This window comes from Arvicola amphibius, chromosome X, assembly GCF_903992535.2.
Source record: "Arvicola amphibius chromosome X, mArvAmp1.2, whole genome shotgun sequence".
Taxonomy (NCBI): domain Eukaryota; kingdom Metazoa; phylum Chordata; class Mammalia; order Rodentia; family Cricetidae; genus Arvicola; species Arvicola amphibius.
Genome location: NC_052065.1, coordinates 65,023,839 through 65,311,883, shown reverse-complemented (window position 1 = coordinate 65,311,883; position 288,045 = coordinate 65,023,839). Strand labels below are relative to the sequence as shown.

Below are 288,045 nucleotides of genomic sequence, written 5' to 3'. Positions count from 1 at the left end.
ACGTGCCAGCTGGAACTTCAAGCCCCCAAGCAGTCAGGAAGCAGAAGAAAAGCAAGAAGTAGAGCCAGGCTATATAACCTCAAAGCCTGTCCCCAATGATCTACCTTTTAAAGGTTCCACAACCCCATGTAGCACGAATAATAAAAGCCCAGAGACAGAAATTGGGTTTCAAGCAGAAGATCAGAAAAGCAAAGCAGCCAAGCCGCTAGAGAAATCTTACCTCTACCTCAGATCAAAATAGGCGATCCTGCCTCTACAGATCCTCAGATAGACAGAGCTGAGACCTGGCTTCTCCCTTCTTATTGTCCTCTCTAGTAATGGTATTAAAAGCATGCACCACCACCACCAGGCCTCTGTGGCTGACTAGTGGCTGCTGGGATTAAAGGCATGTGCCACCACTGCCTGGCCTTCATGACTGACTAGTGTGGCTGCTTTGCCCTCTGACCTTCAGGCAAACTATTTATTAAAACACCACTATAACCACACAAACACTACCATTAGCTAGATATCAAAAAAATGAGCCAATAAAGGCATTTCCCATTCAAACCACAGCACTTCTCTATAGAGGGGTCAATTTGAAATATCAAAAGAGGATTCTCTCTTAAAAACTGTTTTCTTGACAGGTGAGATTAGGGGATTGAATATTTGGAAGCATGAAGCAAACACACTGACAAAAGTAAAGATATCCAGGGGTTAGTGACCACATGATCTTAGACAAGCCAGTCAAATCTCTCTGAACCTCCTTTATTCTGGGAGGGGGCGTTCTGTTGAACTAAGTTTCCTCAAAGATGTATGTTTATATTTAAAATAAGTAGAATTTTTAGGATTTAGGGTTGACTTTTCGTTGTCGTAGTTTAGACAAGGTCTCTTGTAGTGCGGGCTGGTCTCAAATTCACTGTGTAGCCCAGACTGACCTTGAGCTCCTGATCCTCCTGCCACCATACTGGCTTACTCTTTTTAAAAATATCTGTATTCATTTTTTGAGAATTTTATACATGCACACAATGTCTTTTGTATGTCTGTTCACCCTCTAGTCCATCCCATAACTCCTCCCAAGGTCCTCCGACCACCTTTGTTTTCTCTTTTTCTTTTTTATAGCACACTGATTCCAATTTGTGCTCCTGATACATTCAGTGAGTGTGGGGCTGTCCACTAGAGTGTGGTGGTTTTCTTGATTGGATATAATAGTAATCTCCAAGTTTGGTGTTGAATTAAATCAGTTGAAATATGGGGTGTTTTGTAATAAGATTTCTGAAGATATTAAGATGCTGGTGAAGAGGATAAATCCAGATTGCTTAATATGTAATAAGCCAGATTTGATGGCATACCTGTAATGCCAGCATTTAGGAGGTAGAATCATTAGGATCAGATCAAAGTTAAAGATGAGCCTGGGCTAAGGAGACCCTGTCTCAAAAACTTTACAAAAAAAAAAAGCCGGGCAGTGGTGGCACACCCCTTTAATCCCAGAACTCGGGAGGCAGAGGCAGGTGGAGCTCGGTGAGTTTGAAACCAGCCTGGTCTACAAAATGAGTTCCAGGACAGCCAGGGCTGTTACAGAAACCCTATCTCAGGAAAAAAAAACTAAAACCTGAATTATATTTATTTAAATTTAAATACATATGTCTTTAATAGTTTACATAATAGAACAGAGGAGCAGGAAAGAGCTCTGAAGGAACTTAGTGCAAAGTTGTCTTCAGTAATATAGTGAGTTAGAAGTTACCCAGACTACAGAAGACCTTCCTTGCCTCAAAAAATTCATTCAAATATTTTTTGGAAAGACTACTTGGAACCTATAGATCTACTATTAGATCTGATGATATGGGCCCTGCTCATTCTGAGTAAGGGGGACACAGTATGCTGATAGTATTGAAAGCCAAAGTCAAAAAGACACTATGCTTAAATTAGTACCTTCATTTACTCTGCTGAAGAAAACCTGCCCTAGAAAAATGGAGCAATTTACTGAAGGTTATGCCAAGGAAATGCTCACAGGTTTCCCATTTTGCTGAATATACCCTATGGATTATATTTCACTTGCAGATGCAAATTGCTCTCTGGAGACCATAGTCCACCTTGATTGCTTCCTGGCATCCAGATTTCTGGAAGAAGTCCTAATGAAAAAGGCATTTCCCTAGAGAGCCTGAATCGTGCAGGTGCCCTAAAGGAGGGAGTTTTGATTGACACTCTTTAGTCTCTGAAAGTAGAATATAGGTGAGGAGATAGACTTTAGCCAGGAAGGGAAGCCAGAGCAGTAACAACCTAGAGATGCTTCTGTGCACAAGGGTCCCTTAAACATGGTGTTCTCTTTTTCCTTCATGAAATAGTTACAGTACCAGTGTAAATTAGCATGGTGCCATAACACCCACAATCTGAAGGGGCATGGTTGATCGGCAGTTATGATTCACCAGACTACCTTTAATATATATAATACAGCTTTAATAAAGGAAAGAAAAGGGAACTTACAAATCCAAGGTTCCAGCGAGGAGCACAGGAAAACAAAGAGCAGGCGGGCACACACATGGTACACACACACACACACACACATATGCAGTCAAAACATTCATACACATAAAATATGATTAAAATTAACATTAGACAGATATGGCAGTACATACCTATAATCCTAACACTTGGGAGGTTGAGGCACAAAAATAAGGATCCTATCTCAGAATACTTGAAAACAGCCAATAATCCTAGCACTCAGATGTAACAGGATCTGGAGCTGAAAGCCATATTTAACTACATACTATTTAACTACATATACATATACATACATACATGTATAGGTATGTAGTATCTGTACTTGCCTAAAACATCTACAGTTGGGAATTAGAGCCCAAAGAATCAGGATTTCAAGGCCAGTCTTGAGTATATGGGGCATATAGCTAGTTGGAGGCCAGACTGGGCTGCATTAGATACTCTGAATTATAAAAGTAATCCAAGTTTTAAATAGAATTACCATATAATCCAACAATTTAATTTCTAGTTCTATACCCCAAAAAACTGAAAATAAGAATTTGAGCTATCTGTACCCCCAATGTTTGTAGCACTATTCATAAATCAATTTCCAACAACAAACGAACAAATAAACACAATGTGCCGTGTTACTCAACTTTAGAAAGGACATTACTGGGCTGGAGAGATGACTCAGTGGTTAATAGAACTGACTGCTCTTCCAGAGGACCCAGGTTTAATTTCCAGCATCCACACGAATGGTCACAACTGTAACTCCAGTCCCAGGGGACCAGACACCCATGGCAAAACACCAATGCACATTTTAGAAAAGGACATTTCACAGGGAGGTGGTGGCACATGCCTTTAATCCTAGCACTTGGGAGGCAGAGGCAGGCAGATCTCTGGGAGTTCGGGCCAGCCTGGTCTACAAGAGCTAGTTCCAGGTCAGGCACCAAAGCTACAGAGAAACCTTGTCTCAAAAAAGAAAGAGAAAGAAAGAAAGAAAGAAAGAAAGAAAGAAAGAAAGAAAGAAAGAAAGAAAAGAAGAAAGAAAGAAAGAAAGAAAGAAAGAAAGAAGAAAAAGAAAGAAAGAAAGAAGAAGAAGAAAGAGAAGAAGAAAGAAAGAAAGAAAGAAAGAAAGAAAGAAAGAAAGAAAGAAAGAAAAAGGACATTCCAAGGTGGCTATAATGGCATCCCTTTGGTACCAACTACCCAGGATACTGAGGCAGAAGAGTTTGAGAGCAGTCTGTGCGATACAAGATTACATTTTTAAAGAAAGGGACAGGAGGGGAGACTGTGATATTTGCAACATGACTGAACCTTATGCTATGATACTAAATGCACAAAAATAAATCCTGGGGCTAGAGAAATAGTTCAGTGGTTAGGAGAACTGGCTGCTCTTGCAGAGGACCTGAGTTTGATTCCCAGCACCCACGTGGCAGCTCAGAACTGTCTATAACTCCAGTCTCAGGGGATCTAGCACCTTCTGGCCTCTGTAGTCACTACATGCAAAGGACATGCATACAGGCAGAACACTTATACACATAAAATAAAAATAAAGGTTATTTAAAAAAAAAACAGATCCCGATCACACATACATAAGGTGTATAGAATACTGGGGGCGGGGTGACACATACCTTTAATCCCAGCACTCGGGAGGCAGAGGCAGGCAGATCTCTGTGAGTTCGAGGCCAACATGGCCTACAGAGCGAGTTCCAGGACTGCCAGGGCTGTTACACAGAGAAACCCTGTCTCAAAAAAAACCAAACAAAAACAAAACAAACAAAAAAGAATGACTTATGGTACAGATGTTGAGAGATGGTCTTCAGGCTCTTTTGGGGTGACAATTTAAGGTCACTCAGTTAAAAGTTAAGCCATCTGCAGCATGAGTGATGATTAGAATATTCCAATAAATGTTTTATAAATAATGACTTCTACCTGATGAAAAGTACTCACATAAGTGACAGTACCTATTGTTTCCACTCAATAACCACGTTCAGAAAAATTCCATTTCATCTAAATCCATTACCCCATAAAGCCCGATGGAGGCTCTATCACCAGAAGAAGAAGTTATATTCCCGAGGGTCTAAAGTTTTGGTTTATTTTGCTTTGTTGTTGAGACAGGGTCTCCAAATACAGGTATCTCTGAATAGCTTGGCCTCAAACTCATAGAGATCCTCTTGCATCTGCCTCCAGAGTACAGGAATTAAAGGTGTGCGCCGCTATTCCCAAACAAAAGTAAAATGCTGTCTCCCCTAAACTCAAACATAAAAAGCTTTCCTGATTTCTCTCTTTGAGTTCTGTATGCTTCCTCTATTCAGTACATGCTGAAGTAAGTTTGTGGTGTGTCTGGTGTGCATGTGTGTCTGTGTGTGCACACACGCATGTGTTTACATACGTGCTCATGCAATGCAACCCACAGTACAGAGTACAGAAGCCAGAGGTCAACCTTGGGTAGTGTTTCACCTCTTTTTTTTTTGAGCCTGGGTCTCTTGCTGACCTGAAGCTCCTCAAGCAGGTTGGGCTGGCTGCTTAGCAAGCGCTAGGGACTCACCTGTTTCTGCTTCCCCAGTGCCAGAACCACATTAAGGTTCCTTTGGTTTGTTTGTTTACATGGATTCTATGGATCAAACTCAGATCCATACACTTCACTGACTGACTGAATCCTCTCCCTAGCCCTCGAGTTTTATGTATGAGTGCTCTATCTGCATATACACCTGCGCACCAGAAGAGGGCATCAGATACCATTATAGATGGTTGTAACTCTCAATGTGGTTCCTGGGAATTGAACCTAGGACCTCTGGAAGTGCAGCTGGTGCTCTTTGAAAGGTATTTCTGTACCCTGGTATTAACCCTCTCTGCCGATGCAGCTAATCAAACCAAGCGAAACTAAGAAACCACATGGTGGCTCACAACCATCTGTAATGAGATCTGGTGCCCTTTTCTGGCCTGCAGGCATACATGCAGCCATAACATGATAGATAGATAGATAGATAGATAGATAGATAGATAGATAGATAGATAGATAGATAGATAGATAGATAGATAGATAGATAGATAGATAGATAGATCGATCTTTAAAAATAAGAATTAATAAGTCCAGGTTTAATCCTAGCAAAGCATTCCTGGGTGACCCCAGGGTAAGAAGAGAAACCCATGAGAGAAAACCATGTGGCAGGTTGCAGGGTTGGGGGGCACTCATCTTAAATAACGTGGAGGCATGGTCCCAGGCATCTCCGGGTGTTGGGAGCAGTGAGACCCCAGATCCTGAATTTCTTGTAATCCCCTGATCTGAGTGCCTACAGCTGCTCTGAGCACGAGACCTTCAGGAGTTCCTGATGGCAGAAGAGTGGTTTCTGGTGGGTTTGGCTGGGGCGTGGCTATCTCTATATATCTGCCCCTGAACACAATAAAGGGGGCATTCGTGGGGAATTCAAGATGACCCATGTCGCTGTCTCTCTGTCTGTGTGTGTCTGTGTATTTTAACCTCCAGCCCCTTGCCTGAATCTCGCGAACTGGGTGCTAGCAGACACGGGGCGCGGGGCGCGGCATCCGGGAGCAGAGCTGTCCGTGGCAGGCTTTCTCAGGGACAGGGTCTGGAAGGAGCTGCTACCTGTCATGCTGAGAGTGGGGTCTGAAATGGGCTCCCCCAGTGAGAGATTCCACTCTTAACCACTGAATCATCTCTCCAGTCCCTCATTTCTAATTTTCTGTTTATTATTGCTAGTCACAGAAAAGATTGACATTTCATAAGAAATGTACTTTAGCATGTGCCCTATAGATACAATTTTATATGAAGAGGAACTATGGGAGATCAGGATGCCTTTACAAGGAAATAAGGAGCTATGAAAGAATTCTTCCATACAAACATTTTAATTGAATTTTTTTCTTTTTCCAAATACAAAATCTTAATTGTTAGAAGGAAAGAGAAAAAACAGCAAAGAGGACAGTAAGAAGACCAAGAATAAGGAATTCTTCTCTATAGGTGCACTACTTATGTAGTTACAAGTATGGGTTGAGTTATAACAAAAATATTCAATATTATAGTCAATTATTATACAGCTGGAAACAGGATTTTCCAAATAAGTCCAATCGGCCTGACACTTGCTCCTTCTTCAATTCCGTGACAAGTTAACTTTGTAGCAGTCACGGCTGACCAGCAGGATCAAGACAAATGCTTGATGAGATACAGTTTTACTTCTTGTTCACTTGGAAAGACTCTGCCTTTTTGTAATATTCTACAAGTTCCTCCATGGTGCTGAATTTCTGCTGCCCAGTGCAGTAAAGTCTTCCTTGTACTTGTCCTAGCCCCGTAAAACTGTAAACGCAGGGCGGCAGAGACGGCTCAGGGTTAAGAGCACTTGCTGTTCTTCCAGAGGACTGGTGTTCACTTCACAGCGCTCATGTCACATAGCTTACAGCCATCGGCAACTTCATTTCCAGTGCATCCAGGGTCCTTTTGTGGCCAAAATAAAAACTAATCTTAGAAACTAAGATATTTGAGAGAAATTAAATAATAAGGAAATGAGCAAATAATAAGGAATGAGCAAATAACTGAATAGACAGTTTTCAAAAAAGAACACAAATGGGAAATAACTATTTTTAAACATATTCTATTCAATATTTCTAGTCACCAGGGAAATGCAAATTAAAACTACTTTGACATAGCACCTCAGCCCAGTCAAAATGGCTGCCACCAATAAATCTAACAAGCCAGGAAGTGGTGGTGCACACCTTCAATTATAGCACTTTGGAGGCAGAGGCAGGCCGATCTCTGTGAGTTCAAGGCCAGCCTGGCCTACAATGCAAGGTCCAAAACATCCAGGACTGTTACAAAGAGAAACGCTGTCTCAAAAAAACAAACCATCAATCAATCAAACAACAAACAGCAAAAGTTGGAAAGAATATAGAGAGACAGGAACCCTTATTCACTGCTGGCAGGTGCATCACTACAGTGGTATGGGAATCAGTTTTGAGATTTCTCTAAAAATTAAAATAAAACTGGCATGGAGGCACACACTTTTAATCCCAGCATTGGGTGTAGTGAGGAGCAGCAGGCTGCATTCCTGCCTGGCTCCCAGCCGCCTGGTTAGCTTATGCCCTGAAATAATAAGACACAAAACTGTATTCATTTAAACACTGCCTGGCCCATTAGTTCAGCCTCTTACTCACATTGACTAACCCATTTCTAATAATCTGTGTAGCACCACGAAGTGGTGTCTTACCGGGAAAGATTCAGCATGTCTGACCTGGTGGCTGACTTCATGGCGACTGTCTCAGAGAGGAGAAGCATGGCGACTGTCTGAGCCATCTACTTCACTTCCTTCTTCCTGTTCTGTCTACTCCACTCACCTAAGGGCTGGCCTATTAAATGGGCCAAGGCAGTTTCTTTATTAACGAATGAAATCAACACAAACAGAAGACTCTCCCACATCACTTGGGAGGCAGAGGCAAGCAGATCTCTGTGAGTGTGAGGCCAGGCTAACCTACAGAGTGAGTTACAGGATAATCAAAGTTACACAGTGAAATGCTGTCCCAAAAATTTAAAATTTAAATAAATAAGAATAGAGCTACTATATATCCTAGATATTTTGCTCCTGAGCATATACCTAAAGAACTCTGTAATCTACCATAGAGACATTTGTACCCCTATGTTTATTACTGCTTTCTTCATTACAACAAATAATTGAAAACTATCTAGTTGTCCATCAATGGATGGATTCATATATATGAATGCTACTTAACTCTAAAGAAAAATTAAGTTAAAAATTTACAGGCAAATGGATTTTGAATCTCTAATAATAAGCAAGGTTACACAATCTCAAAAAAAACATGTTCTTTCTCTAGAATCTAGACAATAATATAATCCATATGCAGTCAAATGTGCATGTGAGTACAGCATGTATAGTATATAGCATGTATAAAGGAGAAAAACAAAAGGATAAATATTAGACTATGAGGAAAGATTGAATGTAATGATCAGCTATGAGTTATGAAAGACAATGTAAAATTGTGTTTTCTACTTCTAATTCTGTCATGAACTTTTCTGGTTTTGGTGCTTGGCAAGTGCATAAAATACATTCAATAATAAACCCAATAAAAGTGTAAAATTTAATTTGGAGCTCCAGAGCTTCCATTTCGAATGTCTATTGAGTTGTATAGCCTTTGGGTCTGTTTAATTTTAGTGTGTGATGTCCTTATATTTGCAAGTTGTTACAATAAAGTTTTTAACTAATTTATGTTTATTTCATATGCATTTATGTTTTTGTGTGCATGTGTATCTGTGTGAAGGTGTTGAATCCCCTGGAACTGGAGTTAAAGACAGTTGTGAGCTGCCATGTGGGTGCTGGGAATTGAACCCAGGTCCTGTAGAAAAATAGCTAGTGCTCTTAACAGCTGAGTCATCTCTCCAGCCCAATAAAGTTTACTTTTTAAAAAAAGAGAAAGAAAACGTCCCATAGACTTGCCTCCAAGTTAACATGATAGAGGCTTTTTTCAATTAAGGTTCTCCTCCTAGATGATTCTAGCTTGTATCATGCTGACAAAAAAAAAAAAAAGAAAGAAAAGAAAAAGGGAAAGGAAAGAAAAGAGCTGAAGAGCTGAGAAGCGGTGGAAATCAGTTTTGAGATTTTTTTTTAATTAGAAAATAGCCTAGCATGGTGGCACACGCCTTTAATCCCCGCACCTGGGAACCAGAGGCAGGCGAATCTCGGTGAGTTTGAGGTTACCAGCCTGATCTACAGAGTTCCGGGGCAGCCAGGACTACACAGAGAAACCCTGTCTTGAAAAACTAATAAATAAATTAAATAAACAAACAAATAAAACCACCCCCCAGAAAAGTAAGTACAAATGCTGTTACCACTTACCACTTTTTCTTGTTTCAAAAGTTGTCCAGATCAAGTTTGCATCCCCCCACCCCCGGCGAGCGCAGGCCTTTCGTAGCTCTTTCTTTGCCACCTCACACCTGCCACCAGTTCGCCATGGATGACGATATAGCTGTGCTCGCGGTTGACAACGGCTCCGGCATGTGCAAAGCCGGCTTCGTGGGCGACGATGCTCACCGGGCCATCTTCTCCTCCATCGTGGGCCGCCCTAGGCACCAGGGCATGATGGTGGGCATGGGCCAGAAGGAGCCCTCCGTGGGCGACAAGGCCCAGAGCAAGAGAGGCATTCTGAGCCTGAAGTACCCTATTGAACACGGCATTGTCACCAACTGGGATGATATGGAGAAGATCTGGCACCACACCTTCTACAACGAGCTGCATGTGGCCCCCGAGGAGCACCCTGTGCTGCTCACCGAGGCCTCCCTGAACCCCAAGGCCAACCGTGAAAAGATGACCCAGATCATGTTTGAGACTTTCAACACCTCAGGCTGTGCTATCCCTGTATGCCTCTGGGGTGCCACAGGCATTGTGATGCACTCTGGAGACGGGGTCACCCACACTGTGCCCATCTATGAGGGCTATGCTCTCCCTCTTGCCATCCTGCATCTAGACATGGCTGTCTGGGACCTGACAGACTACCTCATGAAGATCCTGACCGAATGTGGCTACAGCTTCACCACCACAGCCGAGAGGGAAATCATGCATGACATCAAAGAGAAGCTGTGCTATGTTGTCCTTGACTTCGAGCAAGAGATGGCTACTGCTGTATCCTCTTCCTCCCTAGAGAAGAGCTATGAGCTGCCTGATGGCCAGGTCATCACTATTGGCAACGAGCGGTTCTGTGCCCTGAGGCTCTTTTCCAGCCTTCCTTTCTGGGTATGGAATCTTCTGGCATCTACGAAACTACATACAATTCCATCATGAAGTGTGACGTTGACATCCGCAAAGACCTCTATGCCAACACAGTGCTGTCTGGTGGTACCACCATGTACCCAGGAATTGCTGACCAGATGCAGAAGGAGATCACTGCTCTGGCTCCCAGCACCATGAAGATCAAGATCATTGCTCCTCCCGAGCCCAAGTACTCTGTGCGGATCGGTGGCTCCATCCCAGCCTCCCTGTCCACCTTCCAGCAGATGTGGATCAGCAAGCAGGAGTACGATGAGTATGCCATCGTGCACCTGCAAATGCTTCTAGGCAGACTGTGACTGGGCTGCGTTTTACTCCCTTTCTTTGATAAAACCTAACGTGCAGAAAAAATAAATGAGAAAACATTGGCATGACTTTGTTTTGGGGGTTTTTATAAAGTTTTTTTTTCAAAGAGTTTGTTTTGTTTTGGCGCTTTTGACTCAGGATTTAAAAGGAGGAATGGTGAAGGCAACAGCAGTCGGTTAGAGCAAGCATCCCCCAAAGTTCTACAATGTGGCTGAGGACTTTGATTGTACTTTTGTTTTCTTTTTTCTTTCTTTTTTTGTATATACCACTCAAATCGGTTCTTGTTTGGGACTTCCTAGTCCCCAATAAAGAGGAATGATCAAGAAATTAAGTTTACAGGAAGCTTAGATGCTTGGTGCTCCAGTCTCTTTCTTGCAAAACTTCTTTTCTTGTCTAAACCATAAACACTCTACCATCAGTACTTGTCCTTCCATTGCCATTTCAACTACTCTTTTCTTCATGGGAGAAACTAATCCCATAGGAAACAAGCTCCACAGGTCATGTCAGATGGCTCTTTCTCATATTCAACTCTTTGGACCCCTGGCCTTAAGAAGCTGTGGTGTTAGTGGTGGGTTTGTAGTTTCACATGAGATGAAAATGATGTTCAGGTGCTGGAATGAAGATTAAAACATTGTCATGAATCATCATAGCTTCACTAATGAGAGCCACCTTGAAGCATCATTGAAATAGAAGCACAACACCATCCATAAAGTGGAAAGTATGCCTAAGAAGCAACAAGTAACAATAGCTAGTTGTGGTCAGAAAAGAAAGAAAAAGAAAAAATAACTTTACACAAGAGGCTGAGTGCTTCATTCAGGGGCAGGAGGATTAACTACTGTCCCTACAACAATGTTCTTTGGGATGTTAGCTATCTTTCATTTTCACACTGTACAAGAGATTTGTCAATCATCGGTCTTTTTTCTATTGTCTTTCTTTTTTTTTTACCTTTTTAAATAGTCATTCCAAGTATCCATGAGATATGAGGAAGTCCCTCATCCTCCCAAAAAACACTACCATTCTGTAGGGGAGGATGGCTGAGTCCACGCCCTGAGTACACACTGGCGAGGTGACAGCATTGGCTTCTGTGTAAATTATGTACTGCAAAAAAATTTTTAAATCTTCTGCCTTAATACATTTTTTTTATTTTGGAATGGTCAGCCATCATGGCCCTTCTTTTTTTGTTCCCCCAACTTGATGTATGAAGGTTTTGGTCTCCCTGAGAGTGGGTTGAGGTGTTGAGGCAGCCAGCTTGCCTGGACATTGACTTGAGACCAGTTTCATAAAAGTGCACACCTTACAAAAAAAAGTTGTCAAATATATTTTTGTTTGTGATGGTGCTAGGGGATTGAACCCAGGGCCTCACACATGCTGAATATAGGCTCAACTTTTGAGCTGCATATCCCCATCTATATTGTTTTATTAATCAGTTCCCAAGTTATCAGTTTTTTAATATTTATTTATTTATTTATTTATTATGTATACAATATTCTGTCTGTGTGTATGCCTGCAGGCCAGCAGACCTTATTACAGATGGCTGTGAGCCACCATGTGGTTGCCGGGAAATGAGCTCAGGACCTTTGGAAGAGCAGGCAATGCTCTTAACCACTGAGCCATCTCTCCAGCCCCAAGTTATCAGTTTTTTATCAGCTGTATATAAAACTATATTGTTTTAGTTCCTAATTTATCAGTTTAGAACTAATCTCTCAGTTCCCAAGTTCCAAGTGACTCGGAACATTTTATATTTGTCACGGCATTTCCTTTAGAACTAATTTGGGTCCTCATGGAATCTATGAGTCTATAAATCTCTAAAGATCTATGAGTCTAGATGGAATTGCGATAGGGAATACCTTATGGAAAGAGAAAGTAGGATTTGCATAGAAGTATGATTGTGTCAGATTCCTTGAACCAACTCTAGGGCTCCAGAAAGATCTTTTCCTTTTCCTCAGGGTTAGAGTTCATCGTCTTCCCTTCCTATTTTTCCTTTCCTGGGAGTTAGTTCTCACAGACCTGACCATTTCTCCCCTCTTGTTTTTTGTCATTGTTGCTGTTTGAGACAAGATTTCTTTCAGCCCAGACGGGCTTCCAGCTAGCTCTGTAATTGAGAATGACCTGGAACTCCTAATTCTCCTGCCTAAACCTCCCAAGTTCTGAGAGTACATCCTTCCCAATTAATACCATTTTCTTTTACAATAGAAGAAATCGAGAACACAGTCTCCCATTACCACAAATTCTGCAGCTGAGTTCCCTGAATTTGGGGAAATCACAGAGGTCAGCACATGCAGAGTGCAATGGAAAAACCTCAACTTGGGAAAAGCACCTTTCTGATCAGGGTGTCTTCTGCCAAGTAAATATGCTGTGGTGGTTTGAAAGAAAACGGACCCCAAAGGGAGTGGCACTCTTAGAAGGTGTAGCTGTTGTCAGATTTCCTTTTACATTAGCCCCACGTTGGACCACCAAAATGTTGATGGTTTTTTACTCTGGTCCTAAAGTACATAGGCCGGTTTATGTCCACAGTCCCTCTTTCCATCCCAGCTGTCTCAGCAGCTGTCCTTCGCTTTTCAGCAATCAAAAAATTCAAAATCAACACAAAACTACACAGGATCCAGACTCCCTGTGTATTTCACATTTTTATGTGCCCTTTTCTTTTTACTTTTACTCCCTCTTTAAAGACTTTATTATTTTAATCTATTTATTTCCTTCTATGACTATCTATACCCATATTATTTTCTTTCATAAGCCTATGAATATTGTAAAACACACTGGAACCTGTCTGGATTTTTTTTGACTTCCATACTTTATTTTATTTATTTTAAATGTTACATCTCATAGAGAGGAACCTTAAGGCCTTGCATGAGCTGTCTGGATTTTTTTAAGGATTTATTTACTATGTATACAGAGCTCTGCCTGTATTTCTGCCTGCAGGCCAGAGGAGGGCACCAGATCTCATTACAGATGGTTGTGAACCACAATATGGTTGTTGGGAATTGAACTCAGGACATCTGGAAGAGCAGCCAGTGCTCTTAAACACTGAGTGATCTCTCTAAAAAAGTAAAAGGCCCTGAACCTCTTTTACTGCACATTTTTAACCTTCTTTTGACCACATGAGCAGACTTTAGACTATTAAACTACATGAGTCCTCCCCTCTGGGCAGACTCTGCCTGCTCTCGGGTCCAGTAGTGAAAACCAAACCCAGAGCTTGCAGCCCTGTCAGAGGTGCGTGACCAGGAACTGCATTCAATCTCCCAGAGCTCTAGAATGTGAAAGCTTGCCTGCAGCAGATGTCTTTTACTTAATTTTTTGTTTCTATTTAGCATAAAAACTGCTGTTTAAGTGTTCTGCTCTGCAGCAGGGTTTCTTAAAGGAGATGTATTTTTTTTTTAGCTTTCTCAGGCTCTACATGGACATTTGGACCTCATGTTGATATGCCAAAAATGTTTTGGGTGTTTTGTTTGTTTGTTTTTCTTTTTTTTTCTCTAGCCCCACATTAAGAGCCAAAATGTAGTTGTTTTTACCCTTATTACTCTTTTACTCTTTACTGTTTTGGAAGGTATAGGTGAATGTGTTCCATCTGTGGAGCTGCAAAGATATCCTGACTTATTGGGGAACCAGGCTGTAATAGAACTGCAATAGTTCAGTTCTGGAGGGGCAGTGCCACAATATGACAGCCCTGGAGGCTGGAGACGCAATAGGACAGCTCAGCCCTGGAGAAAAGGTGTCCTGACTTTATTGGGAAGCCAGGCTACCTGAAGCTGGGGTCCTGTGGGAAATAGTTCCCCCCAGGATATAGTGATCCTGCTCCTTTCCTGGAAAGCTGCTACAGTTGCCTGCTCTGTTCCCCTAATCTAATGGAACATCCTATCCGACCTATCAGCTTCTTCTTCCCTGGCCCAAGATGTTACTTCTTTTGTTAAAACTGCTAAAGCGGAAGCCCCTGAAGAAATGTAGCGATCTCCTCTAGCTCTGGAAAAAAGTTGTTACATTTTTCTGCTCAGCTTTGCTCAGGGAGGAGTTGAGGGAGCGAGGTTTTTCTGCTTAGTCCTCTAAGGGACACCCCAGCCAGGTTCTTCTTTTCTGAGTCAGCAAATGAAGATTGTGAAGATCATCACCCAAGACTCTTTTGAGAGATTTATTTGGGAAGGATTTATCTGCCTCTACCACTGCCTCTGCCTCAACTGTACAGGCAGAGCGGCTTATATAAGGTTTCTTAGGGGCAGAGTTTTCCTAGGGAGAAGAGGGATTGGTTAGTTTAGTTGGTCAGGGGCAGAGACGGCTCGGATTTTATGGCCAAACTGTTTCTTGTACTGGTCCTTTTTCACCTTTTGACTCTAATCTTAGAACCAGGGCGTATTTCTTTCACTGGCTCTGATTCTAGGGACAAAGTGTGTTTCTTTGGCACTGGTTTCAGAGTCAGGCCATGGTTCTTTGGTCCTGGGTTCAGGGATAAAGATGTTTCTTTCCCTGGCTCAGGTCTCAGATCCAGGGAGTGTTTCTTTCACTGGCTCTGGGTTCAGAGTCAGGTGCTCAGTGACTGGTTTCCTGCTCCAGTTGCCCCTTTTACCATACGGGAGGCCTGCCAACCAGCTCACAAATAAATCACACACGAAATCTTATTCTTTCTTATAAATGCCTGGCCTTAGCTTGGCTTGTTTCTAGCCATGTTTCCTTAACTTAAATTATCCCATCTACCTTTTGCCTCTGGGCATTTCCTTTGTTTACTTCTTTTTTTTTAATAATTTACTTTAATTTTATTTTATGTGCATTGATGTGAAGGTGTCAGATCCCAGAGAACTGGAGTTACAGACAGTGGTGAGTTGTCATGTGGGTGCTGGGAATTGAACCAAGGTCCTCTAGAAGAGTAGCCAGTGCTCTTAACCATTGAACTATCTCTCCATCCCCTCCTTTTATTACTCCTAAATATCTTACTTTAACTCTTACTCCATGACTGGCTGGGTGGCCGACCCCTAGTATCCTCTCTCCTTGCTCTCTTGCTCCTTCCTCTCAGATTTCTCCTGTTTGTTCTCTCTGCCTGCCAGCCTCATCTATCCTTTCTCCTGCCTCGCTATTGACCATTCAGCTCTTTATTAAACCATGGGGTGTTTTAGACAGGCTAAGAACCACAGCTTCACACAGTTTAGCAAATGCAGCATAAATAAAAGCAACACATCTTTACATTGTTAAACAAATGTTCCAGAGTATAAACAAAAGTAACACACCTTAAAATAATATTCTACAACATGTGGCCTTGTTAGAGAAAGTGTGTCACTGTGGGGGGGGGGCATGCTTTGAGGTCTCTTTTGCTCAAGATTCCCAGTGTGATAATCAGTTGACTTCCTGTTGCCTGTAAGATATAGGACTCTCAGCTCCAGCACCACATTTCCTCTACACACCCATGCTCCCACACCATGATCCATAATGAAATGATCACTTTGAACTGTAAGCAAACCACACATGATTAAATGTTTCTTTAAAAAAGAGTAGCCTGGTTATGGATGTGCCTTTCATTCAGCCAATAAAATCCCCTAAGACAGAAATTGGTTCCAGGGGGCTAGGCCATGTGCTTATGATAGACATGACTATCATATGGTTGGAGTAATATAACTTTGGTATTTTGGGTTAAAAAAGCAGTGGAATGTTTTAATTACTGCTTAATGGACCATACTAGTAGGGACATGGAAGACAGTGGTGCTAAGTGTGATTTGATGAACTGTCCGGGCTGAATCAAGAGGTTTCAGAAGAGAAGGATTTTAGGTATGTTGTCTAGAATCGTTCTTGTGATATTTTGGTGAGTGAAGGAAGTGGCTGTCTTTTGACCTTGTCTGAAGAATCTGCCTAAGGCTAAAGTGAAGAGTTTTGAGTTAATTCCATTGGCAAATGAAATCTCAAAATAGCTGAATATAGACTCTGTCATATGGATATTAGTGGTAACTCTAATGAAGATACACAATGAAAAGGAGCAAGCTGAGCAAGGAAAAATATTTGAGAAGAAAAGGGGCACCAAAAATTGGAATTAGGCTAAGTTATCTGTTTGAGAAGATAATAGACTAAAGAAATGGAATAAAAGGCTTGGCAGTGGTGGTGCATGCCTTTAATCCCAGCACTTGGGAGGCAGAGGCTGGGGGATCTCTGTGAGTTCGAGGCCAGTCTGCCTGTGAATTCCAGGACAGACTACAAAGCTACACAGAGAAACCCTGTATTGAAAAACTAAAGGAAGGAAGGAAGGAAGGAAGGAAGGAAGGAAGGAAGGAAGGAAGGAAGGAAGGAAGTAAGTTAAAAGAAATGAAGTAGAGAAAGTGGGTAACCTCAGGGCAAGCTACCACCCAGCTAAGTGTCCAATTTGTTTAAAGAATTGAAGAAAACCTAGAGTTGGGTGTAGTGGGGGCATACCTTTAATTCTAGAACTGGGAAGGCAGAGGCTGGCAGATCTCTGAGTTTGAGGCCAGCCAGGTCTACACAGCAAGTTTCAGAACAGCCAAGCTTAGGCAGTGAAAAAACAGAAACTGGTAAAGATGTAATTGAATGATCAACTTTTATAGTTTCATCACACACATACACACACACACACACATACAATTTTGAATGCAATTTTTGAATATGCAAGAAAAGATGAAGTCTGTCTTTATTGTTTGAGACAAGGTTTCATGTCACCCAGATTGGTCTCAAACTCAATATGTATACCAGTCATAGATGATTATGAAATTCTGCTCTTACTGCTTTCAACTCCAAAGTGCTAAGATTACAGATATGTAGGTGAAAGTTCTGGGGAAGAAGTTGCAACCTGTTTCTGAGCCTTATGTACAGCTGATAAACTGAGTAGAACTTCAGTGATTGTGGAGAGTTTGGAATGCTCCAAGTCCAGAGCAAAATTATCATGGTTCGTCCTTTAGCCCTCTTAATAGCCATTATTGCCTTGGTCCCTATCTTCAAAAAAGCAAAAGGCTAAGAGTATCATGCAATAGCATTTGAACTCTACAGCAGAGAACTTACCTGATTTTCTTTAACCTGCCTACCTAATGTTTCCACCAATGTGTCTTAAAGTGCCTTGATTTATAAGTTTTTGTTCTGTTACTACACAACTTCATGAAACTGTTTCTGTATTGGAACATGGATTTTGTTGAGCTTGAGTTCTAGTTAGTATTAATAATAAAAACCCAAATCAGATATAAGGTTAATGCTGAAGATCAGAGAAGCAGAGCAGTCAGCCACTAGAGAGTTCTTTTACCTCTACCAATGCTCAGACTGAAGGGGCAAACATGTCCTAAGACTGCATCTCCAGACTCCATATGTTTCCACAAAAACTCAGACTGCAGTGAGTTCTTGTCTCGTCCATCCTTGTATTCCTCTCTCCACTCAGCCATATCCCTTCCTGTCTCCACCTCTCTAGTACTGGGATTAAAGACCTGGGATTCCCAAGTACTGGCATTAAAAATCTGATCCACTACTTGCCTGGCCTCTTGTGACTTAGCTCGGCACTCTGATCTTAAGGCAAGCTTTATTTGCTAAAATACAAAATATCAATACATTTCCCCATTTTTGTCAAAAATAAAAAAGGCTACAACTAATGTAAGAAAAACTAAATGTAATAAGTACAATAATTATATACAATATATACAGGCAATAAGTACAACAACAATGTCTAGGCCATTTGCATTTGACAAATTTAGAGAAAATACTCCATTGTCTATTTTATCTTGGTAAGTGAAAAGTCTTGTACCTAATTTACTTTCTATCACAATTTGCATCATCATCTAAAACTATCTTTTTATATCTATCAACCTTATTCACTTTACACCTCTTTAGTGAGTTTCTTTTCTGCATCTGATAAATGAAGAAAACTATAACTATCTAGTCTTCAACTCCCTCAGAGACCAAAGAAGGAAATAATATTAACTGGGAAAGCAGGAAGTACAAGAAAGCAATTTCCAAAAATGTGAGAAATGACAAAAAGAGCTGAATTCCTGGAGAGTCACTCAAATTTCCACTGCAACATTGGCACATACATCTTCAGCCTACAGGTCTAGAACATTCAACATACTTTTCTATGAAACAGAATTTTAAAGGACTGTCCCACCTTGTCTTGACAAGGTTTTGTAGTCACTGTCTTTTGTGTATTGCTTGTCCACTTTGGACAGCATACCCACAGCAATCGAGATAAGAGCATGTTCTTGCTCAGTGGGATTACTTTTGCAACAAAGAAAGTAAACTCCACGTGGAGTTTTTTCAATGCCCACTGTCTTCACTGAAGTAGGTTGGTGCTCCCAGGAGCAGATCTGTTTCATTGTCATAAAAAGAATTTATGTTATTAAAACATCTTAAATGCCATATTCTATAGCTCACTGAAGTATTTGCAGGTGATCTATTAAAATATATCTCTGTTTGACCTTGAAACATACCTAATATGACAAGAAGTTTAATTGTAATAAGTGATTAAATACTAACCTACATTTCCTTATTGTCCTAAACAGTTGATAATAATAACTTTCAAGAATTAGAAATTGGGGGCTGGAGAGATGGCCCAGAGGGTAAGAGCACTGGCTGCTCTTCCAGAGGTCCCAAGTTCAATTTCCAGCAACCACATGGTGGCTCACAACCATCTGTAATGAGACCTGGTTTCTTCCTTGCCAGCAGTACATTGTATGCTTAATAAATAAATGTTTTTTTAAAAAACTAGAAATTTGCATTGCATTGTTAAATGAGCTCTATAGTGCCTTGAACTAGAGTAGAAATCTATGTACAATATGTTCTAACAAAATTAATCTCAAATTTGTATCAATATACAAAATTTGTATACAATATACAGAAGTCCAACCCAATGTAAAACTTTTAAAACTAGTCACTGCTTTTTAGTAGATTCAATAATCTTCTTTTTTTTCTTATCATATCTATATCCTCCCTTTTTTCTTTTCAGAGTAGATTCAAAAATCTACCCTTTTATCTTATCTTCAAAAAGGAATTCTGAATCTAATCTCTTCTGTTTAACTTTTTTCCTGACCATTACCAATAAAAAATTGTAACCAATCCCCTTTAACAATGACAAGTATCCATAACCCACTGAATGACCAAATCCCACCCACCTGACCTCTTAGGAATGTGGACATCGTGTTCTTAAATATACTTCCTGATGTCTGGGGATAATGGCATCCTTAGGAGATACTGAAAAGAAAACATTTGGGTTCATTGTCAAGTCCTGGGAGAGGTAGCTGTATCATTTCTTGTCCAGTCTCTGTGTAATGGGAAAATGCAGGGCTTGTCTCAAGTAGAGTTGCTAGAATATTTTGTGGGGCTGGATCATCTCAGCTATCCACCTTGAAATGGTTCTGAGATCTTTGTAGTCCAAAGCTAATCTTTCAGTGATGTTTTTCAGCTTAGTCATATCATCATAGTCCTGAAAGAACTGTCATTGTGGAGCCTGATCCTCCTTTTTGAGACTTCAAAGGTCTCTGTTAAGCATGGTTATGGTTCACTGCAGAAACCTGATAGAGATTCATACCCAAAATCATGTACATAAAGGTAGATGAAGCCTTTTCTAGAATTAAGTACTATTCTATATGACCATTAATATCATGACAAAACATTTATAATATATAAGTGTATATATATATATATGTTAATCTTATAATTTTGTAATAATATTTATATGTACTGTGGGACAATGGTCTTGTACCCTGTAAAGATTTATCACTTGTATTGGTTTAACAAAATGCTGATTGACCAGTAGCCAGGCAGGAAGTATAGGCGGAGTGACAAAAGTAGGAGAATTCTGGGGAAGAGGAAAGGCTCAGTCTGCAGCTGTCACTCAGATGCAGAGAAAACATGATAAGAATGCCACACTGATAAAAGGTACCAAGTCATATGGCTAACACAGAAAAGAGTTATGGGTTAATTTAAGATGTAAGAGTTAGTTAATAAGAAACCTGAGCTAATAAGCCAACCAGCTTATAAATAATGTAGACCTCTGTGTTTTTCTTTGGAACTGAATGACTGTGGGACCGGGCAGGACAGAAACCTTTGTCAACATTTATACCAAAATTTATACCTGTTAAAGAGTCAAAATAAAACCTTAAGATTATGAGATTAGTGGCAATATAATAGTCTTTAAATTTTTGTTTTTCTTCTGTCCCATATCAGGTGGGTCTTCTGACATAAGACACGGATTTTGGATTATACTTTAAGAAGCATGCTTGGGTTTAGAGAAGGAGCACTACACTCCAACGTCAAAACCAGCTTTAATCTTTAATTGGACTGGGACTACAAAAAGACCATTTACATTATATGTCTGTATAGAACAGCAGAAACAAACATTTGGAAAGATTTGTGAAATTTTATCCTGTTGGAAATGTGGCATACCAATAGGCCAATTTGCTCTTTTTCTTGAGACATTTTTTTTTCTATATGATTTGTCTTTTTTTCTCAGATGTCTCATTTACCTAATGGTCTTCGAATTCCTTAGCTGGATACCTATATTTTCCTGAAAAGACAGAAACAAAATCCTTCCCTGACCCTAATTTTGGAGAGAGTCTTTTATGCCAACTTATTTCTGATCAAATGAAAATCATTTATTAGTTTTATAGGTTAGTTTAGATTAAATGGCCATGGTACTTAATGAACTGTCATTTGTGGTTTGTCATCTCTGAAGATCAGAGAAACAGAGCAGTCAGTCACTAGAGAGATATTTTACCTCTATCAATGCTCAATACTGAAGGGGCAATCCTCAGACTGCCTAGACTTCACTGTGTCTCCACCAAACTTAAGACTTCACATACTAGTGAGTTTCTGTTTTTTTTTTTTCCCTTTTGTATTCCTCTCTCCACCTAGGCATATCACTCCTGTCTCTACCTCCCCAGTCCTGGGATTAAAGGTGTCTGACTCCCAAACACTGGGATTAAAGATCTGAGCCACTACCACCTGGATCTGTTTCTGGATGGATCTTGTGTAGCCCAGGGTAGCCTTGAACTCACAGGGATCTATCTGCCTCTGTCTCCTGAGTCCTGGGATTAAAGGTGTATGCCACCAGTCTCTGGTCTCTAGTGACTTACCTTTGTACTCTGATCTTTGGGCAAGCTTTATTTATTAAAATGCAAATAAACTATCTCTACAGTGCAGTGGTTTGTCATCAGTAAACTGACTCATTCTAATGCCACAGGATTCCTACTGTGCTCCACATGGTTACATATTGCTTCAGTAGTTCAAAGAGGATAGGGTCAGGTCTGAAGGTTCATCTAGGCTAGTGGGCAATTGATCTGGAGATTATTGCAAATACACCAAAATAAAACCAAGGTATTATGAATGACAGCCACAGGGACAAGCTCTTCTGATTCATTCTCTAAGATGTAGTGGGCTTGTCAAAACTTATCTTGCCTTTAATTTTTCACCAAATCCACTCCAAACTGTGGTTTGGATTAATTGGTCCTGGTATCTATCCATACCCTATTTTAAAATATATAAAATTCTGATATCTGTTGATGTGTGATTTTCCTCTGTTTGCTGTGAATGTGTTTTGTTATCATTGATTAATGAATAAAGCTGTTTTGTCATACGGCAGGGCAGAATAGAGCAAGGCAGAAATTCCAAGCAGAGATAGAGGAGAAAAGTAGACAGAGTGGAGGAGATGCCATGTAGCTACTGAAGGAGACAGGCACGCCGGAACCTTACCTGTAAATCATGAGCCTCGTGGTAAAATACAAAATAATAGGAATGGGTTAATTTAAGATGTAAGAGTCACTTCATAAGAAGTCTAATCTATTGGCCACGCAGTGTTGTAGTTAATATAGGTTTTGGGGTAATTATTTGTGGTCTGGGTGGCTGGAAATGAATGAGCAGCCTCTGTCTACAGTCTCTCAAATATTTTTTCAATTAACTAGTAAGACCATCCCCTTCTTGTGCATAGCATGTACGTGCCAGATCACCACAGGACAGTAATATAAATCAGAATTGGCACTCCTTTTCCAAAAATGCTTAATTTTTAGGTAACACTATTATCCTCATTGCCTATACAGTGTATAATGTACTGACAGGAAGTAAGCAGCATCAAAGGCCATAGTTATACTGAAATTATTTCTCCCTCCCATAATTGCAGAAGCAAAGCTGAAGTTTAGAAAGCATAACTTCAGCAGGATCTGTTCCACAGCTCTTTAAGTTTCCAACCCTGCAAGCAGGTGGTATGCATTTGCTTAAGACCAGTTTTACAGTAGACTATCACAAGGCACTGTTGGACAGCATCCATTTTTGCTCCTTATTTCACTCAAACAGCACAGAAAGACTAAAAAAAGAGACAAATATTTTAGAAAGTTGCTACCTGGTAAGACTGAGAGATAATAAATTTGCCTTGTTTTCTGAAAGAACAGAATTTTCTGTAAACCAGTCTAGTTGTCTTCAATAGGTTTGAACCTGAGGTTACTGGCGAAGATAATGGAAATTGCATATGGCTGGGGTTGATCTATTTACCCTCATCCAGAGTTTCATTCTGTGGAGAAAGTTACTTCTCCCATCAACAACCTAAAAAAATAAACAAACAAATAAATAAATAAACTTTTCAAGGGTCATATTTACTCAGATGTTCATCAAGTCAGATGCTATCAATTCTTCCTGTAGATAAGGTGGATGTAATACAATGATTAAGACATAACTGAGATTTTAATTTTAAAATAATGATATAGATATTCATAATTTGAGTTCATGGTTATTAAATCATTGCATTTTCATTTCAAGTATTTTACATCTCTGTATACCACTGCAATACTGGCCACTGAACTGGGGAGAGATGCTAGGACTCTGAATGCTTAAACTAAGCTCACACTTAACCTGATATACAGACTGTTAAGAGAAAGAGTCACAAAATTCTACTAAAGCATAAATGCGGTCATTTTGAAATGCAGTCACCATTTAATATGCATTTTCATGGACTATTTCATGCACCAATTCCTGTCAATCGTTGGTGATTTCCACCTTTGATAAAAACTCTATCTAGATTAGCGTTTGTAATTTTAATTTGAGAGGTACTTCACTTCCTTGGCTCAATTTATCTCTAGGTTCTAAATTTTGGTTTTTGTAGTTACAATCGATGAGATTCTCTTTAAGATTCCTTTGCTAATAATATTACTGTGTTGAGTAGTGTTTGTCAGCTGGATGCAAACTATAGTCACCTTGAAAGAGGTAACCTCAACTAAGGAACTGTCTCCAACAAAATGCCTGTAGACTCATATCTGTGGGGTATTTTCTTGACTAATAATTGTTGTAGGAAGGCCCAGCGCACCCTGGGCAGTGTCACCCCTAGGACAGTGGTCCTGGGTGATACAGGCAGGCTGAGTTAGCCATGTAAAGTAAGTCAGGAAACAATATTCCTCTATAACCTTTGCTTCAGGTCCTGACTCCAGGTTTCTGCGTTGAGTTCCTGTTTTAGTATCTCTTGATGATGGACAATTACCTGTAAATGGAATAACTCTTTTCCTCCCCAGTTGCTTTATAGTTGCTTTATAGTTGTCTGATATAGATATGAATAATTTGCATTGGTATGGATTTTAAGGCCAATTTTGTTATATGTATATGTATTTCTGATATTGACTAAGGTATTGTGATTGTGTAGTTTATTTTAAAAATGTAATGTATAATTACAAAATATAGGTTGTTAATGGATAATCATTAATACTAGTTAAGCTTGTAGTCATGTTAGTTAGATTTTCTAGATATTTAGAGATATATTTCAGTTAAATAAACATTCTTCCTATCTTTCAAAGACTACAGAATATGACATTTTAAATGTATTAATAACTTAGGGCTGTTCATGACAGTGAGGCACGTCTGCTCCTGGTAGCACCACTGAGCAGGCCTGCTTTTCATCCTGCCCGACTCCCACATGGCTAGCTTAGCCCCAGAAATAATAACACAGAAACTGTATTCATTTAAACACTGCCTGGCTCATTATATCTAGCCTCTTATTGGCTAATTCTCACATCTTGGTTAACCCATTTCTAATAATCTGTGTAGCACCACGAGGTGGTGGCTTATCGGGAAGGTTCTAACCTACATCCATCTCGGGCTGGAGCTTCATGGTGTCTGCCTGATTCTGCTTTCTTTCTCCCAGCATTCTGTTCAGTCTACTCCGCCTATCTAAGCTGCTGTCCTATCAAAAGGCCAAGGCAGTCTCTTTATTTAACCAATGAAAGCAACAGATAGATAAGAGACCCTCCTACATCAAGTGTCTTATTACAGCAACAAGAAACCTAACTAGAACAGAATCATAAAGGGCTTAGGTCCACTTTACTTAAATTTTATGATTTGTATCTTGCCTTTCCTCATTTATTTGCATCAGTATAGAATGTAGTCTCCAGATATCGGTGTTTCCCATACAATGTAAGGAAGGATTCAGCTCATTCTCTTTATAAGTTGAATTCTCTTGCTTTTGGGATATTTGTTGTTAATCTCTCCCAAAAAATTACTGCAAGCTCTTTGCTAGTCAATAAAAAGCTAGAGGTAATAGACCAAGCAGTGATTTAATTAATAGAGTTTCTGTGTGGTTATTTCATGGTCTGGACAGCTGGGAACAAACAAGCAGCCTCCTCTCCCAACAAATTGGCGTGCCAAAATTGTCAACTATATCCATGTGAAAGCTGAGAAATCTTAAAAAGGAATTCTACACACACACACACACACACACACACACACACACACAGAGAGAGAGAGAGAGAGAGAGAGAGAGAGAGAGAGAGTTTAATACAGCTTCTTGCTCTGTTTGCTAGTCATATGCTTCAGCTCCTTTAAATTAAGTCTTCCTGATTCAGTGGTATCAGAAAAATAAAAACATGGTTTTGAAATGGCAGCTTCCTGGGCCATGCTGTTAACATGAACTCTGACTCTTCTGGGAGGTCCAGCTATGGAGTATTTAAATGGGGTTTGTGAGCAGTGCGCTACAACTTGGCTTAATGACAACATAGACCTGCCACGACCCGACCCTGGTTCTAGGGCAGAGAGAATAGCTCTCAGAGACAGTGAACATGCCTCCACCATGTTGGACTAGGCAGCACCAAAAGGCAAAGCGGCCTTAGTCCTAGTCAAGCTGTTTTGCATTTTAAAAAGCACTCCTGTGCTCCTGGACAGAAAAGGATTTTAGATACACAATTGGACAGATTCCGATGTAAAAGACCTGTAAACAAGGTACAGTGTGTTTAAAAAAATGTATGTAGGCTTGGGAGAGAGAAGAAAAAGAGTAAAAAGACAGTAAATGTAATATAAAAGAGTACAGTCATACATTAAATGAGTAAAGATAATAAAATAAATATTAAACTTGTAGAAAAACTAATAAAATAAAAATAAGCCATATAAAGATGGAATATTCACAGAGAACCTGGATTATGTATATTATTATGTTTTCTTTGAATTTTTGACTGTGAAGGAGCTAAGTACAGAGAGACATTTCATTGTATGGGCTGCTAAGCTAAACCAACATATATATTTTAAAGGTATCTTGATTTCAGAATTTGGGTCTAAGGATATGTTACTTTGGAAAAGAGATTCTTCTTTTGTTTCCACAGAAGATGAGAACCTATAGATTTCTTCCCAACTAATGTGGTTTGATAAACCAACACCCCCTGAAAGGTCTCTGTGAATACCCCCCCCCCCCAATTGCATTGCCCAACAAAAACAGGAAGCAGTTTGGAGAGAACTATGCCCAAATTTCCAAATATTGTTTATAACTATTTGTTTACATTTAAAGGGGGTATATGCTATAGAGATTTGCATTTGTATGAATCTTGGTTTGTTGATACAAATTTAAGGTCAATTTTGTAATATATATATATTTATTTTGTAATATATATATATATACACATATATATATTTCTGCTCTTGACTAAGGTATTGTATTTGTGCAGCTCATTTAAGAATGTAATGTACAATTAAGAAATATAGGTGAATAGATAATTATCTGTAACAGTCAAGCTTGTAGTCATGTTAGTTAGGTTTTCTAGATATATAGAAATATTTCAGTTAGATAGGTATTCTTCAAATCTTTTAGAGACCTTCAGAATATGGCATTTAAAATGTTTTAATAACTTAGGACTTTTCATGACAATGAGACACATCTGCTCCTGGCAACACCAATCTATTTCAAGAGGATGATGGACACTGAAGAGGCTCCTCATGGAGTTTGTTAGCTGTTTGGGCAAGAAACTGCTCTTTCCTGGAATACTTAATGTTATGCTGTATAAACTGGACATGCAGTACCCACAGAAAAATGACTGCTGAAGTTGCCTAAAGAAGGTGAGACAGTCTTTGGGGTTCCTGCTTCATGAAAGAGTCTGCCAGAGATTTTGCAGGACACTGAAGAAAGCAACTGATAGATTTTGCCATTACAAGGCAGAACAGATCTTCAAATTTCCCTGGTGCTGGGATTAAAGGCGTGTGATCCCAAGTTCTGGGATCACCTTTATGTGAGCTTTGTTTCTCTTTTAGTCAGATTCAATCTTTTGTAGTCCAGGGTGGCCTTGAACTAACAGTGATCCATCTGCCTCTGTCTCCTAAATCCTGGGATTAAAAATGTGTGCCACAACTGTCTGGCATTTAGTGTTCTGCACTCTGGTCTTCAAGTAAGCTTTATTTCTTAAGACAAAAACAAAATGGTGCCATATGAATTATTTCTTTATTTATTATACTTTTATTTGTATGAATGTTTTGACTTCATCCATGGAATTACAGATGACTGTGAGCTGGAAATTGAACTCAGGTTCTCTGCAAGAGCAACAAGTGCTTTGAGCTACTTAGCCATCTCTCCAGCCACAGTTTCGGTGGTATTTTAGTCTAGGCCTTCCCCATCCTCCAGATTAGTTATAGAGCTTCTAAACAGGACAGAGTGTTCACAGTGTAGGCACCTACCTGGTCCTGCTGAGAGCAGCACATACCTTGTTCTTAACAAATCATGTTTATTTTTTTATCTGTTTAAACTCATTTGAGGATTTTCTGAGGAATGACACAAGGAGATTGTTTTGGGTTTCATTCAGAACTCATGGATAAAAGGAAAGCAGTGATACAGGAAGTAAACCTAGAGGGAGGGGTTAATGAGGCTCTGCCCCTCCCTTCTGATCTATAGGCAAGTAATGGTTGCTAAAGAGAGGAGAAACATTATAAGTGGTGTAACTACTGGTAATTTATGTGTGTTCCAGCTGGGCATGGTGGTGCATGCGCTAAATCCCAATACCTAAGGAGCACAGAGAGATGGATCTCTGAGTTTGAGCCTAGCTTGGTTTACATAGTGACCACCAGGTCAGCTAGGGCTGCAAAGTGATAATCTGGTTTGGTTTTTTACATGTTTTTAAACTTTGCTTTACAATGAAATTGTACTGAAATTCTATTCTGTGGCAAAGTTAAGAAACCTGGCTTCACCTGAGTGGAGATCTCTAAAAGAACTCAGATACAATTTGCAGCATGGGACTAAGTCTCCTGCTTCAGCTGACAATGTAAGGCTATTCTGTGAAAATACCAGAAGGCCTATCCACAAGCCACTGTTGCATAGAACAAAACATTACATCGGGACAGCTACAACAGGCATAAAGAACCTGGGAGAAGCAGAGAAGAGATTTTCAATGGGGAGCAAGCGCTTTTTGTACCCAGAACTAGGAGGATGCATGTTCTAAAAAGACTAGAGAGATCACTGAGTTTTCACACCTGGCCAGTCTTTATGCTTACTGGAAGAAGGAAACAGATGCCAGAACAGATGCTAAAAACAGACTGGCTAAATGATGAAGGAGTTTCCCATGAGAGAGCCAATTTGAAAAGATCTTTTTTCCTTCCTTCCTTTCTTCCTTCTTTCTTTCCCCTCCTCTCTCTCCCTTCCTGTCTTCCTCTCTCTTTTTTCATCACTCCCTCTCTCTTCTTGAGGTGTTCAACCACTAGCTGAACATTAATGTGTAGATTAGAATTTAGAATCACCATAAAAACATACCTCTGGGTATGTCCATGAGAGTATATTCATAAAGTTTTAAATAGGCAAGGAAAACTCACCCAGAATGTAGATGACACCATCCTGTAGGCTGGTCCCAAATTGATAAGAAAGGAGAAAGTAAAGTCAGCACTAATATGTTTCTCTTGGCTTCCTGACAGCAAAAGTAACGTGACGAGCCACCCTCATGCTCATGCTATTATGAGTTCTTTGCTATGATGGACTCTGTCTCCTGGAACTATAAGCCCTAATAAGCCCTTCCTTCAATAAGTTGCTTTTGTTTGGTATTTGAACACAGCAAAGAATAACTCATGTATCAAGTTTGAGGGTAGCTTGGGCTACATAGCAAGCTCCAAACCAAATTATGCTACATAAGGTTGACCTTTTCTCAAAAAATAAAAATGGGTATAGGGTTTGAAGAGATGGCTCATCAGTTAAGAGTATTTGCTGTTTTTTTAGAGGGCCAAGGTTCAATCCCCAGCATCCATCCAGCGACTTATAGCCATCTATAACTCCAGTCCCAGAGGATCCAACACCCTCTTCTAGGTGCTGAGGGCATCAGAAATGGATGAGGCACACAAAAATACATGTAGGCAAAAACACTTATACACATTTTTTAAAAAGTCATTGTACAGAACCAGTAACCTACAAGAAGCAGCAACAAAAAACCTCAGGGAATGAGAAAAGTCTCAAAATAACTACATTATAGTTTGAGGGGGTAGCTCAGTAGTACAGTGCTTGTGTAACATAAATAATGAGACTCTGAGTTCAATCGCTAGGACAAAAATACAAATACAGTATCTTAGACTGAAATAATCACAAAAAGATGTTAAACTTATCCAGTTTTCTTTCTTTTTATTAAAAAGATTTATTTATTATGTATACAGCGTTCTGCTTGCATGAACACGTGGGTACCAGGAAAGGGCACCAAATCTCACTATAGATGGTTGTGAGCCACCATGTGGTTGCTGGGAATTGAATTCAGGACCTCTGGAAGAGCAGCCAGTGCTCTTAACCTCTGAGCCATCTCTCCAGCTCTCTAGTTTTCTTTTTTGTTCGCATCCCCCCCCCCCCGGGACACGGTTTCTCTGTGTAACAGTCCTGGCTGTCCTGGAACTCAATCTATAGATCAGGCTGGCCTCAAACTCATAGAGATCCACCTGCCTCTGCCTCTGCCTCCTGAGTGCTTGGATTAAATATGTGCATTACCAATGCCCAGAAAATTACCCAGTTTTCAACTAAATTGGTGAGGCATTTAAAGAAACAAGAAGGATGGTTCAGTGATTAAGAACATGTATTGCTCTTGCAGAGGACCCCAGCTGAGTTATCAGCAGCCAAGTCAGCCACTCACAGTCACCTGTGACTGTACCTCTAAGGGATCTTTCATCCTATTCTGGCCTTCATGGTTTGTGTATGCATGTGCACAAACACAGACACTCATACACGTAATTAAAAATAAATCTTAAAAGAAGAAAGAAACAAGAAAGGGTGGTCCACTTTTAGGAAATAAATGACATAAAGTGGGACAAGATGACAGCTGAGTAGTCATTTGCCCACTAGCACCCTAAGGTAAGCAGTTAGCCACACAATTTACCTTCACAGGCGCAAAGTGAAATCGGTGGGAGGGCACAGAGCCTCTATATCTGTTCTGCTAAAATACAAAGACAATCTGAAGGTAGCAAAAAGTCACTTGTCTTGTCCTTCCCCCCAACTCCAAAGAGTCCATTTTGGAGATACATGTCTGGTGTGGAACCATGGTCTGTATTCTGTCAATTATATTTTAAATAAACGCTTATTGTCCAGTAGCCAGGCAGGAAGTATAGGTGGGACAACCAGACAGGAAGTAGAGGTGGGTCAAGGAGAACAGGAGAATTCTGAGAAGAGGATGCAGTTGTGGGCCCAGACACAGAAGAAGCAAGATGTAACTGCCTTGCTGAAAAAGGTACAGAGCCATGTGGCTAACATATACTAGAATAATTGGCTAATATAAGTTATAAGAGTTAATAAGAAGCCTAAGCTAATGGGCCAAACAGTTTATAGTTAATGTAGACCTCTGTGTGATTTCTTTGAGACTTAACGACTGAGGGAACCTGGCAGGACAGAAACTCTAACAACACATGTCTCCTGCCCAGGCAGATAGAGAGAATTAAGCCTAGGTCTTAGTCTTGAAACCCAGTCCCCAGACCTCTGTGACACCTAGTGCTGGGTAAATCCCCATCACTCCTGTCATCTGAGCCACTGGAACTGAGGAAGGCAAGCTTAAAGGATATTTTAGTAACATGGGACTCTTCTTGGTTTGGGGTCTACAAACCCTACTTCTAATAATGCTCTTGGCAGCCTAGCTCCCTCACTCACATGAACTAAATACATACACACCCCACTCTGAGCAATGCATTTAGTAACCTGTTGCATGTAGCTGCATACCCACCACATTTCAAACAATTTCTCCTTTCTTAATAACCATCAAGTTTGGACAATTTATATTTCAACATATTCCCATTTATGTCAAGGTAAAATTTATGTATATGTATCCATGATACAGCCTGAACTGGGTTGGGGTACATGCACAATAAGACAAAACGGTGTCCTCAAGTGAACTTTAGGAGAGAATCCCCTGTTTACCTTCACAGGCCTATGTATAATTGAACAGCATATATTTGAAATCAGATTATTAAGGGATGGGACATAGGAAGTGAGCAAAGATGGATATAATCTAAGCCTATCAATCAAAATAGAATACTCTGTAAATTATATCCATAGCAACCTCCCCTATCCCTTGCTTTTGATTTTTTTCAAGTCAGAGTCTGGATGTCAAGGAACTCCTTATATAGACCAAGCTTCCCTTAAACTCAAAAAGATCTGCCCAACTATGTCCCCTGAATCTGGAATTAAAGACATGTGTCACTACATGTGGCTGCAAACTGCTTCTCTTGAACTTTATGAAAGGAAACCCCAAAATAGTAATAGGGGTCTTTCAGTATCTTCAACTGTGACCTCTGACCCACCTCTCCCTTGCAGCCATCCGGATATTTTCTACTGATTTGCTAAAGCTAAAAATAAAGTTCCATTGCTACTTTTGCAAATACATGTGGGCTTTTATTTTATTCTTGATTAAGAGACCAAGAACTTGATAACATCTGATTCCAAACACTGGTAACTGGATTGTGTTAGGCTAGGCAACAGAGAGCGGCCACCATCCCTCCTCAACCTCCACCTGCACAGGTGATCACAAGACTCTGGCACCAGAGGAGCAGGTAGAAAAGTGAGCACAGGAATTTGACTTGGAGCCAGATATGGGATTAAGGCTGTGTGCCCTTTGGGACAAAGTGGGGAAAAGTGAAAGAGAGATATGTCTCCATTTCCCCTTCTCTGCCTTAAGTGTCTCCTCTCCTGTTACTTCTCTCTTTCTCAGTTACTACAACACTATAAAGTGGGTTCTGGCATACACCAGTGATGACAGCCAAGCAGCAGCTACCATTGTGTTCATGTATAGAAATACAGAACATGAGGGCTGGAGAGATGGCTCAGGGGCTAAGAGCATTGACTGTTCTTCTAGAAGACCCGAGTCAATCCCCAGCACCCACATGGCAGCTCACAACTGACTGTAACTCCAGTTCCAGGGGATCTGAACTCATGGCAAAACACCAATGCACATAAAATTGATGGGGAATCTTGTTAGCCAAACATCTTTAGGAGGTGGGTCTTAGTTAAGGCAAGGCTTTGCTGGGACCCAAGGTAAAACACGTGCACCTCCAGGTGCTCACTCTCTCTGTGCTTTTTTTCCACAGGACATTACTGTGCCTGGATTTCTCGTTTCCTGTTTTGTGAGTTTTCCCCCTTATAATAAATAAAATATAATTGTTTTATACTTAGATAGCCTGGTTATTTCAAGACGTCATGCTCAACATATTTATACTTGATGGGGAAGCTGACCAATCCCTTGTCTGAGGGGCATGACCCCTCCAGGGCACAAAATACCTTTAAAAGATCCATGTTTGTTTGTTTTGCCCTCTTGGTTCCCTGCTCTTCACTGGAACTCTGGCTCTGTAAGTTTCTCCCATTTTCTCCTTTTATTAAAGCTGAATATTTCATATAAGGCTAGTTTGGTTATTTCCCATTGCTGACCGACCACACTCGCTACATTTTGGCACCCAACATGGGGCTTTTTAGCTACCCCGGGTTTCTCTACCCCTCCCCCCAGCCTGCAGCAGGCCCAACCGCTTGCTGGACAGCAGCAGAGCTGCTCGCAGCTCATGGCTTATGGGCACAGCATCCTTTTTTCTGCTGCACTGCAGTTTTCCTGGCCCGCAGAGAAGGTGTGCACATCTGCTTGTGCACCCACTGCTCACAAAGGAGCTTGGCCCCGCTGCCACATAGCACACCAGGCCAGCTTCCCCTGTCGCGACTCGCTACACGGGTCCTGCCAGCACCTACTCCTGCGCCCAAAGCACACCAAACCGCTACATGTGCAGCCGCCAGCTGCTGAGGACTCGGCTTTGCTGAGGACTCGGCTTTGCTCTGCCCGTCATAGCGGTTACCTGCCAGAGACAAACAGTTACTGCCTGCATCCCGGCATTTGAGCTTGTGACTCCCCTCCCCCAACCCCACACCCTGCGGTCTGGCCCCCCCATGCCCACCCGGGCCGCTAGCCTGCACTAGCCCACCACAGCTTTCACAGTGCGCACAAGCGAATGGAGCTCAGGCCTCTGTGCCCTGCACGCTCTTACACAGGCGGCTGGCTTTGAGGCTGCCGGTGACTCTGACTCCAGCGGCATAAGAGTAGCTCCCCTGCCCATTTTATAATCCACCCAGTGCACAGTCTGTGAGCTTCTATTTTTTGGAATTTCCTTTCTGGGTCTGACTTTCTCGGCCACGTGGATCCAGGTGCACCCTGCCACCTACTAGCAGGCAACAGTCATTACAGGTAAAATTTCTTTCAATTAAAAAATAAAAATAAATGGGGAGAATGGGGGGAGCTCGGAGGAATGGGGTGCTTGGGATATAGGAAGGGTGGATATGGGAGCAGGGAAGAGTATATATCTTAATTTAAGGAGCTACCTGAGGGTTGTCAAGAGACTTGACCCTAGAGGGGTTCCCAGGTTTCCAGGGAGACGCCCCCAGTTAGTTCCTTGGGCAGCTGAGGAGAGGGAGCCTGAAAAGGCCAGTTCCTATAGCCATACTGATGAATTTCTTGCATATCACCATAGAACCTCCACCTGACGATAGATGAAGAAAATGACAGAGCCCCACATTGGAGCACCGGACTGAGCTCCCAAGGTCCTGATGAGGAGCAGAAGGAGAGAGAACATGAGAAAGAAAGTCAGGACCGTGAGGGAACCTCCAGCTGGCGACAGATGGGGAAGGTGACTGAGCCCCACATTGGAGCACTGGACTGAGCTCCCAAGGTCCTGATGAGGAGCAGAAGGAGCGAGAACATGAGGGAGAAAGTCAGGAACGTGAGGGGTGCGTTCACTCATGGAGACGGTGGGACAGAACTAATGGGAGATCACCAACTCCAGTTGGAATGGGACTGATGGATCATGCGACCAAACCCGTCTCTCTGAATGTGGCCAACAGCGGGGGCTGACTGAGAAGCAAAGGACAATGGCGCTGGGCTCTGATTCTTCTGCATGGACGGGCTCTGTGGGAGCCTTCTCAGCTTGGTCGATCACCTTCCTGGACCTGGGGGGAGTTGGGAGGACCTTGGACTTAGCATAGAGTGGGGAACCCTGATGGCTCCTTGGCCTTGAGAGGGAGGGAGGGGAGGTATGGGTGGAGGGAAGGGGAGGGAAGGGGGAGAAGGAGGGGAGGAAAGGGGGAGGAGGAGGGGAGGGAGGGGGGAGGAGGAGGGAAGGAGATGGAAATTTTTAAATATAAAAAAAAAAAATAAACCAGGCTCTCTCTTTCCTTCTCTCTCCCAAAGAGGTAAATTCTCTCTTTCTCTCTCCCTCTATCTCTCTCTTTCTCCCTCTTCGTCTCCCCCTTCCCCTTCCCTTCCATAATCCACTGAATAAACTCTATACTCACTGAAAAAAAAATAAACCATGAGAAAAAAAATAAAAAAAAATAAAAATAAATAAATAAATACATACATACATAAGAATAAATACAGATTCGATTGAAAATGTCTGATAATATCACCGCTGATGGATTTTACAGATTGTTTGATTACACCATGGCTGAATTATGGCATGAGGCAAATGAGGTTTTCTTTGGTTGGATATTTACAGGGCTTGGTATTTTTCTTATTTTTATTTTTTTCATTATAACGTGGTTGGACAATAGGAAAATGATAGAGTCCTTACAGGACGAATCCAGGATTCTTAAGGCAGAAGTTTAAAAATTAAGAAAGGGCACAACTGTTTTAAGAGACAACTTTCAAATGGTTGAGGTAATTTAAAAAACAATTCAGATTGACAATAACCACATCAAGAAACAGTTTGAAGTTCTCGAGGAAAGGAATAGATCTTTGTCTGATATGACTCTGTCAACTGAGCAAAATTTAGGAAAGGTTCCATCTGCTATTGAGAAGAGATTCATTGCTGTGGAGGAGAGAACAGCTGATTTGAACCATAAATTTCAGTCCCTGTCTGTAGGAACTGAAACATTATCTGAGAAGATTTGAACCACTGAATGTATTATTAAGACTTTATCAAAGGGCTATGAAAAATTAATGGACAGAATTTCAATACAAGACGGCACAATTCATGCCATGAAAATTCTATCCAAGGATGAGATATTATCTGTATTGGACAAACTTCATATCTTAGAATCCTCTATGAAGGCCTTGGAACATAATTCTGGACAAGAGATTCAGGCCTTGCAGAAGGCAATGGTAAACAGATTTGAAAAGATTGAGGAAATTATAGACTCTGATGAACAGGAGCAAATGGTAGAAAGGAAAATCTTAACCCCATCAGTGAATAAAACTCTCCGGGATAATTTCCACAAAGCTCTACCTGCCTTTCCATTAATAACAACAGAGAAGGTGACTGGTTCTAGAAACCCTAGGGTCATCAAGGAACATACATGGGAGCCCATCTGTATGAATGATCTGAAAGAAATTAAACAAGCTGTTATGAATTTTGGGATACATAGCTCCTTTGTTAAGGAGATGCTAAAAAACATGGTCTATCAGCAACAATCCAAATCCGAACGATTGGATTAATTTGATCTCGGCGGTTCTAAAGAGCAGATCTCAATTAAATTGGAAGTGTATGTTCAGACAAGAGGCTAGACTTTTAGAATAGCAGGAAAGAGTGAAGGGAATTGACATTACCCTAGATGAAATTCTAGGTGAAGGACTTTTTTCTGATCCTCTAGAACAAGCTAATTATGATGAACACAACTTATCCATATGTACTACAGCAGCCTTAAAGGCTTGGGACAGGGTTCAAGACCCAGGACAGAGAATGGAATCGTATATCAGAGTTAAACAGGGTCAGAGAGAACCCTTTAGTGACTTTTTACAAAGACTAACTAAAGCAGTACAAATAGGGATATCTGACCCAGAAGCAAGGCATATAATAATTGAGTCTTTGGCTTATGAGAATGCCAATGTGGAGTGCAAAAGGATTTTGGGGACTTTAAAGATCAGATCAGTGCCCTTGGATGAATGGGTCTTGCATACAATGAATGTTGATACGTTTGACTATGGCACTGAAGCATGGGTACAAGAAGCAATTTCCAATGGTAAAAGAAGTCATCAAAATACCAAATGTTTTAATTGTGGCAAAATGGGACATATGAAAAAATTGTAGACAAAGGATTTCCAGAAATAATAATAATAATAATAATAATAATAATAATGCCTCTTCCAGGAATAACAGAAATAGGAGGCCTCAGCCTTCAGGTTTATGTAGGAGATGTGGAAAAAGCAGACACTGGACAAACGAATGTAGATTGACAAGAGATAGACAAGGCAACCTGTTGCCATCGGGAAACGCAATGGGGGGCCTCTCGCAGGCCCCCATGGCAAATATGGTCCAATCATTTCCCATTACTGGAGAGAACATGCCTCGTCAGGAAAATTAGAAAGTCCCATGCCTGCTGTTAAAAGCAAAAACGGCCTGAAAGATGAGTTACGTGTATTTTGGCAAACTTCTATAAGTTGTCAAAGACCAAAGCTAAGAGTGTGTGTAAATGGCGTTTTCATTACTGGCCTGCTGGACACAGGTGTGGATGTAAGTATCATTACTCCAGAATCTTGGCATCCATATTGGCCTCTACAGGACGTAAATGTTCAGTTCCTAGGAATTGGAACCCTATCTCAAGTAAGACAGAGCACGAGATGGGTTGAATGCATAGGGACAGAAGGACAAATAGGAAAATGAAGGCCATATATAGTTAATAGTGCAATGAATTTATGGGGCTGTGATCTATTGCAGCAATGGAATACCCAAATTGATATTCCTGCTACATCTAGAGCCTATATTTCTGAGGAAAATATTAAAAGATATTACAGACAGCGAAAACCAGCCATTTGGGCTGTACAAGAACACAAAACAATTGATGTCCCTTCAGAGATACCAACAGCCCTGCCTCTAAAATGGTTGACTGAGAAACCAATATGGACAAAGCAATGGCCTTTAGCTGAAGAAAAGTTGCAGGCTTTAGAACAGCTGGTACAAGAGCAATTGGATGCTCAATATATAGAAGAACCTACCTGTCCTTGGAATTCTCCTGTATTTGTGGTTAAGAAAAAATCTGGTAAATGGAGAGTGGTGACAGATTTCAGGGCTATCAACAAGGTTATTCAACCTGTGGGCTCTCTGCAATCTGGAATTCCTCTGTCCTCTTTATTACCAAAAGGATGGCCTCTCATAGTTATTGATTTAAAGGACTGTGTTTTCACTATACCTTTATAAGAAAAAGATAGAGAAAAGTTTGCCTTCACAGTGCCTACTTATAATAACTCTCAACCTACCAGGAGATACCAGTGGACCGTCCTACCACAGGGCATGTTGAACTCTCCCACCCTGTGCCAATACTTTGTAAATCAACCATTACAAATAATAGGCAAGCAATTTCCAAAGTGTATAATTTTTCATTACATGGATGACATTCTGTTATCTGATTCAAACATGGATACCTTAGAAAGACTGTTTGAAGAACTAAAAATAGTTTTACCTAAATGGGGATTGCAGATTGCTCCTGGAAAAATTCAGAGAGGAGATTCTGTTGATTATCTAAGTTATAAAATAGGTTTGCAAAAAATTAAGACACAAAAGGCACAAATTAGGAGAGATCGACTACAGACTCTTAATTACTTTCAAAGGTTGCTAGGAGACTTTTCCAGCCTTCAACTGACTGTTGGGATAACACCTGATATGATAATTCATTTAAATAAAATCTTGGATGGTGAAAAAGACTTAAACAGTCCCAGAGAATTAACAGCTGAAGCAGAAAAAGAACTGACAAGGGTTGAATAAAAATTATAGGAGGCACATGTGGATAGGGTGAATCCAGAACTCAGTTGTATTCTTGTCATATTGCCTTCAAAAATTTCTCCTACAGGAATTTTAATCCAAAGAGATGATATTATCTTAGAATGGATCTTTCTACCACATACACCAAGTAAGAAAATAAAAACTTATGTGGAAAACGTTTCTGAATTAATTATAAAAGGCAAATTGAGACTTCGTCAACTAGCAGGCATGGACCCAGCAGAAATTATAGTGCCTTTCATTGTTGATGAGATAAAAAAAAATATGGGAAGACAATGAACCATGGCGAAGAGCTTGTGCCAACTTTTTGGGAGAAATTAATAACAACTATCCAAAAATCAAGAGGCTTAACTTTATAAAGAGAACTTCTTGTATTCTTCCTTGAATCATCTGTGACACTCCAATAACTGGAGCCCATACATTTTATACTGATGCTAATAAATCAGGGAAGGCAGGTTACAAATCAGAAGACTTGAGTAAGGTGGAACAAAGTCCTTATTATTCTGTCCAGAAGGCAGAATTATATGCCATTCTTATGGTGGTAAGGGATTTTAAAGAACCTCTTAATATAGTTACTGACTCACAATATGCATAAAAAGTTATCTTACATATTTAAACTGCTGAATTTATACCTGATGATACAGAACTAACCTCATTGTTTATCCAGGTACAAGACATGATCAGGAACAGGCTTTGCCCTATGTATATAACACACATCCGATCCCATACAGGTCTGCCAGGTCCTCTAGCACAAGGTAATGCAGATATTGATCAATAATTGATTGGTAGCGTCCTGCAGGCTTCTGAATTTCATAAAAAACATCATGTCAATAGCCAAGGCTTGAAGAAAGAGTTTTCTATTACATGGCAACAAGCTAAGGAGATTGTAAAGAAATGCCCTACTTGCTCTTTCTATAACCAAACACCACTGCCTGCAGGGGCTAATCCAAAGGACACTATAAAAGGAATGAAATCTGGCAGATGGATGTGTTCCACTTTGTAGAATTTGGCAAATTAAAATATGTACACCATACCATTGACACTTATTCAGGTTTCCAATGGGCAACTGCTTTAAGTTCAGAAAAAGCTGATTCAGTAATCACTCATTTATTAGAAGTTATGACCATCATGGATATACCTGCACAAATAAAGATGGATAATGGTCCAGCTTATGTCTCTAGGAAAATGAAATAGTTTTTTGCTTATTACAATTTTAAGCATGTTACAGGTATACCATACAATCCTACAGGTCAAGCAGTCATAGAAAGATCAAATAGAACTATAAAGGATATGTTAAACAAACAGAAAGGGGTGGAAAATACCCCCAGAAATAGATAACATAATGCTTTATTAACCTTGAATTTTCTCAACGCTAATGAGGAGACAAAGGCTGCAGAAAGACATTGGATAGTGGAAAAGTCTGCTGAATTAAATCAACCAGTTTATTTAAAGGGTGTGCTGACCTCACAATGGAAACCAGGAGATGTGCTGCATTGGGGAAGGGGTTTTGCTCTTGTCTCCACAGGAGAAGAAAAATTATGGGTACCGTCAAAATTAATAAAGGTTCGGTTTGAAGAGGAGAAACCCCTTGGAAAAGAAAAATAGCAATTCATACCCAAGGATGATGATCATACTGATGGTAAGAAAAACATAGGTTGGGGGCAGGGTTCTTTTCTTATCTCCACAGGAAAACACTCATCTTCAAAGAATTTAAGGGACCCTGGATATTTAAGTACTGATGGCTGGAAACTAGTTACGACCCACTAATGATCAGCAATAACACTAAATAAGTTCAGTTAGTATGAAAAGCAATTTTTAAAATGTGTCTCAATGTACATTTCTTTATAAATATTTAGAGCTGGTTTTGGAGTTGGACTCTGGCCCAGTCCCTCTTCAATTCCAAGCCTGTTGATAAGAGATATCTCAGAGTTTCTGTCTCAGGTCAGGAGTCATGTTATGAGACATAATAATAATAATAATAATAATAATAATAATAATAACCTTGATAAACTTTCTTTGCCTTCCCTGATATCTGTGTCTGTCTTTAATATACCTTTCATTGACTATATATATATATATATATATATATATATGTGTGTGTGTGTGTGTGTGTGTGTGTGTGTATGTCTGTGTATGTCTTTGTAGATAATGTTTACCTTTTCCATAACAAACAACAAATTTTCCTTCAGTAATCTTTGAAGCTTCCAGGATGAAGATGGGGCCCCACAACATCAACTCCACCTGGTTACTATGACGTCATGTTTTTTAATAGCGCTAAAATTAGATCTGTTTTTTGGTACCAACTGCACAGGACACTTTTGAATGGTGCACATTTTTGACAACATTCTGGCCATATCTCCTCAAAACATTCAGAGGCTAGTTACAATTTTCTTAGATCAAATGTTAACCTGGGTATTTTACCATCATTTGCTTTCACAGGACCCCCTGAGAAGAACGTCGCTCCCATGTCAGCTGGAAGCAATCTTAAAGGACGACGCCCCCTCTCCCAACAGAGTTCGCCCTCAGGTTTAGGGACACTAATTGGTGGTTGGTATAGGGTCAAGGGGATGGGAGAGATATTATATGGACTCAGGGGTGTATATTGAAAAAAAAAAGGGGGTATTAACTGGTTTGAAGGGATGATTGATATTTGTGAGTTATTGTTTTTAGAAAACTGTATTGGTGCTGATTCTTGTATATTGATATATTGAACATTGTATGAGAGTATGCTTCTACCTCTGTTTAAAACAATTGTTATATTGAGATATTTACCATATTGCAATGTACATTTCTACCTCTGATATTATTTATGTAATGACATTGTTTACATTTGGAAATCATTGTCCTCATTTATTGCACAGTTGTTTATTCTCTTAGTCTTCAAGTTAGATAGGTATTGAGAATTATATGTTTGTCATATTTATATTTAGGATAATCAGGTTTTTTAGATACATAGAGATTATATTTAGTATAGATAGTATAATCTTAAACCTCTTCGAAGAGCTGTAGAAAATGGCCTTTAATCTAACCTAGAGTTTTGTACTTATGAGACACAATCACTCCTGGCAACACTGCTCTACTCCCGAGAGAACGTTGAGCACCAAAGACACTCCACTGGGAGCTTGTCTTCTTCTTGGCAGAACTGGCCTTTGGGCAAAGAAAAGCCCATACCTCGACTACTGACAAAGATACAGAATATCCATAAGTGGATAAAAAAGGATTGTCTTATCTTGCCAAGACAGGGTAGGATAGTTCTACTAAAGGTCACTTGCCTTTGAAAAATGGTATGTTGGTTGTGTTAGGCCTTAGCGAAAGTTGGTTGCCTCAACATTGCAAACGAGACTTTGGGTGATTGTCAAGGTAGTCAGTTGTCTCTGTCACCTGCTGCACATTTTGGAAGTTTCTCGTTTGTACTTCCTGGTTGCTTAAGTAATATTACTTCCCTTCTCAGATCTTTGATGGGGTTGAAGATTAGATAATTGTAGCTACCTTCTACATTATTTAGACTCCTTGAAGTAGAATGCTTAGTAAAACTTTTGTTATGTTTCTTGCTTAATATTGTTTGCTGCTTGTAATTTTATATTTATTATCTGTTCCCATTGTATATAGTTGTATTTGGTTTTGAATCTGTCTTACTTAGACAAAAGGGGGACATGATGGGGAAGCTGACCAATCCCTTGTCTGAGGGGCATGACCCCTCCGGGGCACAAAATACCTTTAAAAGATCCATGTTTGTTTGTTTTGCCCTCTTGGTTCCCTGCTCTTCACTGGAACTCTGGCTCTGTAAGTTTCTCCCATTTTCTCCTTTTATTAAAGCTGAATATTTCATATAAGGCTAGTTTGGTTATTTCCCATTGCCAACTGACCACGCTCGCTATATATACTGATACAAATAAATCAGGGAAGGTAGGTTACAAATCAGAAGAATTAAGTAAGATGGAACAAAGCTCTTATAATTCTGTCCAGAAGGCAGAATTATATGCTATTCTTATGGTACTAAGGGATTTTAAAGAACCTCTCAATATAGTTATTGATTCACAATATGCAGAAAGAGTTGTCTTGCATATTGAAACCACTGAATTCATACCAGATGATATGGAATTGACTTCATTATTCATTCAGGTGCAAAACATAATCAGGAAGAGGCTTTGTCCTATATGCATAACACACATCCAATGCCATATGGGTCTGCCAGGTCCTCTAGCACAAGTTAATGTTGAAATTGATCAATTATTGATTGGAAGTGTGTTGCAGGCCTCAGAATTTCATAAAAAACATAATGTCAATAGCTAAGGTTTAAAGAAAGAATTTCCTATTCCATGGCAACAAGCTAAGGAGATTATAAAGAGATGTCCTACTTGCTCTTTCTATAACCAAACACTGTTGCCTGCAGGGAGTAACCCAAAGGGTATTCAAAGGAATGAGATCTGGCAGATGGATGTGTTTCACTTTGCAGAATTTGGTAAATTAAAATATATGCCTTTACTTTAATCCCAGCACTCGGGAGGCAGAGGCAGGCGGATCTCTGTGAGTTCGAGACCAGCCTGGTCTACAAGAGCTAGTTCCAGGACAGGCTCCAAAGCCACAGAGAAACCCTGTCTCGAAAAACCAAAAAAAAAAAAAAAAAAAAAAATATGTACCACACCATAGACATGTATTCAGGTTTTCAATGTGCAACCTCCTTAAGCTCAGAAAAGGCTGATTCTGTAATCATGCATTTATTAGAAGTTATGGCCATCATGAGTATTCCTGCACAAATAAAGACAGAAAATGGTCCAGCATATGTATCTAAGAAAATAAAAAGGTATTTTTGCCTATTATAATATAAAGCACATTACAGGTATACCAAATAATCTTACGGGTCAGGCAGTTACAAAATGATCAAATATATATATATATATATATATATATATATATATATATATATATCCTATAAAGGATATGCTAAACAAACAAAAAGGGATGGAAAGTCCCCTCAGAAATAGATGACATAATGCTTTACTAACCTTGAATTTTCTGAACACTAATGAGAAAGGAACAACAGCAGCACAGAGATATTGGATAATGAAAAAAAACTTCTAAATTGAATCAACCAGTGTATTTCAAGGATGTGTTGACCTCACAATGGAAACCAGGAGATGTGCTACATTGGGGAAGGTGTTTTGCTCTTGTTTCCACAAGAGAAGAAAATCTATGGATACCATCAAAATTAATAAAGATTCACTTTAAAAAGAAAAAACTCTTTAAAAAGAGAAATGACAGCTCATGCACAACAGTGACAACCATACAGGTCCAAGGAAAGCATATAGGGTTGGGGCAGGGAGCTGCTCTTTTTTTTTCAAAGGAAAATGGGGTTTATTTCACACAGTATCGAAAGAATGGAACAGACCAAATGCACCCACTGGTGGCAGGCAAGTCCACAACCCATTGCGTAAGTCCTCCCGGCCTCAGTCAGAGCTCTTCTCATGTTTGCTCAAGGATATTTCTTCATATGCATAGATGTGCTGAGTTTCCCAAGAGTCTAAGAGGTGTGTGGGCAGGCAGGCAGGCGGGCAGGCTTCAGTCATTGGTTTCAGGATCTGTCTGTGCCATGTAGGCATCCAACTCAACATCCAGGTGTTCTATAGGGTTGGACATGTATGCATTCAGTTTGTCGTCCAGCTGCTCCCTGATCAATACAGGGTGAGTAAGGGCACCTCTCCCTCGACCTTGGCCTCCAAAGTCCCCTCTTCCCCGACCTATCACAGCCCGACCTCTACCACGGATTCCGCCACGACCCATAGTTCCACGCTCTAGGCCCCCTCTCCCAGGACCTCCACGACCTGGAACAGCGCCTTTTCTTGAGTCCATTTGGGGGGCAGCTAAGGCTTGTCCACCTGGGAGGAGCAGGCTTTGACCTCAGAGTGACAGCTCGCCCCTAAGCAGGCTTCTGGTGGCAAGTGCCCCAAGTAGTCCTCCTCCTTGGGGCACGCCTCTCTGGATTATGGGTAGGCCTTGTCTTCCAATTGCTCCCCTGGCCAGGGCACCTTTGGGTAGACCTAACCGCGCCTGGGTGTTACTCTTCTTATGCAGGTGCTGCTTTAAACTCTGCTTAAGTTTTAATGCTGCCTGGACAGAGGGTCTATTCTCCATCTGCTGGGCCCAGCTTCTGTTTCTGCCACTGGCTAGCTGCTGCTGCTGCATCGAAGCCCGAATAGTCACTGGCATCGGCTGTTTGTTCTTCAGCATACCAGTAACGCGCTCATTTAGAGACATCTTGGTGGTTCTTTTTAGCACCATTTTCATTGCTAACTGTACAGCCATCTTCAGATCCTGAGACTCGAAGGAGGTGGACGCCAGCACTCCCGTCGCAGTGCGGCAGCTGCGAGGCAGTTTGGCTCACCAGGACTGCTCCGGTTAACTTGCTGGGCGGTTGGCTTAGGTGCTTGCCTAAACCGTATGATGCGAAGCTCACTCCTGGTGGCTTAGGTACCTAGTCCACCTATCCTGCTTTTCAGGCCTGCCCTTTCTTTCCTTTCCTTTGTGCCAGCGGGCGCTGCCAACTCCTGCTTGCTACCTCCAGGAATCTGAGAATGAGACTGTGTCCAGGATTCTGCTCTTATCTTTACAGGAAAATATACATCTTCAAAAAAATTCAAGAGACCCTGGATGTTTGAATGTAAACAAAAGAAAAAAATAACTATCCGCTAAGGATCATCAAGAAAAAAAGGAATATGACTTATGAGGTCAGGTAATGGGCACGCATACATTTAAACATAGACATATTTATAAATATATTGAGCTGGTTTTGGAGTTGGACAATAGCTCTGTACTTCTCTAAATCCAAGCTTGTTGTTAAAGGAACATGTCAGAGTTTCGGTCTCTTATCGGGAGCCATCTGGTATGGGACAGAAGGAAGACTTTAGGAAAAGTTTTACTTTCTCCATGTCTATTTTGTCTATATCGTATTCTTAATTGAATGTATGTCTCTATGAATAATGTTTAAGTTTTCCACGATAAATAATAGATTTTCCTACAGATCCTTTTCCTACAGTAATCTTTAAAGTCTCCAGGAAAAAGATGGGGCCCCACAGCAACAACTCCACCTGGTTGAAATGATGCTGATAGCGCATCTATAAGACCGGTTTTGGGCTACCAGCTGCTAAAATGGGGCACCTTCTCATGATGTTCTGGCCAGAACTCCACATAAGAACTTTAAAAAACAAAACAAAACAAAACATATTGACTGCTCAGAAATCGTTTGCGACTATACTGGACAGTAATCTTGAAACTTAACCATCACTTTACTTTTGTAGGATCCCATAAAGAAAACATTGCCCCCATGACAGCTGGAAGCAATTCTAGAGGACAACGGCCCCTCTCCAAAAGAGTTTGTTCTCAGGGTTGGAAACACTGTTTAGGGGTTATTGATTGTCACTTTGTTGGGTAGAGGGTTGGGATGGAAACTATGTTTATTAAAAAAAGTTTTAAAAGGGATAATAATACTGGGTAATAGAGTAAATAATTGTGAGCTATTGTTTATAGATAATTTACATTGGTATAGTTTCTGTATATTGATACAAGTTCAAATTATATTTTTATTTGTTTATAATATGCGTACACCTATGCAAAGTTATTCTTTCAGATCAGTTTCTACTTCTGTTTAGGACATTTTGTATATTGATATAATCTTTAGGATATATTTTTGTATTGTATTATACATTATTCTTACCTCTGAACATGATACTTATACATTGTTACATTTTGAGGTCATTGTCCTCATTTGCTGCACAATTGTTTACAGATTATTTAATATACTGACATGAAGCCTTAGTCTTTAAGTTATACAGGTATTAAATATTATAGGTCAATAGTCGTTCATGTTTGTTATACATACAGTCAGATTAATTAGGTTATTTAAATACATAGAGATTGTATTCTGCATAGATAGGTAATCTTCAATCACTTCAAGGATCTGTAGAATATGGCATTTAAATAATTTAGAGCTGTAGAATATGGCATTTAAATAATTTAGGGTTCTGTTGACATGAGACATGATTTGCTCCTGATAGCACCAATCTATTCTGGAGAGAATGTTGAGCACCGAAGACACTCCACTTAGAGCTTGTTTTCTTCTTGGCACAATTGGCCTTTGGGCAAGGCAAGGAACTGTCCATACTTGAACCACTGACAAAGTACATGGTATCCGAAAATGTATAAACAGATCACAAGGAAAAAGACTATCAAATCTTACCAAGACAGGGTAAGACGTATTTTAAAAATTTTTAAAAATTTTCCTGCCTCTGAAAATGGTCTGTCAGTTATGCCAGGCCTTAGCCAAAGTTGGTTGCTTCAACATTGCAAATGAAACTTTGGGTGATTGCTCAGGTAGCTAATTGTCTCTGTCATATATTGCTCACTTTGGAAGCTGCTTGATTGCACTTCTTGCCTACTCAGGTATTATTATCTCCCTTCTCAGGCCTTCAGTGGGGTTGAAGATTAGATAGTCGTAGTAACCTTCCTCTTATGATTTAGCCAAGCTTATTTCTGATGCAAGATTTAAACTCCTTAAAATAGAATGCTTATTAAAACATTTGTCATGTGTTCCTTGCTTAATATTGCTTACATTGTTTGTCATTTTATACTCGATATATGTTCCTATTGCATATAGTTTTGTATTGGGTTTGGATCACTCTTGTTTAGACAAAAGGGGGAGAGGATGGGGAACCTTGTTAGCCAATTATCTTTAAGAGGTAGATCTTAGTTAAGGCGTAGCTTTGCTGGGACTCAAGGTAAAATGTGTGAACCTCCAAGTGCTGACTCTCTCTGTGCCTTTTCCCGAGGGACATTGCTGTGCTTGGATTTCTCATTTCCTGTTTTGTGAGTTTTTCCCCTTATAATAAATAAATATAATTGTTTTGTCCTTAGCTAGCCTGATTATTTCAACATAAATAAAAACAAATAAATTTAAAAAATATATGGAACCTAATTCCTGTACCAAAAAAGTTGTACACGAACACCTTAGGATCAATGGAGAAGAGGAGGGAAGTTCCTGGAAGAGGACTATTCAAACCAATAAAAACCCAGACCACCTTAAAGTCAACAGTGTCGGCAGCTGTGCAGGGGTTGAGGCAGGAGGGTGCTTCTCTACCTGAGAAGTCTGCAGGCCTTACAGGTAAACCTGTTCACTTTGTGCGGAGCTGTCCTTTAATTCAGCAACTGGTGGAGTGTTATATAGCAGCAGTCTCCCCTCATGGCAGAAACATTCTATCCTTCAGAGAAGCTCCTTAAAACAGGATGCAAACAACTCAAAATGGCTTCAGGAAGTCCCTGAAACTGACCAGATTCGTTAGCCCCCTTCTGTACCAAAGAGTAAATAATAAAGACTGCTGAGAGTCACTCTCAGATAAGTCAAGCTGCCTAGAAAAGGCAGAGACTGGTCAAACAGCTTGAAAAGAAGCTGAGACCAAACAATCCAAGCTGCAAGAAGATTCTGAGACCAGCCAACCAGCCTGAAAGAAGCAGAGGAGCCAAGTGGCTTGAAAAAAAAAAGGCAGAGAGCAGCCAAGCTGCCTGGCCAACTGAGCCATCTGGAAAGGACATTTCCAACCTGTTGAGTTGCCTTCAGAGTGCTCCAGGTTCCCAGCTTTTGTGAGTTATCACCCAAGCTTGGGTGGACTTTTCTGCTCATGCAAGTAATCCCTTGCCCATACTTCTGTAAGTGCCCCCAACAAAACTCATTGGTTCACCAAGTTTGATGGTATCTGTCCTTTGGTGTTTCACAGGTCCCTGTCTTGGGGGGAGTGGACATGTGTGTTAAATCTCTCCAGGAAAAGTTTGTCACACAACAAAGAGAGAGGATGGTAAGAGCCAATGCCTAGAAGAAACACATGGTCTGGTACATAGGCCAGACAGATGGAGCCTACAGACTGACTGGTCCCCACAGGAGGTAGAGATCGGTCAGTGTGCCTCCTGGAATAACAGCCTAGAAGTCTGGCCCACGGCTAGACAGAACCCTGCACTACCTGATCGCAATTGGTAAATTTGGATAAGGCATTTGGACCAGGGACAGGCTTGTGGAGCCCGACTTCTTCTTCCCTCTCTCTCTGGTGTGTGTGTGTGTGTGTGTGTGTGTGTGTGTGTGTGTGTGTATGTCTGTTCACAGGTGTGTGTAGGTGTGCTTGCTTTTGCATGAGCATGGAGAGAACTCGGGTTGACATCATCAGTACATCTTCCTCTCTCACTCTCCACCGTATTTTTTGAGGCGTGGGTCTCACTGTCACAGCTAGTCTGGCTGGTTAGCAGGATTTTTATCACTCTCCTCCCAGTACTGGGATTACAGACACATGGCAACTCCACATGGTTTTTGTTTTGTTTTGTTTTGTTTTTTGAGACAGGGTTTCTCTGTGTAACAGCCCTGGTTGTCCTGGAACTTGCTCCATAGACCAGGCTGGCCTAGAACTCAGAGATCTTCCTGCATCTGCTTCCGGAGTACTGGGGTTTAAGGCATAACCACCACTGCCCAGCTATACATAGTTTTTTCACATTGTGTGGAATTACATTGTGTGAATTCAGCCTTCAACTTTCTTTTTTCTTTCTTTTTTATTTTTATTTTTATTTTTGAGACAGGATTTCTCTGTAGCTTTAGAGCCTGTCCTGGAACATGTTCTGTAGACTAGGCTGGCCTCAAACTCACAGAGATCTGCCTATCTCTGTCTCCCAAGTGCTGGGATTAAAGGCTTGTGCTGCCACTGCCTGGCTGCGTTCAACTTTCTGTATAGCCTAGATGAACTTGAACTAGTGACTCTCCTGTTGAAGTGATACTAGCCCACAGGAGAATGTGTCTCTGGCAGGCCTTTCCTTTCTCCCCCATCCCCTCTGCCTTGCTAAAAACCATTAGATTACATTACTAAAGAAAGCCACCGAGGTCTATTCCCTTATTTGACCAATCCCTCTTCCTGAGGCTGAGTACCACAGTCCAGCAATCAGAAGCTCCCTTTGGCTCACCTAATTAACATGCCCAATTAAAATTAAACACTTCATCCTATCATGGGGTTTCCCCCTTTACCATTATAAATGGTCATTTGCCTATGGTCCACATCTCTCTCCTCTCTATCCAGAGGAAGTCCTTTGTCCCTCTGGGACAAATACTTTCCCTTCCCTTTCTCCTTCGTCCTCTCTCTCCTTTACCATCACATCCTAGCCTGTTCTAACACAGACCTCCCCCTTTTCTCCTCTTTTCCACCTCCAGTCAGGCAGTGGTGGCACACACCTTTAATCCCAGCACTGAAGAAGCAGAGGCAAGTGGATCTCTGTGAGTTCGAGGCCAGCCTGGTCTACAAGAGCTAGTTCCAGGACAGGCTCCAAAACAAGAGAAACCCTGTCTGGAAAAACCAAACAACACAAAACAAATGACACCTGCAAGGTCATTCGCTGCTGTTCCTCTGCCAGCAAAGTCAGAAAGCAGCCACTTGAACTTTTCTTCCCCACTTAATAAAGGAGCTATCTGTGAAAACAGGTGTTTGGGTGTGGTTTGTGCCTAATCTGGGTTCTAGGAGTAAGTTTCACTGTTTGGGGGTCTCCACCACTTGCCTTCTCCTCCTATGTATTGGGATTTCAGGTGTGTTCCATCCCCTTTCTTGGGTGTCTTTCTAAACAAGTATATTAGTATAATCAGACTAATTTGGGTTTTATTGCCACTAGTGATGAAATAGCAACAACGAATTGACAGCCTCCACCCGAGCAGTTTGCATGCCGTGCCATTCAGTGCTAAAATAGTGGAGGTGACTACAGACTTAAAGAAAATAAAGCCTGGTTAGAATTCCTGGAGACAGTCACAAAGCCAGACTGGGAGGAATTCATTCATTCAGTTCCCAAAGAATGTCATACACCAACCGGCAAGGAAAGTTAGATGCTGGGCTTGGTGGTGCACACCTTCGAAGGATTTCTGTGAGTTCAAGGCCAGCCTGGTCTAAGTTCCAGTCAGGGTTACACAGGGAGACCTGAAAAAAAATAAAGGGAAGGGGTTAGAAGCTTTGCATGGTAGTGCAATTCTGTAATTTCAGTACTATGTAGAAAGAAATTGAGGGTCAGAGAAGTTCAAGTCTGGCCTGGGCTACATATTGGCTGCCATGAGCTATGCAGCAAGACCCCATCGTTTATAAAAAAAAAATGTCTGGGGGTCTGGAGAGATGGCTCAGTGGTTAAGAGCACTGACTGCTCTTCCAGAGGACCAAGTTCAATTCCTAGCACTCACAACTGTCTGTAACTCCAGTTTCAGAGATCTGACACCTTCACACCAACATACAAGTATATTACAAGTATAAAATAAAATTTAAGAAAAAGAGCCAATAAAGGCATTTTAAAAAGTCTAGGGAGACGGGTACTTGGGAAGATGGCTCAGTAGGTAACATACTTGTCAGGCAAGCATGAGGGCCTGAGTTTGGGTTCCCAGCACCCTTACATCTAGGTAGGGTGCTGTGTGTCTGCCACCCCAGCACTTTCAGGAGTGGCAGTGGAGATCCCTGGAGCTTATATGTCACCCAGCCTAGCCAAACTGATGTGCTCCAGAGTAAGTGAGACTCCAAAAAATCTGAAAAAGAGTGATTGCAGAATACACTCAGCATCAGCCTCTACTCTGCATAGGCTTGTGCACACATACGCACAGGCAACTGTACATGCACATATGTACCTACCTACATAAACATGTATGTACACCACACACAACTACATTGAAATTCCATTTTATCACTCTAGTTAATGGCTGTCATGAAGAAAACAAGCTACAACAAATGCTGGAGGGAGTTTCTTTTGGTGCTTAGAGTGCAAGCCTCCTACAGGGTTCAAAAGGAATCCAAAAATACTAAGACTTTTTATATCGGGGGGGGGGGGAATAGACTCACATACTCTCTTGATGGTTTCCATCAGACCTTTTCTTTATTCTTCTTTTGCATTCTCTAGTCTTTATTTTCCTGGTGATTTCCTTCTCTCATTCTTCATGTTTTCCGTTTAACTCTCTTTATTCTTGAAGCTTTCCTTCTAATTCTTTCTAACTCATTCTTCTAGCTCATTTTAAGTCTCTCTTTATTCTTTCCCTACAGCTTATATACTGAAGGAAAATCTTTCAGGCCATATAAAAATTACAATGTGGTTACCTTCTGTTTTTCAAGTGAATGATTACAATGAATACAAGTAAAATAACAGCATGTTTTCTACAGGCCTTACGTGATTATTTTACGTATTACAGGTTAAAAACAAATTATCAAAAGAACACACATACATTCATACTCAAGCAACTTGTTATACATTAACAGTGTGTGAGCAAGCAAGATATTCTTTTATTGGCAGGCTGCATTTTACAGTTACAAAGAAAGGACTAATGACTTTATTATGTATCTTGAAAGGTAATCTTATAAGGAATCTTATAGGAATCACAAACCAAAACTTTTTAGACAGGAAAAGCAATCAGTCAGCTCTACATTAAATCATTAGGGTGCACACCCACTGTCAATAGTTTTCATATCAGGAGATTAAGGGCAAAATGAGCATAAAGAATTAATAGTCACCTTTGGTCATTAACCATCCTAGCAAGAAAGACATGTCAGCTAATGATAATTGGATGGCTTTGTTCTTATTCCCTGACCTTAAGGAGTTCCTCACTCGCTAGGCAGTGCAAGCTTTTAATCCCAGCACTCAGGAGGCAGAGGCAGGCAGATATGTGAATTCGAGGCCAGCTTGGTCTACGGAGTGAGTTTCAGGACAGGCTCTAAAGCTACACAGAGAAACCATTTCTCAAAACAAACAAACAAACAAACAAAAAAGAGTTCCTACTGCAAATAAGTGCCTTTCTAAAACTTCAGATCGCTTTGTTCTCAAAACTATTTGACAAAAACGTCTTATTCTAAGTTTAAGTTATTTTCAAAGCATTGTTTCAGCTACGATGTACTCTGAAACCTGTGCACACATCTCCTAATATTAAGATTATAGGAATTTAAACTAGCTGGCTTACTAGGACTCAACCTTTTTCTTAATCATTAACCTAAGTCACAGTCTCTGTGGCTCCTCAATAGAAACTCATGTGTTATAGCTGTGTGACACTTTCTTATTTATATTTTTAATCATCAAAATGCTATTTAAACTAACATTATTATTATGAATTAGACAGTACAGCTTAGGAATAAATCATCTTCATAATAATCCACAGGTAAAAATACCCAATAGAACAGGATATTTCCATGAGATAAACACACCATATTACAGCTGGTATAGGAGCAACTAGAGCCTCGCAATTTTGAAGAATCAACCAGCCCTTAGAATTCTCCTGTATTTGTTGTTAAAAAGAAATCTGTTTCTCCATTTTCATGGAGAATGGTGACAGATCTGAGACCAGTCAACAAGGTTATTTAACCTATGGGCCTTCTAAAATCTGGAATTTCTCTGCCTTCTCTATGACCAAAAGGATGGCCTTTCTTTTCTTTTCTCTTTTCTTTTCTCTTTTCTTTTCTTTTTGAGACAGGGTTTCTTTGTAGCTTTAGAGGCTGTCCTGGGACTAGCTCTTGAAGACCAGGCTGGCCTCGAACTCACAGAGATCTACCTACCTTTGCCTCCTGAGTGCTGGGATTAAAGGCTTGCACCACCACCGCCCGGCAGGATGGCCTCTTATAGTTATTGATTTAAAAGATTGTTTCTTGACTATACCTTTAAAAGAAAAGGACAGAAAAAATTTGCTTTCACAGTGCCTACTTATAATAATTCTCAGCCTACTCGGAGTTACCAGTGGGCTATCCTCCCACAGGGAATGCTCAATAGCTCCAACCTGTGCCAATACTCTGTAAATGAGCCATTGGAGATAATACGTAAGCAATTTCCTAAGTCTATAATTTACCATTACATGGATGACATTTTGTTATCTGACTCAAATGCAGATACTTTAGAAAGAATATTTGAAGAACTAAAGAAAGTTTTGGCTAAATGGTGATTACAAATTGCTCTTGAAAAAATACAAAGAGGAGATTCTGTCAATTACCTAGGTTACCAAATAGGTTTACAGACAATTAGAACACAAAAGGCACAAATTAAGAGAGACTGATTGTGGACTCTTAATGACTTTCAAAGACTGTTAGGGGGCCGGAGAGATGGCTCAGTGGTTAAGAGCATTGCCTGCTCTTCCAAAGGTCCTGAGTTCAATTCCCGGCAACCACATGGTGGCTCACAACCATCTGTAAAGAGATCTGGTGCCCTCTTCTGGCCTGCAGACATGCACACAGACAGAATATTGTATACATAATAAATAAATAAATAAATAAATAAATAAATAAATAAATAAATAAGTAAATATAAAAAAAAAAGACTGTTAGGAGAGAGTTCCAGTCTTCAACCAAGTGTTGGAATAACAACTGATCTAATAGCTCATTTAAATAAAACCTTAGATAGTGAAAAATACTTTAAAAGAATTGACCAGGGGCTGGAGAGATGGCTCAGAGGTTAAGAGCATTGCCTGCTCTTCCAAAGGTCCTGAGTTCAATTCCCAGCAACCACATGGTGGCTTACAACCATCTGTAATGAGGTCTGGTGCCCTCTTCTGGCCTGCAGGCATACACGCAGACAGAATATTGTATACATAATAAATAAATATTTTAAAAAAAGTAAAAAAAAAAAGAATTGACCATTGTTGAGGAGAAGTTACAGAAGGTGCATGTGGATAGGATGAATCCAAATCTTAATTGTATTCTAGTCATATTGCCGTCCAGAATGTCCCCTACAGGAATTTTAATGCAGAGGGAAGATATTATCTTAGAATGGATTTTTTAATCATATAAACCAAGTAAAAAATTAAAAACTTATGTGAAAAAAGTCTCTGAATTAATTATAAAAGGAAAATCGAGACTTTGTCAACTACCCGGTATAGATCCAGCAGAGATTATAGTGTCTTTTATTGCTGATGAAATTAAAAATTATGGGAAGACAATGAACCATGGCAAAGAACTTGTGATAAGTTTTTGGGAGAAATTAATAGCAATTATCCCAAAAGTAATAGACTTAACCTTATAAAGAAAACTTCTTGGATTCGTCCCTGAACTGAATGTGATGCACCAATAATTGGAGCCCATACATTTTATACTGATGGAAATAAATCAGGGAAAGCAGGTTACAAATCAAAAGACTTAAGTAAGGTAGAACAATGTTTTCAATGGCAACTGCTCTGAGCTCAAAAAAGGCTGATTCAGTAATCATGCATTTATTAGAAATTATGGCCATTATGGGTATACCTGCACAAATAAAGACAGACAACGGTCCAGCATATGTATCTAAGAAAATGAAACAGTTTTTTGCTTATTATAATATAAAGCATGTTACAGGTATACCACACAATCTTACAGGTCAGACAGTTATAGAAAGATCAAATCAAACTATAAAGGATATGCTAAACAAACAGAAAGGGATGGAAAATACCCCAGAAATAGATTGCATAATACTTTATTAACCTTGAATTTTCTTAATGCTAATGAGAAAGGAACAATGGCAGCAGTGATACATTGGATAATGGAAAAAACGTCAGAATTGAATCAACCTGTGTATTTCAAGGATGTGTTGACTTCACAATGGAAACCAGGAGATGTGCTACATTGGGGAAGGTGTTTTGCTCTTCTTTTCCACAGGAGAAGAAAAACTGTGGATACCATTAAAATTAATAAAGATTCACATTGAAAAAGAAAAACCTCTTGAGAAAGAGAAATTGACAGCTCATGCACAGAGGTGACAACTATACAGGTGACAAGAAAACCTCATAAGGGTTGGGGCAGGGTTATTTTCTTGTCTTTGCAGGAAAATATTTGTCTTCAAAGAGTCGAGAGACATTGGAAATCTCGATGCCTAAAGCTATCCAGAAATAATCAACAAGCAAAAAGAAATTTGACTTATAATGCTTTATTTTCTGCATGGTAAAATTTGATTATCTGGACATTTATACATCTCTACTTAGAAATAAGAGCTGGCTTTGGAGTTGGACAATGGTTATCCTTCTCTAAATCCAAGCATGTTGTTAAAAGATAAATTCAGAATTTCTGGAGCATGTCAGGAGCCATCTGGTATGGAACAGAAAGAAGATAGATTTTAAGTAACTATTTTACTTTTCTCCATGTCCATTTTGTCTACATCATATCTTTAATTAAATATATGTGTATATGAATAATGTTTAAGTTTTCAACCATGAACAGTAGATTTTCTTGCAGTAATTTTTAAAGTTATTTAAATGCCATATTCTACAGATCTTTGAAGTGGTTGAACATTACATATCTATGCAGAATACAATCTCTATGTATCTAAAGAACCTAGTTAGTATAACATACATAAATGACTATTGACCTATAATACTTAATACCTATGTAACTTAAAGATTAATACTTCATATGTCAGAATATTAATCTTTAAACAACTGTGCAGTAAAGGAAGACAATGACCTGAAAATGTAAACAATGTATAAATATCTCTATCAGAGGTAGAAGTATATAATGCATCATGATAAATATATCCTAAAATTATATCAATATACAAAATGTCTTAAACAGAGGTAGAAACATGCATGTATACAATATGACAAAATAACTTTGCATCGATGTACAGATATTGTAAATGGAGATAACAAATATAATTTGAACTTGTATCAAAATACAAGAAACTATACCAGTGTAAATTGTCCATAAATAATAGCTTACAAGTATTCACTCCATTACTCACTATTACTATTATTATTATTATTATTATTATGAATAAGCTCACACTAATCTACCTATTATCCCATTCAGTTTTCACTCTTTTTTTGTTGATATCTCTGTTTGTGCAGAGGACCATAATCTAGGACAGTGGTCTGTGAGTCTCCCCTGAATAAATAACCCTTTATTATACGTAGTTCTAAACTAGTGTGGGATTATTTTGTAACTTCCATCATCAGTGTGGGTGCTAAGGATTCAAACTCTGGTCCTCATACTTACACAAGCACTCTACCCATTGAGCCATCTCCCCAACCCCCACAGCTGTATAATTAATTAGCCACAAAAAGAATGAAATTGCTTGTTATGCAAGACTGTGCATGGAAATGGGAATCCTTATGTTAAATAAAATAGGCCAGGTACAGAAAGACAAGTTCTACATGATCTCACACACACATGGGTACAACAAAAGTTGATCTCACAGAATGGGTTTCCATAGGCTGTAGTAAGTAATGATGATGTGTGCTTGAGACATGTCAGTCAATCAAAGAACTCTGTTCTGGAGTAAGTTGTCTTCTGACTTCCACATTTGTACTGTGGCACATATGCACCCTTCCCCAATCATAAACACACACAAAAAACTAATAGATACCCTTTTATATAAAAAGAAGTTGATTCTGGGGCTGGAGAGATGGCACAGTGGTTAAGAGCACTGCCTGCTCTTCTAAAGGTCCTGAGTTCGATTCCCAGCGACCACATGGTAGCTCACAACCATCTGTAATGAGATCTGTGCCCTCTTCTGGCCTGAAAGGCATGCTTGCAGGCAGAATATCGTATACACAATAAATAAATCATTTTTTTTTTAAAAAAAAAGAAGTTGATTCGGCATGGTAGTATATGCCCTTAATCCCAGAACTCTGGAAACATAGGCAGGTATCTCTCTGTAGGTTTGAGACCAACATGGTCTACATAGTTCCAGCCAGCCAGGACTGTGCTTCACTGGATGTGGACTGTCCAATCCTTTTGTATATCAAAACATTACAAGGTACTTGTCAACATATATCATTTTAATGTATTGTATATCAGTAAATCAGATCTAGGACTGTTAGTGCAGCTTCTTAGAAGGCTAAGATAAGAGTACCTAAAGTTCAAGTCTACCTTGATTAGCTTAGAAAGATGCTGTCTCAAAATAAAAAGCAAAAAGTGGGCCAGGGATATAGTTCAATTGATTTATATCTGACAAAACATGTGTAAGGCCCTGAGTTCAAGAGCTAGTATTGAAAACTATTTTTTAAAAATCAAGGGATGGTAGGTGGTATATGCAAATAATTCCAGTATTAAGGAAACTAAGACAGGAACTTTTTTTTTTGTTTTTCGAGACAGGGTTTCTCTGTATTGCTTTGGAGCCTGTCCTGGAACTAGCTTTTGTAGACCAGGCTGGCCTCTAATGCACAGAGATCCACCCTAGTGGTGGGATTAAAGGCATGCGCCACCACCGCCCTGTAAGACAGGAACTTTTAAAAATATTACCTTTATTTGTTTATATACATGCATGTGTATGTGTATGTGCAGGGACACACATATGCACAACTATGGAAGCCAGAGGACAACTTGAAGGAGTTGGCTCTCTCATTCTACCATGTGGGTGCAGGGATTGGCTAATGCTGTCAGGCTTGGTGGCAAGTGCCTTAATATGCTGAGCCAACTCATTGTCCCCCCCCCCAATTTTTTTAAATCAATTGTTTAAATTTTTTAGGAAAGCTAGGAGTGATGGTGTAGACCTGTGATACTAGTACTCAAGAAGCTGAGGCAGGAGGATCCACAGTTTGAGGTCAGCCTGAATAGTGAGTAAAGACCATCCTTAATTACATAGTAAATCTGAGGCCAGCCTGAACTACAGGAGGTCCTGTTTCAAACAAATGGAAACAAACAGAAATATGTTCCATAATTTGGCATTGTGCAGGTCTGTATTCTCAGCACTTTAGAGCAAGGGCAAAAGGGCTAAGATTTTAAGGCCAGCATCGGTTACATAGTGAAATCATATAGAGGAGCTGAGAGGTAATGGTGCATGCCTGGCAGAGTCAGGCAGATTTCTGTGAGTTCAAGACCATCCTGATCTACAGAGCTGGTTCCAGGACATCTAGGATTATTACACAGAGAAACCTTGTCCAGAACAAAAAAAATGTAATATAGAGGGACTGGAGAGATGGCTCAGAGGTTAAGAGCACTGGTTGTTCTTTCAGAGGTCTTGTGTTCAATTTCCAGCAACCATATGGTGGCTCACAACCATCTGTAATGAGATCTGATACATTCTTCTGGACTGCAGGCATACATGTAGGCACAGCATTGTATACATAATAAATAGATAAATCTTTCATTTTTTAAAAAGGTAATACAGAAAATATGTCAAGCTAGACATAATAGCATATGCCTTTAATCCCAGAACTTGGGATGCAAGAGTCAGGTAGATCAGTCTCTGTGAGTTCAAGGCTAGCCTGGGCTACATAATGAGTTCTAGGCCAATCTTAGCTACACTATGACTTTCTCAAAAAATAAAAACAAGGGGAATAGAAAGATGGTTCAGTGTTAAAAGCATTTGCTGATTTTTTCAGAGGACCTCACAGCTGCCTGTAACTCTAGCTCCAGGGGTATATGACATCATCTTCTGGCCTCTGATAGTTCTCCACTCCTGTGCTCATGTATACACACACAAACAAATATATGCACATACAGAGAAATAAAATAATTAAATAAGGGTTGAAAGAGATGGCTCTGTGGTTAAGATCACTTACTGCTCTTGCAGAATACCCAGGTTTAGTCCCCAGCACCCATATCATGGGACTTAGAATTGCTTGTAACTGGAGTTCCAGGGCACCTAACACCCTCTTCTGTCTTCCATAAGCATACATGCAGTACACATATTTATACTCAGGTATACATGCATACATATTAAATAAATAAAGTTTTTGAGATTAGACTTACATATTTTATTTTGTGTGTCTGAATATTTTCCCTTCATGCATTAGAAATGCATAGCCAATCCTGGCTACATACTGAGTTCAAAGCCAACATCAGTGGCATGAGACCCTGTGTAAAAATAGCAACAACAAAATTTCTGGAGCTGAAAAATATAAGAATATAAAACAGGCTAGAGGGTTTCCAAATCATTTTGGGAGATACAGTGGAACATACTAGTGATTCCTGCAGGTGGAGTCTAATCAGTATTGTCTCAACCACATAATGAGTCCTTTTCTCAAAAGTAAATAAAAGTACTATAATTGGCAGGCAGAAGAATGAAATAGCAAAGATGAATATAAAGCACGTGAAATGATCTCGTTTAGGCTGGAAATGTGGCCTAACTTAGCGGTAGTGTGCTTGTACAACATGTGTGAGAGGCCCCTGGTTTGAGCCTCAGCACCACACCAGGCACACACAAATTCAATCTGAAAAGCAGCAAGAATGAAGAAAATGGAGCAGAACATACGAGACCCACAGGATGTAATTAAACATACAGTACATCCAAAAGGAAAGCCTCAGAAGGCAAGGAGATAAAAGCAGAAAGAATATAGGACAGGGCTGGACGTGATAATGAAGGCTGTAATCACTGCACATCAGAGGTGGAGGCACGAAGATCAGTAATTTAAGGTGGTCCTTGACTACAGGAGACTGTCTCACAATAAGTGATGTGGTGAAAGATGGCTGGGCTTGTAGCTCAGATGAATTGCTTAGCACACACAGTCAACTAGCTTTATTCCCAGCACACACACGCGCGCGCACACACACACACACACACACACACACACACTGTACTAAAAGAAAAAGATGTCTCATCCAAGAATTCTGTACGTAGTTTAACAGTTCATCCCAAATGGGGGAAAAGAGGCTGGTGACATAGCTTAGTAGTAGAACACATGCCTAGCATACATGAAATCCTAGGTTCAGTCCTTAGTACCATAAACAGCAGCAATAGCAGCAGCAGCAACAACAACAACAACAAATCAACTTTAGGCCACCACAAAAGAAGGAACAATTATGACATTCTTAGATAATTGAAAGTTGAGCAGCGCCTCACTAAGAGATTACAAGACATGAAAGTGAGAATCTCAGGTGCTGAAGAAAAGGCAGAAGAAATAGATATCTCAGTCAAAAATATTAAGTCCTAACATATTCTGTTACAAAAATATCCAGGAAATCTGAGACACTATGAAAAGACTAAATCTACAAATACCTAGAATAGATGAAGGAGAAGAGACACAGGTCAAAGGCAGGGAAAATATTTTCAACAAAATCATAGAAGAAAATTTCCTTAACCTAAAGAAGGAGAAGCCTATAATGGTACACAGAAGCATACAGAACATACACAGACTGGACTAGAAAAAAATCCCCATGGCACTTAATAATCAAATCACAAAACATACAGAACAAAGAGAGAATATTAAGGAGCTGGAGAGATGGCTCAGCAGTTAAAAGGGCTGGCTGCACATCTAGAAGTCCTGAGTTCAATTCCCAGGAACTATATGGTGGCTCACAACCATCCGATATGAGATCTGGTGCCTTCTTCTGTCCTGAAGGCATACATGCAGACATAACACTGTATATAAAATAAATAAGATGCAAGAAAAAAAAGTAACACATAAAGTCAGACCCATTAGAATAACACCTGATTTCACATTGGAGCTCTAAAAGACAGAAGGACTAGGATAGATGTTCTACAGACTCTAAGAGAATACAGATGCCAGCCCAGACTACTATACCCGGCAAAATTTTCAATCATCATAGATGGAAAAACTAAGACATACAATAATAAAACTATTTTTTGTTTTGTTTTCAAGACAAGGTTTCTCTGTGTAGCCCTGGCTGTTCTGGAACTAAAGCTGTAGACCAGGCTGGGCTTGAACTCAGATATCCACCTGCCTCTGCCCACCCCCCCAAGTGTTGGGATTAAAGGCATACAGCACCAACAGTGATAAAAACAAATTTAAGCAACGTCTATCCACAAATCCAGGCCTATAGAAGGTGCTAGAAGAGCAACTTCAGTCTGAAGAGGATAACCATACCCAAGGAAACATGAGAAATAAATAATCGCAGAACAGATCAAAAGAAGGAAATTTTTTTAAAAAATTCACAAAACACCAGAATAACAGGAATCAATAATCACTATTGAACATAAATTATCCCAATTATCAAATAAAAAGACACAGACTAACAGATTAGATTAGAGAACAGGATCCAGTCTTCTGCTGCAGCCAAGAAACATACTTCTACATCGAGGATAGATTCCACCTCAGGGTAAAATAATAGAAAAGGGTATTTCAAGCAAATTATTCCAAGAAGAAAGCTGGTATAGTAATGTTAATATCTGAGAACATAGACTTTAAACCAAAACTAATTAGAAGAAATAGGGAAGGACAGAATATTAATTGTAACATGAGGGGGCCAGGCCTGCTTGTTTGAGTTTCTGTCCCGCCCGATACTCCACAGCCGGCAAGCCCCAAATAAATAACACAGAGATCTCTATAAGTTATAAAGCTGATTGGCCCATTAGCTCTAACCTCTCACTGGCTAACTCTCACATCTTGATTAACACATTTTTTTAATCTATGTTAGCCATGTGGCTCAGTACCTTTTTTACAGTGGGGCAGATCACATCCTGCTGCTTCAGTGCTCTGGGCAGGAGAGGGAGGAATCAACTTCCTCCTTCCCAGAGTTCTCCTGTTCTCATTACATCATTTCTACTTTGTGTCTGGCTTTCCTGCCTATACTTCCTTCCCGGCCAATCAGCGTTTTATTTAAAACATGATTGATAGATTACAGACAATTCTCCCGCACCACTTCCCCCTCAAAAAAAAAAAAAAAGGAAAATATCCATAGTCCATTTTGGGGGGAATGTGGGCGTAGTATTTCAGGCTACTTCCAGCTGGTTGGGGGCACTGATAATCTTATGGGGACCTAAAGAAAATTTAGAGTTATGATCAAGTCCTGATTAAGTATCCTGTGAGTCATGATCATCTCAGGCAGCAGTCTTGAACCTGTTCTGGATGAAGAACTCAGATTTCTGGGCCATCTATTCCTGCCAGAGATTTCTCAGGTGGTCGTCCTTGATCAAATTGGATTTTTCTTAGCTCTGAATAAATCCACAGCCTCTCATTTTCTGTGGAATCAAAAGCAAAATCTCTTCTCCAAAGTAACATGCCTTTTGACGTCAACTGTGAAGTCAAGGTATTTTCAAAATACCTATCTTGGGTTAATTCTGGAGCATTTATAAACAAATATCTTTTAGCAGCTGTTGCTCCTTCAGTATTTAAACAATTTAAAGAGAGCATAATAGCATACAGTATCAAGATTCTCTGTGTATTTTCCATCTTTATGTGGCTTTATTTTAACCTCTATTTCTTTTATTTTCACTTTAACTTTTGGCTTTTTGAGACAGGTTCTCTCTATATCTTTGTCCTGGAATTCCCTCTGTAAACAAGGCTATCTTTGAACTCACAGAGATTCGTCTGTCTCTGCCTCCCAGGCTAGTCTCCAATTTTCTTTCTCTCTTTCCTTTCTTTCTTTTTTTTGAGAACTTTAATCTTTAGCCTGTATATATTTTTAACACATTGTAAACCATTTAGAGGTTTTATTACTCTTTGAATCTGTCTTTACTGTATATCTCTCTTTTGTGACCACATGGGTCTTTAATTTGCTAAGGAATATGGAGAAGTTTTTTGACACAACTCTATGGGGTTTTAAGGTTCTTGCCAGGAAGTAAGCTGCAACAGTGTGTTCATAAACAACAGTCAAAAGCTCCTATGGCAATTTTCTTGCCAGGAAGTAAGCTGCAACAATGTATCCATAGCTCCATAGTCCTGCCTCCCTGCTTGAAAGAGTCAGAGTGTTTCCTGGCAGGAAGGCCCAGAAAGCCAGCATTTTAAAACAGCCCAGATTTTTTCCTGGTACCGCTGAAAACCCAAATGTTTTACTCTAGTCTTTTTTTTTTAAGCTTTCTCGGGCTTTATGTGGATGTACTTATCCACGTGGGCCCCATTCTGTAACATGAAGGAGACAGGTCTGCTTGTTTGTTGGGGTTTCTGTTCTGCCCGGTTCCCACAACTGTTTAGCCCCAAAGAAAATCATACATAGGTCTCTAAAGTTATAAAGCTGATTGGCCCATTAGCTCTAATCTCTCACTGGCTAACTCTCATGATGTAGGTGTGTCTTCTATCTATCTGATGATTTCATTGGATAATTAATAAAGAAACTGCCTGGCCCATCTGATAGACCGGCCCTTAGGTGGGTGGAGTAGACAGAACAGGAAGAAGGAAGTGAGGTAGATGGCTCAGTCAGATGCCACGCCTCTCCTAAGTTAGTCAGACCACCATGCCTCTCCTCAGGGAGACAGACGCGATGAAGCTCCAGCCCAAGATGGACATACGCTAGAATCTACCTGGTAAGGCACCACTTTGTGGTGCTACACAGATTATTAGATATGGGTTAGTCAAGATGTGAGTAAGAGGCTGAAAATAATGGGCCAGGCAGTATTTAAAAGAATACAATTTGTGTGTTGTTATTTCGGTTAAAGCTAGTCGGGTGCCACGGGAGCAGGGCAGGAATGCAGCCCGCCACTCCCATCACTACAGAATGGTGCCCAACGTGGATAACTGAATCCACAGAAAGCTTGAGAAAGCTTGGGAAAGAAAGAATATTTTTCGGGTCTGGCAAGCAAACGCTCTCATCTAAGAGAGGCTTCCTGACTCAGCTTCAGCTGCAAAACATTGCAGCTCTTTTAAGAGGTTCTGCTACAAAACACTTAAATGACGTTGATCAAAGCTGACTGCATGCTTGCTTGTTTTCAGCCATAGCAGGAAAAAAGTTGTGCTGTTTTAAAATGCTGGCGTTCTGGTCTGTACTGCCAGGGCAAACTCTGACTCTTTCAGGCAGGTGGTCCGACTACGTACAGAGCATTTGAATGTGGTCTTTGAGAAGAATGTTGCAGCTTGCTTGCTGGCAGGGACCTTGAAACTCCACAGAGTTGTGGTAATAAGAATGGCTCTAGCAAGTACCTCTGCCATTAGGCTGGAAAGCTAAGGAATGGGCTGGATCCAGCCGCCAAAGTCACGGCTTTAGTCCTACTGATATTGTTTGGTAAATTAAAGACTCATATAGTCAGAAAAAGAGAGATATACAGTAAAAGAAAGATTCAAAGTCGAAGAAAACGTCAAAATGGTTTACAATGTGTTGGAAATATATGCAGGCTAAAAGTTAAAGTTCTTAAAAAAAAAGGAAGCAGTTGGGTGTGGTAGTACACACCTTTAATCCCAAAACTTGAGAGGCAAAGGTAGATTGACCTCTGTGATTTCAAGGGGCAGAAGTGGATTGACCTCTGTGACTTCAAGGTGTGGTAACACACGCCTTTAATCCGAATGCCTGGGAGGCAGAGACAGACAGATCTCCGTGATTTCACAGTGTGGTAGCACACACCTTTAATCCCAGCACTTGGGAAGCAAAGGCAGTGAATCTCTGTGAGTTCAAGGACAGCCTGGTCTAAAGAGTTATTCCAGGACAAAGATATAAAGAGAACCTGTCTCAAAAATTAAAAGTAAAAATAAGTGAAATAGAGGTTAAAATAAAGCCGTACAAAGATGGAAAATACACAAAGAATCTTATTGCTGTATACTATTATGCTCTCTTTGAATTGTTTGAATGCTGAGGAAGGAGCAACAGCTGCTAAAAGATATTTGTTTACAAATGCTGCTAAACTATTCCAGAATAGATATTTTGAAAATACCTTGACTTTACAATTTGGATCTAAGGACATGATGCTTTGGAAAGGAGTTTCTTTTGTTTTTACAGAAAATGAGACCGTGTGGATTGCTTATATCCCAATATGGTATGATAGACCACGCCCTCCTGAAAGGTTGCAGTGAACACCTTCAGAAAATTACTTTACCCAACTAATGACTGAGATGAACCTGACACACGTTACACCATGAAAGATCTGATTAACAGTGCCCCCATTCAGCAGGAAGCAGTTTGGAGAGAAATAACTGCGCCCATGTTCCCAAATATTGTTTATAAATGTTCTTTTACATTTAAAGGGGGGATGATATAGATATGAATAATTTGCATTGGTATAGATTTTAAGGTCAATTTTGTTATATGTATATGTATTTCTGATACTGATTAATGTATTGTGATTGTGTAGTTCATTTAAAAATGTAATGTATATAGGTTGTTAATGGATAGTTATAAATAATAGTAAAACTTGTAGTTATGTTAGTTAGATTTTCTAGCTATATAGAGATATATTTAAGTTACATAGACATTCTTCATATCTTTCAAAGACTACAGAATATCGCATTTTAGATGTTTTAATAACTTAGGACTTTTCATGACAATGAGACATGTCTGCTCCTGGCAGCACCAATCTACTTCAAGAGGAAGATGGGCATCGAAGAGGCTCCTTATTGAGTTTGATAGCCATTTGGGCAAGAAACTGCTCTTGCCTGGACTGTTGCAGAAACTGGACACAAAGAACCCACAGAGAGAGGACTGCTGAACTTGCCTAAATGTGAGATGATTCTTTGGGGTTCCTGACTCATGAAAGAGTCTGTGAGACATTCTGCAGGACACAACAGATACTGACTGAACTGCCTTCGAAATTTCCTGCTTCATGGAAATGTCTGCTGGATACTTATGGGCCTGTAGGCCGAAGATGGATGCCCCAACGGTACAAAAGAACTTTGGGTGACTGTCCAGGTAGCAAGATGTCTCTGTGATTTCTAGAGTTTGGAAGTTGATTATTTCTTGTTTACTTAGGTAGCATTATATCTTTCTGGAGTCTTTGATGGAGTTGAAGAGTGGATAGATAGTTATAGTTTTCCATTGTTATGATAAAAGATAAAATAGATATAAATATTGTAACTGTAATTCTTGCTTTATAACTTTTTTATATGTAGTTTTATATATATATATATGTAGTTTTACTATGTTAAAGTGAAAGCCTTTCTTTTTTGTTTAAACAGAAAAAGGGGAAATGATGTAGGTGTGTCTTCTATCTATCTGATGATTTCATTGGATAATTAATAAAGAAACTGCCTGGCCCATCTGATAGACCGGCCCTTAGGTGGGTGGAGTAGACAGAACAGGAAGAAGGAAGTGAGGTAGATGGCTCGGTCAGATGCCACGCCTCTCCTAAGTTAGTCAGACCACCATGCCTCTCCTCAGGGAGACAGACGCGATGAAGCTCCAGCCCAAGATGGACATACGCTAGAATCTACCTGGTAAGGCACCACTTTGTGGTGCTACACAGATTATTAGATATGGGTTAGTCAAGATGTGAGTAAGAGGCTGAAAATAATGGGCCAGGCAGTATTTAAAAGAATACAATTTGTGTGTTGTTATTTCACGTGTAAAGCTAGCCACGTGGGATCCAGGCAGGACGAAAAACCGGCCCGCAGCTCCTCACTACACTCTCACATCTTGATTAACCCATTTTTTAAATCTATGTTAGCCATGTGGCTCAGTACCTTTTTTTCAGTGGGGCAGATCACATCCTGCTGCTTCAGTGCTCTGGGCAAGAGAGGGAGGAATCAACTTCCTCCTTCCCAGAGTTCTCCTGTTCTCATTACATCATTTCTACTTCCTGTTTGGTTTTCCTGCTTATACTTCCTTCTTGGCCAATCAGGGTTTTATATAAAACAACATTGACAGATTACAGACAATTCTCCCGCAATAAATATTAAAGGAAAATCCACTAAATGGACATTGCAGTTTGAAACAGTTATGCACCAAACACAAAAGCACCCAAGTTTATAAGAAACACTTAAAAAATGACTACTGGCTGTCTTGGTACTCACGAAGTCAACAGGGGCTGGCCTCGAACTCCTGCCTCCTGAATGCTGAGATTAAAGATGTGCATCACTATGCCTGACTAATAGAAACACCATGACCAGAAGAGTAACTATCCATGGAAAGCAAGAACATAATTTGATTCATTTTAAGTTAGTAGTTAGTGCTGGTTCAAACTTTGAGAGTCTGATGACAGGTAGTTTATTTTAGGTATATTTAAGCACAGCACAATTTGATGAAAATTTTCTTGGTGATAATTAACTCAGTCCAGTATGCACAATAAATCTTAAGGCATGACTACATCAAAATTCTTTGTAAAATACATGTGATATCTTTCATAAAGATGGGTTTCATAGATTGACTACATGTGAAGCTCACAGTAAGGGCCTAGGGGAGGATCTGGTATGTTCTCGCCACACAGACACTGCAAAAGTCACCAGGCTATTAACCACATCTGCTCACAGACTTCTAGGCAATTGATATTCCTCATTTTGAATGGACAACCCTGTGTGTTTAACATTTCTGTTTCCACTAGAGTTTATCAGTGAGCACGTAGACCTTCTTACCTCCCACACACTTCCACAGCAAAAATCTAACATGGCGATAGTGGGTGACGTCTAAACAATAAATACGATCACCAAATAAACAGGTCATTCAGACAAAAACAGAGTTAATATTCTATTGTGCAAATGTACCACATTTTCTTTATCCATTAATCTGTTGGCAGACACCTAGTCTATATGCAATTTCTGGCTATTATAAATAGGGCAGCAATGAACATGGCTGAGCCAGTTTCTCTGTGATATGATAAAGTATCATACCTTTATGTGTATGCCCAAGAGTAGTATAGCTGGGTCTTGAAGAAGAATGATTCCCAATTTTCTGAGGAACTACAATGCTGATGTCCATAGTTGTTGCAGGGAGGCCACTTGTTTGTTTCCTGGCCTCCTGGCAGCTAAGACCCGAAATAATCACACAGAAATTATATTATTTGCAATACTGTTTGGCCAATAGCTTAAGCACCATTTCCAGCTAACTCTTATATGCTAAACTAACCCATCTCCATTAATCTGTATATCATCATGTGGCTGTGGCTTACCAGCAAAGTTTTAGCATGTCTGTCTCTGGCAGTGGCTCCTTGGGTTCTCCTTGATTCTGCCTTCTTTCTCCCAGCATTCAGTTTAGTTTTTCCCACCTACCTAAGTTCTGCCTTGCATAGACCTATGACAGTTTCTTTATTAACCGATGGTATTAACAGCATACAAAGGGGAATCCCATATCACTTAGTGTCAGTACAAATTTGCACTCCCACCAGGAATGAATAAATGTTCTCCTTTCCTCTTGTCCCTGCTGTTATTTGCTTTATTGACCTTGACCATTCTGACTGGCCTAAGATGAAATCTCAAAGTAGTTTTGATTTATATTTCGCTGATACCTATAGATGTTGAACACTTCTTTTTTTTTTTTTTTTTTTTGGTTTTTCGAGACAGGGTTTCTCTGTAGCTTTGGAGCCTGTCCTGGAACTAGCTCTTGTAGACCAGGCTGGTCTCGAACTCACAGAGATCCGCCTGCCTCTGCCTCCTGAGTGCTGGGATTAAAGGCGTGCGCCACCACCGCCCGGCTGAACACTTCTTTAGAAGTGATACTCAACCATTTGAGTTTCCTCTTGAGAATTCTGTTTAGATCTGTACCTCATTTTTTAAATTGGGTTATTTTTTCTCAATAACCAGGTTTTTTGAGTTCTTTATATGTTTTTGGATTTTAGCTTTCTACTGGATGTGTAGTTGGTAAAAATATTTTCCCATTCTGTAGGCTGTTGCTTTGTCTGAATGATGGTGTCCTTTGATATACAGAAGCTTTTCAGTTGGTGAGGTTTCACTTATTAATTTTGGTTTTGGTGCCTGTGTTATCACTGTCTTGTTCAAAGAGTCCTTGCTAATGACAGTTAGTTCAAAAGTATTCCCCACTTTCTCTTTTATCAGATTCAGGGTTATCTGCTCTTAGGTTGATATCTTTGATCCATTTGGAGTTTTGTTCAGGGTGATAAATATAAATCTATCTTTATTATTCAACATGTAGCCATCCAGTTTGACCAACATTATTTGTTGAAGATGCTGTCTTTTCTCCAGTATGTATTTTTTGCTTGTCAAAAATCAGATGTCCTACCAAGTATCTTGTACAACTCATAAACGCTTTCAGTAATGTAGCTGGATACAAGATTAACTAAAAAAAATCAATAGCCCTCCTGTACACAGATGATAAAATGGCTGGGGAAGAAATTAGAGAAACAACATCCTTTATAATAGCCACAAATAGCATAAAATATCTCAGAGTAACTCTAACCAAACAAGTGGAAGACTTGTATGACAAGAACTTTAAATCTTTGAAGAAAGAAATTGAAGAAGACACCAGAAAGTAGAAAGATATCCCATGCTCTTGGGTAGGCAGAATTAGCATAGTAAAAATGGCAATCTTACCAAAAGCAATCTACAGACTCAATGCAATGCCCATCAAAACCCCAGCAAAATTCTTCACAGGCATTGAAAGAATGGTACTCAACTTCATATGGAAAAGCAAAAAAACCCAGGATAGCCCAAACAATCCTGTACAATAAAAGAACTTCTGGAGCCATCACAATCCCTGACTTCAAACTCTACTACAGAGCTACAGTACTGAAAACAGCCTGGTATTGGCATAAGAACAGACAGGAGGACCAATGGAACTGAATAGAAGACCCAGATATCAATCCACACAGCTTCAAACACCTGATTTTTGACAAAGAAGCAAAAAATATCAAATGGGAAAAAACATATTTAATAAATGGTGTTGCCATAACTGGATATTAACATGTAGAAGAATGAAAATACATCTGTATCTATCACCATGCACAAAACTCAAGTCTAAATGGATCAAAGACCTCAACATAAAGCCAGCCACACTGAGCCTTATAGAAGAGAAAATGGGAAGTGCATTTGAATGCATTGGCACAGGAGACTACTTCTTAAATATAACCAGCAGCACAGACACTGAGAGAAACAATTAATAAACGGAACCTCCTGAAACTAAAAAGCTTCTGTAAAGCAAAGGATATGGTCAACAAGACAAAACAACAACCTACAGAATAGGAAAAAATCTTCACTAACCCCACATCAAACAGAGGTCTGATCTCCAAATTATACAAAGAACTCAAGAAAGTGGTCATCAAAAGAACACATAATCCAATAAAAAAAAATGGAGTATAGACTTAAAACAGAGAACTCTCAACAGAGGAATCTAAAATGGCTGAAAGATACTTAAGGAAATGTTCAACTTCCTTAGTCATCAGAGAAATGCAAATCAAAACAACTCTGAGATTGCATCTTACACCTGTAAGAATGGCCAAGATCAAAAACACTGATGACAACTTATGCTGGAGAGGTTGTGGGGAAAAGGGAACACTTCTGCATTGCTGGTGGGAATGTAAGCTGGTACAGCCCCTTTGGATGTCAGTGTGGTGATTTCTCAGAAAATTAGGAAACAACATTTTTCAAGACCCAGTAATACCACTCGGGTATATATCCAAAGGATGCTCAATCTTGCCACAAGGACATGTGCTCAACTATATTCATAGCAGCATTGTTTGTCTTAGCCAGAACCTGGAAACAACTTAAATGCCCCTTGACCGAAGAATGGATAAGAAAAATATGGTACATTTACACAATGGAATACTACACAGCAGGAAAAAATAATGACATCTTGAATTTTGCAGGAAAATGGATGGAGCTAGAAAACATTATTCTGAGTGAGGTAACCCAGACACAGAAAGACAATTATCACATGTATTCACTCATAGGTGTTTTTAAAAAATAAAGCAAAGAAAGCCAGCCTACAAGCCACAATCCCAGAGAATTTAGACAACAATGAGGACACTAAGAGAAACTTACATAGGTCTAATCTACATGGGAAGTAGAGAAAGACAAAATTTCCTGAGTAAATTGGGAGCATGGAGCCCTTGGGGGAGGGTTGAAGCAGGGAGGGGAGAGGCAGGGAGGGGAGCAGAGAAAAATTGAGTAGAGCTCAATAAAGATCAATAAAAAAATCAGGTGTCCATAAGTGTGTGCATTTATGTCTGAGTCTTCAATTTAATTCCATTGATCAATGAATATGTCTGTTTTTATGCCAATACCATACTGTTTTTGTTACTAGAACTCTGTAGTATGACTTGAAATCTTGGACGGTGATTCCTCCAACAGTTCTTTTATTGTTCAGGATTGTTTTAGCTATCCTACGTGTGTGTGTGTGTGTTTCCAAATGAAATTGAAAATTGTCTTTTCAACTTTGGGGGGAGGGGGGTTCAAGACAGGATTTCTCTGTGTAACAACACTGGCTCTCATGGAACTCAATTTGTAGATCAGACTGGCCTTGAACTCACAGAGATCTACCCACTTCTACTTCCTAAGTGCTGGTATTAAGGTATGTTCCACCACTGCCTGGCTACTGTCTTTTCTATTTTTATGAGGAATTATATTGTATTGAGTCTGTAGATTATTTGGTAGGATGGCCATTTTCACAATACTACTCTGACCTATCCATGAGCAAGGGAGATCCTTCCAAATTTTGGTGTCTTCATTTTCATTCCTCAATGTCTTTTTTGGAGGGTTGGGGTTCAAGACAGGGTTTCTCTGTGTAGCTCTGATTTGTAGCTTTGGAGCCTGTCCTGGAACTAGCTCTTGTAGACCAGGCTGGTCTCGAACTCACATAGATCTGCCTGCCTCTGCCTCCCGAGTGCTGGGATTAAAGGCGTGTGCCACCACCACCTGGCTGGCTCAATGCCTTTTTAAAAGTTTTTACTATATGAGTCTTTCACTTGCTTGGTTAGAGTTATCCCAAGGTATTTTATTTTATTTTGAGGCTACTCTGAAAGGTATTTTTCCATTTTCTTTTTCACACTGTCATTTGTATATAGGAAGGCCATTGGTTTTTATGTGCTAATTTTGTATCCCACTGAAAAGTTTCTGCATCCCAATAAGCCTCTCCACTGACGCAATAATCTGAATCAGACCAAATCAAACTGAATTAGAAAAAGCCCAGGTTTCATGGATACAAACACTCCCAGATGGCTTCTCCCCTCAGAGATGAGATGGGAAAGGAAGACCGGAAAACTACACATATGTTCTCTGGTCACGCGCGGGGGAGAGTAGTTTAAGTACCCTGTGAGAATGGTCTTCATCCTGATGAGGAGCAGAAGGAGAGAGAACATGAGAAAGAAAGTCAGGACCGTGAGGGAACCTCCAGCTGGCGACAGATGGGGAAGGTGACTGAGCCCCACATTGGAGCACTGGACTGAGCTCCCAAGGTCCTGATGAGGAGCAGAAGGAGCGAGAACATGAGGGAGAAAGTCAGGAACGAGAGGGGTGCGTTCTCTCATGGAGACGGTGGGACAGAACTAATGGGAGATCACCAACTCCAGTTGGAATGGGACTGATGGATCATGCGACCAAACCCGTCTCTCTGAATGTGGCCAACAGCGGGGGCTGACTGAGAAGCAAAGGACAATGGCGCTGGGCTCTGATTCTTCTGCATGGACGGGCTCTGTGGGAGCCTTCTCAGCTTGGTCGATCACCTTCCTGGACCTGGGGGGAGCTGGGAGGACCTTGGTCTTAGCATAGAGTGGGGAACCCTGATGGCTCCTTGGCCTGGAGAGGGAGGGAGGGGAGGTATGGGTGGAGGGGAGGGGAGGGAAGGGGGAGAAGGAGGGGAGGGAAGGGGGAGGAGGAGGGGAGGGAGGGGGGAGGAGGAGGGAAGGAGATGGAAATTTTTAAATATAAAAAAAATAAACCATGAGAAAAAAATTTAAAAAAAAAAGAGAATGGTCTTCAGCAATCTCTGGGGAGGGGTCATTGGGTGGCCTGCTTTCTCGGAGGTGGAGTCTGGATTCAGGAATCTCCCAGGAGAGGGGGCTTGGGGTATAACTTCCACTCAAACATTTCAGACTCTTTGGCTATATGGATGCCAGGGACTGGGGTGTGGCTTCTATCCAAACATTCCAGACTTGGACTCTTTGGATAAACGGATGCCAAGGACTGGGGTAAAGCCTTCATCCAAACATTTCAGACTCTTTGGGTATAGGGGTGCTGGTTCAAGTCTGGCTGCTTCTGATGGGCATGGGGCAATGTAGGGGAGGGGAGAGGAGAGTTATGACGTTTAGTGGGAGGTGTGACTTAAGAGGCATTCAGTTAACTGTCATTCTGGAGACCTCAGGCTTTGTTCCTTGAGGGAGATGAGAAGGCAGGTTGCTAGGAGAAAAAATAGATTGTTATTATCGGCTCTATGAATGGGACTAGTCATGGGAAGGGTGATTAACTGCCAGAAAGAATGGGACAGAGAAGTGCCCTTGTTTTACAGGAGAGGCAGGGGTGAATGCGTGAGACATGAGAGCAGATATGCCCTTTAAAACCAGATTTCAGTTGCTGTATAGGTGCCCATTTGAGCTTGGAGAGGTGGTACCAATGGTGAAGTCCCATGAGCTGGTGCAGGTGCAGGTGCAGGAATTATCTGGAGGGTCCTCTGTAAGTTGGGTCTTGGCCCAGACAGGAGTGACCTGTAAAATATGCTTGAAAATGGGTGGGTTCAAAATAGGCTCTGGAGATTGTTAATTTTCACCAGACCAGATTTCTTGATACAGCAACAGAACTTTCCCCCAGGAACCAGCAGATATCTGTAAGACAGCTGGAACAGATTTACATCTTGGTGTCATAACAAAAGGCTCTATGGCTTCAGATTAAAAGGCATGAACATTTTAGAAGACAATTAAAGGAAACTGGAAACTCTGAACCTCTGGAGATACATCTGAAACCTGTTAATTCTGGACTATAAAGCCTGTGAAAGAGGCACACCTGTCTGCATTTTTAGCAGGAAACTTAACAAAGTAATGAGCTACCAGTACCTCAAGTCATCAAATGCCATCAGACAGATCTGAGAGGGATAAGTAAATGAGCAGAAGTGAGAAAGCAATTTTCAGTTATGCAGGCAATCCCAAGTCTCTCCATAGTCTTTGACAAATACCAGTCTTAGAAACAGTACTTGCTTTTAGCTGCTGAGCCCAGGAGGCTTGACAGATTTTCCTGTAGGGGTAGGGTTTGGTCTACCTGTCTTGGCAGGATGAGATGATCAATCCCCTCGCCTCCCCTCCCCGTGTAGTGTCCAGGAAGCTGATAAGTTGGAAGGCAGATTTGTTTCTATGTGGATGGCTTTGCCATATCCAAAGGCAAGCCTCCAGGTAGAAAGTCTGCTACAATCATGCATCTTCTTGGAGGAGCTATAAGATGTTACAGGAGCTGGCATGTCTCTCTGTCATAAGAAGCTCTTTTGTTAAACGTCATACTCTCAGATCTGTAAAGGCACTTGAGAATCAGGGTACTGTTACCTGACAGATATATCTAACTTAGACATATAAGTTAAATTTAAACATGTAGTTTTACTCAGTCAGTTACAGCTTACCAATGTCAGTAGAGGCAAGAAGATTAGAAGGAATATTTTAGTAAACCAAAGAATATTGCAGGCAGAATGTCTCCTTGGTAGGACCAGTGCACATGGGTACTCTTACCAAGGATGGCGCTGAGGTTTCTGTCTTGACTTCAACCAAAAATGGTGGCTACCCACATGTTTGTATTTTTCCAGAGCTGTTGTAATCTGGAGTTATAGGTTTTACAGATTTTAAAACAGGCACACATACACACACATACATAAAACAAGCACACTGCGGCCACATTATTTACACATATATATTAACAAACGAACAAAACTTTTTCTAGGAACTGTGTCAGCTTACCAACTTAAAAATCCTGAAGTAGGCTGCAGAAGCCAGGTGAGCACATAGGTGGTCCTATTGAGGGCCAGATCGGCAGGCGCTGTGAGGGAGAACAGAAACATAAGGACAGAACACCTATGCAGCTCAGAGTGGGAGGACAGGGGAATGGATCTGTTGCAGGGAAAATCCCAGTGTGACCAGATCACAACCCAGAAATACAGACAAACAGTCAGACAAGTGGGGAGGGGGTTGAGGAGGGGGAGCATAGTATCCAGAAACCATGTGAATATGGGGGGTTTGTTTACTTGTTCCCATGCTGGCAAAAATCTTTAGGCATTAAGGAATGTAGGGTGTCAGATAGTCCCAATTTAAAAGATTTTGTAAAAGGCAGCCAGCCCAAGGGCATTTGGGAATCTGGCCTTGAATTGCAGGTTCCTGTAGTGTGGAGCAGCGGGCTGCTTCCTGCTGTCCCACTCCCGGCTGCCTGGCTAGCTTATGCCCCGAAATAACAACACACAAACTGTATTCATTTAAACACTGCCTGGCCCATTAGTTCCAGCCTCTTATCTAATTCTCACATCTTGATTAACCCATTTCTAATAATCTGTGTAGCACCACGAAGTGGTATCTTACCGGGAAAGATTCAGCATGTCTGCCCTCATGGCTGGCTTCATGGCGACTGTCTCACTGAGGAGAGGCAGGGCAACTGCCCGAGGCATCTGCCTCACTCCCAGCATCCTGTTCTGTCTACTCCACCCACCTATGTATCTCTCTTTTTCTGACCACATGAGTCTTTAATTTACCAAGCAATATTGGTAGGACTAAAACTGTGGCTTTGGCAGCTGGATACAGCCCATTTCTTAGCTTTCTGCAATTCCCATCTCATAGAGGGGGTACCGGCTGTAGCCATGTTTATTACCACAACTCTACAGTGTTTCAAGGTCCTTGCCGGCAAGCAAGCTGCAGCATTCTGCTCACAGACCACACTCAGTTGGACTGCCTGCCTGAAAGAGTCAGAGTTTGCCCTGGCAGGATGGCCCAGAAAGCCGGCCTTTTAAAACAGCGCAACTTTTTTCCTGCTACAGCTGAAAATCGAAAAGCATGCGGTCAGTTTTTCATCAACACTATGTAAGTATTTCATGACAGGACCTCTTAAAAGAGCTGCAGGATTTTGCAGCTAAAACTGAGTCAGGAAGCCTCTCTTAGATGAGAGCACTTTTTTGCCTCTAGCTGTTGGGGCAGCTGGCCCAATCCCTGCGTTCAGGGGCGTGGCTGCCCCAGGGGGAAAGGTACCTTTAAAAAGAACCGGGTTGGGGATAGACGGCCCTGTCCCCCCCCCCCCCCCTTGACTCTCTGCTTCGCTGGAGCTTTGGCTTTGTAAGTGTGTCCCTCTTTCTCCTTTTATTAAAACTGATTTATTCTAAAAGGACTATTTTTGGTTATTTCCAAATTCCTCCGACCGCCGCTACATCTAGCAAGCAGAGCAGACCTGAGAAATTGTTTCTACCAAGAAAACATGCTTTACTCTATTCTTTCCCAAGCTTTCTCAGGCTTTCCGTGGATGCAATTATCCACGTGGGCGCCATTCTGTAATTATGAGATGAGCAGGCCTGCTTCTTCTCCTGCCCGGATCCCACACAGCTAGCTTTGCCCCGGAAATAATTACATGGAAACTGTATTCATTTAAACACTGCCTAGCCCATTAGCTCTAGCCTCTTACTGGCTAACTCTCACATCTTGCTTAACCCATTTCTAATAATCTGTGTAGCACCACAAGGTGGTGACTTACCAGGAAAGATTCAGCATGTCTGACCTGGTGGCTGGCTTCATGTCGACTGTCTCACTGCCTTCTTCCTCCCAGAATTCTGTTCTGTCTTCCCCACCTACCTATGTTCTGACCTATCAGGCCAAGCAGTTTTCTTTATTAATTAACCAATGAAAGCAACAGATAGATAGAAAACCCTCCCATATCAGTTCTATGAGATGCTGAGAAGAAAATATATTCTTTTGTGTTTGGATGGAACATTCTGTAGATGTCTGTTAGAGAATTTGATTTATTCAACTCCAGTGTTTCTCTGTTTCTTTTTTGTCTGGATGACCTGTTTATTTTCTAAACTGGGGTATTGAAGTATCCCACTTTCATTATGTGGGGGTCAATAAGTGATTTTTGCTGTAGAAGTGTTTCTTTTACAAGTTTTCTTGAAGTGTTTGAAGGATTAAAATATTTGCATATAGGTGAAGATTAAAAAAGAATTGCAAAAACACATTCCTTTCTTAAACATCAATTTTCTTAACGTGTTTGATAGAAAAGATTAATATCTAACATTTCTTATATTTAATAAAACAAATTCATGCTTTTCCATGTGTACACGGAACAATCTAGACTCCACTATAATTTAGGTCACTGTTTTAAGGAAGTTTTCTGGGAATTGAAACATGCTCTGCAGGAGCGGGGAGACTCCTGAGTCTAAAGAGGTAAACAATAGGTCACGTGTCTGAAAAAGCAGAAAGAAAAGATTCTTTAATGCCTCCCCCTAGCTTTATAAAAGAAGCAAACAACTGCTTAGGGTAGGAGCCTGGGCTACTGAGAGAGATTCTTGGCGCCTTTGCCTCCTGGAAGAGAGCCATAGGGATGCAGTTTTCCTGACTCCTCTGCATCAGGGGAAGTGGATTATTTTTTGTCACGCAATGGCCTTTGAGTCATCCCTGCTTATGAAAATAACCCCTCACCCATACTCTATTAGCAACCCCAACAAAAACTCTGCTTCACCAAGTTGGCCATTGATGTAATCAGTACTTTGAATTGTCCTGGGTTTCTCTTTCAGGGGATCCTGTGTGTGTGTGTGTGTGTGTGTGTGTGTGTGTGTGTGTGTGTGTGGTGTTTCCCTAAGAAAAGCCTCTCACACAACAATCATGTACAAGGATCAATAAATAAAAATACTGAAATCATGAAGTATATCCTCTGAGCACAACTAACTGAAACTAGCAATATCTAAAGGGAATTTGGGGAATTTCCAAGCACGTGGGGATAGAACAGAATACATTTCCACTCTTTTTTTTAATTTGAAACAGAAATCTCCTGTAGTCCAGATGCCTACAACTAGCTATGTGACTGAGGATGACTTTGACTTCCTGGTGAGGAGTTCAAAGCTAGCTTTGGTTACATAAGAGCCAGTTTCTTTTTTGTTGTTCTTATTCTTATTTGTGTGTGTGTGTGTACATACACATGTAAAAAATATCATAATGAAAACCATTTTTTTGTTACAGAGTCACATACACTGTTACATAAACACTGGCTGCCCTGTGTTAAGTTGAATACTTGTTGGTTAATGGGGATCCACCACTGCTGATGTAATAAGCCAATCAAACTGAATTAGTAAATCCAGGTTTAATCTGAGCAAACACTCCTGGGTAGCCCCAGGGGAAGTTGAGAAGACCACGAGGGGAACCCACAGGTAGGAAGTTTTTAATGCCCTTTGGGGGTGGAGCTACTGATGGTGGGCTTTCTCAGAGTGGAGTCTGAACTGAGGCAACTCCAAGGGAAAGGCCATTGCTTGACACCCTGAGGGCGGGGTTTGGAACAGGTAGGAACTGGATTCCAGACACTTGCAGGACTTACAACTAAACACCTTGGAACCTGGTAGATAGCCTCACCCGGTTGGTGGTGGTGCATGCCTTTAATCCAAGCATTTGGAAGGTAGATGCAGACGGATCTCTGTGAGTTCGAGGCTGGCTTGGTCTACTGAGCAAATATCAGGACAGCTAGGACTGCTGTCAATCCCAGTGATGGAGAATAAGACTACTACCACAATTTGAAGCCAAATTTGAAGCAAGCTTCAATTAATTACTAGCCAGGTCCATACCCAGGTTCCTGGGAAAATGGCCCAGAATCAAGTATGACCAGGACCCATGAAGGAAAACCCATAATTCATTGCATTTCGTTTCAGGTCCAATCAGGAGCAAGCATACATCCTGAAGTACCTCCAGCCTGTGAACCTCCCATCCATATTAGATCAAGCCCACCTGGTGAAGATGGGTCAAACAAACTTGTTTAGGGAAATGAAAAATACGTGACTTGCTATCTCCCGTAAATAATAGCCTCCAGCATTTCAGGAACTATCTTTCCCTGGGCAAGGGGGCTTGCAGATTAGAGGCATTTTTTTTCATGGATCTCTCAGACATAGTAATTAAAACTTAAAATGTAACTTTGGCTCTCACACTATTTCACAGAAAAACCCTGTCTTGAAAAAAAAAAAAAGCTTGTGACAATTCTGCCTCAGCTCATGCTGGTATTAAAGCATGTGTTGGCACACCTAGTAAATACATTATTTTATATGTTAATTTTTAAAAGTAAAATAAATGAACAAAATCAATAACAAAAGTATTACAATATTATATCAAAGTATGTGGAACTGGGCATATAGCTCAATTGGTAGAGGGCCTGTCTAGCATGTACTGGGCTCTTAATAACTGCAGAAACCAGTAGCTATGGTCCATAGCAGTAATTCCAACATGTGGGAAGGATCAAAAGTTCAAAGTAATCCTCAGCTATGCTACTGGGCCATATAAGACTCTGTTCCAATCCTCCTTAGCACCAAACAAAACCAAACAAAAATCAAACCCCAAACACAACAAAACCAGATTAGCACACTGCAGTTTTATTTTAAAACCTTACCTATTTTCTATCTACAAATGACACATATGCTATTTCTCAAGGAAGACAAATTAAAAGTAAATAATAGATGATATGCCAACTGAATGAATAGTAAAGAGAGATGGAGTGGTAATGTTATATTAGAAAGCAGAGACTTCATAAGAACATAAAGACAAAGGAGCACATTTTATAATGAAATGTGTAAATATAGCTGGTAAGATACAACAATTTTTTTGTTCTTGTTTTGAGACAGGGTTTTTCTGTGTAACAGCTCTGGTTATCTGGAACTCACTCTGTAGACCAGGCTGGATTTGAACTCACAGAGATTCATCTGTAGCTACCTCCCAAGTCCTGGTATCAAACGTGTGGGCCATCACTGCCCGGCAAAATGCAACAATTTTAAATGAGTACACAACCTACAACAGCAAGTTAACATATGTTAACCAAAATAAAACAGAAGAGAAGGTAGAAGTAAATACAAATAATAGGAAACACTCCCCTCTCGACAGCAGATACAATAACTATACAGATTAACTAAGGTATAAAAGCCTTGGACAGCGTTATTAACTGAGTGGATATGACATTTAGAGAATGTTCCAGCCTCTGAGTGCAGAAGGAACATCCTCTTCCTAGTATACACAGGACATTGTGATGGTTAACCTTGATTCTTGACTCGAGTAGATTGAGAGAGATTAGTAGGGCATTTACAGAGGCAGCTGACTAGGGGGAAAGCTCTGCCTTAATGTGAACAATGGCACCACCACATGAGCTCCAAGTCCAGACAGAACAAGAAGGGAGCAAAAAGCAAGCCAATGAGCAAGGCATTTGCTTTCGCTGCTTCCTGGTTGCCTTGGAGTGAAGAATCTCTGCCACATGATCTATGATATGCACCCTCACTAGTGTGTGGGCCTCACTAGTATTAGGATTTTATGAGAACATCTGTTAAGATAATGAGCTGAGGTTTATGTTGGTATAATCACTACTTGCTTCACATTTGTCACTAGAAAATGGATAATCCTTTTGTTACTTGCAACAATTAAAATTAATTTCCCCCATCATCTTTATAATATATTCTCATTATAAGGAAATTTGGAGGTAATGAAAAAGCACAGTGCTGAAAAAAATCATTGAGACATTTCATCTGGAGATATCTAAGCTATCATTTTTTTTAAAAAATTACACGTACTCACGCGCGTGTGCGCGCAAACACACACACAATTTTGAAATAGGTCTTTCTTCATAGCCCTGGTTATCTGGAACTGACTAGGTAGACCAGGGTGGCCTTGAACTCACAGAGATTCACCTGTCTCTACCTCCTGATTGTGCGGCTTAAAGGTGTGTACCTCCATGCCTGGCTATATTTTATTTCTAAGTGCGTGTGTGTGTGTACAGTGTGCACATTAGTGCAGTTGGACATGGAAATCAGAGCAGTTTGATTCCTTTGGAGTTGGGATTACAGGCAGCTGTGAATTGTCTGAGTGACTGTTGGGAAATGAACGCAGGCTCTCTGTGAGAGCAATACACACCCGTGTCAGGGACCAGCCCTGACAACAATTTGGCCCCTACACACCCGTAACCACGGAACCACCTCTCCAGCCGCCTAACCTTTCCTTTTACATTTATTTTCATTTTGTGGTGTTGGGGATGGGATCTCATAGGTTAAGCAAACATCCTCCCACCGAGATACTCAACACTGATCTTTTAACTTTTATAATTTTTGGTTGTGCCTTCTAAGCTTTTTTTTCTCTTACATCTTTTAGATATAATTCTTTCTTTCCCTTTTGTACTAATTCTTAGGTTAGCATACAAACATGGATTTCACCATAGCATATTCATACATATATGTCATTATACTTTGCTCTCATTCATCTCTCACTCAACTACCCTCCTAAGTGTTTCCTCTCACATTATTTTGAGATAGGATCTCTCTATTATGTAGCCCTGGCTGTCCTGGAACACACTATGAAGATCAGGCCGGCCTTGAACCCCCAGAGATCCACCTGCCTCTGTTTATTCTCTAGTCCTGGAATTAAAGCACTCTACTCAGGTACTCACTGAGTTTAATTAGTGTTCTTAGGGAATTTTGGAAAAGAATGTGGGTACTTTTTGCCTTTGTCCTAAAAATGTGCCTGATGATAAATTGAAGAGTTTTGGGTTGATAGCATTGACAAAAGAGATTTCAAGACAGCCTAGTATTGATCAAGTTGTTATTGTAATTCTTGTGTTGTTATTAGTAATTTGTAATTAGTATGTATATCTACAACAAAAAGAAGCATGTTCCAACCCCAGTAAGCAGGAGAACGTGGCAACTTGGACTATGTGGTTCTGGCTTTAGAGTCAAGGATATAAGAAAGGAGTTGAGGAGTATCCCTCTATGGTTAAAGAAAACCACTGAGGCCAGGTGTGTGGCAGGGGTGTCCCTGCCTGGAGGTCTAGAGAGGCCATTGTATGAAACTGTGAAGGCGAAGCCTGGATTGCCTTGGAGACCCCAAGATGTTGGAGATGCCAGAGCCATGGGATAACTACCAAGCAGAGCTGCTAACAGGGAGCGGAATCAGTCCAAGGGTGTTGCAGTCACCAAAGCTGAAAGGAGTTGGAGATCTGAAGCATGTTTGGACATCAGACATGGAAACACAGAGTTTGGAGTTTGTTCTGCTGGTTTTCAGTCTTGTTTTGGTCCAGTATTTCCTTACTATGTTTTCTTTCCCTCATTTTAGAGTGATAATATATGTTCTGTGCCATAGTATGTTGAAAGTATGTGGTCTGCTTTTTGGTTTTGATTTTATAGGTGGCTACAGTTAAGAGATTGCCATGATCTGGGCAGTGTGCACACCTTTAACCCCAGCATTTGAGAAGCAGAGGCAGGAGGATCTCTGAGTTAAAGGCTAGCCTGGTCTATAGAATGAGTTCCAAGATAGCCAAGGGTACACAAAGAAACCCTGTCTCAAAAAATAAAAAAATAAAAAAAATAAAAAAGAGATTGCCATGAGTCTCAGAAAAGACTTTTAAACAATGTTGAGACTGTGATAGACTATGAGGTCTTTTGAAGTTGGACAAAATGAATTTTGCATTATGGTTTGGCTAGAAGCCTATGGGGGCCAGGAGTGGAATGCGGTATTTTGAATAAAAATGACCCCATAGACGCATATATTTGAATGTTTAGTCACCAGGGAGTGGTATCACTTGAAATTATTACAAAAATTAGGAGGCGTGGTCTTGCTGGAGTAGGTGTGACTTTGCTAGAGGAAGTATGTTACTGGACTTTGGGGTTTCAAAAGCCCAAGCCAGGAGCAGTGTTTCTCTCTCTCTTTCTCTCTCCTCTCTCCTCTCTCTCTCTCTCTCTCTCTCTCTCTCTCTCTCTCTCTCTCCCTCCCTCCCCCCTCCCCCTCCCCCTCTCCTCCTCCTCCCCCCCCCCCGTCCCCCCTCCAGATCAGGATGTAGTTCTCAGCGACTCTTCCAGGGTCTGCCTGCATGCTGCCATGCTCCTGCCATGATAATGGACTGAACATCTGAAACTGCAAGCCAGCCCCCAATTAAATGCTTTCTGTTATAATAGTTGCCTTGGTTATGGTGTCTCTTCACAGGAATTAGAATAGTGAGTAAGACAAACTGTCTTTTGGATACTTTCTAGAAGTTAAATAAAAAAATATTTTCATATGGATTGGGTTTTGTGAAGGTGCTTATTAAAAACTACGAATAACTGTTTATTTGATTTTCTGTCTTACAGGCAATTTATTTTCTTTTTCCCTCAAAACAAACAAAAATTGACAAGTTCCACATTTATGGATAAACAACCAAGGAGATTCATGTGCTGCTTTCTGTGACCAATTGAAGAATGTTATCAAGGGGTTATATACTGATAATTTTTTCCTTAAAATACTGTGGTTGGAAAACTGTAGATTATCATGACTGAATGTGATTATATTACAAGTATTTCAATACAATTTTCTAGGTACCCTTTAATAGCAAAGAAATTATCTTTCTTATGATTCATAAACATAGTTATTTTACATTTAAAAAATTCTGAGCCAGACAGTGGTGGTGCATGTCTTTAATCTCAACACTCAGGAGGCAGAGGCAGGTTGATCTCTGTGAGTTTGTGGCTGGCCTGGTCTACAGAGCTAGTTCCAGGACAGTCAAAAATACACAGAAACCCTGTCTCAAAAAAAAAAAAAACCAAAACCCCAAAACCAAACCCAAAGCAACCAACCAAACAAAACAAAAAGCAAAAACAAAAAGAAACAAATGAAAATTAATTCAGATTAAAATAATAGACTATTTACTATTTTTCCATAGTTGTGTCTGTTAAATGGCAAGCATGTTTGTTGTGATGAAATGGATCTTTCAGGTTAACTTTATTTCTCAAGGAGGAAGAACATGACTCCCGTAAATTGTGTTTAAGTGATGTTTAATGTATGAAAGTTGTTGAACAACAGGTTGATTTTTACAGTTGGTAGTGGATCTTGAACATTTAAAAGTGGTTTGAAATGTCATCAATTTCTGTTCATTAAAAAAATTATGCTAGAGGTGGGAGAGACGGCTTAGTGGTTATGATCACTTGCTGTTCCCAGAATCCGCATCAAGAAGTTTACTGTTACTTGCAACTCCAATTCCAGGGGATCCAACACCCTCTGTTGGAATGTGAGGACTTGTGCACGGCACTCAAACATACATCCAAAATAAAATAAAGCAAATCTTTTTTTTTTTTTTTTTGTTTTTCGAGACAGGGTTTCCCTGTAGTTTCTAGAGCCTGTCCTGAAACTAGCTCTTGTAGACCATGCTGGCCTCGAACTCAGAGATCCCCCTGCTTCTGGGATTAAAGGCGTGTGCCACCACCGCCCGGCTCAAATAAATCAATCTTTAAAACCAAAAGAATATAATACCCACATTCCCAAGTGGTTTTTTTTTTTTTAAGAATTGCATGCCAATGTCTGGCTGATCATATACATTTAAGTATCTTTAAGTATCCATAAGTGTGATGGGGGCACATCTGTCTTCTAAGCACTTGGGAGGCAAGGTCATTGCAAGTTTGAAGACAGCCTCATCCACATAGTGAGTTGCAGCCTAACCAGAACAGCATAGTGAGAACCTTTCTCACTCCCTTCCCCCCAAATGTAAAAATGCACATAGGTGCAAGCATGCCGGCAAGGTAATAGTATGCATAAAACATGTAGGAGAGAAACCAAGGGCATTACAAGATCAAGGAAAGAAAGCATTTATATTTTGGGTGGTTTATAGAGGTTAATGATTAAGAGCATGGGGTTGCGTATGTAGCTTATTGATACAATGTTTCCTTAGCATGCACAAAGCCTTGAGTTCAACACAGCACAAGAGCATGTCTTCTCCCCCCCCCCCCCCAGATGAGTGTTTGGTTGAATGAAGAATTTGTGCTTTGGTTTCCTTACACAGAAAATGTTAGGTCTGTCTACTTTGGAGGGTGCAAGCATTGCATGAGATAATTCAGATAAAGCATCTGCAGAAGGGGTCGACCTATAGTAAATTCTCAATAAACATAAATGGGGTGTCACTGTTTCGTCAATTAGATGGAGGTAAAGAGGATGGATCAACAGAGTGTTTTTAGGATAAAGTCAAGATATATCCCTGGTACTTTGAGGTCAGCTAGGAAAGAACTGGACCCTCTATGAAAAGGTGGACTGAATCAAATGACGTCGACCGCCTTAGCAACAGGCCCCCAAAGAAGGTGAATTCCCGTAGCCAATAAGACACTGAGCTCTGGCAGAGGTAGCCAATAGATGACGGAAAGCGGAATAGGGAGGACGCGCCAATTCTCCTGCCTGAGCCTCGGCCCAACAAAATGGCGTCGGCGGCGGCGTCGCTTTGTTTCCGCGGCTCCTGCGGCGGCGGCAGCGGCAACGGCCTTTGAGCTGTGGGGAAGATCCAGCAGCAGCTGCGGTGACTACTAAGCTTCCAGTACTTTGCGTTCGGGATCAGGTGCTGGGGAACGAGGATCGGTACCCAAGGGTAGCCGAAGTCAAGCAGGCGTCCGAGCCAAAAACATGACCGCTGAGCCCATGAGGTAAAACGCAAGCCCTTGTCACGGGCCCCGGCGTTCTGCTCCCGGGAGCCTTCCACTCGAGTGGGGTGTTTGCAAAGACGTGCGCTAGGCGCCCTAGGCCCGCGCGCGGCTTCGCGGTCAGCGGCATCGTTTTCCCTCTAGGTGAGCGGGGCTGGGGGAGTGTGGTGGGGAGCCCCAAGCGGGGCTAGGGGTGTGTGTCGGGGGCGGCCTGCGTGGCGCCGTGACTTCTCCGCCTCCCGCCGGCGCCGAGTCGGGAGCCTCTGCTTGGCTCCTGCCTCCGCGGCTGCAGTGTGGAGGCCGGGGAGTCGCGGGCGCTGGGCGCTTGCGGTCATTCTTCCTAATCTTTGGGCCTACCGACTGTGCCGGGTGGGGGGAGGGAGGGGAGGGGCGGGGGAGGGGCGGGGGAGGGGCGGCGGGAGGAAGTGAGATCCTGGGACGAGCTCGCTCTAAAGGCAGTCGCCACGGGAAATCCTCGGCTCCCCGCAGTTGCGGTGGCAGAGCTTTGGAGGTTGGAGGGCAAGGACGCTGGCCCCAAAGGTATTATCTTCTTTCTCACCCCAAATCCTGGAGGGTATCCTGGGAATTTTTTTTCCGCCGTCCGGCGGCGGGGGAGGGGGGCAGGCTAATGCTTTTGCTTTCTGAGAAGCCTGGCGTACTACTTTTTGGCAAAGTCCGGTTTTTAGCGGGACATCAGTTGTTTTCCCCGCTTTTGGGGCATATTTTGGGGGAGTAGTTAGGTCATGTTTTTATTTATTTGTTCCACGAGAGATGAGCCGGTTAACGGGGATTCACCAGAAGTAAGATTTATTGCAAAGGTAGCTGTGCCCGGCAGGCCCTATCTTACTAATCAAACGTTTTAATTAGACGGAGGCTGTTTTTCACGCGTTTCCAGTTTGCTTCTTGACTGTTTTGAGTAGTTGATCTGAAATGTATACCGCTTTTATGCAGTTACCTTTCTCTGGGCAGTTCAATATTTGACTTTTCATTTTGATTTTTTTTTTTTTTTTTTTTTGCTCAGATGAGATGCGTGCTTGGTACCCAGAGGCAAAATGAAATTACAGGTAGCATGGATCATAATTGCATTTATAGTTGGCAAAATGTGCCTTTGAATTACTACTAGGACAGCATGTTTTTAGAGCAGTTTAGATTGTAGAATTTGAGAACGAGCCTATCAGCCTATTTTCAGCAAGCAGCGCATAGATGCTCTTTTTACTTAGGGAAAATATACGTTGGTTCTAAAATACAGGCTCTTAGTTGTGTAAAGATCTTTGCCTTGCTTTATGAATTTGTGTTAATTGACTCAAGTAATACAAATCTTTATGGGGTATTGGGAAGTATTGGCAGGTTATTATCAGGCATTCAGTTCTGTATGATTTCCACATTTTATTTAGTTTTAGTTTCTTAGTTATATTTAAAACCATAGTTGTGCCTTTGTGGAGGGTGAAGCTGCATTTGAAGCCAGCCTGACTTAAAATTGAAAATTCCTGAACAGAAAACACAGGTGTTGCCTGTATCCTCTGCTAACAAGAGACCGAGGCAGAACAATCTTGGATCTCACAAGTTCAAATCCAGCCTGGTCAACATCCTAAAACTGTATCAAAGGAAACAAATAGGTCTTCCTTGGATTTTCTTCATTTTTCTTTCCTTTCTTTCTTTCTTTCTTTCTTTTTATTTGGATTTTCTCCTTTTTCTTATTTATTTATTTATTTATTTATTTATTTATTTATTTATTTGAATTTTCTCCTTTTTCTTTATTTATTTGGATTTTCTCCTTTTTCTTATTTATTTATTTATTTATTTAGGATCTCATGTAAACTAAACTGACTTTGAACAGTGTAGTGAAGGAAGATCATAAACTTCCCAGAGCTGGCATTTCATGTCACCGTGCTGGGTTTTGCTGGGCTGGGGGATTGAACCCAGGACTTTTGTGCATGCTAAGTAAGCATGCTACCACCTGTTCTATTAGCCTAGCCTTCCTCTTAGCAGCGGTCCTGGGGAGTGAATCCAGTCTTGTGAATTGCTAACCTATTGCTTCCCTGCTGAGCTGCACCCCAGTTTTAGTGTACTTTAGTTTGAAACAATGTTACCGTGTTGACCAGGTTGGCTCTTTAATTCCTAGGCCCAGTAGATCTTCCTGTTTCAGTTTTTCCAGTTTCTGAGACTTTTACATAGTATTTGATACAACCACATCCTCTTTCTTTAGGATGAAGAAATTATGCCTACTGCTTTAATGCTGGGGTTTTCTTTATTTTTTTTTTTTTACTAGTTTTGAGGGTTTTTTTTTTTTTTTTGATCCTGGTGATGACGATAATCATAACTAAAATTGAGTACTTGTTGTCCTTGCATAAATAACACATTTTAAAGTTACATTTATTTAGTGTGTGTTTATATGTGAGACCTACAGGGGTCAGAGTGTGTTCTCCTCTTTCATGTGGGTGCAGGGGATAGAACTCAGGTCCTCAGTCTTGCAGTAGACACCTTTACTCACTGAGCCATCTTGGCAGGCAACAGTATATTTTTATTTTAAAGGTGTATCTTATTTATGTGTTTGTATGTGTATATACATATACATTTGTGCGGGTGCTGGAAGAGGCCTGTCATAGTCACTGTTCTATTACTGTGAAGAGACACCATGACCATGGCAACTCTGATTTAAACGTTTGATTAGGAACTTGCTTACAGTTTTAGAGGTTTAGTTTATTATCTTGGTGAGGAGCATTCTTCCGGTCTCCAACTCCTTGCAGCTTTGTTGCCTGCAACACACTTCTTTTGGGCTGGTTCCTCTCTGTTAGCAGCTGTCCTCAGCAGGTGTCCCAAGGCTCTGGCTCTCCAAGTATCTCTGGGATCTCCAAGGTAATCCAGGCTTCACCTTTACAGTTCACACAATGGCTTCTTTAGGCTTCCATGCAGGAAGATGCCATAGCCTCTTTCTTGTATCCTTGACTCTAAAGCCTGAACCATGTGGCCAAAGCTATAAGTTCTTCCGCTTGCTGGGGCTGGAACATGGCCCCCTCATTCAGTTACATCTTCATCAGCTTTCTGTTGCTGATGGTTTCCTTCACTGCCTAAATTTCTCTTTAATTCCTTTTCACAAGTTAGCTTAACTGGGTGGGGTCTTGCTTTGAGGTCCCCACTCCCTTTATTCCATTTAGCATCAGGCTTTTCTTTCCTGGTGCCCCTTTTCTCCTCAAACTGTACATTTTGTGTCTCCCCTTGTCTAGCTTGTTCCTTTTCATCATAGATCTGCATAAGAGTGAAAACTAATAGCCACTCTAGGTCATATGGTCAAGATTAGCTGTCTTGAAACCTGCTAGTGGCATTAATCTAAAACTCTTCAGTTTAGCTGCAGGCAGATTTTTAGGACAAGGGCAAAAAGTACTCACATTGTCAGTTTCACAAGAATGATCTCTAGGTCATTTACTAATATTTTTCCCATCTGAAGCTTCTTTTTTTTTTTTTGAAAAAAAATAACATTTATTAAGTATACAGTGTTCTGCCTACATGCATGTCTGCAGGCCAGAAGAGGGAACCAGTTCTCATTACAGATGGTTGTGGACTACCATGTGGTTGCTGGGAATGGAACTCAGAACCTTGTGCTCTTAACCACTAAGCCATCTCTCTAGCCCGTCATCTGAAACTTCTTGAGTTGGGCCCTCACAGTTCAGATCTCCCTCTGCATTGTCTAGGAATTGAATCTGGGGCATCTGGAAGAGTGGCCAGTGCCAACTGTTCTATTGCTGTGAAGAGACACCAGGACCACAGCAACTCTTTTTTGGGGACTTGTTTACAGTTTCAGAAGGTTAGTCCATTATCATGGTGGGAGCATTGTCAGCATTAATGATGCTGGAGCAGTAGCAGAGAGGGAGAGGGAGGAAGGGGCGGGGAGGCAGACAGACACTGGGCCTGACATGTGCTTTTCAAATCTCTATCAAAGCTACACCTCCTGCTCCTCAAATAGTGTCACTTCCTGATGACTAAACATTAAAATATATGAGCTTATGTAGGCCATTCTTCCTCAAGCACAAGGCCAGAAAAGAGGGTGTTGGGTCCCTTGAAGCGGGCGTTCCAGGCAGTTGTGAAGCACCTGACAGTTGGTGCCCAGAACCAAACTCCAGCTTTCTCCAGGAGCTCTAAAGTGCTGAAGTATGCAAGGCCCAGCATGTATAGTTGGGATTAATTTTCAGAATACTACTTCATCTTCCCCATTTTGCTGGTGAGGAAATAGAAACAGAACTTGATTGAAGTTTTACAACTTGTAATTAGTGGAGCCTGAATTCTACTCAGTCTTTTTTGGGGGCAGGGTGTTCGAGACAGGGTTTCTCAGTGAAATAGTCCTGGCTGTCCTGGAACTAGTTTTTGTAGACCAGGCTGACCTCAAACTCACAGATCCACCTGCCTCTACCTCCTGAGTGCTGGGTTTAAAGCGCATGCCACCACCATCGTGCTCTACCCAGCCTTAACTCAGCTTGTATTCTGTTCTTTTCTTTTTTGTTGAGACAGGTTTCAGTATGTGGTCCATGATAGCCTTGAATTTGGTTGGTAGTCTATGCTGGCCTCTTATTAATGACCAGTCTCCTGCTTCAGCCTCCCAAGTGCTGGAATTACAGGTATGAGCCACCACTCCTGACTTCAGGGATTGAATTACTTTAATTTAAAATTGTGCTTGTGCCTAGCTGGTGGTGGTATATGCCTTTAATCCCAGCACTCCGGAGGCAGAGGCAGGTGGATCTCTGAGTTCAAGGCCACCCTGGTCTACAGAGTGAGTTCCAGGAGAACCGGAGTTACACAGAGAAATCCTGTCTTTAAAAAAAGGAAGAAGGGAACCCCCCCCCCCCCAACCAAGGCAAACCATATGTCTGAGTATCAATAAAGCTGTACTTCCCTAGTTATTGCTGTGGAAGAATTCCATGGGGTACTGAGAACTGCCTTGGGCTGAAGTGTCACTAATCTCCCTAGTCATAACAATCACAGTTACAAAAGAAACAGACAGTGCTTGAGAACGAAGCCCACAGTTCCAAATCAATCTCAGTTCCAGTTTCTCCATTGCTCCACCCTTCCTGGCTTTATTATCTTTTAATGTGAAACAGATATAATATGGACAGCTATACTTTTATCATTAATTTGATTTTTGTGTAGTAATTCCAGATGTTTTTCTTCATCAGAACTTTTTTTAGGTAGGAGAAGAGCTTAATAAATGTTATTTTTTTTTTAAAACAAATGTTTTAGGGACCTGTGGTAGAAAAATGCCCAGTAGGCAAGAGCTAGAGGAAGGAAAATTAAACTGATGACTGAGTCATATACTGAATAATCAATGGCTCAGCTTTTAAGAACTTTACATTTTTTTAAGACAGGCTCTATTTCTGTCTGGCCCGGAACTTTAGACCAGGCTGGCCTCAAACTCATAGAGGTCCCTCCCAAGTGCTGGCCAGTTTTTTTTAAATGTTTTTTGTTTTTAAAAACTATGTAGCCTAGACTGTCCCAAGCTCTCTAGTTGGAATTACAGTTTCCTCACTTTTGGCTTTCAGTCTCTTAACCTTTTTTTTTTAACCTTTTGAGACAGTTTCTCTGTAATAGTCCTGACTGTCCTGGAACTCCCAGAACTCCACCTGCCTCTGCCTCTTGAGTGCTGGGATTAGGGGTGTGCACCATCACACCGGACAGCTGTTTTATTTTAAATCATGGAGTTGTTTCATGTTTTTGAAATCATGGAAAATTTTGGTCAACTAATAAACTTATTGGTGTTGAGATCTTGGTATTGAGAGGATTGATACCATTCTAATCCTTATGGCAACTGATTACTAGAATAGGCAGCAGCTGATAATGTGTTATACCCTCCACCCAGTCTTGGGGACCCAGCCCAGGGCCTTTCGTATGCAAAGTAACCACTCTACCACTGAATTACATCGCTGGCTGTTATTGCTTGGCCTGAAGGGAAAACTGTCTAGGATTTTTTTTTAAAGAGTAATTTACCACTACTCAAACACAGATTGCCATCCATGTAACAGTACATACAAAAGAGTTAGAAATCTGTTTTACAACAAGAAAGAAAAGCATTAAACGTCTCTGATCAAGCAAGGTATGCAAGGAATTTCATGTTGTTTGTTTCATTTGTTAAGACGAGAGCAAAGTCACTTCCTGGAATATAAAGAGCTGAATGAGCTTGCCACTAATGGAGAAAGGGGTCATTTTCCCAGAACCAATACCTTCCCCCAGACCATCTCCATTCGACGTCAGCCAAAACAATATTGGCAGTTTAGTTTGAAAAGAAAAGCACAACATGCTTGTGCATATACACCGTTACTTTATGTACAATAAAGGACTGGGGAAGGTGAATGAAAGCATAGAGAAAACCATGCTCTCACAATGTGGTGGGACCAAAGTTTGGCTTTTGATTGGAGAATATATTCTTGGTCTCACCAAATTATGGAGTAAAGCAGACGGTCCCTTTATAGTAGACAGCTCCTGTCTGTTGTTGGAATGCATCGTTTCTATGTTTGGCCTCCATTTCCAACTGTGCAGGTGTGTCTGTTTCATTGGTGGATTGTCCATCAGATCAGAAACTGATCTGCCTCATTAACAAACCCCGTTGTTCATAATCGGCTTTCATTAGTTTGCCAAGGGATGGAGGCCTCTTAATCTCTCGCTGTGCCACAGAACCAGCCTACGCCAGAGCAGCTTTAGATTAATATGATTGTGTACTCAGTCTTGACTGCTTTGATTTTTCTCGCCTGCCGTGGTGAAAGCTGCCTCACAAAAGAGGCCAAGGCCCACACTGAAATTACACTAAAGCAGCAGCAGCAGTGGCAGAAGGAGGTGGCAGCGGTGCATCACAAGACCTAACTTTTGGTTTTGTTTATTTATTTATAATTGTACTTATTTATGTTATTACTTAATAATTTGTGAATTTGTGTGTGAGAGAGTGGGTATATGCTCATGATTGTGGTGCCTGTATAGGCCAGAGGTGTTGGATCTCCCTGGAACTGGAGTTACAAGTAACTGTGAGCCACCTGGTATGGGTGCTGAGATTTGAACTCAGATCTTCTGGAAGAGCAATATATGATGCTTTTAACCAATGACCCATCTCTCTATCTCCAACCTCCCATTTTAAGACAAGGTCTCACCATGTAACCCTGGCTAGCTTGGAACATGTTATGTAGAACAGGCTGGTTTCAAACTTAGATGTGCTTGTTCTGCCTTCCAAGTGCTGGGATTAAAGGTGTGTGCCACCACATTGGCTAGTCTTAAAGTGGAAGTTTTCTGATTTGAGAGATGTTAGTTAATGTCTTAGGAAGACATTAGAGTCTGGTAAGGTGATCGTTATCAAGCAATTGGATAGTAACCCAGTATTTTAAATATGTTTAGTTGCAGGCCTGTGTGTGTGTGTGTGTGTGTGTGTGTGTGTGTGAGAGAGAGAGAGAGAGAGAGAGAGAGAGAGAGAGAGAGAGAGAGAGAGAGAGAGAGAGAGAGTGCAAGCATGTGCACCGACTTGAAAGCATTAAGATACCAGTTACTTGGTTATGTTTTGGTTTTGGTTTGGGTCAAAAGAAAGACAGGGGTTAGGCCTGAGCACACAGGCCTGTAATCCCATCTATTGGGGGAAACTAAGGTAGGAAGATCACAAGTTCAAGGATAGAGGCAGGGCTTTGGAGTGAATTTAGAGCCAATCTCTGCAGCTGAGTGAGACCCTGTCTCAAAATGAAAAAGTGTAAAGAGGGCAGTTAAAGATAGACCAGTGGTAAAGCCCTTGTATGGTGTGAGTGGAGGAGCTCTGGGGGTTCAATCCCTATCACTGCAAAAAAAAAATTGTGACTTTCGTTTTTCAGACACTGGTCTTATGTATTCAAATGGGTGCTTTGATTATAGGCATTCTTTTTTTTTTGTTGAGACAGGGTTTCTCTGTGTAACAGTCCTGGCAGTCCTGCAACTCACTCTGTAGACCAGGCTGGCCTTGAAATGACAGAGATCCCCCTTCCTCTGCCTCCTAAGTGCTGGGATTAAAGGTATGCGCTACCTCCTTCTGGCTTTTTTTTTTTTAATCTATTAGATTTTTTTTTTTTTTTTGGTTTTTCGAGACAGGGTTTTTCTGTGGCTTTGGAGCCTGTCCTGGAACTAGCTCTGTAGACCAGGCTGGTCTCAAACTCACAGAGATCCACCTGCCTCTGCCTCCTGAGTGCTGGGACTAAAGGCGTGCACCACCATCGCCCGGCCAGGTTTTTTTTTTAAATACCAATCCAGATTCCCACTCCTTCCCCTCCTCCTATTTCCTCCACACACTCTCCCAACCCACCCCCATGTAATCCTAAGAGAGGGTAAGGCACTTTTTCTTTGTGGAAGGTCCCAAGGCTGAGCAAGGTATCCATCCAAAAAGAATAGGATCCAAAATAGCCAGTACATGCAGTAGAGATAAATCCCAGTGTCACTGCCAGTGGCCCCTCAGTCTGCTCCAGCCATACAATTGTCAACCACATTCAGAGGGACTAGTTTGGGCCTATGCTTGTTCCTTCCCTTCCCAGTCCAGCTGGTAGCATATATACTAAAGTTTGTTTTTGAGACAGTGTTAAAGGCGGGCGCCTCCACTGGCCAATTATAGGTATTCTTTACCACACTAATTTAAACCTTGATTTTGATCAGACTAGATTTGGCAGCCTTTGGTGTAGTTGGTCATGGAATTGTCAGTTATATATTGTCAATCTCCTTAGATAAGTATGTGTAGTACATACATAAAAGTATTTCTGCCTTGGTGTGGTGGAGCAGACTTGTCTGTAATCCCAGTTACTTCAAGGCTGAAACAGGGGGATTATGAGTTCTAGGCAGACCTATGCAGCATGGGAAGAATCTGTCATAATAAGCAAGACAAAAGAAAAGAATTATTTCTGAATGGATGTAGACATGTGAGGTAATCCCCATGCTAGCTTCAAAACTACTGTGCAGTCCAGGTTGGTCTCCAACATGATACTCCTATCTCATCCTCACAAGGCATAGGATAGTTAGGCATTTGCCACTCTGTTCAACATTACAACAGTCATTATTAGTAAAATCTTTGGGATCCTTCTTAATTTAGTTTAATAATAGTTTGAGGACTGTTGTGAACTAACCCAAGCCTGACTTTGTTGTATGGAAGCAGGCCCCTTTTTGTCCCGGCCGCCGGGCCAGCTCAGCCCCAAAACCACCACACAGAAACTGTATTCATTAAAACACTGTTTGGCCCTCCAGCCCTAGCCTCCCACTGGCTAACTCCCACATTCCAATTTAACCCATCTCTACCAATCTGTGAATCACCACGTGACTGTGGCCCACTGGCAAGACTCTAACCAGCGTTTGTCTCAGGCAGAAGGTCCATGATGACCCTCACTGTGCTCTTCTTCCCAGCATTCAGTTCTGTCTTCTCTGCCTACCTAAATTCTGCCCTATCAGGCCCAAAGCAGTTTCTTTATTCATTAACCAATGAAAGCAACACATGAACAGAAGACCCGCCTACACCATTTGACTTTTCTAGTCAAATAGCTACATCTTAATTCTTACTGGATGAGCTTGGATAGATAAATTTTCATTTCCAAGTTTATGTTTTGTTATTAGCAGAATGAATTTGTAGAAGATATTCTAATTTTAGAAATGTCTCTGCTTCATAAGATTTGCTTTGATTTCCTTTTGGGGTGTAGGGAGAAGGCTAGTGATGAGGGGAAGTTTAGTCAATGTACATGCATCTTTTTTTGCTTTGAAACGCAGATGTTTGTATAGAGATGTTTTGTTGCTACATATGTATACATACAAGTGCAGGTATTTACTGAGAAGAGTAACTTTTGCTGAAAGGTTGTTAATTTTGGCTTTAGATTTTGTTCTACTTTTTATCTAGTGTAGTTTTGTTCTTTTGTGATTGAAATAATACTTTATTACCCTAGCCAGTTCTTTTTGCCTAGGGGAAGATTCTTGCTCTGGAAAAAGTTGTTTGAGATTTGCCCTGTAGCTACTATTTTCATATCCTGCCTCTGAGTAGTCTCTCAGTTTTGGCTTAAAATAGTTATTCCTGTTCCTGGTATCTGTAGTCCAGCTATCTCTTTATGTAATTCCTCATAATTTTTATTTAAGGTAGTGTTGGCATATTAGTAACCTACACTGTTTTGGGAGAATACTTTGCCAGTTAATCTAATATTTGAGTGTCAGTGAGGAACAAGGCTGGGCACTATCTGTGCAAAGGGTAATAATTTCTGCATTTCTTTCCATCTCTCCATTTCTTCACGCCAACTCCTTACCTTCTGCCACCGTTCAGCAAGGTGGCTCAGCATGTAAAGGTGCTTATGGCCAAGCCACGTGGTGGAAGGAGAGAACTGATTCACAAGACTCTGTCTGCGCAATAGCACATGCTGCCTCCCCAAATAAAGACTTGATGCCCTGTAGGCATTCGTAGTAAAGAGAGGGAGATGGGTGAGTAAGGAAGCATTTCTATAGTGTCATATTTATTGGCTCTGCTAGGATCAGAAAAGGAGGGAATGCTACCTTTGGAGAGGTCTAGTAAAGTTTTACAGACTAGATGGGGTTGCCATTGAATCTCATGAGACAGAATCTCATATCTAGACTGGCCTTGAATTTATATAGCAGAGACTGGCTTTTAACTTCTCATGGATTCCAGGCATGTACCACGACCCTAGCTTTCTTTTGAGTTTTGAATGTGTTGACATCAAAGATTTGACTGTGAGGTGGAAAGATTAGTATGGTTAGAAATTAGTCTTATTTTACACATAGTAGAAGAAATAAGACATATACACAAATATTTGGAGCAAGTTAAAAAGTGATAAAAATGCTGTACAAGGTACAGTAAAGTTACTGTGGGAGTAGGAACTCCCCCCTCCTTTTTGGTAGTGCTGTGGACATCTTCAGCATGCTAAGTATGCCCCCTAGCTTAGATGAACTCTTCAAGCTCAGGAAGACATTTTACTCCCTGCATCTTTTCTTCTGCTACTGCCACCACTGCCTATTTCTCTCCCTCTGTCTCTTCTGGAGCAATCTTTCTTGTAGCTCAGGCTGGCTTAATTTGCAATAATCTTGCCTTAGCCTCCTGATGATGGTGTGTGTCACTGCACCAACTTGATGTGAAGGCATTTCTGATGGGGTTGAAGAAATGGAGACACAGTAGATACTTCAATCTAGTCCTTAGAGGGTGGGCACACTTTTTAAAAATTTTTTTTTCGAGATAGGGTTTCTCTGTATTAAAGTCCTAGCTGTCCCGGAGCTCACTTTATAGACCAGGGTGGCCTTGAACTCACGGAGATCCATCTGCCTCTGCCTTCTGAGTGCTGGGATTAAAGGTGTGGGCCACCACTACCCAGCAAGGTTTTTTTTTCAAGGATGGGCTTCTCAAGACTGTGAGAAGATTACACATATGAGGAATGGCAGTTTGAGAAAACCAATAAATAAATAAATAAATAAATAGACAAAAAGGGCCAACTGTATGTTAGCATTTTCATTTTGGAAGAAGGTCAGCTAAGACTTCCTTTAACTTGTGGAAAGTATTATTTAACATTTGGACAGTCATGTTAGTTAGCTTTTGGGCCTGGTGATTTTTATAGATGCTCTGTGTTCTTGTGAATGGGTTTGATCTTAGTTCACAGGTACTAAAAGGATTAGGGTCACCAGTGAAGAGAGAAAGTTAGCCAGTTGCTACTCTAACTCTCTGAGCCTTTAGGTTTTCACCCTAGCTTTTGAATCTCCAGTTTTAGTAGAACTATAGAAATTTAGTTAAAGCTGCTTGTAGTGGCAGCAACAGAGCCATTGTCTTGGGAGAACAGAATTCCCCTAGGCTAAGGCCTGACAGCCAGGCCAGTAGGGTTTAAAGGGCAGCCTCTGTGAGGAAGGTAAAACACCTCTGTTTTGTTTATTTCATTTATATTAAACATGTTTTGTGGCTGGGTGTGGTGCACACCTTTAATCCCAGCATTCCAGAGGCTGAGGCTGAGGCTGGTCGATCCCTGTGAGTACAAGGCCAGCCTGGTCTATAAATCGAGTTCCAGGACAGCTAGGACTTACACAGAGAAACCTTGTCTCAAAAAATAAATAAAAATCAAACCAAAACATGTTTTGATTTATTTGATAGGTTCCAAATTTAGTTTTGATGGTTGTTTTGAAAACACGCCTCTAACTTGTTTTAAAAGATTGATACATCAAAGAACAATTTGATCATAAGGCAGAATTTAATACTTGGTTTATGCAGGATTTCTTCTGTGAGTCAAGAGGTCAGCAAACTGATCTAGCCACCAATTTGTGGACCTGCTTTTGTAAAGTTCTATTGGAATACACCCAAGCCTGTTTGTTTATGCCACCTGATACAATTGTAGCAACTGCGTTTTGTAGTTACAGAGTTGGATGGTTGCCCCTTATGGTCTACAAAGCCTAAAGGAAGTATTCTCTGGCCTTTATAGAAAGCATTTGTTGATTTCTGCACTAGGTAAATGCAGGAAAACCACACCCAGCTGAGTAGAGTTGCACAAAAATACATGCATAAACATGTATTCATGCCGAACATTTTATCAGCTACCTTAGTTCACCATGTTAGGAGCCACACCTAATTGCATCTGTTAATAGTTTTCCATTCAATTTCCATAGCCTGCCTTCTACCATTTCACAATAATTCACAAGCTGCAACTACTTGTTTTGAGACAGTCTTACTCTGTAGAGCAAGGATACCTGAACCTCACCTTGTAAAGTCTATTCTGACCTTAAACTTGCCCTGATCCTTTTACGTTAGCTTCTTGTGAGTGCTAAGATTATTCATGTTCTAACATCCTTGACTTATGAACTGCAACTCTTCTGAAGTTCATTTCCTTAAGCAAATTTCAGGTCTGTTTTCAAGGCAAAGTGTCATACTTAATGTTAGTGCATTTCTGGATCATGTGTAAATTGTGTAAAATTGCTATCATTTTTGGGGCTGGAAAGATGACTCAGAGGTTAAGAGTATTGGCTACTCTTCCAGCGGACCCAGGTTCAATTCCTAGTACGTACATGGCAGCTCACAACTGTCTGTAACTCCAGTTAGGCCTTCTTTGAACTTCTGCAGCATTGCTTAAGTGTGGTGTGTAGAGATACATATAAGCAAAACACCACATACATAAGATAAAGGAAAAAACTCTTGCTATTGTTCCTCCCTCCCTGTCCTTTCTTTCTTCCTTCATGTATTGAGACAGGGTCTCACTCTAGTCCATCCAGTCTGTCTTCATCACTTTTCCCTCCCAGTGCTAGGATTATAAGTCACCACATACAGTATTTCCTTTTTTCTTTTTTCTTTGTTTTGATACAGGGTCTCACATGGCCAAGGCTAGCCTTGAATTTGTATGTAGTTGAGAATGGCTTTGAACACATTATTCTCTTCTGCAGCTTCCTGAGTGTCAGGATTACAGGTGTACACTAGTATGCTTGACTCTGTGGTGGATGTTTTTGAGTGTTGTGCTTTTTTTTTTTGAGACAGGGTTTCTCTGTGTATTCCTGGCTGTCTGGAAACTCACTCTGTAGACCAGGCTAGCCTCAAACTCAGAAATCTATCTGCCTCTACTTCCTGGGCTATGGGTTAAAGGTGTGCTCCAACTAATTTTTCCCTATGAGTTCTGATCTTGATTGCACAAATTTGCATGGTCTTCTTGTTTTCTCTTTTACTTTTGAGACAGGATCTCACTGTGTAATCAGGCTGGCCTCTAACAGCTCTGCCTGCCTCTGCCTCCCAAGGGCTGGGACTGAAGGTTTGTGACACACCTGGCAGTTGGATGGGAACTCTTTACTGGTACATAGGCAGCTTATTACTGGCTACACCACTGAAGAAAACATCCTCTGGTTGTTGTTCCAATTATTAAGTACGACAGGATATCTTGTGGACTAGGCTTGCCTCTAATTTGCTGTATATTAATAGTTCAAGCCTTTGAAGTTCTGGAATTATGGGAATGCACCACCACACCCTGCTTGCCCAGTGATTTTTATTTTGCATATGTATATTTATCTGTCCGTCCCTGTGTGTGTACATATTTGTGGAGGGCTGAGGTTGATGTTAGGTATCTTACTCAATATCTCCCCACTGTAATTATTGAGTTAGGCTCTCTTGTTGAACCCCGGGTTCTCAGATTCTGACTCCTCTAGGTAGCCAGTTTCCCTCAGAGATGTCCTGTGTCTACCATGTGAATACTGGGATTACAAGCAGCTGCCACACCTGCTAAGTTTTTATGTGGGTTCTGGAATCTGATCTCTGGTTCTATCTTGTGCAGCAAATGCTTTATCCACTGAGGCTATTTCCTGGCCTTTATTAAAAACTTTTTTATGTGTTTTATTTATTTTTCTGGTGAGTATAGGGGTACACATGTGGAGTTCAGAGAACAGTTTGTATGTATTGGGTCTGTCTTTCTATCCTGTGGGTCCTGGGCATTGAATGCTTGCCAGGCTTGGCAATGAGTTCCTTCCATCTTTATATGGATTCCAGGGACCAGGGATTAAACCATATGAAGCCATCTTAGCACCAGTACTTTTAGGAACTCACTTTCTCATATTATCGCTGATAATTATCACCAGAATTATACAATACGCTGAACAAGATGGATGAGTATTGTCCCATAGAGTTTACATTGTGCTTTTACAAATCTCTTAGAATGTGCTCATCAAATTGCCACCTGAATAATTATGTTTAGTACACACAGATTAGTGCTCCTGCCAGAACTCCCCCCCCCCCCGTGGATGATGGTAACTAAAAAGACTCAAAAACCATTTATATGGTTATAATGGTTAGTGCTGAATTAAGTGAATGTCTAATGCCCAACCTGCGTGGGACTTGTATATCACTTCGTTTAAGTCTCAGAGATTATCACAGAGCCAGGCCAGACAGAATGTAGGAACTAAGGGCTAGAGAGTTCTTCCAGAGAGTGCACTTGCATAGACACTCATACACGTAAAATTAACAAAAAGCTGGAAAAAGTGGAGTGAGATAGAATCATGCCTTCAGAACATATTACTGTTATACTTTCAGGAAAATATTTTTCTTTATATGTTTGTGCATGTCTCTGTGTATATGTGCACTTTTGTGTGTGGGTGCCTGTGGAGACCAGAAGAGGGCACTGGATCCCCTGCAGTTAGAGTTACAGGAGTGGATGTGAGATGCCCATTGTTAGTTCTGGTAATGGCTCCAGTCTTTTGCAAGGGTAGCAAAAGCTCAGAGGTGCTCTTAACCTCTGAGCCATTTCTCTAGCTCTGCTGTTGCATGCTTGATTCCACAGCCATTGTGATTATTGGCAAAATACCTTTGTAAGATGTAGTCTGTCAGCATCTTTTGGGTGGGTGCTTAGGCCTTCATAAAGATGATTGTCAGGGGAGATGAGTGCAGAGGTACCACCTCTCCATGTCTGTAGCTAACTGTTACTGGGAGAGGAAGAGAGACTTCAGTGGTGTGTAGCATTTGGCAAGGTGCCCATGCTCCTATTAATAATCCTTCACCTAGTACTCTGTAAGTAAACCTAATGAAACTTATTGGGGAGTGAGGAAAGGGAGAGAAAGGAGGGGGAAAACTGGAAAGTAGAAGAGGGACTAGTATAGTGATATTTTATTTATGTTTTAATAACTAAAGCTTGCCTAAAGATCAGAGGGTAAAACTAAGCCACTAGAGGCCAGGCAGTGGTGTCTCACATACCTTAATCCCAGGATTTAGGAGACAGAGGCAGGCGGATCTTTGAGTTCAAGGCTACCCTGGGCTACACAGGATCAATGCAGAAACAGATCCAGGTGGTGGTGGCTCACACCTTTAATCATGGTGCTAGGGAATCACACACTTTTAATCCCAGCACTAAAGAGGAATATAAGACAGGAGGCTACAGAGGCTCAGCTCTTTATCTGCAGTTGCCCAGCCTTGGTAGAGGTAAGAGTTTTCTAGTGGCTTGGCTGTTTTACTGTTCTGATCTTGTGCTTGAACCCCAATATCTGTCTCTGGGTTTTTAAATTATTCATGCTACATTTGGCACCCAACATTTGGTATGAATTCACACAAAAGGCACCATCGTAGGCCAGAACTGCACATGGAGCTCCTGCCCCACCTGGCAAGGTTTTTTTTTCTTTTTGTTTTATTTTCTCGAGTAGACTCTAAATGAGTTTGGGATTTTTCTGTTGTAGCCTTCAGGCAGCCTCCTAACACACTGCTTTTTCCAAACAGTCCCCTGTGCGTTTTTCAGACAGCCCACCCTCCCTCCCTCTCCCTCTCCCTCTCCCTCTCTCTCTCCCTCTCCCTCTCCCCCTCCCCACCATGGGTTGTGGGCTCTCCCTGAACCCCCTTCCTGGGCTGCTACCAAACTATGTAGCTGCCTTGAAATCCAGTCAGTCTTTTACTGTTCTACACAGCAGCAATAAACATCTTTTTTTAAAAATATTTATTTATTTATTTGTTATGTATACAGTATTCTGCCTCCATGTATGCCTGCAGGCCAGAAGAGGGTACCAGATCTCATTACAGATGGTTGTGAGCCACAATGTGGTTGCTGGGAATTGAACTCAGGACCTCTGGAAAAGCAGCCAGTGCTCTTAACCACTGAGCCATCTCTCCAGCCCCTAAGCCTCACATCTTCATCAGCATAGATTTGGTAGACAATTGGGAATTATTAAAGGGAGAAATTAGATAAGAGAGGTTTCCCACATTAAAAATGGGAAAAACTAATATAATGTATGATAATATGCGAGATAGTTTGAAAATGGAATGATTAAATGAGAGAATATCTAATTTAGATGGGACTTATGTAATGTCATTGTCAATTGTAAACATCAGCTTCTTTATAATTTTTGACTTATCACTAAAAATGTTGGTTAATCTGGTTGTTTCCAGGTTGATAAACAATGCTGCTATGAACATAGTTGAGCACATGTCCTTGTGGCACGAATGAGCATACTTTGGATATATACCCAAAAGTGATATTACTGGGTTTTGAGGAAGGTTGTTTCCTAATTTTCTTTCTTTTTTTTTAAAAATATTTATTTATTTATTATGTATACAATATTCTGTCTGTGTGCATGTCTGCAGGCCAGAAGAGGGCACAAGACCTCTTTACAGATGGTTGTGAGCCACCATGTGGTTGCCGGGAATTGAACTCAGGACCTTTGGAAGAGCAGGCAATGCTCTTAACCACTGAGCCATCTCTCCGGCCCAAAAAGTGTTATTATTTGTTTCCATTAGAACAATTTTTTTTTTATTATGTATACAATATTCTGTCTGTGTGTATGCCTGCAGGCCAGAAGAGGGCACCAGACCCCATTACAGATGGTTGTGAGCCACCATGTGGTTGCTGGGAATTGAACTCAGGACCTTTGGAAGAGCAGTCACTGCTCTTAACCTCTAAGCCATCTCTCCAGCCCCCCCCTAATTTTCTGAGAAGTCAACACACTAACATCCAAAGGGGCTTCTGTAGCAGCTTACATTCCCACCAGCAATGCAGAAGTGTTCCCTTTCCCCCACAACCTCTCCAGCATAAGTTGTCATCAGTGTTTTTGATCTTGGCCATTTTTACAGGTGTAAGATGGAATCTCAGAGTTGTTTTGATTTGCATTTCTCTGATGACTAAGGCTATTGAACATTTCCTTAAGTGTCTTTCAGCCATTTTAGATTCCTCTGTTGAGTGTTCTCTCTGTTTAGGTCTGTATTCCATTTTTTTTATTGGATTATGTGTTCTTTAGATGACCAATTTCTTGAGTTGTTTGTATATTTTGTCTGATGTGGAGTTAGTCAAGATCTTTTCCCATTCTGTAGGCTGTCGTTTTATCTTGTTGACCGTGTCCTTTGCTTTACAGAAGCTTTTCAGTTTCAGGAGGTCCCACTTATTAATTGTTTCTCTCAGCTTTATGCTTCTGGGGTTCTATTTAGGAAGTGGTCTCCTGTGTCAATGCGTTCAAGTATTTGTTCCACTTTCTCTTCTATAAGGTTCAGTGTGGCTGGCTTTATGTTGATCCCTTTGGACTTGAGTTTTGTGCATGGTGATAGATATGGGTCTATTTTCATTCTTCTACATGTTGCTATTCAGTTATGCCAGCACCATTTGTTAAATATGCTTTCTTCTTTCCATTTGATTTTTTTTTTTTTGCTTCTTTATCAAAAATCAGGTGTTCAAAGGTGTGTGGACTTTTGAAAATGCCAATTCTCTATGCCAAAGGATAATTGAGCTGTTAAAGGCAAGGCCAGCACCTGGGTGTTGCATGGAGAGTGGGCCCTTTTGTTCTGTCCCAGCTGTCCGGGTAGCTTACACCCGAACTAATCACACAAACTATTCATTTAAACACTGCCTGGCCCATTAGCTCTAACTTTTTATTGGCTAATTCTTACATCTTAATTTAACCCATTTTTGTTAATCTGTGTATTGTTATGTGACTGTGGCTTACCAGCAAGATTCTAACCAGCGTTTATCTCAGGCAGGAAATCCATGGCATCTACCACTCTGCCCTTCTTCCCAGCATTCAGTTCTGTCTACTCCGTCTAACTAAGTTCTGTCCTATCAACTAGGCCAAGGCAGTTTCTTTATTCAACCAATGAAAGCAACACATGAACAGAAGGACCTCCTACATCACCTGGAGGAATGGATCTGAGATACAATTAATATTGAATCTCATGACCATGATGATGCATGGATAGAAGTGATTTTCAGAGGTTTGAGAAAAAATTGAAATGTCAAATGTAATAATTATGCCAAAGAAGGTCACCGTAAAAGGGATCATGGACAAGGTATTCCTAGAAACAATGCTTTTTCTGAGAATAATTTTTTCAGAACATCCCTCCCTTCTGGATTATGCCGAAAGTGTGGCAAAGTCAGGCATTGGACTAATGAATGTAGGTCAACAAGGAATATTCATGGTAATCCTTTGTTGTCAGGAAACTGTGAAGGTGCTCTCTCAGACTCCTATGCCAAATCAAGTTCACTTCATTTCCTGCTATAGTAGAGAGAACTCCTTCCCAGCGCAATTAAAGAACCTCATTTCTACTATTGTAAGACGACATACTGCAGTGGATAATAGAACAGCTATAGAAGAGAGAATAAAAACATTCAGGAGAAACCACAAGTGAGTATTTTGGCAAACTTCCATAAATGAATAAAGACCAAAATTAAAAATATGAATAAATGACATTGAAGGTCTGGTAGACACAGGTGCAGATGTAACAATAATTTCATTAGAATCTTGGCATACAAATTGGACTCTTCATAATGTAAATGTTCAGTTTTTAGGGATCAGAACTTTATCTCAGGTAAATCAGAATGTGAGATGGGTCGAATTATAGGGACAGAAAGTCAAAGAGGAATATTAAAACCATATGTGGCTAACATAACAATGAATTTTTAGAGACGTCATTTGTTATAGCAATGGAATATGCGGATTAACATTTCTCCAGTTTTAGAAACAAACCATAAATTAACATGTTTCTGGGAATAATGTTAGAAGGTTTTATAAAAACAGTCAGTGACCCTTCAGATTATACAAGAACAGAGTACAACAGCTGCTGATCTTCCAAAGGCACCAACACCCTTACCACGAAAATGGTTGACAGACAAAACTGTATGGAGTAAGCAAGCAATGGGCTTTAACAACAGAGAAACTACAGGCTTTAGAACAGCTGGTACAGGAACAACTAAATCCTCAGCATATTGAAGAATCAACCAGCTCTTGGAATTATCTTGCACTTGTTGTTAAAAAGAAATTTGGAAAATGGAGAATGATAACAGATCTAAGAGCTGTTAATAAGGTGATTCAGCCAATGGACTCTTTACAGTCTGGCATTCCTTTGCCTTCTCTATTGCCTAAAGGATGGCCTCACTCACTATACCTGTTACAGTAAAAGTAAAATGCCACAGGTCCCCGAGTGACAGCAGTGGTCCATGAGCATGAGACCACAGCGGCCACGGAGGCAGCTGGGCCCCAGGCAGGAAGCCTCCTAATGGCCATGAGGGTCAATGAGTCCTAGACAGGGAGCCTAGGCAGGGAGCCTAGGCAGGGAGCTGCATGGTCGGTGAGAAACTGAGAACAGCAAGTACCAGGCCAGGAGCTGTGTGGTGGGTGAGAGACTGATAGGGATAGACCACGAAGAACCATAGCCACAGTAGGTGAGAGACAGACGGATAGGTGTGCCTGTTTCTTTATAGGATGGGTTATGGAGGGGAAGGGAAAAGGGGAGAAGGGGAAAGAGCAGAAAGAGGCAGAGAGAAAGAGAAAGAACCAGAGAGAGAAGGGGGAGGGGGAGGAGAAGGAGGAGGAAGAGGAGGAGGAGGAGGAGGAGGAGTTGGTGGGAGGGTGGGAGGGGAGAAGTGGGGAAAAGGGAGCAAGGCTGAAGCTGCCTCTTTGGGAGAGAGACTAGCTCTCCCTGGTGGTGAAGTGGGGTGGGGGGAGTGGGTGGGACTTGTCTCTTAAAGGGACAGGACAGACTATTACAATACCTTTATGATAAAAAGGAAAATTTGCCTTCACAGTACCTACTTATAATAATTGTTAACTTGCTAATGTCAATGGAAGGTTCTCTCAGAGGGTATGATAATAGCCACACCCTATGCCAATATTTTGTACAGGAAATGATATGTAAGTAATTTCCTGAATGTATAGTTTTCTGTTACATGGATGACATTTTGCTATCTGATTCCGATGTAGATACTTTAGAAGGAATGTTTGAACAAGTAAAACAAGTTTTGCCTTATTGGGGATTACAAATTGCTCCTGAAAAAATACAAAGAGGAGATTCTATTAATTATTTAGGCTATAAAATAGGTTTACAAAAAATTAGACCCCAAAAGGTACAAATTAGTAGAGATTGCAGTTTCTTTATGACTTTCAAAGATTACTGGGAGACATTTTCCATCGATGGCCCACTATTGGGATAAAACCTGATGAAGTGATTAATTTAAACAAAACCTTAGATGGTAACAAGGACTTAAATAGTCCTAGGGAATTATGAGCTGAAGCTGAGAGAGAATTGACTTTGATTCAAGAGAAATCCAGAAGGCATATGTGGATCGTGTGGATCTGAATCTTAACTACATTCTGGTCATATACATTCCCCCTATAGGAATTTTAATGCAGAGGGAAGATATTATCTTAGAATGGATCTTTTTACTACATAAGTTGAGTAAAAAATTAAAAACTTATGTGGAAAAGGTCTGAGATACTTCTAAAAGGAAAATTGAACTTCTAGTTTGATACATTTTACATTAGATTGGACTTTTGTATATTGTATACAAATTTTGTATATTGATACAAATTTGAGATTAATTTTGTTAGAACATGCTGTACATACATTTCTACTCTTGTTCAAGGTATTGTACCTATACAACTCATTTATCAATGTAATGCAAATTTCTAGTCCTTGAGAATTATTACCAACTGTTTAAGATTATAATAAGGAAATGCAGGTTAGTAATTAGTCCCCTATTACAATTGAACTTGTAGTCACATTAGGTATGCTTTCAGGGTCATACAGAGATAATAGTAAATAGACAGGTCATTTTCAAACACTTCAGAGATTTGCATAATACGGCATTTAAGATGTTTTGATAACATGGGTGTTTCTTTTTCTTTTTGTTATGACAATGAAGTATGTCTGCTCCTGGTAGCACCAATGTACTTCAGAGAGAATGGGCCTCAAAGAAACTCTATATGGAACTTATTACTTTATTTTTGGCAAAAGTATGCCACTGGGCTAGAAAGTACTCTTGCCTCAACTTCTGACAGTATGCTGTCCCAATAGGACAAACAGGGCACAAAAGATAGTGACTGCCAAACCTTGCCCAGACATGGCAGGCCAGTCTTTCAAATACCCTGCTTCATAGAAAAGTCTGTCAGGTATTCTAGTCCTGTAGGCTGAAGATGGATGCCCCAATGTTGCAGAGGAACTTTGGGTGACTGTTGGGGCAGCCCTCTGTTTTGTCATTTCTCAGAATTTTTTGAAGTTGCTTGCTCACACTTCCTGCTTACTCAGTTAATATTATTTCCTTCTTGGTTCTGTGGTGGAGTTGAACACTAGATAGTTTTCTTTGTTTTCCAGATGCAGAAAGCAGGTTATGGTAGAAAGTAAATTAGGTACAAGACTTTGGACTTACCAAGATAGGATAGATATGGAGTATTTTCTCTGAATTTGTCAAATGCAAATGGAATAGAAATTTTTGATACATTTATTGCCTGTATAAATTATATATGTAGTTATTGTATTTCTTGTATATAGTTTTTATATTAGTTTTAGCCTTTTTATTTTAGACAAAAAGAGGAAATATAGTGATATTTATGTTTTAATAAAACTTGCCTGAAGATTATAAGGTAAAAACTAAGCCACTGGAGGCCAGGCAGTGGTGTCACACACCTTTAATCCCAGGACTTGGGAGACAGAGGCTGATGGGATCTCTGTGAGTTTAAATGCCACCCTGGGCTACACAAGAACAGTGCAGAAACAGATCCAGGTGGTAGTGGCTCACACCCTTAATTTCAGTACTATGGAGTCATACCTTTAATCCCAACACTTAAAGGGAATATAAAATGGGAGGAGACAGAGGCTCAGCTCTCTGTCTGTAATTGCCCAGTCTTGGTAGAGATAAGTGATTTCTTGACTGTTGGTATTCTGATCTTCAGCTTGAACCTCAATATTTCTCTCTGGGTTTTTATTATTCATGCTCCAGACTAGATTGGAAGATGAAGGGTATCAGAAAGGGAACAGTAATGGTAATGGAGATGAATATGATAAAATATGTATATATGAAAGTGTCATGAAATTAATGTATATGATCAACATACTATATTAATATAAAACCTGTACTATATATTTTGGTTAGTAATTCAGCCCTCTAGTTGGAAAATGTTTTTGGTCTCATTATTCATCTGTAGATAAAACATACTTACTGAAGTAACTGGGGTTGGTGGCACATGCCTGTAACTCAAGCTCTTGGGTCATGGAAGATCAAGAGTTTATGGTCAGTGTTTTGTTGACTCGTGCATTTTTTTCATACATGTTTTCTCTGTATAACAGCTCTCTGGTTGCCCTGGAATGCTTTTGTAGACCAGGCTAGCCTCAAACTCAAGAGATCTGCCTGCCTCCACCCATTGAGTGCTGGGTTTATAGTCATGTGCCATTACCACGCAGCTGCAACATTTTATTAAATTATTTTTTGTGTATTTTTGCTTTTGTGTGCATGAATATTAGCTTACATGTATGTATGAGAACCATGTGCATGCAGTGCCCATGGTGGCCAGAAGAGGGTATCAAATTTCCTGGAACTGGAATTGCAGTGTTAGCCACCACCATGTACTGTACCTTCTGGAAGAGCAACTAGTTCTCTTTAGCTGAGACATTTTTCTACCCCTTAAAAAATTCCTTCCACCTAAGACAGGATTTCTCTGTGGTCCTGGACAGCCTGGAATCCACTGTGTATTTATTAGTCTGTATTGTGTGTGTGGTGTGTATATATATGTGTACCTCTTTGTGTGTGTGGGGGGGATGAAACACTTGCCACTGTATTCCTAGGGAGGTCAGAGGACAACTTGGTGGAGTCAGTTCTCTCCTGCCTTTACATAGTTTTCAGGAATTCATTCCATTTAGCAGTTTTGCCTCTCTTCTGATATTTTTTTCTGAATCATTTCAGACTAAATGTATGATACTGGCTGGTATGTGTATCTGCTTGACACAGGCCAGAGCCATTAGAGAAGAAGGAGCCTCAGTTGAGGAAATGCGTCCATGAGATCCAGTTTTTTTTAATTGATTTTTATTGAGCTCTACATTTTTCTCTGCTCCCCTCCCTGCCTCTCCCTTCCCCCATTCAATCCTCCCCCAAGGTCTCCATGCTCCTAATTTACTCAAGAAATCTTGTCTTTTTCTACTTCCCATGTAGAGTAGATCTATGTATCTTATTGTCCTCATTGTTGTCTAAGTTCTCTTGGATTGTGCTTTGTAGGCTGGCTTTCTTTGCTTTATGTTTAACAATCACCTATGAGTGAGTACATGTGATAATTGTCTTTCTGTGTCTGGGTTACCTCACTCAAAATAATGTTTTCTAGATGCATCAATTTTTCTGCAAAATTCAAGCTGTCGTTATTTTTTTCTGCTGTGTAGTACTCCATTGTGTAAATGTGTAACCGGCCAGCGGGGTCAGCTATTCAGGGTCCTCTGAAGGGGCGCTATCTGAAAGAAACATGAGGGGGAGAAAAGAACGAGACCAAGCTAGGTGCACTTGTCAAGGTCTCAGTTTATTGAAGCAGGCTTCTGTCTTAAGTAGTTTTTCAGCTGCACTTGGGCAGAGAAGGAGGGGAAAAGGAAAGGAGGGACTCAGCTGCACTTGGGCAGAGGGGGGAAACTTGGGCAGAGGGACTCAGCAGCTTCGGCAGCTTTGCAAGGTCAGTGGTTAGAATGTTAGCGATAAGCTACAGACAAGGGCGGCACTCTATGGTGCTTTTCGGACCTTGAGTCTCTAAGATTAGCACTCAGTGTTTTAATTAACTTTGAGTTATGTCTGACGGTTAAAACTTCAAGGCCCTGTGAGAATGAAGAGGCCTGAAATGTCACGATTCCATTCCAAGGCCCCGTGAGATAGAAGAGGCCTGATATGTCACGATTTTACTTCAAGGCCCTGAGAAGAAAGAGGCCTGAATGAAATGGCCCCTAACATAAATGTACCACATTTTCCTTATCCATTCTTCAGTTGAGGGACATTTAGGTTGTTTCCAGGTTCTGGCTATGACAAATAAAGCTTCTATGAACATAGATGAGCACATGTCCTTGTGGCACAAATAAGCATCCTTTGGATATATACCCAAAAGTGGTATTACTGGGTCTTGAGGAAGGTTGTTTCCTAATTTTCTGAGAAGTCAACACACTGATATCCAAAGGGGCTTTACCAGCTTGCATTCCCACCAGCAATGCAGAAGTGTTCCCTTTCCCCCACAACCTCTCCAGCATAAGTTGTCATCAGTGTTTTTGATCTTGGCCATTTTTACAGGTGTAAGATGGAATCTCAGAGTTGTTTTGATTTGCATTTCTCTGATGACTAAGGCTATTGAACATTTCCTTAAGTGTCTTTCAGCCATTTTAGATTCCTCTGTTGAGAGTTCTCTGTTTAGGTCTGTATTCCATTTTTTTTTATTGGATTATGTGTTCTGTTGGTGACCAATTTCTTGAGTTGTTTGTATATTTTGGAGATCAGACCTCTTTCTGATGTGAGGTTAGTCAAGATCTTTTCCCATTCTGTAGGCTGTCGTTTTTGTCTTGTTGACCGTGTCCTTTGCTTTACAGAAGCTTTTCAGTTTCAGGAGGTCCCACTTATTAATTGTTTCTCTCAGTTTTATGCTTCTGGGGTTCTATTTAGGAAGTGGTCTCCTGTGTCAATGCGTTCAAGTATACGTTCCACTTTCTCTTCTATAAGGTTCAGTGTGGCTGGCTTTATGTTGAGGTCTATGGTTTATGATCCATTTAGACTTGAGTTTTGTGCATGGTGATAGATATGGGTCTATTTTCATTCTTCTACATGTTGCTATTCAGTTATGCCAGCACCATTTGTTAAATATGCTTTCTTCTTTCCATTTGATATTTTTTTGCTTCTTTGTCAAAAATCAGGTGTTTGAAGCTGTGTGGATTGATATCTGGGTCTTCTATTCGATTCCATTGGTTCTCCTGTCTGTTCTTATGGCAATACCAGGCTGTTTTCAGTACTGTACCTCTGTTTGAAGTCAGGGATTGTGATGGCTCCACAAGTTGTTTTATTGTACAGAATTGTTTTGGCTCTCCTGGGTGTTTTGCTTTTCCATATGATGTTGAGTACCGTTCTTTCGAGGTCTGTGAAGAATTTTGCTGGGCATTGCATTGAATCTGTGAGATCCAGTTATAAGGCATTTTATCAGTTAGTGATCAATGGGAGGGCCCAACCTGTGGTGGATGGTGCCATCCCAGAGCTGGTGATCCCGGGTTCTTTAAGAAAGCAGGCTGAGCAAGCTGGGGAAAGCAAGTCAATAAGCTGCACCCCTACATGGCCTCTGCTTCAGTTCCTGCCTCCAGGATCCTGCCCTGTTTGAATTTCTGTCCTGACTTCCTTCAGTGACAATAGCAGTGGCAAAGTGTAAGCTGAATAAACCCTTTCTCCCCAACTTGTCTTTTGGTTAGCAGCAATAGAAATCCGAAGACATTTTTCAGCCTGGGCTTAATTTTTTTGTTCTTGTTTTATTGAGACAGGGGTTCTCTGTACAATACCTCTAGCTGTCCTAGCACTCTGTAGGCCAGGCTGGCCTCAAGCTCAGAGAGCCTGCCTCTGCTTCCTGAGTGCTGCGATTAAAGGTATGAGCCATCAGTCACTATCTGGCTTGGGTTTGAATTTTTGATCTAACCTCCTTATACCTTATATCTTAGGCCTCTTAAGTGCTAGAGACCATGCCTCCAGCCTGTGCACTACCATGTACTGTCATATTTGGACTTAAATGTACTCTTTTCCTCTGAGGGTAAGTCTTACTATGTAGCCCTGACTAGCCTAAAATTAGCTATGTAGACCAGGCTAGCCTTGAACTTGAAGCAAGCCACTTGCTTCTGTCTTCCAAGTGCTGGGATTGCAGATAATATGTCAGCCTATCTGGCTTCCTAGCTTTATCATTACTTTTCACAACTGTTTTCACTCTTTAGGAACCTTGAATTTCCACATGAGTTTTTGGGGTATTTCCATTTCTACAGTAAAGGCTATTAGTTTTGATAGCGATCACATTGAGTCTTCAGTTGGCTTTTGGGAGTATTGCTCTGTTTGTGGAGTTTTTCGGGGAGGTGGTGGTGACAAGTTCTCACTATAGCCCTGACTGGCCTGGAGTTTGCTTTCTAGACTAGGCTGGCCTGGAACTCACAGAAACAACACCTGCCTCTGCCTCCCAAATGCTGAGATTAAAGGTGCATGGCACCATCTCTCCTGAATATTGTTGTTAATGAAATAATTCAGTTTGAATGTGTGATATCATTCCATTTACTTAGGTTTCTTTAATTTCTGTCAGCAATGATATTAGTTTTCATCGTACAGAGTTTGAACCTGATTAGATTTATTTCTGTGTATTTAATTCTTAAAACTCTATAATGTTATAGTTTGTCTTAAGGATTCTGTTGCTGTGAAGAGACATGACCATGGAAACTCTTATAAACAAAAACATTTAATTGTGGTGACTCACTTAGAGTTCAGAGGTTTAGTCTGTTATCTTCATGGCAGGAAGCAGGGCAGCATGAGGCAGACATGTTTATAGAGAAGTTGCTGAGAGTTCTTACATCTTGACTTACAGGCAACAGGAAGTGGTCTGAGACCTCAAAGCCTGCCTCCATAGTGACATTTCCTCCAGCAAAGCCACACCTACTCCAAGGAAGCCACACCTCCTAATAGTGCCACTCCCTTTGAGGGCCATTTTTTATACTATACATTTACTTTTTCATTTTGTGTTTATGTGTGTATGGAGTCACATGTCAGCATATGTACAGTGAACAGTGAACCGAGGACAATCTGCAGTAGTCTAGCTTGTGGGACATTGACGATTGAAATTAGGCCCTATCTGCTTAGATTGCTCACTGGCCCTTTCTTTGAAGTAGGATAATAATAGCTGTGGGAACTAGGATTGGGACAGTTTGAAGGGTGACTGGGAAGTGAGGAAAACAGACACAGTATGTGTGGATTTAAGAAGTTTTGCCAGATTCACATCTCCACATGTGAATTCCATCTGCTCTGGAGGCTGAGGCAAGAGGATCTGAGTTTAAGGGCAGCTGGGGTTAGCATATTCAGACCTTGTTTTAAAACCCATGCATACCACTCATACCCGAGTCTGGCTACTCAGAAGAGTAGCTGTGAAGGGAAACACAGTGAAATAGGGCATATAGGAACTTGGGTAATGTGGGGTGAAAGCACCCCTTGACTTTCTCAGATTTACTAGTGTCAGTGCGAGGAGTTTGCCTTTAATTCTAAGTGCAGAAAATCTGTTTGGTTGGTTTTTTTCCTTGCAGTGTTAGGGAAGGAAGCCTGAGCCTTCTACTACCAGCACAGAAAGCAAATTCCTTCATTTTTTGGAGACAGGGACTTATGTAGCCCAGGCTAGCCTCAACCTTGCTGTGTAGCCATGATTGACTTTGAACTCACCATTCTTTGCTTTCGCCTCCCAAGTACTCAAACTATAGGTGTGATTAGCGTGCCTTGCTCCAGAAAGCCCTTTTGGCTGGGCACGGTGGCTCACACCTGCGATCCCAGCATCTGAGAGGCAAAGGCAGATAGATCTCTGTGAGTTTAAGGCCAGCCTGGTTTATTTACAGAGTGAGTTCCAGGACAGCCAGGGCTGTTACACAGAGAAACCCTGTCTCAGAAAACAAACACAGAAAAGTAACCTACAATGTATGAAAAAGGGATCCCATTTTTATCATAGCCACTCAGTGAAGGAAAACAAACACACTGAGGCACTTCCTAATACTAGTACTATTGTTGAGGTTTTGTTTGGTTTCTGTTTTTTTAAAGGCAAACCAGAAATTTGAGATGGAAAAAAATTACTGAGGTACTTTGGAAGTGGAAAATTTGTTTAGCATCTGAGGGAAATGGTGTATTTAATCCCAGCACTAAAAATAGAATAAAAAAATGTATACAGAACCAGTTTGCCCAGATTATCTGGTCTGTCTGCAGTTCACTTTCTCCTTTTACATTTTTTCTAATTTAGCATTCAAATTTGTGTTCACATGTCACAATGCACATGTGGAGAGGACAACCTTGACTTGACTGCAGACACCTTCATTGCTGAGGCATCTTGGCCCTTGGGGTTTTCACTAGTTGTTAACTGGGCACAATGTAAAGCTGAGGTAATGCACTGAAACAGCATACTGCATGCTGGTGCTCAGTGCTAGGTAAATGCTCATCATAGCAGTAGGAAGGCTGCTGATAGAAGCAGGGTATCCTTGTGCCCTTCTGGAGCCCCCTGCAAGCGCTCTGGGCTGCCTGTGCCTTGAACTGCTGTGTCCTTGGCAGTGGAAGGCCATGGGACCCTGAATCATAAATCATAATGAAATAGTGAAATGTTGAAAACTCTCGGGGAATCTATGTATGGCATTATACCTGTAACCTCAGTGACTTGGATCACTGTGTTATGAGGATCTCAAATTTGAGGCCAGCTTGGGAAATTTAGCTAGACCCTATCTCAAAGTAAGATGAAAAAGGATTAAGGCTGTGGCTTAATGATAGAATGCTTGCCAAAACAGGTCAGTCCCCAGTGTTGGAAAAAAAAGTGTATGGTTGGCGAGCATTAGACTTGAGATAACTTAAAGTCTTAGAAGTCTAAACCTAAAGTAGGAAATTAACAAGGAGTACAGATTTCAACTCATTGGGTGTGGGCTCGGCTGGTAAAGTCTTGCTGAGCAAGTCTGACCACCCAAATGTTGCTAAAATTCCTTCCCTAGAGGAGATAACAAACAAGTCCTCCTCCTCAGGTCCCAAGATAACCAAGCACATTCCTCCAGAGTTCACTTGGGAAACAGTATGTTTATTGGGCTTACTTCGAGAGCATAGGTTGAGGGGTTACTTACAGGAGTGTGGGTGCACTCCCAGGAAAGGTTGCACTGGGAAGTGTTTGCCCTACAGAGATGATAGCATCCCCTTGCCACAGAAATGGTGGAATCACATGCCGAGCCTTCCCAGGCGTATATATTTAAGCCGCTCCAAGAGGCTATGTGCAATTAGGACAGAATTGCATATCTATAACTCAGGTGAAAGTCTCAGGGCCCTCCCTCCACGTTCCTTTGTTGCCTTTACAGTTAGGTATCATCAGTCCTGATTTTATGCCGTGCTGGGGTGGAGCCTAGGGCCTGGTGCAAGGTTCTAGGTAAGCATTTGCCCTCAGCCCTGTTTTTGTTTTTTTCAAGATAGGATCTCACAATTTAACCTCAGCTGGTCTGGAGCTCACCAGGTAATCCTGCTTGTCTTGAACTTTTAGCTATCCTCCTGTTTCTGTTTCTCAAGTGCTGGGATTTTCTATTTCTTTTAAAAACAATTTTTTCAGCAGGTATTTTTTGTTTGTGTGTGTGTGTGTGTGTACGTGTATGAGCATGTATGTGTGTACGTGTATGAGCATGTGTGTGTGTACATGTATGAGCATGTGTGTGTGTGTGTGTGTGTGTGTGTGTACACGTGTATGAGCATGTGTGTGCTGCAGTGAGTGTGTGGAGGTCAGAGGACAATTCGTACAAGTCTATTCTCCTTCCACCATTTGGGGTCCCAGGAACAAACTCAGGTTGTTAGGCTTGGCATCAGGCACCTTTACCTATCTCACCTGTTCCTCTTTTTTTCCTTTTTAAAAAATGGAGAATGACTACTTCATGGACTTGTGGGTCATCTTTGCTTAGGCCATGCTAATCTTCCCTGCATTGTTCCAGTTTCAGCATATATAATGGCTGCCAGAGTGAGCATTGAAGAAACATTTTTACATTTACTTGTGTGTTTGTGTGTGTGATTCATGATGTGCTTATGGAGGTCAGAGGACAACTTGCAGGAGTCTGTTTTCTCCTTTTAGTATGCTATTCCTGGGGATAGTCAGGCTTAGTGGCATGTACCTTTAGCTATTGAGCTAGCTTGCTGACCTTGAGGAAGTTGTATGTGTGTGTATATATAATTTATTTATTTATTTGAAAAAATCTGTATAGCTATTTTGCTTGCATGTATGTCTTGCATTACATGTGTGCCTGGTGCCCACGGAGGCAAGAAGATGATATTGGATCCCTGGAAACGGGAGTCAGATAGTTATAAGCCACCACAGGGTGCTGGGAACCAAACCTGGGTTCTCTGGAAGTGCAAGCCATCTCTCCAGCCCCAGGAAATAAAACTTTCAAAGTTACATTCTCTTAAAGCAGTGGTATGAAACTGTAACAGTTTGTAGATGAAAAAGTAAGTTGAAAGAAATAGGAGGGAATAGAAAAATAAAACATGATAGAAAACAATAAAAATCAATATATGGCCAGGTCTTTTTTTGTTGTTTTTTTTTTTGTTTGTTTTTGTTTTTTGTTTTTAGAGACAGGGTTTTCTGTATAGCTTTGGAGCATGTCGTGGAACTCGTTTTGTAGTGGCCTGTAACTCACAGAGATCTGCTTACCTCTGCCTTCCGAGTGCTGGGATTAAAGGCATACACCACCACAGCCCAGCAATGGCCATGTCTTTGTAAATCACATTAGTGTACCATTTCTTTTTTTTTTAAAGTTTTCCTTTATTTATTTGTTTATTATGTATACAATATTCTGTCTGTGTATATGCCTGCAAGCCAGAAGAGGCCACCAGACCCCATTCCAGATGGCTGTGAGCCACCATGTGGTTGCTGGGAATTGAACTCAGGACCTTCGGAAGAACAGGCAATGTTCTTAACCTCTGAGCCATCTCTCCAGCCCGGTGTACCATTTCTTGTTACCCATTTCAAGACACTTTAGAAAAATTAATCCTTGCATTACAATTTGCTCTTCTTATTTTTGCCATTTGACCCTTCACCTTTCTCTTTTGTTGTAAAAGTGATGAATTTTGATGGATGTTTAAAGGAGAAAGAAAAGGTTTGTATGTCCCTAACTCATACATGCACTGGAAACAACATAGGTGCTGGGCATGGTGACCCATGTCTGCAGTGTAACCTCAGCATTCTTGAAATTGTGGCAAGAGGATTTTGAGTTCTTGTCTAGCCTGGGGAACTAAGTATGACCTTGTCTTGAAATCACCAATGCGCACCGATTAAAAGGAAAGAAACTGGCTGGCATGGGTGTGGAGTTGGGGATGAGGGGGTGAGCCCTGAGAGATGTCTCAGTTGGTTAAGAGACCTGTTGCCAAGCTCAAGGACCTGAGTTCCATACCCAGGACCGACATGGTGGAAGGAGAGAACCCCTACAAGTTGCCTTCTGATCTCCACATTCATGGAGACACACATACATACAATAAATGTAAAAAAAAAAGGCCCAAAATATGTGTATTAAACCAAGAAATGTGCTGACATGAGATGCCTTACTGAGTAAAGGTACTTGCTCTGCCAGCCTTGTGACCTGAATTCAGTCCCTAGAGCCCATGTAAAGGTAGGAGAGAACTAATTCCGTAAGTTGTCCTTTGACCTCCACACATGCATTATATACACAAGCATACACAGGAATAATAATATATAAATTATAAGAAACGTCACTCTTCAAGCTTGTTACTGTAAGGATCTCCAGACTTTTTCACAGGTATTCTGGAGCAAACATTGTTCCCATTGGAACTGGTATGTTAGAGCAGTATTTTTATTTTTCATGTGTCCATGGTTCTTTTAATTATAGGTAGGGCAAGTGCATATTCATACCTTGTCATTAAATTTCAGTCAGTTCTTACTCATTTGTTGTTGCTTTCAAATTTTTCTGCTTATTTACTTATTTGGTTGGTTTTTCAAGACAGGGTTTTGCGTGTAGCTTTGGAGAGTGTCCTGGAACTCTCTCTAAAGACCAGGCTGGCCTTGAACTCAAAGAGATTCGCCTGTCTCTGGGATTAAAGGCCTGCACCACTGCCTCCCAGCCTAACATTTTTTTGAGACTCTCTCATCGACTGGACTTGGCCCTCTTGGAACTTTCTCTGTGGATCAAGTTGGGCTTGAATTTGCAGCAGTCCTCCTTTGTCTTCCCAAGTGCTGAGATTACATGAGTGAGCCACACAGTTGACCATCTTGGCCTTTATTTTATTTTTGTTTTTTTGAGACAGGGTTTCTCTGTGTGGCAGTCCTGGCTGTCCTGGAACTAGCTCTTATATACCAGGCTGGCCTCAAGCTCACAAAGATCTGCCTGCCTCTGCTTCCTGAGTGCTGGGATGAAAGGTGTGCACCACCATGCCTGGCCACAAAGAACTTTTTAAAAATAACTTAAATTATATTTATTTGTGCATGAGTATATATATGTACACATGCTTCACTGCATGTGTGGAGATATAAAGCAGCTTGTGGGGTTCTTTCTCTGTCTATACCACGTGAGTCCTGGAGATTGACTTTAAGTAATTAGGCTTGGTGGTAAGCACCTCTCTCAGAACTATCTCACTGGCCCTTTTAATTGTTTTTGTTATTGCTTGCTTTAGAGTTACAGGATATATTTATAACTAGCATTGTTCTTTGATTAGTGGGGAATAGGGTTTTGTTAATATGTTCATTCTAAATGTTATTATTTTCTGTCTTTTACAGGATGGTAGGTCCCATACAGAGGTGGGCAAGGAACAGAATCTTTAGGGGGTGTATAGACATAACCCAAGATGGATATTCTTTTTTTTTTAAAAGATTTTTTATTTTTGTGTGCATTAGCATTTCACCAGCTTATATAAGTCTGTTGTCCTCTTTTTAAGATTGTTGCTGCCTTTTAAGCCATGGCTGTCAGAATCAGCAACTGCAACTCTGCCGCTATCAGCAGTGATTAGGCCGGTGGGCTGCAGCCTGAGGGAATTCTGTTTTCTCAGACACAGATTCTTTCAAAGCTAAAAAGGGAACTTGACTAAGATACCAGATTTGAGGTGGAATTCTACTCCTCAGGGAGGCTGAATAGCAAATTGCTTGCCTCCTCTTCTCCTGTAGAAGCCCTCAAGCTTCTCCTTGCCCCTCCTTGAAAACCCTTCTCCACCTGGCTCCTTCCTACTACTACTTGTCATCAGCAAGTTGCTGATGCAGCCTCCTGACCACAGGAGAATTTTATTTAATGAAGCATGTTTGTATCATTAAATGTTCTGGAATATAAACAAATGTAACACACTTTAAAATAATATTCTGCAACATAGGTCTGTGTAAGGGCACTAGATCTGCAGACAGTTGTGAGCTACTGTGCAAGTGCTAGGAATTGAACCTGGGTCCTCTGGAGGATCAACCAGTGCACTTAACCGCTGAGCCATCTCTTCTCTTCAGTCCCCACAGCCAGTTAAATTGTAACGAGGCTGTGGACCTGTAGCATTCCAGCCTCTGAGTCACTGAAGTTCTAATCAGTCAGTCTTTGCAACACACAGCTTCTGCCCAGAAATTTTGTTTGTTTTTTTCAAGTCTTTCAGTACAGGATTTTTTTGTCGAGCCTTAGCTGTTCTGGAACTCTCTCTGTAGACTGTTCTGGCCCTGAATTCAGAGATCCCTTGCCTCTGCCTCCCCAAGTGCTGGGATTAAAGGTGTTCACTCCCACTGCCTGGCTAGAAATTCTTGTATGTACTGCTTATATGACCTTTCTCATCTTGCATTTTGCTAACTCTTCAGTACAGTATTTGTTTTAGTCCTAGTTACTTTATATTTTCAGTCTGATAATTTCAAATTCTTCATCAGATCTGAGTTGGTCTTGATACTTACTTTTTGTCTTTTTTGACTGTGGTTTTGTTTGTTTTTGCCCTGTGACAGACCTTGTTTTTGTTGTTGGAATCTAGGCATGCTGTATCTAATAACAGAAACTGAGGTAACCCTTAGGATTTTAGTATGAGATTTTGTCTTTTTTGGGTACCAGTGGTGATCAAACTCAGCCTCCTTTGCTGTAGGCTTAAATCTCAGTTTTCCTTCTCCTTTGCCTCCTACTTGGCAGCAAACCCGAACCTTGTATACGCTAAGCAAGCATTGTACCACATTCCCAGACTTAAAGCTTCTATTGTCTTTTTTTTTTTTTAAAAAAAAAAACTTACTATTTTTTATTTTCCTATGAATTCTTCCGGAAACAATGCCTTATCTTGGAGCTATCTTAGTTTTAATTCACTGTTATTATGCTAGAGTCTCCTTGATGTAATGGTAGGGAGTTAGGGAGTCCTTTACAATTAAATCTGTTGTTTCTTTTGAAATAGGATCTCTCTCTGTGTAGCCCAGACTGGACTGAAACACTTGTCAATCCTCCTTTCTTGTCTTGGAAGTGCTGGGACTATAGTGTGAGCTGAAATCTCTGATTTTTAGTGCTGTCCCCAGTTTCTGATTTATTTTACTTATTATTTTAAAAATGATCTGTATAGGTGTTTTTGCCTGTGTGTATGTCTATGTACCATGTGTACCTGTCACTCAAAGAGGCCAGGCATGGGCAGTGGATCCCTGGAACTGACTGAAGTTACAGACTGTTGTGAGCTGCCATGTAGATGCTGGGAACCAAATGAGAGTCCTCTCAGAGTAGCCAGTGCTCTTAATTCTGAGCGGTTTCTCCAGCCCAAGTTTCTGGTTTTGACCTTCAAAAATAATTTCCTGAGCTTTATATCTACTAAGGTAACACAGGAAGGCAAGAAATGTCTAGGGTTATTTGGAGAAACGTCTCCAAAAGGGTAGGTAATTCTCTGGGCATATTTTGATGTGGTTATTTTCTCCTGTTCTTGCTCAAAGATCAGTTTTCAGATCTTTCCAATGAGATCTTTCTAAAATCCTGAGGGTGGCTCCTGGAAGTAAAATACAGGTGTTCTATAAATAAGACTTAGGCCACAGTGGTTCTTTTATTTTACATTGCTTGCATATATATCTTTGTGAGTATGTCAGATTCTCTAGAGCTGGAGTTACATTCAAGCTGCCATGTGATTGCTGGGAATTGAACCCAGGTCCTCTGGAAGAACAGCCAAGACGCTTGACCACTGAGCTATCTCTCCAGCCCTGCCACAGGCCTGAAGTTTTGTAACTCTTCACTCAATCGGTCCTTGGCTTCCAGCAGCTTGTCCGAGAGAGACTGTTTAAATACCCAGTTTCAGGTAAACAATGACTCTTTGTATTTGCTTGTCTCTAAGGTTTTTGTGGTGTGTGTGAGTGTGCCTTGCTTTGCTCTGGACCTGAGACCTGATAGATCTAAGATAAGCTAATAATTCCCAGTTTGTCCAGTTTTTCCCCTTCACTCTCCCTCGAATGAATTCGAACCTACTCTTCACAAAAGACTAAGTACTGAAAAGTGATACACAAGCATTTCAAAACAAGAGTGCCAAAAATAAAGCAACATTTTACATAGAGCAGTAGATAATAGAGCAAAAAGATAATCTTTATTTTTATTATTATTAACTCATTGTTGGAGTGTTCTCAGTGACAAAGGCCTTGCTTAATGTGTTACGTAAGGACAAGCTCCAGCTCAAAATAAAGTCAGCTAGAGCATACAAAGTTCCTAAATGGCAGCGCATAGCCCAGTTCCAAGGAATCCAAACGTCCTCTTATGTTCTCTTCCATTTAGTAATGGAAGAGTAACTAGGCACATACCTGATGCAGACATACATATAGGCAAACACCTATAGATTCCAGTTCTTTTTTTTTTCAAGACAGGGCTTCTCTGTGTAGCTTATGCTGGCCTTGAAGTCAACAGAGATCTGCCTGGCTCTGCCTCCTGAGTGCTGGGATTAAAGGTGTGCATCACCACCAGCTTCTAATTCATTCTTTTTGTGGTGCTGAGGATTGAGTTTGGGGCGTCACACATAAGCTCTTCAGAAGCTGGGTTTCATCCCCATTGCAGAAATTAGATGATTTTTTTTAATTATTAGAACCTCATCTTGTTATCACTGTATTTATTGCATAATGTGGTAGGCACAGTAGCCTCGGGATGAAAAATAAAGCTAGAGACTTATTATGTGTTCATAAATATTAAAATCAAAAAGTCTGGAGAGCTGGCTCTCAAGTTAAGAGCACTTCCTGTTCTTGTAAAGGACCCAAGTTTGGTTCTCAACATACACATAGCAGCTTACTACCATCTAAAACTCTAGTTCTAGGGCATCCAGCACCTTCTGGCTTCTCTGGGCATTAGGCATGTACATTTTAGACAAAACACTTGTGTGTGTTTGTGTGTGTATATATATATATATATATATATATATATATATAGTAGAAAAACACAAAACAAAAATTTAAAAATCTGAGAATTTAAAGAAGTCATTAGTAAAGACAATAGAAAACAATTAAAAGTTTGGAAACAAAGTAGGCATGGCAGTGCCAGTGATAATCCTATAACTCAGTTGGTGGGGACAGGGTTCTAGGTTGCATTCACCTACACAGTTGAGTTTGAGACCACCCCGGGCTACACAACTCTGTCTCAAACGGTGATGACAGTTACCAACACCACCATCACAAAATAAAACAAACCCACACACACTTTGGAAACAGCGTGCTGTATTAAACAGCTGTGTGCTTGCCTTACTGTATCTTTAGTCTTTTAAAGTATTTAGTTTTGAGTATTATCTATTAGAATAAATTGTTTTTTACTCTTTAAGAAAATATTTTTGTGAGCTTAGTGGATTGAGCCCAGGACCTTGCTTGTGTTAGGCATGCACTCTAACACTGACCTACATCCCCAGCCCTGGTACTCATTAGCTTTTATTAGTAAGTCTTTTGAGTTTCCCTAAAGGATGCATGATAGGATTGGATTTGATTAGAGTTGCACATCTTGATTCTATATTAGTAGTTCAAAGTGGAAACTATGATTCTCTTATTACATTTTGCAAATAAGTGTCTCTCTGAGTCTTATTTTCCTGTAATAAGATTCTTTTTTAAGGGAGCTGGAGAGATGGATCAGTGGTTAAGAGCACTGGCTGTTCTTCCAGAGGACTGAGATTCATCCCAGCATCCACACGGCAGCTCACAACTGTCTTGTAGTTACAGTTCCAAGAAATCTGACACCCTCACACAGACATGCAGGCAGGCAAAAACACCAAAATAAAAATAAATAAATCATTTAGAAAAGATTTTTGTTAAAAATTTTTTATTTATGTGTTTTTTATGTATGAGTGCTAGGCACCAGCTTTCTTGAAGGATGCATCAGATCCTATTATAGATGTTTGTGAACCGCCATGTTGTTGCTGGGAATTGAACTCAGGACCTCTGAAGAGCAGTCAGTGCTCTTAATTGCTGAGCCACCTCACCAGCCCTGATTCTTTTGTTTTTTTTTTTTTTTTAATCTGGTATGTACAAAATACACATTAACATTTACTGAAATTTGGCATGTTTGTTAAGTTCTCCAACCTTTACTATCTCTCCCCCCTCCCCTGGATTTCTTTGTAGTCTTGATTGTCCTGGAAGTAGCTCTGTAGACTATGCTGGTCTCAAACTTGGGAGTGTTGGAATTAAATGTGTACATTGTCACTACCAACTCTACCAGACAAGCATTTACTCTTTTTTTCTTTTGTGGTTTTTTAGATAGGGTTTCTCTGTTTCATAGTTTTGGCATCTGCTTTGTAGACCAGACCGGTCTCAAACTCAAAGAGATCCTACTGCCTCTGCCACCTAAGTGCTGGGATTAAAGGCGTGTTGCCACCACCGCCTGGCTACCATTTATTTCTCTTAACAGCTGTTTTTCCAGTGGTTGGTATTCAGTGGTTTAGCAAAAATCTGCATGGACTTTTGCCTCATTTAGTAGTAAAATTAAAGCATAAAATCTTCAGATGGGCATATGTGTGGCCGGAGAAATGGCTCAGTGGTTCCTAGCACCCACATGTAGCTCACAGCTTGTAACTTCAGTTCCAGGGCTTTTGGTGCCTCTCCTGATCTTCACGATCTCCTGAATGCATACACATAAAGTAAATATATTTTTGAAAATTACAGCGGCCTGGAGTGATGGCTTGGTGATTAAGAGCACTTGCAGAGGGCCCAGGTACCCATGTGGTGACTCAACTGTCCAGAACTTCAGTTCCAGGGGATCAGTGACCCTTATTTGACCTCCTTGGGCATGGCATGTAATAAATCTAAATAATTAAAAATTGACAGATGCTTGGACCTTATTTTCTGTACTTGCACAGTTAGTACTTGACAGCCTTGAAAAGAACATTTTTATGATACTTGGATGGGGGCGTTCCTTAGGAGTTTTTTTTAAAACACTTATATGTTAGTGACCTTTTCATTGAGAAGTTTCTTTGGGCTCATGGTTTCAGAGTTTTCAGTTTGTTGGGATGGTGAGGGTGTAAGGCAGCAAAGCAGCTCCAGAAGCAGAAAGTACTTTTGCTTTTATTCCCTCCTGCCCTTCCTCCCTCCCTCCTTCCTCCCCCCCCACCCCCTCTCACTCCCCTTTCCTCCCTCCCCTTCCCCTCCCTCCTCCCCTTCCCATCCCCTCTCACTCCCTCCCATCCCCTTCCTCCCCTCCCTCCCCCTCCCTCCCTTCCCTTACTCTCCCTTCCTCCCTCCCCTTCCTCCCTCTCTTCCTCCCTCCCCCTCCCTTCCCCCTCCCTTCCCCTCCCTCCTTCCCCTCTTCCTCCCTTCCTTCCCCCTCCCTCCCCTCCCCTCCCCTCCTTCCCCTTTCCCTCCCCTTCCCTCCCTCCCCTTTCCCTCCCTCCTTCTATCCATGCCCCCCCTCTGTCTCCCTTCCCCCCTCCCCCTTCCCCTTTCACAGGGTTTCTCTGTAGCTTTGGAACCTGTTCTGGAACTAGCTATTGTAGCTTTGGAACCTGTTCTGGAACTAGCTATTGTAGCTTTGGAACCTGTTCTGGAACTAGCTATTGTAGCTTTGGAACCTGTTCTGGAACTAGCTATTGTAGCTTTGGAACCTGTTCTGGAACTAGCTATTGTAGCTTTGGAACCTGTTCTGGAACTAGCTATTGTAGCTTTGGAACCTGTTCTGGAACTAGCTATTGTAGCTTTGGAACCTGTTTTGGAACTAGCTATTGTAGTTTTGGAACCTGCTCTGGAACTAGCTATTGTAGCTTTGGAACCTGTTCTGGAACTAGCTATTGTAGCTGTGGAACCTGTTCTGGAACTAGCTATTGTAGCTTTGGAACCTGTTCTGGAACTAGCTATTGTAGCTGTGGAACCTGTTCTGGAACTAGCTATTGTAGCTGTGGAACCTGTTCTGGAACTAGCTCTGGTGGGCTGGCCTTGCACTCACAGGGATCTGCCTTCCTCTGCTTCCTGAGTGTTTTGTTTAACAACGTGCCACCACTGCTCTGACTTCATTTTATTTTCTTAAACATCACCTTATTTATTTACTAACTTGTTTGTTTGGGTGTAGGAATTCTCTTTATAGCCCTGGCTGTCCTGGAGCTTACTTGGTAGACCAGGCCAGTCTTGAAATCTGAAGCGATCGAATCAAAGGCCTGTACCACCACCACCCAGGGCCACTCATTTTAAAATGTCCATTTATTATATTTAGGTCTTCAACATCTGGAATGTCCTGAGCACATTCTTAGTCATGGTTCACTTTGTTAATCCTCTCTCTGCCCTTACTTCATACATACTCAGAAATGTGCTTTGCTAATCTTCAAGGCACTTCTCAACCCAGTAATAAAGCTGAACAAGTAAGATCAACTGTGCCAAATCCAGTGAGTATTGAATTTTAAATAAAGTAAGGCATGAATCTACTTGATTAGTGAAAAGCTGGTTGTCAGTTAATGTTTAAAGTGAGATTATGGGGATGGACAAATGAAATCACTGTTTTTATCTAGACATGATGAGCTTGAAATTAGAAACACATATAGATGTGATTAATTTCCTTTTTTGTGAGGGTGGTGGTTTGAGACAGGTATTGTAATATAGCTCAGGTTGGCTTCAGACTCAGACTGCAGAGCTAGGCTCACAGTCTTAGTGCTACTGTACTGCATTGTCACATCTGCTTTCCTTTTCTGGTGTATATTCCTGAGTGGTATTAGATCATCATAAAAAATTTTGGGGAGATGTGTTCAATGATGCTTTCTGCTTTTATCTTAGTTTCAGAATTATATATGATCTTTTAAAAGAAAATTAGGTGAGTTAAAGAAGGCAATAAAATTTTTCCAGCAATGAAAGCTGCATATTCATTTTAACATAAGCAGGTAGAAGGAGAAACACTACTCGTTATCTTCTCCATTTACTTTTAATTTTTTTTTTACTTCTTACTATGGATGTGGGTGTGCCTGACATAGTGCACATATACAGAGGTTAAAAAAAAAGCTACCATGTAGAGTTGGTTTTCTTTTTTTCTTTTTTTTTTTCTCGAGACAACTTTGGCTGTCTTGGAACTTGCTTTGTAGACCAGGCTGGCCCTGAACTCATAAGATCTGCCTGCCTTCCAAGTGCTAGTATTAAAGGCATGTGCCCCCATGCTGGAACATCCTAATAGTTCTTGATTCCTAATAATAAGGAACACAGTAAGAGCTTGGAAAAGTTGCTTTCTGAAAGTAGACCCCCCCCTCAAAGAAAATTAAGGGAGCAAATACAGAAGTCAAGTCATATATAGAGCTGGGTTTGGTGGCACATGCCTTTAATCCCAGCACTTGGGAGGCATAGGGAAAACAAATCTCTAAGTTGGAGATCAGCCTGGGGTACAGAGCTAGTTCCATGATAATTAGGGCTACAAACCAACCAAAAAAGTCACAAAGCATGCTTTAAATGGTACTTTAAGTACATTGTCACGTCTTAATGGTACTACACAACCATCCTTTATGGGACTGTTTCACATTGCTTAAATGCCAGATTCAGTTTTAGTCCTCTGTATAAAGTGTCTGATAATTATTCATGTTTATTTGAAATGAAAGCTGTTAATAGCTTTCTGTGAGACTAACTGCACACCAGGAAGACCATGACACCATAAAACAAGGAATGGAGTTTTTCCAAAGCTACAGTGGGAAAGAATGTGTGCAGCTGATTCCGTACTATAGGAAATCCAGACAAAAAAAGAATGGAGATGTGTAAATAGGATTCTTGAAGGGAAAAAGGTTGACAACACTAAATGCATCTCACGTTCAGCCTTTCCTTTGATGTACTGTGTAGCATCTATAGTGTTGTCTCTAAGTGACTGCATGGTGAGGTTGTTGTATTTGTAGGAATTTTCTTTTTTTTTTTAATATTTATTTATTTATTTATTATGTATGCAATATTCTGTCTGTGTGTATGTCTGCAGGCCAGAAGAGGGCACCAGACCTCTTTACAGATGGTTGTGAGCCACCATGTGGTTGCCGGGAATTGAACTCAGGACCTTTGGAAGAGCAGGCAGTGCTCTTAAACCACTGAGCCATCTCTCCAGCCCTTGTAGGAATTTTCATTTGGCGAATTCAGTTTAGGAATGATCTCATCAAAAGTCATTTTAGTGGGGTGGTGGTGGCTCATGCCTTTAATCTTAGCACAATAATCCCAATGACAAGAGTAAAATACAAAAAGTGAAGTTAGCTTGAGATAGACTAGGTTGGGGTATGTTTCTTTGTATCCTTCACTGGCTTGAAACTGTTTAGATCTGATTGGTCTCCTACTCAGAGATCCACCTGCTTCTGTCTCCCAAGTGCTGGGATTGAAAGTGTTTGATCCCTTGAAACTGGAATGGTTATAAGTTGCCTCACATGTATGCTGGAAACTGAATTTCGGTCCTTGGCAAGATGAGTAAGTGCCCTTAACGACTGAGTCATTTCTCTAGCCTCTGTCCTGTTTTTAATCAGTTCCAATTTTTAATCAAGAGGTTTGTGCTTCTCTTCCATTATTGATGGCTTTCTAGGTGGACCTATGACTCTTGAGTACATTTTCCCCATGATGTATTTTTATTTGTGTGTGTGTGTGTGTGTGTGTGCGCGCGCGCGCACACACACACACAGGCACATGCACATATGTGTCTGTGTTCACAAGAATGCAGATGTCCTCAGAGGACAGAAGGGGTTGCCAGATCCCTTGGACCTAGAAACATAAGCATGTGTGAGCCACCTGCAGGATTTTAGGAACTAAATTCTTGAGTCCTCTGCAAAAAATAAGTAGAGATACACACTTTTAAATTACTGACCCAGATCTCCAGCCCCAACTATATTCCAATGAGAGCAGACTGTGCTTCTCCTGGTTGGATATTTTGGTGCTGTGATTGATTACAAGCCTCGTGAATGTAGTCATGTGGTTATAGTATGAAATAGGACAGGCACTGATCCAAATCTCTGAAAAATCTCCTTGAGCATCTAGTCTTAAACCCACAATTCTATCACTTTAATTTTGTTATAATCATGGTGTGTTTGCTTAATTTATAGTAAACAGTAGAAAGGCAGGTTTTGTTTTATGTAAACATTGATATTTTAAACATTATATAGAACATGTGATGAAGAGGTCAAATAAGAATACTCTTTTAGGGGTTGGAGAGATGGCTCAGAGGTTAAGAGCATTGACTACTCTTCTAAAGGTCCTGAGTTCAATTCCCAGTACCCACATGACAGCTAACAATCTGATGCTGTCTTCTAGTTTGCCAGTGTACTTGCAAAAAAAGCACCTGTTTACATTATAAAAAAGGAATACTCTTTTAGTCAGGTGGTGGTGGCTCACTCCTTTAACCCTCGCATTCAGAAGACAGAGGCAAGCAGATCTCTTGTTCAACGCCAGCCTGGTCTTCAGAGTGAGTAGCAGTACAGCCAGGGCTATGCAGAGAGACCCAAAAGTTCATTTGTGTTTTTTGGGCCTGCTACTTAAATGTTTATTTTTTAAGATGATTTCTTTATAGCCAGGTGGTGGTGATGCACACCTTTAATCCCAGCACTCAGGCAGAGGGCGCGTGGATTGCTGTGAATTCAAGGCCAGCCTGGTTTACAGAGTGAGTTCTAGGCAGCTAGAGAGAGATACACAGAGAAATCCTGTCTCAAAAAAAATTCAACCAAAAAAAAAGAGTATTTATTTATGTATGAGTGCTTGTATGTCTTTATTCCAGAAGAGGGCATCAGTCCCACTATAGATGGTTGGTTATGTACCATCACATGGTTGCTGAGAATTGAACTCAGGACCTCTGGAAGAGCAGCCAATGCTGAGCCATCTCTCCAGCCCAAATCTTTATTTTTTATGTAAATTTTCATGCTAGTTTGCACTTTAAGTTTTGGTTGTGCATGTTTTTATTTCTTAATTACTTGAAAAATAAAAACATTAAGTGTTTAAACTCAATGCTTTGCAATCTAGCTCTAGGAATTTATTTATTATTTTTAAGCACATGGTCTCATGTATCCCAGCCTGGTCTTAAACTCACCATGTAATCAAGAATGACATTGGTCTTGCTTCTTGCTTCTGAGTGTACTACCATATTCAGTTTTATGGTCTTATGTGGTATTAGGTGCTGTGGGGTAATGCTCTAGTACACCATAAAGATTTGTCACTCATATTGGTTTAATAAAATGCTGATTGGCCAGTAGCCGAGCAGGAAGTATACACACGGGGCAACCAAACTAAATGAATTCTGGGAAGAGGAAAGGCAGAGTCAGTCACCATTCCAGACACAGGGGAAGCAAGATGAGAATGCCTTACTGAGAAAACGTAGCAAGCCACATGGCTGACACAGACAAGAATGATGGGTTAAGTTGTAAGAGCTAGTTAATAATAAGCCTGAGCTAATACTACAGTTTATAATTAATATAAGCCTCAGTATGTTTATTTGGAACTGAATGGATGAGGGACTGGGTGGGACAGAAAAACTTCCATCTACACCTAGGGATGGCTTTGTGTACACTAGGCAAACAGTCTATCAACTGAGGTATATCTTTAGCCTCTAACGTATTTTTTTATCATCATAAAAAGATATAGGGATTCCCTCTATCTTCTAATTCTCCTTTTTCCCATCCCCTAGCTATTGATACTTTACTTCTGTCTCTATGGACTTGCCCATTTTGGATATATAAATAGAGAAATTTCATCTTAAAATGTGTTGTGTTGTATCTGTCTTCTTTAACATTGCCACTTTTAACAGTCATCCTTTAACATACATTAGTATTTCATTCTGTTTGTTGGAGTGTAATATTCTATTATGAAACTGCATGTTTATCCATTTATCTGTTGATATATATTTGAGTACTTTCTGTTTTTTTAAATTATGAATCTTGTTGCTATGAACATATTGCTTACAATTGTTTTTGATGAATTAGGATGTGGTTTTATTCTTTTGGGTGTATTTCTTGAAGTAGGATTTCTGGCTCATTTTGTTACTCTTTATTTTTTTTTCAGTGCTAGGGAACAAACCCAGGGCCTTGTATGTATATGTGTGTGTGTGTGTGTGTGTGTGTGTGTGTGTGTGTATTTATATATATATATAAAACAGGCCAGTTTTTTCCACAGTGCCTGTACCATTTTGTATTATGTTTTGTTTTTGGAGATGAGGTCTCATAGCTCAGGCTGGCCTTGAACTCCTTTTTTAATGGGGTGAAATAAGTTGAGTTTTCTTGCATTCCTGATCCTTCTGCTTATACCTCTCCAGTGCTGGCACTTTTCCCAATTTGTCTGTCACTCAGGATCCAAACTAGGGCCTCATACATGCTAGGTGAGCACATTACCAATTGAGCTGCATCCCCAGTACTATTTACAGGCAATGCATATGGATTCTAATTTTCTGTAGTGTTGCCGGAATTTTTTAAAATTATTTTATCCATTTTATTGAGTATCATTTTTTTTTGTTTGGTTTCTTTTCCAAGACAGGTTTCTCTATGTAGCCCTGGCTCTCCTGGAATTCACAGAGTTCCGCCTCCTAAGTGCTGGGATTAAAAGTGTGCACCACTGCCTGACCTCAAATGGTTTCTTATGTGGTTTTGATTTGCATTGTCATTTGTGCATTTTCTTTGGATACCTTTATATAAAAGTTATTTGCCAGTTTTTCAAATAAAATAGATTTCCTTACGTGTATGTGTGAATGTATGCCACATGTGTGTCAGTACCCAAAGAAACCAGATGAGGGTTTCAGATACCCTGGAGCTGGAGTTCTCAGGCTGCCTAATGTGGGTGCTTGGTCTGAATTGGGATCATTTTGAAGAACAGCAGGCGCTCTTAACCATGAGCTGTTTTCTTAGCCTCTCAACCTATTTTTATACTTACTGTTTGTTCATTTACTTATTTCTGTGTGTGCACCATAGAGCATAGATGGAGGCCAGGATATCTTTTAGGGGCCATTTCTCTTCGGGGGATGATCTCAGGTCCCCAGGCTTGGTGACAAACACCTTTACCTTCTGAGCTATCTTTCTGTCCAAGAATGGGGCTTTAAAAATACATTTGGGTAGTAAACAGCACTGATGGCTTGTAGAGGGCCTGGGTTCCATTTCCCCACATGCTAGCTCACAGCCATATGCAACTACAGTTCCAGGGGATCCAATGTCCTTTTTCTGGCCTCTGTGGCCACTGGGCACATATATGCACAGACATATGTACAGGAAAAAAATGCCCATCCACATAAAATACTAAAGTAATAATAAAAAATAAAAATATCCATCTAGTGAGTGTCCCCCTCCCCCCCGTTTGTGCCCTCATGGGTGTACCTTAGTATGTATGGAATTTAAAGGACACTTTTTGAAAATTGCTTCCCTTTACCTATTTATTGAATCACCTTGCTTGCCTATTTCCTTTTTACTTTTATGGAATAGTTTGAGAAGCATTAATGTTAGCTTTACTTTAGAAGTCTGGTAGAATTTGCCAGTAAATCTTTCTGGTTATGCCTAGGCTTTTCTTTTTTGAGACTGTTACTGCTTCAATCTTGCTTGCCATTTAAATTGTGTTTCCTTGATTTAATTTTGGTAGCTGTGTGTGTCTAGGAATCTATCCATTACTTCTAGGTTTCCCATCTACTTGGAATGTAAATTTCTAAAATATTTCTTAAGCATCCTCTCAACTTTCTTCCTAATTTCAGTATTTTGTTTAGTTTGTCCATGTGTTTATTGATTTTTATCTTTTCAAGGAATCATTTCTGATGTCCTTTTTTGTGTATTTATGTATATTTGCAGTTTGTCTGCATATGTTTGTGTACCACATATGTGCTTGGTGTCTGGGGAGGCTGAAAGAAGATGAAGGATCCTTTGGAGCTGGAGTATTGAACCTGGGTCCGCTGGAAAAAAGCCAGTGCTCTTTTACCACCAAGCCATTTTTCCAGCCTCAACTTTTTTTCCTTTTTTAATTAACTACATTTATTCATTTATTTTATATCCAGACTGCAGTTTCCCCTCCTTTCTCCTATTTTCTCCCCTCTCTCCTCCCCCAATCCTTTCCTCAGTTTCTTTTCAGATATAGGCCTCCCATGGATATCAACAAACCATGGCATATCAAGTTGCAGTAGGAATAAGCTCCTCCTTTTTGTTAAGGCTGGGCAAGGCAACCCAGAATGAGGCATAGGCTCCCAAAAGCCAACCAAACTGTTAGGGACAGCCCCTGATCCCACTGCTAGGATTCCCATAAGTAGACCAAGCCACACAACTGTCACACATATGTAGAGGGCCTAGGTTGGTTCCTTGTAAGCTCCCTAGCTGTCGGTTCAGACTCTGAGGGTTCCTTTGAGCCCAGGTTAGTTGTTTCCGTGGGTTCTCCTGTGATTTCCTTGACACCCCCTGCCCCCATTTGTATAATCCTTCTCTTCAGCAGGATTCTCTGAACTTGGTCCAGTGCTTGGCTGTTGTTGGTCTCTGTATCTGTTCCATCAGTTACTCGATGAAGCATCTATGATGGCAATTGGACAGGGCACCAATCTATGAGTTATAGCATAATATTGTTAGGTGTCATTATGTTGACATATTTTCTTCCCCCAATTGTGTTTGATTCTTTCCTAGGTCTCTGGGTCGTTTAGCTTTTGGGTCTTGGAACTTCAGCACTGTCAGGCGTGGGTTCACTTTTATGGTATGTACACTCTCACGATCTATGCACCACCCTTACCCCAGTTCATTCTATAGTTAGGTCAAAGGTTGAGTTCCAGTCTCAACTTTTTATTATTTTTTTATTAATTCTTTTTGAGGCAGGATCTCAGTATCCCAGGCTTGCTTTATACTGCTATGCAGCTAAGGATGATCATAAATTTCTGGTACTCTTGCCTCTAGCCTCAGAGGAATGGGATTATAGTTCTGGTACTCTTGCCTCTAGCATCAGAGGAATGGGATTATACGCACATGTCACCCTTCCTAGTTTATCTGGTGCTGGGGATCAATTTGTGTGTGCTAATCAAGTATTCTGTAAGCTTGAGTAAACCCCCTTCCCCAAAACTCTTTATTTCATGATTCTTTGTCTTTTATTCTCCCATTTGATTAATTTCTTTTTTAAGATGGGTACTTATTTACAGTTTTTATTTTATGTGTGAGTATTTGCATGTATGTGTGTATGTGCATCACATGCTTCCATGGTGCCTACAGAAGCCAGGAGAGGGCATCAGATTTCCTGAAACTGGAGTTACCGATGGTCATGATGTGAATGCTGGGAATTGAGTTCAGGCATTCTGCAAGAACAGCCAGTGCCCTTAAAGACTGAATTGTTCCTCCAGCCCCCTTTTAATGTGTCTGTGTATGTTTGTCTTTGCACATGAGTGTGGGATTTAGAGGGCATTTTGTTGTCTAATGTGGGTGTTGATAGCTGAACTTTGTCCTCCGAAAAAGCAGTGTGAACCATTTCTTTAGCCCCTTCACATTTCATTAATTTTTATTCTTTCTATTTTCTTGATAGTATCCTTTGACACAATTGTTTTGAAGTTTGATGTAGTCAATATTTGTTTATTTTCTGTCTTGCTTTTAAGCTTATAAAATCTTTCTTTAAAATGATTTATTTGTGTGTTGTGATTATATATTTATTTGTCTGGTGTTCATGTCTGTGTGCACACCGGCTAGAAAAGGTTATTGCTATCCTTTTCTATTCTGTTGAGGCAGGATTTCTCTGAACCTGGAACTTGTGTTTTCTAGACTGGGTGCTAGCAAACCCCATGGATCTTTCTGTTTCTGGCTTCCTTTGGACAACAGTTGCTTGTTAATGTGGATGCTGGAATATGGATTCTGGTCCTCATGATTGCACAAGTGATTTTCATTGCTGAGTCATCTTTCCAGTCTTGAAAGATCTTCATCTTTTAATAGAAAGGATTAAATGTTTAAGCTTTGAATTCCTTATCAGTTTATTTTATTTCTCTCATTTGTTTGAGTCAGGTTTTCTCTTGTGTAGCTCTGGCCGTTCTGGAACTCACTCTGTAGACCAGAATGGCCTTGTCATAGAGATCTGCTTGCCTCTGCCTCTGAGTGTGGGATTAAAGGTGTTTGCCACCATGTAAGGCAACCCTATTCAGTCATTAAACATCTTAACAGTTTATGCTGTAAATGATGTTATTGGTCTCTTAAAAGTCTTCATTCTTTCAAGTCCTGTTCTATAATCTTTTTCATTTTACCATCAGTCTTAATACAACTATTCTATACCAGGCAGAAGATAGAATAATTAAAAACAAATCAGTCAAGGCAACAAGTAAATATATTTGATAAATTACTAATTTTCTTGTGTAAAGGAAGAAAAATGTTACATATTTTGCATGTTGGTGTGTTTAAGCTTTCTTGAGAAAGTGATCTACCAGTGTTTTGGTTTCAGAGGCCTTTTCATATATAGCTTATGTATAAGAAAAGAGTTACTTAAGTTATTAATGATAATGATAATATATATACAAGGTCCAGCTAGACATTGTGAAATAAAGGTAGATAAAATTTTTGTTTGTTTTTTGAGACAGGATTTTTCAATGTAGTTCTGGATATCCTGGGACATTCTTTGTAGACCAGGCTAGACTCTAACGCAGAGATCTGCTTGCTTCTGCCTTCTGAGTGCTGTGATCAAAGGTGTGCACCATGCCCAGCTAAAGATGCATAAAATTTAAATAAGAGTATCTCTTGCTTTTTATTGTTGCAGTTTTTCTTATGAAACTCATTCATGGTTGTAAGATTGCATTTTCTTAAAAAAATTAGGTGATATGCTATGCTTTTGTTCTTTGCTATTTTTGGAAGTGCTGGGAATTAAGCTTGGAGTCTTGTGCAAAGTAAATAGTTTTAATGCTGATATGTATTCCCAGTACGTGTGATAAGCTTTACTTGGGGTTATCTTAAAATGTAACTTATAGATACCATATTCAGCATATTGAAAGATGTTAATATTCTAGAAATGTTTAGTGAATAGTATCAGCATTTTTCTTAAGTGATATTTTTTAGTCTGCCCATAATTGTATGGGTAGATTGTGTTATTTGGGTTTTTTTGTTGTTGTTTATTTGTTTGATTTCTAGACAGGGTTTTTCTGTGTTTCCCTGGTTGTCCTGGAACTCACTTTGTAGACCAGGCTGGCCTGAAACTCAGAGAAATCTGGCTACCTCTGCCTCCTGAGTGCTGGGATTAAAGGCACGTGCCACCAACGCCTGGCTATTAATTATATTTTTACATCTTCAGCAAAATAAAATTCATTGCCTTAATTTTGACTTTTGAGTATGTATATTCTCATAAGACTATAGGATAAACTTCACTGTTAAAGATTTATGTTTATTATAAGGGCATTGTTAAAATTTTTGTTTTGATAGTGAAAGCAAGTTGAATACATTGGTGCAGAAGCTTCATGACTTCCTAGCACATTCATCAGAAGAATCTGAGGAAACGTGTTCTTCGCCACGAGTTGTTATGAACCAAAGCACAGGTAAGCCTTTGCTTTATGCAGTCCCTTTTTATTTATTTCTATTCATTTATTTTAAGTACTTTCTTATATTTTTAGTTATGCTTATGATGTGTGTGAGGTTGCATGAGTTTATGTCTGCGATATGTGTGCAGGTGTCTGCAGAGGCCTGGATTCCTCTTTATTATAATTCCAGATTCCCTGGAACTGGCATTGTAGGTGGTTGTGAGCCGCTTGGTGAGGGTGCTGGGAACCGAATCTGGGTCCTCTGCAAGAGTAGTAAGCATTCTTAATTGCTAAGTTACCTCTCTAGTTGTCATTTATTTATTTTTGTATGGAGTAGCTACTTAATTTGTAGAAGTCCTTATTGGGTATGTTTGCTAGTATCTGGTGTATAATTTTAATTTTGGAAGAAAAAGTGTAAATGTGTTAACTGATGATGCATAGAGTGAATCACTTAACTCTGTTTTCTGTCCAACGGAAGTTTCTGGTAAAGGAGGTAATGAGTAGATAAGTATTAGCAGAGATATGAGCAGTATAGGTTTCAGGTGGTAGAACTCAATGATTAAGCCTGCTAGGCAAGTGCTCTACAACTGTATCCCTGATGAAGTACAGAAATATTTTATTCCAGTGGTTACGTGTGTTTTAGAATTTAAATTGTTATGTTGTTTATTTAATAATACCACTCAGTGAAGCTTGGAATGGTGTCTCATACCTAAAATGTCAGTACTCAGTAGGCAAGTAGGCTGTTACAGGAGGATGGTTCTGAGTTCAAGGCCAGCATGGATTACACTTTAGTTGCTTGTTTTTACTCTTGTCTCTGCTCGTTTGCGGGGGCCCACCACTCAGCTCCCAAATAAATACATCGAGCCTTATTCTTGTACATGCACAGCCTTAGCTTGGCTTGTTTCTAGCCAGCTTCTTCTAACTTAAATTATCCCATCTATCTTTTGCTTCTGGGCTTTTATCTTTATCCTATATACCTTTCTTTACTTCTTTCTCTGTGATTTGCTCTGTAACTGGGGGGCTGGTCCCTGGAGTCCTTCTTTATCTTGCTCCTTGATCCTCTTTTCCCAGATTTCTCCTTTTATTTATTTATTTATTCTCTCTGCCTGTCAGGCCCACCTACCCTTTCTCCTGCCTTGCTATTGGCTGTTCAGCTCTTTATTAGACCAATCAGGTGTTTTAGACTGACAAAGTAACACAGCTTCACAGAGTTAAACAAATGCAATATAAAAGAATGCAATACATCTTTGCATCATTAAATAAATGTCCCAAAGAATTAATGTAACACATCTTAAATTAATATTCCACAATGTTACATAGTAACTTTTAGTCAAACCTGGCTACTTTCAGATTCATCTTTTTTTTTTATTTTTTATAAAACAACAACAACAAAACACTGAAGTGGATTTGGTAAATATATTTTTATAAAACAAGTTGGAATTTGTTCTTGTTACTCCTTTACTCTTTTTAAGAAATATTTTAGAGGTAGGATATTGCTATATATCCCAGGCTGTCTTTGAACTTGTGATCACCCTGCCTAAGCCTCTTGAATTTTGAAGTTACCACACTAAACATCTTTAAAAATAGCCTATATACAGGGTTGGCGAGATGGCTCAGCAGTTGGGAGCACTGGCTGCTGTTGTGAAGGAACTTGGTTCAATTCCCAGCACCCACATGGCATCTCACCACTGCCTATAATTCTGACTCCAGAGGTTCTGAAACTCTCAAACAGAAATGGATGCCGGCAAAATACCAATGCACATCAAATTAAAAAAAAAAAACAACCTATATCCTATCATGATTACTGACTTAGGTAACTACATATGCAGCAGGCACAACACAAAAACTCATTCATGGCTGGGTGGTGGTGGCTCACACTTTTAATCCCAGCCTTCAGGAGGCAGAGACATGTGGATCTCTGTGAGTTCAGGACAGCCTGGTGTACAGAGTGAGTTCCAGGACAGGCTCCAAAAGTCACAGAGAAATCCTGTCTCAAAAAATCAAAACAAACAAAAAAAAAACCTCATTCATGTATATACCTATATATAACATAGATAATAACAAAAATCTTGAAAAGTTCAACTATATGTGCAGTTAGAATGTCATAAGTGACTGGCTAAGCATTTTCTAAAATCTTAGAATATCAAGCACAGATTAAAGAACTTCTGATAGGATTCACAAAACCACAAGAAGGCCTACACTAGGGCCAGCCAGATGCTAAATGAATAAAAGTGATTGTTGTGAAAGCCTCAATCCTGGAACTCATGCAGAGTTGGATGGAGAGAACCAGTTCCCCAGAGTTTCCCTCTGACCTTCATGTGGATGATGTGGATGTGTTCTGTGGCATACGTACCCACCCATGGACTCCATCCCCACCCCACAAACACAGTTTTTTAAAAAGGAAAACTATAGCTAGTTTTTATCAGACGTTTTAAACATGGTCTTTTCCCCTGGTTTTTTGAGGCAGGGTTTCTTTGTATAGCCTTGACTGTCATGGAAGTAGCTCTGTAGACTGAGGTAGGCTTGCCTCAAATTCCCAGAGACCTGCCTGCTTCTCCTCCAGAAAAGGTATGTGATGCTTCTCCCCTCCCCCCTCCTCCCCATCCCCGCTCCTCACCCTCATGTGTGTTTATGAGACAGGATCTCATTTTGTAACTGTGGCTGGTCTGTTGCTTCCTATGTAGACTAGACTGGCTTTGACCATCTGTCTCTTGAGTGTTGAGACTAAAGGCATGGGTCATCAACCCACAATCATAATTTTTAATGAGCAAAAATCTAACAAGTCTTGTAATCTTTCCAGAAGAAAAATGTTATTACTTCTAAAGGAATAGCAGTAATAGTATAGTCAGCTTCCCAGGTGACTATGGCTGTGTCAAGTTGGCAAAAAAAAAAATCTAACCAGGAGAATATGCTTCTGTAATTTTATCACAAAACATGTGGTTTTGATGTGGGAGGGTCTTCTGTTTTAATAAAGAAACTGCCTTGGCCAGGCCTTAGGTGGGTGGAGTAGACAGAACAGGAAGAAGGAAGTGAGGTAGATGGCTCAGTCAGATGTCACGCCTCTCCTAAGTGAGATAAATTGCCATGCCTCGCCTCTCTGGGGCAGACCACCATGCCTCTCCTCGGGGAGAGAGATGTGATGAAGCCAGCCGCCAGGTCAGACATGCTGAATCTTTCCCGGTAAGACACTGCTTGTGGTGTTACAAAGATTATTAGAAATGGGTTAAAGCAAGATGTGAGAATTAGACAATAAGAGGCTAGAAATAATGGGCCAGGCAGTGTTTAAATTTGTGTGTTATTTTGGGGCATAGGGCGGCGGGAAGCCGTCCCACAGCTCCACACTACATGGTTTCATTTATCCCTTTATTGATGATTAAGTTATTTTGTTATATTGGTTATATTTGTGCTTGGTTGATTACTAGAAAGTTAGGATTTATTTTTTATAGCTAATAATGAGATCTGGAAGATTTTGAGACTATTCTGCCATCAAAATTTAGCTTAATGTGTTTTCTATTTCAAGTGATTATGTTAGGTGGCTCAACCAACCCCAGTTTGTCATCTCACAGTCCTGTAGGTCAGGAATCTGGTGGACTTTGCTTAGCTTTTCTTGGGATACCAGAAAGCAAAGTCAAAGTGTCAGTAGTACATTTATGGCAGCTCTGTGGAAGGTTCTATTCCCAAATCCTTTAAAGCTTTGGCTGAATTCAATTCCCCATGGTCATAAGTGAGTCACCCAATTTTAACTTCCTGTTGGCCAGGGTCTTTTCTCTAAGCTCATTTTACCTGTCTGCAGTGCCTTTCATGTTGCCCCTTCTTTTGGCAAGACTAGCACAGTACATCTGATGGAGGAGGGTCTTCTATCAACCTGTTGATTTCATTGGTTAATTAATAAAGAAAACTGCTTGGCCTGATAGGTCAGAACATAGGTGGGTGGAGTAGACAGAACAGAATGCTGGGAAGAAGGGAAGTGAGTCGGATGCAATGAAGCTCCGACCCAAGATGGACGTAGGCTAGAATCTTCCCAGTTAGCCACCCCTTGTGGTGCTACACACATTACTAAATATGGTTTAATCAAAATGTGAGAGTTAGCCAGTAAAATGCTGAAGCTAATGGGCTAAGCAGAGTTTAAAAGAATACAATTTGTGTGTTGTTATTTCGGGTGTAAAGCTAGCCTGTGGGATCCGGGCGGGATGAAAAGCAGGCCTGCTTGCCTTCTCAGTACACATATCTTTCTTACTTGCTTGTTGATTCTGTTGCTTTTTAGATTTGTAACAGGATAGACTCTCATCATATAACCCTAGCTGGCCTAGAACCTGCTATGTAGACTAGATTGGCCCAGAACTCAGGGTGTGTGCTACCATTCCCTCCTTGTCTGAAATTTTCTGTTTCTAAGGTATCACAAGATTAGATTAAGTTACACTTCTCACTTATTCCTGATATACTCTCAGTTTTAAGGTTAACTGTATGTACCAACTTACAAGCACAGTTGTGGGAGTGGAGCAATAATCACAGATTCAGGGAACTGAGGTTGTGGAATGTTGTTGGCCATTCCTAGAAAAGTCTGTGTAACCAAGGTCTGTTTGTTGCCTGATAATTTATTGCTGCATTATTAGTTACAATGTTACTAAGGGAGAGCTTTATGATTTGTCCTCTATGCATTTATTAATATATACGAATGCTCTATTTCCTATGAATATTATGACTCACTTATTTTAAAACATTTTATTATGTTTAGATAGTTTTTCATATGTGTATTTGCATGAGTGTGCATACACTTAGGTGCCAAAGCATACCTGTTAAGGTCAGAGAACAACCTGCAGGAGTCAGTTTTCTCCTCTTACTACATGGAATCCCAGGGATTAAATTTAGGTTGTCAGGCTTGGCAGCAAAAGCCTTTACCTACTGAGCTATGTTACCAGTCCTCATTTTTTCTTGATACTTGAATTGTACAAATTTCATGCTCTCTGGATGCTTACATTGACTTTTTGTTTGTTTGTTTGATTTTTTTTGTTTGGTTTTGGTTTATTTGTTTGGTTTTGTTTGGTTTGATTTGGTTTTCCGAGGCAGGGTTTCTCTCTAGCTGTTCTGAAACTCAGTCTGTAGACTAGACAGGCCTCGAACTCAGAGATCTGCCTACCTCTGCCTCCTGAGTGCTGGGATTAAAGGAGTGTGCCACCATCCATTGACTTTTTCTTTATAACAAGTACTGATCATTTCTTGGATCCTTCCTTGTTTTTTTTTTTTTTAAGTTTTCTTCTATAATTTTATTAAATATATTTTCCGTACTTTTTTTAATTTATTTATTGTGTATACAATATTCTGTCTGTGTGTATGCCTGCAGGCCAGAAGAGGGCACCAGACCTCACTACAGATGGTCGTGAGCCATGTGGTTGCTGGGAATTGAACTCATGACCTTTGGAAGAGCAGCCAATGCTCCTAACCTCTGAGCCATCTCTCCAGCCCCCCTTCCTTGTTTTTTTTTGTCTCTACAACATGTTTAAGGCTAACAACAGATATTAGTGTGCCCGGTGTGCTCATTGTCCCCAGGAAGGCCTTGCTTGCTTTTTCAGGAAAGCTAGTGCAAATGTGTTAAATGTTTAGGAGTTGACGTCAGCATTTGTAATTTCAGACCACACTTCTGTAGCCTTCTCCTTTTTTTTTTTTGGTTTTTCGAGACAGGGTTTCCCTGTAGTTTCTAGAGCCTGTCCTGGAACTAGCTCTTGTAGACCAGGCTGGCCTCGAACTCAGAGATCCACCTGCCTCTGCCTCCCGAGTGCTGGGATTAAAGGCGTGCGCCCGGCGCCTTCTCCTTTTTGTATTTAGAGCTTTTTTCCTCTAAAATAAAGAAATTGGGCTCCTATCATCTTCAATTTTTATAGTTATTTGCCTAGTCCTCTTTGTACTTATAAGTTCATTATAGTTGCTAATAACAGAAGAGAAATGTAATTGAAGTTTAGTATTTGTTTGAAATTATCCATCCATCCAGTTTTGTTTTAAAGTAAAATGTCTCTAGATAGTCCTTGCTATCCAACGAACTCACTGTGTACACCCGGCTGTCCTTCAGCTAAGAGGTCTTTCTCTCCCTACCTAAGGAGTGTGGGGGTTAAAGGCATGTACCACTGCTCTAGATTTTTACCAAGACAAGTTCTCCCCTAGCCCAGGCTGGTTTTTGAACTGGTAAGCCGTCTTCTACTTCAGTTTCTTAAATGCTGCAATTATAGTTATGAACCACCATGCTCAACTCTATTGGTTTAATATGTTTTGGAGATGGGGGTGGAGGGTTCCTACTTACAGACTTAAATTACACTGCCCAGCTAATTTCTTGTTTTTAGAATGAAGTTTATTGCCAGAGTCCTGTGTTCATTGGTTGGGCACATTAAGGGTCTACTTCTAGTGGCAGGACAGAGTGTGGCTTCAGTTGAACGAATCATATTGTTCACAAATATCCAATACTATATGTGCTGTGGGCAGCACAAATAAAGAGTTAGATAAGTAATGGGGATAATAGAAGGAAATGCAGAGCCTAGAAGGAAATGACACTGGCTGAAATCTCCATTTGTTAAAATAAAGCCTCTTTGCCTCAGGAAATGTTCCTTTTGTAGCTGTTAAGACTTAAAACTAAAATCTGGTGGTCTAATTGGATGCAGTGTCAAGGAAAAATTTTGAGCACTGTATAAGTAGTTATAAAATGAGCTAGGAGATCTCATCTTGGTTATAGCTACCAAATGGGAGCTCTAATTTTTGCAGAAAATAAAACCCTCGAACAGAAAAAAAAAAGACCTACCCATATAGTCTTCTGGCTGAGTTGCCTAAGTGTATGCTGGGTTCTCAGCAATGGGGGTGGGCTATGAAAGGGTAGGACAAAAACCTGGCTGCCTTCTTTGAACAGGGCTAGGTTTCAATTTCAGGTGCGTTAACTATCTGCAGCCACAAAGTTAGCAGCTCTTTTCAGGAACGTAACAGACGTAGCTTGACTATTTTACAATGTCCAGTATCCAATTTAAGATACTAGATAGACCAAAAAAGGAAATGTCACTCATTCATGAAAGGAAAAGGGGATCTCTAGAAACTTAAGTGTTGAAATGAGTAGACAAGTATTGTAACTATGTTCAAATATCAAAAGGCAGGCATAATTAGGAACAGACAGATGAGGAAGTCCAATAAGAGAAAAACTGTAAGAAAAAAACCAATTTGAAATTCTGCAGCTAAAGAATTTATGAATAACCAAATAATATTTGACAGAACATTAGAGAGAGTGGTGGTGAATTTGATGATAGATTAATAGTAATTATTTACTCTGTAATGAATATTCAAAACTGGTCATTTTTTCTTCAAGAGATAACTATAAAACTGGACAGTTATTCATATAATAATTCATATAATAAGAATGTTAGGTGCAGTATTGCTTAGCGGTAGAGTGCTTGCCTTGGATTCAAGACCCAGCCTGGGAGGGTGGGGGTAGCAGTGGCAATGCCAGAGGATAGCCAGCCGGGAATGGTGGGTGATAAAATCAAAAAAGCTCTTGGGAGGCAGAGGCAGAGGCAGAGGAGTTCTCTTTGTTTGTTATTTATTATTTTTATATTTGAGAATGGATGTCTTGTAGCCCAGGCTCAAACTTCCTGTGTAGTGGAGGATGACCCTGAACTTGTCTCCATTTTCCATTGGATGAGGAAAGAGGATGGCTGCACAGGGAGACTCTTTAAGAAAACAAAGACTAGGAATGTTTAATTAATAGACAACTGTATACATTCTTAGCCTCGTGCTTTTCTGCTATCAGAATACTAATATTATAAGTATTTTTGTTGCATTTTTACCTAAACACATCAGGGTTTTAATTTTTTTTCTAAATTAGATTTAATTCTTTTTATTTAAACGGGAGTGTGTTTTGTATGCATGTATGTATGTGTCTCACTTGCACGTCTGGTGCCCATGGAGGCCAGAAGAGAGTGTCAGATTTCCTGGAGCTGGAGATGGTGGTTGTGAAACCACCATGTGGGTGCTGGGACTTGAACTCAGGTTCTCTTGAAAAGCAACTAATGTGTTTAACTGCTGAGCCATTTCTCTACCCCTCCCCCCAGATGGTAAAGTGGGACATCTGGCTGTGTTGCACAGGCTAGTGCTTGAACCTCCAGTTTAGTCTTTCAAGTATGGCATTCTCTGCTTAGTTTACATATAAAAATCTTGTTTTGAACTGTTTAGGAACTTTTTTGACATTTCTATGTCAAATTTGTGTCCTGTGCTCTTGTTGAAATTATTAGTTTTAGTAATTTTTTTCTTGTATTTTTATAGATTCTTTGGGATACTCTACTTAAGACTGTCTTACTATACAGACCAGGCTGATCTTGAACTCAATGGAGATCCTCCTTTGTCTCCCAGGTGCTGCTGTTAAAGGCACATGTTACCACCCCAGGTCCCCTTGCCTCTCTCTCCATTTTCAGTGCTGGGATTTCAGACATGTACCTCCATGTCCAGTTTATGGGCTACTGGGGAAAGAACCCAGGGCTTTTTTCCTGTGAGTCAAATACTCTCATGTGCCTACCAGTTGAGTCACATCCTCAGTCCTGTAGTTTTTCTTCTTGTGTGGAGTTTTCAGAAGTAATAATAATTTGTAGTTTCCTCTTTTGTGATTATTTTACTTTGTTTTGGTATCAGCGTAATTATGGCCTCAAAATGAATTGAGAAGTATCCTCTCATTTTTAGAGGAATTCATAAAGCATTAACATCCCTTTTTACGTGTTTGTTAAAATTATTGATTAAAACATCTGGACTTTTGTTTTTTGTGGGTCATTTTTGATGACTAATCTTTTCCATATTGTCTTAATTTTTCAGGAGCCTATTTCATTAGTTTGTTTACCTGTTACATTTCTCTGTTTTTTTTTTTTTGGTGTATAGTTAATACAATTCCTTTATAATCTTTTTATTTTGTTAAGGTTGGCAATAATCTCTCTTTTATTTCTTGATTAGTCTAGCCTAAGGTTGATTCCATTTTTTGAACAATTTTTAGTTTCTTGAATTTTCTTTTTTATTCCTGGTTTTATTAATCTGTATTCTTTTCTTCTGTTTGCTTTTTTTGTTTTGTTTTGTTTTGGTGGTTTTTCAAGACAATGTTTCTCTGTGTAACAGCCCTGACTGTCCTGGAACTAGCTCTTGTAGACCAGGCTGGCCTTGAACTCACAAAGATCTGCTTATGTCTGCCATCCCCCACCCCCACTGCTGGGATTAAAGGCATGTGCCACCACTGCCTGGCCCTCCAGGATTTATGTGTATTTGCCACCACGTATTGCTGTACAGCCCTTGCCTGCTTATTGCCCATGGGCAATGTTCCGATCACTGGAAACTGTAGCTGTGGATAGTTGTGAGCTGACATGTGGGTGCTGGGAGTCACACCTGGGTCCTCTTATAAGATCAGTAAATGTTCTTGCCAGCTGAGCCATCTCTTCAGTCCCTGTCACCAGTATTCTATAATGAGATGAAATGCAGCTTTTTAGTAGTCATGTTATACTTAGAGGCAGAGGCAGGCAGATCTCTGTGAGTTTGAGGCCAGCCTGGTCTACCTAGTGAGTTCCATGACAGCCAGGGCTACATAGAGAAACTCTGTCTTGAAAAACCAAAAAATAAAGTACAAAGCTTTTAGTATTATCAATATCACTGTGTTTCATAGCTACAAAATGGTCCTGGTATTAGTATTAGTACTAGGTATTAGTAGTCTGCTATTTGTTTTTTTTTAATTATTTTATTTTTTAAGATAGGATCTTCCTATGTAACCCTGACTAATCTTGGACCTGCTATGTAAGCCATTTGGCCTCAAATTTGTGTTACTACTCCTACACCTGCCTCCTGAGTGCTTGGATTATTGGCACATGCCACATTGCCACTTTTGGTGGTGTTTGATAATACGTCGAAGAGATGGTAAATATTCTTCCATTTCTTCTTTTTCTTTAGATAAAAACAGTGGTTCTGTAATTAACTCTGATATGATGGAAAATAACAAGGAAGAGGTAAGTAGAATTTGAAATATTTTAAAGGTTATTAATCAGCATATTTGTCTTTAGTGCTTCCAGTTTTAATATATGTCAACATTTAAGGCTACTGTTGTATTCACTTATCACTGTGATACTTTAATTTGGTTGTTGTCATGTTTGTTAGGGTATTTATCATGCAGTTCACTCTAGCAATTCACTTGAGGCCATAAAAGGCTTGCTAATTGAGAAGATATTTAACTATCATTTTCAGTTTGAGGTATACATTGTGGAAATAGCTCTAGAATTTTGAGTTTTTTTCCCCCTAAGATAGAGTCTCTCTGTCTAGCCTGGTCTGTCTTGGACCTCATAGAGATCCACTTGCACCTGCCTCCTGAGTGCTGGAATTAGGGTGTGTGTCACTATGCTCTGCTGGCTGTAAGAGTTTTCAAAACATAATATTCAAAGTCCCTAAGCATTATCTTATTAACACACACTGAGGTCCTCCATCTTTTGCCAGGCTTGCATTTTAGGGAGATTATTTTGTGCTGTTTATTAAAGAAGAATGGTACCTTTTGTATCTACTTAAAAACACCTGCCTTTCAAATCTGATTGTTTCTGCTCCTTTATTTTGTGTTAGATGAGACAGAGATCATGGTACAAACATTGTATTCTTTTCCACATCCTTAGCTGGTAATTATAATTATTTCAAGAGAATTAGCTCAGTGGTAGAGTGCTTTTGTAGCAACTTACACACACACACACACACACACACACACACACACCCAACACCACAGAAGCATAAACAAAAGAATCCAGAAGGATCCGGCATAGTGGCAGCCTCAGTACTCAGGAGTTAGAGGCCGGTGGGACTCTGAATTGGATACCAGTCTAGTCTGCATATCAAGTTCCAGGTCTGCTAGGGCTACATAGTGGGACCTTATCGCCAAATAAAACAACATTAGTAAAAAGAAAATGGAAGAGCTGGGGTGTAGTTCAGTGTTAGGACACATGTTAAAGGTGGTGCCTCAGGAGTCACTCCCCTATCAGTGCTGGAATTCTGACTTGGTGGCTTGATCGTAATCTTATGCATGTGATCACAGCTGCTTTGAAGTACATTTTATTAAATGTATAAAATTATCAAAGAGTAAACTAAATCTTAATAAATGGAAGAACATGTGCTAGGGCTCTTAGGTTAAAGCTCTAGGACCCTTACCACGCCCCCCCCCCCCCTTTTAAGAGACAGATTTAATCTTCAGTCAAGGAAACCGAGAGTAATGAGAATTAGTGGTGTGTGTGCTTGTGTGTTGTGGGTGGGTTGGGCTGTGGTGGGTTGTGGTGGGCTGAGGTGGCCAGGGCTGGTGGCCTGTTGGTGTTTGTGCTGAACCTAGGACTCTCCAGCTTTACCACTGAGGTACATTCTCAACCTCAGAATTTGTTTCTGGAATTCTTTGAAAGAAAGATTTTGGGTGTTTTAAATAGTATTTTGTTATATTACTATAAGAAAGATCTTCCTACAGGAAGATGATTGATTATAGAGATATTGTTACTGGGAAAGTTTTACTCACCTTTGTGTTTTTCTCCTTATGTTTAGGGAACTAGCACCTCAGAAAAATCCAAATCATTAGGATCTTCACGGTCAAAGAGGTGGGTTGACATTGGAAGGAATACAATCCCTCCCTTCCTTCCTTCCTTCCTTCCTTCCTTCCTTCCTTCCTTCCTTCCTTCCTTCCTTCCTTCCTTCCTTCCTTCCTTCCTTCCTCCCTCCCCTCCCTCCCTCCCTTCCCCCCTCCCTCCCTCCCCTCCCTCCCTCCCTCCCTTCCTCCCTCCCTCCCTCCCTCTCATTTCTCCTCTCTCCCTCTCTCCTTCCTTCCCTTTCTCCCTCCTTTCTTCTTTTCATTCTATTTGTTTTTTGGTTTACTTTTTCTAAAAATACAATGTATTTTTTTCCTGAACTTACTTCAAGTGTCATTGTTTTAAATAAAGCATTCTATTACAAGTCAAAATGCTTAGAGTAGAGTAATGCAATAAATTCTAAATAGATCTGTAGTACAGTTTCAGTTAAAAGGAAATTTTTGAGACAGATTTATGTATTAGTGACCCTTTCTGTATAGAGTACTTTACAAAGAAGAGAAGTGTTGAAGTTCTTTTGCAACAATGTGGGTTTTTAAGAGTTACATGATGTTGTTGAGGGTGGAAAAAGACATTATATGTGTATGTTATAAGAAGTTCCAAAACTGTTAAGATGCCTTTTTTCTTTTGAATTGCCAAACTATCTATAAGGACAGGAATTATTTCCAGGTATACCAAAGACCCATGGGTGGGCAGCCCTTCCTAGAAATTTTCTGTGTGGTACTACTTGCTTTTGCCATTCCTTATACAATAGAACTGTCTCTTACTAAACACAATTTGATTATTACTGAATTTCCTCCCGAAGTAGTGATGTAAAATAATTCCTTAAAAATCCACTTGTTACCATAATGTGTGTGTTCAGTCACAATCTTTAGTGATATGATAAAGAAATACTTTCTGCCAGTGACTCTGATGGCATACTTGCTTGGGAGCCACTATTATATCTAAACATGTTAGTTATTGGCTTGCTATGTTGTTCCAATTGTCCAAAATGCCTATAATTCCATGAACCTAACTCTTTTCACAGGAAACCTTCAATTGTGACAAAATATGTAGAATCTGATGATGAAAAACCAATGGATGAGAATGTAAATGAAAAAGCTGCTAATGAGAATTCAGAAAATGATATTACTATGCAAAGCTTGCCAAAAGGTAATGTGTATTAATTTTCACATGAAGTTAAATTGAAATGTATTTTAAAATGACCATTGTTTTACATTGATAGTGGTCTGGAAATATTAGTTTGGAAATGAAAACATTTAGGTTGAAAATGTTACATAATTTAGTTAGTTTTGAAAAGAACAAAATCAGTTTTTTTGTTTTCATTGGGTTTATAATAAGGGGATGACAAACTTCCAAATTACATTTGAATATGGAAGTAGTTTTAAAGATTTAAGATACTAAGTTTTGACTTAATAAATGTCAAGTGTTCTTTCAAAATGTAATGGATTTTTCTTAAACATAAAGCATTTGCGGTCTACTTCAGTCTTTTTGAATTCATTTTTGTGCAGTGCTGAGCATTAGTCCCACAGCCTTTTGCATGTTAGGCAAGCATCACTGTCTACCGCCCTGTCTCAACTGCATTCTGATGTCCCCTGAAATGTTAGCTATCCAGTAGATTTAGGTCTATTCTTGAAGTTATCCTTTAAACAAGCCTTGTCACAGACCTTTTGAGTGTTGTAGTCCCACTTGTGAAACATTATTGATTAGGTTGGAGAGAAAAACTGCCAAATGGAGGTCTTTGATTCTTCATTGTTCAAGACTGAGAGCTATGTTATTAGATAATTACAGAATGATAAAGGTCTTGGTGATTTTATGGTGTTTCAAATAGTCAACTATTTAGAGTTTTGTTTTCCTTTGATAACTAATATATTCTAGACTCTTAGCAGATCTTTTATAGCAGTATTTACTAAACCTGATTCTCTGTTCATATTTATGCTCATAATTTTTTCAGTTATGGAAGTCTGTTGAATGTGAGTATGAAAGTTAGGGCTTCACTTAATTAGGGTAAGTTAGGATAATTAGGAATTACAAAATGAAAAATGCATAAAATAGAGATAGAAAGGTAGAAGAAATTGATGGTGACTATCTTTTTTTTTTTTTGCAAATTATCTATAGCTATTTTATGTATTTGTTTTGTGGCTGTCAGTAGGAAGAACTAATGTGGGAGTTTGAGTCCTAATGGCAGTTATTCACTTTTGATTCTTGTTGAGTGTCACTGGGAGTGCTTCAGTGTAAGAACTAGGAGTCCAAACATTTCTTTTAATGGTATTGTAGTCAGAAGTTGGTATCTGATGTTACCAACCTGAGCTAAGCTCAAGTTTATATTCAACTGTGACCTATTTCATAAGCTTACATCTGGGCTACTATCTTCATTGTTGTATTGACTATGCATAGGTCAGTGAATTTACCTTATTTAATCCTCTAAACCAATGGTTCTTAGCCTTCCTAATGCTCCACCCTTTAATATAATAGCTCATCCTGTTGTGATAACCCCCCATCATACAGTTATTTTTGTTGCTATTTCATAACTAATTTTGCTACTGTTATGAATTGTAATGGAAATATGTTTTCCAATGATCTTAGGTGCACTCTCCCTGAAAGGGTCATTCAACAACTCTCCCCAAGGGTTACAACCCATAGGTTGAGCACTTTTGTTCTAAACAATGTGCTATATAGCAGTTATTGCTTCTCTGCTCTGTTCAAATTTAGAGCTCAAGGGATTTTCCTTACATTAGGTTGAGAAGTGCAGATTTCAGCCCAGGCCTGCTGTAATCCAGTGTCTGTGGGTATCCTTTTTCCCACTTCAGAAAGAAACACTTTAGTTTTAAATCTTGAGAGCTCTTCTCTGAAAGTATATGTGTGAAATGATTGTTTTTGGGAATATGAGTATTAAATTTTCCACAGCCTGTAAACGCTTCAATCCTCTGTGCATACCCAGCCCTTTTTATTCACCCCCCAAGGCTTTACTATCCATTTACAAACTAGATGCTAAGAATTTGCCAAAATCTGCTTGCTGAGTTACATATTCCTGTGTTTCAGAGGGAACTCTGACGACTCCCTGCTTTGACTTTCTTAATTGTTGCCAATAATGGCCACTTTAGTACTAAGCCCAGTAATGTAAGTAAACGTTGAGACTTGAACCCCTTTTATGATGCTCGTTTTATTTGTTCTTTTCACAGTTTGGAAGTTTTAGAGCTTATGGAAGGATAATCTTTCCAAAATATTTTAGTAGATACTAACAGTTGATCTTATTTTACAGTTCATTGGTAGACTACTTTAGCTTAAGTGTCATAAAACAGCCTGCAATTTAATGTTCTTCAAGAACTTCGAAAGCTAGAGAAGCTTTGTATTATTGGGGAAATTGTGTAGCCTAGGTACTGTAGTAATAGAATGAACTTCATTTTTGCCTACCCCCACAAGTCCCTCCTGCCAAAACAATGTAAAAACACACTTAAAAATGTTTTAATATATTTTTCTAATTTGGACTGTAAGAAAAATAGGAAGTCTTCCCCGTTCTTCCACTTACTTTAGACTTTTTAGGGCTTAGCATGAATGTTCATTTCATAACAGCTTTTATGATAGGCACTATAAACATCCTGAGCTGGGCTGAGGCTTTTTATTCGATTGACATTTTTCTTTTAGTTCATAATACTTCCCCTCCTGTTTTTATGATCTCTAAACTGCAACAAGTAATTTGATTGTTGACACCTGGCCCTTTTACTACTACCCTGTGGTCCTTATCCAAGTACTAAAAACTTGACAAACTATGTACCAGCAATGTTGGCTTTATCTGAACTGAAGTCTTGCACTTCACTTGCACATTTAATATGTGTAATTGGTTTTTTAAATGAAATCATTCTAGGTACAGTGATTGTACAACCAGAGCCAGTGCTGAATGAAGACAAAGATGATTTTAAAGGGCCTGAATTTAGAAGCAGAAGTAAAATGAAAACTGAAAATCTCAAAAAACGCGGAGGTAAATACAAGTGAAAATGAAACGAGTTTAAATTGCTGTCTATGACCATATTGGAAAATCTGATATGCTTACTAAAAATACCTCCACTTTTCTGCCCATTGTTTATTAAAAGCATTACTTAAAAATAACTTCTGTTTCTCTTTGCGCTCTGAAGCAGAAAAGGTTAAAGTCCATTTTTGAAAAACACCTTTGCCTTCAGTGGCTATCAAGTTGTTGCAAGAAGCTTAGCCTTTCCTCTCCACATACTGGTTCCAGAAGACATACTTAAATGCCAGAATAGCATGAGTGTGCCCTCCAATGGAAGCAATTTCAAAATTGTGCAGAAAATTTGCCTGTGGCCTCCACGTATACAACTTCATACATACTGAGCAATACTATGTATAGCAGTAGAGCATGACATTAGGTATTATTTGGCGTACTTATTAAAAATTCCAATCCCTTCATTCACAACTAGCTATAATTTCTGGATGAGGTCAGCATTGTGCCTCAGTTTGTTGTTCATGGACACTACAGTTGCATTGCAACAATAAGTGGAAGAGATGGGAGCTAGAGTTAATGAACCTCCTTCCATCTGTCAGTTTCCTCACTCTTTGTCTTCCCTCATATACATGGCCAGATTACCTAGCCATCTGTAAACAGAGCAGTAGGAAAATTTGCTTAGGAATCTATTACAGTTGAGTTTGTGTCACACTTTTTGTTGTGTGATTTTAAATAGTGCCTATATATACTTTTTGGGCAGAATAACAGAGTCAGAATCTGTAACTGTGAGAGGAATAAATCTGAAAAGTAGAACATGAAAGTAGATTTCCAAGTAGGAGTGTTATGGAAGTGTCCATTTTTTATTTGTTTATAATACATAATTGTGAAACTATCCTGAGATTCTTGAAGAAATTTTAAGATTTTTATCTTATTGGCATGATTATCTTGATAGAACTAGTAAAATATTTTCTGTACTTAATCTATTTGTTAGGGTGCAGGTAAAAATCAAGAGACTGTTGTTCAGTCTTTTGTCCACAAGAGGGTGTTCAACCTCTTTTGAGCATAAAAGTGATTTTCTGAGATTCTTTACATTTAGAGTAGCAAAGTTGCCATTTCAACAACATAGGCCAGCAAAGCTAAGGTATTCTTCTTAAGCCTTCGTCATCACATAACGAGTAATGGTAAGGACCAGTAACTTTTTTTTTTTTTGGGATCATGGGTCTCATAGTGAAGACAAATGACTGTATACAGCATTGTATTAAGACTAATGTCTGGGTGGAGGCTCTAGAGCAGTCAGTGCCTGAAATGTGGATACAACTTGAAAGCTGAATAAAAGGAAGAGCTACTGTTGCTTGGGAGGGAATTCCTTGGGCCATTGTGGTATGCTGCTGGTGCTTAGGTTTAGCACATGTGTTGCTGTAATATTTTTGGATGTTCTTTGTAAGAATATTTCTATCATGCTTAAGGGGCTGTGTATGTAGTGCCTAAAATTTCATGTTTATTTTCATCTCAGTGATTTGCATGTCTAAGCTGTCAGGAATCTCACAGGAAATTAAATTTTAGTATTGCTAATATGTGAATGTGTGAATAAACTAGCGGTTTGAGAGAAAGGATGCTATAGTTAGAATTCAAACATTTTAGCAGATTAGTTCTAAAATAGAACTTGAATTTAGAATACTGTAAGGAATGTATACTTTATATATAAAATAATCTTAAATTAATTTGGAACAAAATTGTGGGACAATAACAAAGCAAAAGTACATTAATGGAAATTAAACAATCTTAGCTTGTTTTGATATAGTTTGCCCAGTTAAATTGTTTAAAACATATATTATTACACAATTCTTCTACTTGGAAAAAATTATTTTTCTTAAAACCACTAAAATATATTGAGCCAATAAGTTAAAATGCCTTTTCCATTTACACAGTTTAGAATCTTTAAGATACTTCATAACTAAAAATTAAAAATTGAAACCTACATGTACAGAAACAAGTACATAAGTAAAATAACATTTCAACATTTTACCATATTTGCTTCAGATCTCACTTAAATAATATATTGATTCAGTCCTACTCTCATCCATTTTCCCTTCTTCCTACCCCACAGGTAATGATTATCTTAAAGTTTTATGCATGTGCATGTATGTGCATGGTTATCTATATTAATATGTGAGTCAAAACCATTTTTCATTTTAAAAAAGTACAAGAAATTGTATGCTCTTAATGTGCTTTGGGAGTGTTGATTTTTGAAATTTATCCATGGCAGTAAATGCATGGGTTTAGTTTCATTGCTCTGTATACAATGTTGTATGTATAACAGACTTCCATCTATTTCCCAAACAAGAAGCAGTTGCTGTCCTCATCTATGATTCCTTTTGCACATGTTAGAAAGGAAATTTCCAAAGGGTCATCAAATTTAACAAAATATCATGTATAATACATACACAAAAGTACATGGATGTTTAACTGGATAGAATTTAACATTAGATGAATACTCAAACTGTAGCTTTCATTTATCTTGTTTATCTGAAACATTATTTAACATAATTAACATTGTATTTTTTCTTTTGAAAAGTAAAGTGAAAAAGCATTGATATAGGACACTGTTGTATAACAGCAAGCCTTCAGATTCTCTTTTTATGAAAAAGAATGATTGTGTTCTTTACTTTTTAAAAAACACCTACAGATAAAGATATACTAATATTTGGGTCCATGGTGCCTTGGGCCTTAAAAGTAGCAAAATTACAAAATACAGAATTATGGTGAGAAACATACATAATATTTTATCTTTTGTTTAGGGGTAGAGACAGTTACTCCCCATCAGTTGCCTCATTTTCATTTCGATTGTACACATTTGTACTGATTTACTTTGAAGGATAGTCTTACTACAGGATCCGAATCAAGGTCTTGATTGCATATAAGGATTATCTACAAAACCTTGTCTTATTTAGTGTTTAGAGGTAGGAATTGCTTTCTGTTTTCTGTCTCTTTCATCTCTCTGTCTCTCCCTTCCTTCCTTCCTTCCTTCCTTTCTTTCTTGAGACAGAGTATCACTATGTAGCTCAGGTTAGACTCAAACTCCTGGGCTCAGGTGATCCTCCTGTCTCAGCCTCAGTTGCTGGGATTCTAGTTCTGTGACTTTGTTGTGTTTTTGTTTTAAGATTCCTCCAATTTGATATTCTCAGAATGAAAAGAACTAGGGATGGAGAGTAAAGTAGGAGGGACTGGAGAGATGCTTCAGTGGTTAAGAGCACCAGCTTCCCTTCCAGAGAACCTAGATTTAATTCCCAGTATCCAAGTGATTCAAAACCATCTTTATCACCAGTTCCAAGTTATTAATTCCTTCTTTTGGCCTCTGAGAGTAATAGATGTAGTGCAAGCATACTCCCATACACATAAATAATAATAGAAAATTTAAAAGAAAGAATGAGGCAGGTGAGATTTTCTGCTTATTGTTTGTTGAATAAGTTGTGTTCGTCTCATTTTCCTGCAGTAATTATAAACTGGAGCTCTTCTCTCCCACCCTCGCAGACATTCTGCTTCCTAAGATGATGTCTTTATTTGCATTTGTCACAATGTCATATTGCAAATAGTAGACATTATTGATAAGGAACAAGCTGTCAAGTAGGAAAGAAGGTAATAGGTGATTAGTAATGTTGAAGTAATTTTTGGGAATTGGTGACATCATAAATTACCCAGTTTCTATGTACCATATTGGTAGGGTTTATATAAACAAATTTTATTTAAGAAGCCAAACCTTTATGGTATGTCTAACTTAACTGTACAATTGAAAAAGAATCTGTTCCACCGTTGTAACTTACTTTTTTCTTTCCATAAGAACTGGTACTTAATTTGTTTCTAAGGCATTAGCAAATGAAAGTGCTTGATTCCAGGTGTGGTGGTGTATGCCTATAATCCCAGCACTGGGGAGACTGAGGCAGGAGGGTTGCTTTGAGTTCGAGACCAGTATGGGCTACATTTCAAGTATGAGACCAGTCAGGGCTACATAGCAAGAACCTGTCTCAAAAAACAAAGAGCTTTTAACCTCATTTTAAGGATTTCTTTATGGTATCTCTTTAGGTTATGTCAAGATGTAATGAGTGGATTTTATGATGAATGAATGTAGTTAGCATTTAGTCCTCAGAATCTGCCAAGTTTGTTATGGTCTTTTAAAAGGTCAGTAAAATTAGCCATTTTAACCTGTGTCCAAAATGTCATTTTTTCAAGGATTATGAGATACATTATTTCTGATACAAAGCAAAGGTTGTAAAATTTTGGCTAAGGCAGATATCTTTTTTTTGTGAGTGTAAATATGTGAGTAATGATCAATCTTTCTTCCTAGAAGATGGACTTCATGGGATCGTGAGCTGCACAGCTTGTGGACAACAGGTCAATCATTTTCAAAAAGATTCCATTTACAGACACCCTTCACTGAAAGTTCTTATTTGTAAGGTATGTAAAGATTTGGTGATAAGGCTTTGCCCTTTGGAGGGCTCACAGTATATGAGGGACACAAATGTACACAGGAACACCCTAAAAAAGGCCATTATATGGAAGCTGCTGTGATTGTGGGGCATCCAGGAAGCTTGTGTCCTTACAACTTGGGAGATACAAGTTGATACTTAAAATATGAGTAAGAATTAGATTGTTTAAGTGGGATTAGTTTAGCATGTTCTAGATGGGTATTGTGATATTCAGAGATTGGGAAGTGAAGGAAGTCAAATGTCTTTCAAAACCTGCAGTTTCCCATGTGTGTATTTGTGTGGTTTATAACTTTCTATCCTACATATCCTCCTTCTCTAAATCTGCATCTCAAACATAGTTTTAATATGAGTAGGAAATAAAAAATGTTAAAGTGTTTCATATGTTAATTATAGCTTTTAACACTTTGTGCATGCTTTTGTTAGGAACACCTTTATTCATTCATTCATTTATTTATTTTAGAGACGAGGTTGGTCTCTCTTTGTAGTCCTGGCTATTCTGGAACTCGCTTTGCTTACCAAGCTGGCCTCGAACTCAAAGAGACCAGGCTGCCTCTGCCTCCCCAGTTCTGGGATTGAAGGTGAGCGCTGCTGTGCTTTGCCAAACACCCCGGATTTAATTTCAAATATCTATGACACCAAGCTTGCAGGATCTCCAGCTTATATTGGATTAAGTTATTTTTATTTTTAGCTTGTTTCCCAATAAAAAGTTACTACCTTCAGCCAGGAGTAGTGGTGCACACCTTAATCCCAACACTTAGAAGGCAGAAGCAGGTGGATTTCTGTGGATTCCAGACCAGGCTCATTTACATCGTGAGTTTTATGCCAGGCAGAGGTCCACAATTGAGACCCTGTCTTAAAAAAAAAGCACCTTTTGAAATACAGAGGTAGGCCATACTTTCCTTGGTATGTTAGATCTTTACTGGCATAAATTTTTGGTAGATTCTGACTTCCACAACTCTGCTAAGCTTAATTTTGTTTTTCTTTTCCCTATCTTTTATTTCCCCTTCCTTGAATTTATTTCCCCCAGAGGCCTATCCAATGTTGTGTGTTTTAAGTTCTGACAACTGGATCTTTTATCACTGTGTTCAACATTTGCTCTCTTTCATTATATGCCTGACTGCTGTGTTCCAGTTTCCCATGGGGTCTGACTGTTCAGTATTGACCATTTCACTAATAACAGTTCCACTGGAAAGGAGTTAGGTTAATTAGACTTGGATTTGAATAACTGCTTTGCTTCTCAGACACCTGCATTAGGCATTGGGTATTATTTACCTTTTTAATGAACCTCAGACTTCTTTATCATAATATATCCTATCTTGCATGGTAGATATTTTGATATTTATTTGTTTTGTTTAGTTTTTTTTTTTTTTTTGAGACAGGGTTTCCCTGTAGTTTCTAGAGCCTGTCCTGGAACTAGCTCTTGTAGACCAGGCTGGCCTCGAACTCAGAGATCCGCCTGCCTCTGCCTCCCATGTGCTCTGATTAAAGGTGAGCACCACCACTGCTCAGCTTATTTTGAGATTTAAAGATAATGCAGGTTGTTAATTGTTTAGCTGTAGACATAGTACTTGTTTGTATATGCTGACTATTTTACACTTTAATTAGCAAAAGCATGTATGCTTTTATGTAGAAATTTGGTAGCTAGTTGAATAAGATTAGAAATGTTTACTAAATAAAATCTTTAAAATTTTTTTATTTTAAAATAATTGATTTATTTTATTTTATGTGCCTTGGTCTGTGCGTATGACTGTGCAGGTTCCAGGTCCCCTGGAACTAGAGTTTCAGACAGTTGTGAGCTGCCATGTGGGTGCTGGATATTGAACCCAGGTCCTCTGGAAGAAGAGGCAGTGTTCTTGTTTTTAACTCCAGTCCCCCCCAAAACAACAAATTAGTCTTTTGTTTTTCTTGAGACAAGGTTTCTTCGTATGTTGCTTTGGAGCCTGTCCTGAAACTCACTGTGTAGACTAGACTGGCCTTGAACTCACGGGAGTTCACCTGTCTCTGCCTTCTGAGGACTGGTATTAAAGGCATGCACCACCACCACTTGGCTATAAATAGAATTTTTAACATTTTTATTTAAAGAGTAGTGGTTGTGGATAAGATGAGAAGAAAAATGCATTTCAAGGAATCAGTTTCTTGAAATAGTCCTATGTTTAAAAAAATATTGGGTAGTACAGTGGTTTTGCTTTCATCATCCAAACCATGCATATCCCTTTCACATTTTTAATGATTTCAAAGGAACATTTGGGTCTTGTATATTTTGAATAAATTGCGCCTTCCTCTTTTCTTTCACTAGAACTGTTTTAAGTATTATATGAGTGACGATATTAGCCGTGACTCAGATGGAATGGATGAGCAATGTAGGTAGGTAATAAATTCTTCATTTAACATTCATCGTTGTCTATTTTGGAGTTATTATCAACTTTGTTACTATGTTACACCCTAGCTGTTCTGGAACTCACTCTGTAGACCAGGCTGGCCTTGAACTCACAGAGATTATTAGCCTTCCTCTGGAGTGCTGTCATTAAAGGCGTCTCACTCTCATCTTTTTAGATACATCTTTTAAAATTATTTTTTTAATTACCTTTAAAAATTCTTTTTCAGTCTTAAGTATATATGCATGTGTGTCTGTGCAGGTGTGTGCAGGTTTTCTTGGAAACCAGACATGTTGAATTCCTCTAGAGCTGGAGTTCCAGGCAGTTGTGAGCTGTCTGACATGGGTGCTGGGAATCAAATTTCATTCTTCTACAAGAGTACCATGTTATCTAAACTCTGGGGTCATCTGTCTATCCCTAGAGCCATCTTTTGTAGTGTTTTCTTTGCTATGTTTAGTTGTTGGTTGTCTTTTACACAAAACCAGTTTGTCTCCTTTTATATTTCTGCTAAAAGTAAGCAGGTGATCGAAATTACCACTGAAAATGCTGATGGAAATTTTAAGTTCTTTTGCCAGTATAAAGGCATTAAAATTAGTTTCACTGGAAATAACATTTTAATCCTTAAACCATTTCAGATGGTGTGCAGAAGGTGGGAACTTGATTTGTTGCGACTTTTGCCATAATGCCTTCTGTAAGAAATGCATCTTGCGCAACCTTGGTCGAAAGGAGTTATCTACAATACTGGATGAAAACAATCAATGGTATTGCTACATTTGTCAACCCGAGCCTCTATTGGACTTGGTCACTGCATGTAACAGCGTATTTGAGAATTTAGAACAGTTGTTGCAACAAAATAAGAAGAAGATAAAAGTTGACAGTGAAAAGAGTAGTAAAGTATGTGACCAAACATCCAAATTTTCTCCAAAGAAGAATAGTTCTAGTTGTAATGGAGAAGAAAAGAAATTAGAAGATTCATGTTCTGGTTCTGTAACCTGCACTTACTCAGCACTCACTGTGCCCAAAGAATTGACTAAGAAGACAAAAAAACTGATTGAGACTACATCTAACATGAACTCCAGTTATATTAAGTTTCTGAAACAGGCAGCAGATAATTCAGAAATGAGTCCTGCTCTGAAGTTACGTCAGCTTAAAGCTTTTAAATCTGTGTTGGCTGATATCAAGAAGACTCATCTTGCATTGGAAGAAGATTTAAATTCAGAGATCCGAGCTTTGGATGCTGTGCACAAAGAGAAAAATACCAAAGAGCTTAAAATCACAGATGTAAAGTCTGAAACAAAAGCGCGAAAGGGGGACAAATTCTCTATTACAGAGAAGAAAGATCTTTTAAAGGTAGATGCTAGATCATCAGCTAAGGTCATAGGCAGCGAGCACATCCCAGGAGAAGAGCACAAAGCAAATAAAAGTACTAGTGGTGAACATAAGGGTTCAAGTAGGAAAGATGGACCTCAGTATGGACCTTCTAATTCTTCTGAAGACTTAGACATGGACATTGTGTCCATTCCTTCCTCAGTTCCTGAAGACATATTCGACAGCCTTGAGAATGCTATGGAAGTTCAGTGTTCAGCTGATTATCAAGTACATGGCCACAGTGGGACTGTGCCAGAAGTGGAGGGCTCATCTCTAAAACTTACCACTTCTTCAAAAGATAGCAGAGGAAGTAGTAAGTCAAAAATGGCAGCAAAAGTAAGAAAGGAATTATATGTTAAGCTCACCCCTGTCTCCCTTTCTAATTCCCCAATTAAAGGTGCTGACCTTCAGGAAGTTTCAAAAGAGAAGGATGGCCGTAAAAATTCTGGGGTGGCCCCCAACTCAGAGAAATGTGGACTGGAAGAGGAAAATAGTGATAATGAGCATTCAGTTCAAAATGATGTTGCATTACTTTTAGAAGAATCTGATCTTCGAAGATCTCCACGTGTAAAAACTACACCCTTGAGGAGACAAACAGAAAGTAACCCTGCAATATCGAATTCAGATGAAGAAAGTAATGAATCTATTAAAGAGAAACAAAAGTTGTCAGTTCCGATAAGAAAAAAGGATAAGCGAAATTCTACTGACTGTGCTGTTGATAACCCTAAACCTCATAAGGTGCCCAAAGCTAAGCAACCCACGGTTGTGGATCAAAATTCAGATTCTGATGAAATGCTAGCAGTCCTTAAGGAGGTAAGCCAGATGGGACACAGCTCTTCTTCAGACACTGACATTAATGAAACACACATGAATCATAAAGCTGAAGCAGGGACCGATGATAATGGAAAAAGGAAACGGAAAAATTCTACTTCTGGGTCAGACTTTGACATTAAAAAAGGAAAGTCAACTGACACCTCTGTTATCTCTAAAAAGAAACGCCAAAGCTACTCAGAGTCCTCTAACTATGACTCAGAGTTAGAGAGAGAGATAAAAACCATGAGCAGAATTGGCGCTGCCAGAATAACTAAAAAAAGTGTTTCAGGCAAAAAAGAACATGACTTTTCTGAAGATGAAAAACAGAGCAAAAAAGTAGTGGATAATGAAGGGCAGGCCAGAGTGCAGACTGTACAAGAAGGATTGTCTAGTGACGACACTGGCGACACTGAAAAACAGGGAGAGAATTTGTCTGTAGCGGGAGGCTCAGTAGAGAAAGACAAGAGTGCCATGGAATTGAGCGAGGTGCTTTGTGCAAGGGAGCAGCCAAGTGCTTCCTCCTATGGTGCGGAAAAGCCTTCGGGTGGAGAGGAGGATGGAAATTCTGATGACAGAAGAGTTTCTAAAACTAAAGAGAGGAGTAAACATGTGAGAACCAGAGCATGTAGAAAAGTACTGAGTGGTTCATCTGATGGTGCTGATAGATTTCCAAAGAAAGAGCACAGCGATGAATCTTCGGAAAGCGAGAAGCAGCAGAAGAGACGGGAAACTGGAGCAAAAGGAAAGAAAACTTCAGACCTAAAAGAAGAAACAATTAAGTCAGAGCCACAGTATGAGTCTTCCTCTGATGGTACTGAGAAGTTGCCTGAGAGAAAAGAAATTGGCCATTTTCCTAAAGGCATAAAGCCAAATAAACAGGACACAAGTGATGGAGAAAAGAAAGGCAAAAAATCGAAAGACAAGTTTTCCAAAAAGAAGGAAGATGCATCTGATAGTATTGATAAGTTGCCAGACAAAGGAGACAGTTGTGACTCTTCAGAAGAGAAAAAAAGCAAGAATGTAACTTCTCAGAAAGAGAAGAAAAAATCCAGCTTGGCTGCAAAGTGTTCAGGGAAGAGGCCAGAGTGTTCATCCTCGGATACTGAGAAATACTCCTTGAAAGGAGAGTGTGACTCCACCGAGAAGAGACCCAAAAGAATTGAATTCAGAGAAAGAAGAAATTTAAATTCCAAGAGAAATACCAAGGAAATCCAGAGTGCTTCCTCTTCTTCTGATGCTGAGGGAAGTTCAGAAGATAATAAAAAGCGGAAGAAACAAAGAACTTCAGCCAAAAAGAAGATAGGCAGTGCCAAGGATAAAAGAAGAAAGTCCTTAAGAACAAGTGCTAAAAGGAAGCAAGCAGACATTACTTCTTCGTCTTCTGATCTAGAAGATGATGATCAGAATTCTGCAGGCGAAGAGAGCAGCGATGAACAGAAAATAAAGCCTGTGACTGAAAATTTAGTGCTGCCTTCACACAGTGGATTTTGTCAGTCTTCAGGTATGCAAGAATAAATTTCAACCTTTAGGATTTGTAATCTGTCCCCCTCTATGATAACCATATTGTTTAATTTTCTCTAAGGTGAAATTCAGAGTTACTGTTGAGGAAAAAACCTATTTAAATTTATTTAGACATTTACTGTAGATACTTATTTCTATGCCATCATTAGAGGGCATTTCAACCATTCTTTGTCAAGCACCCCAAGTTTGTTGGATAAACAGCAGAATTACTTTGTCAGTGTTCAGTGTTCTTTGGAATAATGTGCAGTAGTTATAAAATAAAATCAAGTTGATGTTGTTACTAAACCTGGCATTACAGTCTGTATTCCAAGAAGCCAAGTTGTTTGGCTAGCTGCTGTTTCCCAGGGGCCAAGTAAAACAGCAAAATTTATAGTAAAAAGTCAAAATATATTTACTCACTATGGCCACATTGGAAAGAGGGATAGAGATTTAGTTAACTGCCGTCTGCCAGCCATGTTTCAAGTGAAGTGAGGTTAAAGTTTGTGGAGGGCCAGGATGAAACATGCACATCTAAGCACTCCTGGTGAAGGTGTAGTCCTGCTTGCCGCTGACTCATCAGTTGGTCTTCATTTAGTCAGTCTTATCCTGCAAGATGTTGTTGGTTTGTTTTTGTTGTTTAAAATATGGAAAGTTTCGTGTGTGTGTGTGTGTGTGTGTGTGTGTGTGTGTGTGTGTGTGTGGGCGGGGAAATCCTTGAGCATGGTCAATGCTATTTTTCTCTATCATTTCAGTTTGTGTATGCGTTGCTGAACCTAACACCTCCAAGGTATTTTGACAAGTTGAAAGACTGGTGGGACCTCTTTTCCTAGAGACAAGTTCTCTCTTTGGCTAGCTCCAGGATCCTAGCTTTTTCCTTCTCCTAGCATTAGATTTCTAAGGAAATTGGAGATTCCTGGGGAAATTCCCATTTCTTGGGATCTATTTTTCATTAGTCAGCTTGAGGGGCACTAGTGTATGTTCATTCTGTGAGGCTGCATACAATGTCAAGTATTCATGCAGTGGTGGGGAGTGCTTGATAATGGTATAATATGGCATATAAAAGTTTTGACTGCTTTGCTAGGAGATTTTCCTATTTAAATCAAAACATCCTTTTTGTGTGTTCCATCAAATTCCTTGACATATTTTGTTTTAAAGATAGATTCATTTATACACAGTTGGCTTTGAACTCAGTGTAACCAAGTTAGCTAAGGCTGGTCACTGCCTAATTTTTTTTCTAATAACCACATCTGGTTCTCTAAAATAATTTGCTTTGATATTAGAAGGTGATCATTCCTAGGCCCTTCTGTACACTAGACAAATGCTTTAGCACTGAACATCTAAATAATTGGAATTTACTTTATTATAATCCTTTTCCTCATCAACTAGTATGTATGATATGAAAAGGTATTTCTCTTTTTAAAACACTATCAAAATAAAGGAAGAAAGAAAAATCCCAAAGTCACCCCACCCTGATGAATTAGATCAGTTTGTCCTTAATACCTAGAAAAAAAAATTTTTTTTATTAAAGATTTCCATCTCGTCCCCCTTCCCTCTCCTCCCTTCCACCCATACCCCCACTCCACCCCTCTCCAAGACAAAGAGCCATCAGGGTTCCCTTCACTATGTTAAGTTCAAGGTCCTCCCAGCTCCCCCTAAGTCCAGGAAGGTGAGCAACCAAACTGACAAGGCTCACAGTGAGCCCGTCCATGCTGTAGAGTTCATGTTCATTGCCATTGTCCTTGGTTTCTCAGTCCTCCTCCACCGTCAGCCACATTCAGAGAGTCCGGTTTGGTCCCCTGTTCCATCAGTCCCATTCCAACTGGACTTGGTGGTCTCCCGTTAGATCTGTCCCACTGTCTCAATGGGTAAACGCACTCCTCACGGTCCTGACTTCCTTGCTCATGATCTCCCTCCTTTTGCTCCTCATCGGGACCTTGGGATCTCAGTCCGGTGCTCCTATGTGGGGCTCTGTCATTTTCTCCATCCAATGCCAGGTGAAGGTTCTATGGTAATATGCAAGATATTCATGGGTATGGCAATAGGATCTGTACATTTCTGGCACCCTCTCCTCAGCTGCCCAAGGACCTAGCTGGGGCATCTTCCTGGACACCTGGGAACCCCTCTAGAGTCAAGTCTCTGCCCACCCTAGAATGGCTCCCTTAATTAAGATATATAATTCTTTGTTCCCATATCCACTTTTCCTATATCCCAACCATCCTATTCCCCCAAGCTCTTCCCATCCTCCACTTCACACTTTTCTCTCCCCCTCCCCCCTCCCTCCATCCCACCCCACCCCCATGTTCCCATTTTTTGTCCGGCAATCTTGTCTACTTCCAGTATCCAGAAAAAAAAATTTTAACATGTAATTTTTATTATAGCTTTAAGAAAATCACTTGACTAGTATATGTGTATTGGTTAATTGTATTTATTTTTAATTAGTTAAGACAATGTCAACAATATTTAGAATTATTAAGTATATAAATAGATTTTTTTAGAAAACTTTCCAGTATAGGCAAAATCAGAAGAACTTTCCCTTTATTATGAATTTCTCATTTATTCCAACTTTCTAAATAAAACTAACTTCAGTCTTATTTTTGAGAAAAAAGCTTAACATTTATGGGGCATTAAAAAAGAAACTCTTGAAGAGGTTTGATGTGATTCCACAAAGTCAAACAATGTTTCCACAAATGAAATATTTGAGTATTAACACAGAGGAATTAGCATTTCAGATCAGGTTTTCTTGTCAAATAAGTGTTTTTTTTTCAACTTATAATTGTGGACTTGTATTATAAATGGATTTAGGGGCTGGAAAGATGGCTCAATAGTTTAAAAAGATCACATATTGCTGCTCTTTTAGAGAACTAGAGTTCAATTCTAGGGACCTACATTTTGTTTTTCACAGATACTTGTAACTCAAGCTCCAAGAGACCCTAGTTCTCTGGCCTTCATGGCCATATGCACAAGCATGTATGTACTCATACAATAGACATATATACATAATTTAAGCAAACACAAAGTGTAATAGTTACTTTGATAGAAAATTAGTTAGCAGGTTAGTTGGTAAAATCCCTATTAAAGATTAGTCTGTAAGAATGAAAAGTTATTAGCTTATTACTGAATGGAGTGTTATCATTAGCAAATCATAGGTAATTGATCTGATCTTAAACACTGCAAGATTGGCTTCTGCAATTAAATAACTTCCCTGGTGAATTCTGCATATTTAATTAAAATATTTTACTAAATTAATTTCCAAAAAAGTCTTTTCTCTTGAGTTTAAATAACATTCTCTCTCTTTCTTCCTCTCTCTCTGGTCTGGGTGTGAAATGTTGCGGAGTCCAGGGCCTCTCATGTGTGATGGGCATATGCTCTACCACTGAGTGATTTGACGTGCTAGACCTTCTAGTTCTCTTTTTTAAATTGGTATTTAATGGGTGTTTTGCCTGCATGTACGTCTATGCACCATATTTTTACGTGGTGCTCTTGGGGGCTAGAAGGCTTCAGATCCCTTTGACTTTGAGTTAGAGAAGTTTGGAAGCCACTATGTGGGGACTGGGAATCAAACACAGGTCTTCTGCAAGAGCAGTGAAAGCATCAATTGCCCTTAGCTCCCGAGTCATCTCCCCAGACCCATCATTTCTTTTATTTTACTTTATTTTTGATGATGTTTAAGACAAGCTCTTGCTGTATAGCTCTCACTGGTCTTATGTAGACTAGAGCAGCCTCAGACTTGTAGTAATCATCCTGCCTCTACCTCGAGTACTGATGTTATGGGCTTGTACCACTATGTCCAACAGAAAGTTTCTATCTGTCTTATGTTTGGAATTATTAATATTTCGTGTAATATGTACTATTCAGTAGACCTTAGAAGCTGGCAACATGTGGCAAACACACAATGAAAGCATTTCCCAGTAATCCCATAATTTCAGTACTAACCTAGACAATTATGTTCCATTTTAGCCAATAGAACCTTGACATGGACTGACTAGGTGCTAGGGTTATATATCCAAAAAAGCTTGAGTATCTGTCTCTTAATCAGATGCTAATCATTCAACAGTTTGATTAAATAAACCTTATTGCTTGTGAATTTCTTAGGACCAAGTGGAATATTTAGAATAAAAAAAGAAGATAAATTTACTAGGGATTTTATCCTACCAATAGAAATATGCAAACATAATCGAATATGAAGGGTTTTGAAGATAAACATTATGCACAAAATACTGTTTTTTTTTCCAGAATAAACTTAGGTATGAGCCAGTGATTAAAAAACATTGCTTAAGCCGGGTTGTAGTGTTGCACGCCTTTAATCATAATACTTGGGAGGCAGAGGACTGCCTGGATCTCTTGAGTATGGGGCTAGACTGGTTTATGTAGTGAGTTCCAGGACTGCCACACTACATAGAGAAATCCTGTTTTCAAACACAAAGCAAAACAGAACAAAAAGAATGATTCCTCGACTCCTAAAAAACTATCAAAAATAAAATTGAGAAAGCCACAATGGGTGTTGTAATGGTAAATGAGCTATTTAAGTATTTTAGGCAAATTTTAGAATAATTTGTACTGTTTGAACTTGATTTTGAAGTTTAGGTCAATATTTAGACAGTAAAGGGGATTACATTGGATGGCATGGAGTTAATGGTTTATAACCCAGCACTCCAGAGGCAAAGGTAGAAGAATCACTGTAATAGATCTGAAGTTGTTCTGGATGACATTGCAAATTATTGATCAAGTAGGGCCAAATAGTGAGATCCTGCCTCCAAAAAGGAGGGAATGAGGGTAATACAGCTAAGAATATGTTATTTTAATATTGTTCAAGGGGGATGTTTACTAGAATGTCCTGAGAGTTATTTTTGCTTTTCTACAGTTAGCATGCTTTTATCCTGAAATCTGTAGGTATCTGTCCACCCTTACTCAGTACTAGGTATCAGTTCCTTGCATACACCAAGCAAGTACTATATCTCTGAGCTACATTACTTAGCCCAAAGTCTTTTCTTTATATATATTTTTTCCATTTCCTCTCTTATGTTATGGAAAAAGTTGCAAAGAATAAGGGAAAAGGGGTCTCAGATATCCCCTTTACTGGATTTCCTCACTAGTGATAACTTGTGTAACTAATATGGTGTCAAGTCCAGAAAATTGAAGATTTATTTAGATTTTAGTAGGTTTGAAAAACATTGCTACTTATTTATATGTTTGTGTCTCTGTGCAATTGTGTGAGTGCCCACAGAGAAGAAGGGGGTGTCAGATTCCCTGGAGCTGGAGTTCACAGGCAGTTGTGAACTTCCTGACAAGGGTGCTAGGAACTGAACTCCAATCCTATTGAAGAACAGCAAGTGCTCTTAACCATGAGCCATTTCACCAGCCACTTCATGTTTCTTTTTTGAGACAAGTCTCACTATGTAACACTAGCTGGTCTAGAACTTACTATGTAGACCAGGTTGGTTTTGAATTCAAACAGATCCTCCTGTGTCTGATTCTCAGTGCTGAGATTAAAGGTATGCACCACCATGCCTAGTCTTTTGTTAGCCCAGCTTTACATTTGTTCTCCCCACTCTGTGTGTTTGTGTGCATGTGTGTGTGTGTGTGTGTATGTGTGTGTGTGTGTATGTGGGTGTGCTTATTTTGTTTTTTGTGTGTGTTTAGCTCTGTATAACCTCAACACAACAAAAATGCCTAAATGTTTCATTATTATGACACCTTTTTCCTTCCTCACTGTAGAGTTTTCTTTCCTTGTCTCCATTACTAATTAATTTGCTTAATTTGAGATTGGTATTTATTCCCCCTTGGTATTGTCCTTGACATCTTTTGTACATTAATAGTGAATAATACTGAATTAATAGAGGATTAATAGTGAACATCAGCATAACTAACCCTGAGTGCTTTGGCATTCATAATATTAACTAAAGTTTAATATTTAAGTTGTTCTTTTAAGGTAAAATTTCTGTACTATGAAATGCACAAATTCCCGTCGTCCTGCCTTTGTTCCCTTTTTGCTGTGTTGCAATGGAATCTGAGACCTTGTGAATATTAAAGAGTAGTTTTATGCCACTTAACTACAGCCTCAGCTATCTCCTTAGATTTTAAATAAAAAACTTTTAAAAGTGAAGTAAGTCTTAGTGTGCTCAAATGTCTTTTTGGGTACCTCAAATTGTAGGTTTTATACGGATTCAAAGTGTGTTTTTCTATTACTTGGCACTATCAAAATAGAAACAGTTTTGTTATTCTTCAGTGAATCCAGATATAGTAGACACTGGTTAACTTTACACTTTCAGTAGAGTAATGCAGTTACTATAACAAACTACAGGTCATGATGGCAACTAATAAGCCTTTGTAAAAAAGATGGCTTTAAAATTCTTGTGCTTTGAAAGGAACCTTCAGACACACACGATCCTTCATAAAGTTCCTTTTATGCATTTTATCAACATTCCTTGTTCTTATTTAGGTTTCAGCAGTTTTGTATAGAACCTACTAGTTTGCTCTAGCATTGTTGGGTTTCAGTTTTATTTTATACAGCTTTACTTGTATAGATAATTCAAAGCTAATTTTAAGTACACTTTTTCTCCCAAGGAGATGAAGCCTTATCTAAATCAGTGCCTGTCACAGTGGATGATGATGACGACGACAATGATCCTGAGAATAGGTATGATTCCATCTGTAAGGAGTTAAGATTATAACACACCCTAGGCGTGGGAGCAAACAGCAACAACTCAACAGCAAGGAGGTTGTAAAAACCAGGAGTTCCTGCCTCAGAAAGACTCATGCCAGTCTTCTTGCAAGTTTGAAAGAAAGGCCAGAAAATGGGCTAAAGCTCAGAAACCTTAAAAGAAAATAAATATCAATATTAACACACCTAGCATAGGGTGTGTTATAAAGAACTGTCAATTTTATGTTTCCATATAAAATGATTATTTTTTGAGGCTTTCAATTTTGACAGATTAATTTTTGATGCAAGTGAATCATAATAAATGGCAAGAACAGACATCTATCTCTATATTTGATTATTGTATTGTCATTCAACATGGTGCTCCTATTTATGAAGACCTGTGAAGAATGAAAAAATTCATATCTTTAAGCTTAGAAAATTTCTTTCAAACTAAGTATCAGTTGATGACGTATCTAGGTCGATTCACATTTTAACCTTTTTTTCCAAATAAAATAGAAGTGTATAGTATGACATTATTAATTTCACTAAGACTTAAACAGTATGTTTAAATGTAAACAGCAAAGTCTATACAGTTACCTATCCTTATCTAAGGGATGGCTGAAAGAAAAAAAAAGACAACCCTGTCACAGCAGAGAGTAAATTAAACATATATTAACCATATTAACCATAGTCAACATGGTTCTGCATACATTTTAAACATTTTCTATTCTTTAGGATAGTAGTTTTAATGAGAACATAGCCTGGTATGTATAGTGGATGGTCAACTTCTAACCTTTTAATAATTAACTGTGTAATATTGGGCTGGTGAATATAAATTTTTGTTATAATTTTTATTTCTAATAATGAAAAATGGATATTTTCTCTATTTAATTCTGATACCAAAGTATGCAATAGTCTGAAAACGATTTTAGTAAAGACCGTGAAAATGACCATCTATTTCCAATAGAAAGCTCTAGTATTTAGAAACTGAAAATAATACATACTTGCTGTCATAATTTTGTGATAGATGAACCAAGTGCTCTAAGGGCATCTGCTATTTTCACCCAGGTTTGGTCTTGCAGATGCTGACAGGTTTCTGTTCCAGCCATTGGCATTTTGTTAGTAGAGTGAATACTTTAACTAGGGTGAAAGACCATACTTCTACAGTTAATTAGAGCTCTGTTGTAAACCCAGAGACTCAGCCTCTGCTTCCCTATTTAGTTTTTCTCTTACAAATGTCTGTCCAGGGGTTTTATAGTATATACCATTAGGGCTAGATTATGAAAGCATTTAGAACTTGATTTTCTTTTAGAATGCTTTCATTTATAAATGCTGCTGTTTTCGTGTAAATCGCAAGCCCTCAGATGTTAGTAGTAGTTATTACAAAAATCTTTTTACTAATAGTTATTAGTACTTTTTTAAGTATGAGAGATGAGCTTTTATATTTAGCCACCAATTAAGAATGTTATTAAAGTATAATTTTTGTTATAGCTTGTCAAAAATTAACTTTTACTTCTAAAATTCTCTGATTTTTACCTCTCTTTAACTGACAACTATTTTATTAGAAAGTCTCATTAATTCCATCTTAAATTTGTGATTTAAAAAAACTGCAACTCTTCTGGGTACTTTGGAGAATAATTGAATTTTATTTTGAGCATATCTTTACTCATTTTAATGTGCTTTTATAAAATATACAATTTATAACTTGTTTAATAGCCACTATACCAAAGAAGCATCTTAATATGCATGGGCTAGCTACTCCTCATACCCTTAATGGGAATACAAATACCTCTTTGCACTATTTTAGTTCAGACTAAGTACTTGAACAGATTTGAGTATGCTCTAAGCAACCTTCAAAAATTTGTCTGAAGATCATGATTAAATCTTTCAGGTTCATATTTTTAGCAAGATGTATCTTGATAGAAAGCATATTGTAATTGTAAATTTGTACACAATTGTATAATTGTGTGTAAATTGTGTATAAATTTTATACGTTTTGCTAATTTTGTAGTTTTGTAATTTATGTCCAGTGTTGTTTATGAAGAGGTAAATAGTGTATTGTTACAAATGCTTAACTTTGAATGCAATAAATTTATGTAAAACTTTTTCTTGTTCAAGCATTTAATTTTAATTATGATGTATGTATCATAAGCATCTATAAGGCCAGGAGGTGGTGGTCTTGTCTTTTTAATCACAGCACTTGAGAGGCAGAGGCAGGCAGGGCATTGTGAGTTTGTGGCCAGCCTGGTCTACAGAGCTAGTTTCAGGACAGCTTGTACTGTTATGTTACATAGAGAAGCCCTGCCTTTGAAAAATCAATAAAATAAAATAAATTAACGTTTATAGGTCTTTGTTAGAATAAAGTTAAATGGACTAGTTTGTAAGCCAAAGAAGTTTTCTCATTCCTCAAATTAAGGAAGTCAGTACTTTAAATGTCTAAAACACATATGTTTATATTTTGTTGAAGGCTTAATAAGCAATTCTTTTTATTTTCTTTAGTATTTTAAAGCTGTGATAGTAAGAAAATAAAAATAAGGCTTTTGAGATCATTAAAAAGTTACATTTACAACATTTTACTGTAAATAAAAAACTTCTTGTTAGTTTAACATTTGAAAGTAGGTATATACCACTGTGAGTTAGAATCGTCCTGTCTGTACATTTCTATTTAGTTGACCATATATAGTTTGATTGAAGCAGATAGCTATCATTTTCTGATCTTTTTATAAGAAAAAATTAGTGTTCTTAAATTTTGAAATTTATGCATCTGACAAGTTACCTCAGATTTTGCACCTTAGTCTTCACATCATCATTATCATCATAATACCTTGTTGTTGGTGAGTTTTTGAAACTGTCTCACTATATAGCTCATGTTATATATGTATATATATTTACACACACACACACACACACACACACACCCCACACACTGAAAGAGAACTGCCTGCCTTTGTTACCCAAGTACTAAGATTAAAGGTGTGTGCTACCTACCATGTTCCACTGTCTGGCAAGAGTTTTTTAAATTATAGTTTATTTTAGTTATACGATTGTGCCAGTATGGTAAGGATTCATGTGCCCTTTAAATACTTAGTTCTTTTGTTGTTGTTTTCGGAGATGGGTTTCTATGTATAACAGCCTTGGCTAGCTTGAAACTTTTGTAGACCACACTGACCTCGAACTCACAGAGATCCGCTTGCTTTTGACTCTTCCAGTGCTGGGATTAAAGGCATGCACCACCTTTAGTTTAGTTTTAAATTGGTTCTTGCCTTGAGAAAACGTCATGCAATCGATAAAAACTTTTGTTTTACAGTTTTCAGCCAAAATTCTCGGGACCAAATGTGTTTTAGATTTTTCAGTTTTACTTAGCAAGATTTTACCATTTAAATGTTGAAGATCTACAAATCCAAAGTATTTCACAGATTATCAAAATTTTGAGATTAGGAATGTGGATACATGCTTTGTGATTTTTTTCTTTTCATTATGACTGGGGACTTCTTGACCAAAGCTTTTCTAATTCTATATATTGTAGAACTTAATGCTGTCAGTGGGCCTCACTCAGTAATAGAGTATTAGTGCATATTCAACATATTAGCACCTATTTTTTCCCTTTTTAGTTTTTTTGAGACATGGTTTCTCTGTGTTAGAGTCCTAGCTATCTTGGAACTAACCAGGTTGGCTTTTAACTCACAGAGATCCACTTGCATCTGCCTCCCCAGTGCTGGGATTAAAGGCGTGCATCACCACTGCCTGGCACATAACATTTTTTATTGTTGAAGGTGTACATAGTTTAAATAATGTTGTACTTTTTTCTCAGAATTCCTATAGATGGCACTAAATTAAGTTTTTCATAAATGCAAACTCTGGTATGGAAGTTGTTGACTGAAGTTTTTGTTACTCTTGGAGAGTGGGACTCGTATCATTTGACAATAGGTTTTGCCTTTCAATCTAGGCAATATACAATTTTTTTTGTTGCCCTGTCGGCATGATGTGGATATTTTGTTAATGAATGCTTTTTACTTTTACTGCAGCTTAATTACTTGGGAAGAGACTAATGATTCCTGGACATTAATTATTGTATAATTAACATATTTGATGGTTACTCATCTGATTTTGGTAGAAGTAGTGAAACAAGTCCCTTTACAGTTTTCATTTGAAATATATTTACAGTTGACCCCCCCATATATACACATATATATGTACATATATATTTACAAATTTGCTAACTCTAGAATTTTTCATGTGGCTTTTTTAGATGGGTTTCGTTTGGTTAGTAAAATTATTTTGAGTCTTTATTGTGCTTAAAAAAACAGCATTTGAAATAAACAATTTTGTTCCTTTTTCTTTTGGAGTTAAATGTTTTGAGTATTTAGTAGTTTTAAGGTAATTCTTTTCCATTACTTTGTTGATATAGTCCTGGTAAGTATGATTAATGAAGTCAGTGGAGTTGCCAGAGACAATAGGGTCCGCTGGCTAATGAGTCAACTAATTGCAAGTGTCAGCAATTTTATTTTATTTTTTTACTAGATGGCTCATCAAAGAAAAAAAAATAGTTTTAGTATCGATGGGCTTTCTCCTTCTGTGGATAGGGATTAGACAGTCTACTAAATACTCTTTTCTTGTTTTCTGTTCTTTGATGATATTGGGAATTTGAGCAAATAAGAAATATTTTTGCCAGGATAAAAAGTTTACAATATAGTGTTAGCAAATGTAACTCATTTTTCTGACCTGATATCCTTTGCTTTTAACTTTTATGTTTTGAATTCATGATTTTCATTTAGTTCTGTTTTTATTATAAGAATATTGAATAATATAGACTGAATTCCTTAATATGACTAAATGTCCTGTATTGACGTTAATGTATTTTTTCCTCAATAAAATTCCTTAAAACTTAGATATTTTTAAATTTGTTTTTTGTTTATTTTTGAGGCAGGGTTTTCCTGTGTAGCCTTGGCTGTCCTGGAACTCACTCTGTAGACCAGGCTGGCCTCAAATTCACAGAGATCCACCTGCCTCTGTCTCCCAAGTGATGGGATTAAAGGTGTGCACATCATGCCCAGCTGGAATAATCATTTTCTAATTTAGTGTAGTTTAAGCAGAATAGCCCATGTATAAAATATTAGTAGCTACAGGCAATCCCGTTTATTTATTTATCTATTCATTCATTCATTCATTCATTCATTCATTCATTCAGTTAGTTAGTTAGTTTGTTTTTACAGGTCTGGAGTCAAGAACAGGTTGGCCTTGAATTTACAGATCCACTTACCTCTGCTGGTGGTGCACAGGGATTAAAGGCATGCACCATCACCTTGGGCTCTGAATATGAGTTCTTAATTTCACACAGCTTTTACCTTTCTAGTCTTGATTTTTTTTTGAAAATTTTGATATTAATTTTGCTGATACTCCTAGCAAAAAGAAAAGAGGACTACTTGTTTCTGATGACAGATGGTATAGGACATGTGATTGAAGAAGTGATTGGATGAGCTGTTGTTTATCTTTTGATTATTTACTGAATTCCTATGAACTCTTATCATTTTTGGGTATAGATCATCATGGCTTATTTACTTTTTTGATAGAAAACTTCACATTAAGGAATTTTGAAGTTGTATTAAAATAATATCCTAGTATAAAGTTCAAAAATTTCTATAATAACTATAAAACATTTTAATCTTTGAAGTAAATGACAGTGATTAAAATGCCTTATACTCTGCTGCAAAAGTGTTCACTATTTTCTCACTGAAAATAAACATTCCTTAACTTTTCACCCTGTAATTGTTTTACAAATAAACTTGGAAAGTATAATGGTTGTTTTATGTTATGTATACTCAGAAACTATGTCATCTAAATAAAATACATTTAAGCCAATGATCTTATTTTGTTAGCTGTATATTTTAGACAGAGTTTCTGTCCTGCCTGGTCCTGCAGCCTTTCAGTCCCAAAGAAACACACAGAGGCTTGTAACAATTATTAACTGTTTGGCCTATTAGCTCAGGCTTATTATTAACTAGCTCTTACAACTTAGATTCACCCATAATTCTTGTCTTTGTTAGCTACTTGGCTTGGTATCTTTTCTCAGTGCAGCATTTCCATCTTCTTTCCTCTGTGTCTGGTTGGTGACTGCAGACTGAGCCTTTTTTCTCTTCCCAGAATTCTCCTAGTATGGTCACCACGCCTATACTTCCTGCCTGGCCAATCAGTGTTTTATTAAACCAATATAAGTGACAAATCTTTGCAGGATATAAGAACATTATCTCACAGCCATATATTCCATTGTTGTACTTTATGCAGAATGTAGAACAACAATTCTTAATAAATTTTGTTAATTTCATATAGGGATGAACAATACATTTATTACCCTTTCAAAAATGTAATTTTAAGTTGGGAGGTTTTTCTTTTTGTTTTAGAGCTTCTTAAATAGTAAAATTGTAGTTGTAGTTGTACTCTGTTGCAGATATAAAAACATATTGACATGTCTATATTTAGAGCTCTTTAAAAAATATTCTTTCAATTGTAAAGACATAAAAATTGTGGAATGCATTTATATGTATATGCATACACACATAGTTGTCTTTTGGATGTGGAATGCATTTATATGTATATGCATACACACATAGTTGTCTTTTGGAACGACTTTGATGTGTTTGTCCAGGCATTCATTAGCATTGTCATTTGCTGTCTCTCACCAGAATGTATGTTCTTGACTTCTGGTTATAACATTTTCTGTTACTTTTGTTATAGCTTTTTCTAAAGTGTTCTGGTACAGGAGATCTGTCCAGATAGTTCCTTATATAGAAATTCACTTTTTTTGAATTATTGATTTACATACCAGCAGGAGGCAGTTTCCTTTCCTGTTTAAGCACTTTACCGAGGCATTCATTACTCATTTTCCAGATAACAATTTCTAACAGATTTTTTGACTTTCTAATTTTGTTTTTCTGATTGCTTTTTTGTGTTATCAGGCTCATTTCTTATCATTTTTGTTCATTTTAGTAGATGAGGTGTAATAAAACATTATCTTAGCATTTGCTGTATAATTTAGAAGTCTTTGTTTGTATGGACTTGGAGGTCCTATTTTCTTATGCATCATCTTGATCATTGTTTGTGGGGTTATACCCTCCCTCCATATTGTTTGCTTTCTCCCTTCTTCTTTCCCTACCTTTCAGGAAAATGGAGGCTCTTATTACATTAGGCTCTGCCTGGGTATACTTCCACAAGAATGGCACAGCCTGTGCCTTTAATGCTTCCGATAAGAGTCCTGACTGCTTTGAATGCTCTACTTGGTCCCATGGTATAATTTTGATCATTGAGATTCCAGGGGGCACCTTGTTGCCTGGATGAATTTCTCAGAAACATCCTGGAAAGCCTCAAGAAAGGAACTTCAGAGCAAACAGAATCAACTAGGAATCATGACTATACATCCATCACATGCATACCAGCATGGGTCCAGCCGAGGCCTCAAATGATGCTTTGCCAGCCTCAGCTGGTTCTCAAGTGATATCTTTGAAGTCTCTGTGGCCCATGACTCCAGAGTTAAACGTAGTGGAGTTTCCCTTTAAAGTGTCTCACTGTTGGCTTTATAGGTGGGACACATTTCACCTCAGTATGCTTTCTGTTCAGATTGAAGGTTGGTCTCAGCCCTTAGGTCCTTTCAATTATTTTCTGTAGCAGAATATGTTATATGTTAGGATTATAACAGTCATTCTTTGACATGAGGCTTGAACCATTAATCATTTTGCTTTTTAAATTTATTTTTATCTATAAGTCTATGTGTGGGTATATGTACATGTGTTTTATGTGTGGGTATATATGTACATGTGTGCAGGTACCCACAGAGGCCAGGGATGTTGATTGCCCCAAGTGCTGGAGTCACAGAAGGTTGTGAGCTTCCTGATCATGCCGGTGCTTGAGATTAAACTTGTGTCCTATGGAAGAACAGTATGTGTGCTTAAAAACATTTTGCCACCTCATTAGTTCCCCATAAGCTATAATTTATGTGAAATTATTCAACTTCCTTAGTATCCTTTGCTATAAATAAGATTTTACTTTGGTAAGATAATGTTCCAGGGCGGTTTGAAAATACCCTAGTCTTAAAAATCTTAAGGAGTCTACACTACTCTGTATTTAACTTGTGATTTGGAGAAAAATGACCATTCTCTGAAATTTGTGGTTTATCTTCTTTTAAAGTGACCATAATTGTTTCCCATACTTTAACATTACTGAAGGTTGTTGACAAGTTGTAATTCTTTAATGAGTGGATGTGCTGTCATTTTCAATGATTTATTGTATAATTTATTACTTAACATATTGTATCACTGTTTACATCAATATTCCTTTGTTATTTGACAATCTAAATCTTGTGAATACTTTAGGTAGATTTATATATTCTGACTTTCCACTTAGACATAGTCTTAAGAATCTAGAATTTGAAAGAGGAAAAAACGTGTGGTTGCTTACAGTTAACAACGTTTTTATAGTTAGCATGAACTTTTAAAGCTCTTTGAATTTGTGGTCACAACCTGAAGTCAGGTTACTACATTGACATAAGTAGATTCAGAATGTATTGTCTTACCCAAATGATTTTATAGATCTTCTTGTAGCCTCTAGTGAAATACAGTTTTCTGACTCTAACATGCAATAACGTCATGTACAAGTTTTATATATAGATGCATTTTTAAAGACTCTATTACCTAGCTTAACTTGAGAAAGATTTTCTTCCTAGTTGATGAGAAGTACTGATTTAGTATGTATTTAGGATGATTTTTACAAAACCTATAAAGATCTTTTCTTTCAGTTCTAAAGAGCTTTCCTTTAATTGGTAATGGCTTACGAATTTGAGGAAGATATAGTGGATCCTCTTTATAAACTGATGAAAGTAAATGATACTTGTTATTTTTTCTCATCAAAATACAATATTGCACCCCTTAGTTAGTCTACTGTTTATAAAATGTTTCCTATATGCATTACAAGCCAGAACCACTGATCCCTATATATAAGAGCAAAGCTTGCTTCTTTCACCTTATAAAGAGTTCATTTGAGATGATTTAGTCTATAAAATCATAGCAGAAACCATCAGAAAAATAAAGCCATCCATGGCTTCCTTCATCTACTGGTGATTTTCTGTGTTGTCTTCTGATCTATCTGTGTGAAGGAGATAGTTCAAAATGGCATATAATGAACATTTCTGTAGCTGTTTGATCTGCGTCTTTCAAAGTAAATAGCAGTGACTTCTTGATTGAAGTGAAACTGCATGCTAAGCAAGGTAGAGAAGGGTGTCAAATCAAGAAACAACAAAGGTGGCCAGGTTTGGTAGCACATATCTTTAATTTTTGCACTTGGGAGACAGAGGCAGGCCTCTCTGAATTCAAGGTCAGCTCGGGTTATATAGTGATGCCCTGTTTTGAAAAACTAATGTAACATAACCCAAAGGTTCTGTAGTCACAAGAATACCACTTTTACTTAATCGGACCATCTTGATTGCCGAATGGATGTTTACCTCATAAAGGTTATGTCATGACAAGGTTTTAGGATCTTGCTATAAGCTTTTCTTTTATTAATTACTGTGATTTACAAATATATGGCAAAAGGATACCTAGAGCAATCCATGACTATAACTTGTACAAAAATTTCATTATTGCTTTTATTTTACACTTTCAGATATTTTCCTTAGTTTAAGTTGGAAGTTACCAAGTAGTGTATTTTCATATTAGTAAAAGGTGTGTCTTCATTAAGCAGTTTTTCTTTTAGCAAGTTTGTCTTTAGAAGCATCTTGAGAAATTGTATGAGCAAAGCTATTTTCCTGTATTTTTCCTGAAACTTAAAATTCAGTTATAATAATATGTGTTCTTTCACCATATAATAAGTGGCACTAATGCCCCTTCAATGCCCCAGCTTGACTATTACTAATGATTGATGGTTGCTCCAGTATTGAATATTAATGGTGTTACTTTGGTTAACCTTTTTATGAAGAAAAGTGAAATTAAGATCCAAACATATCATCCTGTAGTTTGACGTGCTGTCTCCTATTAGATTGGTTTGTTATTCATTGCTTTTCTGAGATTTTGTTTTTCTCTTAAGTATCCTTTTCTCTGCAGATTTGTCTTGAACTTCTGTTGTCTGGATAAGTGAATTTTACTGTTATTAGTCTATCTCACATGGTAGTTACTGGAGGATGGCAGCATCAACTTTTGATTGGTCAAAATAATTAGTAGACTGTATCCCTGAGAGTTTGTAGTACATTAAAAAATTATGGAATTGAGGAATGATCAGTGAACATTTTCAAGAGTGTTCATTGGTAGCTTGTGCTAAAACATGGCTTTTTTTTAATCTGTCTCATACTTGCAATATAAAGTCTGTTTGACCGTATTTATTCTTACTTTGATACAGAGAATTTGTTTTTAATTTGGTGTTTTTACCTCCAAAAATGCAGCTTTTTATTTTATTTTATATTTTTACTCCCAAGAATTGCCAAGAAGATGCTTTTAGAAGAAATTAAAGCCAATATTTCCTCTGATGAGGATGGATCTTCAGATGATCAACCTGAAGGAGAGAAAAAAAGAATTGGAAAACAAAGTGAAGAAACCCCAGGAGATGAGGGTGAGCTCCCCACAGAGAAGTTGCCATGTTGGATTTATAGTTTATTTCCTTAGCCATTTAATCTGTGAAGATTATCTGACCAAGAAATCTCAGCAAATGCATTTGAGGGTTTAAAAAATATTTAAAACTTTATTATCACAAATCATTTGTGTGCATTACAATAATTGTGTAGGATATGCTTGTTGTTTCCCTTACTGTCAATAAACATGTAAGCAAAATAGTTCTTAAAGTGCTACACACTGGTAATGGTTAGTCCATAGTCAGTAACTGGGGCTGGTAAGTAACTACCTGTTATCAGTGGTGGTATTAAGGTACATAAATTATGTTGATCGTGAATGGAGAGAATAATTTTAAAATATATTTAAAAGAAAGTCTGTCGATGAGGGCTTTTTAGATATATTTTCTTCATTTAGAAGCCCCAAATCAAGTCAATTCTGAATCAGATTCAGATTCCGAAGAATCTAAGAAGCCAAGATACAGACATAGACTTTTGAGATACAAACTGACGGTGAGTGATGGAGAATCTGGAGAAGAAAAAAAGACAAAGCCTAAAGAACATAAAGAAGCCAAAGGAAGAAATAGAAGGAAGGGTAAGACATTTTAATTTTGATTGTAAAGCAAATACTTGTTTTGTGAATGAGTTCTCATATTCAAATTTGAATATATCTGTTCAGACACTTAAATGCTGCTCCTAAGAGAGCATCTGTACATATCTGATCTCATGTTTGGTCCCAGTGCATAACTAGAAAACTGACAGTTTTGCCATTAATGGTCTCTGTAGTTGTAGTGGGAGCTGCGGGCCACTTTCCTCCGCCCAGCTCCTGCACAGCTAGCTTAGCCCCAGAAATAATTACACGGAAACTGTATTCTTTTAAACACTGCCTGGCCCATTAGTTTCAGCCTCTTATTGGCTAATTCTCATATCTTGCTTCAACCTGTATTTAGTAATCTGTGTAGCACCACGAGATGGTGTCTTACTGGGAAGTATCTTAGCCTGCATCCATCTCAGAGAGGAGAGCTATGGCGTCTGCCTGAGACGTATGCCTGATTCTGCTTTCTTTCTCCCACAGTTCTGTTCTGTCTACTCCACCTACTATGTTCTGACCTATCAGGCCAAGCAATTTTCTTTATTAATTAACCAATGAAACAACAGACATACAGATGACCCTCCTCTATCATGTAGTTTTAGAATTCAGCCTGTTTTACACCTTAAAACCAGGAATATTTTATATTTTAGCTAGGGCAATGGTGGCGCACGCCTTTAATCCCAGCACTCAGGAGGCAGAGGCAGGCGGATCTCTGTGAGTTCGAGGTAAGCCTGGTCTACAAGAGCTAGTTCCAGGACAGGCTCCAAAGCTGTAGATAAACCCTGTCTCGAGAAACCAAACCAAACCAACCAACCAAACAAACAAAAAAGCAAACAAGGAGTATCTTAAAGTTTCTAATGCTGTGATAAACACCATGACTAAAATCGTGTTAGGGGAAAAGTTTATTTCATCTTAGAACTCTCAGGTCACTCCATCACTGAGGAATGCTGGTTCCTGATTATTGATCAGGAACACAAGCAGAGCCCATAGAGAAACAAGAACAGTTTGCTTACTGACTTATTAGTCAAAGCTTGCTCATCCTGCTTTATGACTCAGGACCACCTGCCCAGAGCTGATCACCACCCCCTCAACCCAACACACATCAATCGTGAAGCAAAATGCCCTACTGTCTTGCTCACCGGCCAATCTATTGGAGACATTTTCTCAGTTGATCTTCTGACTCCCCAAGTGATTCTTACTTAGGTCAAGCTGACAAAAAACATTAGCAACAACCAACCAATCAAACAAACAAATAACTTAGATAATACAGCAGACAAAGGAAGAAAATGACCCGTGGCAGTCAACAGCTGACTTGTCTTATGTCTCCCTCCTACTATAGAGGAGTCATTATATCAGTCTTGATTTCAACCACCAATCTGCCTGCTATTGTTTCTCTTTTAGAATCCTTAGGTCATGGCTTTCTGTGTCCTGCACATGGTTGTTAGTCATCCTCATTGGCAGAAATTTTATAATCATTTTACCTTGAGCAGCCTTGTTTACTTGTAGCCAGACTTCCATTAATTTACCTTTGATTATTACTTACATATGTATGGCTAATTCTCATTTTGTTAGTTCATATAGTACTAAACACCTGCATTTTAATATAGAAGTATAGTCTTAGATCTATAAATACATATTTAGTATACATTATCTGATATGCATAGTACCAGAAATGCTTTAGTTTAGTGGGTTTTCCCTTTTTGAAATATTGATATATAAATAATGAGATCTTTGGAAAATGGATCCTTGTTAACACAAAGTTCATTTATATGTCATCTCTACTTCATGTACTTATGCAGTATTCCCAGTGCACCTGCATTTTGATAGCAACTTAGCACATGAGTTTAAATGTTTTCACTCATGGAATATGTTGATATTCATAGACCAGATTTTAGTGCATTTCAGATCTGATTAAGGCTGTTCTGCCTGTACCATTTGAATCATTAACTAGTTTATCATGTTTTGGTCTGCTTTTTTTTGAGATACAGGGTTTTACCATGTATCCTGGGCTGTCCTGGCACTCCCTATGTTGACCAGACTAGCCTCAAACTCACAGAGATCCTACCTGCCTCTGCCTCCCTAGTGCTGGGATTAAAGGTGTGCCACTATGGTGGGCTTATATGCTTGAATTTGGTATATCTTATGTAATATATACTCTCTTAGTAATATATACTCTTTTTCTCTCTTTTTCTGTTTGTCTCTCTACTGATGGTCTTTATATAATTCTTTAGTGTTTTAATGTGAAATGACTAAATGGATTTTGTTTCTTTTGAAAACTACTCATTTCTTTCTAAATTCAAGTGAGCAGTGAGGATTCAGAAGACACTGACTTTCAAGAGTCAGGAGTTAGTGAAGAAGTCAGTGAATCTGAGGATGAACAGCGGCCTAGAACAAGGTCAGTATTACACATTCTTTGTATGTCTGTTTTGCTTTATTTTGCAAAGAAGGTTAGGAATTGGGCCAGTGAGATGGCCCAGAGAGTAAAGCTGCCTACTGCTAAGTTTGATGACCTGAGCTTGTTCTAGTACCCACGTGGTGGAAGGAGAGAATCGATACTTGTAAGCTATTCTTACAAGTATATTCCCTGCATATATACTCTGGCCCCCTCCCTCTGAAAAAGGGCTATTATTGATTGCAAATAAAGTTATACACACACACACACATATGTTTGAAATTAATTTTTGAAAGTGAGAAAGCTCAGTGGGTAAAGATACTTGCTGATAAGCCTTATCTTTGGAAATAAATTGGTGCAAAGAGAGAACTGATGCCTACAAGTTTTCTTAACTGCTACACATTGGTGCGTGCTCTCTCTCTCTCTCTCTCTCTCACTTATATACACACACAGGGAATAAATGTGTTTATGAAACCCTTAGCATTGTGCAAATTAATATATGTTAATAAAAATTAAGAAAACAAATAATTATATTTAGCCTGTAATAGTGGTGATGGTTGAACTCAGGGCTTTATGTATTTTTGACATTGATTCTACCAATGAGGTACAGGCCCAGATCTTCCTCTTTTTCTGTCCTTCCTTTCTTCCTATATTTTGGGGGTGGGGGTGGGTGGGCAGTGTTATATAGCCAGGGCTGCTGACTTGGAGTTTCTGTGTACCTGTGGTTGACCTTGAACCATTGTTACTTTTATTTTCACTTCTTGGGTGCTGAGATGTCAGGTGTTTCCTATCACCATTTTACTCTTTGGTAGGGCTTAGACCTAGAGCTTTGTGCTTTGCAGGCCAGAGCTCTGCCATCTAGTCCTAGTCCCTCGTTAGTGTTTTTAATTGCTTGATTTTGATTTTGTAGTGCTGAGAATGAAACCCTGTGGTCTTATGCATGCTATGTGCATGCCATACATTTGAGCAGTTGTGTCCAGAAAAAGTCAGTGTTATTAATACTACTAAAGTATATGCTTAAAAATTGCTAATATGCTTAATTTTATGATTTGTGCCTTTTATTATTACTAAAATAATAACATGGCATATGTATGCTGCTCAGTGGTGTAGTATGTGTTCCAGCATATACATGATCCAGACATGATATTTCCAGAATAGTACATACTCATCAGGAAGCATTTTATTTTATTTTATTTTACATTTAAAATTTTTCTTAAGGTCTGCAAAGAAAGCAGAATTGGAAGAAAATCAGCGGAGTTATAAACAGAAAAAGAAAAGACGACGGATTAAAGTTCAAGAGGATTCCTCCAGTGAAAATAAGGTAATAATGGCATTTATTGTTTGTTTGAATTATTATTCACCCATTATATTATACTTCATAGTAAATTCACCATTTTTGTTTGTATTCCATTCAGTAATTACATTTTATTATTTAATTTTTACTATTGAAAGAATCATTTGTTCTTTCTTATTTTTTGCCTTTAGCAAGAAAGTCTTTAATTCATTTTTAATATGTTATTGTATTCACATTTAAAACATTGTAATATAATGCAGTCATAACTTTTTTATGCAAATTGGTGTTTTGCCTGCTTGTGTGTCTGTGTGAGGGTGGTTGATCCACTGGAACTGGAGTTTTAAACAATTGTGAGCTGCCATGTGGTTGCTGGGAATTGAACCTGGGTCCTCTACAAGAGAAGTCAGTGCTCTTAACCACCGAGCCATTTCTCCAGCCCCAAAACATAACTGTCTTCATTCATTTTTTTCTTTGTTTAAATTCACAAAAATATCTATTTCACACAGTATATTCTGATCATGGTTTCCTCTTTTGAGATAGGATTCATGTAGTTCAGCCTGACCTTGAACTAACTCTGTTTCTTAGGTAGGCATTGAATTCCTGACCCTCTTGTCTCAGCTTCCTGAGTGCTGATGTGAATATAGGGCCTTAGGCATGTTAGATACCTACCCTTCACTTGAGACAATCTTCTAGGTCAGAAGGCTTTACTTTTTGAAAAACTAACTTTGGAAACATGTTATAATATACTATTTAATGGCCTTAATTGCTTTCGCAAACAATAATTTCAGGCCCACTGGACTTTTCAGAAGTTTAAAACATAATTTTGTGTGTGTGTGTGTGTGTGTGTGTGTGTGTGTGTGTTTAATGCCATGTGTGTGCAGGTAGCACTCCAAAAGAAGGCAATGGATCCCCTAGAGCCATTATGAGTCACTGGATATGGGTGCTGGGAATTGAACTTAGGTCCTCTGGAAGATCAGCAAGCCCTTTTAACTAGTGAGCCATCTCTTCAGCCCAAGACCCACTGAACTTTGTCATTTTTCTATCTTGATCTTTATTTTGCTCCTGGTGTGCTCTGATTTATGAATTTGACATTTAAAGTACCTTTTACAATAAAATATTTGCTTTTCTTCCTATCTTATTTTGTTGATGGCTTATTTTCAAGTTTAATTCATGTTGTAGTATATATTAGCATTTCATTTTCACATCTGGATAAACTGTTGTATATGTATATCACATTTTGAGTATTCTATTCATTCACCTGTTGTTGGACATCGCTTATTTTCTCCTTTTAATTGTTTTGAGTCAGGTGATGATGAGCATACCTGTAAATATTTGTTTTTATTCCTGCATTTAGTTTTTTCTGGTATGTGTACAAGTTGTAATTGCTGGGTCAGATTTCCATGTAGTTTTTCTATATTGGTTACATCATTTAGCATTCTTAAAAATACTGTACTGCCTCATGTTCACTGACATTTAGTTTCTTAAATTTGCTTTTATTAATCCATAATAACAATTACAATGTGCATAAAATGGTATCTAATTGCAGTTTTGAATTTTTTCCTCTGACCTGTCAGTTTGGCTATCTTTTCATGTTCTTGTTAGCTAATTGTATACAGTTTTAAAATTAATACCTATTTGATTCTTTAGCCCTGATTCTTTTCCTTTGTTCTGGTTTAATTGAAGTTTTTTATTCAACACTTGTTTATTTCTGCATATAATTAATAAAGTTTTTCATCTACCCCTTTTTGGCACATTACACAATACAACATGAAGTAAATGAATTAGAGCACTTTTACTGTTTTTCTCTGTATCTGAATTCCACAGAGCCATTCTGAAGAAGAAAAAAAGGAAGATGATGATGAGGAGGAGGAGGAAGAGGAGGAGGAGGAGGATGAAAATGATGATTCTAAGTCCCCTGGAAAAGGCAGAAAGAAAATTCGGAAGATTCTAAAAGATGATAAACTAAGAACAGAAACCCAGAATGCCCTTAAAGAAGAAGAAGAGAGACGAAAACGTATTGCAGAGAGAGAACGTGAGAGAGAGAAATTAAGAGAGGTAGCCACCATATTTCTGTTTGATATATAACTTTCATAGACTTATGTGACAGATTGCATACAGGTTTTCAAGAGTTGAATGTCTTAATACACTGTAGATTTCTGGGTAAAATTCTTTTACACCAGAGTTAGCATGCTATGCTTATTAGGCTATGCTTGTATAATTAAGGATTTGAAAACACTTGAGACTGTTACATGATCACAAATGATTATAATATGGTTAGTTAGGAAAATGACTTCCTTTTAAAATTTCTTTTTAGTTTCTAAAATTATGTGTATGTGGTACATATGTACCATGATACACATGTGTTTATCAGAAGGCACTTTGTGATTAGTTCTCTCCTTTTGCCTTTATGTGGGTTTTGGAGCTCTAACTCAGTTGTTAGGCTTTTGTAGAGAGTACCTCTATCTGCTGAGTTCTCGTCTCAGCTTTAAATTGATTTCTTATATGTATAATTTTTTTTAAAGTTTATGTTATTTTAAATTATGGGTTTATATGTATGTGTGCATGTGGGTTTGCTTCGTGTGTGTGTGTGTGTGTGTGTGTGTGTTTGCCCATGAAGACCTGAAGACGGTGTCAGATCTGTTGGAATTGGGGTTCTAGGCACAAGAGCTGCCTGCCAGACATGGATGCTAGGAACTGAATGCTTGTCCTCTGCAAGAGCAGTATGTGCTGTTAACCTCTGAGCCATCTCTCTAGCCCCGGGATTTCTCTTTTTGAATGAATTTTATAGTGAAAATGCTGCCAAATATATGTATGGAAAATTATATAGTAATCTTCCATGTATCCTTTATTCCAGCGTCATCCATTACTAATAGTACCAGATTTGTTTCATATATTTACCTACTTTTGGATTATTTTGGAGTAGATCACAGAAATGCTATCATCATCTATCAATAGTTGAGACTATAACATTAAAAATATAAGGATATTTTAAACATTATTATAAGGTCATATTATATTTTATTCCTTCATGTTATAGGATTTTGAGAAATGTGTTCTTTTTAAGTTGCGCTGCTTTGAATTTCTATATTTTCATTTTTCTGTGTTGTGACCTCTACAGCTCTTGGGATACATACACCTGTTGACTTTTTATGGATGTCTTTGTGAGTTGCCTTTTATGGTGAGCTCATTCTTTATCAATACTCACAACCCAATATAAAGGGGAATCAAAATTAAACCAGATATAGGAATAAGTTTAAAATCAGTAAATGCCAGCTACAACACCACTAAGAACCACAGGAAGAAAAATAGACAAAATAAGGATAGAGAGTAAGCTACGAAGTGAAAATTATTGTAAAAATAATAATAATGAATATATTTAATTTAAAATGAGGTAGGGAAATAAGCAAAGAAAGCATATTATATGGAGAAAAAGAACTTCCTGTCTTTACTAGCTAATGCTACTCATGGTCACAGTAAGCTTTTTTACTGTGGTCTGGGTAAGTGGCCAGCTCCTGTATGCAAGCGAGGCTGGCAAAATTTCCAAGACAAAAAGTTCTCCCTCCATGTGCTGTGTTTCTTGTGTGCATCAGAACCCGGGAGAAGGATGCAAAGCTTTCTTTACCATAGTAGAGGGGAGAACTCACATTCCCTGGTCCTTCATGTTATGATCTCAGAGTATTCAGATGTGCCCAAGGAAGGAGGTTGCAGACATCAAGGGGTTTTCCGCCTATTTGAAAATGTTTGCATACACTTAACCTCTTTAAAGAAGATAAATTCATTATCTTACCATTATTAGAGAAGTTGGGAGTGACTTAGCTGGGTATGACTACTGAATCCTCTGCTCAGTGTTTCATTAAGTTTAAGAAATTAACCAGGGCTATATTTTCGTCTTAGAGTTTGTGTTATTTTCTCAACTAGTTAACATCATGTGTTAGTTTCTTGCAGTTGAGTACATAGTCCCTTATGTACTACACGCTTCTTTCTGCTACATGGCATGTTGCTTCCGTTTTTTGCCCCATAGGAAAGCATTTCAATCTTTTGAATGGCTAACTTTGAGTTCAGGCCTATTTAGGAGAGTTTAAGTCTGAGTTAAATGATGATTAGTCATATCTGGGACTAACATCAAATTGTATTTATAGGTCTTAACCACACTCAACAAGGGCCGATAATACAGGACGTTTATATCAAGAGGCAAGAATACTGGTGCCATTTTAAAATTTTGCCTACTATGTCTTGCAAACAGGCCAAGGCATTTTAAGAAATTAAATTTTTTGTAGTGGCTTTTCCTTGTGATATGCCATGATATCTATGCTAGGACATAACTGTTGAATACTTATTATGTACTAAATTCTTAATATATGCTTGTAGTGGGTGGCTGCGGGCAGGCCTGCTTTTCGTCCCGCCCTGCTCCTGCAAGGCTAGCTTTACACCCGAAATAACAACACACAAATTGTATTCTTTTAAATACTGCCTGGCCCATTAGTTTCAGCCTCTTATTAGTTAATTCTCACATCTTGCTTTAACCCATATTTAGTAATGTGGGTAGCACCACAAGGTGGTGTCTTACCGGGAAAGATTCAGCATGTCTCACCTGGTGGCTGGCTCCATGGCGACTGTCCCAGAGAGGAGAAGCATCTGCCTCACTTCCCTTCTTCCCAGCATTCTGTTCTGTCTACTCCACCCACCTAAGGGCTGGCCTATCATATGGGCCAATGCAGTTTCTTTATTAACCAATGAAATCAACACAAACAAAGACTCTCCCACATCATGTGCTGCTTTATTTTCCACAGTTCCTCTGAGGGCTCTTGAAACACATTCCTAATTTTCAAGTATAGAAACTAATGTTAAGAAAATTTACATAGCAAAATGAAACAGAATTTGGACCTTAATGTATATGCTCAACTCTGTCTCCCAGAATTATTCTTGATGTGTTTATCACTTAAAACTTCATGTAAATTTAGTGTCCATGTAATTCATTATGAACCTGTGATTTAATTTCCAATTTTTATGTATAAAATTTCCTAGTTTCTTATGTTTGTTTCAGGATAACTTCTAGTCTAGATGTGGTGGTAAACACCTATAATCCCAGCATTTAGGAATGGAAGAGAGGTTGACTATTACTTAAGGGCATATTTTGTTTTTCAGTTTTTAGAGACATTGTTTCATGTTGCAAAGTTTGTTTATGAACGTAATATTTCGCTTAGGCTGTCTTTGACCCCCTGATCTTCCTGGGTTTACTTTCCAGGTGTTAAGAGTATAGGCTTTGTCACCATGCTTGACACAACGTTTTGTTTAGTTTTCTATGTTAAGGCATTGAGCCTTAGGGCCCAGCACATGTTAGGCAAACTCTCCACTATCCAGCCATACCCCACCTCTACAATTTTTCTAATTAAGAATTTTTGTTCATTTTTTGCATGTGACAATAAATTGTTCACATAAACATTTCTTTTGTTAAAACATGATTGGGTTTGGGCTATATGGAAGCAATTTTCTAGGTCTAAATCTGTTGCTTAGTTCCTATCTTTAAAGTGTGAGTTAGGGTTGACAAAATATGTGTGTACACATACTTGTGCTCATAAGTATGTTAAATTAAGGGTTTTGTTAGTATATATGTATATTTGTGTGTGTGTGTGTGTGTGTGTGTGTGTGTGTGTGTGTGGTGCATATTTATGTAGAACTCAGAGTTCAGCCTGGAGTGTCATTCCTTGGGAACTATCAACCGCACTTAAGATAGGGACTCTCAGGGACATGGAGTTGCCAGGTATATTATGCGGACTGGCTTCTGAGTGATAGTATCTGCCTTTTTCTACTACCACAAGGGATAGCTTGCCTTTTTCCTTCTTGCCTTCTTTTGTCCTTTTGTTCTTTCCCCCCTCCCCTGCCTAATTGCCTGCCTGCCCACCGTCTCTCCCTCCTTCCTTCCACGCATTTTGGGGATTGGACTCAGGTTCACATGCTTGTACAAGCAAGTACTTCACTGACTGAGAGAGCTATTTACTTAAAATCCTACTTAATACAACTGTATTCCAATATTTTGGGTGCTATAGTGATTTCAAGTCTATATGAGGTTTTCTTTTTCTCTGGAAAACATGAACCTGGGTATAGGTGTGTTTATGCTTTGGAAAAATCTATCTTGTTAAGATTGATACTAAGCTGGACAGTTGTGGCTAATGCCTTTTATCCCACCACTTGGCTCGTAGAGGCAGGTGGATCTCTGTGAGTTTCAGGCCAGCCTCATCTGCAAGAGATAGTTCCAGGACACCAAGGACTGTTACACAGAGAAACTCTGTATGGAAACCCCTCCTAAAAAAAACAAACACAAAAACAAAAAAGATTGCTACTCCACCATTGCTTGAAAGATTTCCATGAGCTTAACTATCAACAACTCCCTTTTTTGTAGGTGATAGAAATTGAGGATGCCTCACCTACCAAGTGTCCAATAACAACCAAATTGGTTTTAGATGAAGATGAAGAAACCAAAGAACCTTTAGTGCAGGTTCATAGAAACATGGTTATAAAATTGAAACCCCACCAAGTAGATGGTAAGAAGTTATTAAATGACTCAATCACTTTTAGCTAAATTTTACCTATATTTTGTTTTCTTCTGTTTGTCTAGCATTTTGCTAATCACTGGAGATACATTGTAAAGCAATAATATGATTACAGCTGTTATACATCTTACCAGGAAGGGAGAACAAGTTTTAGTGACTGCAAGCATAGTGTTTTAAATTGTCAAGAAGAGCTCTTACAAGTGGGAAGCAGAGTACATAGTACTTGGCTAGAGCAGTTAGGAACAAACACAGTTAACCAAAAGCTTTCTTAGGGAAATGCCATTTCAACATTTTCAAGTAACTGTTTAATTGATTTTCCCACATTAGTATTAGGAAGTTATTCAACTGTTCCTATTCTCTGCTGTGTTACTATAGAACGACTACTTTAATTTTAAATGTATATGTGAAGTAGTCCATAAGGGAAATTCAACTGTTTCTACTTCTTGGATTAACAGCCCTGTTTATTGTTTAGTTTCTATTGCTCAACGAACAATTTTCTTTCCAGAATAGTTTTCTGGTTGATTCAGTAGACCTTAATGTGTATTTGATAGGAAGCTCTGCCCTCTTTGGTTAAAGTTTCTGTTTTTCAAGTATTCTTCTACCTTTTAAAGCTATCTTAAGGTATAGAGAAATCCAGCGTTATAGTTTAGGGTATTTGAACAGACATCCCCGTTTTCTGCTTGTGTTTTAGTTCTGCTTTACTTTAGCAGAAAAAAAAACAGTTCTATTTGTATTAAGAATGTTTTTAGTCAACAACAACAACAACAACAAAATATCGTTAGCGCCCATTGTTTTTTGAATGCTATTTCTTGGGTGTTGGAGAGATGGCTCAGTAGCTAAGAGTACTTGTTGCTCTTGTAGGGCAACTTGGTTCGATTCCCAGCACTCATATGGTATACATTTAGACACATAAAATAAATGTTTAAAAAACAAAATCAAAAGCTTGCTGTTTCTTACAAGTTTTGGTTTCTCATTCTTAGGTGTTCAGTTTATGTGGGATTGCTGCTGTGAGTCTGTGAAAAAGACAAAGAAATCTCCAGGTTCAGGGTGTATTCTTGCCCACTGCATGGGCCTTGGTAAGACCTTGCAGGTAAGAGCTATAGGAAATAAACCTATCCATTTTGCACATATATTAATAAGTGTTTTGGATTCTGCTGTGTTTTAGGTGGGTTGTAGAGATACAGCAGTAAAGAAGAATAAGGTCCCTTCTCAAGTATTGTATATTGCATATTGTGGTGAGGAAAGAAATTTAAAAATGTACTTTCCGATACTGTTAAAAGGGGAGGATCAAGAGTTAGGGTAAACATATTTAAAGAGATGGTGTTTGTGTATGCATATTCATATATGTGCATAAAAACAATGGAAAAAGAGGCCATGAATTAGAGAGCAAGGAGGAGTATGTGCGAAGTTTCAGAGGGAAGAAAGGGAAGGAGGAGATGATACAATTATTTTATATTATCTCAAACAAAAGAAAAAGTTAAAAACACAAATATTTTTGACAGCACTACAAAAAGAGCGATGTTTGTATAAAGGTGCTGAGTGATAGAGTTGAGGCAGTGTGCTTGCAGGTGTGACTACCAACAGTTTCAAGGATACAAGGTGAAATTTGTTTTTTTTCCAAGACGGGGTTTCTCTGTGTAACATTCCTGATTGTTCTGGAACTTGCTTTGTAGACTAGGCTGTCCTCAAACTCACAGATCAGCCTGCCTCTATTTCCCATGTCCTGGGATTAAAGGCATGCACCACAACTGCCTGGCCTTCTTACTGAACTTTATAGTTTGTGATGGTAATAAGAATTTAAAGTCCTTTTCACTGCTAAAAGTCCTTCATTTCTAGGACTGGTTTTAATGTTATATTTATTTATCTATATTTTGTATGGGTTTGAAATTATGATCTTGCTTTTTTGGCTGGCTTATTATTTAAAGCAAACTGAGTAAGTTGTGTTTGATTTTTCTAATTTGTTTTGTGTGTATTTAAATGGAAATGTAACTTTTATTTACTTTATTGTAGGTGGTCAGTTTTCTTCACACAGTTCTTTTGTGTGACAAATTGGATTTCAGTACAGCTTTAGTAGTTTGTCCTCTTAACACTGCTTTGAACTGGATGAATGAATTTGAGAAGTGGCAGGAGGGACTAAATGATGATGAAAAGCTTGAGGTAACATTTAGTTATGTTTCCTATTGAAGCAATAGCATGAGATTCCTATGTGGAAAGAAGATTCTTAGTTACTAATGCACATTTCAATGGCAGTATTTAAAACTGTTGTTTTAATAGCTACTGTTAAACCTTTATTTTTCAAGGTCTCTGAATTAGCAACCGTGAAACGTCCTCAGGAGAGAAGTTATATGCTACAGAGATGGCAAGAAGATGGTGGCGTTATGATCATAGGTTATGAGATGTACAGAAATCTTTCTCAAGGAAGGAATGTGAAGAGTCGGAAACTTAAAGAAATTTTCAATAAAGCTTTAGTTGATCCAGGTAAGGTACTATCAGCGCTGACATGACAAAGCCAGTTGAAAAATATGTGTTTATCTGTAATTTAAGAGTTATTAATTGAATACTTACTAAGTAGCCAGTACTTCTTTCCTTTGTCCATTAGGTTTTATTTTTTCTTAGTTCTACATATAATTTAAATAACATAAAATCATCCTTAATACTTTTAGCTATTGAGTTTTAGTGTTTTGATCTAAGGTTGGTGTATTAGAATTTTAACTACTGTATCATTTCAGCAGATTTTTTTTCAGTGTATCTTGTGAATGGTTTTAAACAGTTTTTAAAATCAGGCATGGTGGCATGCGCCTATAATCATAGCCCTCCCTATTTGACAGGGATGTCTCTGTGACTAGCAGAGGGTCATCTTTGCCTTCTGATCCTCATGCCTCCACTTCCTGAGTGAGTGATGGAATTATTGACATTAACCCTGTCACGTGGTTTATGTGATGATGTGGTACTACAAATTAATCCCAATGCCTCGTGCATATTAGGTCATATCCTTAGCCTGAAATTTAATTTTGAAGTAAGTTTTATATGCTGGGCATGGCAAATCATCTGTTCTCCTAGTATTTCTGAAATAGAGGCAGTAAGATCATATGTCCATCTGAAACAGGATGGGGCATGCACTAAAATAGCTTAGTGGGTGAAAGCTGTTACTCTGTATGCCTGATGATCTGAGTTCAATTTCTGGGAATTGGTGCAAGAATGGATTCCAGAATCAGTTCAAGATGTAATGATTTATTTTATTCTTAAATTTCATCTTACTTAGTCTGAGAGAGAGAGGGGAGGGGTTGAGATTACAGGAATGAGTAGAATTGATGAATGTGAACATGTGTTCCATGGTTTGCATGTACAGAGGACAGAACACAACTTTTGACCTTTCCACCACCGTAGGTTTCTGTGATAGAGCTCATGCATTTGCAACAAGCCTGAGTACTTTGACTTACTGAATCATCTATCTGGCTCCCTTTTATTTTAATGGTGGTCTGAATGCTATTGGAAACTGGAAGCCGGCATATAATTCCGTATGCTTCTGTTTTCTCTTCTTTATCCACTACTTTGAGGTTCTTAGACATTCTCTTTGGCTCCTAGTTAGTACATCTCGGATAGCAATTTACCAGTTATTTAACTCATGAGCACATTGCTGTCACTTCATGAATTTTTGCTTTCTTAGCCACCAACAAAGTTGGTACAGTTTTAGGTGAGAAGAGAATATACGCAAAAGATTTAAAACAAGATTTAGTGTTATGTGGCAGAGACAGGAGGTAAAGAGACAGATAACCATAGAGCCAAGATCAAAAAAATGTAAACAACAATTCTTGGAGATACTAGTAGATCAGAGGACAAGCAGGAGCTCTTAGGAACACAAAGGAGAGGAGGGCTAGTTAGCTGAGTAAATGCCTTCAATTCTAAACCTTCTATGGGATTAAGTCTATTGCTGTTCAGCTTCCCAGCAAACAGTTTCAGGTGCTAGGTGTACAGTATCCAGCTTGATCTGTAATTAATGGATTTTTCTTGATGTAACCTAACACTGCTTTAGTAAATTCTGGTTAATGTGCAATATAATTCTAAATATAGTTTTAGCTGATAAGATGCTTATTTTACTTTAAAATGTATTCATTTACTTTAATTTTTAAGTTATTTTTAAAGTATTTTTTGTGTGTTTTGCTTGTATTTATATCTGCACCATGTGTGTGTCTGGCACCTGAAGAACTTGTTAGGTCCCCAAGAACTGGAATTACAGAAAGTTATGAGCTGTCATTTGGCCCTTGGAACTGAACCTAGGTCCTTTATAAAAGCAGCAAGTCCTCTTAGCCTTTGAGCCATCTCTCCAGTCCTCTTGTTAGTTAATTTTTAAGTTTAAATTTCTAGGTTATCCTTGTTATGACTTCAAGAATACTTTGGTTTTCCATTAGTATTTTGTTAAATTGTGTGTGTGGTGGGGGAGGAGAGTTGTGACAAGGTTTTTTCTACATAGTTGAGGTGGGTTTTGAATGCTTGATCCTTCCCTGTCCTTGTCACTGTCCCTTAAGATTAGAGATAGTTTTAAGTCTCAAACTATTTGTATTGCAATGAGTATCTCATAATATATACCATGTATAACATATACCAAGAGGAATGTCTTTAAAACATTAACTAGTCCCAGCATTTAGTGTTAGTTATTTTAAATAAGATGCAAATGTTTTATGACTTCTTGTAATTAGTTTTTATCATTTCCTTTTTAAAATACTTTTTATTTATGTGTGTGGGTGTTTTGCCTGCATGTATTTTTGTGCACCAGGTTCATGCCTGTTGCTCATGGAGGCCAGCAAAATGTGTCAAATCTCTTGGAAATAGAGATATGGATGGTTGTGAGCCATGCTGTACTTGCTGGAGGTGGAAGCCAGGTCCTGTGGAAGAGCATCAAGTCTTTATAACCACTGAGCCACTTCTTTATTCAGCCCCTATATTATTCCTTATAGTTTTGATATTTGTCTTTTTCATGTATATATAAATTCTTCTTTGTCTTTTGTGATAATTTTAATGTAATCTATAGCCAAAATATTATCTTTGAAGATATTTCATTCTAATTGTTAAAAGTGCTTAAGCATTTTAAAGTATCTTAGTTCTAAAAGTTATTTTTTTTTTGTCATCCCCCAGAAGATAGTTCTTTTTGAAAGTCTGTTAGGAGTGATCTTCTTCACTTGTATTTCTCTCTCTCTTTTTATGTTGGTTAAGTCTTTTGTTTATTTGTTTGTTTGTTTTTCAGGCAGGGTTTCTCTGTGTAGCCCTGGCTGTCCTGGAACTCACTCTATAGACCAGACTGCCCTCAAACTCAGAGATCCTCTTGTCTCTGTCTCCTGAGTGAGTGCTGAGATTAAAGGCGTATGCCAATATCACCTGGCTGTTGGTAAAATCTTTAAGCTTTAGTCTTCAAGGTTCATAGACCTTAATACTACTTATAGTAATACTTTAATACGTGGCTGTGGTTGCTTTAATACTAATCAGTGCTATTTCAACCATTCACAGTGACACATAAAATATGATTGTGCTTGTAATAATGTTATCTTCTTTCAAGACCAGCATTATAAAATGATTAACTGTAGATACATCCATGAACAGCCTTTTTAGTTTCATTGGTTTAAATTAAGCATTGTTTTTGTATACATTTTTATAGGCCCTGATTTTGTTGTTTGTGATGAAGGCCATATTCTAAAAAATGAAGCATCTGCTGTTTCAAAAGCTATGAACTCTATACGATCAAGAAGGAGGATTATTTTAACAGGAACACCACTTCAAAATAACCTAATTGAATGTGAGTTAATATATACCTTTATGCTCTAGAATGCTGTTGTTGACTCATATAATTTTGCACTGTTACCATTTTCCTAACTTTTGTTTGTGTAGTCCCTTACCATGATCTATAGTTGATTCTTCTGTAAAAGAACAACATGCTCATAAGTTAAATGCTGTATGGATATGAGTAGCATACCACAAGACATGTGCTATTGTCATTGCTCAGATATAGCTAAGGAAACTCAAATATTTGAAAAAAGTATCAGAATTCTTTAACGATTGCTTTAAAATATACAGAATGTATATGTGCTTATTCAGTGTGTCTTATAAGGGCATATATCCATTTTGGAGGAAGTACTAGTAAGGAAACAAAAAGAGGCTGAGTGTGGTTGTATACACGTTTGATCCCATCACTGAGGAGGTAGATCTTTGTGAGTTCTAGGGTTGCTGATACTACACAGTGAAACCTCTCCACTTGCAAAAAAAATGTATAAAAAGAAATGCTGGTTGTGAACAATTTTGGAAGAGAAAACTGAAATATACAGAGAGGTTCCCTGTGAATATCCTTCATTTTCTTGGAATGGAACAGGAGCTTATTTAGCAAATTCCAGTTGTCATTATAGAGTTTCGTGTTTTCCATTATATCAGGCTTTTTATTTGTTTGTTATTTTTCCCATTGTTCTTTTGTTCTCCTTACTACAGAAATGCTATTTTCATTGTGGTGCTGTTTAATATAGGGCAAGTGATGGCACCTTTAAAGGCTTGCACAGCTGAATCAAAAACAGAATTAGTTGCATCATAATAGCTTATTATCTACTTTTATTTTATTTCGTATTTATTTTTTACAACATGCCCTCACTGACCATAAAATCATCATTATAGTTATATATACTTGTTTTGTTTTTCCTGTAAAGAATAGTGATTTAGAATCAATCACTTTTTTAGAAGAACTAGGCCTAGGGTTTAAGGATGGTCTCTTTCAGTTTCTCATATGATTTATGTAGTTCTAGATCAGACTTAGAACCAGATATTTTCCTAAACTTGCCTTTTCTCCTCACCTCCCTTCCTGCCTCCGGTTTCCCTTCCCTTTATAATCTGAGGTTTGGCAAGAGCAATATTGGGGAGTTTTTCTGGGTTTCCATCTTTAATGTTATTAATGAATCAATGTTTTGTCTCTTAGATCATTGCATGGTTAACTTTATCAAGGAAAATTTGCTTGGATCCATCAAGGAGTTCAGGAATAGATTTATAAATCCAATCCAGAACGGTCAGTGTGCAGATTCTACCATGGTAGATGTGAGAGTGATGAAAAAGCGTGCTCATATTCTCTATGAGATGTTAGCCGGATGTGTTCAGGTACAGATGCTTCCATAATAAGAATACTGCCATCCCAAATTATTTTCTGAATTGAAGTTTCAGCTGCTTTTGTTTCTTTTTTTTTTAGTTTTGCATCTCTTTAAAAATCTGCCATTTATTCATATTTGTAATATGTTTCACAGTTTAAGAACACAATTGATTAATGCTCTTGCCCCATATATTACTATGTTCATGTTTAAATTCATTGTCTTAAGAAAGGGGAGTTCTAAAGACGCACAGCTGTTATGATTAAGAAATTCTTTTTTGTACTGTGGCATGGTGTTCAGAACCTCACTGTTTGAAATAGTTGTAATAGAGGCTAGTATGAACTAAAAGTAGAACTGATTTCAAAGTAATCCTTGACACACCATTTTAGGGGCTGGCAAGATGGCTTAGTGAGTAAATATGCTTGCTGCACAAGCGTGGCAACCAGAAATTCCTGTAAAAGTGGAAAGAGAAAATTTGCTCACATAGTTGTCCTGGGCTCCACATTTATGCTGTGACACACATGTGGTTCATATATTCATTCACTTTTTAGTCATACATCCAATCACAGACACACACACACACACACACACACACGCATACAATGGTTTCGTTACTTTCAGGTATATACTGAACAGGTTAGTAGTGTTATTTAAGTAAGACTGTTGGTGAATCTATGTTTATAGATAGGTAAATATCTTGTTATCAATTCAGAAATTTTAAGATCTACATTCTCTCTGAGGACACTAAACCCTAAGGGTGGCTATAAAGATGATCCATAGTGAAGCAGAATATCTTTTAGGATGGCTATAATGCTGTCATAGAAGACAGTTGTGTTTGATTAGATTGGCTACTTGTACTCATAAGTACTTTGTTTCTTTATTGCTATTATTACCCAAGTAGTAAGTTGGGTTTTTTTTTGTTATTTTGTTTTGTTTCAAGTAGTTATCTCTATTCAGCTATTATTAATATTATTTTCTGTCCCTACAGTAACATGGTTTCATTGGTGTTTCTTTCTTTTTTTTTATAGCATGACTTATTTTCTTAAAGGGACAAACGTAGCTTCAGAAGTTACTTGTTAGTGTTGGCATAATTCAGATTGTCTTAGAAATTGAGTTTTGTGTGTATGTGTGTGTGTTTTCCCCCTTTTTCTTTTTTCTCCTTTATGATGGGTTTTCTTTTTAGCCTAGGCTGGCTTGGAAGCCTTGATCTTCCTGCCTCAGCATCTCAAGTGTTAGGATCACAGGCATATGCCTCAACAGTTGGCTACGTGACACTTTTATTTTTTTCTGAGACAGGAGTTTCCCTGTGTAGCCCTGGCTATACTGGAACTTGCTTTGTAGACCAGGCTGGCATCGAACTCGCAAAAATTTGGCTGCCTCTGTCTCCAGAGTGCTGGGATTAAATGTGCACACTACCACTGCCCTGCCTATGTGACACTTTTGATTCCCATGATTTACATGAAAAGCAAGTCATTTTTGATAGTATTACTTACCACATGACTTCTCCTACTTATACTTTTTTTTTAAATACCGAAAAGATTATCTTGAGAACTTGAATTTTATTAAACAGTCACGTGTAATCACTTTATTTTAAAATCTGATGGGCATGTTGCAGTATCTTTTTTTTAAACCAATGTATCATTATATAGTCATATGACATATATTAAGTATAGTCATATGTGGTTTCTGTTACGACTTGAGAGGGTAAATGTCATTTAGAAAATACTATGTGTCTTTCAACATCCAACAAATGAGAGCTCTTCAGTTTTTATATGTTTAGATAACTGATTTGCATTCTGTCTTGTTAATTGCAGAGGAAAGATTATACAGCATTAACAAAGTTTTTGCCTCCAAAACATGAATATGTATTAGCTGTGAGAATGACTGCTATTCAGTGCAAGCTCTATCAGTACTACTTAGATCACTTAACAGGTAACAAATGCATTCAGTTGTTTTCATCTTCTGTATGAATATGCTCTTGGTAATTTTGCCATTTTTAAGTTTCATTTTTTTTACATTTGAATAAAATAAGTATGCTTAAGACATATATAGATCTAATCTACATGGGAAGTAGAAAAATACAAGATCTCCTGTGTAAATTGGGAGCATGGGGTCTTTGGGGGGAGTGTTGAAGGGGAGGGGAGCAGAGAAAAAATGTAGAGCTCAATAAATATCAATAACAATATCACAATTACAATTAAATTAAAAGTACTATCAAAGCTAAGTTCAAGGGACAAACTTAAAGCAATAATTGTTTAATTGAAGTGCTCTTCAACTAAACATTGTATATATGGGAACCTCAGCTTGATTTTCAGCACCACCAACAATATGCAAGAAAATGCACACAAGTATCTGTGTATTATGTGAATAAAGCCTTTAATTAGTTAAGAACTAGTTCAGGTCAGGCATGGTGGCACACCCCTTTAGTCATATCTCTGGGGAGATAGAGGCAAGTGGATCTCTGAGTTTGAGGCCAGCGTGGTGTTCAGGGTGAGTTCTCGGAAAGCCAGGGCTCCACAGAGAAACCCTGTCTTGAAAAACCAAAAAACCAAAAAAGGGCTACTTCAGAAGAATTACACATGCGGAGTAAATCTGTAAAAGAGAACAAAAAAAATTCAGAGTAATTTTTAAAATATTCTACATTTATATGGAAAAGCATGTAAATTATATCCATGAAATTGTGTCTTAGTTATCAAGTTCACAAGGTTTGAAGGTAAAATCCAAGGCAAATCATATTATCCTCTCCAAAAACCAGAGAAATGTTTAAAATGTTGACTGAAGTACTGTTAATTTATTCTCAGTATTCTTTTAAAAACTAGAATGCGCAGTTATTATTATCTATGTGTCCTACCCAGTATACTTGATGTTATACTTCTTTACATAACAACCTGGTTTCTTGTTTGGAGTTAGGTTTCTGCTTATTGGCCCTAACTGATGAATACATATAATAAGAATAGTAAATATAGGTGAAAAGTTGCCCTTTAGCCCACCTGCATATAGTTATTGATTTAAAAAGAAACTAGACTCGGTGGCACATACCTATAAATGAAAGTGTTTAGAAGGTGACAGCAGCAGGATTAGTAGTTCAAGGCCATTGTCTTCTGTTACATAGGGAGTTGGAAGCTCCCTGAGATGAGATGCACAGACATCTTAAGAGAGATGCTTAGCTGGGAATGGTAGCAGGCATCTCGCTGTGAGCTCCAGGCCATCCGGTTCTACATAATGAATTCTGGGACAGCCTGCTGCTTAGTCAGACCAGGTTGGGGGAGTAGGCAAGAGGAGAGGAAGAGACAGAAAGATGGAAAGGGAGAAGTGGGGCAGGCTTGACAGAGTTAGAAAACTTAGTAAATGTCTCATCTGAAAAAAAAATGAAAAACAAGTGGGTGGGAACAATGGTGGTCTTTAATTCCAGGACTTGGGAGGCAGAGGCAGGCAGATCTCTTGACTTCAAGGCCAGCCTGGCCCACAAAGTGAGTTCCAGGGAAGTCAAGACTGTTAAACAGGGAAACTCTGTCTAGAAAAACTAAAAAACAAAACAAAACTGATCAGGAATCACCTTCTCTCTCCTCGCTTCTTCTTAGCTTCTTCTGCCTCCCTTTCTTTTCTTCTCCCACTCACCTTTCTCACTTTGAGATATGGTCTGCCTGTGTTCACCCGGCTGTCTTGTACTCTTTCTCACTTTGAGATATGGTCTGCCTGTGTTCACCCGGCTGTCTTGTACTCTTTCTCACTTTGAGATATGGTCTGCCTGTGTTCACCTGGCTGTCTTGTACTCTTTCTCACTTTGAGATATGGTCTGCCTGTGTTCACCCGGCTGTCTTGTACTCTTTCTCACTTTGAGATATGGTCTGCCTGTGTTCACCCGGCTGTCTTGTACTCTTTCTCACTTTGAGATATGGTCTGCCTGTGTTCACCCGGCTGTCTTGTACTCTTGGGCTCAAGCAGACAGTTTCATCCCACCCTGTCAATGAGGTTATCACACACATCCATGCATTACCTCATTCAATGAATTACCAAAAAGTGTGAAGGACCTGTATTTAAGAACTAAAACTAACCTGGCATGGTGACACATGGCCTGTGATCCAGGTACTCATGAAGCTGCGGCAGGAGGATCTCAAGTTTGAAGCCAGCCTTGGCTTCCTACCAAGTTTCATATCAGCGTATGTTACAGAGTAAAACCCTGTCTCAATTGAAAAAAAGATGAAAGATAACTTGTGATAAGAGGTAACCTAATTGAATCCTGTCTAATAAGGTACTTATATCTAGAACATATATAACGGACTTTTACAACTCAGTCATAAATGGACATTCCTGCCTAGTGTGGTAGTATGCACATATAATCCCAACACTGAGGAGACTAGGATAGGAGAATCATGAACTTCAGTCCAGCCTGGGTTAATAGAGAAAGTATCTCAAACTTTCCCCTCCTGCAAGCTCTGGTAGGTGTTAAGGAATCAAGAAGGCTTTTCTTCAAAGAATATAAATAACTGGCATTTACTCATATTATTACTCAGGAAATGAATGCAAGGCCCGCACACAGTGATGGATCACTATACATGAAATAGGATAATATAAAAGAAAAGTAAAAAGTGGCCAAGATTTAGAATTATTCTAATCCTAGATGTATACACAATTGAAATGAAGTTTTAATTTCAGTGTCGATCACAACATTTTTTATAAATACATACCCAAGTGTAGAAACGATGCAGTGTGGCTAAGGGCTATGCAAAGGAGGGAATGAGGAGGTTGAGGCTAAGTCGTGTAGTGTTTTGTGGTGGTGATGAATTGTGGGGTTGAGGTGTAGCTCAGATGCATGGTGCTTAGCCAGCATGTGTTTTACTCTAGAATCGATACCCACCACTGCAAAGACAAAACCAGCAAAAGGCTTTCTAGCAGCCAAAAATCTCTGAATTGTGACAATGGTTGTGAGTAGAGTAAAAGTCACTGGATTTTATACTTTTAATTTGTAATTTCATACTGTATATATTATATCTCTGTAAAACTTTTTAGGGGAGAAACAAGGTCTTGATGTATATATATCAGGATGATTTTGAACTCATGATCTTCTGTTCTGAGTTTTGAGTACTGGAAGGAAGTACAGGCATGCATTGTATTCCCATACTTAATAAGTCTTTGAAAGAAAAAACACACTGACTTATTTTCAAAAGTTATATTTAGTTATTCTGTTGTTTATTCTTTATGACTTCAAAGTCCTATATAACATCAATATTTTCTGTAGCATTTCTTTAAACTGTATTTGCTTTACCTGAGCATTCCAGTTGCTATGCTCCAATAATTCATCTTTTTTTCACATTTCTCTTTGTTTTTACGAATGCTTTCCTGTTACCCTGTGAACGGAAACACTTTTGACCATAATTTCTGATATTTCTTTGACTAAGGATTAATTTTCCTCAAGAAATTGATGTTTTTCCTAAGCAACCAGTCTGAAGATTTTATTATTTTCGTATCCTATAGTACAGTTTATAAATCAAACACAGCTTGTGTTGAACTGTTTGGTGGTACAGAAGAACATCAAGGTTTTTAACATAATTCCTTTAGAGGACAGTTCAGCAATGATGTGTAATGCCTGAATATTGAAGCCAATTAGCAAATGATGGAACTGCATGGTTTCTATTCAACTGATGTAAAACATGTTTGCACATGAAAAGTAAGCCACATTCTTCAACTTTCTAGACCTGCGTTGATGAGATAATTTATTATCATTTTCTTTTCAGTTATTGGTGAATATATAGAATTCTCTTGGGTACTTTGTATTAGGTATGTGATGTCTTGGAGATTTTTTTAGGCCATCTTAAGTGTTTATTTCCACTAATTGACCCAGAAATATTAGAGGATATAAAATCAGATTTTTGTGTTAAAGGAGATTATTTCATCAGTGCATATTTTGAGATAAACTGAACTAACTCCTATAAGGTGTTTCCATATTTCTTTTAGTTGGTTTTCCCTTGTCTTTTTTCTTTTTTCTTTTTTTTTGGTTTTTCAAAACATGCTTTCTCTGTAACAGCTTTCTGGCTTTCCTGGAACTTACAGACATCTGGCAGCCTCAGTCCCACAAGTGTTGGGATTAGAGGCTTTTGCCACCACCATCCAAGCCGGCCTCAAAGTTTCTATTTAGCTAGGAGTGTCTTTAAATTTATGGTTCACCTGCCTCTGTGTCCCACATCCTGAGATCATAGGCTTGTACCATATTCCTTTTCAGTTCTGTTTTCAGATTCTTCTGTTACCCTGACACTTACCGTGTAGACCAGATTGGCCTCCACCTTGATTCTGCTTCCTGAGTGCTGTGATTAAAGGTGTGCACTGCCACATCCAATTTTTGACCTTTTTTATTTTTTATGTGTATGTGTACACACTTGGACCATGGCACTCGTGCAGGTTAGACCACAGCCTGTAACGCTCAGTTCTCTGCTACCTTATGTGGGTTCTGGGGACCAAGTTTAGGCTTAGTAACATGTGCGTTTCCCAGGCCCACATTGGACCCAAGTTTCCCCATTTTTAATGCCCTCATTATTTTTTCTTTTTCCACCAATATGGCCAAGAAGCACAAAAGGCTTTTAGTGATTCCTAGAATAGCTAAGCAGATCATCATTGGACTTAAATGAACAACATTATGAACTATACTTAAAACTCTCTTAATGTATACATCTACATAGCAAGAAAATTAATATAGCTGATCAAGTATACCTGTTCTTTTCTCATACATTTTGTGTATAGAAATAATATCTAAAATGCACTCTTAGCAGTTTATAGTATACAATACATTATAGTCCTTATGCTTATTATTATGTCTGTAGAACATTATCATATGTGATTGAAATTTTGTACCTGTTACCCTCCATCTCTTCATTTTCCCCAGCCCTTTGCTTCTCCCAATTATTCTGTATTTCTGTGGATTTCAGGTCTTTGATTTTTTTTCCTCCCATAGTAAGTAGTAAGATCACTATTATTTGTCTGTCTTTACCTAGAATATTTTACTCCCCTACGCTCATTTATATTTTGTTCAGCATAATTTTTGAAAGAAGCATTTTTGAGTTGTCATAGTTGGAAAGAATTGCTGGAGACCCATCTGTATGGAGCAACACTTTATCTATCTATAATAGATAAAGGGGCCATGAATGCAATTTAGGACATTTCAAAAATCTAAGGGAAAGTATGTATTTTTAGTGATTGTTTTTAAATTAAAATTGCAGTGAGCCCCCATTATGGGACTGATAAAAGATTATAGTTTGTGTCAGTAGTTATGACTTTGTTGTGACTAAAATCAGACCTTTTTATTTGCTATTTCTACTGATATTATAGTAATAAACATTTCAAAATTTTAGGTATTTTACTTCCTGTATTTTATCACTTCTGTTTTTCTTTTTTTTAATTCTATTTTTTTTAAAGAAAACAAACTTTTTTTAAAATCAGTCTCAGTTCCCACTCCCTCCCATTCCCTTCACCCCCCACCCACTCCTCAGAGAAGGTAATGCACATTGCTTTGGAGGAAGGTTAAAGGCCCTCCCCTACTATATCTAGGCTGAGCAAAGAAAATGGTCCAAAAAAGCCAGTACAAGCAGTAGAGATAAATCCTGGTGCCATTGCCAGTGGCCCCACAGTCTGCCCCAGCCTTATGATTGTCACCCACGTTCAGAGGGTCTAGTTTGTTCCTAAGCTGGTTCCTTCCCATTAGCTCAGGTAGACTGTTTCAGTGGATATACCCACCATACTCTCGACCTCTTTGTTCATATTCTTGCTCCTTCCACTCTTCAGCTGGACTTTGGGAGCTCAGCCCAATGCTCCACTGCAGGTCTCTGCCTCTGTTTCCATCAGTTGCTGGATGAAGGTTCTATGGTGATATTTAAGATAGTCATCAACCTGACCACACGGCAAGTCCAGTTTGGGCCAGGCTTCTTGCTAGCCCCATAATAACTCCCTCAATCAAAATATCTCTTTCCTTGTTCTCTATATCACTTCTGTCTTAGTTAGCTATTGCTGTGAAGAGACACCATGACCATTACTGCTGTCAAAAAAAAACCCCACACATTTAATTGGGTGGTCTAGAGTTTGAGAGGTTAGTCCTATACCATCATGACAGAACATGGTGGCTTGCAGGCAGACATGTGCTGGAGAAGGAGCTGAGTAGAGAAGGAGCTACATCATTATCCAGGAAGTGAAGTGAGATACTGGGTGTGCCTTGAGCATGTATGAGACCTAGTATAGAACCACCATGGTGGAAATGGAGAATTCTTGTGTCTTCAACTGTGGTTTCTTTTTGTTAGGTGTAGGTAATAGCACTGAAGGTGGAAGAGGAAAGGCAGGTGCAAAGCTGTTTCAAGACTTTCAGATGTTAAGTAGAATTTGGACTCATCCTTGGTGTTTGCAACTGGACTACATTAGCAAAGAAAATAAGGTAAATTAAGTACCTCAAATTATTTAAATGTTATTTTTTATATTCTCTATCTGAAGCAACTTTCTTTTCATTACTTCAGCCTCTTTTAGTTCACTTTTATTTCTTTTTATTGCCATTGAGAAAGGGTCTTACTCTATATCCCTAGATGACCTGAAACTAAATGTGTAGTCCACTTTAGCCTCCAACTTGTGGCTACCATGCCTACCTTATTTTTATATTTTGAATTCATTATACTTATAGAATCATTAAATGTTTATGTGTTGGCTTTGAACCCAATGGGGTTATAGCCCCAGTCCTAAAAGTTTTTGTATTGAGCACTTTTAACTTTTTTTTAAGAGGGGTAGAGGCATATCTTACTACGTGAATACTTGGCTATTAAGCACAGGGTCCTTAGTGTTGATTCCTATTGACAATGTGTACGTGCATGAATGTGCACACACACACTGGAAAAAATGCAAAAAAAAATAGGCTGGGAATGTAGCTCAATAGGTAGAGTGTCTAGCATGCATAATACCCATAGATGTTGAGAACCTGGCAAAGTAGCATGCATCTCTAATCCCAGCACCTGGCAAGTGGAAGTAGGATGATCTGAATGTCAGTCATCCTTGGATATATAGGGATTCCATAGTACAGCAAACCCTGTCTCCACAACGACAAACAAACAAAACCCCTGCTGGGTATGGTGACACACACATTTGTACTCTCAGCACTTGGAAGACTGAGGCAGTTAAAGTTTGGAATAATTTTATATTTGTTGAAAGATTAGAAATTAATTCCGTTTCTTCTAATTTTAATATCTTGTATAGCCATAGTAACTTATCTGAGCTAAGAGATTAACTGTACTACAAAACAACAAACTTTGTTTCTTAGTGTGTTTCTAGTGCCTTTTTTTTTTGATCATCCCACAGAGGACCTTCTTTTGTATAATCCCGTTAAATAGCCATTGTTTCTTTCCATCTTCAGTAGTTCCTTAGTCCTTATTTATTGATGTTGGTTAATTTAAGTGAAATGAAATGCTTGAATTTCCAATATATTCTGAAATGGGCTACTAAAACATATGTCTTTTTTTGTTTAGGGTTATTTTGATGAAGATAGTATGGATGAATTTATAGCTTCAGATTCTGATGAAACCTCCATGAGCTTAAGCTCAGATGAGTATGCAAAGTAAATTGAGTACTTTGTTACTATGTGATATATTCAAAACCGCGTACTTGTGGCTGTCGGCTATGAATTGACTTTATAGCTTTAATATGCTTTCTTAACATGAAATTTTCTTTCTTTTGTTTTAGGAAGAAGAAAACAAAGGGTAAAAAAGGGAAAAAGGATAGTAGCTCAAGTGGAAGTGGTAGTGACAATGATGTTGAAGTCATCAAAGTCTGGAATTCAAGATCTAGAGGAGGTGGAGAAGGAAATGTGGATGAAACAGGAAACAACCCCTCAGTTTCTGTGAAGCTAGAGGAAAGTGAGTGTAATGAATGTTGCCTTTCTTGCGGAACCTTGACTTAGACCATGTTAGGTCATTAGTGCTTTTTTTTGTCTTTTGTTATCCTAATGTTGATGCAAAGGAATTTCTTTGCTTAGATTATTAAGAACCTAAAATGAAAGAGGACACAGAGTTGCAACAATTTCCAACTAATGTTTAGTTGTAGGCAATTCATTTTGTTCCGTCTGGTATTTTGGAGGAAGGACAAAAGGAAAGGTAGTTGTTTAGTTGAATTTATAAACTTGCACTCAATTATTCTGATTCTGTGTGTAACTAACAGTTGTTAAGTGATACTGCAATGTCATTGGTAAATTTAGATTTATAAATGAATTGTAGAACTACCATTCAGGCCCAAATACGTCTAATTGCAAGGATTTCCACTTAACTACATAGGAAATCTGGAAGCATTTCAGGTAATGAATTGTATATATTAGAATGAATTTTAATCATTTAGTTTTTTTTTTCTTTCAAATTCTTCATAGTCTATAATTACCTGCTTTGGTTTCCTCTATAACATGTGCTGTTTATTTTGCTATTTTTCTCTCTCTTATATGAAAGTAAAAGTCTTAGAGTTTACTGTCCAGTGGGTTCTGCTCTTCTCCCCTTGTATATACTGAAGAATTAGTGTTTAGACTTCTATGTTCTCTGTAGGAGCTTTAAAGCCTGGACCAAATATCAGATTATTTCAAATACTGCACTTGTAAATGGCTCTAAATATTTGGCATTGGGAAGCTCTAGAGCCCAACAGTTAAGCATCAGTGAGGAGGAAAGCATCCTGGGTGACAGACAGCTGGATGATCTTGTGATCAGATAAGCTTGAGTGAGCAAAGGTCTGCAGCTGACTAACTTAGTGACTCCTCTATACACACTTCTCTTTGCAGTACCTCTGTGGAATAGACAGGTGGCAGCCTAACCACAAACCCTGGATTCTCCAAATCAGGGGAGTCATGAGATTTAAACTGCAAAATTTCCCTTTTTTTTTTCTTCTCTTTGGCTACTCCATCCATTAATGCAGCTTTATCAGCATTCATCTTCCTAATAGAATTAAAAGAATATTTTCATTAAAACAGCAAAACCTGTTCTTATAGAGTTAATGCATTGGAATGCTTCTTCTGTCTCCTTCTGTGCTTTCTTCCCCCTTTTCTGCTTATAGTTCTGCAGTCTCTCTCTATGTGTGTTCCTGGAAATAATTGTATGGAAATATGGTTACTGAATTTCTTTTTTCTGTTTTGGCTGAAAAGAGAAAGAATTGTTCATTGCTGTAAATAACATGGAAGTCAGAGGGGTGGGAGAATTGAAGAGGGGAGGGAATGGGGATAGACTTGATGCATGTATGAAATTCTCAAGGAATAAAATATTAACTTTAAAAATTGGCCAACATTCCTTTTATCACCAAGAAGTGCAAGTGGTATGTGTGGCTGGATTGCTTCTAGAAATGTTTAGCTGCTTCCATTCTTTTTTTCTGGTATGTTTTCTGAAGTATCTCTTCTTTTTATATATGCCCTAATGTGAAGGACTTGGGCACTGGGGCAGGGTGTAAAAGGCAGTATGGTGTGTCCTTGAAAGAAAGCAGAAAAAGTTATGAGTTCCAAAAGACAAGTTTTGACTGCTAGTCTATAACTTTTGTTTTTTAATGTCTGTGCAAAGTTAAGTAGAAGTTACTTATTTGTAGATATAGTTTGTATTTTGTAGCATATATATATGCATATTTTATCATAAGCATTCTCTAGGATAGATGGTAAAATACAATGATCTTCATTTAAGAATATATTATATTCGTTTTTATCCAAGTGATTTTATAGTTTGTAAAGGAAAAAGTCCTATTGGGGCTCACAATTCTAGAGGCTGAGCATCCCATGTTTGCATGTATGTAGTGAGAGCCTTGTGCTGTTCACCTTGTAGAAAATAAGAGACCAAATGGGCACTCAAGGAGCAGATAAAACACAAAAGGAATTATCATAATAATTCTCAAAGATGACTCCCTCCTTTAATTCCTCTTTTATTTATTTATTTTTTGAGATAGGGTTTTCTTGGCCTCAAACTTATGATCTTCCTGCCTTAGCCTCCTGAGTTTATTGGTGTTCACCATTACATTATTCTGGTTTATTCATCTGCCTTAACAACCTAACCATCTCTTGGAAATCAAAATTTAAAATGAATTTTAGTGAGGGCAAACCATATTCCAGACCATAGAACTATGCTACTGCTGCTGCTTTTCTCGCTCCCACATACACTTTAATTGTCTCTCTCTCCCCTTTCCCTTCTTCTCTCTATTATTTATTTTATGTGTATAGGTGTTTTGCCACATGTTAATGGTTTTTTTCCCCTTTAAAATGTACAGTGAACGGTTATTCCAAATACAACAATAGTCCATTTATTTAAATATGTTTAGAAGGCATCAAGAAGTTTCGAGTAAGTGTATTGCTTTTTAACACATCATATTCTGTGCCTTCTATGATTTTTCGAGGATCTAGAATGTATATAAAATAGTTGAATTCATTCAGTTCCCGATAACATGTCATGCATCTTTACACAACACAGAGTTATAACAGAAGTTGTGACTAAATTATGCGGATGATGAAATAAGAAAAATCAGTGTGACATACTTGTTTATGAGTTTTAATTTTATAAACTGCTAAGGATTTGTTTGTTTTTGAGACATAAGTTCTGTGTAGTTATGCTGGCTTGGAACTTGCAATGTAACAGAGACTTGCCTTGAACTTGAAATTATCCTTACTTAGCCTCCCTGCTACTGAGATTAGAGACATGGTCTACCATGCCAAGCCAGAATATCTATTACTTAGAGTAGCCCACAGGTTTCTGTATTATTTATTTTAGAGAAAGGGTCCAGATTGTTGATATGTATCTAAGTATGATCTTGAACTTCTGTTCTTTTGTATATATCTCCAGAGTGTTAGGCTTATAGATATATGCCATGATAGTTTATTTTTACAGTGCTGAGGATGGTGTCCAGGGGTTCATGTATGCTAGAAAAGCATTCTACCAGCTAAGATAATAGACTATTATTATATTTAGTAGGAGCAAAATTCGAATGGGAGGGCTAAAGTCATGACTCAATGGTAGTTCACATGTTTAGCATTCAGGATTCCCTGGGTTTGATCCTCAGTTACCCACACAAAAAAGAGTGGAATTTGTTCTGTTTGTATGGAAATTATAATTACTTCCTATATAGCCTCACATTTTTATTTTCTGCTAGCATTTTTCTGTTCTGATGATTTCATATTAAAATTCTTTTAGTGCACTATTTTCCAGAAGCATTGGCTATTTGCTAGGTGACTGATTACATGTTCACATTTGTTTAATAAGTTATGTTCCAGGGTCCTCAAGAGTGTGTCCAAGTTCATTGATTGACTAGAAGGTATCAGAAGATCCAGGGGATAGTCATATTCAGGACTATGGTTTATTATAACCAAAGTTATAACACAAGGTCAACAAAGAGGAAAGGACATGGAGTAAAGTCCAAAGGAAACTTCTAAACGTCACTCCATAACTTAGTTCGTGTTTCAGTTGCTGTGAAGAGACACCATGACAGCTCTTATAAAGAAAACATTTAATTGTTGTAGCTTACTTAGTTTCAGAGGTTCAGACCATAATTGTCATAAAGGGGAGCATGGCAGCGTGTAGGCATACTAGACCAGCTGAGAGTCCTACATCTTTCAGGCCACTGGAAGTCAACTGCCAGTCACACTGAGGGAACTTTAAGCAAAAAAGACTTTAAAGCCAGCCTCTGCAATGACATACACACTTCCTCCAATAAAGCCACACCTCCTAATAGTGCCACTCACTTTGTGGGCCATTTTCTTTCAAACAAGTGCACTCTTTTTGGAGTCTTCTAGAGTGCTCTTCTTTAGCACTCAGTTACTACATGTACTAAGTATTGTTTACTAGAGAAGCTTATTAGAGATTCCTTGTTCAAGTGTTTTTTTTGGGGACTGGTTACTAAGTACGTGGTGACTCCAAATTCTAGACTCCCACAAAGAGTGCTCAGAATAAGCCACATTGTTTTTTTTCCCCAAATTACCTGTGTGCAGTGAGTTGTGGTCACCAAGTCATGTTTTCATGTCAGCGAAGAGGACTGTTTACCACTCGTGTTCCCAGACTAACCACAGGCCAGTAATTTCAGGGACCTGGACCTATGTAAGAGTGGGAAGCTAAAGGTGAAGAGCAATGAGCACCACTAACTGTTACATTAACTCATATGAACTGTAGTTACCTGAGTTGAGCCCACACCAGACCAGCTCTTTCAACATTCAGTCAAGGAAATAGGAGAGGGATCACAGGGTCACTCTTTATCTCTCAACTATTGGCAGTCGTTAGCTTCTGACAAGGGGTGAATAAATGACTGTCTTAGTTGTATATCCTCTGCTGTTGCCACCACCTTCCAGTTGATAGCTCCAAACCCACATTTTACACAGATGGCCCTGGTTTATCTTGGGTGTCAGAGAAGAAAATGAACACACAAATCTCTTTTATAGAGAGATTAGAAGGGAGGTTAAATGATGTGCAGAACTGGTTGGAAGTTGGAGGTGAGGAGTGGTCAGTATTCAAAGTGTACACATGTGTAATTGATAAAAGCAAAATAGAAATAATTTTTAAAACATGGTTGGCAAGATAGTATAAACTTTCAAACTTGAATTTGATATCAGAAACCCACATAAAGGTGGAAGGAGAGAATGGACTTCACACAGTTGGCCCCTGACCCCCACAAGGGTGTCCCCCTACGTCAAACACAATAAGTACATTTTAAAATTTTTTGGTTTTGTTTTATGAGACAGGGTTTGTCTGTAGCTTTGGTGCCTGTCCTGGAACTAGCTCTTGTAGACCAGGCTGGCCTACAAGTCACAGAGATCCACCTGCCTCTGCCTCCTGAATGCTGGGATTAAAAGTGTGCACCACCATTGACCGGCACATTTTTGAAATTTTAAAAAGAAAATAATAGAATACTAGAAATATTAACCTTAGGAAAATTTAGTGACTAAAATTGCTAATAAGCAGCCTGGGGAAAGTGAGCTCACAAAACAAACAGCATAGCCAGATTCTCAAGAAAATAAGATTCTGTAAATACTGGATAAAGACTATAAAGTTGGTATGTTGGGCTGTTGTAGGAATCATCCTGTAACTTTGTGGTATAAAATGGATGGTATATGAGAAAATATAGCCTCAGCATTGAACATTCCTTTTGCTTTCATAGAGACATTTTATCTCACAGACAGAACGTTAATAACAGATGACATAATCATGTAGTTGCATACTACATGGCAGTTAGTGTGACTGAATAAAAAAGCTAAATGACACACACGAATAACTACATTTAGAGTGAGAAATTACACTGAGCAATAATTTGCAGAACGATACAAGCAGGATGCTACTATTTGTTCACAACTTAAAATGCCAACCAAGATGATGCACAGTTTAGGGGTATACTTGGAGTAAAACAGAAATGACAAAGATATAAAATGTAGAGGATTAGTTTGGTCTTAGAACAAGCAGTGAAAATGAACTATATCTTAGACTCATCTGTACTAAGTACAGTTAAAATTGATGATTAGATATGAAAGCACAGTTCACTATGCTCTATGCTTTTTATAACATTAAGATTTAAAATACTTTTCACTGCAACACAGTTGAGAGAAAGTGTAGAAGCATGTTAACCTAATTTTTTTATTTTGATTCTAATTACGTTTAAATTATCTAGCAGATTATTTCCTATACTTTCTTCTTGTTTCTTTTATGGTCAAATTTTCTTTTAAACTAAAAACAAAATGGTTCAGTGTGAGTGGATGATTTCTCAGGTCATTGTGTGGGTTTAGTGGCCCGGGGAAGAGATTTTCTTCCTTGTTCTGTCTGTCTCTGTTGTTTCGTGTCTTTCATAGTATATTTTCAGGGTTTTAGTTTTTTATGGTCTGTTGGATTTTTACCTCTTATAATCGCATTCTGAGTTCCTCAGCCCTGCTTGTAGTATCTGTCTTCTTGCACTCTGTCAGAATCCATCTTTTGCTTGCTTCCACCTTGCATATCTCCAACCTTCATCTCTTTTCATTCAATGCCCTTTCCTTAGTGTAGAGCTTTCTCTTGTGATGGCCTTCGTGGTCATCTGTCTGTCCCTGTACCAAATATTCATCAGTCTCTTACCCTTCTTACTCTGGCTTGTTTTGCTTCTTTTGGTCTCATTCAGTTTTTTTCTGATTAATATACTTACTTATGTTCTATTTATTTTATTTAGGTAAAACTACTTCCACTTCTAACCCAAGTAGTCCAGCTCCAGATTGGTACAAAGATTTTGTTACAGATGCTGATGCTGAGGTTTTAGAGCATTCTGGAAAAATGGTACTTCTTTTTGAAATTCTTCGAATGGCAGAAGAAATTGGGGATAAAGTGTAAGCTTTTTCATATATCTATTATATAAATGAACTTTTTAGTATCCTTACTATTGTTTATAAAGCTTATTTAAACAAATCTAGTGTTTTCTTCTCATGTAAAGTATCTTTTATTATTACAATGTAATGACAGTATAAACAGTATCTGTTTCTGAGTACATAATCAAGTTTTTTCTTCAGTGCTTCAGGGTTTTTACTGTATAGTTCAGGGTGATCTTAAACTCAATAGTCTTTCAGCCTTTGCCTCCTAGGTACTGGGATTAATTGGTAAAAGTTATGCTTTGGTTTAGAAATAATAGGAATTGATAGATTAAATATGGGGAATAAATAATCAAAGAACGACTACTAGATCTGCAATTTAGATGACTGGTGGATTATGGTATTATTTACTAAAATAAAGAGGGCTATAGACTAAACAAGTACATTAGAAGAAATAAAGAATTTTCTTTGGGACATGCTAAGTTTGAATAATTTTTGTTATTTATGAAAGATGAAAAGTAGGAAGTAGATACCTGAGTTTAGAGTTTGTACAGGTGGAGAAAGATACTACAGATATGTTTTTCTGTTATCAGTTTCTGTGGTTTAAAATCAATTTGAGAGCTTAGGGGTGTCTATAGCTTAGTGGTAGAGTGCTTGCCTAGTGTATAGAAGACTACTGGGCTTGATCATTAGCACCTTCAATTTTTTGGATATTATCTGTCTTACTCACTTTCTCATTGTTGTAACAAAATACCTCATAGAAACAGCTTAAAGGAGGAGAGTTTGCTCATGGTTTCAGAGGGGTTTTTAGTCCATTCATCATAAAGGGATATGCATGGCAAAGGCAGTGTGTAGCTGCCATTTTTCACAGGGACCAGGAAGTAGATAATAAAGTCTATCTATCCCCAATGATCTGTTTTTGTGGGTATTGCTTTTTAAAAGTTTCTAATTATATGTGTGAATGTTGCCTATGCCATAGCACATGTGAGGAAGTAAGAATACTTTGGGAATCGGATATTTCCTTCCATCATTTTGGGACCCAGGGATTGAAGTCAACTTGTCTGGACTGATGATGGCAAGCTATTTTACCCACTGAACCATATTGTCAGTCTTATATTGCTGTTTATATTTCCTTTCTTTTTTTTCTTTTTTTTTTTTTTGGAGGGGGGTGGTTTGAGATAGGGTTTCTGTTTGACTTTGGAGCCTGTCCTGGAACTAGCACTTGTAGACCAGGCTGGCCTCAAACTCACAAGGATTCGCCTACCTCTGCCTCACAAGTGCTGGGATTAAAGGTGCATGCAACCACCACCCCGCTGCTCTTTATATTTTTATATGAAATGCTAATAAAGTAGGTAAAACCAAAATGTCTTGTGCAGGTATGAACATTTTTTTGTAAATCAGATATCAACTTTTCTTTATGTTATTTGCAGCTAGGAAACAGTTATTAGTATTTTGACATTTGTTCTTTGCATGGTTCTTAGCTCAGTGATTCCCAGACTAGTCTTACTGCTTATCGGTTCAGGCTGACTTCTTGTCTAGAATAATTGTCCAAATTCTATATTAATAGCAATTAAATAGCATTTCTAGGAACTTGGGTTCCATCAAGAACTTAGTTTGTGGTTCAGAATTAATTGATTCAGTATGGTGTTTGATTCTGGGGAAGACAACTGAGACAACCGAACTGTTACTATGTCTGTGTCCAGATAGGCTCTGTTCCATTGATATTCTCCTGCCTTTTGGTGATTTAGAGCTAAGTTATCTTTTCAGTTGCTTTTTTTGTTTGCTTGTTTGTCTTGTGCCTAACACTCATACAAATCTTACAGTCAGCTTTTTAATTTTTTTCAATGTATATCTTGCTGAACCTTTTTGATTTTAATTATAAGATATTTGTATTAATACTTAATTAGGAGAAATAATTACTGGATTGATCTTCTAATCCATGAACACTAGTCTGTTTTTTTTTTTTATAAGTCTTGTTTTTAGCCAGTCGCTCATATCTTTGGACTTGATTGAAGATTTTCTCGAATTGGCTAGTAGGGAGAAAACAGAAGATAAAGATAAACCTCTTATTTATAAAGGTAAGTTATAAGCATGCCTACATTATTATAAGTTTTAAAACACTCACTTGAGCATATATAAACATTTTAAGGATAAAGGAAACCAAACTATCCAATTTCTCACAACCCTGACATTCAGAATTATCTTGTATTTTCTCCTTGTGTTTATTCACAGACAGCTATGTATCATCTCTGTTTCTTCCCCTTTTATCCCCTGTTTAACAGGTTCTTGGTGTTTAACTAGGCTGGCCCCAAAATCACGATCTTCTGGCCTCAACTTTGTGCATGAGGGCATCACAGCATTAGTTATTATGCTTGCTCATTTTGTTTTATTTTGTTTTTTTTTTGTTTAAATCTTTCTTTTGTATATTTAAGGTATGATGTTTATGGGATACAAATAGTAAAATGACTTCTACAATGAATTATATTAATGTATTTTTTTTCTGTTATTCTTTTGTGCCAAGATCTGCTAAAATCCATTTATCAAAAATCTAATATGGTAATAATACAGTCTTTCATTATTAACTTCTTTCATGTTGTGAGCTAAATTCAATGCTATTTATTCTATTTGTGGCAGGTGTTATTAAGTTATACTTTGTGTGTGATGTAATATCCCACTGTTAGACAAGGCTGCTTGTTCATCTTGGCCACCCAGAACCAAAATAGTTACACAGAAACCATATTAATTAAATCACTGCTTGGCCCATTAGCTCTAGTTTCTTAATGGCTAACTTTTATATTAATTTTTCTATTTATCTGTATATCACCACGTAGGAGTGGCTTACAGGCAAAGTTTCAGCATGTCTGACTCTGGTGGCGGCTCCATGGCATCTCTCTCTCCGCTCTTCTAGCATTCAGTTCTGTCTTCTCTGCCTACCTATGTTTTGTCATGTTATAGGTCCAGAGCAGTTTCTTTCTTCATTAACGGTACTCACACCATACAGAGGGAAATCCCCCATCATCCCACTGTCTGCCTCATTTCACATTTGATCAGTCATTCATTGATACTGGGTATGTTTTCACCTTTGGGCTATTGTAAACGGTGATGTTTTGACTATTTTGAGTTTTTGTATATTTAAACACGAATTTTCTAATATTTTGAATGGAATTGCCAGGCTGTCATAGTTCTACAGGTCAATTCTTTATTAAACTTATTGAAGCGTCTGGAAATGTAGCTCAGTGATAGAGCATGCAACTTGGATGTACAAAGCAAGTTTCAGCTCCAGGACCACAAGAAACAAAAACCAACACATAGTAGGTAATCAGACCTTGGAAGCTGAGCTGTGGGCTTAGGTTGCTTCCCATGGTTGTATGTGTAACCTTTCTCTTTCTCTATGCCTTTCAACTGTCCTGTCTACTTTGTCATGTTTCCTTATGCTTTCCCTCACTTCTCTCTTCAGAATAAAGCCCTTGGTTACTCTGATTCTTTCTTTGATTTTCTGACAGGAATTCTTTGTATAATAGTTCTGACTGTCTTGTAATTCACTCTATAGACCAAACCAGCCTTGAACTCACAGAGATCCTCCTGCCTCTGCCTCACAAGTGCTGGGATTAAAGGTGTGCACCACAACCGCCTGGCAGTTACTCTGATCCTTGTATTTCAGAGGCAGCTTGTAAATCACCATTTTTACACAAAGTCCTTGACTTTTTTTTTTGGGTGTTTCTTCATTAGGCTAATTTATATTTTTTTCCTGATTACTAGTAAAGTTGACCTACTTTTGTTTTTTTAACATGCTTATCAATTTGGTTCCTTTTTTTATCATCGAGTTCGGGGCAAGTTTTTCTAACCCTGTCTGACTTGGAACTGGCTCTGTAGAACAGGCTGGCCTCAAAGTCAGAGAGATCCACCTTCCTGTGTCTCCTGAGTGCTGCATGTACCACCACTGCCTGGCTCAGTTTATTTCTAATTTTATAATTTGTCTTTGCAAGCATTGGTTACAACTACCAATGGAGTCTTTTAAGTGACTATTTTTATTACTCCTAGGATTGGCACTGTGTATTGTGTACATTAGATTTAAGGAACACCAGAGTAAATTCATGGTAGAGCTTTATCAAACACATATAACCCTAGTTGCAAATTAAAAAGTGTTTGGGAATTTGAAGTTTTTTAAGTATTGGAATTTGGAATATGTGGGTTTTAATTTATATTATCAGATTCAGATTAGAAATTATAATCTAGCTGTCTGTGCAAAATATCAAAAGTCAGAGAACTCCAGAATCTTGAGAGTTTTAGGTACTGACCTAAAGTTCCAGGCCAGTAAGGGTAGAGGTTGACATTTCTTAGGTATTTTCTACCTTTTGTTTGAGCAAGGTACTAGGATTTACAGGCACGAGCCACCAGAGCCAGTGTGGTGAATTTATTCATGATGTAATTAATTATCCCTTCTTTTGGAAAGGACCATCTTTCTGCTAGATGTAATGACAGTACTGTAATTCTGGCACTAGGAAGGCAGAGACTAGAAGGATTGTGTTGGCAGTCTTGACTATGGGGTGAAACCTTGCCTCAATACAACACTGGAAATGGGGGAAGGATATATTTTGTACAATAAGAATAGATACTCATTTCTGTTTTCTGAGGATAGAACCTCAGGGCTTTGTACATGCTAGAAGAGTATGCTGCTCATCTGTGCAGTAATGTAACCTATCTTCCTGTTTGGTTTTCGTGTGTAGATATGTACCTGTACCCAAGTGCCTCTGAGTACCTGGGGATCAGAGTCAGCCTCAGATATCTTCCTCAGTCACTCTTTCTTATTTTTTGAAACAAAGTCTCTCACTGACAGGAACTCACAAATCCAGCTAGGCTGACTGGCCAGTAAGCCCTTAGCATCCATCACCATGGAGTCCATCACCATGGAGTCCATCACCATGCCCAGCTTTGCCTGGGTGCTAGGGATCAGAACTCAGATCCTCATATTTGCACAGGCCATGAGCCATTAACTCAGTTTGTTTCTGTTCCTAAATATATAGTCTCAAATTCACCCTATCTGAGCCTGGCCTTGAAGTTCTTATCCTCTTGCCTCTACCTCCCAAGTGGTGCTGAAATTGTATGCATTTACTCTCTACCACATCTGGTTTTCTTTCGTACTAAGAATCCAGGGCTTCATGCACTTTACCAACTTAGCTATATCTTTATTTATTTTATTTTGATTTTTGAGAATGTCTAGTTATGGAGTACTAGCCTGACCTGAACTTGAAATTCTCCATCAGTCTTCCTAGTGCTGGGATTATAAACATGTACTATTATGCCTGCTCTACCATCCATTTAAAATTTTTAAAATTTATATATTTATTTTTTTTAAAAAAAGATCTTTTCTCATTTTTCATACCAATCCCAGTTTCCATTTCCTCCCCTCCTCCTGCTCCCTCTACCTCCCCCCCACTCTAATCCCCATCCACTCCTCAGAGAGAGTAAGGCTTCCCATGGGGAGTCAGCAAAGTCTAGCACATTGCTTTGAGGCAGGGCTAAGGCCCTTTCCACTATATTTAGGCCGAGCAAGATATTCATCTAGAGAGAATAGGTTCCAAAAACCTGTATAAGCAGTAGGGGATAAATCCTGTCCCACTGCCAGTGGCCCCCAAAACTGCCCAAGCCACACAACTCCCCTACATTCAGAGGACCTGGTTTGGTCTTATGGTGGGTTCCCCTGCGTCAGGCTGGAGTTGCTGAACTCCCATTAACTCACTTAAGCTATTTCAGTAGGTATCTGCATCATGGTATTGACCCCTTTATGCATATTATTGCTCCTCTCTCTCTTTGATTGGACTTTGGTAGTTCAGCATAGTGCTTTGCTGTAGATCTCTGCATCTGGAAACAAAAATCTCACAACTTCAGTCCCAAAGAAACACACAGAGACTTATATTGATTATAAACTGTTTGGCTTATTAGCTCAGGCTTATTATTAACTAGGTTTCACAACTTAAATTAGCCCATAATTCTTAACTATGGTTAGTTACATGGCTTGCTATCTTTTCTCACTGCAGCATTTTCATCTTGCTTCCTCTGCATCTAGGTGGCGACTCTAAACTGAGCCTTTCCTCTTCCCAGAATTCTCCTAGTCTGGTCACCCCTTCTTTACTTTCTTTATGGCTACTTGCCAATCAGTCTTTTAATAAACCAATAAAAGTGACAAGCCTTTACAGGGTACAACAGCATTATCCCGTTGCATGTATCTGTTTCCATTAGCTGCTGGATGAAGCTTCTATGATGACATTTAAGATATTCATCAATCTGACTATAGGACACAGCCAGTTTGGTGCCCTCTTCTCTATTGCTTAGTGTTTTAGCAGGGGTCATCCTTGTGGATTCCTGGGAACTTCTCTAGTGCCGGGTTTCTTGCTAACCCCATAATGTCTCAATCAAGATAACGTTTTCCTTGTTATCCCTCTCTGTCCTTCCCTCATCTCTACTATCCCGTTTCCTCAACTAATCCTTTCCCCTTCCCCTTCTTCCTTCCTCCTCCCATTCCTCCTCCATCTCCATGTCCCAATTTTCTCAGGAGATCTTGTCTGTTTCCCCTTTCCAGGGGGGATCTATATATGTTTCTCATAGGATTCTCCTTGTTACCGAGCTTCTCTGGGGTTGAGGACTGTAGGCTGGTTATCCTTTGCTTTACGTCTAATATCCACTTATAAGTGAGTACATACCATGCTCCTCTTTCTGGGTCTGAGTTACTTCACTGAGGATGGTTTTTCTAGTTCCATCCATTTGCCTGCAAATTTCATTGGTATTTTTTTAAGCCGCTGAGTAGTACTCCATTGTATAAATTAGAAATGTACCACATTTTATTTATCCATTCTTTGGTTGAGGGGCATCTAGGTTGTTTCCATGTTCTGGCTATTACGAATAATGCTGCTATGAACATAGTTGAGCAGAGTCCTTATAGTATGATTGAGCATCCTTTGGGTATATGCCCAAGAGTAGTATTGCTGGGTTGTGCATTAGGTTGATTCCCAATTTTCTGGGAAAGCGCCATACTGATTTCCAAAGTGGCTGTATAAGTTTGCCCTCCCACCAGCAATGGAGTAGTGTTCCCCTTACTCTGCATCCTCTCCAACATAAGCTATCATTGATATTTTTGATCTTAGCCATTTTGAGTGGTGTAAGATAGTATCTCAGAGTTGTTTTGATTTGCATTTACCTGATGGCTAAGGATGTTGAACATTTTCTTAAGTGTCTTTCAGCCATTTGAGATTCTTCTGTTAGAATTCTCTTAGATCCGTAGCCCATTTTTTAATTGGGTTATTTGGAATTTTGATGTCTATTTTCTTGAGTTCTTTATATATTTTGGAGATCAGTCCTGTCTGATATAGGGTTGGTGAAATTTTTTTTCCCATTCTGTAGGCTGCCTTTTTGTCTTTTTGATGTTGTCCTTTGCTTTACAGAAGTTTTTCAGATTCAGAACTTGAAATTCTCGGTTAGACCTCCTAGTGCTGGGATTATCGGCATGTAGTATTATGCCTGACCTATCATCCACTTAAAGTTTTTTTTATTACATTTATTTAGTGTGTGCATGTGCGGGGATGTGAGTGGAGGTCAGAAAACAATTTGAGTTCAGCTTTGTCTTTCAACCTGGTGGATCAAATTCAGGTCAAGCTTTGTAGCAAGAATCTGGCCATCTTTTTTTTCAGTGATAGTCAAGGAAGAAAATCTACCAAATTCCTCTTTTGAGTTTTCTGCTTACATTTTCAGGTGAAGGGAAGTGGCTCCGGAATATTGACTATTACCGCTTGGATGGTTCTACTACTGCACAGTCAAGGAAAAAGTGGGCCGAGGAATTTAATGATGAAACCAATGTGAGGTATGCTGCTTGTTCTATATGTATATATATTTTAAATGTAGTTTCAGTAAAATTAGATTTTTAATATATCCTCTCATTTTTAATAAATGATGAAATTAAGGCCCAAACCAGGTCAATCACACTCTTCATTCCAAAAATTTGTTAATAGAATCCTCTACATTGTAGCAATACGAGTCTCACTTCTTTTACCTACTGAAATGTATTTATTTGTGCCAGATATGGTAGCACATACTTTAATTCCAGCATTTGGGAGACAGAAACAGGTAAATCTTTGTAGGTTCAATGCCAGCCTCATCTATGTAGCAATTTGCAAGCCAGCTAGGCCAACATTGTAAGATTTTGTCTCAAAAATCTATTTGTGATTTTATGCTTATTTCCTGATTATTTTTGAATTCTAGGTCATCATAGGGATTTATACAGTGTATGTAGCATTGCCTTCTCAGGGACATTGAATTCTTCCCAGGTTTTGGAATTAAAGCTATTAAGAATGTTCCTGTATAAGTTTTTTCCTCAATGCTATTTCCCTATGTGTGATGCAATCTGAGTATTGTAATTTCTGTTCTTTTTGTGAATTTTTTTTTTAAAGACAGCATTTCTCTGTCTATAATCTTAGCTGTCCTTGAACTAGCTCTCAAGACCAGGCTTTCCTTGAACTCACAGAGACCCTCCTGCCTCTGCCTCCTGAGTGTTGGGATTAAAGGAGTACACCATCATTGCCTAGCTAATTTTATCTTTATCTATGAGGTTGTCAGTTTTCCACAGTGACTTTATGGTTTGTACTTTTAGCAATGTATATGACACTGCGATTCTACATTCTTCTTGCAACTTAGTATTTTCATGTTTTACAAAATCTAGTTTGTTCATTCATTCATTCATTCATTCATGTTCTCCAAAGGTGGTGCACTGTTCCTGGAGGAACTGCAATATCTGGTCGATGCATGGAGTGGTCATAAACTATTCCTATTCTATCTCTTAGCTCTAAAAATCCATATAACATGCTCTCCTTTGTTAGAGTATACATTGGATATTAAACTGATAACAGACTATATTTGATTTTTGCCAAAAGCCTGAGAAACAATCCTGCAGTGATTTTTACTTTGCTTTTCTTCAATCATAAATGATGCAGAACTAATTTTAATATGTATATTGATAACTTTTTTATTTAAGTCAATTTTATTTATTTTTTCTTTTATTTATTTTTTTTAATTTTTCCATTTAAAAATTTCCACCCCCCCCCTTCCATTCCCTTCCAGCTCCTCCATTCACCCTCCTCCCTCCCTCTCCAGACTTAAGAGAGGGCAGGGTACCCTACCATGTGGGAAGTCCAAGGCCCTTTCCCTATATCCAGGCCTAGGAAGTTGTGCATCCAAATAGACTAGGGTCCCAAAAAAGTAGAAACAATTCCCAGTGCCTATATCAATGGCTTCTCAGTCAGCCCCCATTGTCAGCCACATTCAGGGAGTATGGTTTGATCGCATGCTCGTTCAATCCCAGTCCAGCTGGATTTGGTGAGTTCCCATTAGATTAGGCACACTGTCTCAGTGGATGAACCAACCCCTCATGGTCCTGACTTCCTTGCTCATCTTCTCCCACCTTCTGCTCTTCAACTGAACCTTGGGAGCTCAGTCCAGTGCTCTGATGTGGGTCTCTGTCTCTATCTCCATCGCCGGACGAAGATTCTATGGTGATATTCGAGATAATCATCAGTGTTATAGTGGGGCAAGGCCAGTTCAGGAACCCTCTCCTCTGCTGCCCAAGGACCTAGCTGGGGACATCCCCATGGACATCTGAGTTTCCCTCTAGAGCCAAGTCTCTTGCCAACTTTAAAATGGCTCCCTTAATGTAGATATCTTCTTCCTTGCTTCTGTATCCGCCCTTCCTCAATCTCCACCCTCCCACTCCCCCAAGCTCTCCCCAGTCTTTCCATGCTCCCTTCTCTCTCCTCTTCTCCCCTTCCCCCAACCCCACCCCCATCTTATCCCCACCCTCATGCTCCCAACTTTTGCCCAGTCTTCTTGTCTGCTTCCAATTTCCAGGAGGATTTATATATTTTTTCTTTGGGTTCACCTTGTTATTGTTAAGCCAATTTTATACATACTATATTTTGATCATATTCTATCCCCTCCCTCAGCCCCTCTTAATCTTTAAGTCATCTTTAATTACAAATTATTGTAGGTTTTAATATTAATAATATTACTATAATTAATATAATAGTACAATTGTTTTTTGTGGGAAGTTGGTTTGTCTTATTAAAGAATACGGTGTATGTGTACTTTTATAATATTAAAGTCATAATAACTAAGCATTTATTGTACATTTTCATTTTTAGAGGGCGATTGTTTATCATTTCCACCAAAGCAGGGTCTCTTGGAATTAACCTGGTAGCTGCTAATAGAGTGATTATATTTGATGCTTCTTGGAATCCATCTTATGACATCCAGAGTATATTCAGAGTTTATCGCTTTGGACAAACTAAGCCTGTTTATGTGTATAGGTTCTTAGCTCAGGTAGGTTTGTCATTTGCATTCTTTTTATACTAAGACGTTGATGTTAATAATCTAGAGGTGCAGAACATATACAGATGAAACTGATAATACTTTAGACATGCCCAGCATAGGTCTCTTAGAAAGAGACATATTTGAAAATATTCTATAAATAAAACTGATATCAAGTTAGGTCAGACAGAAGCCAGATGTGGTGCTACACAGCTGTGGTCCCAGCACATAGGACCTGTAGGTAGGATGGTGGTGCTTTCAATGACAATCTTGGTTACATAGTGAGACCTCTGTTTAAAAACAAAATCAACTCCCCTCAGAATTCAGATTTAATAAAATTCATTAAAATTCAAGAAATAGATGCATTTCAAAGTCACTTGTGTTTGTAGAGTCAAGGTGCCCTTTTAACTGACACATCTGTTTCAGGAGCAGGTAGGACATATACTCTCCACCTGAACCCAAATCTGGGCTTTTCTAAGTTACAGCCCGGTATTTACTAGCAGATATTTACTTACTTGATCTTCTTTAGTGTGATATGTGTACAGCTTCTTTGTATTTTAGTTTATAAGTAATGTATAGTATATGTCAATATATTAGTTTATACTGAATTTTAGAAAGCCATATTTGAACTATAGGACGTTTTGCATATTGTTAGCCTATCATATATCACATTAAAAATCTGGTTTCTCATATTTTAATTTTAGTACCTATCTAAATTCTTATTTCTTGTACCTTCTATTTCTGTTTATCCTGATATCTGCTTGCTCTTTGACTTTCACAGAGTATAGAATTATCTCAAAGCAGGCCACAAATCCATTTTGGTCAGATAATTTAGAATAACTCTTCATAGTCAAATTTTATTAACTTGATGACAAATTAAGACAGTAAGTTTCCTAGACTAGATGAATTCTGTCATGAATGGACTAACATTGTTAGGGATTTTTTGTGGCAACATGTGACCTTGAAATTTTAGCATTTCATATTAACCTGTAACTAGATTTATTCATAAGTTTTATGTTGACCAAATTTTTCTGTGTATTGTTTCTTTTTTTTAAAACAAAGGGAACCATGGAAGATAAGATTTATGATCGACAGGTAACAAAGCAGTCACTGTCTTTCCGAGTTGTTGATCAACAGCAGGTTGAACGTCATTTTACCATGAATGAGCTTACTGAACTTTATACTTTTGAGCCAGACCTATTAGATGACCCCAATTCAGAAAAGAAGAAGAAAAGGGATACCCCCATGCTGCCAAAGGTATGTCTTTTCAGATTATTAGGTTAACTAACAAATCAAATGCCAACAGGGACCAAGGAAATTGTACAACTACAATGAAGATGAGTGTTCTGATTAAGGCTGTGTGTACTTCATAGATTTTCAGAGACTAAATTTATATTTAACAAACTTCCGTCTATATGATTATAAGTGAAAGAATGCTTAATTACTTATCAATACAACACCACAAAGAAGATAATATTTCTGAAAACCATAAACATTATTTATGCCAAATAACATTTCCACCACCCAGAAAGAAATCTAATCAGAAATCTGAGTGGAAATCATTAAAATGTGTTTTCCTAAGCTTTAAATTGAAGGCATGTATATTTGACTAATCTACTAGTAAGTTAGCTGTCTGTTCTTTAACCTTTTTTTCTCTCATAGAGCAATTAAGAGTCAGCAAATAGGTTTATGAAATTTCCCATCATCACTACTTGTTAGGGATCTGCAAATCAAAAACATAATGAGATTCTACCTCATATCTGTTAGGGTAGCTAAGAATCCGAGGAATAAGAAGTAGTCAGTATTGGTGAGAATGTGGATAAAGGGAACCCTGTACACTTTTGGTAAGCATGTAAATTAGTGCAGCTACAACTCAAAACAGTAAGGAGGTTCTTTGATTTTGTTGGTTTTTTTGAGACAGGGTTTCTTTGTATAGCCCTGGCTGTCCTGGAATTCACTACATAGACCAGGCTGACCTCGAACTCACAAAGATCCTCCTGCCTCTGCCTCCTGAGTGCTGGGATTAAAGTGGAGTGGAGGTTCTTTAAAAAAAAAATAAAATTACATACATAAAGTAAGTTCCACGAAGGCTCCAAAGCTACACTAAGAAACCCTGTCTCAAAAAAAAAAAATCATTAACATTAAGAGAATTAGGAAAGAAGCTATCTGGGTGCCATATCACTACAACAGTATAACTTCTGTCACTTGTAAAAGTATTTATTAGTTCTTCATGTGGTTTTGCACATTCAAGTAAAGCAAATAGGGTTAGGAAGGAAATTCTTTTTTTTGCAAGCAACAGTCTCTAATCAGTAAAGGTAAAAGGTAAAACTTGAAATTCGTTTTCATAATTGTGTTTGCTATTTCACAGAGATGATTCAGGGCTAGCAATGTATGACTAAATGAGATCAGGTAGGCCAAAACAGCAAGACACTCAAGCCTGCATCCCCTTTTGGGTAGAGTCCCTTTGCTTTTATGCACTTCATTATAAGTTTAGTAAGTTTTTTATCTTGCCTTAAGTAACAAAATGAATATTCTGGGTTGTATATTAGAAATCTATACAGGCATATAAAAGGAATACCCAGTTCATTGGGAAAAGTTAGGGAGAGGACTTGCTTGAAGAAGGCTTGAAGAAATGTTGAAAATAGAAGTGTGTGGCTATGGCACTGCTGAGATTACAGGGAGGACAGGCAAAAGAAATGCGCATAAAATGGTACAAGTTTTGGGAGCCTCAAGAAATCAGATCATTGCACTCTTAAGTTCACAGTGGCAGTACAGAAGTAGGCTTGGCAAGAGAAGAAAAAAATGCTCCAAGGCAGAGGGGAATTGTGATCACAGTACTTAAGTTAGGAATCATTATGGCTGTGGAATCTATTAAATTTTAAACAGAAATATTTTCTATCTTAGAAAAATAATTTTGTATATCAGTGTAGAAGATAAACTGAAGAAAGTAAAATAGATGTTAAGAAACTTGTTAAGATACTATTAATATGATGTAGGTGAAAGGTAATAGCAGACCTAAAGGTGGTTATAGTGGGGCAGGTACGGTATAGTTATTCAATAAATGTTATATTTGTTCCTTAGGCTTGTATTTACAAGTTTGTTTCATCATGCCAATATTTTGATAGTATTTATTTTGATATTTTTAGTGAAACATCTCTTGTCTTTTGAATTTGCTTTTATTAAAGATACATCAAATCTACTTCCTATTATTACAGTAAAAATGTGGCCCTAGTCCCTTTTATCTATACTTTTTTATTCTTTTTGTTTAATTAAAATTTATTTAAATATATATGGGATGGTTGAAACAGACTTTCTTTGTGTAGCCCTGGCTGTCCTGAAACTTGCTTAATAGGCCAGACTGGCCTTGAACTCAAAGAGATTTACCAGCCTCTTCTTCCTGAGTGGTGGGATTAAAGGCATGTGCCACCAGCACCCAGCTACATACAGTATATTTTGATCATGGTTTCTTCCTTCTCCCAACTCCTTCCAGCTCCTCTACACCTCCCTACTGAACCAACTTTATGTTCTTTTTCTCTTTTGTTTTTTTATGGTATTTACACCCTCCTTTGTTCTGATTTTTATTTTGTGTTTTTTTATTTTTAAGACCATTATAAATAATTTACCTTCTTCATTTTTATTAAATTTATTAGCTAGTGTTATCTAAATAGTTATTAAGTAGTATGTCTTTTGATGAGTTATTTTTCCTGAAAGTACCCAACTTTTATTTCCCCGATATGTTATGTCTTTCTGCCTTATCACATCCTCTTTATTACACAATTCTTCTCTTATATTTCTGTTACTATTTAGTTGTACTTTGCAACTTTCTAATTAGATTTGATGTCTCAGACTTTGTTTATTAATCACTTGACTGTGATTTGGTTTCTTATTTTTCTAGCTCTTTAAAGATAAGAACTACATTCTTCCATTGCTGTCTTCCATAGTGAGAATTGTAACACTGGCATATTGTTCTGGCCTTTTAAAAAAAACTCCATCTTTCCTTAGTGATCTCCTGTCATTGAAAAGTTTGGTTACAGTTGAATGCGTAGTCTCACTCCATTAGTAACTCAAGGTAGATTTCTGAAAGGAAGATAATTGGTTTGTTTTACCTTGTATTTGGTTTTGTGTAGGTCTTTTTGTGTTGCTGGGGTTGAACCCAGTACGTTGCCCTTGTTCCACAAATGCTTTACTCCTAAGCCTCACACTAGCCCTTTATATCGTGTCTTCAGTTCCTTCTTGAAACTATCATAGTAGTCAGCTTCATTCAGCACCTTATCACATTACTCATATCTCCTTAAATCTGCATACAGGATTCTTCATTGTTGTTGCCAATGATAATATTTTATTTTAGTGATTTAATTTTAGGGTCTTCCGAATCATGTGTCCTAAATGTGTATATTCTTTTTTTTTTTTTTTAATCTCAGATCTTGCTCTATAGTTTAGACTCACCTTGAATTTACTATATTGCTCAGGCTGTTCTTGAATACCTAGTAATCTTCCTGCTTCAGCATCCTAAAGGCTGGGATTACTGGTTTGAATTATATACTCAGCTCTCTTAGTTATGGTGTTTATTGCATTGATAAAACACCAAGGCCAAAAGCAACATTAGGAAGAAATGGTTTCTTTGGTTTACAGGTTTAGTAATCAATAGAAGTCAAGGTAGAAACTGAGATGCAGGAGCTGAAACAGAGACCATAGAAAAGTGCTGCTTACTTGCTCGCTCCCCCTGATCATCTCAGTTTGCTTTCTTATACACCTCTGGACCACTTGCTCTGGACTGATACCAATCACAGTGTGCTGGTACCTCTCATACCAATACTCAATGTAGAAAAGGCCTTCTGACTTGTCTTCAGCAATCTAATGGTGGCATTTTAAAGGTTCCTCCTCTCAGATAATTTCAGTTTGAGTTCAGTTGGCAAAAAACAAACAACAAACAAAAACCAACTCAATGAAACAAAACAAACAAAAACCTGGAATACTAGCTTCAGTCCATCCTTTTATAATGGTTTTCTATAGTGGTGTATTATTTGTGTTTTAATAGATAAAGCTTTCCTGAAGATCAGAAAGCAAAGCAGTCATACAGGCCAGGGACTGGGGGCACATATTTTTATCCCGAGAACTCAGGATAAAAAGTCTGAGCAAGAGCCTGAGCAGATTGAATCTGTCTAAAACAAAACAGAGCTCGTACAAAGGTGATCCCAGCACTTAAGGATCATACACCTTTAATCCCATCACTAGGGAAGTGGAGACAGGAGTGTTAATGGCTGGTTGGAGAGAGGAATATAAAAGGGAAAAGATAGGAACTCAGTGAAATGTGGGGTGTGGAGTTTTCAGGATTCATGATGACAGGATCCCACCCATTCTTTTAGTCTGAGGTAGAGGTGTCATTGGCTGTCTGCTTTTAGCTTGAACCCAATATCTGTCTCTAGGTTTTTATTATCCATGCTCCATTTGATGCCCAATGTGGGGCTCGAGCCCCTGAGTTTAATAGTTTCATGCTCTGCCGACTGAGATAGAGTATTACAGTTTGTAATAGAATTATCCCTAACAACTGGATAGAATTGGTTAAAGCTGTTTTAGAGCATGTCCCATAATTACAGTGGAGTACCTGGTTCAGAGAAGAGGCTAATACTGTTGAAGAATGGAGTAAATCTAGAGGTATGGAAATCTCCCAAGATCAACTTCTTGTATGCTACTATAGCTATTATAGCAAGGGAATCTCTGTATGATGGCCACATTGTGACTTTATGCCATGCAGCAGTTTCAAATGCTTGGGATGGAATTGAAGAAGTAGGAAAGAAGATTGAATCATTTACTAAAGTCATACAGGGGCCAAAAGAAACAAATCCTCCTGGATTTCTTACAGAGATTGACATCAGTGATAAATATAATGATACCAAAACTCAGAAGGTAGACAATGATTGAATCTCTGGCTTTTGAGACTGCAAATTCTCGGGCTGGAGAAATGTCTCAGCCGTTAAAGCTAGGCTTACAACCAAAAATATGAGAGAATGCTAATTCTCAATGCAGAAGGATAATTAGGCCGTTAAAGACAAGGTGAGCATCTTTGGAGTAATTGATCCTAGATACAATTAGTATTGAATCTCATGACCATGATGATTCTTGGTAAGAGAAGTGATTTTTCAAAAGTTTGAAGAAAACTCGAAATGTCAGGTTTTGTTTCAATTGTGGCAAACACGGTCACTTTAAAAGGGATGTAAACAGGCTGTTTCTAGAAACTATTTTTTCCAAGCATAATCTATTCAGAACACCCCCCTTCTGTATTACGCAGAAGTTGTGGCAAAGGCCGACATTGGACTAATGAATGTGGGTTAACAAGGGATTTTTCAATGTAATCCTTTGCCATCCAGAAACTCCGTTGAGGGGTCTCTTTTTAGTCCCCTTGTTCAGTCATTTCCTGCCATAGTAGAGGAGACTCTTTTCCAGAACAATAATGAACCTAATGCCTACTGTAAGAAATCATACTGCTCTGGATAATAGAATAACTATAGAGAAGAGAACAAAAAATTCAGGAAAGACCACAAAGGAAGTATTTTGGCAAACTTCTATAAATGAACAAATACTAAAATTAAAAAGGTCTGATAGACACAGGTGTGAATGTAGCAATAATTTCATCAGAATCTTGGCATCCAAATTGTTTTTTTTAACAAGCAGCATGGTTGTTGTATCTAAACTGACCTATAAATCTAACAAATGCTTTTCATTTGATCAGAAATAACTTGCCAAAACAGAACCTCCCCAAAATTAGGGTTGGGAAAGGGTTTTCTGTCTTTTCTGGAGAATAAAAGTATCCCACTAAGGAACCCAAAGAACACTGGATAAATGAGACATCTGAAGAAAAAGGACAAATCATCCAAAAAAAAAAAAAAAAAAAAAAAACAGTCTCAAGAAAAAGAGTAAATTGGCCTATTGGTATATAACATTTCCAAATAGTATAATATTTCATAAGTCTTCCCAAATATTTGTTTCTTCTATTTTCTATAGACATATTAATACAAATGATATTTTTCGAGTCCCACTCCAATTAAAGATTAAAGATGGCTTTGAATTGGAGTGTGACTCTCTCATTCTCTAAACCCAAGCATGCTCATTAAATTGAAATCCAAAATCTGTGTCTCATGTAAGAAGAGCCACCTGATATGGAACAGAAGAAAAACAAAACTTTAAGGGCTTTTATTGGCCACTAATCTCATAATCCTTTGGTTTTTTACTCTTTAACAGCGTTTCTTAAGGTGTAAGTGTCATAAGATATATTTTGTCATGAAATTAATGATCATATAGAGTGCTAATTCTAGAAAAAGGTTTTATCTACCTTCCTGTACATGATTTTGGGTTTTTGTCTCTATCATTTTTCTGCAGTGAACCATGACTTTGACAATTCCTTCAGGAGTATTATAATATCACTAAGCTGAAAAACACCATCTAAAGATGGGCTTCGGACTACAAACTTCTCAGAACAATTTTGAGGTGGCTAGCTGAGGTGATCCACCCTAACAGACTACTCTAGACAATACTTGAGACAAGCCTTGTATTTTCCCATTACACAGAGACTGGGTTTGGTTAAGTTGTTTTTGGTTATAGCCAGGAAAAAAATCAAAACAAAAGAAATTAAATTTAAGGTTCTTGTTTTGAAAAGAAAAAAGGGGGTATGGATATGTTAGAATAAAATGGTAGATTTTGAATCTACTCTAAAAAGTAAAAACAGAGGTTATAGATAAGATAAAAAGGTAGATTAATGAATCTGCTTTTAAAGAGCAGTTACTAGTTTTAAATGTTTTACATTGGACTGGACTCTTGTATATTGTATAAATTTTGTATATTGATAAAAATTTAAGATTAATTTTGTTAGAGCATACTGTATATACATTTCTACTCTTATTCAAGTTATTGTACCTATACAACTCATTTGACAATGTAATACAAATTTCTAGTCCTTTTAAATTGTTACCAACTGCTTGGGATAATAAGGAAATGAAGGTTAGTAGTTAAGCCTCTATTATAATTGAATTTATAGTTTTCAGGGTCAAACAAAGGTAAATTTTAGATAGACAGGTCATTATCAAACTCTTCCGAGTTCTACAGAATATGGCATTTAAGATGTTTCAATAACAGCAATATTTTATTTATTTGTTAATAAATAAAGCTTACCTTGAAGGTCAGAAGGTAAAACTAAACCACTAGAGGCCAGGCACTGGTGTCACACAACTTTAATCCCAGGATTTGGGAGACAGGCATATGGATCTTTGTGAGTTCAAGGTCACCCTGGGCAACACAACATCAATGCAGAAATAGATTTAGGTAGTGGTGGCTTGTATTTTTAATCTCAGTCCTAGTGAGTCACATGTCTTTAATCCCATCACTAGTGGTGAATATAAAATGGGAGGAGACAGAAGATCAGGGCTCTGTCTGCAGTCACCCAGCCTTTCTAGAGGTAAGACTTCTCTAGTGGCTTGGCTGTTTTACTTTTTTGATCTTCAGCTTTAACCCCAATATCCTTCTCTGGGTTTTTATTATTCCTGCTATAATTTGTGCCCAACATTGGCAAGAATTTCCACATAAAGCATGAGAAAGCTTTTTTAAAAAGAAAAAAAAGGATTCTAGATAGAGAAGAACAGAGTCAAATCAATCTTCTTCATAACCATCTTTTCTCCAGAGTTGTGGCAATAAATGTAACTCCTGCCTGTCCCTCCACCATGAAGCTAGTTTCCCAGGAAGCTAAGGAATGGGATGAAGTCAAGCCACCAAAGCTGCAGCTTTAATCCTAGCCATTCCGCTTAACAGATTAAAGACGTGCTCTGAAAAAGATAGAGATATGTGGTAAAGACAGATTCAGACAGAAAAAAAGCACCTTAATGGTTTATAGTGTGTCTAAAAATATATGTAGGCTTGGAAAAGAAAAGAAAAGGGATAGAGAAAGCCCTTGAAAAAAGAAATAGAGTAGCCGGGTGTGGTGGTGCACTCCTTTAATGCCAGCACTTGGGAGGGAGAGGCAGGTGGATCTCTGATTTTGAGGGTAGCCTGGTCTACAGAGTGAGATCTAGGACAGCTAAAGATACACAGCGAAAGCCTCTCTCAAAAAACCAAAAATTAAAAATAGAAGTAAAAGAAATAGTTTTTAAAAATCACGTAAAGATGGAAAGTACACAGAGAATTTTGATACTGTATGTTACTGTGTTTTTGAATTGTTTGATTATGGAGGAAGGAGCAACTAAAAGACATTTGTATATATCTGCTGCTGTATTAATCCAACCTATATATTTTGAAAATGCCTTGACTTCAAAATTTAAAGTCAAAAGATATGTTACTTTGAAGAAAAAGTTTTGTTTTTGTTTCTACAGGAAATGAGAGGCTGTGGATTCATTCTGGGTTAAGAAAAATAAGGTTTTATCAAGGAAGACCCTCCTGAAAAATATCCAATGGGAATGGATGGCCCAGATGATCCAACATTTCAAAGTACCTCTGTTGCAGTTTCTCAGCCTCAAGACTGCTGGCTGAGATGATCAAGCCTCACAGAATACTCCAGTCAGGACTTGATCACAATTCTAAATTTTCTTTGGGTTCCCATAAGATTATCAGTGCCCCCAGTCAGCAGGAAGTAGTCTGGAAAACTATACCCATATTCCCCCAAAATGAATTATGGATATTTGACTTTGTGTAGCATTTTGGTTACAAGTTGTTATGGGTAATGGTCAAGAAGAAAGCTAAAAAAGGAGAATAGATTCAGGGGTTTTGTTTCGAAAAGAAAATAAGGGAAACTGTGCAATAATTTTCTTGTACACTGTAAAGATTTGTTACTCATATTGTTTTAATAAAACATTGATTGTTCAGTAGCCAGACAGGAAGGACTAGGACTAGGAGAATTCTGGGAAAAGGAAAGGCAGACAGCCATTCACCAGCCAGATAAAGAATCAGCAAGGTGAGATTGCCTTACTGAGAAAATGTACCTGGCTATGTGGTTAAACATTGACAAGAATTATGGGTAAATTTAAGTTATAAGATCTAGTTAGTAATAAGCCTGAGCAAAAGGCCATACAGTTAATAATTAATATAAGCTTCTGTCTTTAATTGGGATTGAATGGCTTCAGGACTGTGAGGGACAGAAACTTCCAGCCACATTATGGTTTTTTGTTTTATGACAATGAGACATGTCTGCTCCTGGCAGCACCAACCTACTTCAGATAAGATAATGAACACTGAAGAAACTGTACATGGAGTTTACTTTCTTCTTAGCAAAAGCCACTTGGCAAGAAAATGCCCTTGCCTCAACTGCTGACAGTATGCTGTCCTAATTTAACAAGCAAGACAGAAAAGAAAGTGACTGCCAAACATTGTCAAGACAAGCAGGGACAGCCTTTCAAAATATCTTCCTTAACAAAAAAGTCTGTCAGCTATGCTAGGCTTGTAGGCTGAAGATGGATACCCCAACATTGCAGAGGAACTTAGGATGACTGTCCAGGCAGCCAAGTGTCATTTCTCACAGTTTTTAGAAGTTGCTTGATAACACTTAATGGTTACTTAGTTAATATTATTTTTCCTTCTTGGGTTTCTGAAGGAATTGTAGACTAGATAGTTTTGGTTTTCCTTGTTTATCATATACAGGAAACAAGTTATGATAAAAAGTAAATAAGATATAAGGCTTTGGACTCACCAAGATAGAATAGATATGGAGTATTTTCTCTGAATTTGTCAAATGGAAATTGACTAGATATTGTTGATGTACTTAATGCTTGAACATATTGTGTATAGTTATTGTACTTATTGCATACAGTTTTTCTTATATGTTATAGCCTTTTTATTTTATACAATAAAGGGGAAAATTAGTGCTATATTATTTGTGTTTAATAAATAATGCTTGCCTGAAAATCAGAGGGCAAAGCACCCATAGTAGTCAGCCATACAGGCAAGGGAGTGGTGGCACACACTTTAATCCCAGAACTTGGGAGACAGAGGCAGACGGATCTCTGTGACTACAAGGCCACCCTGGGCTACACAAGATTGAATCTTTTCTAAAAGAGAAACACTCAAAAGTGATCCCTGCACTTGGTATCACATGTTTTTAATCCTAGCAATAGGGAGGTGGAGAAATATGTGATATGGCTGGGTGGAGAGAGGAATATAAAGGATAGAGAGATAGGAACTCATTGGGGTGTGGAGTCTTCAGGATTTGTGGAGACATGATCATGGCCATTTTTGGTCTGAGATAGAGGAAAGAGCCAATGGCTGGCTGCTTTGCTTTCCTGGTCATCAGGTTGAACCCCAATATCTGTCTCTGAGTTCTCATTATTTATGCTACGTTCTTTAGTCTTTTTAAGCCTTCACCAGACTTAAAAATTGCCAAACCAGGCTCTATTGATAATGGAGGTGGGGACTGATAGTGAACTATTTGTTTCTTAAATATTAATATCTCACCTTTGTTTTAACATTTAAGTAAATTTCTTTGGGAAAATGCTGTTCTGGCAATAAACTTATAGATTGCATAGATTTCAGTGATTAAAATCTTGGCCAAGGCCACATTTCATAATACGCGCCTAAGTAGGTGTTTTTTTTCCTCTTAAGTACAGTATACACAGCCTAAGTTCCGTACCCTTTATTAAGAAAACAAAAGCCAGTAGAACTGGCATAGAAGCGTTTCTGCACTTCCCCTTTTCAGCACTGCACCACTTTTATGTCTCTTTAAATGTGGACTGCTTGGTGGTAATTATAGAGAAGACAAAATGGGGATTTAAGTTAAAGTACTCTAAGTGAGGCTTTAGGTTGGCTTTCTCCACCCTGATTTTGTGTACAATTTTCTCTCCTAGTCTTTAGTCCTTTATTCAAGCTTTAATACCTCAAAGCATAGTTTACTGAACAGAGATGTTATTGTACAGTTTTATTAGCCAGCACATGATAATATAAGGTTTTGCCTTTGTCATTCTTATCGCTAGAGTAGAATATTTTTCATTAAAATTGATTAATGTAAAACATATCATTGCTAATCAGTTTATTTCAGGAACTTTCTCTGAGCTTGCATATATTGACTATTGAGATATAAGAACCACATGGTGGCACATGAGCCCAATTTTTGATGGCTTCTAAGAAGCCAAGGTTCTATTTGAAATATGAAGTTTAATGCCATTGTAATTTACTTTTCTGCCTTTTATTACAAGTTTAATCTTTTTTGTTTAATAAAACAAAGTCTACTATTATTCACACATACATGTTAACTGGTACAAAAAGGCTTATTATTTATCTGAGTAAAAATAGAATACCAGAAAATACAGCAGGCTTAAGAGGAATTACTTCAGTTGTACCATTACTTTGTAGGTTATTAAAGTGTCTTAGTTGGTGTTTGTTGCGATAGTTTATACAAGGTGGAAGGAACAACTGGTTTGTGCCTTGTCCTTCTTCCAGATCATCTGCTAAACACCCTTTTGGAGGTAAATCTTGTCATTTCCTTTGACTTTTAAAGTTTATTTTTGGTGAGGGGGCATGATGCAACAGTATAAGAGTAGGTATCTGGAAAACATTACTGGAGTCGGTTTTCCCCTTTCGTATTGTGAGGTCCCCATGTGGATTGAACAGCCTTTACTGAGTGAGCCATTTCAATAGCCTCTATGTTTGTTTTGAGACAGAGTCTCACTCTGTAGTTGAAACTGGCATGGAATTTACTATGTAGCCTAGGCTGCCCTAAATTCATAGCATTCTTCCCATCTTGGCCTCTGCAATGCTTAGATGTCAGAAATGAGTTACCATACCTGACTCTTAGAGAAGTCTTAAGCAAGCCTCATAAACTTGATCTGTGCTTCAGAAAATGACAATATCTATACCTCACAAAGATGACATAAATGTGTGTGTGTGTTTATTGTCACGTGGTAACCACACCAATGTTCACTACTAGCTTTCATTCCATAGTTGTTACTGTGTTGCCATTTTGCTAAGTTCAATTCTCTGAAAGTAATATAGACGTTTTTTGGTTTGTGGAGGTAGGGTTTCTCTATCTTTGGAACCTGTTCTGGATCTCACTCTGTAGACCAGGCTTGCCTTGAACTCACAGAGATTTGCCTGTCTCTGTCTCCAGAGTGCTGCGATTAAAAGCGTGTGCCACCACCGTCTGGTAGACTTAAATTCATTATAAAGGCACCACATGAGGTCTTTCTCCTTATAAGATCAAAACTTGATGTGAATAAAAATTTTTAGGGACCAAAAGAAATAATCTTAGCTACATTATAGAAGAAACATGTATTGGAGGCTTGAGTTTCCTTAGAGATGAGTTAGATCAGTTGGCAGAATAATAACATTAATTACTCAAAACTGATCAACATTTCCAATGAAGCTAGCAGCACGCAGTTGCCAAAGAATGAATACCGTTTCCAATAAACTAAGGATTTCTTTTCCCCTTTCTTAGATAATATAGAAGAATTGTCTTTTAGCTACCTGGTGCTTCTGGAGTATTTGTTTAGGTTTTAGAATATCTTATTTAATAGAGAATCTAAGTTTTTAATTAATTTTTTAAAATAAAAGAGTACTTTTGGTTCCCTCCTACAAACGACACAAAATTTACTTGCTATTAGTGCTTTATGGTGCTGCTTTGGATCTTTTTTTCCCCCTTTTTCCTTTTTTTAAAACACAGTGAAAATTAGTAAGCCAAGGCCACCATGTCTTTCTTTAGGTTATAGAGATTACCGTGCGAATGATACCTCCAGATAGCATATTCTCAAACTTTGGCAAGCTACACTGTCTTAGAAATTATTGCCAGTAGAAATTACATCATATATAATGTATCCTTGCTGGCCAGGGTATTTTGCAAGATTGCATTGGTGAAGGATTGAGCTGGAGTTGTAAAATTGTTTCCTTATGGAGAGTTTGATCCACTACAAATATTTACTACTTGCCACGTCTAGTGATGCATGCTTGTGATCCCAACATCTTGAGACACTGAAGCAGAATGGTTGCAAGTTCAAAGTCCATGTTGCTTTATTTCTGTAGTGTGGTCCATAAATTGGGTGTAGTAATACATCCTTCATAGCGATATGAACATTGGGTGTTCCATGTGAAGTTCTTAGGATAGTGCTGCCATATAGGCATATATAAAATATAAATTTTTACAGGGGTCTGACTTGTGTTCTCATCTCAAATTTACAGCAGTATACTTTTTGATATGCTAAAATATATCCTATGGACTAAGTTTTTCTGACCCACTCTTTTAGAGATCAAGCTGTCCCAATATTCTGTTTAACAGTCTGCTGTGTGGACTTCTTACTGCAAAGAAAGCATAGAAAAACTTGGTTAATTTTCAGAATCTTCCCCTTTTTGAGACAGGATCTGACTATATACCCCTGGTTTGCCTGGAGCTTGCTATGTAGACAAGGCTGCTCTTTAGCCGACAGAGATCTGCCAATCCCTGGCTCCCCAGTGCTAGGATTATAGACGACACTCTCCCCTCTCCATCGCCCCAGCCCAAAGTAAAAAGAAAGACAGAAGAAGACAAATGAAAGTTTGAGGATAAAGGATTAATATCTCTGAAGTACTTATGTGGACCTTTAGAAAATTATTTTGGGCTGGGGTATAACTCTGGTGGTGTGTGTGTTTAGCATGCATGAGACTCTGGGTTCAATCTAGCACTCAAAGATCAGTTTAAAATGAATCCTTAATGTGAACTATCTGTGGAATTATCTTTTTGTGTAAGGGACCACCTATTCTTTAAGGAGCAAAGTTAACATTCAGAAGGAAAAGTTGCAAAACAGGCCCTGTATCTCTTTACATAAACCTGTGTGCATTGTTAACATTCAAGTTTTTTCCATGCCTCAGTCTCTGGCAAAATGGGAGCGATTACACTGACTGGTAAAGTTCCCCTGTAGTTCTAGAATTTTTGATACTCTTACATAAAAATTGCTTAGGATTTATCATTCTTTTTACTTTAAATAATGGAAGGTATCTGTTAATCATCAGCTAGATTTCTTTTTTCCAAAAGATTTATTTTAAGTGTGTGTGTGTGTCTATGTATGCACACATCCATGGAATCTAGAGGCATCTTATCCCCTGACACTGTAGTTATAGGTTCTTATGAGCTACCTGATGTGGGTTCTGACAATCAAATTTGAGTCCTCTGGAAGAGCATGTGCTCTTAGCCACTGAGCCATCTCAGAAACCCCAACTAAATATCTTAATTTTTAAGATCAAAATTACATGTATTATACATTACATATTGTGTGTATATGTGTAATTAGATACTTATTCTTAAGACAGCTTTTATTCGTCTGTCTTAGCTATATGTTTACGATTTTCTTGGAAATGGTGTTAGAAAACTGATAAATAATGCCAGTGGAGTTTTCCTAGTAGCTTACCAAGAGGAGAAACTACTTTGGTGAAAAGAGCGGTTCAATTCTTTCTGATAATTGCTTACAGATAAGATGGGATTCTGTCTGTGACCATCGCATATATCACCACAAAAGTTGTAGACTCACTTTATACACATATAAAGAAAAATAATGTGCTCAGACATAGGGCTAGTAAGTGATAGAAACTTAACGACCTTAGAGCTGCACTGTCTAGTACAACAGGCTACATATGGCTATTTATACTAAAATTTAAAACTTCACTTTTTGGCCAGGCAGTGGGTGGTGACACATGCTTTTAATCCCAGTATTTGAGAGGCAGAGGCAAGCGGATCTCTGACTTCAAGGCCAGGCTAGTCTACCACGCAAGTTCCAGGACGGCCAAGGCTGCAGAAAAACTGTCTCAAAAATCAAAAATATAAAAATAAGCCAAAGCTTTAGTTCTTCTGAACTACTACCATGGTTTCTGTTTATGTGATCATGTGTATGTTGTATTTAAAATCCTGTCCTATCTACCATCTGAAATTCAGAAAGCTAATGTGGGTTTTTCTTTTATAAAATAAGTTGACTACACAGTTTTATTGTTGGCCTTAGAATTTCGGGCAGTTTAGTTGTGGAGTCTATTACAGAGGAAAGCCTATGAGGCATTTTCTTTTACATTTCTGGGAGTTGAGGACACATTTAACAAGTTGTCAGCTCCCTAGGGTCAAGCCTTCATTGAGAATAGTAATTTCAGTAGCACAGTTTCTGTGTGTAATAGAGTTATTACTGTCAGCTAGTTTCGCTAATTCAAATTTGGGTCTTTTAACATGTTAGAGGAAGAAGAGGGACAGGAGCTGAAGCTGTGCCCCTTTTACGAGAATTATTAGATTCAGGTACTAGATTGCATAGCTAAGCTTTTGTATTATTATTCTGGACCCTTAACAGAAGTTACAGAAGAGCTTTATTTATTCAATATTAGAATTACTGAATGACCTTATCCATATCTTTTAAATGTTTATATCCTTCGTATCATTTACTTGTCTTATGTTTGTATTTCTATTCTGTGTATGTTATAACATACCTAGTACCTAGTTTGACTTAGAGAGTACAAATGTTTGCAAAATCATAGCAGTTGGTCATGTTAACTACAGACTGTGAGATGAAAATTTGATTTCCAATTTAGGTCCTACTTGGAAAACTGTAGTATCTAGACTTAACTGTGGTCATGTAAAATCTACAATGACAGCTCTCTATCTCATAGTGGCATGTAGCACATGTAATCATTGTAACCCGATAACAGACTTTTGAGGTCTAGATACCAAGTATAGTGTCAAGCTCTTCAAATGTTAAAGAAAAAAACATTCTTATTAAACATGGTTTTTACCTCCTGTGAATGTCAGCTTAGCAGACATGCCTTTTCTTTCCCTAGAAGTGACAAGTTCTATGGTTGTCACTAATTGACATCAATACTCTGGAAATCTGGGCCTGTTTCTAATGTTCTCTAGCAAAGGAGGCACTCCAGACACACAAGTCTAATGTGACATTCATTTAGTGTGCTCTCCAGTTTATTACTGCACACACTAGTTTTTCTCCCATTAGAGTCTGGGGGAAGAAACTGACTTCAAATGGGAAAGGAAAAGCTTTTGGACTAGGATTATTAAATTTCTTCACTTAAATGCTAGACTTCTTCAAGTAATAAAAGGGACTTTTTCATAGCCTTGTTAGTGGGTTATATGGCAGTTAAGTATTCTAGTGACCTTTTAGTTCTAGATATTATAAAACCCAAATTCAAAGTGATAGTAAGCAAAATATTTTTGAAATGTGGCAAACCTCCTAACCTACCCCCAGGCTAAACCTTGATTATTTTTTAACAATTTTATTTTCAAGGTTGGATTTCAGAATTAATTAGATAGGAATTTTTGTCAGCTTGCCAAATACTTTAAACTTCTAAATAAATTAACTTAAACTTTTAATTTATCATTAATTTTGTTTTATTAATTGAACTAGTCGTTTTTAAACCTTAAAAAAATTTAGGTGGTTAGCTAAACTACAAACCATTCTATTTTCAACTTGTAAGCTTATTTTTAAAAGGGGGGTATTTAAGCAAAAATAAAGTTTAAACAAAGAAAAGTAAAGGTACACATTTGGATGTAATTTAAACCTCATTTTGATGACTGTTGGCTTGGTGATTATAGATTCTGTTCCAGTATTGTTTTCAATAATAGTGTTACTATAGCAACAAATAGAAATGCTGCTTTAAAGGGGAAAACAAAACCCTTTCCACTGATTGTATCTTACATGGGATGAGAACTATAAGTTTCATAGTTTCTGGATGTGCAAAACTTTTTTCTTGAAGAAATAATCTTGAGGATCATGTTACATATACTTTTTGGCTCTCTTAATATCATTATTTGTTTAATTGTATTTATTGATTGCTGCAATTAATTTAAAAGCCAAAGATGTGGGAAAGGTGTTTGCTTTCCTGCTTCTGAACTATTTTCTTTTTTTAAGACAGTGGCTTCTTTTATGTGCATTGTCTTTTTATTTGTAAATTAGAGAGAGTTTGGGTGGCATATGCACGAATTTGTGAGTGATGCTCATCTGACCAGAGGTCGACTTTTTTTCCATCTTGAATTTTTGAGATAGGGTCTCTTGCTGAATCTGGGGCTTGTAGATTTGACTAAGCTAGCTGGCTGTGGAGCTCCAGATTTCCTCCTCTCTTTTCTTCCTCAGCCCTGGGTTTACAGACATGTACAGCCATGCCCAGCTTTTTACATGTGTACTGGTGAACCAAACTGACTCTTGTCCTTTAAGAGCAAGTACTTTATCAACTGAGCTATCTCCCCAGAATCTTCAAATGGTCATTGTGGTACACAATGTTTGTTTAAGGGCTTGAGTATAATCAATATATGAGGAAATTATTAAAATATACCCACAAATTCATTTCATTGCAGGTGTCATAATAAAAATTTTAATGTCTTCAAACACTACTACTTTTAGGAATGAATAGTTGAAGTTTTTCTGTATAATACAGTGATTTTCAACTTTTCTACTGCGGTGACCCTTTAATATAGTTTCTCATGTTGTGGTGGTCCCCAACCATAAAATTATTTTCGTTGCTATTTTGTAACTGTAATTTTACTACTGCTATGAATCATAATGTAAATATTTTTGGAGGGAAAGGTTTGCCAAAGGGTTTCAACCCACAGGTTGAAAACCACTTATAATAATGTACACCCATCAAAACTCATGGTTTGTATTTGGTGTAAATTGATGTTCATGCAAAGATACCAAGAGAGAAAAGTAGGCTTCAACTAAGTATAATGCATTCCCATTTTTATGCAAAGCTGCGTGTATAACTGTGGAGGAATACATAACATGTTGCTGATAGCTGTCCCCAGGTTGTATAGTTATATACCAGTATTATTTTCGTTAATTTCTTTAAAAAGAGAGACTCACATTCATTAGAAACAATATGAATAGTTTCTGTTTTTAGCTTTTGAGGTTTGGCTTGATAAAATGCAGAAGGTACTATGTTAGTAAGGCTATAAAATTTATTAGTGGTAGAAATCAAAGAAATGTGAACTTTTCCTGTGACTTACTATTTCTTTGGCTATGAATCAAAAGGAACATTATTGATGGGGCAGAGGCTGAATTGTCACCATTGCCTGGCCTTAAAATTGTTTCGGTTTTTTTTTTTTTTGGTTTTTCGAGACAGGGTTTCTCTGTAGCTTTGGAGCCTGTCCTGGAACTAGCTCTTGTAGACCAGGCTGGTCTCGAACTCACAGAGATCCGCCTGCCTCTGCCTCCCGAGTGCTGGGATTAAAGGCGTGTGCCACCGCTGCCCGGCATGTGTTTCGTTTTTTAAAAGAAAAATAAATTTCCTTTTTTAGGAATTTATTTTATGTATGAGTATTCTATCCACATGTACAACTGCATGCCAGAAGAGGGCATCAGATCCCCCTATAGATAGATGGTTGTGAGCCACCATGTGGCTGCTGGAAATTGAACTCATTTCCTGTGTTTCATTTTGATAGAATAAATCTTGCATCTGGAATTAAATGTTAAAATAGTGCATGCCAACTCTTGTATGAGCATGAACTAGTCTTTCACAAGTTTCCACTGAGGCTGGAAAGATGGCTCAGCTGTGGAACACTGGCTTTTCTTCCAAGGGATCTGACTTCTTATCACACACACATCGTGACTCACAACCATCTATTAGGCTAGTCCCAGTTAAGCCATGCCCTCTTCTGGCCTCTGTGGGTACTAGGCACATGCATGGTGCACAGACATGCACACAGGCAAAACACCCGTATACATAAAGTTAAGATAAATAAATCTTGAAAAATTATACTTGTTATGGAATATCTCAAAGAAGTTACAAGTATTTTTTTTTTTTTTTGGTTTTTTGAGACAGGGTTTCACTGTAGTTTTAGAGCCTGTCCTGGAACTAGCTCTTGTAGACCAGGCTGGCCTCGAACTCACAGAGATCCGCCTGCCTCTGCCTCCCAAGTGCTGGGATTAAAGGCGTGCGCCACCACCGCCCGGCAGAAGTTACAAGTATTAAAAGGAAAGAAAAGTGAAGGGGGCTGGAGAGATGGCTCAGCGGTTAAGAGCAGTGACTGCTCTTCCAGAAGTCCTGAGTTCAATTCCCAGCAACCACATGGTGGCTCCCAACCACCTATAATGAGATCTGGTGCCCTATTCTGGCCTACAGGCAGGATACTATATAAATAAATAAATAAATCTTTTTTTAAAAAGTCAGGTGTTATAAAAAAAAGAAAAGAAAAGTGAAAGACCTCATTATATTTCTTCCTTGCCCAGAGTCCTATAAGTGATTATGTTTTTTTATCTAAATATGTGGATCTAGGAAATGGAGGAGCCATGCCTAGTGAAAATAAGCATTCTCTGCAGTGTGATATAATAATAATTACTGGGGAAGAGTTGGAAAATTCAGTTACTAGTCCCAGCTAGTCCCTTGTATAATTGGAAAAGTCACTTGCCTGGTCCTCAATTTCTCCTAATTTCAAGTCAGTAAATTTGGGTTTTGAAATTATAGGATGCTAAGGACCAACCTGATAAAACTCGCTGATGTCTGAGGCATTTTTACTGTGTGTGTGTACACATGTACTTTTGGAAAGGCTTCTCCTTCACAGTAAACAAGTAATATCTGACTTGGGGTATAATTGAGAAATAGACATTACTCAATTGACAAGGTCTTTATTATTTTAAAGGTTGGGTGTTTACATTTATTCTGCTATTCTTGTACCATCTTGTTATTCTGTGAGCAAGTAGTATTTCATCCATATTTAACTTCTGTTCAAAGCCAGAGTTATCAGTGGTATAGCCCCAAGTCCAAAGGTGTAGAGTTCTCTTGGTCGCTGGAGTAGGTAGCTTTGTCAGAGAAATGAATTGATAGTAATTGTGGTTACAGTTTTCTCTTACTGCCAAGCGGAAATAAAATAGGTACTATCCATCAAGCCTCTGAGCCTTGTAATTTAAATAGTTCTATTTGAATGTTCACCTGTAAAAATATTAGAGACTGAATGTGGTGATTGAGGCCTGTAATCCCAGTACCCAAGAGACTGAGGCAAGAAGATCATGAGTTTGAGCCCAATTCATGATGTATAGCAAAACTCTTACCTTAAAAATAAATAAATAAATAAGTGAATGAATGAATAAATGAATAAATAAATCTGGGTATAGTGATTCATGTCTGTAATCCCAGCATGTGTGAAGTAGAGGCAAGAAATTAGGAGCTCAAAGCCAGTCTGAGACCCTGTGTCATGAAAACAAAAACAAAATATATAAATTAAAAACTGAGTGTTACCTGGTTTATTTCTTTTGTGCTTGGGGTAGTCATGGGAGTATCTTTTCGTAGATGAGTTCATAAAGACAGGCACATCTCTTTGTCCACTACTCCTGGTAACTGCTGTGGAGTTTGAGCAATTGATGATAAGCCTGTTTAGTGGTCCACAGGCCAGCAACTGAGATTTGGATGGAAGATTTCTATACCAGATAGCATCTCTAGGTTCTACCAGGAAATTTTCTTGAAATCCTCTCTTTGTATGGTCCTTTAAAAGCTTGCTCACTTCAACAAAGCACATGCTGCAGGTCAAAATGAATTATAGCTCTAGCTTTAAAAAGTCAGCTCTTTTTCCTTCTTGAAAGGAAGTAACCGCTTCAAGGGTTTGCTACAGTAGCAAGTTAAAGGTTGTTTATATGAGATTAAATATCACATTATATGGAATTAGTGTCAGTGTTTGCTGTTGTACCGGAAAAGACTTAAGGCTACATGATTTAAATCTTTCATCTTGTGTTATTTAACATACATTTGACTTCCTGCCTTTTTTGGATACTATTTCTAGGTATGGCTAAATATGTGGTGACTGTTTTTTGCAAGTGTGGGATTTGTCTATGCTTAAACTTATGCATGAGTTAAGCATTGCTTGATGCAAATTAACTGCTTTTATGTGCCGTATGCCCCACCACCATTCATTTGATCAGTAATTTGTTCTCTAGTTTAGAAAGTATATCCAAGGAGAACTTGTTAACAACTTTGCAAAATCATTTATAAATAAATTAAGTTTTCTTTTTTATCCATGTTTTCATGTATGATTTTTAACAACTTGTGGATATTTTCTACTACCAAGTACTGGGATTACAGGCATGTACCACATTTAGGTTTGGTAGGTTTTTGAGTCAGGGTCATACACTGAATAGTCCTTGAACTTGTGATCCTTCTGCCTTAACCTAAAGAATGACTGAGAGCTTGGTGATGGTGGCACGCGCCTTTAATCCCAGCACTCAGGAGGCAGAGGCAGGTGGATCTGCTAGCCTGGCCTACAGAATGAGTTCCAGATCAGCCAAACTACACCAAGAGAAACCTCCTATTGAAAAAGAAAACAAAAAAGTGTGGCTGGGGTTACAGGTTTGTGTCACATTGCTTGACTAATTTTTTATTAGCAAAATTATCATGTTCATGACTGATTCATGTTAAACTCGCACCCATCTCTCTTTTATAACTACTCTCATAGTCATAATTACACAGAACAGGATTTCATGTTTAAGCATTCAATTTTTAGTGTTCAAGGACAGATTTAGGGCTAGAGAGGTGGCTCAGCAGTTAAGAACGTATACTGTCCTGGAAAGGAGTTTGATTCCATCACATATGTCCACAGCTCACACTTGTCTGTAACTTAAGCTTCACAGGAATCCAATGCCACTAGCCTTCAAGGGCACTGTACTCAACACACAAACACACATTGGCAAGATTACTTGGTAGGAAATAGTACTTGCTTCCAAGCCTAATGGCCTGAATTTTGAGCCCCAGAACCCATAAGGTAGAAGGAGAGAACAGTTCCAGCAAGTTGTCGTCTGACCTCCACTTGCATGCTGTGGTATATATTGAAGCATACATGTGTATCCACACACACACCACACAAATACAAATAAGCATCATCATCATCATCTCAGGACACCATTTTTAAAGACTTTGTTGTAATTAATTGATAATGTATATCAATTTAAATTTGTAGGTAGTCAGATGGGGTGGTACCTACCTGTAATCCTAGCACTTTGTAGATGGAGGCAGGAAGATCAAGAATTCAAAGTCATTCTTACATAACAAGTTAGAGATCAGCTCTCTCTTTAAAAAAATCTCTAAATATTTTGAGTTATGAAATTCTGATATGCGGTCTATTTTCTAGGTAATATATAGTATACATTGGAAATATGAAAAGCAGTCAATTTCTACTCTTAACAGTTTAGAACTATGAAGACATGATCCAGAGGGGAAATAATTATGATTTCACCCCCCAAAACAGGATACCATACTTGCAGAGCTTCTTCAGATACACAAAGAACACATTGTAGGATATCATGAACATGATTCTCTTTTGGACCACAAAGAAGAAGAAGAGCTGACTGAAGAAGAAAGAAAAGCAGCTTGGGCTGAATATGAAGCAGAAAAGAAGGTATTTTGTTCAGAATGCTTTTTTCATGGATCTGTGTGGGGAAAAGAAGAAGCTTAATTAGAGTGCCTGTGATTTTGAGTCCATTCTCTGCATTTATGCCACAATGAAATTTTTTATTTTATATCATAATGATCTGCTTATAACTGATAATTCTTTTGGAACTAGGTACAGTGTCTGTATTCCCAGATACTTGAAAGACTGAGACAGGGAAATTATTTGAACTCAACAGTTAAAAACTGGTCTGGGCAACACATTAGAAACAAGTCAAATAAGATTTCTTTGTTTCTGTTTTTCTGTTAGTCATTGGCCAGAGCAATGAAGAAGAGAGGGGGTCATCTTTGAAGGAAGACATTAATATAGTTGGTTCTCAGGTATAGGCTCCCCAGTTAGGAGTCTCAATTCATAGGGTTTGCCTATGCTTGGTAGTAAAGTAAGGAGAAGAAAGCAGTTTATATTTAAAAAGAAAAAACAACTCCCTTTCTGTTTAGTCCTTCCTGAATTAAGAGCTGTACATTTAATGTCAGTCTCTGCCAGCAACTTTATTTAATGTAATTCTTGTCTGTTTTAAACAGCAGTCCACTTGAACAAAAATGTGACTGAGCATGGAAACCTTATCCTAATACCTGAATCCCTAACTCCTAACTCATTGTACAAAACTTCTTTAACATTAATATGATGTTAGGAGTCTCATCAGAATTCACAGAGTTCTCTCGGTCTGTGGGAATTACCAGAAAAAAAGAATATACCTTTACGGGTTAAACCTTTCCATGTAATAAGATCTTAGTTTCGGGTAAAAAGGGTGTTTTGTTTATGTGTGGAAGAGTGTTAATAATTTCCTAGATCTGAGAAAGTAGATTCTTTACTAAACCAGTAGGTGATGTAGAATTTCAAGTTTTTAATCACAATATGAAAAGCGCATAACTTTTTTTTTGGTTTGATTTTTAGGGACTGACCATGCGTTTCAACATACCAACTGGGACCAATTTACCCCCTGTCACTTTCAGCGCTCAGACTCCTTATATTCCTTTTAATTTGGGAGCCCTGTCAGCAATGAGTAATCAACAGCTGGAGGTGAGTTTTAAAGGACAAAAGTAGTTAACGGGAATTAAAGGCAGTGCCAGCTGCCTTGTTGCCGGCTCCCACTGCAGCACTATCACATTCTCTGAAAGATTACCCTGAATAGACCAAGAAAGTTTTCGTTTATTTGTTGACCTTTTTCACTAACCTAATATGGGAAAATGGAGTTTGTACAGAGCACAAAGGAATCAATCCTTGAATTAATGTAGTTTGAATTATTTTAATTAAGGAACAATAGGGCAGCTGAACGGCTAGGGAAATAGCACTTTGATCAATTATAAAATACCTGGAACAAAGTACTTAATGTTTGAAAGTAGGTTAAATGCATACATGAGTTTACAAGCAATGTAGAGGTGCCATTAGGTATATACTACTATCCATCATTATGACATTTGTGATTTAAAACTAGAATAAAATATTAATTAAACAAGACAAGTCAGTTATACCAACAGTTTAATAATTTAACTGAATCTGGTTTTGTTTTTAAATTTTACTTAATGGGTTTATTTAAATTAATTGGTTCAATAAACCCCAAATCTGCATCTTCCTAAAATGTTTCCTGCGTCATTGAGTTTTTTTGTTTTTTGAGACAAAGTCTCTTTGTGTAGCCCTGGCTGTCCTGGAATTCACCATGTAGGCCGGGCTTTCCTTGAACTCACAGAGATTCACCTGCCTCTGCATCATTGAGTTTTACTTCACTTTAGATGCTGAGTTTTGTTGCTCTCTTTAATTGTTTAGGTTTTAAATCAAGTGCTATAAATTGACAAGAGGAATGAATGGTCTGTGTACTTTAGGACTCTGCTGTCTTTCTACCCTATATAGCTTATTTCTTCCATCCTTCTAGGACCTTATTAATCAAGGAAGAGAAAAAGTTGTAGAAGCAACGAACAGTGTGACAGCAGTGAGGATCCAGCCTCTTGAAGATATCATTTCAACTGTAGTAAGTAACTGACCGTTGACTTACATCAGCCTCCAGCTTATGTGCACCTCACATTATTTGTTTGAACGTTTGTTCACTTCTCTACTTTCTGGGAGGGGGAATGATGTAATCCTTATAATTGATTAGAAATAGTGAAGTACCAATAAGCTGATAACAGTCTTAGACTGTAATTAATCCATTTTGCATAAATGCTGACAGAAATGGATAAAATATAAGAATTGAGACATGAAGCATAGGAATGTGTGCATTGTTCATTTGTATAATCACGTTTTAAATGTACCATTTATACAGATTAATTCCAAACAGTTCTTTATTCCAGAGGAAGCCAGCACACATACAATAGTGGACAACTTAGTACCCTGTTTTCCTAACCTTGGTTTTTTTAGAAACGAGTAAAGAAAGGGGAACAGGTTAAAAAATTCTGACTATATTTAAGCACCTTAATAATTTCCCCTCTGTTGTACAGTTATGAGGAATAAATGGAAATGTCTTTCTTTTAGTGGAAAGAAAACATGAATCTCTCTGAGGCCCAAGTACAGGCATTAGCATTAAGTAGACAAGCCAGCCAGGAGCTTGACGTGAAACGAAGAGAAGCAATCTACAATGATGTATTGACAAAACAGCAGATGGTAAGAACCTTGTCTCTAGGCTCTGTTGGATTGTCATCAGTTTCTAATGAGTTGATATGTCTGTAATAACCATACAGGATGAATGGTCATTGATTATTCTCAAATTTTGCTGAAAAAAAATAACATAACTAGTAATACTAAGAGATATTTGGCCGAAAGAGCGGCCCCACAATCTGTTCTCCTGTATGTTTTTATGGGATCTATTTCTTTAATTTTATTTTTTATCTATTTTCGACATTTAGAATTGTCTCAAGACTTTTGCTTCTTCTGTGATTTTCTAATATCTTCTAAAAGTATAAATTTCAGTGTATTTGTTTGGAAAATGGAAGTGGTGTCCTGAATGATTAAGCTCCTGATTATCCTGAATCTTCCAAAAGATACCATATTTCATGATCCTTGATCATCTTTCCCAGCACTATCTTGACACCAGGGAATCAATCTCTGTGGCATGAGTTTTACTTAGAAAGCACTGTGGAATTGTGCTTTTAGATTAGCTTAGGGAATTTGAGACCTTCAGGTAGGAATTATTCCTGCCACAAATGCTTTTTTTCCCCTTGATGTCCATCACTGAAATGTTTGTCTGTCATCATGTGAAATATTTAAGAGAATGACAAAGAAAGGGGAGTTGACAAAAAGTTCTGTAACTAATACTTGAGACTAATCACAGTGCAGGACTACAATACAATAGTCAAGTCATTAAGAGAATTTAGTCCTAAATGCTGTTACTAACTGGTTTCTACAGTAATGGTCTTCTGAATACCATCAAATTAGTAACGGTGATAATAATAATGTGTTTTCCTTTTGGTATGGTACTCCCTTAACAAATTGATTTTAACTCAAAACTTGATACTTGCGTCTTTGAGGCGGGACATACACTTGTGTATATATACAGTTCCCTTTTCTCTCTCCAGTTAATCAGCTGTGTTCAGCGAATACTTATGAACAGAAGGCTCCAGCAACAGTACAATCAGCAGCAGCAACAACAAATGACTTATCAGCAAGCAACTCTGAGTCACCTCATGATGCCAAAGCCTCCAAGTTTAATCATGACTCCTTCTAACTACCAGCAGATTGATATGAGAGGAATGTATCAGTCAGTGGCTGGTGGTATGCAGCCACCACCCTTACAACGTGCACCACCCCCAATGAGAAGCAAAAATCCAGGACCTTCCCCAGGGAAATCTATGTGATTTTGCACTAAAAGTTTAAAGGATTATTGAAATCATAGAAAGATCTTTTATTTTTTTAGGAATCAATGACTTAACAGAACTCAACTGTATAAATAGTTTGGACCCCTTAAATGCCAATCTTCCATATTAGTTTGAAATTTTTTTAAATAGGGCATACCATTTCTCTCTGACATTTGTCAGTGATATTGCCTACAATCTTCTTACACGCATTGAGTACAGAAGATATTTCAAATTGTTTTCAGTGAAAACAAATCCTTCCATAACAGTAACAGCTCCACAGATTTCCTCTCTAAATTTTTATGCCTGCTTTTAGCAACCATAAAATTGTCATAAAATTAACGAATTTAGAAAAGAATAAATATTTATATATTCGCTCTTTACATATAAAAACACACAGCTGAGTTCTTAGAGTTGATTCCTCAAGTTATAAAAATACTTTTATACTTAATCCATTTCTTGATTAGAGTGACTGAAATGGTCTTAATGTTCTTTTGACTAAAGTCTGAAACTGGGCTCCTGCTATATTGTCTCTGTGATTAAAAGTTAGATCTAAGGATTATTTTAGACAGAGAAGCGTGTGCAATATTCTTAAGTACTACTACTCTAAAGTTGGAGGAGCTTTGCAGTTATCTTAACATTGTATAAACAGCCTTAAGTACAGTCAAATACAAGGAAATTCCTTTTTCTTATTTACTCTTTCTGCCATTTTTATTTTCAGTTGTATGTGCTGAAATAATTACTGGTAAGATTTCAGGGTTGTGAATTATCTTCTGCACATGAGTTTCCTGTCTCCTGGCACTGATGGAAACATACCTGTCAGCCATGGTGCCAGTACTGGTGCTTCATCCTGTTGCTGGCAGTGGGATGCAAACTAAGAAAATCAAGTTAGAGCATTTGAAGAGGTTAGCGCCAAAGTTGTGGTTTTAGGCTCACACCCTGTTTTATAAACAACATCAAAATGGCAGAATCATTGCTGACTTTAAGTTCACATGAAGAATGTGCTTTAACAGTCCCCAGTACTGTCAGTATTGTGAAGTATTCCTCTTAAAGATTAGAATCACCGGCTTCTATGCTCTCTTTTTGCTCATCACCGTTTTCCTTCTGGCCGGTTCCTTTACATTTTAGTAAATTGATTTTCAGCTTGATTTTTTATTCCTGTTTTGATCTCTGGGGTGATTTTTTTTTGCAAAGTTAATTCACCCAATTCATAAAGGGTTTTTTTTTTTTTTTTTTTTGGTTTTTTGAGACAGGGTTTCTCTGTGGCTTTGGAGCCTGTCCTGGAACTAGCTCTTGTAGACCAGGCTGGCCTCGAACTCAGAGATCCGCCTGCCTCTGCCTCCTGAGTGCCGGGATTAAAGGCGTGCGCCACCACCGCCCGGCCCATAAAGGTTTTTTACTAGAAAATCATATTATTTCTTTTTCTAGAACCAGATTTATGAAATGTGACATATAATTTTACTCATGTTCAATTTGATTGCTTGAGTTTATTCAATAAAAACATTGTGTTTGACTATGGGAGTCAACTCATCATAGCGATATCATTTATGAAGTGATGTAACAAGTAGTAGAATAGCTGAAGAAAAGCTGGGTGGAGTATTTGTTCTAGGCATCTTTGGACTTAATCGAATTGAACATGAGCTAAACATTGAGCTAAAATTGAACATGGTTTTATTGTTTGAATAATAAAAGATTTCCATTTTTATCTTGGAAGAACTAGTGGCTGAAACATTCACACACACTGTGTTAATAATGGAGAATATGTGAGGTTTAGTGGCCCCACCTTTCCGTGATAAAACACACTAATGAACTTTATGTATTTAGATACTGTTCCAGCCATTTAATTGAGTTCACTTAATGGGGGGGGGCGGCAGATGTGTGTTTACTTTGGAAGAAATAAAAGAACAAGATTTATGAGATAAATATTTGAAAGCAGTATGCTCTGGCCAACTGTTATCAGTATAGTTTAAAACTGATTTACTAGACCTGGGAATTTTCAACATGGTCTAATTATTTACTCAAAGACATAGATGTGAAAATTTTAGGCAACCTTCTAATCTGTTTTCACAGTGGATGAAGCTATAACTTGAATAGTAATTAGAAGGACTAATTGGAAATCAGAGAGTTTGAAATAAATCTTGGACCACTTTGCATACACTCTTCTCACTTGACATTTTAGCAACATGATATATGTACTTTGAGTATAACATCAACTTTTAACAAATATTTAAAGACAAAAATCACGTAAGATACTAAAAAGCTCATTTTTATATTTGTTTTAGATGTTTTAAATAGTTGCAATGGCTTAAAATGACGATTTAAAAATGTTGCTTGTAATACAGTTTTGCCTGCTAAATTCTCCACATTTTGTAACCTGTTTTATTTCTTTGGGTGTAAAGCGTTTTGGCCTAGAATTGTGATATTGTATATGTTTTGTCCCAGTTGTATAGTAAAGTTTCAGTCCATCATCCAGCTTTGGCTGCTGAAATCATACAGCTGTGAAGACTTGCCTCGGTTTCTGTTAGACTGCTTTTTTCTGTATTGAGTATCTTAAGTACTGTAGAAAAGATGTCACTTCTTCCTTTAAGGCTGTTTTGTAATATATATAAGGACTGGAATTGTGTTTTTAAAGAAAAGCATTCAAGTATGACAATATACTATCTGTGTTTTCACCATTCAAAGTGCTGTTTAGTAGTTGAAACTTAAACTATTTAATGTCATTTAATAAAGTGACCAAAATGTGTTGTGCTCTTTATTGCATTTTCACAGCTTTGAAAAAATCTGTGCATATATTGTTTCATAGAAAATGTATAGCTTTTGATGTCCTGTTTAATGGTGGTTCTTTTGCACATTTAGTTGTTTACTATTTGAGAGGTCAAGAAGTTTGGTTTTTAAATCTGTTATATACTAAATTCTGTAAAAGGAGATCTCTAACCTCAAAAAGAATTTACATACCAGGAAGCCTTGTGTGTGTTGTTTCCATTTTAGTTGTCTCTGTGTAATCCAGCACCATTCCTTGCTTCCCGACATCTGTGCCATTCATTTAAGTCAAACAGGGCCACTCCCCACCCATGTTTTGGGTGTTTACTGCCCAGAAGTGCAAGCGGATGCATGGAAGTCACAGTACCTGGCCCTAAAAGAACGGCAAGTTTGTAGACTGCTTGAGCATTCCCCACTCCACCCCTTTTTTGCATGAATTCAATTTCTTCCAGACAAAACTTTGAAATCAATTAATTACATGATCTAGTAACCAGGAATTCTTTGGAAGAAGGTAGGTACCACATGTTTGTGATTCTTCAAGTAAAATAGGTTAGTTATTTTACACGTTTGTTTCATTCAAAGTTATATTCAGGCGATTACCAATCTAGTATCAGCAGACTTGTTTCAAGTGACTTTTGAGTGTCTCAAAGTCAAATCTATCTTTAGAGAAATAAATCCACCGTTGCCCCTCCACCCCCTTAGTCTGTAACTGAGCCCATCCCAGAAGTTACCAGGTTACAGAAATACTTTCATCTGTGGTTGTGTGTACATGCACAGGCACGCTCACACACAGACGCACACACATTTAAGAGTGAACTAAAAGTTCTAAAATGCTATGCTTATCTGCAAAGGAATTAAACTCAGTATCCTGGTGTTGGGTCTAAGAATGCAATAGTACCTCACCTCAAGAGTGTCCATCCCTGGGGTATGCTCTGCCACAATATTCTCAGTATACATAAAACCCTCTTTAAAATTCCCTGCCTGGTGCTCTAGTCCTCAGTTAAGGGAATCACCCTAGAGAGGGTGATTGTGTGTTAGTGACCAGTACATAACATTTGTCAAGAAAATGGAAGCCTCTATTAAGAGTAAGAATACAAACTTAATTCTCAGGGCATATCACAATCTACTCAGCAAGGCAATGCTTTACATTCTCCTGGACGTTGTGCCTGTACTACCCTTCTCTGGCAGAGGATCCAGGCAAGGGTGGGAGCTTGGCTGTTGTCTCTGAAGGATCAGATGACTTCTAAGAGACCTTTACCTGCTCCTGTGTGCCCAGCTCCATCCCTGTATCCTCATAAATAGGTGTTGGCTTTCAACAACAGTGAAGAGAGATGGTTTATCAGATAAATGATGTGCTTTGTTTCGGGTATATGAGGAGAAAGTGTAGTATTGAAAGAAAGGGAACAAAGGTCAGTAGGGATGGAGAAAGACTTTGAAATTCCGAATAAGTAATATAGAGGATAACTAGGGTTTGTAAGGCAGGCAATGTGTTCAAAGTAGCAGGTAAAGATGGAGCTTTAGGGTGGGGTAATTTGAATGGGCTAGAATGTAAAGTGAAGAAAGATTGGAGACTAGAGGACAGATAATGAGTCCTGGTATTCGAGATTGTATAGAATAGTAGATTTATATGGTGTTTGTAAAACCTACTTCCTCTTACCTGTGCCCCAAGAGACCAAATGTCAGGATTCCATTTTTCATTTACTGTTTATTTTTTCAAAACGATATATCCATTAGTGACATTTTTGTTCTGCAGAAAGTAATGTTTTCTCAAGCCAATTCTCTTTTGGTCTTTGGATACAGGTCTTCCTAGCTGGCGACAAAACAGGGCTTTCAAGTGGGAGCCACTATGGTGGCCTGCATCAAGCCAGTCCATCAAAAAGCCTGATCTATTACTTTACCCCAAGATTAATTCATTTAGAGTGGTAGTGTCTCTTGCAAGGTCTTATTTATAAGGTTCTCTAAAGGTTTTCAAAGTGCTTTGCTGTTATGTGTTAACCTGTATAATACCTATGAGAGTTGGGGAAATTACATTCTTTTAATAACACTAAGAATGAGACCAAAGTCAAAGCCATAGCATATAAGCACAAGAAAGATTCTAGTTAGTCTTTTTGAGTCTTTCATGTCTCATTTGGAAGGGGACTGGGCTATAATACCTGCGAGAAGGCAAGAGACTGTACCAAGTGATTCCCAAGTTCCTTTAGCTTCCAGAGTTAAGAGTCTAACTGAGCAAAGCACTGGGAAGCCAAAAAGGCTATGTATTTGTCTAAGGTTACAGGGTGAGTTTGAGAACAGTATTAGAAATCCTTTTCCCTTTAGCTAACCCTCTCCCCCACTAAGCTATACCTTTTCTTTTCCTCTAGTTTAGAAAAAATGAGAGGTCTGACAGGCATTTTAATGACAAAGCAGATAAGTCACGTTGTAATTGGCTCTAATTACCGCTTCCACTAGCTATAACCTTTATCTTTTGCCCAGAGGCACTCCCCGAGCCGTGTGGCTCTTATTGCCTCTGGAACTCATTGCTGAAAATGGGAAAAACATGTTTCCAAGGAGGCTCTTTCTTAGATCCTAACTGCAGTGGTTGGAATGAGTGTGAGAAAACATCGAGGTAAATACAAACCGGCCTTTTCTAAAGCAAACAATTGGTGATTTCCCATTCCGTTGTTCACAAGTGAAGAACAAAACAAAACAAAAACCAGCTTAGAGCGATTCCTAAATGGTCCAGTCTGGATGAAGTTTATAGTGAGCCGGAGGAGGTGACATTTACATTGACACAGGATGTGTCTTCTTTTGCCGTATAGGTTCATAGTCCAATCGTGACAAACGTGAAGCAAACTAATAGAAAAGTGAAATAGTGATCATTTTTTTTTTCTGTAGCTGCTTGTCCCCGCATGCCAGCAGGAATGAAAACAAAACCAAACTTAAGAAAAGGAGGCGGGAACTGTGCTTTAGAGCCGTCAGAGGGCTTGTTAGTTCATCCGGGTCCTCAGCTTTGCAACAATACAGCTGGGAGAGGTTGGGCTTCAAAGCTTTTAGTGAAGCAGGGCTTCTTGGAGAGTATCCTACTCAACAAAGGAAAACAATTTATTCTATTTGTAGGGTTCCCAACCTCTTTTCCCACCTCCTGGATGCGCTAAACCAAGTGTGGGCATCCAATTTTTACCCTTTTCTTCTCCATACTGGATTCCCCAAAATCTACACATAAGCCCCCTTATAATGCTTAAGGCGAGACCTAGAATCACAGGATGCTGGAGCTAGAAGGATGATAGGCCAGCCTCTCCGACCAGAGAGAAGGGAGTGCGGTGCATCCCGCACGTATGGCTTCCTATTCCAGTTCTCTCGACTCCCTTCAGATGGGTTACTACAATTAATTCCACTTGGGTTTTTTTGTTCAGTCTGTCAGTCAATATTAGGTACATTTTCCGAGTAATTTTACTGAAGTAACATTTCAAATGAGCACTGTTTCTGGGATGTGGAAGAATATGCGAACCAAAAATGGGGGGTGGGAAAGTGGAACCAACACACAGCATGAAAGGGGAAGACCCAGGAATATTCCCTAAGCCTTTAATTTGGCATCCAGCCCATTGGCCTCAGGATTTTGTTTCAGAGGGATATTTAATTTGTTTAAAAGGTTTTTCTTTCACCACACTTAACATGGGCTAAACTGATAGGATCTGAGAGCTTTATGCATCTCTGTGTCCAAGGCCTAGGATGGATTCCCTCAGCCTTCCTCAGGCCAGGCAGGTTCCCATAGTAAGTATTTCAAAAACCTCTATTTAGAATGGGAAATTTTGATGTAGTTACCGGAACAAAATAGAAGGCTCTATGTTAAAAATTTCTACTGGCCAACACAGTTGGCTCAGTGCTTAAGAGCACTTGTTGCTCTTGCTAAGGACCCGGGTACATTCTCAGCACCTATTTGGCAGCTCGCAATCCTCTGTAGCTCTAGTTCCAGGTGATCTGCTACCTTCTGACCCCCGTGGACGGCAGGTGCACGTGTGCTGCACAAACATACATGAAGGTTCAACACTCATACATATAAACCAAATCTTTAAAAAATATTTTAAAATCTCTTTAGAATCTCTTTTCTTGTGTTATAGAAATGTGCCATAAAGGACCATGAATAGCTTGCATATTTGCAAAGAACTGAAAGACTTAAAACGATTTTAATACCCACAGTCACCCCACCTCGTGCCATTTCATCCCTCAGAATCTCCTCTCACATAGCAAACAAGCTTTATTGGACACTTTGAACGTCACAGGCATTATGCTCAGTTGCCTTTTGTTTTTCTCGTTTTACAGGCGAGGAAATAGGTTTAAAATAATAGGATTCTATACAGTGTCACGCTACCAAGAAGAGGCAGGTTTCAGAGCTCATGGCTCACTTTGTGGCTGAGCAAGACAAAGTCTTCCTTGCACTGCTACTTAAGCCCAGCCAGCCCCTTTGAAAATGGTTCACAGGCCTTCGCCATTTTGAACTTGTTTTGTGTTTTTTTTTTTCCCCCAGAGTGTCTTTGTATAGCCCTGGCTGTTCTGGAACTCACTCTAAAGACAAGGCTAGACTGCCTCTGCATCCCAAGTGCCAGCATTAAAGGCGTGTGCCACCAGCATCCTAAGTGCCAGCATTAAAGGCGTGTGCCACCAGCACCGACTGCTTTGATCTTTTACCTGAAGCAAGGCTTTGAACTAGAATTTCCCACCCTATGGGTGTTTTCCAGGTACTCTCTTGTGTTCCCTGCAAGCAGCACCCAGGGCACATGACGCTTTTCTTCATTTCCTTCCTTGATCCAAACATGTGTCTGCAATGGCAAGCGGGAGGACTGAAATATTACACTTGTCACACCGAGGACTTGTTATGATTCCTCCGGCCTCAGCCAAGTGTCTGGATGCACATTCAATTCTTCCTCAATTAGTCTGAGATGGAGATGTGTGGCCTAGTTTGTCTTCACGGGTCCAAACAATCACAAAGCCCTTGAAAATGGAGGCAGAAAGTACAGAAGCTAAAGATTTATTGAAGACAACCACCAACCTTTGTCCTAGTTACCATTATTCCTTTTTCCCATGGATATGTTTGCATGTGTGGAATATGGACATGATTAAAATTGTAGTGCAATGGGATTTCCATTTTTGCTTTCCCCTTTAAATTATCCTGGGATAATTTAATTCCAGTGTCATTTAAGATATTTATGAATCTCATGTTGTTTTGTCACTTTCTTTAGACAAGGTCTGCCTGGAACTCCCTATGTAGCTCAAGCTAGCCTCTTCGGTGCAGGGTTATAGGCGTGGGCCATAGGCATGGGCCATCACACATGACTTTGTAGTACCATTTACAGCTTTTCTTTTAAGACAAGGTCTTACAATGTAGCCATGGCTGACCTGGAACTTGCCAGGATCCTCCCTTCTCTGCCTCCTGAGTGCCATGATGAAAGGCCTGTGCCAACACACCTGTCTGTTTTATGTGGATTCTTGTAAGGCAAATATTTTATTGGCTGAGCTATCTACTTAACCTCGTCTTTCTTTTCATTATCACAATCAATCCATCTATCTCTATCTCTGTCTCTGTCTCTGTATCTGTATCTATCTCTATCTATCTATATATCTGTATCTGTATCTGTGTCTATATCTATATCTATATCTATATCTATATCTATCTATATATCTCAGCCAGATAACAAACCAGGCACAGTGGTCCACACTTGTCATCCCAGTACTGGAGAGGTAGAAGCAGGTGGATCCCTGGAGCTTGATGGCAGTCAGCCTAGCCTAATTGGCAAGTTCCAGAGCCTAATGAAAGACCCTGTTTCAAAACAGAAGGTAGCTTCTCCTTTGTGTGGGCTTTGTGACTTCCACCTTGGAAGGATCAGAAGGTGCGGAAGGTGATGGAACGGCATCACACTCATCCTCAGACACTTGTAAAGTAGATCTCACATTCAGCTGTGGCTCCATTAATGAGTGAATATGTGGCTAGAGGGGTAGATTATTGGTTTCAATGGATCCACGAGCCTTGAACTAGATGATACAGAAGAGGTCCACTCTAAAACAAAGGCAAGAAACTACTAGGGCAGATAGTGCTAAAAGGAGATCTGCTTTGCTACAAAGAGTTTTCAAATAGAAATGATCGAGGATGCCAGAGGTTGAGAAGGTAATACAGTGTATCTTTTTTTCCTTTATAGTTTCTTCTGCTGGGAGCACAGCATGAAACATTTATTCATATGATTTTGGTGGCCCTTAGTATTTTTATTATCAGGTGACAAAAAATTGGTGTGATATTTTTGTTACAATTAAAACAAACAAATGAAAGATAGACAGACCCACCCAGACAAGCTAGACCATCCTCTGCCATCTTGAAGTTAATTGATTAGCCACCTGATTTCCATTCACCTTTTTTTGCCAAGTAAAAAACACTCAAGGTTAGCCTCTGACCTCCACATGCCCACACCTGAGCACGCCCTTGCATATACATGAATGCAATCTGATATAGGAGGGTCATCTGTCTATGTGTTCTTTCATTGGTTAATAAAGAAACTGCCTTGGCATTTTGATAGGCCAGCCCTTAGGTGGGTGGAGTAGACAGAACAGAATTCTGGGAGGAAGAAAGCAGAGTCAGGCGGACGCCATGACTCTCCTCTCCGAGACGGATGCTGGTTAGACTCATGCTGGTAAGCCACAGTCAAGTGGCAATACAGATATTAGAAATGGGTTAGATCAATATGTGATAGTTAGCCAATAAGGGACTGGAGATAATGGGCCAGGCAGTGTTTAAATGAATACAATTTGTGTGTTGTTATTTCAGGTGTTAAGCTAGCTGTGTGGGAGCCAGGCTGGACAAAAAGCAGGCCTGCTCGCCTCATCACTACAGCAATCCCCAATAAATAAGTGATACTCTAAAACTAAATAACTGAAGAAACAGCATGATAACAGGTCATAGTGATGTACCATAACTTACAGCTATTTTTCTGTTACTGAAAGTGTGGGTTTTTATGCAGAATACTTTAATGTGATTTTTTTTATAACTTTCTGCGTTCTCAGATGCAAATACACTGCTTTAAAGACATGATCTTTTTTAAAGCTCTTTTTCCCCTGCAGTTCTGGAGCTTGAACCCAGGGTCTCTTGCATGCTAAGCAGGTATTCTACCACTGGGTTATATATGTAATCCCAAGATTTATATTCATTCCCAAGATGATTATGCTTACTTAGTTCTTCATATCTTCATTGGCTCAAGTATTGTATTAGTCTACTTTCTGTCATTGTGGCAAAATACCTGAGATAACTTGCAGGAGTGAAAAGTTTGAGCTGGACACATGGCACCACATACCTGCCATTCCAAAACTTGGGAGGTTGAGACAGAGGGATAAGGTGTTCAAGGCCAGCCAGAGCTATACAACTAAACTGTCTTGAAAAAAAAAGATTACCAAAAGAGAACACCAAAACTTTTTTTAATTTTATGGGCAAACTTTGCTTCATTTTTTTGTGTTTTATTAATTGCTTTTGAGGTTGAAACATATTTTAAAAATAAATTACATGTCTTATTTGGTGAATTGTTTATGTGTTTTGTTCATATTATATTGGAAATAGTGGTTTTTATTACAGATGTGTATGAGTACTATATTCTGCATGTTAAAAGCAAATTTTTTATTTTGTTGCAAATTTCTTCTCTTTCACCTTTTATTTTATTCCTTTTTATATTTAGATGTGTCAAACTTCTTTATATTTTCTTGATGGTTTCATTCTTTGATAGCATAGGTTTGTAATAACTAGCATCTTAGTCACTGTTCTATTGCTGTGAAGGGGCATCATAATCAAGGCAACTCTTATAAAAGAAAATATTTAACTGGGGTCTTGCTTACAGTTTCAGAGGCTTAATTCTTTCTCATCATAGTGGGGAGAATGGCAGCATGCAGGTAGTCACTGGAGCAGGAGCTGAGAGCTACATCCTAATCTATAGGCAGAGAGAGAGAAAGAGCCACTGAGTCTGGTGTAGGCTTTAGCCCACCCCCAAAGGCCACCCCCAGTGACACATTTCCAACAGGACCACATCTCACAATCCTTTCAATCAGTTCTACTCCCTGGGGACTAAACATTCAAATATATGAGTCTATAGGAGTCATTCTCACTCAAACCACCACAACTGGAGAGAAACTTGAATGTATTGAAAGTGAAAGAATTCATGGAGAAGCATGGAAAAGGACACTGGTGTTAAGAGGGAGGGCATCCATGCCAATCATGTGTTGGAGTAAAGATATACATGCTTATTCTGTCACCTCTCAAGTGTATATATCCTTGGTCCACTGAATTTTTTAAAGATATATTTGTATTTTATGTATATGGGGGTTTTACTTGCAAGAGCAGCAAGTTGAATCCAGTCCTTGTTCTATTGATTTGTGTGTGTGTGTTCATGTGTGTGATCTCATGAACAGTCTTGGGCATGCTAGGCAAGAACTTTACAACTGACTGCTCATCATCTTGTCTATAAGGATGCCACTACTAATGAATGGGAGAAGTTTCTCAACCAGTGTTGCAGGAATATCTGAATATACACATACAAAAGAATGAAGTTGGATCTCCACCTCACACTATATTCAAAACTCTACCCAAAATGATCAGTGACCTAAATGTAAAATATAAAACCATAAAGCTAGAAGACATTGGGTTAGGTCACAATTTCTTACATATGACACCAAAAATATGAGTCATAAGAGAAGAAAAATAAACTGGACTTAATTAAAATTAAAACTTTTGTACACTACATGACATTGTTAAGGCCAGGTATTATGACATACCTGTAAACCTAACACTTAAGTAGATAAAATGTAATGATTGCCACAAATCTGAAGTTATCCTGGCCTACCCTGTAAGGAAAGCCTGTGCTACAATGTGAGGCCCTGTTTCAACCCTCACCTACAAAAATGACATTACCAAGAAAGTGATGGGGTTGGAGATTTCGCTCAGTGGCAGAGTGCTTTCTGGCAAGTGCAAAGCCTTGAATTTGATAATGGGGTGGAGAGAGAGGGAGAGGGAGGAAGGGGAAGGAAGGAAGGAAGGAAGGAAGGGAGGGAGGGAGGGAGGGAGGGAGGGAAGGAGGGAGGGAGGGAAGGAGGGAGGGAGGAAGGAAGGAAGAAGAGACTGAAGTATGGGAGAAATATTTACAAATCATATAGCTAATACTGGATTTACATGAATAGGAGACAGGCTTACACCTAGTACTCCAGAGGCTGAGGCTGGAGGATTGTGAGCTCAAGGCCAGTATAGCCTACATAATGAGGCCTTGTCTCAAAAATCAAGACTATAAAAATAAACTTAATAACATAAGACAAAACCACTTAAATGCACCAAGAGCTGAGTGGGGATGGCACACACCTGCAATGAAAGCACTTCAGAGCCGTGGGTAGGTAGGTCACACATTTGAGGTCAGCATAGGCTACATAGTGAAAACTTGTTTTGGAAAACCATACAAAACCCAGAAATATTTCTATATGCTAATAGCAATCTAAAAAAAGACTTCAGAAGACAATTCTAAATGTAATAGCAATGAAATGTAGTTCAGTGTGATCATATTTAAAATCACTGATAAAAATCAGGAAAATATTAAAATGTGTACATATGTCCTATGCCCATGAATTGGAAGAATTCCTACTGTTAAGATGCCCATATTACACAAAGTGACCTACATATGCAACACAGCCCTACCAAAATTCCAATTCTTTTTTTGTTTGTTTGTTTTTTTGGAAAGGGTCTCACTGTGTAGTTCTAGCTGTTCTGGCCTGGCCTCAAACTCACAGAGATCTGCCTAATTCTGCCTCCCAAGTGGTAGGATAAAAGGTATGAAGTGCCCTACTTGGCCACCAATTCCATTTTTTTACAGAAAGAATAAAAGCAATCCTTAAATGTGTACAGAACCACAAAAGAATTCAAATAGCAGACAGAGATAGTTTGGTGGTATGTATGTATGTATGTATGTATGTATGTATGTATGTATGTATGTTTGTAGACAGATAGATAGATAGATAGATAAATAGATAGATAGATAGATTATAATTAGGGATGGAACACAGTACCTTGCTCATGGTGGGCAAGTGTTCCTTGCCTAACTGAACTACTTCTCCAGATCCTGAAGCCAAAACAATTTTGACGAAAAGAACAAAGTTGGAGACATCATACTCCCTGATTTCAATATATTATAAGGAAATTGTAATTGAAACAGCATTATACTGGCATAAAAAACAGACATATCAACCACTGGAACAGGATTTGAAAGGCCAGGAATAAATTCATGGATTAATGGTCAATTTGTTTTCAAAAAAGGTGCCAAGAATACATATTGTAGAAAGGATAATCCCTTCAATAAATGGTGTTGGGGAAACTGGATATCCACATGCAAAAGAATGAAATTTGATCTTTACTTCACACCATCTGCAAAAATCAACTTAAAACGGATTAAGAAATTAAATGTATGACTTGAAACTGTAAAATTTCTAGAAGAAAACATACGAGAAATGTTTCACATTGAACTGGGCAAGGGTTCTTTGGATATGATCCACAAAGCACAGAATTCAAAGGAAAATGAGAGAAAAGGAGAGAGAGGGGAGGGGATTGTAATCCCAGAATTTGGATCAGGTATGTCATGGTGAGAAGGTTTGCTCCATCCAAAACTAAAGCTAGTTCAAGGTTACCTTGGACTGCTTGAGACTCTATTTCAAAAAAATAGAAGAGAAGAAAAGAAAGTGGGGAGTAGTGAAAGAAGAGAGAGGTAAGCAAAAGAAGGAAGGAAAGGAAGAAGGAAGAAGGAATACTACCATATGGAGTAAAAGAAAACATTTGCAAACAATTTTTCTGCTAAAAGGTTAATATCCAAAACATGCAAGGAATTTAAACAACTCAATAGGAATAAAATAAACAATGCAATTAAAAAACTGAACAAAGTGGGCTGTGGACTAGCCCAGGGACAGAATACTTGGCTATTACAGCACTTTGTGTTCCATTTCTGGCATTGCCAAACAAAATGAAGCAAAACAAAGGGGAATGGGTTGACCAGATGGACAGGTGCTTCTCAGAAGACCACATGCCAATGGCCAGAAGGTATAGGAAAATGCTGAGCTGAGCATAACTAATTTTCAAGGACTGCAAACCCAAACCTCAATGCACCTGGCCACAGTACAATGGATATGAAAAAGACTAAGTCTCCCTTAGATCCTTGGATTCTGTATTTCCAGGCAATTTACCAGCACAAGTGAGTTGGCCTGAGTGGGATGACTTAGATATCTATGCAAGCATGAAAACTGAGTTTGGATCTCCAGCACCCACATAAAAAATTGGGTGAGCCCATCTACTAACCTCAACACTGGGAAGACAGAGACGGGAGCATTTCCAGGGGCTCATTGGTCAGCCAGCCTAGCCTAATTGGTGATCAGAGATTTGGTGAGACACACTGTCTCAAAGAAATAAGATGGAGAGTGTCTGAGGAAGACGTTCAAAGTCAAGCCCTGGTCTCCTGATGTATGTGCATACACAGGCACACACCCATACAAACATGCACATGGACCAGGCTAAGTGCTGGTGAGGTTGTAATGGAAAGGGAATCATGGCACATGGTACACTATTGGTGGGAATGGACATTAGGATAGCCATTAGAGAAAGCAGTATGGTGAACCCTTAAAACAGACTCTTTAATTTTAGATCTCTATGAGGTTGAGGCTAGGTTGGTCTACATGTCGAGTGTCAGGCCAGCCAGGACCACACAGTGAGACCCTGCCTCAGAACAACAGCAACAATTAAAATGGTATTGTTGGCTGTGCGCCACATCTGTGTGCCACATCTGTAACCCCAGCATATAGGAAGGATGTGAGTTTGGGACCAACCTAGGCTATCTGTCAAAGCCCTTTCACAAACAGACAGACAGACAGACAAAAGCCCTGTCCTATGAGTCAGCAGTCTCACTGTTGAGAAACCAAAGGAAGTAAAATTAATAGTTGAAGAGAGTCTTACCCCTGAGTTCATTGTAGCATTAGTCACAATAGCCAAGATATAGATTCATCCTCAGAACTAAGCAAAGGCTGAACAAATAAAAGCACACTAGTCTAGACACATTGGAATACTAGTGTTTTATTAATTTTATTTATTTATTTATGAATGTATTGAGACTTTGTGTACTCACTAAACGTCCTCTTGTACTTGGGGTCTTCCTGCCTCCATCTCTCAAATACTTTGATTCCATGCTTATACCACCTTGCTTCGTTTTATGTGAAGACAAATATTCTACTACTTGACCCACATTTCCAGCCCCAAGAATATTAGTTTGTAAAAAAAAATTATCTCTCTTTTTTTGGTGGGGGCATTTGTTTGGTTGTTTTGGTTTTGAGACAGGGTCTTACTGTGTAGCTTGACTGGCCTAGAACTAGCTGTTGCAGATCAGGCTGGCCTCAAATTCTTATAGACATCTGCCTGTCTCTGCCTTCCAAATGTTGGGAGTAAAAGTATGTGCCGCTACAGCTGGTTTTAAAAAGAAATCTTGACGTTTGTGACAACATGATGAACTTGTAAGTCTTTATGCTAAGCTCAATAAGGCAGACACAAAAGACAAATACCACTTGGATTTGCTTGTATGTACAATCTCAGGAAAAAAAATACCAAGCTTCAAGATGCAGAGAGTTAGGATGATGACCGTCGGGGGTGGGATGGAGAATTGTCATAAGGATGGTTGTTCTGAAATCTGTTGTACAGTAGGGTGATAATAATGAACGATAGTGTATATTTCGAAACAAAACTTAGAGCTGGAGAGATGGCTCAACAGTTAAGAGAACTCATTGTTCTTGCTTAGAACCTGGGTTTGCTCCCCAGCACCCACATGATGCCTCACAACCATCCATGACTCCAGTTCAAGGGGATATATATATACCCCTTTTGATCTCCTTAGGCACCAGGCACACATGTGATGTACATACATATATGCAGGCGAAACGCTGACACACATAAAACAAATTAATATATCTAGAAACAAAACAAAATTATAGGTCATCTCACTACAAAACAAGTGTGGCAATTAATATGTTGATTAGCCTTAGTCAATCATTCAGCATTGTACATATATTTTAAATTATTAGATTATATCCTATAAATATATGCAATTATAATTTGCCAGTTAAAACTAGTACAACTCAAAACATCATAATGAGATACTAGTTCATACCTAATTAGTATGACTATAGAAATGATGAGAAACAAGTGGAGGTTAGGATGTACAGATGTTAGAGGCCAGCCAGGTGTGCTGGCATAAGCCTGTAATCCCAGCAGTCAGGGGGTTGAGGCAGGAGGACTGTGAGTTCAAGGCCAGCCTGGCTAAATATTGAGACACTGTTTCAAAAAAAAATCTAAGAGGTGAAAAAAAAGAAAAGAAAAACTGGAACTCTCACATACTATTGGTGTACAAAATGGAGCAGCCTTTCAAACAAAGCTGTTCCTCTTAGAGCTGACCCTGATGAGGTATATGTCCAAGAGGAGGAAACCATTCCCACACACTTGTATGTGGATACTTACAGTAGCATTATTCACCATATGCAAAAAGTAGAAACAACCAAAATGCCTAGTAACTGGTAAAATATAGCATATTCTTAGAAAGAAATATTATTCGAGCATAAAAAGGAATGCAGCCAGGCGGTGGTGGCGCATGCCTTTAATCCCAGCATTTGAGAGGCAGAAACAGGTGGATCTTTGTGAATTTGAGTCCAGTGTAGTCTACAGAGCAAGTCCCAGGACAGTCAGGGCTACACAGAAACCCTGTTTTGAGAAACCAAAAGAGAAAAAAAAAGATATGTTACAAAATGGATGTACCTTCAAAACATTGTGCTACAGAGAAGTAGCCAGTCATGAAAGATTGCACATTATAAAATTCAATTTGTAGGAAATGTCCAGGGTGAAAAAAATCCATAGAGACAGAAAGTAGATTAGGGGTTACCAGGGGCTGACTTGGAGAAGGGGATAATGAGGAGATATTGCTTAATGGTTTCAGAGTTTTTGATTGGGGTGATGAAAAGGTTTGGAAGTATTGTGGTGTCAGTTGCACAATACTGAAAGTATAATTGATGTCATTGTGTGCACATGGTAAAATGGCAGATTTTGCTATGTATATCTTATCACAATAAAATGCAATTTTCATTAAAAAATAAAGAAAAATAAAACACACACACACACACAATGATTGATAGGAAATACCCCTGGATGGCTTGTGTCTTCTGCAAAACGTGAGGGAGGCTCATCCTCAGAGACCAAAGAGTACTTGATGCAGAACAGACTGGAGCTGAGCTCGAGGCAAATGGAGCTGAACCAATGCTCTGTTCACGCCCCGTTCTCATGATAAGAATCACTTGGGGACTTGTTAACCATACAGAGCACTGATTCTCAAAGTACTGTCCAAGGAGTCCTGGGGGTCAGTGAGGCCCTCTCTCTTCCAGTTACATATCTCTGAAACTAGCTGGATTTTCCTCTCTATTTCAGCCAAAAGAACATATAGCAACAAATTGAATGCAGGGGCAGATGTGAGCATCTGTTCAATTCTGCCATTGTAATTTTTGCTGTTAGAAAAAATGACAGCAGATAGGGGCTCTGTAAACTTTTGCAATGCTGTGAGTTAGTTCTTGTTACAGTGGGAACTGGTTATTTGCTGCTGAAACCATAACAGAATTGAGCCTCGGCAGGGGGAAAGGGAGCATAGTTGTGGGTCCCAATGTTAACACAGCTCACACAACTCAGTTCTCTCTATAGATTAAGTCACACATGAAACAATCCATCAAACGTCCAAGGAGAAGAGATGTTTCTCTCAAATCACCTCTTTTTTTCTTACATTTTTAAAATTAATTTCTTCTTTGACAATTCCATCCAGACATAATGCATTCTGATTCCTCTCACCTCAGACCCTCTGTTATCTCCCTCCCACCCCGGCAAGACTCCTTCATTTTCAAAGGTCATGCCTTTTGGTTTTGTGGCCCACTGAGTTTAACCTGCATCATCTAAAGCAATCATCACAATGTTAAAAAAATAATTATTGAAGTATCTGTTGTGGCTAGGTGGCGGTGGCACACGCCTCTAATCCCAGCACTCAGGAGGCAGAGGTAGGTGGATCTCTGTGAGTTTGAGGCCAGCCTGGTTTACATAGTGGGTTCTAGGACAGCCAGGGCTATACAGAGAAACCATGTCTTGAAAAACATATATGTATGTATGTGTGTATGTATGTTGTATGCCCAAGGAGGTAGCTGGCTCAGCAGGTTAAAGCAATTGCTAAGCAAGCCTAATGACCTGAGTTCAATCCCTAGAACTATTGTAAAAAACTGATCTTAGGGGTGAGTATTTGTAATTTCAGTATTCCTGTGGTGAGATGGGAAGCAGAAACAGAATTAGCTGAAGCTAGCTAGCTGGAGCACAAAATGCAATAGAAATGAGAGAGATGCTGCCTCAAACAAGATAAAAGGAGAGAACTGACCCCTGAAAAGTAGCCCTCTGACACTTTGTGCCTTCCCCTAAATAAATAAATGATGTAACCCCCCATACACTCCTCCTGATAAAAGACACAAGAGTAGAAAATGTAAAACACTATCACTCTTAATTGAATTGTTGAGAATGTAGTCATTTTTATTAAATATGACTTATATTAATGTGTAATAGGTTTATTGTTTTATACAAACTACAGGCATGTACCACTGTTCCCAATTTTCCAAGTTATTTTTGAGAGTGTGAGGGTTTGTTTCCGAGAACAAAAACTTGGGAACCATTGGCAGAGAAAAACAATCATTTCAGTTATAAATTGTCCTTTAGATGGCTTTCTCGCCTTTTGGTTAGGAGCAAGTGTGGAAATTTTGATTTAGGAAGTCTTTCTTAAGGCCCTGGACTCTGTTGTTAGACAACTGGACTGGGTACTTACTGAGGATGCTTGGTACATGTTGAACCAATGTAAAAATGTTTGCATGCCAGCAGTGTTTATGACTGACAGGTGTACTTAAAACTAGAGGAATCAGATTTGTCAGGCTGAAAATAGCTGGTCCCCTGGAGTTTGTGTGGGTGGTGACAGTGCTTGACGAGCTGATCCGCATAGCTGTATCTAGCTGTGCTGACAACCCAAGCACAGAAACAGAAGGTGGGCACTGGAAATCCAGCTACCTGGTGCTAGGATGAGGTTCTTTAAGTCACCTTGTACTATATACGTGGCTGGCATTCAGGTTGTCCACTGAGAAGCTCTGACCTGGATTGTCGGGGGAGAAGAGTTCAGGTTCCTCTGGCATGTGGACATAATAGCCTAAGAGGGGAAGCTGAGGAAACCTAGTTTCTTCCGTTTGAGGAGGGATCTGGAAAGTGTGCTGGGCTTTGGGCTGGTGGGACAGGGCAAAGGAAGGATACAATGCCTTCCTACAGAGAGCTCCACCTCCTTCTCTGAGTCACATTTCAGGCTCTTCTATGATGCACTGGACTCCTAGTATCTTCCTAGTGGTGGGCATTCAGCCTAAGCATCAGTGTTTGGGAAATTTTCACGTCCCCTGAACTGATTATTTCTCTCTCGTGTATAACACCAACCTGCAGCCTTGGTCTAAGACAGAGCCTTGCTGTGTTGGCCAGGCTGATCTTGGACTCCTGGACTAACAGTGATCCTTCTGTCTCAGCTCCCCAAGTAGCTGGGGTGACAGGGGCATACCATCACGGCCAGCTTCTCTGGGCACGCTACTGCAGCGCTTTGTACTTCTCTTTCTCTGTGATCTGTAGAGCTTTACTTGCTTGTGTCGGACTATCAGATCAAGCTATGTCAGGAAGACAGAAACTCCTATTCACATTTCTGCCTCTAAGGATGTAATATGTGCTCCACAAATACTCAGTGAATTAATAAATGATTGAATTTGTTCAAAGAGTTAAAAGATTCAGATTTAAAATAAGGGCCTATAGTCAGCCTGAGCTATACAGTGAGACTCTATCTCAACAACCAAGGGCTGAGAGGGTAACTCAGTGAGAGTATTTACATAATATGTATAAAGGCCTAGTTTTGAGCCTCAGCAGTGTGAGCATGCACACACACACACACACACACACACACACACACACACGGCAAAAGTAAAAGAAAAACAGAACAAAATATGAGGTTGCTCTGATTCCAGGACCTAAATAATATCTGCATGTCTTTGGCTCCAAAGCAAATGAGGAAAAACCGAGCTGAGTGCAGTAGATGCAGAGGGGATCATGCAACCCATGCTGGGTGGAGGGGTGAACAGAAACGACTGACGGTATGAGCAAAGATTATTTCTCTGAACTTGCCACTAGGGTGTTGGCACAGAGACCTACTAAAAAATTCTTCCATGACAAACCAAAGGCTCTTCTGAGCCGTCTGTCAAGTAAGGGAGTTAGAAGACTGAAAATGAATGTGGCTTTCAAAAGAGCAGCCCCTCCTCTCTGGTTCTTGCTTCCCTGCTCCACTGGTCCTCTGTGATGAATCCCTGCTGAGGAAGGCATAGCAGCTCCAGCCATTTAGGGTAGGAGGAAGGTGATCCTCAAGAACTAACTTTTTGAGGAAGGGGAAGGCTGGAGCTACCCCCAGACAACTTAGACTCAGCCCAGGTGACCTCTGACCCCACTGCAAGGCCTGACACATTTCTTACCGTGCCCATAGGGATTTGGTGTCATGCACTGTAGAGATTTGGAGGTGAGAGTGATTCAGGTTCTTTATTTGTGCTCTTTGACTAAGTTCTTTTGGGAAGGCCCTGCCATGTGCCTCCAATGAACTGCTGTGGCTTGGCCTAATGGTTCAGTACTTGGATGGTTTTTTGAGCATAAACAACCCCTGTGCCTCGAATGCCTCTACCAAATTTCCTGTTAAACTTTAATCTCTATTTTGTGTTGTTAAGAAGGTAGAGACTCACTAGCTATGCTGATGCATGCTTGCTGTCTCAGCACTCTGGTGGCTGAGGCAGGAGGATTTAGAGTTTGGCATCATCCTGGGCTAGACATGACCAGACTCTTTTTCAAGGTGGAGACTTGATCTGACTGTGATATCTGGTGGTGGGGAAGGTGGTGGTGGTGTCATGGTGGTGGTTAAGGTTAAGGAGATTTTAAGGGGGAAGCACTAATGCCATAGGCAGATGGCTTCTTCTTGCCCCATAACACCCCATGCCACCTTGGGACTCTGCCTAGAGTCTCTGCCAGTGAAGAGGACCTGCAGATGCAGCTGTCTGAGCACAAATTCCCTAGATTTCAGACTCCTGAGCCGAATGCTTGTTCTTTATAAATTAGTCTCAGGTATACTAGAATTGAAGTAGAAAATAGAGCAAGAGGAGCCAGAGAGAAGGATCAGCAATTAAGAGCATTGCCTGCTCTTCCAGAGGACCTGGATTTGAGTCCCAGCTCCCAAATGTTCTCGTGACCATCTGAAACTCCAATTCCAGGACATCTGGCACCCTCTTCTGACCTCTTTGGGCACAAGATACACACATATATGTAGGCAAAACACCCACATGCATACAATTTAAAAATAATAGTAATTTTAAAATTAAGAGAAAAGAGCAAAGCAAGACATTAAGGACAGTGGAAGAAGGGGACAAAGAAGGGGACATTGCTGCCAGGGCTGGCGCTATCCTCCATGCCCTCACTTGTATCTTCTTGTCAAATTTGAAGCTCTCTCTCAGAGGACCAGAAGACCCACATTTTGGGGGTAAGAAAGCAAGAACAAGCAAGCAAACACCTACAGACTTTGTTAGCATTTTCACAGAAGACAACAGTGCCCACCAGTTCTTATGTCAGATGCTTTCTGGAAACTTTTTTTTTTCTTTTTGGTTTTTTGAGACAGGGTTTCCCTGTAGTTTTAGAGCCTGTCCTGGAACTAGCTCTCGTAGACCAGGCTGGCCTCGAACTCAGAGATCCGCCTGCCTCTGCCTCCCGAGTGCTGGGATTAAAGGCGTGCACCACCACCGCCTGGCCTCTGGAAACTCTTAAGGTACCCATCTCTAGCTCTTGAAGGATGCTTCAAGGACCAAATATATGTGACCAAACATATTATTTCGGGGAGTTCAGGCCTACGTGGCCTTCTTTGGACCTTTAAAAATCTCATGAACTCCAAACTGGCGATCTCTGATCATCACTGTTTTTCTTGACAGAGATAGCAACTGAGTAGCATTTTTAAGTCTTATGTATTCTTTCTAGGACCAACATTGGTGTTTAGGAGAATTCTGGGAGCCTCGTAGACTATATAGGTGGTAAATTAATACTATACCCTACCATTTATTTGGTATTTACCCTGTGTACACCAAATGACACAATATTCTTGTCAAGTAGTTGCACTTATAGTGACAGGGAACCCTTTGAACCCTTTAAGTTTCCCTTAACACACTCAAGTTTGTCATAGTCCTATTTAGGTACACATAGAATTTGACATAGCACTCTAGATTATTCTGTTATATAATACCTAAGTTCTTTCTTGCCCAGTATTTGTAGAATTTGTATGCATATATACAGAGACATCTATACATGCTATAGGAAACATCCATGGCTCTGTTCATTTACTCAGTTGTTCATTCATCCTTTCAACTATTTAGTGTACATAGATTTCTCAAGTGCCTGCTTTGCTCCAGGAATGTCCTAGCCATGAGGAAGGGATACAGAAACAACTAAAATGTGGTCTCTCTACATGATTTAATCCAAGACCAGAGCTGCAGAGCTTATTTTTCTAGAATTTTCTTTAGATTGTTTTAGCACTTTGGGGATATGGTGTTGATCTGCTGTTGAATGTATCTGATCTCTTTTTTGAAAGTGAGAGTAGCCAGAATTCCTAGACTCTGTCCCCATGCCTCATCACCAGGAACAAGCACCCTACTGTGGTGCTCTTCTAGGCTTGTCTCTTCTGCACCTGTCCAGAGGAAAGAAGGACTGACTTGGCCTTTGGGGTTCTTCCCTGTCACACTGCTATGGCATTTCTCTTGCACAACCTGCTTTACAATATGGTGCTTGTGGTCTTTCCAAGCTGGAGATAATGGGCTCATTTCAATAACAGTATCCATGCTTATAAAGAAATGTCATTCTCTTTTTGGTTACAGCAGATTTTTTTGTACCTCACAAAATGTCACAAACTGTGGCTATGTATCAAAAGTTCTAGGTAGGTGAACACTGATAGATAGCATGGGTAAATTTTAGGTTTTAAAACCAAAATGCAGGGCCAGTGAGATGGCTCAATGGTAAAGGCACTTGCTGTCTAGCCTGATAACTTTATTTCAATGCCCAGGTCCCACATGGAAGAATTAGAGAACCAACTCCTGCAAATTGTCCTTTGACTTTCACCCATGGCAATGCATGCCGACAGACAGACAGATACACATACATGCATGTACACACTAAATAAATAAATAATGTAATAAAAATGAATTAGAAAAATCAAGGTACAGCCAAGGCATGATGGTATCTGCCTCTCATCTCAGCACTTGTGAGGTAGAGAAAAGAGGATCAAATGTTCAAAGTCATTCTCAGCCATAAATTAAATTCAAGGAAAGCCTGGCCTATATAAAGTCCTGTCTCAACAAACAAACAAACAAACACCCCAAACAGAAACAAAACAAAACAAGAAACAACCAAACCTAACAACCACCACCACCACCACCAAAACCGCGGATATCAAGGTGTAAAACTGGGTGTAGTGTTACACATCCGAAGTCTTATCACTCAAGAGGCTGAAGCAGAAAGATCACCCGATCAAAGGAGTCTGAGGTCAGCCTGGACAACATAGCAAAGCCCTTTCTCAAACAAATAAGCCATTGATGTCTGATGCTCATTACTGACATGAGAATCCAGGTGAGGAGTTGCACCTCAGTAAAGCCAGCACTCAGGAGGCTGATGCAGAAGGATCGTGTACTTGAGGTCAGTCTAGGATATGCAGCAAGTTTCTCAGCCTGGAGTACATAGAGATACCCTGTCTCAAAAGCACATAATTGTTTTCTAATGTAGCTGGGTCTTAATCTTGGAGAATTTTACAGATAGTGTCTCTTTTCCACAGCCTAACACACACACACACACACACACACACACACACACACCAGCTTTTTGCTCTTCTTAATCCTGTTGCTTCTTCATAACAGACATTATCCTTGTTGGAAAACACCCTAGTAGGCCTAGACCACTGAAATGTCCACCTTGGGGATCCCACCAATCAGCATGCTGATTAAGGATCATACATGTCATGCAATAACTCGCTTTTTATTCTGCACTGGGAATCGAACCATGAATGGGAGGTAAGCACTCTTACACTGAACTGTATTCCCAGCCCTAAGTTTAGCTCTCACTACACAGTCTTATTTGGTATTTCAGGTGTGTGGCTTTTCTATTGGGCACAGAAATTTGGGTGAGCTTTTATAACTCTTTTGGTTTTGCTTTTCTGTGGTGCTGCATGGTGACAGTGTTGGGGATGGAATCTAGGGCCTGGCACATGCTAAGAAGCACTTCACCATTGATCTACACCTCTACTACTGGTTTTGTTTTGCAAGTGAGCTGGTATGTAACCAGTCTGACTCTCATGTTCAATTAATTAGAAAAATAGTCGATACCTATATGATGGGCAGGCTGAGGAAGAGCTATCCTAGATGCCAAACCTTTGCCCACCAGGCTTTCATATTGTTTGTGTGCTCAACAAGGCTTTCGTCCATTTGTTTCTAATCTCTTCTACCCCTACTTCTGGAAATACCAGTCAAAAGTCCAGGGATTTGAAGACAAGATACCATAGGACTGATCTGGGAGGGAGAGCTCTGAGGTATGTGTAGTGTGAAGCGGCGGGCTGCCACCCGCCGCCGGCTAGCTTTACACCCGAAATAATTACACGGAAACTGTATTCTTTTAAAACACTGCCTGGCCCATAGTTTCAGCCTCTTATTAGTTAATTCTCACATCTTCCTTTAACCCATATTTAGTAATCTGGGTAGCACCACGAGTTGTGGCTTACCAGGAGAGATCTTAACCTGCGTCCATCTCGGAGAGGAGCAGCATGGAGACTCCTATGGAGACTGCCTGAAGCGTCTCCCCCACTCTACTTCCTTGTTTCCACAATTCTGTTCTGTCTACTCCACCTACCTAATTTTCTCTTAAAGGGCCAAGGCAGTTTTCTTTATTAATAATAAAAGTAACACATAAACACTCCTCCATCAGGTATGCCTCCTTCATTCTCTGAACTAACACTATCCCACCAATTCACTTATGGACCATTTGGTTGCAAAAACAAAATCTTTTTAGGGTGTTAGTTCTCAAATTGCATCATGCTGTGCTTAGGAGCTCCCTGGAAAGCTTGATACCATGCAAGGTGTCTGGCTTGGCCACAGATTGCTGCTGGTTTCTATCCCTGAGCAGTTTCCAAGTGATGCTGCTGGGCAAGAGACCATGCACTCTGAGCACTGCTTCTCTAAGGGAATGAATGCACTGACAATTTCCCAGAGTCTCTAGGAGGAGCCCTGGCAGGAGACGCTGGGTATGGTCAGAGCCAATAGGATAATATCTTCTTGAAGGGACGCTTACTGGCTCAAAAATTCCTCTCCTCGCTGACTGCCATTTTCAATTGCTTTTCCTTCATATCTGAAGTAGTGGTGCACCAATAGTGTCCACTCTTGCGGCTCAGAGCCCTCATCAAGTCCCTAAAGAGGGTTCCTCTATGCCCAGTCCTAAACAAATGGTAGCTTTAGTAAGAGCGTTGGTTGAGGCCTTCCTTCCTAATTTTCCAGTAAGTCATAGGACAGAGAAGAATGCTAGATCTGGAAGGAGGCCCCTAGATAATGCTGCCACACTGGATGTTGGAGTCACCCAGCCCAAGCTGCATGAGCCTGTCATCAAGAATTCTAATGACCTGGATAGAAGGAAGCTGGCCAGCCTTTTCATGTTACTGAATGCACAAATCAATAGAATTAGACACTGGTTTATAATATAAAGACAATTTTATTGCCAATAAAAGCCTTTAATAACTCATTTTTTCCTGTTTCAGTAGGACCTTATTCTTTCTGATGAAAATCCAGTCATAGCATCTCTCATTAAAAATAAAATTATTTTGAAATAAATAAATATATAAAATAAATAGCATATACATTTTATAAATAGTTTGTCCTTATGCACAGTATCCATGCTTACATTTTAATATCATTTCCTTACAACCTACCCCATATCTCCCACTTTGGTGGCAGGAAAACTGCATGTCAGGACGAATGAGAGATCTGCAGAGCCAGGGCAGGAATGGCTTGCAGCAGGGCTGGAGCCCCTAGGATTTTCCCAACGACACTTTCCCAAAGCTCTGTAGGTAGCATCTGTGGCAGATTCCTTGGTCTTTCATTTGCACCCCATCTCAAAGTAGCTGGGTAGATTGTGAGGCAAGACAGCCTTGGCCCTTAGTGAGGGGGCCCCCTGTTCTTTGTCATGCCACCTCATGGGAAAGAACATGAGTCAAACAAAAAGTATATACAAGATTCCCTCTGACCCACCCCTCCCCCCATGTCCCTCCCCAAAATAACCCAACCTTGATATACACTTTGAACAAGGGGACAGCTGGGTCAAGTTGAACAGTAAGTGCTTCTCTGTTATCTAATTGATAGGAAGGAAGGACTGAAAAGCTATGAGTATAGTGTTTGCAGAGCCAACCATGGCCACAGAGTACATGGGTCACAGAGGTGGCACCAGAGGTCCATTACCTATAACGGAAGAGGTCTCTGGACATGGAGGGCAACTTAGAAGGATCTACTGGCCTGGGTAAGAAGTGAGTGAACTTCTGGTGTCGTTTAGTCCTGTATCCCTCCCGGGGTGAGCCATCTTTATTCAGGGCCACATAATACTGTCTTTCCGAGTCCGAGTGCTTGTACAAGGTGGAGGCATAGGTGTTGTACCAGTTTTCTTCAAATTGCTCCCGGAAAACACATTCACGTGTGAGTTTCTTCTGTGAGGGTGAGAAAATAAAACAGAGCCCATTATATGACTATTCCACCATCCCAGTTTGCTGGTGGGGAAAGCCTGAAATAGCAACAGCACATTGAGATTAGAAAATTTCAGGCCTGTCTCCCTGTGTGTCCAAGGAGTCTTTCCTCCACGCAGTGCAACACTTCCACCCCCACTGTATCTTCTTCATCCTCCTTCATGAGCCACACAAAAATGTTTTGGGTGTGATCTTTCCTGAAGGGAAGGAATTTGGAGGAGCTGGCCTTGGCTTGCTCTTTAACCCCAGAATTTCTATTATGGCCTTCCAATGCCCCTCTGGCACCCACCGGGCTCACTTCCCACTTAGCGCTAATAATGTTTGACTGCACTGAGATTACAGTCACCCACATCAACTGGCAGGCAAAGGCCACGGGTCTATATAAAGCTGCATGGGAGGTGAGCTGTGATCTCTCCTAATGAGCAGCCTGTCAGCTGGAAAGCTCAGAAAAGATCTCCTTGAAAAGCTCCTCCAATCTGGCTACTTAAAGCTGGCAGCTCCTGGGTTTCCTGCTTCTGGCCCTTCTCATACATGATCAGGCCGCCATACTGCTTGCTGGGGTGCCCGATACCGAGTGCTGGGGACAGGCCTATCTCCTAGGTGTCAGAGAAAAATGTGTTCTGATTTCATGGGGTGTAGCCAGCCAGAAAGCGTGTTATGTGACTCGAAAGTCTGAGCCAGGATACTGGGATCCCCCTAAAGGGTTAAGGTCAGCAAAGTCACTTACCATGACCCACTGCTGGGCTAGCTTCCAGAACACAGAAAATGTATTGCAGCCAGCCCATTCCTAGCTAGGGGATTGGGGCTGTCACCAGTCCCTAGAACCCTCATTCTTCATTTGTTGGTATTATTTGGCCTTTGGGGTTCAGCCGAGGCAATCTGGAAATTGGGGGCTGTGCTTCTTACTGGAAGGCTGGATCTTTTACTGTGTTATTTTTGTGGCTGCCCATCAGCTACTGCTCTGGGTACCCATTAAAACTAGGATGTGCTCTTTCGAAACCTTAATGCCCCCAAGACTAAGCGGCTCCTGACAAACCAGCATGGCTTCCTGTTATCACAGCACTAGCGGGTCCTCTAATGGAAAAGGTGAAAGCAAGTGTATCATAGAAAACCTAAGATGGAGGGCTGAATGGGTAAAGGTATTCTGGAGCAAGGCCCTGAGCAGCCAGGAACAAGAAGACACCAATCCTTTACAGTTATAAAAGCCCTTTCAAGCGCTAGGTAAACAATTTTATCCTCTGCCTTAGGCTGTTCACACACTGGTGGTAATAGCCTCAGATAAATAGAAAAGCTGAAACTTACCGATCCATAGAGCTCTCCTCGTTCATTCATTCCTAGGTACAGGCCAGAGTCCACTCCCCGGATGCTGATCAGCCCCACAGCCAAGCTGATAAATTCCAGAATTCCTGGGACAAAAAGTAGAACATCATTCTGTTACTAACATGGAGCTAGGAGAAGGCTGTTCTATGACCTACCCGTCATTTACCCCCAACTATAGGCAGCTTTACCCCCAACTATAGGTAACCCTTGGTATCCATGGAGAATCATCTGATGAATCAGTCTTCTGCAGCGAGAAATGAAAACCTCAGGGAAAGTGCTCAATCTCTCTAAGCCCCAGTTTTCCCACGTGTAAAATGGGAAACAATCCTTTCCTCCACTTAACACTGCAATTTTCTTCTTTATTTTGCAGTGTTGGGGTTGGAACTTGGGGCATGCTAGGAAAAAGCTTGATCTCTAGGCTCCACCCCCAGGCCCCTTAGGTATGCTAGGGTGAAGAACCCATAGGAAGGCTTGCTAACAAACGCTCCACAATTACGGCATCAGTGTAGTGGAATACCGCACTTTCAAGAAATGGCAAGGTAGTGTTCTCAATGCCAAGCCACCCTCTACCTCTCTGGCACCCACCTGCGTTCCCTTGCTGTCCTCTAAGCTGAATGCATTTTTCACCCTCTCAGCTGTCATGTCCTTAAAAACCACACAAGGCTGTCAACTGCCTGTAGCTGACTCTAACAAATGCCACACAGGCCATGCTCTAAGTTTGTTTACCCTGTTTATGGCAGGAGGGAAAAGTTGGCCTGAAAGCATTCTCAGTTCGTTCAGCCCCAAACTGACAAGCCTGTCAATCTCCTGCCCTCTCTTGAGAACTTAAAGTTGAGCCACAGCTGAGTTGGCAGGTAGTATTGGACTCCAAACTGATTTGAGATGTTGTAACTTTAAGGGGAAAGGGAAGAAATTAGAAATGTCCTTTAAACTGACAAGGTTAGAGGTGAAGTTTTGAAAAATTTTTTCATTTACCCCATGAGAAAAAAATGAATTATTAAGAGGGTAAAGGGACACAGAAACTAAATCAAAATAGTACTGAAGACAGTCAACTAGATCCTTCTTCCTCCTCTTCTGTTGGTTTGGTTTGGTTTTTTGAGACAGGGTTTCTCTGAGTAGCCCTAGCTGTCCTAGAACTCACTCTGTAGACCAGGCTAGCCTTGAACTCACAGAGATGCACCTGCCTCTGCCTCCACGGTGCTAGGATTAAAGGCCTGTGCCACCACTGCCTGGCTAGATTGTTCTTTGCTATTCCTTCTTCAAACCACATTTTCAGCAGAGACCAGAAAACTCACATACTTGTCTGAAAGCATGCACTGAGTTCACACACTAGCTATCTTTCATGCCAAAAGTATGATTAGTAAGGGCAATATTTTGATATTCTATATGAGAGGTAGAACTTGTCCCAGAAGGATAAGATATTGGAGGATGTTGAGATGGTTCAGAGGGTAGTAAAAGTGCTTAATACTATGTCTGAAGATTTGAGTTTGATCCCTGGGACCCACATTGTAGAAGGAGAGAATTGACTTCTGCAAGTTTTCCTCTGGCCTTCACTTATGCTATGGCATATGCATCTCTCTATGCATCTCTCTCTGTCTCTCTGTCTCTGTCTCTCTGTCTCTCTGTCTCTCTCTCTCACACACACACACGCACTTACACAATAGATAAATAAATACATAAATTTAATAACTTTTTTTAATGAGAAAGAAAGTAGTTAGCAATGCAGTCCAGGCTAACCTTCTGTTTCTATCTCCCAAGGACTAAAGTAAAAACATAGAAGCATTGCATTCTGCAATCAGGTTGAAAACTCCAGTGGGAATTTTTCTCTCAAGTTCTAGTGGCTAGCCTGGCAATGGACGTAGTCAGTCAATCATGGTAGCTTTGGGGGTACATGTTTGTATAGCTCATTCTGATCTATTTGAAGGATCTACAGCTCTGCTACCTGTCTATGGAACACTTGACGGTTGGTCTTTTGCTTTTCACGTTCAAATTCTCTGAGTCTTATCCTTATTCTGACTGTTAGTAACTTTTAAAAAGTTGTTTATTATTGTTATTGTTGTGTTGCTGTGTATGACACACATGTGTGGAGATCAGAGGGCAATTTGGGGGAATCACTTCTCTCTTCCTATCATGGGTTCCAGGGATTGACCTCTAGTCCTCAGGCATGTGCAGCAAGTCTTTGACTTCTGAGCCATCTATCTCATCAGGCTCTTGATTCCTAGTAGCTCTTATAGCACAGTGCAGATGGTTTCAGGGGGAGAATGCCATATGCCTTAAGGAAGGAAGGGGAAGACAGTGATGATGGGGGCTAATCAACCATTGACTTAATGAACAGCGATCTTCAATTGCTCTGAAAGAGGTTCTGCCCTTTAAACATTTTAATGAACAACTCATAAGAGGACACAGGAGCGCAGCTTCCCTTAGCCCCAGTGGAGACCCAGTTGGAAGGGATGAGATAATCAAGATCCAAAGAGGTTTTGGAAGGTTGGAAAATGGGCTGGCTCCAACAGAATAGGCATAATTATAAGACAATAGACAGTATTGTATCTTGGTCCCCAAAATCAGTTTCACCAGAGATTTGTGATTGGGGTTTTGTTAAGGGAGGGTGAGCGTCATGTGCACACAGCTAACTTCACTCCTTAGCTCATGGCCCCTTGTCATAGTTGCGTTGTTCAAGGGCTTTTTGGCCATCTATCTCCCTCTTGGCATCTCTGTATCATACCCCCATATACCTCCCACTTCAGAACTAAACGTAGAGCCTTGGACGTGCCAGGTAAGCAATCTGCCACTATCTACCTAGAACTTGTGTGTTTTCTTGAGAGTATGCATACTTTTGTATTTCTGTGCACTTAACATTTTTTCTTTCTTTCTTTCTTTCTTTCTTTCTTTCTTTCTTTCTTTCTTTTTCTTTTTTTGGTTTTGGTGCTAAAGATTGAACCCAGTAGCCAGAATATGTCGTGTGTATTTTAATTATATATAAGTCTGCCTGTTTCTACAATGGGGTAGTGTAGCCCAGTGAAACTCAAATAGCAATGGCTTCCGGGATTTCATTGAACAGTTAGCTCATGTTGGTGATTAACAGGGTTATTTATTTTTTTTTTTTTGGTTTTTTTTCGAGACAGGGTTTCCCTGTAGTTTCTAGAGCCTGTCCTGGAGCTAGCTCTTGTAGACCAGGCTGGCCTCGAACTCAGAGATCCGCCTGCCTCTGCCTCCCGAGTGCTGGGATTAAAGGCGTGCGCCACTACCGCCCGGCCTAACAGGGTTATTGAAAAGCTAATGTAGGGTTGACAAGTGGCTCAGCAGGTAAAGGTACCTGCTTACAAACTTGCCCACTTGAATTCAATTCCAGGGACCCTCCACACGTGCTGCTGTGGGTGGCACACATGCCTGACCCAACCACCCCCACACTCATTCTCTCTCTCTCTCTCTCTCTCTCTCTCTGTCTCTGTCTCTGTCTCTGTCTCTCTCTGTCTCTCTCTCTCTCACACACACATGCACACACATACACACACGCACACACACTAAAGAAATAAAATATAATATAATATAATATAATAAATAAAATATAATATTTTTTAAAGTTAAGGTAGGACTGGCAAGATGGCTCAGTGGAGAAAAGCAATGGCTGCCCAACCTCAACCTGAGTTTGATCCTGGGACTCAAATGACAGAAGGAAAGAACTGACTCCTGCAAGCTGTCCTCTGACCTCCATACACTGGGGCTTCTTCTTCCTCCCAACCCGAACAATGAAAAATAAAATTTCAAAAAGCTAATATAAAACAGGTCAAACAAAAATGAAAGGTTATCTTGGTGTGGAGGCATATATCTGTACTACTAATACGTGAGGGTCTGAGGCAGGAGGACAGGTAATTCAAGGCCAGCCTGTGCTCCACAGGGGGACCCTGTCTGGAAAACACAAAACCAAATCAAAAGAGCAAACAATCAAAGACCAGGTAAACTGACACGCCCCATAATCCCAGGAACTAGGAGGCTGAAAGGTGAGGGTCCCAAGTTTGAGGCCAGCCTGGGCTACATAGTGAAACACTGTCTTTAAATCTTTTCAATTTGTTTTCGTTTTTGAGACATGGTCTCATGTAGTTCGGGGTGGCCTTGAAATTGAACTCTATGCAGCTGAGGATGACCTGATCCTGATCTTCTTGCTCCATCTCTTAGGCACTGGTATTACAGATTGTGCACCTTGATGCCTTTTTAAAAATGAAAAATATATTAAAACCTAGTATAAAATAGGAAACAAAAGTGGGGGTAGGCTGAATTCAGAGAGCGCTAGTTACTAACATGAGAGAAGGGCCTGCTCTGCCATTCCACTCGATCCCAACAGGATCAAGCTGGGGTTCTGTGTCTGGTTCTACTGTGCCTAGAGAGGGTGTCAGGAAAAAAAATGTAGAGTGACCTATCTGGCAAGACGATCCCAAGCCATACTTTGATTCTGTTCTGAGTGCTAAACTCTGAGGGACACCAAACCGTGCTACTAACCATCTTTGCTTTGCTAAGGCAGCTCACCTCTGAGCCTCTAATCACAGCAGTTGCCCCTTTCTCAAAGGATCCCATGTCCCAGACTACCCTGAGCTCATTAAGTAGCAGAGGGAAGCCTGTGATCTCACTTCCAGAGACCTGGTGTGAGAACAAATCATGAACCCAAGAGGTGTGGCCATTTGAGTCACCAGTTTTTTTTTTTTCTCCAACTCTCTGTGAACCCTGATGCCAAAGGACAGATCATACAGGATGTTGCTTGGGTTGTGTCCAGTAACAGGGGTCTCCAACAGCTGGAATCATCCCTGCCCAGCTGTCTTTGGGCATCATTTGCCTTTGCCAACTTTCCTATTAGTTGGATTCAGACTGTGGGAACCCAGTGGCACATGATGATGGAACAGATATTTCTAAACCTTCTCCTGAATCCCAGCCAGCATGAAAGGGGAGAGAAAACAAGCCATTTTCATATTTTCCCAGCTACAGCTGGACAGGGGTGTTAACAGCAGAGCGTTGAGGCAAAGTATTAAGTAGACAAAGTTTGTCATCGGTTCTCACCCCTTCGAGGCCCAGGACCTCCATCCCCTCTGCCTCATCTTGACCTGCCCACCTCATGCTCTGGCATTTTCTCGACAGTTTCCAGACTCTTCTTACACCTCCCTCCCCAGGGCCTCAATCAAAATGGATCTATCCTGGGCCCCACTGTTTCAGGACCTTGCTAGATGACTGGCTAATGTGTCATTTAATCTGGTTCCCTCAGCCATCCTGTCAGACCATCAGGGCCAAGACAGTGCTGCCCTGGCCCTCGGCCAAATAAGAACCAGATCACTCAAAACCCAAAGCAGCTGCAGCAGCCTGCTCCATCCCACCTGGCAGGAGGCCTCTCCTCTAGTCTGGCTCCCCAGCCCTGCTCTGTCAGTCCACAGGTGCCCCTCAGGAATGTCAGGCTCCCTATGAAGCTCATGTAAATGCCACCAGCCAGGCGGGGACTGAAAGACTCCTGGCTACTGACTGCAGATGGAGAGCAGGGAGCATGTGCAGTGCCAACAGGTTATTATTTGGAGTCGGGGCTGCACTTGGGCTCAGCCTGACTTGTTTAGAACACATGGATTCCAGGGTAATCCTTGGGGGCCCTGCTCTCCAATTACAACAAATAGCTATTTACTTTACATGGCCTTCGGAGACTCCCTCCTCCCCCCAAGCAGAAATCTATAATATTTTTATATCTTAAGTCTGGCCTACTTTACCCTGCTGGAATGTTGACTGCTAAAGCACTTATGGAATGTTAAAGTTTCGATTTATTGAATACTCTGGCTGATTAACTCAAATGTGGAGGGCGGAGAGTGTGAGCAAACTCAAACACCACCTCGTCCTGTGCCAAATGCTAAACCGAGTAAGAGTGTGTTTGAAAGTTGGCAGGGGAGGTTATGAAGAGACAGCTTTGACCACTTATCATTTCCTTTACAGGAAATACACGGATCTGCCAAGAAATCAAGAAAGGAGGAAAGGGAAAAGGTGATGTGGAGGTGGTCTCAGGAAGTTTGTTTTTTCTAAAAGACCAAACCCAAACTGAAGCAGCCAGTTAAGCGGCAGTGCAAACATCCCCTCCTCCGCCAGCTTTACTTCCTCTGGTTTCTCCTTAAACTTAACACCCTTAGCAGGTATGGGAGATGAAAAGAAATCAAGATGTGTCTTTAGGGAGGCAATTAAAGACCACTTATCCCAAGAGCCTATTACTGATTTATGTTGACCTTGTAGATTATTGGGCTCAGCTCAGGCAGAGTCAGACAAACATAGCAGCTGGGAGCAGTGCACAAGTTCACCAATTTCATTACCCCCACCCCACATTTCACCGTCATTTCAGGACTTTGCTTTTACACATATACATATAAACACACGCACATATATGCACTTCTTTATGTATGAACCATCCAATATCTTTAGGCTCTTTTTGGGAGCCTCTGAGTTCAGGGTGGGAGTCCCATTCCTTAGGAAGAGGAACAAAAGGGGACTTCTAAATCACAAGTGATGGAAGGGAAAGAAGCCAAGTTAACACTCCCTCTCCTCCCACCCCACCTCATCACCCTTTTGAGGACCTGCTGCAAGTTTATACAGACACCTGCACCCCTCCATTACCCCTCCCAACCTACTGTACTCCAGCTCTCGTTGAGTGCATTTTTCCAAGATGACACAGACCTCATTAGGGTTCCTGCCTGCTCCCAGCAAGGAAGACCAACCCTGGTCCTAGTTGTTTGCTACGCTTGGCCTTAAGCTGGCCCTGCTCCCCTTTTCTTTTCTTTTGTTTAAAACTGAGCACTCCAGATGCAGCTCTAGAAAAGCATGTAGAATGGGAAGATGGGAAGGATGGGGGGGGGGGGAGACGAAGCATGTCCTTCTTGAGGGTAGGCGTAGAAAATACCCTTCTTGCATTACAAGAACCTTGGGAGGAAGCAGAGGACATTGAAAGATGGAGGAGACAAGGTAACTGTCACAGCACCTGTTTGATGGCTTAATAGAGAATAGGAAATTGAAAATAAAAATGGCAAATTGTTGAAGAGGAAACACATTTGCTTAGAAAGCTAAAGATTTCTGTCGCGGATCAAGGTTTATATTAATCGCATAATTAGTTCTGAATGTAGGCTGGCAGCTGGGTGCTCTGAACAGTCTGTATAGTTCCGGGCAGGTGGAGGCAATCCCGCTTTGGAGATTAGACATTTCCTGTCCTGGGCTAAGGGGACACCTGTTTCTGGGGCTGGCAGTGGGCTCAAGACAGTCTCCTCACGTGGGCAAGGAGTTAGTTCTAGGCAAAAGATGCCCAAGACTTGTGTCCTTCTGCGATGGGTACCGCGAGTTTTTCTTAGATTCTCAGGTAGCCGGTTTATGCCATGCTGCCTGGATTGGCTCCTACCCTGGCCTGAGCCATCCCGAGGATGGTCAGTGCCATGGCTGCAGGGTCCCGGCCGGATAAAAGTGATCCGGGTGCGGGCCGCCGGCCACCACGCCCGTGGGCCCTGAAGACTCCTGCTCTGGGTGATCAGCTGCGATGGGCCTGCCACCCTCGAGGTTCCGCCAGCCGCAGTCCCCTTGCCTCCTAGGGGAGGATTCCCACTCCTCTCCTGGCTCCACCTGCTTCCATCAGAGGCCCGACGTTGGGGTTCTCACAAGGAGCCCCTAGGTCCCGAAGGAGGGAGGGTGGAGCGGGTGGGAGAGGCCGCACCGCAAGGCGCCTCCGCCCCCTCCGGGGAGCGTCGCGGGGCATGGGGGCCCCAGGGTCGCCGCGAGGCTTAAGGCCCTGCCACTGCCTCCCGCCCCGACGGGTCCGGACGGCACCCGGCCCGGGGAGGCTCAGCGGGCCCCCTGCGCGACAGCCCCCAGCCGTCGGCTCCCCTGTACGCCGTCCACCCGCCTCCCTCTCCTCACGGCCGCGTCCTCACCGAAGCGGCTGTGGTCGTGGCGGGTGCCGTGCACGGTGCCATTGGGGAAGATCTCCAGGTGGAAGCCGGTGCGGCAGTAGAGCTGGCGGCGCCGCAGGATACCCTTCAGGTGGGCGAAGTCTGTGGGCGAGCCGCGCTGCAGCTTCCCCTCGATCTGGCCCAGGCGCTCGTTCAGAAAACCCGGGGAGTCAGCTAAGGGCACGTTCCCCAGAGACGAGGAGAAGCCGTGCAGGTCCCAGTCCAAGGAGGCAAAGACGCCCCCCACCTCCGCCATGACGGGGCTGGCGGCGGCGCGGGCTGAACCGGGGCCGCGGGGCGCGAACTGCCTCTCCCCGCGGCGGGCGCGGGCGGGTCGGCGGCGCTCGCTCGCTGCGAGGCTCCGTGCTCTGCCCAGCTGCAGCACACGTCTGTTCGCGTCCAAAGAACTTCTTAGCGGCGGGGAGCGTGGGGCAGCGCGCTCCTGACCTTGCTCTCAGTTAAAGTGCGGCTTCCCCTCCGCATCCATCTCTCCTGGCCTCTCATAGCTGGCTTCGTGGAGCTATCAGATGCAAACGGCACTTTATATACGTACCCACTCCCCTTCCATTGACATATTGGATATTTAAATACAAGCCACACCTCACTGGCATCCCCTCAGAGATTGGTGTGTGGGTTCTTTCCTTTTTTCCCCCCTTCTCGTATCCATTTGGCTCTTTTTGGGAGAGGGGGTGGAGGGGGGAGCGAGCGAGCTTCACTCCCTCTTTTATTATGAAAAAAAAAAGGCAGGAAAAAGCTACACATTGCAGTGAGGCATAACTGCTTTTGGCAGGATTTCTTAAACTGCTGATGAAATAACGGAGTCCAGTACGTGGAAGCCATCGGCGCCCACGGCCACGCAGGCCGGTTCCGCAGGGGTCTGCTTGTTGGTCTGCTGCAAGGGCCATCCCCACCTCCCATGCATCCTCTGGTTGCTCCCCTCGGGAAAGTGCCTGAGACTGGGGCTCGGGGAGGGCATCCTCGAGCCGCTGAGCCCCTCTTCTCTGGCCCATAAGAGACTGCAGAAGGGGTGTCTGGCCCGGGACAGGGGTGCTCTGGTTCCTTTGTTCTGCTGTCCCGTAGTCCCACTCCCCACCTGTAGGTCCACAGGGGCTGAGGAAGCGAAAAAGATCCTGAAGCCGAATGCAGTTGCAACAGTAAGGACTGAGAGGTGGTGAAGGTCCCTGCAGACACCAAAACGGAGGGGGGGGAGGCTCTTAAGGGGTTTGGGAGGAGCAGGAAACCCCAGAAGGGAAAGAAGACTTTTAAAAAGACGCTGTGGTTTAGGCATAGAAACCGGGGTGGGAGGTTTGAGAAATAGAAAGCGATCTTTTTGAAAAATGATCTCCATGGCTTTCTGGACGCACTTTTACAAGGCTCAGGAGAGCAAGCTCGGTGAGAGGCTGTTGGAAGCCGGGTGGGGGCTTCCCCCCACCTCTTTTCTTGTTGGAAACAGGTGTTTCCTCGCTCTGTCCTGTGCCCTGTTCCAAGATATTCTATCAGGAAGAGCTGCAGTCGGGGTGGGAACTGGCGGTAGCCAGGACGACAGGCTGGGTGGAGAGGACCTGGCGAGCAGGTGCCTGCCTGCCGTGAGCCCCTGCTTCTCTGCCCCGCACCTGAACCCCACGGTCCCTCTGGGGCTCTGGCGCTTGGCCTCCTTCTTGCCTATTAAATGGCGTTGTTGCTTGCAGTTTTCACACGCAGCAGGCGCTGGCCGCCTTCCCAGGTTCCTGTAGTGGCTGAACCCCCAATTCTACCCTTCTGCGCCTTTGCTGCGCCTCCTGCTGGAGACCCCACCAAGCTGCAAGTTCAAATTCAGGGTTACCATAAAAATGAGTAAACAAGATTCCCCACAACTCAGTGCAATTCGAGGCCCTACTCTTAAGCTCCCATGTGCGCTCTGTGCTCACTTCCTGTAGCAATTCTCAGTTTGGAATAACATTGTGGCTTGGCCCTGCTGTGCCTCTTTAGCTCAGAGGGAACC

The 288,045-nt window shown here is 39.3% G+C and overlaps 2 protein-coding genes, 2 non-coding genes and 3 pseudogenes across 18 annotated transcripts; 2 read left to right on the top strand and 5 right to left on the bottom strand.

Moving 5' to 3' along the window:
- Positions 1–9,431: 9,431 nt before the first annotated feature.
- LOC119804642 lies at positions 9,432–10,532 on the top strand (annotated as a pseudogene).
- A 2,208-nt stretch (positions 10,533–12,740) lies between these two features.
- Positions 12,741–12,902, bottom strand: LOC119805660. Its single transcript, XR_005283968.1, has one exon. It is a non-coding gene; the product is annotated as a U1 spliceosomal RNA (small nuclear RNA).
- A 30,579-nt stretch (positions 12,903–43,481) lies between these two features.
- LOC119805357 lies at positions 43,482–44,225 on the bottom strand (annotated as a pseudogene).
- A 40,475-nt stretch (positions 44,226–84,700) lies between these two features.
- On the top strand, positions 84,701–251,331 carry Atrx (ATRX chromatin remodeler). Of its 15 annotated transcripts, none has more exons than XM_038316111.1 (37): positions 84,701–85,063; positions 132,265–132,331; positions 135,013–135,125; positions 137,575–137,675; positions 145,050–145,105; positions 146,661–146,713; positions 147,726–147,850; positions 150,564–150,677; positions 154,999–155,108; positions 157,437–157,504; positions 158,151–161,197; positions 167,761–167,833; positions 178,290–178,423; positions 178,837–179,013; positions 181,312–181,405; positions 182,621–182,723; positions 184,521–184,751; positions 189,097–189,238; positions 190,228–190,337; positions 191,258–191,404; positions 191,548–191,725; positions 194,898–195,035; positions 196,197–196,372; positions 198,174–198,291; positions 204,642–204,772; positions 205,848–205,936; positions 206,062–206,234; positions 212,500–212,653; positions 214,604–214,710; positions 220,379–220,487; positions 222,817–222,994; positions 224,045–224,239; positions 246,123–246,272; positions 247,218–247,343; positions 248,194–248,289; positions 248,790–248,918; positions 249,830–251,331. In XM_038316111.1, the coding sequence occupies exons 5-37, from the start codon at positions 145,082–145,084 to the stop codon at positions 250,106–250,108; spliced, it is 7,278 nt and encodes a 2,425-aa protein (XP_038172039.1). In that variant the 5' UTR covers positions 84,701–85,063; positions 132,265–132,331; positions 135,013–135,125; positions 137,575–137,675; positions 145,050–145,081; the 3' UTR covers positions 250,109–251,331. The 15 variants fall into 15 exon arrangements, with proteins under 15 accessions (XP_038172039.1, XP_038172040.1, XP_038172036.1 ...); XM_038316112.1 differs by having other exon boundaries at positions 137,571–137,675; XM_038316108.1 differs by lacking the exon at positions 137,575–137,675 and having other exon boundaries at positions 84,701–84,922.
- LOC119805612 lies at positions 115,205–115,317 on the bottom strand (annotated as a pseudogene).
- Positions 221,381–221,566, bottom strand: LOC119805672. The gene has a single exon (XR_005283974.1). It is a non-coding gene; the product is annotated as a U2 spliceosomal RNA (small nuclear RNA).
- Positions 251,332–276,522: 25,191 nt separating the features above from the next.
- Fgf16 (fibroblast growth factor 16) lies at positions 276,523–286,320 on the bottom strand. Its single transcript, XM_038317370.1, has 3 exons — positions 286,047–286,320; positions 278,107–278,210; positions 276,523–276,768 (listed from the first exon to the last, which is right to left on the bottom strand). The coding sequence occupies exons 1-3, from the start codon at positions 286,318–286,320 to the stop codon at positions 276,523–276,525; spliced, it is 624 nt and encodes a 207-aa protein (XP_038173298.1).
- Positions 286,321–288,045: the final 1,725 nt, after the last annotated feature.

What these genes read in the sequence shown, in the direction of transcription:
- Fgf16 (XM_038317370.1), bottom strand. Translation starts at nt 286,320, where the DNA reads ATGGCGGAGGTGGGGGGCGTCTTTGCCTCCTTGGACTGGGACCTGCAC. An exon ending in CCACGACCACAGCCGCTTCG is followed by an intron (nt 278,211 to 286,046) that starts GTGAGGACGCGG and finishes TTTTTGTCCCAG; the next exon opens with GAATTCTGGAATTTATCAGC. An exon ending in GAGGAGAGCTCTATGGATCG is followed by an intron (nt 276,769 to 278,106) that starts GTAAGTTTCAGC and finishes TCACCCTCACAG; the next exon opens with AAGAAACTCACACGTGAATG.
- Atrx (XM_038316100.1), top strand. Translation starts at nt 84,903, where the DNA reads ATGACCGCTGAGCCCATGAG. An exon ending in TATGCAAAGCTTGCCAAAAG is followed by an intron (nt 147,851 to 150,563) that starts GTAATGTGTATT and finishes AAATCATTCTAG; the next exon opens with GTACAGTGATTGTACAACCA. An exon ending in AGAGAGAGAAATTAAGAGAG is followed by an intron (nt 184,752 to 189,096) that starts GTAGCCACCATA and finishes CCTTTTTTGTAG; the next exon opens with GTGATAGAAATTGAGGATGC.